General features: G+C 36.6%; 1 pseudogene across 1 annotated transcript; it reads right to left on the bottom strand.

Moving 5' to 3' along the window:
- Positions 1 to 747: 747 nt before the first annotated feature.
- LOC309660586 (endothelial differentiation-related factor 1 pseudogene) lies at positions 748 to 150,747 on the bottom strand (annotated as a pseudogene). Its single transcript, XR_014268360.1, has 3 exons — positions 145,392 to 150,747; positions 75,612 to 76,097; positions 748 to 13,418 (listed from the first exon to the last, which is right to left on the bottom strand). The product of XR_014268360.1 is annotated as an endothelial differentiation-related factor 1 pseudogene (transcript).
- Positions 150,748 to 272,587: the final 121,840 nt, after the last annotated feature.

A 272,587-nucleotide genomic window follows, 5' to 3' on the forward strand; every position in this document is an offset into this window, starting at 1 on the left:
TTTCTTTCTAGTTGTCAGACTTTGGGCAAGTAATATCTTATGAGAATTAAATGAGATAAATGTATGTAAAGTGCTTTACACACAGCAAGAGATATAAAGATACCGCTCAAGAAATAGTGGTATGACATTGATCTTTTTTTTTTTTTTAAGTTTAATAAAGCCAAAATCATGGTAGGGATCCAGTCATGGAGACTGGTGTTGGAGTTCAGAATCCATGCCCTGGAAGGCTTGAGGGAAGTCCTGGCCTGTACTATTCCCGTTGTTTCACGCTTGTTCCTTGATTCCTGCTTGGTCCCCTAGTTCCTCAAGGATTTAGAATCTGTACAGGTTCACCTGAGGATGAAACATTAAACTATTTGGCTATGCCTGTTTAAATTCCCCTAGTCTAATGGCAGGATTGGCTTCATATCTTACAGTGAGGATAAAGTGGACCCCTAGGGGATCTCCAGAGCGGGGGGACAGGGAGCCAGGCTGGAAAGTACTGACAAGAGATGGTCTGAGAGGCATTTAGAAGGAGGAAAAAAAAAAGCCTTACTAACAGCTCTGAGGTATCAGTGAAGGAGGGAAGAGAGTTGAAAATGTTCTGGCCTGAAAGAGATGGAGTACTAGAGACTAGGATTCTCACCATATGATTCTTCATACATTCTGTAGCTCATAGAATTGGAATGCAGTCAAAGCAAGTCTTCATCTAGTGCATCTAGTTTACCACACTATAATTCTTAATACTTCTGTTTTCTATTTGATCACTTCTATTTCTTTTTTTTGGAAAGACCTCTCTCTGTTCCTTCTCATCACTTTACTTATACTGCATTTGCATAAATGACATCCATAGCATCCAAGATTGCTATTAGCAGTAGCCAATGATTTTTACAAATTTTCTCTGACACAAACTGATTTCAGAAAGAGGTTGAATTTCTTTTTTTTTTTTTTTTTTACCACAAACTGATTTTGCAGAAAGGTTCCCTGGAAATAACTTTTTGATTGTACAAGATATCTCCAAATGATTTGAATTTATGATACAGATGACTAATAAGGGGTTAATATCCAAAATATATAAACAGCTCATACAACTCAATATCAAAAAAAACAAACCAGCCAATTAAAAAATGGGCAGAAGACCTAAACAGACACTTTTCCAAAGAAGACATACAGATGGCCAACAGGCAAATGAAAAGATTCTCAACATTGTTAATCATCAGAGAAATGCAATTCAAAACCACAATGAGATATCATCTTACACCTGTCAGAATGGCTATCATCAAAAAGATCACAAATAACAAACGGCGAGAACATGGAGAAAAGGGAACCCTCGTACACTGTTGGTGGGAATGTAAATCGGTGCAGCCACCATGGAAAACAGTACAGAAGTTTCTCAAAAAACTAAAAATAGAACTGCCATATGATCCAGGAATTCCACTTCTGGGTATATTTCTGAAGAAAACAAAAACACTAATTCGAAAAGATACATACACCCCAATGTTCATAACAGCATTATTTATAATAGTCAAGATATGGAAGCAACCTAAGTGCCCATAAACAGATGAATGGATAAAAAAGATTATATATATATGCACATACATACAATGGAATACTACTTAGCCATAAAAAGGAATGAAATTTTGCCATTTGCAAAACCTTGGATGGACCTGGAAGGTATTATGCTAAGTGAAATAAGTCAGACAGAGAAAGACAAATACTGTATGCTTTCACTTATATGTGGAATCTAAAAACTACAACAAACTAGTCAATATAACAAAATGGAAAAGACTCACAGATGTAGAGAGCAAACCAGTGGTTATCAGTAGGGAAAGGGAAGGGGGAGGGGCAAGATAGGGGTAGGGGATTAAGAGGAAAGTAGAGTGACAGTGGTTCCTTGAAGTATCTTCCTGGAATGTCAATTTTACTATACTCTTTAGATGAAGACATTTTACACTAAATAAGCATTTATGCAGAAATGTCTAGATGCATCACCGTGGAATAGAAACAATGTCATCCTATACCAGAACTCCAGAGTATGACAACTCTGAGATCACCACCTGCCAACTCTATCAGGATGTCCAGGCTTTTCTAGTGGCTCCTGATATGTTCAAGGGTCCCAAGGGGGCTCACTCAAGTTCAGAGGGTGAGTCCCGTCTGCTCTAATCTTTCACTAGCTGATGTGGACCTCAGATGTTCTTTCTTGAGGATGGAGATCAACACAAACATGGCTCTGGAAGCTGAATATGTAAGAACCTGGTCACCTCTGTGTGACTGCTGCTGCCCAGCCTTAGCATGGATGCTTAGTTCAGCTGCTTTCTGTCTGTCTGCGCCAACTTCTTCTGCAGCCCAGCACTCTATGGATGTCCTGTCTGCTGGATGCCCTCCCTTGCTCTGGATGCAGGAGAGGGGTGCTACTCTCTTCTTCTCTACTGATTCTTCCAAGCATCCCCAGGTTCTTCTCAGAGTCTAGGGCCTTTCACCTTGTGTAAAAGGAATCCTGGATCTCTCCCCAGGCATGTCCCATATCACTTCCAGACTGGCATATGGCCATGGGCAGCTTACGTCCCATGACTGGAGTTTATTCAGGTCCTCTACAAGTAAGTGGCATGATCTCCTTTACCAACTTACAGTACAAATACAGATACGCTTTACAAATAGGTACACTTTTTGTTTTTCAAATCAATTGTTCATGTTCTGCAGCCCTCCTCTAAGTCATTCAACCACTCTAGGGCCTACTCTGTCCATAGGGATTAGTCCCTTCTCCAAATGCCAAGCAAAGAAATGTAAAAACCCAATTAACCTATTAGCACCATTGGTTGGATGGCCACATGTTGCTGTGGGATCCTAATCTCAAAGGTACTTGTCCAGGCACAGTGACACCCTTGCTGGCACAGGGTGCAATCGTGTCTCATGCTTGCCTCCAAGGTTATTGCTGTCTTAGTTTGTGCTTCTAAGATCAGCCACTGCTCCCCTAGATATGACTGCATGCCTGGTAGATGAATCTGGACAAGCTTTCAAGTTTCAGCCCAATGTAGTGCTGAAGCCACAAATGTCTGGGCCCAATCCACCTTCCTTTTTCCTCATGGTAAGTTACTTTTGGATAACAGGGCAATTGGTAGGTTTCCCAACCAGCAGACCTTTGTTGGGGCTATGCTAACCCAACAAAAAAAATTTTTTTTATTTTTAAAAATAATTTTGAATGTCAAAACCAGAAAGGGCTCATTAGTTTTTCAGGAAATCTTTTAACTCCTTATTCACTTTGGCTCCCCTCAAAAAGTTTTGCATATTGAAGGATATTATAATGACAAGGAAACTATATTGAGCATCTGTCATCTCTGACTCTCGGGAGAAATGTGCTAAGTCACATTAGGTGTCCCAGTCTCCCAATCTAAGGATAGCTTTAAGTTCTGAGTACAGCTGATCCCTGCCTCAGAAAGGGAACAAAGTTTCACTTTATTTAATATCTGGCTCCCCACTTCATACTCTAGTAAATTTTCAGTATGACAGATAGTGAGAACATAGCTTTTTTTTTTTTTTTTCAGAAAAAACAGCCCACACCTAAACACTGTTATTCCTAAATTCTGAGTTAATCTATTTTATCCATGGTTACCTGATTATACATAGGCGTCTTATGGATTGTAAAGCAAAACCCATATTATTTTTTATAGATAAAACATGAAATGGCAATGGTATTTTAAGCTTAAGGTGAGTAGTTATGGGCCGAACCCCCAGATTCATGGCATTTAGGGGTACTTTGGAGGGAAAATTGAGAACTACCCTAGGGCTCCAAGTGTAAAGACATTGTTAAACTACAGGTCTTCTAATAGACCTTAAGAAACACTATTAGGTCCAAAGTTTTGAATTTCCATGTTACGTAATATGCATTAATAAAACTATACATTATTACTTCTCTGCAAGAGTGGTTAGTGTAACCTGTACTCTTATAAATGTACAAGACTATCAGACTTTGCAGAGAAGTAGAAACAAATTCAGCCAGTCAGAATTCAGTGATGGTCCTGCTACATACAATACACCCATATATGATGAGTTTTTGTCAAAGTACGGTAGCTAACCTATAGTGATGGTTGATAAGATACTGCCTAAACTGCTAATAGAGCAATTTTAAAAGGTTAAAATATTGAATAATTAAAAACTAAGAAGATTTTACTCTGAAAAAAATGTCAATGACTATGAGAATGCAATAAGATAGAAAAATCTTAGGTGAGAATATCAGACAATATTAGAATATGTTTCCAATTTTTCAACATGACAAAGGGGACAGTTTGAAGAACACAACTTGCCTCCCCTCCCACAGTCTTCAGCTTTAGAGACCATTCAGTGTCTGACTCATACTGGTGGCCTATGGGCCAAATCCTGCTGACTGACATATTTACTTTAGCCAGCATTGTAAACATTTTGAATAAATTGCCAACATTAAAAAAAAATTGTACAATTAAAAAAAGGAATTCCTAAGTTTCTTTAAAAAGAAAAAAGAATTGGTAACAGCTGTGTGTGGCATATGACCCCATCAGGACCACCCCTCTGCATGATTCAAAGAGATGCCATCCACATGGATTCCAAGTTAATGATGGTCCCTAGAACTGCACAGTATTTTGATCCTCAACTCCTTATCTAGATTGAATCATTTATTTATGTTACTTAGGCAACCCATGTTTAGGGATTCTATGCACCATAAACCGTATACAAATATTTAGTATTACTCTTCTTTTCCCTATGGAAATCATCAGTGTCTAAATGGAGCTCATGCAAGAGAACAAAAAAGGGGTCAAAACCAGGGACTCACTATAGAGATTCTTCAGAGTTAGTCAAAATAACAAGCATGGAGGAATAGGAAGGTGAGGAATGATCACAGTTGTCTAGCAGCTGACATTGTTCCAAATCTAGGAATAATAGTTGAATTCTAGGAAGTCTGTCTGTACAGAAAATGAACTAGCAACAAGACTGGGTGCGGGAGAAATCTCTAGTTCTAAGAAACAAGGCAGGATTCTCTCATCCTTATTGAAGCTGGGAATTGAGCAGGCAATCAAAGTTGAGGTTTAGTTGCTGGTATTGCTTTGTATGCTGGAAATCATATCATGCATCAATGTAAAACCAACATCAAGGCAAATCTGGTAATGAGCTCTCCAACTGGAAATCTTGGATTTGCTGAATTATATGCCTGATTAGGAATGGGGCTGGTCAAATTCAGGAGAGAAGGTTATACACACAAATACATTGAGCCCTACGTGGTGATTAAGTTTACTCAGCTATGGGGGTTGGACTGATAAGAGACAAAGGGTCTAAAAATCTATTAGAGTCAGACTAAAAGAAAGTGCTGATGACTTTAATGCCCTGAAATAAATTGTTAGAGAAGAATGGCCAACATTCTGTAATTCAGTGCAGAGAGTTGAGTGGTTTCTTACCATTTAATACATTTCTTCATGTCCACATTGAGCCAGTCCTCCTGAATTAAATATAGAACCATGGGTCAAGAATTTTCAAACTTTTTTTTAATCTTTCCAATCCAGGGTTAATCATCCTTCCTTATTAGGCAAACAAGAATGTGTTCCAGATGCTATCCTGTCTGTATCCGCTCTTTGCTAGAAATTATGGAACTAGATTCAGTGCCACACAAAAGTGGTGAGAAGCTGGAGCAGCATGGCGGCACCTTGCTGGCCAATTGAGAAGGCAACTGTCTCTGGGCAAATGCACAGTACAATCTTAGCCATAGCTCTACCATCTGGTACTGATTTTACAGTTGCATTTCCTAAAGACTCAGCAAAATGACAAATGAATGAGAAAGTGATTCTTTCCTTGTCAATCTAATTACTTATGAAAAGTCACCAGTTACTTCTGTACTCATCCATGTGATGTTCCAGGACATCGCATAACTAATTAGAATGAACTTGACAGGGTAAGAGGAACCAGGTCCTAAAACTGGGGCAGAGATGAAAGAAATACCTCTAAATTATATCTATTTAATTGATTATTCATGCATAATTTCAAAAAATAGTGGCAACTATTATTACTCTCACCTATTATTGACCACATACTAAATATGCACTAACATTCCACATAGCATTTAAACAGCAATGGAGCCAGACTACCTATTTGAAGAAGTTCCTGGGTTTAACAATCTGTTTATAGATGGATTGGTGATGGGGGTGGAATGTATCCTTTTCTCACTTGCAAAAGCTTTATCCAAAAATTAGAAATGAAGCAAAAAATCGGGCAGCGTATATTTTTTCCACTATCTTATGAGGACAGTGTTTAACAGATTCACCTTAGGATATTTAGGAGAATGTCCTTTGTCCAGACTTAGTGAAGATACATGTTACATGCTAATTTATAGATGTGTGTCTGGTAGGAATGCAAATAATTTCTGTTCAGTTGCAAAGATAACACTAAGGGTTATAGTTTATTGCCTTGTAGGTGTTTTGTATCTATTAGCAAATTCATTTTAATCATTCTTTTGTGTGATTGACTGTATAACTCTCCATTTTCAAATTATCTTCTTTGCACCAGCCTTTCCATCTCGCTGGTTTGCTTATTAGTTACTAAATTAAATAAAATATTAGACAATGTTCAGTCTATATGTGCATCAAAGTCATGGTCTTAACTTTTGGTAAATGAAAACAGATATTCTGGAGGCATGGCCATTGCTGCTGATTGTTGGACCAAGCAACATCTGCAGTCCTGCTGAATATTACTAAAACTGCCATAGATTCTCCTGCATCCCAGAGTTGACAGCTACTGCAGCTGGATGTACCACCAGAAGCAGAAAAACAACAGCTTCTCTCTTCCTTCCAACTTCCCAGCCATTTGCAGAGCCAGCAGAGCCTCCTTTTGCACAAGGTAACCAAAAGAAGGTTGGCAAGAGTCCAGAAAGTTTGTAGACTTCTTGCTAACTATGATATTTGGAAGAATACAAAAAGGAAGAGATGGAACTTAAAAGAGAGCTAAAAAGCAAATAACTGACACAAGGAACAAATAAATGTAGATGGAAGGGGGCACTAAAAATACCCCCTATATTATCTATAAGGTACATAGAAGGTACAATAATTATAAATCCCATTTTACAAGATATGTGGGTTCAGAGAAGTTAAGTAACTCACCCAAGATCACACAGCCATTATGTGGCAGAACTGGGATTGGATGTAGGCTTAATTCTAACATTGACTGTTTACCCATTATGCTATATTGCATCCCTTACAAGGTGGGAGACAAACAAGAATAGTTGGTAGTGCAGTCGGGCAAAGTATTGAGAAGATTAAACAAAAACTGATGAAGCCAGGGTGATGGGAATCCAGGAACCAGCAATATTAGGAGATCGGAGCAAGCAGATAAAAATCTATGGCCCCTAAAACATACCCATCCATCATTCTGAAACTTAGATTCCAGTTCTAAACCTTAGAGGACTTAAGAGAGAATGAAGGGGAAAAAATGAGGTATAAATTACTGGATAGAGATGCAATCACAGAACAAGCCAAGAGTTCTTTATTAGCTAGGGCAGAGGATCAAGGTTAGAAAGCCACAGGGTCCAGGCTAAAAGATCTAGTTAACTAACTGAAGTCTATATTGGGAATTCCAGGAGATAATCATAATTGCATCTTAGTTGGTTATTTTGTTCCTCCCCGTCATCATTCTATAGTGATTAAGGACAGGATGAACTTCAGATGAGTGTCTGCTCTCCTCAAAGAATTGGAACTAAAGGCTTGCTAATCAATTGTCTGGTCTCTGCTAATACACGTGGAACTCAGAGAGAATGAGCTTAAATTAAAATACAGGAGAATGTCTGCATAGCCATTTTTAACTTTAGAGAATACTTATCAATGAGATCTCTTATCACTTATCATTCACACACTCATTAATTCACTTAAAAATATAAATTAAGCACTGAACTAAATCTGGGAATACAAAGATGAATCAAACTCATTCCTTGCCTTCAAAGTTATTGTCATCTGGAGAGGAGTCAAATATGTGTTGCTAGCTATCTGTAATGTAAAGCAGAATTTAATAAAGAAGTAAAGAATTGCAGGAGAAGAGAAAATAATGGCTCAAATTCTCACTGAGGGGTGAGATGGGTTTATAGAAGAGGCTGCATTGTGGTGATTCTTAATTAAAGCAGGATCATACTATTTATATGAAACATGCGTATGTTTAAAATTTTATATTTTGAGGACACTAGTAAATGTGGATGTATCTCCTCTTTTAATAGCCGTTTATGTGCTTTTAAATTTATATCCCTTGCCCAACACCACACACACACGTTTGTATTTGAACTTAAAACGTCTGGATGTACTCACAGGGTAAGTTTTGAAGTGACGTGAGGTGGGGAGGGAGATGAACAGATGTCTTGTACTTTTTGGTTCATACACTACTATTTTGATTGATGTTTTTAGGATAAGCATGAAATACCTTTATAATAAATTATCTTCCATAAATAATACCTCTTCCTTTCCAGATCAATATGATTCTGACAGGGAGAGCATGGTAGGACTGGGGGCAGAGGAAAGGAAATGGAAGATAGTATACAGTTTTGGAGTAAAGAGTTATGGAACTTGAGGCTAATTGTGTTGGGTCCTAAGTGCTTGAGTACTCAGAAATCTTTTAACTGAAAGTGATAGAAAACCAGACTTAATTTGGCTTATGAATAAAGGGAAATAATTATCCAAAGTAACTGAAAAGTCCAGAGGAGATGTCTTTTTCAGGCATAGCTGAATCCAGGTGCTTAAACACTAACTTCAGAAATATTTAACTCTTCATTTCTTGCCTCTACTTTTCTATAGCTGGGCTTATTTTCAGGCATGAAAATGGCACTGGCAGCCCCAAGCTAATATCCTGTTGGGTTAGGAACCTGAATAGAAAGAAAGCTTTATATTTCCCCAAGTTCTAACAGAAGTCTCAGAGCCAGCACTCTTTGGCCTGACTTCAGCCATGTCCCCCTGTGAAGACTCACTGGTTCCAGTGGATCTGAGGGCTGAATTCAGTAGCATTTGCCTAATTTTCCCACCTCAAAAGTGTCTTCCCCCGAAAATGAGCAAAAAGTTTAAGAGATGTGCTTAAGGCAGTTATCAGAAGGGGCAATGGATTATGGACAGAAAAACACAACAGAAAAGTCGTGCTAAGGGATTTTCAGATTTGAGGACAGGGGGCATGAAATCTTTCTTAAAGCCTTTAGCATGAGTAAGAAATGAGAGCATCCAGCTAATGAGACACAGCTACAGTCTGGGGAATGACAGGCTCCCGGCATGCACGACAAAAATGACCTCGGACACCACAGTAGATGGTGAGTTATCCATAAGAAAACACCGCTCTGGTTGTTTTCAGGAGAATGAAAAAAATCCATACTGCAAGATATGGATGCATAGTCCCAAAGTAGCTAATTTGCTCATAAGGCAATCTTTTAGTATTGGGAGAATAAGAAGAAATGTCCCCACTTGTGCATGCAGGTGACCCAAAGACTCACTGTCATTGAAACATGTAACTCTCTTTTTTTAAATTAATCAGAATGTGCCCTGTTTGCCTATGAGCAGCAGCTTATCTTCCCAGAATTTTCTTTCTAGTTCCTTCTCCTGCATATTCATTCTCCTCCCTCAGCCCTCTTATTGACAAACTAAAATGACATTATTTCTGCTATATAATGCAGAGGCTTGTAAAGTGAGTAGTATATGCTTCCATTTGTCATCTGCCTTATTTGGCTGATTTTGAGCCCATGTCTCTATCACCTTGGTTTCAGTCCTGAATGCTTTCTTCTCTGTTTCTTAATGGTGGTTTCAGCACTGGAAGCAGCTTTGTCACAGGGGGCTAAGAACTGTGTGTCTGCTCAAGCGTTCCTCATAAGTGAGTGTGTCAGAAACAAGTCTGAAAGACTGAAAATGCACACACGTACACACACACAACTGTGGAATATAATCTGGGCTCATCCACTGTCTCATCATCTCCCCACCCCCTGCCAGCACTATGACCTCATCAGATATGATGATGGTTCATTAAGCGCTGACATACTTTTGTTACTCATTAAAGTTTAGAAGATACAAAATATCATCCATTACTTAGATTAACTATAGGGGAATAACTACACCATGCTCATGTTTGTTCATTCTTCATTGCCATAATTTTCTTTTTAGATACCGGTTGTGGAGGGGATGTGGGATTGAATGACGTGAGCTTTAAGATTCCTTTCAACATATTAACACTGAAATTCTGATATAACTATGATTCTATGAATTCACATCAAAATCTAGCTTCGCTTTATTCCTCAGTGAAAACCTACGACAGCCTCTTACCACACCTAATGTGTTACACTGTTTTTTAGAAATTATATCTCAGAATGTTTGCTGTAGTATCATGCATAATTAGAAATAAAATAAATTTGCCAAAATAAACAAATTTTGCTTTATGAGCTAGTGTTCTTTACTTTTTAATCATATTTCTATATGATGAATTGTAAAACACCCTAATATGCAGTAATGCTCCTTGTTATTAATTATTAATGGCAGGTGGATGTAATCCACCATTTTATATGCTGCTGTGTTTTTACCTCAGTTCTGGTTCCAACTCTGGTTGCTTTTACCAGATAGGCAGCTTTGAACAAGTACTAACCTCTCTAGGCCTCAGTTTCCCCATGACAAAAAAAAAAAAGTAGCTACTAACTTAGCATATATGGCAGGATATTATGAAGACTGATCACATAAATGCAGATTAAAAGATTTTGCTAAATTATAAACTACATATAATTTTAAAATATAAAGTATATACAGCTATAGGATTTGGTTTGAATGCAGACCATAAGCTCTTTAAGTGTAAGGATGTGGTCTATTTTGTTCATAACAGTGCCTGACGTAATAGACACTCAATGAATACAAATAAACATTTGTAAATGAATAAGTGAATGACTATTTCTGGACTACTTAACACTAGGCCAGTGTTATAGGTTGCATTGCGTTGCCCAAAAGGATAACACTGGGACCTCAAAATGTGACCTTATTTGGAAATAAGATCTTTATAGATATAATCAAGTTAAGATAAGGTTATACCAAATTAAGTTGGGCCCTAATCTAATGACTGATGCCCTCATAAGAAGAGGGAAATTTGGATTCAGAAACAGAGTGGAGAAGACCATGTGAAGACAGATGGAGAGATTGGAGTGATGCATTAATAAGCCAGTGAATGTCAGCAACCACAAGAAACTAGAAGAGTCGAACAAGGATCCTCCCCTAGAGCCTTCAGAGAGATCATGGCCCTGCTGACACCTTGATTTCAGACTTCTAGCCTGTGAGAGAATGCACTTCTGCTGTTTTAAGCCACCTACTTTAGCATTTTGCTATGTCAGCCCTAGGAAACGGATACAGCCAGGATCCTGAACATGTGGCACATGTTTGTGATGATGAAGGGGATCACTGTTTGATCTCAGTCTTCATACTTAGAAATTTTTTTAGAAGGGAATTTGATTTACCTTGACTTATATGAATGCCTGGAACAATTAATTGTCACAACAGAGGTTTCTTTATTATCGTAAAGGATAATCAGCAATATCTATTAAGTATTATTAGCAATTATTCTGTCTTAGATAATACAATCTTAAGCTCACCCAACTGTCTAAATCTTCTGTTTTCTGAAAAACAATTACTTCCATCTAAACTATTTTTCAACATATACTACTTAGATGTTAATAGTTCAATAATATGATTCCCAAAAGATATATGGTTGATCATTACACAAGTCATATTTCCAGAAAGAAATATTCTATTTGCCATATGCAACTTTCTTGCTACAGCCTAGTCATTGCATGACTTGCATAGTTAACTACTGCTTGCCTGTAGAGTTTAAAATTAATGTACCAATGGGCTATGGGGCAACTCCATCTCAAAACATTTAGTGAGCACATAGAGATTTGAAGACTGGAATAGCCTTCTAAGAGAGATTACTTTTGGTCCATGGATTTTGTGTGGCAATATGACTGGTGCATCTATGTTGTGGATATCATTAAACGATAAATGATGACATTTGTTGTTAAGGCAATTTTAAGCCTCATACCAACAGTTTGTAATCATCATTAACATACAACCCTTCCCACTTTTCCAAAATCTAAAAAATGTACTTATGATTCAAAAATCATTCTTATGAGGTACTCCCAACTTTTCAATTCAGTTTTTTTCAGCACTTCTGAATTATTATATAAATATACAAAGTTCTCCATAGGTTCATCATAGGACAGAATTTATAGAAACTTCTTCTATGTGGGTACCCAATTAATATTCAAAGGCATTTCAAATATGCCAAGATTTGTCATGAATTATGCATTGTTTTAGATTTTTGTAATCTCCTTACTTTGAAATATGTGCTATAGATCTTGCTCTTATTCCTCTAGTTTCTGATATAACATTTTTATTTGAATCATTTTTCTGTTCTAGCTTTTTTCTAAGGAGTAAACAAAGTATGATGATTTGCTAAAGTGAGAATGAAGCTAGCTATTTATTTATTTGTAAGGGCAACAAGTGTTTATTAGCTTCTCTACGAGCCGGGCTGAAGACGCAGCTCCTCTCCCAGACCGTGGCTGCCCACCCTGTGCGAGGTGGTCCCCCTCCGAGCTCCCTGGAGCCACACCCATGGCGGGGCAGACCCCGGGGGAGCGGAAGGCAGCGTTCTGCACCCCACGTGAGGGACGGGGACAGGGAGGAAAATAATCAGGAGAAGCAAACACTTTGCAAGGTTTTGTTTGTTAGTTTGACAGCAGGTACTGGTAGAGGGGGTTCCCGGGCAGGGCTACCGCCCTGTGTTCCGCGTGGTCGCATGAAGAGACCCACGCTGGCGCTGGTGGTCAAGGGGAACCAGGCAGACAAGATCAGCCGGAACGCACTGATTTCGAGGCTTTGTGTTCATTTCGCCCTCGGCCCCTTCACGATTGGCTTCCCAATGGCTTTCCCCCAGAGCTTGAGGCCGATGGCTCTCTCCATCTTGCCCAGAACCTGGTTGTGAGGAATGGCCCGGCCACTCTCATAGTCCGCGATGACCTGTGGCTTTTCGTTGGTTTTCGTCGCCTGGTCCTTCTGTGTCAGCCCTTTGCTCTTCCGGCCCTGCTGGATCACCTTGCCCACCTCCAGGGTCACCCGGTCGTGGTGCAGCTCCTCAGTCTCCCGGTCCAGCTTGGCTGTGTTCTTGGGGATCGAATGCTGTTTGTTCTGGCCGGCGGCCCATTTCTTGGAAGTCTCCACATCCTCTCCTCACCTCGTCTCTGAGCTGCTAAGATGGCCTGCTTGGACTTGGCCTGGGCGGGCGGCCGTGGGGCCCTTTTTGTGCAGCACTGTCGCGTGTCCCAGTCACTCTCAGCCATGGCGGGGCAGGCGGGGCAGACTGGGCAGGTGGTCCGTCCGGCAGCTCCTGGGCAGCTGCTGGAGACCCGGCGACGCTACGTCCCCTCGTCGCTCGGCCGCTTCCTAGAATGAAGCTTTTTAAAAATCTCAGAATGCCTTAGGTTGCACAAAGTTGTTTTTGTCGTTTTTCTTTATGTGCATAGGTGCCAGTATTGTGTAATGGCATTTTATTTTAAATTTTTGTGCACAGGATTGTCAAGGGTTTGCTCAAATATATTAGGTTTCACATTATTGGACTCCTTTGGTCAGAAAAACAATAGTCTCCATGCCAATATCCAAGCTGACCCAAGCTGATCCATTAAAAATATAGCATATTATTGCATTTTTGTCCCAACAGCCATCAAATAATGGTAAGGCTTTCTTTTTTTTTTTTCATGTTATTTTAGAGACATCTGTTTACCTGCACCTGGAACTCTAGGTAATGTATTTGTGCAAGATATCCCAATAAAAAAGGGGGCAAGGACAATGTCAGATAGAGTGGGAAGAGTATTTTCCAATTCATTATTAATATGATTATTAGCTTCTCATTTAAAAAACACTGCCTTAATAATATTTGCTGCCATGCTACCATTCAAAGAAACACTTGCAGCATCCATATTTTGGCAAGAGAATACGAAAAAATCATCTGTCTGGGAAACTATTTGAACAGTATCTCCAATAACATAATTTTTAATTTTTTGTTCTATTTAATCAATGCTGAAATAGATGAACCTCTATTTCATTTTCTCATTTTTGGACTCATTAATAGATCAAAGAAATTAGAGATGTTTTGATTAAACCATTATTCTGCCTGAAAAAGATAATATCCCTGGTGAATTTTTAAAAATCATTAGAATTTAGCAAACTGGATTTTAAAAAATTATAGGCTTTTGTATATAGAAAAAATCCGATTAATTTGATCACAGAGTAATTGTGAGAGATACATTATGCAGATATATTTTTGTAAGACAATTTTTTGTTTTGCTTATATGAATGTTTCGCTTAAATTGATTGTCTATCCTTAAGTCACCTCTGTTTCACCCTTTCTGTTGCTTTCTGATAGTATATGACCATTTATCCAAAACTTAAACTGCTTAAAGGCAAAAAGGCATAGTAAAACCACAGTCAAAATTTATCTCTTCTAGTTCCTAAATGTCATCCAAATCGTACAGGTATACATTTCCAGTTAACAGGTGAAGGAGTATTCTTCAGATTCTGCTCTCCACCTCTCCATTCTAGTAGATCCTTTGTCAAAATCCATTTCCCCTGTCACGTTTTGCCTTGTGTTACTCTTGGCTTCCTCTCTGTCCCATTTTGATCTTTTCTCATCTTTACAGATAAAGACTCCCAGACTTAAAGAGGTTTAAATAACTTGCCCAAAGTCACAAAACTAGTTAATATTGACACCAATCTGTCTGACACCTAAACTCTTATTCTTTCTACTATTTCAAAAACTACTCCAGAAAGAGGGATTCCACATACATTTGCGTGTTGACTATGAAAAGTAAATATGTTAGAACAATGCTTCTCAAACTTTAATGTACATACAAATAAACTAGAGATCTTTTTAAAATGCATATTCTGATTCAGGAGGTCTGGGGTAGGGCCTGACCTTCTGTATGTCTCACTAGCTCCCAGGGGATGCTGAGACTGCCACATTTTCAGTAGGAAGACCTTGTAAGACCTAGCAGAAGTTGGATGTTGTTAATAGAGATACTATTGGATTTTGCTCACTACTTTTCTTACAAACACTCCACAGTTTTTAGTGTATATTATATTACTCATTCTTAAATATTTTTAAGTGATGATCACGAGTCAAATATTTTGAATTTATTGTTATAATAAAATAAATTCAAATAAATTAATAATCAGGATTATTAGCTAATCCATCAGTTCCTCATGTCCTTTCTCTTTTGCAGTGGAACTGGTGAAGCCATCATGAATAAAATAAATGAATTGAATATGATCTACTACATTCTCTTGAGGCCATTTTCTCAAGAGAGACAATGGGGATTACGTGGACAATTTTGAAAATATGCTGTCTCCTGCCCCTTCCAACATTTTTATCAAGGTGAAAACAGGTACAAGAAATGTGACAAACAGCCTTGAAGGGATGCAAATCACCACGGGGTGGACAGAAGAACAGGTATGACAATAGGGAAAGGGGTGTTCTCAAAGAAGCACAGGGATTGGGGCAGAGCTTCAAGAACCAGACAAACCTAAGTAGGAATCATGGCTTGCCTCCTACTGAGCATATGACTTTGGGCAAGTCATTTATCCTTGCTAAGCTTAGTTTTCTAATTGGCAAACATCTACCTTGCAATGTTATTGTTATAACAGAATGATGGATGTAAAAGAACCTGACACATAGTAGGCAAGACACAAATTGATATCCTTTTCATATTTCTGCATGAAGGTGAGCTGCTAAGTGCAGATTTTAGGCATACAGGCTTGAGGGGGTCTTCCCAGCTTTTTCTTTCTTGTCCCTTCTCTGGAGTTTCTGTTCAGTTGTCCTCAGCACCAAACAGTATCAGAGAATGAGGTCTAGCGGAATTAATCCAATCCCAGACAAGGCACTCTCGGTGATATCTGGGTCACTCAACATCTCACTTATGTTTGCACATACATTATAATACTATGGGTCATAAATATTTTACCAATTAATGCAGTTGGGACTAGGCCCATCCCTACAGTCATTAAATGAAGCCTGCTTGGTTTGGTCAGAAAGCATTACTTGACATACTTGTGCAGAATAAATCTTGCATGTGTTTTTGATGCAGAGAGAAACCAGAAAGTTTAAATAATGAGTAATTAAGATTCTGAAAATAATGAATTCCACCATTTTTAAAGCAGATCCTTCGGTGAATTTCTGTTAGCATTTGACATTTAGATCTTTAGTCCTACTTAGCACAAACCAGGTTTCTCAGCACCAACCTCCTCTCCCAAATCTATGATAACTAAAGGTAGTCCTTTAGAGCTATTTTGGACACCATTTTAACTGATTAGTAATGAGGCGTGAAGAGCAGGGTGGAAGTAGGAAGTTAGGTCTAGGACTCATCAGTATGCTCACCAAAACAGCAAAGTGATTTGAATTTTCCTATCTAGGTGCTATTTCAGGAGACAATGGAAATGCTTTTTAGCCTCTGGATTAATGGGTTTGGGGTGGAATAACCTTTCTGGGAAGATATATTCATCTCTATAGTTAAGATGGCACTAAGGTCCGTTTTAGAGCTTACTGTCTGTGGATAAAGCAGATGCTTCTGGGTGTCCAATAGCCGAGAAAATACAATATCACTAAACAGATTTCCTACTACTAATTCACTGATTTCTCCACTTCTTTTATAGCCATTATTCTCTACCTTCTTTCACTTCCATGGTTATCTAGCTTGGATTCTGCAGTCAAATATCACAATTAGTCCCTGACCCTATCCTCTGCAACACATCTCCCTGAAAAAAACCCATCCTGAATGAACCCATCACTCATCTTTGCTGAGCCTTCACCAGAGCAACTAAGTAGATGGCAGAGAAAAACTACACTGCCAAGCAGACTTATATTGTTCATTTGCCTCACCTGAGTCCTTGACACTGCCCAGAAATCTCTTCTTCCAATAAACTTGATCTTCCATCCATAGTAACTACCAGTTCATACCTTCTCTATTCTTCTCTGACCTCCCATCCCCTCCCCTCATCATTGCCAGTTTTTGCTAATGACATAGCATAAGACATGCTAGAGAAAATAGAAGTTATTGGTTATTCTGGATGTGTCTGTGAGGCTGTTCCTGAATGAAACTGACATTTGAATGGGTAGACAGAGTAAAGCAGATTGCCTTCTGCAATGTGGGTTGGCATCATTCAATCCATTGAGGCCCTGAATAGAGAACAAAAGGTGAAGTAATAGTATTTGCTCTCTGACTGATAGAGTTGGGACATTATTCTTCTCCTGCTTTCAGACTTGGACATGGGCTGGAACTTATACCATTATCTCCACTTGGTCTCCAGCCAATTCCTTACAATAAATATCTATCTATCTATCTATCTATCTTATTATTATTATATATTATGTAAATATTTTACAAATAAAATATTGGTTCTGTTTTTCTGGAGAACCCAGAATAATACAAGCACCTAGCAGATATTCATGGACTCAGAGATAAAAGGGAACTTAGAAACTATTTTACCTCTCAAACCAGTTCTTGCAATATGATAGCCATCTGAGTGAGTTCTTATAATTTGAGACAGATTGTGTAAAGTCAGTGTTTGACACTGCAACAAAGGTTCTTGGGAATTTTATGTGTAATGTTCCATATATGCATTTACATATATGTATCTGTACATTTCTCCATAGAGAAGCTGCTAGGCTTTCATCAGTTTCTTTTAAAAAATTTTTTATTATGAAAAATTTTAAACATATACAAATGTGGAGAGAATAGTATTATAAACCTTCATGTACTCATCACCCAGATTCAACAATATTAACTGATGACCGATATTACTTCATCCTCACCCCCTCCCACTATTTTGAAACAAATCCCAGACATCATATGATTTTATGATTAAATGCCAAACAGTTAATTTACAAATACATTTTTAGGACATAATCCTCTACTGATTTGAAGATTGCCTGTATTTACACCTTGAGTTGAATAATGTATTTATTAATTTCCTATTCTCTTTTCCTTATGGACATTCTTCCATGTATGGGAAAGAAAAAAATCTCTCTGCCAACTACGTAACCATATTTTTCTATTTATGTAGACTATTTTGAGTAGAGAGTCAAATTTTGGTTCTGTTACTAAGTATGTGACTTTGGGCAAGATTTTAGCTGTCTCTTTTGCATCTGTAAAATGCAAAAATGCTTGAGGATTGTGCCTGTGACATGGCACTCATAATGTTGGCTATTATTATTTACGATGACAACTAGAGCTAGAATATGCAGGTGAAAGTGATGGCATCTGTAGAGCTAGAATATGCAGGTGAAAGTGATGGCATCTGTAATTCTTGTAGTAACTCTAAGAGTCAAGTATATAGCAGATGCTCAGAAAATGCCACCAAGAAGCAAATAATTCACCTTTTCCTCTTTTCATCTTAGAGAATGCCAAGTGCCCTTGTGTGCCCTTATAATAGCTGTCTCCCATGCTGAGGGGATAACACGGCAGATTGATCCCCTCTAATGGCACACAGAGTCTCAGCTTACGTCTAGTGATAAATAATGAAGCAAGATAACGGATCCTGCCTGTAGTCAATTATCTCAGGTCCCTGTTTCTTAGTCTTCCAATGGGCCCTCAATAGGGACTTACGTAGCCACAGAAACAAGAGAAAAATTGAGAAATAAAGAAAAAACAATTCCATCTGTGAAACTGATGATGGATGCTATCCAAACCTGTGAACAAAACCTGAAGTGCTAACTCTATGCACTGCTGATGCCTTTAATTATGTGACTTTGACAGATGGAAAGATCATTATGCAGTTTTTATTTAAGAAGCTTTGCAACTGTAGTTTTTGTGCCAAGGGTAATCAGTCACATTAAAGAATTTGCCAGAAAGTAAACTCTACCTTATTTATAGCTTACTAGGTCCTAATTATGCTTCATAAATGGACAGTCATATAATAAGGCAAACACAAAATATACAGGACTGCAAATTACTACACAGCAGTTACATGTCAGAACAGGCAGCTATTTCAAACCATATAATACTTTCCTGGCAATATGCAGCAAACACACTCCAGATAATACCTTGTTGAGGCAGAATTCCGAAGATCTGAAATGATGTTTTTCCTCAGTCTTGGTTTCAGCAAGACCTTCAGAAAGTTACTGAATAATCATTGTTTGCCATATATATATATATATATATATATATATATATATATATATATATATATATACATATATATATACACACACATATATATTATATATATACTCATATATACATATATGCATATTCATTCCTCTTTGTGTAGTCCATGCCTATATGGCTTTATCTGACTGCAAGGATTTTCCATTCCCGCCTGCTAGTTCTCTAAAGTACTGCCTTTAGGGTCACCTGCATTGGTGTCTTACTTATCCTTGAGTTACATCATCTTATGATATTTTATTTTCCTTCCTCTTGTATTCTTAACTTGGTGGGAATTTTACTCACCTCCTCCCTAATCTCCTTATCATGATCTCCTTGTAAAGAGGAGATCTAGAAATCCAGAACCTGGAGGGGACCCTGGATGTATAATCTGTGGGTGACTACTGAATGGTTAGAGGTGTCCTATCTTTTTTGGTTCCATGGCTACCTCTCAATCCAAACTTTTATCATCAAGCTATTGCAGTTCCAAGGCTGTGGTCTCCTCACTCCTCTCCCCTCCTGGCTTAACCTGCATGCTCCTGAAAGATGGATCTTCTTAAAGCATGATCCTCATACATTCCCCCTGTTCAAGAACCTTCAGTGGATCTCTTACCTCTAGAACAAAATCCAAAGCCTGGCATTCTAACTCTTCATGACCTAGCCCCAGTCAACCTTTCTATTCTTGTCCCTCTGCTTATTAATGTATACCTTCTGCTCTAACTATAGTGGACTGTTTAACATTCCCTGGCTTCTCTTTTCTAATCTTTTACTCCTTAACACATTCCCATTGTTCTGCTTTAAACACCTTTTCAAATAATCTTTGCTTCTTTGAACCCTAGACTTCCTTTCTGGTTGAGGCAGGAGAACTCTTCCAATGTGTTCACCCTCAATGCAGTTTCAAACACTGGCCATGCATATGGATATTATATTCATTTGGCATTTGGAATATTCCAAATTATTATTCTTCCTTTTTTATATTTCAGGTTTTCCCATTTGCAAACAGCCTGTTCGTTTTTTGAGGGCAGAAACTACATATACATCTTGTTAAATTATAAGCTACCACAGCTTGGGACTCAGACAGGTAAAACATGAATGTAAAGAACATGAGGATTAGCCTCAAACAGATTAAAACTCTGACCCTGGCACTTGCTAGCTGTGTGCCACTGGATGAGTCATCTAAACTCTGTGAACCCCAGTTCCTTCACCTATAAAATAGGGATAACAGTATTCTATCTTAGAGGGTTGCTGTAAGAGGCAAATGGCATAATAAATTAAACATGACCAGTAAATTATAGCTATGCGGATATTAAATTTGTCTTGTATCTTCAATGCTGAGCACAGTGACTGGCAAATAGTTGGTATTTAATAAACATTAATTGAATTAAACTGCATTTATGTTCATAGCATCTATCTCAGGCTACTACCACTCCTGATGTAAATAATGCTTCCAACTTAGTTGAGTTCCTTAAAATCAAGCATAACTACTGTTTTGAACTTGTCAATACAAAAAATAGTATTATAAACTTTTATGTCAATAAAATAAAAATATCTTCAGTTATAAACATCTGGATTTCAGTTGAATGCAAACCTTTCTGTGGTTTAAATGATGGGGAAGCTTCTTGACAATCAAGTTAACATGTACCTGCCAACACTGTGAATCGGATACAATAGATACAAGTAAATCACCTAAATTTCAGTAAAAGAAATAGCTGGTCAGTATAAAAGAAAGTATTAGAGAGAAAAGAATGGAAAAGGAGGTAAATATCTTCAGAACTTGGGGAGGGAGGTTGGTGTGATGGAGACAACAAAGACAGAGGATACCACTGCTAGTTCTATTTTTTGCCTCAAACTAACCCTTCACTTCAGACTTGTATTTGTAAATTAGTGCAGTTGGAATAAACTATAATTTCATACACTTTGTCATTTGTAAACCATCTTGACGATTTTTTGCCATAACTAGGTACTATGTGAGCTATTATTTACTTAATATTTCTTTAAATCGACTGACCTTTATTTTACTAAAATAAATTTATTATAAAATTAAATGACATATTACAACCTAGAAAACCAGAATCGGTTGCCATAAATAAAAGATAACGATGAAAATAAACAAAAACAGAGCTATCTTACAAAAAGAATTCATGAAATAAAGCTTCCTACTGAAAGATTTGAGCCTGAATTTGACCTTTCTTTCATAAAAAGGGGGACTATCAAGTATTAAGATGTTAAGAAAAAATAGCACAAACATCAGATCCCCTTTTTCATGTAATCCAAATATATTGAAAGAAAATTGAAAAGAAAATGACTTCCTTACTTGACGACTCATTGTTGTTAGTTGCCATGCCCCAACACTATCAGACTGTGGACTCTCAGCAACAGTATGAACCCTCACTAGGTATTCTAGCTATATAGATTGAATCTAAACATTCAGTCATAATTAACATGTGGCAAACAAAGCAGAAGTGAAAAGTTTATACCAAAGGTTATAGCCCAGGGTATACTATGACAAAATACTTATGGCTACACTGTAGTTTTGTATTCTACTGATAATTTCATCTGACAATTTTAAACTCTCGATGTGTTTGCAGAATCTCAGAACAGTCTCAGTAATCAATCAGGCAACAATCACAATATTTACCTTTGAAGGCTGTTGAACCTCACACAAAACAACGATATACTTTATCTCATTTGATAATTTGGGGGTAAGAAGGAATGGGTATCAACTTTTGCATGAATCAGAGTAAGATCAGTCCAAAATCGTTACCCTCTAAATCTATGGTTTTGAGAAAAATTATTTATTCTCAATTATTTCTGAAGGTGGTCTTTATTTTATTTTTTTAACATCTTTATTGGAGTATAATTGCTTTACAATGGTGTGTTACTTTCTGCTTTAAAACAAGGTGAATCAACTATACGTATACATATATCCCCATATCCCCTCCCTCTTGTGTCTCCCTCCCACCCTCCCTATCCCACCCCTCAATGTGGTCACAAAACACCAAGCTGATCTCCCTGTGCTATGCAGCTGCTGCCCACTAGCTATCTATTTCACATTTGGTAGTGTATATATGTCCATGCCACTCTCTCACTTCATCCCAGCTAACCCTTCCCCCTCCCCATGTCCTCAAGTCCATTCTCTATGTCTGTGTCTTTATTCCTGTCCTGCCCCTAGGTTCTTCATAACCATTTTTTTTTTTTTAGATTCCATATATATGTGTTAGCATACAGTACTTGCTTTTCTCTTTCTAACTTACTTCACTCTGTATGACAGACTCTAAGTCCATCCACCTCACTACAAATAACTCAATTTCGTTTCTTTTTATGGCTCAGCAATATTCCATTATATATATGTGCCACATCTTCTTTATCCATTCATCTGTCGATGGACCTGTAGGTTGCTTCCATGTCCTGGCTATTGTAAATAGAGCTGCAATGAAAATTGTGGTACATGACTCTTTTTGAATTATGGCTTTCTCAGGGTATATGCCAGGTAGTGGGATGGCTGGGTCGTATGGTAGTTCTATTTTTAGTTTTTTAAGGAACCTCCATACTGTTTTCCATAGTGGCTGTATCAATTTACATTCCCACCAAGAGTGCGAGAGGGTTACCTTTTCTCCACACCCTCTCCAGCATTTATTGTTTGTAGATTTTTTGATGATGGTCATTCTGACTGGTGTGAGGTGATACCTCATTGTACTTTTGATTTGCATTTCTCTAATGATTAGTAACGTTGAGCATTCTTTCATCTGTTTGTTGGCTATCTCTACGTCTTCTTTGGAGAAATGTCTATTTAGGTCTTCTGCCCATTTTTGGATGGCGTTGTTTGTTTTTTTGATATTGAGCTGCATGAGCTGCTTGTATATTTTGGAGATTAATCCTTTGTCAGTTGCTTCATTTGCAAGTATTTTCTCCCATTCTGAGGGGTGTTTTTTCGTCTTGTTTATGGTTTCCTTTGCTGTGCAAAAGCTTTTCAGTTTCATTAGGTCCCATTTGCTTATTTTTGTTTTTATTTCCATTTCTCTAGGAGATGGGTCACAAAGGATCTTGCTGTGATTTATGTCATAGAGCGTTCTGCCTATGTTTTCCTCTAAGAGTTTTATAGTGTCTGGCCTTACACTTAGGTCTTTAATCCATTTTGAGTTTATTTTTGTGTATGGTGTTAGGGAGTGTTCTAATTTCATTCTTTTACATGTAGCTGTCCAGTTTTCCCAGCACCATTTATTGAAGAGGCTGCCTTTTTTCCATTATATATTCTTGCGTCCTTTATCAAAAATAAGGTGAACATATGTGCGTGGGTTTATCTCTGGGCTTTCTATACTGTTCCATTGATCTATGTTTCTGTTTTTGTGCCAGTACCATACTGTCTTGATTACTGTAGCTTTGTAGTACAGTCTGAAGTCTGGGAGCCTGATTCCTCTGGATTCATTTTACTTTCTCAACATTGTCTGGGCTATTCGAGGTCTTTTGTGTTTCCATACAAACTGAAATTTTTTGCTCTAGTTCTGTGAAAAATGCCATTGGTAGTTTGATAGGGACTGCATTGAATCTGTAGATTGCTTTGGGTAGTATAGTCATTTTCACAATGTTGATTCTTCCAATCCAAGAACACGGTACATCTCTCCATCTGTTTGATCATCTCTAATTTCTTTCATCAGTGTCTTACAGTTTTCTGCATACAGGTCTTTTGTGTCCTTAGGTAGATTTATTCCTAGGTATTTTATTCTTTTTGTTGCAGTGGTAAATGGGAGTGTTTCCTTCATTTCTCTCTCAGATTTTTCATCATTAGTGTATAGGAATGCAAGAGATTTCTGTGCATTAATTTTCTATCCTGCTACTTTACCAAATTCATTGATTACCTCTAGTAGTTTTCTGGTAGTGTCTTTAGGATTCTCTAAGTATAGTATCATGTCATCTGCAAACAGTGACAGCTTTACTTCTTCTTTTCCAATTTGGATTCCTTTTACTTCTTTTTCTTCTACAACTGCTGTGGCTAACACTTCCAAAACTATGTTGAATAATAGTGGTGACAGTGGGCAACCTTGTCTTCTTCCTGATCTTAGAGGAAATGGCTTCAGTTTTTCACCATTGAGAATGATGTTGGCTGTGGGTGTGTAATATATGGCCTTTATTATATTGAGGTAAGTTCCCTCCATGCCTACTTTCTGGAGGGTTTTTATCATCAATGGGTGTTGAATTTTGTTGAAAGCTTTTTCTGCATCTATTGAGATGATCATATGGTTTTTCTCCTTCAATTTATTAATATCGTTTATCACATTGATTGATTTGCGTATATTTCAGAATCCTTGCATTCCTGGGATAAACCCCACTTGAGCATGGTTTATGATCCTTTTAATGTGATGATGGATTCTGTTCGCTAGTATTTTGTTGAGGATTTTTGCATCTATGTTCATCAGTGATATTGGCCTGTAGTTTTCTTTCTTTGTGACATCTTTGTCTGGTTTTGTTATCAGGGTGATGGTGGCTGCGTAGAATGAGTTTTGGAGTGTTCCACCCTCTGCTATATTTTGGAAGGCTTTGAGAAGGATAGGTGTTAGCTCTTCTCTAAGTGTTTGATAGAATTCGCCTATGAAGCCATCTAGTCCTGGACTTTTGTTTGCTGGAAGATTTTTTTTTTTTTCACACACACACACTGTATTTTATTTTTACAAGAGATAAATAAACTGACACCAAGCATTGTAAATGGATGACCACAACATAAGCAACAATGATTGCAATTACCAAAAACGAAACACACTCATACTATGTCATAGTATTGACATTCAGTCCAGTTGTTGGAAGATTTTTAATCACAGTCCCAATTTCAGTCCTTGTGATTGGTTTGTTTATATTTTCTATTTCTTCCTGGTTCAGTCTTGGAAGGTTGTACTTTTCTAAGATTTGTCCATTTTTTCCAGGTTGTCCATTTTATTGGCATATAGTTGCTTGTAGTAATCTCTCATGATCCTTTGTATTTCTGCAGTGTCAGTTCTCCTTTTTCATTTCTAAATCTATTGATTTGAGTCTTCTCCGTTTTTTTCTTGATGAGTCAGCTAATGGTTTATCAATTTTGTTTATCTTCTCAAAGAACCAGCTTTTAGTTTTACTGATCTTTGTTATTGTTTCCTTCATTTCTTTTTCATTTATTTCTGATCTGATCCTTATTTTTTCTTTCCTTCTGCTAACTTTGGGGCTATTTTGTTCCTATTTCCCTAATTGCTTTAGGTGTAAGTTTAGGTTGTTTATTTGAGATGTTTTTTCTTTCTGGAGGTAGGATTGTATTGCTATAAACTTCCCTCTTAGAACTGCTGTTGCTTTTGCTGTATCCCATAGGTTTTGGGTGGTCATGTTTTCAATGTCATTTGTTTGTAGGTATTTTTTATTTCCTCTTTGATTTCTTTAGTGATCACTTGGCTATTAAGTAGTGTATTGTTTAGCCTCCATGTGTTTGTATTTTTTACAGATTTTTTTCCTATAATTGATATCTAGTCTCATAGTGTTGTGGTCAGAAAAGATACTTGATATGATTTCAGTTTTCTTAAATTTACCGTGGCTAGATTTGTGACCCAAGATATGTTCTATCCTGGAGAATGTGCCATGAGCACTTGAGAAGAAAGTGTATTGTGTTGTTTTTGGATGGAATGTCCTATATATATCAATTAAGTCCATCTTGTTTAATGTATCATTTAAAGCTTGTGTTTCCTTATTTATTTTCATTTTGGATGATCTGTCCATTGGTGAAAGTGGGGTGTTAAAGTCCCCTACTATTATTGTCTTACTGTTGATTTCCCCTTTTATAGCTGTTAGCATTTGACTTATCTATGGAGGTGCTCCTATGTTGGGTGCATAATATTTTCAATTGATATATCTTCTTCTTGGATTGATCCCTTGATCATTATGTAGTATCTTTCTTTGTCTCTTGTAATATTCTTTATTTTAAAGTCTATTTTGTCTGATATGAGAATTTCCACTCCAGCTTTGATTTCCATTTGCATGGAATATTTTTTTCCATCACCTCACTTTCAGTCTGTATGTGTCCCTAGGTATGAAGTGGGTCTCTTGTGGACAGCATATGTACAGGTCTTGTTTTTGTATCCATTCAGGCAGTCTATGTCTTTTGGTTGGAGCATTTAATCCATTTACATTTAAGGTAATTATCGATATGTATGTTCCTATTACCATTTTCTTAATTGTTTTGGGTTTGTTATTGTAGCTCTTTTCCTTCTCTTGTGTTTCCTGCCTAGAGAAATTCCTTTAGCATTTGTTGTAAAGCTGGTTTGGTGGTGCTGAATTCTCTTAGCTTTTGCTTGTCTGTAAAGGTTTTAACTTCTCCGTCAAATCTGAATGAGATCCTTGCTGAGTAGAGTAATCTTGGTTGTAGGTTTTACCCTTTTATCACTTTAAATATGTCCTTCCACTCCCTTCTCGCTTGCAGGGTTTCTGCTGAAAGATCAGCTGTTAAGCTTATGGGGATTCCTTTGTATGTTATTTGTTGTTTTTCCCTTGGTGCTTTTAATATTTTTTCTTTGTATTTAATTTTTGATAGTTTGATTAGTATGTGTCTTGGCGTGTTTCTCCTTGGATTTATCCTGTATGGGACTCTCTGTGCTTCCTGGACTTGATTGACTATTTCTTTTCCCATATTAGGGAAGTTTTCAACTATAATCTCTTCAAATATTTTCTCAGGCCTTTTCTTTTTCTCTTCTTCTTCTGGCACCCATATAATTCAAATGTTGGTGCATTTAATGTTGTCCCAGATGTCTCTGAGACTGTCCCCAATTCTTTTCATTCTTTTTTCTTTATTTGGCTCTGCAGTAGTTATTTCCACTATTTTATCTTCATGGTTACTTACCCGTTCTTACGCCTTAGTTATTCTGCTATTGATTACTTCTAGAGAATTTTAAATTTCATTTATTGTGGTGTTCATCATTGTTTGTGCTGTTTAGTTCTTCTAGGTTCTTGTTAAACGTTTCTTGTATTTTCTCCATTCTGTTTCCAAGGTTTTGGATCATCTTTACTATCATTACTCTGAATTCTTTTTCAGGTAGACTGCCTATTTCCTCTTCATTTGTTTGGTCTGATGAGTTTTTACCTTGCTCCTTCATCTGCTGTGTGTTTCTCTGTCTTCTCGTTTTGCTTAACTTACTGTGTTTGCGGTCTCCTTTTCACAGGCTGCAGGTTCGCAGTTCCCGTTGTTTTTTCATGTCTGCCCCCATTGACTAAGGTTGGTTCAGCGGGTTGTGCAGGCTTCCTGGTGGAGGGGACTGGTGTCTGTGTTCTGGAGGATGAGGTTGGATCCTGTCTTTCTGGTGGGCAGGACCACATCCAGTGGTGTGTTTTGGGGTTCCCGTGACCTTATTATGATTTTAGGCAGCCCCTCTGCTGATGGGTGGGGTTTTGTTCTTGTCTTGCTAGTTGTTTGGCATAGGATGTCCAGCACTGTAGCTTGCTGGTCTTTGAGTGGTGTTGGGTCTTAGCATTGAGATGGAGATCTCTGGGAGTGCTTTCGCCATTTGACATTACATGGAGCCGGGAGGTTTCTGGTGGTCCAGTGTCCTAAACTCGGCTCTCCCACCTCAGAGGCACAGGCCCAACACATGCCTGGAGCACCAAGACCCTGTCAGCCACATGGATCAGAAGAAAAGGGAGACATAACAAAAGAAAGAAAGAAAAAAATGAAATGAAATAAAGTTATTAAAATAAAAATTAAAAAATAATTATGAAAGATTTTAAAAAATTAAAAAGAAAAGAAGAAAAAAAAAGGAAGGAAAGAAGAGAGTGACCAAACCAAAAAACAAATCCACCAATGATAAGAAGTGCTAAAAACTATACCAAAAAAAAAACCAAAAAAAAAAAACGGACAGACAGAACCCTCGGACAAATGGTAAGAGCAAAGCTATACAGACAAAATCTCACAAAGAAGCATACATATACACACTCATAAAAAGAGAAAAAGGAAAAAAATATATATATCATTGCTCCCAAAGTCCACCATCTCAATTTTGGGATGATTCGTTGTCTATTCAGGTATTCCACAGATGAAGGGTACATCAAGTTGATAGTGGAGATTTAATCTGCTGCTTCTGAGGCTGCTGGGAGAGATTTCCCTTTCTCTTCTTTGTTCGCACAGCTCCTGGGGTTCAGCTTTGGATTTGGCCTCACCTCTGCGTGTAGGTCGCCTGAGGGCATCTGTTCCCGCTCAGACAGGACGGGGTTAAAGTAGCAGCTGATTAGGGGGCTCTGGCTCACTCAGGACAGGGTGGAGGGAGGGGTACGGAATGCGGGGCGAGCCTGCGGCGGCAGAGGCTGGCATGACCTTGCACCAGCCTGAGGCACGCCCTGTGTTCTCCCGGGGAAGTTATCCCTGGATCACGGGACCCTGGCAGTGGCGGGCTGCACAGTCTCCCAGGAGGGGAGGTGTGGAGAGTGACCTGTGCTTGCACACAGGCTTCTTGGTGGCGGCAGCAGCAGCCTTAGCGTCTCATGCCCATCTCTGGGGTCCATGCTGAGAGCCGCGGCTCGTGCCCATCTCTGGAGCTTGTTTAAGCGGTGCTCTGAATCCCCTCTCCTCGCACATCCCGAAACAATGGTCTTTTGCCTCTTAGGCAGTTCCAGACTTTTTCCCGGACTCCCTCCCAGCTAGCTGTGACACACTAGCCCCCTTCAGGCTGTGTTCACGCAGCCAACCCCAGTCCTCTCCCTGGGATCTGTACTCTGAAGCCCGAGCCTCAGCTCCCAGCCCCGCCTGCCCCGGCGGGTGAGCAGACAAGCCTCTCGGGCTGGTGAGTGCTGGTCGGCAGCGATCCTGTATGAGGGAATCTCTCCACTTTGCCCTCCGCACCCCTGTTGCTGCTCTCTCCTCTGTGGCTCCGAAGCTTTCCCACCACCCAACCTCCGTGTCCACCAGTGAATGGGCTTCCTAGTGTGTGGAAACTTTTCCTCCTTCACAGCTCCTTCTCAGTGGTGCAGGTCCCTTCCCTATTCTTTTGTCTCTGTTTTTTCTTTTTTCTTTTGCCCTACCCAGGTACGTGGAGAGTTTCTTGCCTTTTTGGGAAGTCTGAGGTGTCCTGCCAGCGTTCAGTAGGTGTTCTGTAGGAGTTGTTCCACATATAGATGTACTTCTGATGTATTTACGGGGAGGAAGGCGATCTCCAGGTCTCACTCCTCTGCTATCTTGAAGGTCTCCTGAAGGTGGTCTTTAAAGATAGCAATATGGGAGGCTCCAGAACTCCTCCTCCCAAATACACACCAAATGTGAGGCAATTCCCTCGGAAAGAAATCCAGAAACTAACAGAGTGACTCTCACACATTGGTCAAACAAGAAAATATGCATATCAAAATGGGCCACTTTGAGTCACCAGTATCTCCTTGGAAGAATCTTGTACACACATCTGTACCCTAGCTTTTGTGGCTGTCATCCAAAGGACAGGTCCCCAGACAGCCTGTTCTGATAGTCAATGTGGCTTCCATTTAGGAGTTCCACATGACTGCAGGAAACAAAGAAGCATTTAATAACTGGCTATCCCTCCAGAGCTCAGCACAGAGGGAGCAGGCAAAAATGCCCAACTCCCAATTTTTACCTGAAAGAGGCCTAACTACACACTTTCCCAGCTACTGCCTGAGAGTCTGGTTTCCAACCAACTTGCATCTAGGTGCTAAGTGCAATCCTCCTCTATGGGACACTGATGGGTCTAGGCACACCATCAGCTACTGACAGCCACTAAGAAGAAAGCAGGTTGGACAATCACAAAGACATTTACTGAACATTCCATCCAACACCAGCAGAATACACGTTCTTCTCAAGTGCCCATGGAACATTCTCCAGGATAGAGCATATGTTGGGTCACAAAATAAGTCTTAATAAATTGAAGAAGATTAAAATCATATCAAGTGTCTTTTTCTGACCACAATGATATGAAAGTAGAAATCAATTACAAGAAGAAAACTAGAAAATTCACACATGTGTGAAGATTAAACAACATGTTTCTGAACCAATGGGTCATGAAAAAGTCAAAACAGAAATAAAAATAAGTCTTCCAACAAATTAAAATGAAAGCACAACATACCAAAACTTATGGAACGTAGCAAAAGCAGTGCTAAGAGGGAAGTTATAGAGATAAATGCTGATATTATCAAATAAGAAAGATCTCAAGTAAACAACCTAACTTTACACCTCAAGATACTAGAAAAAGAACAAAAAGCCCAAAGTAAGTAGAAGGAAGGAAATAACAAAGGTCAGAGAGGAAATAAATGGAAAAAAAGACCTTAAAAAATAGAAAAGACCAATGAAACTAGGAGCTAGCTTTTTGAAAAGATAAACCAAATAGCCAAACCATTAGCTAGACTCATGAAGAAAAAAAACAGAGGGGGTACTAAAGTAGATAAAATTATAAATGAAAGAGGAGACATTCCAACTGATACTCCATAAATATAAAGGATCGTAAGAGACTACTATGAACAATTATACCACCTATACATTGGACAACCTAGAAGAAATAGATAAATTCCTAGTAACATACACCCTACCACAACTGAAACATGAAAAATAAAAAAATATGAATGAACCAATTATTAGGAGGAAGATTGAATCATTAATCAAAACTCCAGGACCAGACAGCTTCACTGGTCAATTCTACCAAACATTTAAAGAAAATTAATACAAATCCTTCTCACATTCTTCCAAAAAAGAGAAGAGAACATTTTTCAAACTCATTTTACAAGGCCGCATTAACCTGATACCAAAATCAGACAAAGATACTAAAGAAAAGAAAATTACAGGCCAATATCCCAGATGAATATAGATGCAAAAATCCTCAACAAAATATTAGCTAACTGAATTCCACAGTACATTAAAAGGACCATACCCCATAATCAAGTGGGATCTATTCCAGGGATGGTTCAACAACCACAAATCAATCAATGTGATACACCATATTAACAAAATGAAGGATAAAAATCATATGATCATCTACATAGATTCAGGAAAAGCATTTGAAAGACATCAACATCCTTTCATGATAAAATCGCTCAACTAACTGGACATAAAGGGAACATACCTGAGCATAATAAAGGTCACATAGACAAACCTACAACTAACATCATACTTAATGGTGAAAAGCTGAAGTTTTCTTCTAAGATCAGGAACAAACAATGGTGGCCATTCTCATCACTCCCACTCAACATAGTACTGGAAGTCCTAGTCAGACCAATTAAGCAATAAAAAGAAATAGAAGACATCCAAGTTGGAAAGGAAAAGGTAAAAAATGTCCCTATTTGCAGATGACATGGTATTATGTATAAAAAACACTAAACACTCCTCCAAATACTGTTAGAACTAATAAAGAAATTCAGTAAAGTTGCAGGATACAAAATGAATGTACAAAAACCAGTTACATTTCTATACAGTAACAACAAACTATCAGAAAGAGAAATTGAAAAAAATCCCATTTACAATAACATCAAAAAGAATAAAATACTTAGGAATAAATTTAATTAAGGAGATGAAAGATCTCTGCAGGGAAAACTATAAGACATTGATGAAAGAAATTAAAGAAGACACAAATAATTGAAAAGATTCTGTTTTCATGGATTGGATGAATTAATTTGTTAAAATGTCTACACTACTTAAAGCAATTGGCAGATTCAATGTAATCCCTATCAAAATTCAAATAGTTTTTTTTCACAGAAATTGAAAAAATTCCTAAAAGTTGTATGGAACCACAAAAGACCTTGAATAGCCAAAGTAGTCTTGAGAAAGAACAAAGCTGGATAATACATTAAGTTCAATTTTTAATTTTTTGAGAAATCTCCATATTATTTTCCACAATGGCTGTACCAATTTACATTCCCACCTACAGTATATAATTGTTCCCTTTTTTCCACATCCTTACCAACATTTGTTAATTCTTTTCTTTTTGATAATAGCCATCCAAGAGATGTGAGGTGATATCTCATTGTGGTTTTGATTTGCATTCCCCTGATGATCAGTGACACTGAGCACCTTTTCATATACTTATTGGCCATCTTTATGTGTTTTTTTTTTTTTTTGAAAAAATGTCTGTTTGGGTCCTTTGCTCATTTTAAAATTGGATTATTTATTTATTTTTGCTATTGAGTTGTATGAATTCTTTATATATTTTGGATAGTAACCCCTTATCAGACATATGGCTTGCAAGTACATTTTCCCATTCCGTAGGTTCCCTTTTCAAATTATTGATTGTTTCCTTTGCTGTGCAGAAGCTCTTTAGTTTGATGTAGTCCCACTTGTTTATTTTTGCTTTTGTTGACTGTACTTTTGGTGTCTTATCTAAGAAATCATTGCCTAGATCAATGCCAGAGCTTTTTCCATATGTTTTCTTCTAGAAGTATCAGTTTCAGGTCTTACATTTAAGTCTTTGATTCATTTTGAGTTAATTTTTCAAACGGTGTAAGATAGGGGTCCAGTTTCTTTCTTTTGCATTTGGATATCCAGTTTTCCCAACACCATTTATTGAAGAGACAATCCTTTTCCCATTGTGTACTCTTGGCACCCTTGTCAAAAATTAGTTTATCATACATATGGGTTTATGTCTGGGCTCTCTATTCTGTTCCACTGGTCTATGTATCTGTTTTTAATTCTAATACCACACTGTTTTGATTGCTATTGCTCTGTAATATAACCTGAAATCAGGAAGTGTGATGTCTCCAGTTTTACTCTTCTTTCTCAGGACTGCTTTGGCTAGTCAGGGTTTTTTGTAGTTCCATATGAATTTTATGACAGTTTTTTCTATGTCTGTGAAAAATGGCACCAAAATTTTGATAAGAGATATGTTGAATCTTTTTTGAAGAAGCCACTTTCATAGAAACAGAGAATAGAATGTTGGTTTTCAGGGGCTGGGCGTAGGAGAAAATGAGATGATATAGGTCAAAGGGTATACATTTTCAGTTATAAGAAGAATAAGTTCTGAGGTTCTAACGTACAGCATGATGACTATAGTTACTAATACAGTGCTGTACACTTAAAAATTGCTGAGAGTAGATCTTAAGCATTCTTACCACAAAAAAAGAGTTAACTATGTGAGGTGATGAATGCATTAATTATCTTGATCTTGGTAATCATTCTACCATGTATATGTATATCAAATCATGTTGTACACTTTAAATACATACAATTATATTTTTCAATTATTCCTCAATAAAGTTAAAAAAGAAATAAGGACAAAGCTGGAAGCAAATTGTATATCTGATAAGCAGTTATTGTTCAAAGTACTTAAAGAACTATATAACTCAGGAGAAGAAGAACAGTCAATTAAAAAATGGGCAGAGGAACTGAATAGACATCTTTTCAAAAAAGACATAAACATGGTCAACAGGTACATGAAAAGATGCTCAACTAGTCATTAGGGAAATACATATCGAAACCATGATAAGCTATCACCTCACACTTGTTAGAATGGCTATTATCAAAAGACGAGTGATAACTAGCATTGGCAAAGATATGAAAAAAAGGTAACCCTTGTGCATTATTGGTGGGAAAGTAAATTGGTGCAGCCACTATGGAAAACACTGTGAATATTCCTCAAAAAATTAAAAATAGAACTACTGTGTGATCCAGCAATACCACTTCTGGGGATATATCCAAAGGAAATGAAAACAGGATACTGAGGCAATAATTGCACTCCCATGTTCATTGCAGCATTATTCACAATAGCCAAGATATGGAACACACACACACACACACACACACACATACACACACACACACACATACATATATATATATAGAATGGAATGTTTTTCAGTCATGAGAAAGAAGGAAATTCTGCCATTCACGATAACATGGATGAAACTTAAGGGCATTATGGTAAGTGAAATAAGTCAGACAGAGAAGGACAAATACTGCATGTATCACTTATATGTGCAATCTAAAAAAGCTCAGTTCATAGATATGGAAATAGAATTGTGGTTATCAGGGGGTGGGAGAAATGGGGAGATACTGGTGAAAGAGTACAAACTTTCAGTGATAAGATAAATAAGTTTTGGAAATCTAATGTACAACATGGTCATATAGTTAACAATACTATATTATGTTCTTACAAGTTGCTAAGAGAGTAGATCTTAAATGTTCTCACCACACACATACAAACAATGTAATTATGTGAGGTGTTAGCTAACACTATGGTGGTAATCATTTTGCAGTATATAAGTGTATCTAATCAAAACACTGTATTTCTTAAACTTATACAATATTATATGTCAATTATATCTCAATACAACTAGAAAAAAAACCTCATTTATTTCTCTTTAATCATTTGAAAAATGAGATTAATAAGTCTCACTTCACAGGATTGTTATAAGAATTAGAGGTAATGCATGTAAAAAAACTAATACTTAATGGGATTTCAGAATTGACAGCTCATTCTTACGACTGACATGTACAATCGCCTGATAAAGTAGGCAGGGCAGTTATCCTCATTTCCATTTCCATTCTTCAGTAGCAACTGAAGCTCAGGAAAGATCAAAATGGAAAATCCAATCACTACTAGGTAGTGATTAGGCTTGAATTTAAGCCTTTTGATTGCCAGCCCAACTTTTTTTCTTCTCTCTGTTCTGTCTCCTTTCTTCCTCCCTGCACACGGAAGCAGGGAACTGGCCTGAAGATGAATGTGTTGGAAGATGAAGAGTCTAATGTTTCTGCCTGTGTGCTCCTGTATATCTATACACTTGAACCAAGGAAGTGGGTAAATATGGTCTAAAAGACCCCTCACACTCTTTGCCTAGCTTACCTTTGGCACTTATTTCTGAAGGGCTTAAAGTGTAGGCAAAATCTATATTCTTATTGATGCACATGTTTTCCCTCAAATACACCAGGCATTTGCATTGTCTATTGCCTCTATTCCCTTTGTTAGCTTCTTCTGAAATATACTTCCCTATTGCATTCCTGGCCTTGTAAACAAAACAAAAACCTGGCCCCAAAACCAAAACCAAACAAAACAAAACATCCTACAAAGCAAAAGCCATGAGCCCAAACCAAAGATCACTTCTTCGCTGTAGCTTCTCCTTACCCTTCCCAAAGAGAAAAGATTACCTCCTCATCTGTGTCTTTTTTGCATCTGTACTTATATTATCCTCACATTTTGGAATGGGTTTCTTTTGCATGTTTGTATCACATTTTTGCCTGAAAGCTCTTTAAGAAGGGGAGCATATGCATGCCACTTTTGTAGTCAGTGTCTAGCATGTTGTCCCGTAGTACACTGTACTTGCTCCACAAATGCAGGCTGATGTAAATTCAATTGAATTTGTTCTTCTGAGAGAAGGTAAATAGTGAAAGAAATGTAACTTGCCTATATATAGAATAATTAGAGATGCCAGTAAAAGTGTTTAGCGTAAGACTGGCTACTGTGGAGTTGTGATGTTGCTGCTGTATATTTGTTTGCAAATGGTATAATAATATGTATATAAATTCATACATCTATTAAAACACAAATAATATAGCAAGGCAGAGAACATAGATGTTGCTGCTTGGAATTTTCTTAGCATTCTGGGCTTTGCTAAAAAAATAAGAGCTATATTAAGAGTGCTAAATTGAAATTGCCAGACTATCCAGTTATTGGGGGAACATGGTAAGATGTAAAGTTATGCAAATGAACACAGGAAATTGATCAAACTTAAAGAGTGAACAAAATAGAATAAAACCAAACTTGCTGCCCCAAAATGCCATCAAGGTCCTTGCTTTTCTCCCCTGGGGATTTTTTTTATCCCTGCAAGATACCCTGGGACTAAGTAAGAGATAATTCACTTCAAAATGAGATGGCCTATTTTTGGAGTACTGCCCTGAATTTTCCCTTTTGCCTATAATAATCTATTGTCCTGGATACCAAAAATAGTGTGTGGCAGGGATTATTTAAAGCTCTTCAGTAGAAGGCAGTTATGCAGCCTGCTGAACTTAGAACAAAGGCAGTAAGTTTCAGTTAAAGGGAACTTTGAAATGGTCTGTGGAGCCATGGAGCCATGTATGCTGGTACCATCAGTACTTTTGTTTTCCTTTATTTTCTCAGAGTTGGAGAAAGCCCCAAAGACCAGATAGGGTAGAAATTTGACATGATAAAGATTAATTGGTAGGCTTTAGTTGGGAAAATCCACCTCAAAAACAAATAAATAAAATGTAAGGAAACATTTTAGAACTGTGATGTTTATTTAAGTTGGATGATGCTGGGGCACCAGGAGGGACCACTGCTTTTTTTTTTTTTTTTTAATTAATTTATTTACTTTTGGCTGTGTTGGGTCTTTGTTTCTGTGCGAGGGCTTTCTCTAGTTGCGGCAAGTGGGGGCCACTCTTCATCGCGGTGCGCGGGCCTCTCACTATCGCGGCCTCTCTTGTTGCGGAGCACAGACTCCAGACGCGCAGGCTCAGTAGTTGTGGCTCACGGACCTAGTTGCTCCGCGGCATGTGGGATCTTCCCAGACCAGGGCTCGAACCGTGTCCCCTGCATTGGCAGGCAGATTCTCAACCACTGCACAACCAGGGAAGACCCGGGCCACTGCTTTTTGCATAAATATCTTTAAACAAGAGTCCCAATCCTTCTGGGCCACATGACTTCTTCACCAAGGGGCTCAAGAAGCTATAATGCTCTTCAACTATTTGAAGGATGTTTTTGTTTCCTAACACTGCTATAAAAGAATACCAAAACCTTAGCTATAGTAAACGTTTAAAACCTTAACCCTTTAAAACAGCACAAATTTATACTATTAGAATTCTGGATTTCTTAAGTCTGAGATATGATTCCCTTGGATGGTGGTCCCTTCCCTCATCTTCAAAGCACATCACTCCAGTCTCATGTTCATCATCAGTTTGCCTTCTCCACTGTAGGCAAATATCCCTCTATCTCTCCCTTATAAGAACATTTGTGATTACATTCAGGTCCACTTAAAGAATCCAGGATAGTCTACGCATCTCAATATTCTTAATCAGATCTGCAAAGTCACTTTTGCCATATAAGGTAACATTCACAACTTCTGAGGATTAGGATGTGGATACCTTTTGGCAGGGGGTGGGGAGCATTATTCAGTCTAGCACAAAGGGCTATCAAGTAGAAGAGGAATTAACCTCATTTTGTGTGACACTGAACATAACCAGCCATGGCAAGACACATTTTTGAAATTTGAAAGGAAGTATTTTGGATTTATTAGAACTTTCCAAAAGTGGAGAGAACTCCCTTGGGTGTATGACAAGATGTTAAACTGGAATTACAACTATGGCACCACAGTATAACACTTAGGACATTCCAAAGAGAAGTGCTGGACAGAAACACAGATTTCCAAAGAAGATGACTCCACAAGAAGACTATTGGGGTCAAGAGATTGGAGATGGGGAAGGATTTTCAAAGAGATTTCTTTAGAGGGAGCTTGTCTCTTCTCTCTTCCTCACAGGGAATGTGGCAAGGGTGTTCTCTCCTTTATGTCCAGCCTAGAGGGAGTGGGCTTCAAAGAGACCACTCTAAAAGAAAGGAGCCTTGGACTAGTGTGTGACCAGCAAGAGACACTGGCCATCAGTCTCAGTGGGTAGTGCAAAAAGAAACAGACGCTCTGTAATGGAAGAAATTGCCCTTTCTCCAATGGTGAGTTGAAGGTGCACGAGGCCCAGAAAACATATGTGGAAACTTTAGTAAAGTCCTGCTTAATACGATTTCTACTGAAAAATGAAGGGAGTCCAGTGGAGGATCTGGATAGGGAGGACCACAGGAAAATCAGAAGCTGAGGAGGGAGGCAGAGCAACAAGCCAAAGGGTGGGGCTTCTGGTATCCTGGGAGTCACCTCACAGGGGCTCAGCAGGAGAGCCTCTGAAGAATCTGTCAACTCCATATACTCAGGAACTATTGGTTTTTTTGTTTTTAATTTATTTTTGGCTGTATTGAGGCTTTCGTTTCTGTGCGAGGGCTTTCTCTAGTTGCGGCAAGTGGGGGCCACTCTTCATCGCGTTGCGCGGGCCTCTCACTATCGCGGCCTCTCTTGTTGCGGAGCACAGGCTCCAGATGCGCAGGCTCAGTAGTTGTGCCTCACGGGCCTAGTTGCTCCGAGGCATGTGGGATCTTCCCAGACCTGGGCTCGAACCCGTGTCCCCTGCATTGGCAGACAGATTCTCAGCCACTGCACCACCAGGGAAGCCCAGGAACTATTGGTTTTAATCATCAGCCAGAATCATGGACTGTGGAGCCCACTTAAGGCTGCACTTATGACTCCAACTTTTGTGAGGTCTTAAACTTACAGATATTGAGAGGCTCTCTTTAAGAAAAAGATAAAGCATCACAAGTACAAAATTAGCTAAAAGGCCATGGAAGAGGCCTTTGCAAATGAAGAGCTCTAAAGTTTGATTTCAGTAGCTTTATGGTAAGTTCATGAAGTAAGAATTTTCTGCTGCCTTTCCCCCTTCTCCCTTCTTATACTCCAATGCCAGAAGGGTCTGAGAACAAGATTAGCTAGGCAAGCCAAGAAGAAAGGGGCAGATCACCCACTAAGGGTTGGAAGAGATTTGTGTCTTTGTATGAATACTGAAGTGTTGAAAAGCATATTGAATTGAATATTTAATTACAGAATTGAGAATATACATTTGTGATTTAAAAAGACTGCAGCACTGTGCATTAGCCATGAGTGACCAGAAACCATGAGTTCTACCTATTTCTATTTAGAGGCTGGAATAAACTTCTCCCACCAAGTATATATTAAAGTGACAATGGAAAGTAAAAATTTGTGTTTTGATTACATTCCATGAGCTGTGCTTATTCGATATACAGGTTACAGGCATTGGTGAGTTCAACATCACTAGTATGCACAAACAGTGATAACTTGTCAGGAACGTTGTAGAAGAGCTTGAGGCATCTCAAGTGAGTTAAACTAAGTGGTCTTTAAGGTCACTCTAGTTCTGATGATTTCTGGTTCTTCTATGCTTCTCAACCACTGATAACAGAGCCCTTCCTAAGAAAAGTTTTGACAGGGAAGATGAGAAGCCAGAGAAAAGGCAGAAGATGGTGTTAGGTTGATTATGTATGTTTATGTATGTATATATGATTATACATAAGTGAAATGAATGACTGTGGTGACAAGGGACAGGAAGGAGGAATTAGGATTTAATTGTTATTATAAGGTAGTGAAGTATCATAGTGTTATTTGAAAGTGAACTTGACTGGGCATATACCCTGAGAAAACCATAATTCAAAAAGAGTCATGTACCAGAATGTTCATTGCAGCTCTATTTACAATAGCCAGGACATGGAAGCAACCTAAGTGTCCATCATTGGATGAATGGATAAAGAAGATGTGGCACATATATACAATGGAATATTACTCAGCCATAAAAGGAAATGAAACTGAGTTATTTGTAGTGAGGTGGATGGAGTTAGAGTCTGTCATACAGAGTGAAGTAAGTCAGAAAGAGAAAAACAAATGCAGTATGCTAACACATATATATGGAATCTAAGGGGGAAAAAAAAAAGGGCATGGAGTACCTAGTGGCAGGATGGGTATAAAGACACAGACCTACTAGAGAATGGACTTGAGGATATGGGGAGGGGGAAGGGTAAGCTGTGACAAAGTGAGAGAGTGGCATGGACATATATACACTACCAAACGTAAAATAGATAGCTAGTGGGAAGCAACCACATAGCACAGGGAGATCAGCTCCGTGCTCTGTGACCACCTAGAGGGGTGGGATAGGGAGGGTGGGAGGGAGGGAGATGCAAGAGGGAAGAGATACGGGAACATATGTATATGTATAACTGATTCACTTTGTTATAAAGCAGAAACTAACACACCATTGTAAAGCAATTATACTCCAATAAAGATGTTAAAAAAAAAAAAAAAGAAAGTGAACTTGGATTAGTTGTATATTACAAACTCCAGGGCAACTACTAAAAGGAAAAAAAGAAGTATAACTGATATATTAAGAAAGCAGAGAAAATGAAATAACAAAATTCCCAATTAAAACCACAAATGGCAGAAAAAGAGAGGAAGATAAAAACAGGAATAAAGAGTAAGGGCAAAAAATAGAAAGTTGTAACAAATATAGTAGATATCAATCTATATCAATAGTGACTTTGAACATCAATGGTCTAAGTACACCAAGTAAAAGACAGAGATTGCCAAAGTGGATGCAACACTCAAGTATATATTGTTTACAAGAAACTTGCTTTAAATATAAAGACACATGTAAATTAAAAGTAAATGAATGGAGAAAGATATACCATGCTAACACTAATCAGAAGAAAGCAGGAATAGCTATATTAATTTCAGACAGAGCAGACTTCAGACCAAGAAGAGTTATCAGTAATAAAGAGGGGCATTACATAATGATAAAGGGGTGAATTCTTCAAGAAGACATAACAATCCTGAAAGTGTATATGCCTAACAAAGGAGCATCAAAATATGTGAGGCAAAAACTAATAAAACTGCAAAAATAAATAGATGAACCACCATCATGGTTGGAGACTCTTAACACCCCTCTATCAGAAGTGGACAGATCTGGCAGGCAGAAAATCAATAAGAACATAGTTTAACTCAACAACATTGTCAATGACCTAGATATCATTGACATTTATGGATTATTTTATTCAACAACTGCAGAATACACATTCTTCTCAAGCTCACATGGAACATTCATCAAGATAGACCGCATTCTGAAACACACTGTAACAAATTTAAAAGACTAGGAATCACATAATACCTATTCTCAGACCTTGATGGAATTATACTAAAAATCGATATCAGAAAGATAGCTGGAAACCCCCAAAATAATTGAAGGCTAGACAACATACTTCTAAGTAAAACATGGGCAAAGAAGAAATCTCAAGAGGGATTTTTAAATATTTTGAACTAAATGAAAATAAAAATACAACTTAACAAAATTTGTGGGATGCAGTGAAAGCAGTGCTTAGAGGAAAATAATAAAATAGCATTAAATGCATATACTAGAAAAGAGGAAAGATCTAAAATTAATAATTTAAGTGTCTACATTAGGAAACTAGAAAAAGAAGAACAAATTAAATCCAAAATGATCAGAAGAAAAAAATACTAAAAATTAGAGCAGAAATCAATGAAAATTGAAAATAGAAAGTCTGTAGAGAAAATCAATGAAGCCAAAAGCTGGTTCTTTGAAAAGATCAATAAAATCAATAAGCTTCTAGTCAGGTTGACCAAGAAGAAATGCGCAAGGATACAAATTACTAATATCAGAAATGAAAGAGAAAACATCACTACAGATCCCATGGACATTAAAAGAATAATCAGAGAATTCTATGAACAACTCTATGCTCACAAATTTGATAGCCTAGATGAAAGGGAGCAATTCCTTGAAAGACACAATCTACCAAAAGTCACACAAAAAGAAATAGATGATATAAATAGGCCAATATCTATAAAAGAAATTGAATTGAAGAACTGAAGAAATTAATAACCTTCCAAAACAGAAAGCACCAGATTGTTCACTGGTGAATCCTACCAAATATTTAAGGAGGAAAACATGCCAATTCTCTACAGTCTCTTTCAGAAGACAGAAACAGAGGTAATACTTCCTAATTCATTCTGTGAAGCCAGCATTATCCTAATACCAAAACTAGACAAAGATATTAGAAGAAAAGAAAACTACAAGCCAATGTCTCTCATGAATATAGACAAAAATTCTCAACAAAATATTAGCAAATCAAATCCAACAATGCATAAAAAGAATTATATACCACCAGCAAGTGGAATTTATTTGAGGTATGCAACCCTGGTTCAATATTCTAAAATCAATTTATGTAACATATCACACCAACAGCCTAAAAATAAAAATCATATGATCATATCAATAGATGCAGAAAAAGCATCTGACAAAATCCACCAGCCATTCATGATAAATGCTCTCAGTAAAGTAGGAATACAGGAGAACTTCCTCAACTTGGTAAAGAATATCTACAAAAAACCGACAGCTAACATCAGATTCAATGATGAGAAACTTGAAGCTTTTCCACTAGGATCAAGAACTAAGCAATGATATCCTGTCTCACCACTTCTTTTTAACATTGTACTGGATGTCCTAGTTAATGCAATAGAAAAGGAATATAAATAAGAAAAGGAAATAAAAGGTAACCAGATAGGGAAGGAAGAAATAAAACTGTCTTTGTTCACAGGTGACACGATTGTTTATATAGAGAATCTGAAAGAATTGACAAAAAACAAAAACAAAAACTCCTGGAAGTAATAAGTGATTATAGCAAGGTTGCAAGACACAAGATTAATATACAAAAGTCAATAACTCTCCTATATGCCTGCAATAAATAAGTGGAATTTTAAATTAAAAACAAATATCATTTACATTAGCACCCCCCAAAAATAAATACTTGGGTATAAATCTAACACACTCTTTCTCTCTCTCTCTCTATATATAAATGATCTATATGAAGAAAACTACAAAACTCTGATGAAAGAAATCAAAGAAGAACTAAATAAATTGAGAGATATTTTGTTTATGTACAGGAAGACTCAATATTGTCAGCATATCAGTTCTTCCCAACTTGGTCTATAGATTCCACACAATCCCAATCAAAATTTCAGCAAGTTATTCTATGTATATTGACAAACTGATTCTAAAGTTTATATAGGAAGGCAAAAGACCCAGAATGGTCAACACAATATTGAAGGAGAAGAACAAAGTACCAGAGTACTGACACTACCTGACTTTAAGACTTACTATAAAGCTACAGTAATCAAGACAGTGTGGTATTGATGAAATAATAGACAAATAGATCAATGGAACAGACTAGTGAACTTAGAAATAGACCACATAGATACAGCCAACTGATCTTTGACAAAGGAGCAAAGGCAATTCATGGAGCAAAGATACTCTTTTCAATAAATGGTGCTGGATCCATGGCCATCCACATGCAAAAAATTAAATCTAGACACAAACCTTACACCCCTCAAAATTAACTCAAAATGGATCATAGAAATAAACTTAAAACCCAAAACTACAAAACTCTTAGAAGATAACATATGAGAAAATCAAGATGACCTGGGGTTTGGTGATGACTTTTTTAGATACAACACCAAAGGCATAATTCACGAAAGAAAGAATTGATAAGCTGGACTTCATTAAAATTAAAAAAGTTCTGCTCTGCAAAAGACATTGTCAAGAGAATAAAAAGACAAGCCACAGACTGAGAGAAAATACTTGCAAAAGACACATCTGATAAAGGACTATTATCTAAAATATATAAAGAATCCTTAAGACTTGATAAACAATAAGAAAACAAACAACCTGATAAAAAAATGAGACAAAGACCTTAACAGACACCTTACCAAGGAAGATAAACAGATGGCAAATAAGAATATGAAAAGATGCTCCACATGATATGTCATCAGGGAAATGTAAATTAAAATAATAATGAGATACCACTACACACCTATTAAGTGATCAAAATCCAGAACACTGATAAATATCAAATGCTGGCAGGGAGGTGAAGCAACGGGAACTCTCATTCATTGCTAGTGAGAATGCAAAATGGTTCAGTCACTTGGGAAGACAGTTTGGCAGCTTTTTACAAAACTAAATATACTCTTACCATATGATTCATCAATTGTGTTCCTCGGTATTCACCCAAAGGAAGTGAAAACATGTCCACACAAAAACCTGTACATGGATATTTATAGCAGCTTTCTTCATGATTGCCAAAACTTGGAAGCAACCAAGAAGTCCTTCAGGTGGTGAATGGATAAATAAACTGTGGTATAGAAGACAATGAAATATTATTCAGTCCAAAAAGAAATAAGCTATCAAGCCATGAAAAGACATGGATGAACCTGAAATGCATATTATTAAGTGAAAGAAGCCAGTCTGAAAAGACTGCATATTGTATGATTCCAATATGACATCTAGACAAGGCGAAAGTATGGGGATGGTAAAAAGATCAGTGGTTACCAGAGGTTGGGCCAGGAGGAGGGATGAATAGGCACAGCACAGAATAGGTTTACAGCAGTGAAATACTCTGTATGGTACTATAATGGTAGATATGTGTCATTATACATTTGTCCCATTCCAAGGAATATACAACACCAAAGTGAACTCTGATGCAAACTATGGACTGTGGTGACCATGATGTGTCAATCAATGTAGGTTCATCAATTGTAATAAATGTACCACTCTGTGGGATATATTAATAATAGGGAGGCTATGCATGTGTGGAAATCTCTGTATCTATCGTCTACTTAATTTTGCTGTGAAACTAGAACTGCTTCAAAAAATAAAGTCTACTAAGAAAATAATTTTAAAAATACTACTGTCCACACCCAAACATTTGCATGCCTTTGTGGGGGCCCCTGTTCAAAATGTATGTGGAAGAATAAGTTTATAGCCGAAACTCATTTTTAAAGTTGGTTTATCTCCAAATGTATGAGTGTTTTATTACTGTTATTATAAATGCCCTTTAATGCAGGGCTTCTCATTCATTAGCTTAGAGAGTTCCAAAGTTAAATGAAAAACAACAGTTTCTTAACAAGCTTACAGACTTTAAAGCCCTTAGAGTGGATGGAAGAAATGAGTGTTGCAAAGCTTTATAGATATTGATAGGATTGCTTTATTCTGAAATGATGATACATAAATAAGCCTCTTCAAAGGCTTCACTGAGTCTATCATGGAAATTGCCATGTAAATTTTGGGAACTTGATAGGCTTTGGAACTTGGGCATAAATAATACATTCCCCAGCAAAACTTGAGCCACTACTTTTATTGGCATGTTCACAAATTTCTAAAGCTTCACAATGGCAATTTCCAAAAATGCAACCTTTTAGCTAACATTTTTTGTGTGTGTATATTATTGTCTGTTTTGAATTGAGGAAATAAATTTTCTCTTAAGAAAGTAGGAAAGTTGATGTTCAGTGTTTACCGTATGCCCAGTACTTTAACTCATTTTATCCTGACAACAAATCGGTAAGGTCAGTATTGTTATCTCTTTTAGATATAAGGAAACTAAGAGGCACTGAGAATAACAGTAGCTAAGGCTTATATAACAATATGTATCAGGCAATGTTTCAAATACTTTTTGCATATATGGGTGGATTTAGTTCCTCAAAACAACTTTAAAAAGGTAGGAACCATTATTATGTCTTTTTTGCAGATGAGAAAACTGAAGCACAGAGAGATCAGTGACTTGTTCAAGGTAAGTGACAGAAGCCAGGATGGAGACGCAGGTAGACTGGCTCAAGTCTAACCCTTTAACCACTAAGCTATAGCCTTAAAAATAGCAAAAGGCCTTACAGCAAGGCAATGGTAGAGTTATTTTTTCTTGTCTCTCTAATCCTTTAAGTCTTTCTCTTTCTTCAGGATTCAAGTTTCCACTAAAATGAGAGTCATTATTATACCCTGACTCTCAGGGTGCTGTTGGGATACATTGTTTCCCTGAGCTGCCATGGCCATATTATTTGTAGTTCTACTTAGCAAGCATTTAACTCTGATTTAGCTGTTTACATGTAAGCTCTTTGAAGACAGAGACTAATGTCTTATTATCTCTAAGCAACTAACATTTGTACAGTAGTGGCTGCTCTGGAAATTTTGAAATGAAAAAGTGGACTATCTATTTCCATTTTTAAGCAACGGTGTTTTCTTTTTTTGTTCTATGCTAAAGGGGCAAATATAACATGAATGAAAAGGTCTGTAGCTGATGATATTATATAGAAGACTGAGTAGTTTAAGCCTGAATTGATAACACTCAGAAGGAAAGAATGTCAACTAAATGCCAAACTTAAGCTAACAAAAATAATGCAATGTAAACTGAAAAAAATTTTAGAATACAATAAACACAATAAAATTACTATCTTCTCTACACAAATGTAACTTCTCTTAAACTCCATTGGCCAATAGGTAATGGAGACATGAGTTTGAAACATGAGCCCCCCATGTGGAGCCCTGAGCCACTACTCACTGGTCACTGGGAGTACATGGCCTATATCACTCAGAAGATGCCACTTCAGATTCTTCAAAGCTGAGATGCAAAGCCCAGTTCCCAGAGACAGAGACATCTACCTTCTGCTCCTAGTGCTGGGGCTCAGGTGAGTTGGCCCAGGCATGTGTGTTGCAGTGAAAGCAGCACTGAACATGGAGTCATATGATCTGGGCTTAAAGCCCAGTCCTGACACTCCCTAGTTGTGTGCTGGGGCGAGTTCCTGATCTGCAGCTTCTTCATTTGCATAATGGGTGTAAAAATACTGCCACGTTGTGTTGATTAAAGGGTTGACTGAGATTCTGTTTGTGACAGTCTCTGGCCCATTAATCCTCTCAGTATTTGGGCAATGTGAGTTCCATCCATTCCTGTCTTGGCCACCTCCAACGTGCCCTGCTGCTCTGGCTGCTGGTTCCTACGCTCTCACTACTCTGGCTCCCTGAGGTCTTCAGTCCACTTAGTGCTGACTTCACCCAGAAGCCACTACAGGGGGCTTGAACTTTCCTGCACTCTGTCCAGAGCTCTCCTCAGCTTTGCTGCTGCCATTGGTTCCCTCCCAGCCCCCAACATGCACCTCACTGCAGATTTCAGTTTTTCTAGGGGCTTTCTTGAGGCCCCCTCCAGCTGTCATCACCACCTCTACAGAGACATTCCAACCTTGTCTGCCTTTGGCTAGCTAATACCTTACTTCCCAGACTCCGTATTCAGCATCCATGCAGTCCATAAACATTAACTGAAGGCCTACTAAGTACCAGGTCAGACACTGGAGTTACTGGGTTGTTGTCTTCAAGGAGCTCAGAATTTAGAAGGAAAATAGACAAACCAACCATAACAGTACAGCGTGAGATGTGTTAAGAAAGAGAGAAGCAGAGAGCAGAGATCAGGGCTCATCTGTAGATCTGTCCCTCTAGTATTCTAGCTTTGCCACCCAGACAGAGTCCTGTGTCTAAGGCTTTGGGTACAGGAGAAAGTGACCACAGATCCCAAAGACTGACAATGAAAAGGCCTTGCAGGGCTGTCATTATAACTTTCTGTGCTGTGTCCTGGGGGTGGGAGTGCATAGGGCGTCTCATGTTCCCTCATGCTAGCAACCCACTTTCTTCCTAAGTCCCACACTGGAAGTAATCACTTGTGTGATTTCTACCCCTGGTGGCCTCTGTCCTTCTAATATGAACAGGTCTCCCATGTCCCTTAGGCTCTACCATGCACAGGCTCATTTATTCATCCATAAACATTGATCCTATGGCATAAAAGCTGTGCAGAGTGTCTCATGGTTAAATAATGATTCTTCTGACTATAAGACCTGAGCTTTGGTTTGTTTTTCCACCAGAAGTTAGATTTAGGCTAATACTCAACTCTTTGACTTGCTTCCTGTGCAACCAATGGAAGACATTCACAACATCATTCACAAAAGATCAGGGTGTGAGCTCTTCATAAGTCACGTGAAGATAACTGGCCTGCAAGCGGATTGAGCTCAGAACCTTAACTTCATTAGAGAGAAGAGAGGTCCAATATACGGACTCAGGGCCACAGCTGCTTTCATGATATGGAGTTGGTGAGCCTATTCTAAGAAGTACACTATAAAGATGCGTCTGTGCACATTCTTATAGTTTCCATCAACTAACAGATTAACAGAATGGAATAATTGCCGAAATAGGTGAAACAAAGTACATGAGCAAAAGAAGCCATGATTAAAAGAAAGAAATTCTTGTATAAAAATATTTGAAAATTTGGCCCTCAAATCATGGGTTCTTGAGGGAGGGACCGTCCATTCACCTCTGTATTCTCAGCACCTAGGAGATAGTTTTTTGAACATTGCTTAATAAATATTATATAAAAGAATTCACAATCACTTGCCAAAAATCTGGTATAATGAATCTATGAGAAAGTAGTCATTTGGAATAAAATATATTTAATATGGTAAGTCAAATTCAGAATAAAATATAAATCCATGTCATAAAATATATTATAAATGCATCAGACCAGATATTAATATAAGTACAAGTTAAGAACATAAAGGATGTGAACCAAGAGTTGGCAAGGAAGAAAGATCTACAAATGCTTTCAAAGTTGTTGAAAATGTTTACTAGCTGAATTCTTGTATAGTCTGTGACTAAAATGGCAACACAAAAATTTACAATAAAGGGTAGGGAAGGAGAGCTTAAAACTTGGCGAAAATATTTTTCCCTCTGTCTGTTGTGAATTTCTCAATTACAAAGAGATTTTCATATTTTTACTTTTCCCATGTAATCTGTAGAAAATAATGTAAGCTGGAGTTTCAGAATACCAACATCTTTAAGAATTATTTTCATTGTTGTTCTCTAAACCATCCATTTCTGGATTCTTAAAATACCTCTGGCTACTGAACAGGACTATTCACAAATATTTCATTTTGGTTCGTTGAACTGAATTCCTTTCTTGCCCAAGAATAAAATAGTCATTTAAAAACAATACATTGTTTTCTTACAAAATTAAGTACTAAGAAAAGTTAAAAAAAAAAAAAAAAAAAAAAAGAGCCAAATAAGAAAGTCCTTTGTAAGAGGCTACCTGCTGCTGCAATAGGACACTTGCCCCTCCTCTCTACATTCTGCAGTGACTCTGGGGCCCTCAGAGCCTGGGCATAAATAACCCCAAGTAGCCCCTGATGCAGCGTTCCTGTCTCCAGCCAGCCATCCCTCTGCTTGGCACTGCAGCAGCTGGAAGGTGACTGACATGCCCTCTGGCTGCCTTCTAACCCTTCCAACCACAGCCTACACGTGCATTAAGTTTAATGCCTCCACCCCAATTGCTCTCTAGAACTAGCTGGATGGAAGCTGCTACCAATCAATGAGTAGATCCATTACCTCCTTGAGCACTTAGGCCCAGGGAGAGAAAGCCTGAATTTAGAAATGATAGGGTAGACTTTGAGCAACACCGTGGGAAGGAAGTGCCTTCCTAGGCTGACATACTCCCCAGAGAGCTACTGAGGATGAAGGGAGAAAGAAGAGAAGAATCTCTGAAATGCTTATTTCAGAGCTCAAAATTAAACTTATTACTTGGTCACTTTGCTGTTGTTATTTTCTTTGATCTAGAATATTATCCCAATGAGGGTTAAAACCAAACACAATTTGTCACAGGAATGGAGTTGAAATAATATAATACCTAACCTGATTTCATATCAATCTTAATAGTTATTTTAAAAATATAGGTACTGGTTTTCTCAAAAAAGAAACATTTTGAAAAATTTGAAAATAATCTCTGTACACATATACCTTGAGTTGTTTGTTTTCATTCATCCAATGCCATGTATTGAATACTTATGGTGGCCCCATAGCACTATACCAAGGAAAGTAGTGTGATGTAGAGACCCTTGCTATTCAAAGTGTGGCCCAGACCAAAATATGAACATTATCAGGGAGTTTGTTAGAAACGCAGAGTCTTAGCCACATCAGACACACTGAACCTGAATTTGTATTTAACAAATTTCTCAGGTGATTTATGTGCACATCAACATTAGTGAAGTGCCAGTGTAGAGCACTCTCCAAAACTTTTTTTTAAAATCATGCATCCCCTACATTTTTAAGTATTACTTAAAAAAAATAATACTCTCCAATATGTGTGTATATATTTACAAATTATGTGTGTATTACTGTAACATGTTGCATTATACATTTTGTAAAGAATGCATAAAATAAAAATTAAAATTACAAGTTAAAATATGGACATTCTAGTAATTTCTTGCTGTTGCCTCAATGGATCATTTTGAGCACACACCCATTTTGCAGATCCATGGCCATGAGGACAGTGTACTGGCCTTAAGATATGAAAACCTGGGTTTGATTTCTAGTTTTACCAATTCTTAGCTTTAGTTCTCAGGAGGGTTTGGGATAATGTAGCACAACTCCAGTTGTACGGCATTCTGGGTTGCAGAAAGTAGAGATTATAGAGAAGGTGAGCTAGCAGGAAGAGGAGTCATGTCTAGGGAGAGGCTGATAATCATAAGTCAAGTCCCAATAAGAGAAAGGCAGCCCAGTTCAGTTATAGGTAGGTTCACAATCTAAAGGGAGTCTACTTCTTCAGAAGGTGTGAATAGTAGTGGGCAGTGCTTGAAGGCAGGTGTTAACCGAGTGATTAAACAGGAAATAGAAACTTGTGAGAAGTGGAAGCAGGTGCCTCATGGGAAGAATGGAAAAAGTGACATCTGGAATTGGGCAGAACTTGTTTCAGGTGCTGGCTCTACTCTTTATAATCTTGGCAGGTTATTTAAACTCTCAGAGTCTCCATTTCCTGTCAAAGCTATAAAGAAGCTACCTTGGTCTGTAGAGAAGTTTTAACATTCTGTTACCCTAAAGGAACCGACCTTGACTTGAGGTCATTCTTGAGAAAGAAACAGAAGAGGCAAACAATTCCAAATGAGACCAAACTGTTTTTTCCCAAATGTGATGGTTAATTTTATGTGTTAACCTGACTGGGCCATGAGGTGACCAGATATTTGGTCAAACATTATTCTGGGTATTTCTGTGAGGGTGTTTTTGGATGAAATTAACATTTAAATAGATAGAGTAAAACAGCTGGCCCTACCCAGTGTGGGTGGGTTTCATCCAATCAGCTGAAGGCCTGAATGGAATAAAAAGGCTGACACTCACTAAAATAAGAGACAATTCTTTCTGCCTGATTGCCTTTGAACTGGGACATTCACTTTTTTATTACTTTGAACTCACACTAAAGCACTGGCTCTTCCTGGGTCTCAAGACTGGGGCCTTCAGACTGGAACTACACCACTGGCTCTCCTGGCTCCCCAGCTCCTGACTCATGTGTAGATCTCGGAACTTAGCCTCCATAATCACATGAGCAATTCCTTATAATAAATGCATCTATCTATCTATCTATCTACCTAAAAATTAATTATATATAATATTTATAATTAAATAAGGAGTTTTTCAACTCAGCACACAGGACCAATTCCCAGAAAAGCAGAATATAAAGGCAGCTCCTCTGTAGCTGGGATTGAGCTTCTGAGTTACAAGGTGCTGGAAACCCATTCTCATGACGTATTGGATCCCCAGTCTTCAGGTAGTGACCATGAATCCAACTGCTGTGTGGCTGCTTCACGATCAAGAGCCTGCTTTATGCTCCTGTCCCTACATCCTCTTAGAAACAGTATTAGCGGAGTAGATAAGAGTGCCCACTTTGGAACCATGCAGATGTGAGCTTGAGTGCCTATAAACGTTTAGCACACGGCAAGCAAGAATGAGTTGCACTTTTTTCAGGGTCATAAATGATTCTGGCATGTCCCAGTTGGATGACTGATCAGAGGGCTGGTTCTTCCTGGTACCACACTCCTGAGGAGGCAGAGCTGGTCCAGGTTGCCAAGACACTGGGACAGGAGAAAGCCAGAGGGAGAACACTTGGTGGGACAGAGGAGGTATATGATTGAGCATTGATTTAAGAAATTGCACACCCATTAGGCCATCAAAATGCTTGAGGCATCAAGCTCCCCATGTTCCTTAGTCCCCTACACAGAATATCAGAAGACTATTTCCACAATCCCTCAGTTAACAGAGAAAAAGTGAATGCCTTCCTGTTCTGTGGTTTTCCATGACCTTGGACAGAAGATTGGGTGGCCTTTAGTCTACTGGGTGCTCATTACATTCACCTGGGCAGAGGCTGACAATGAGGGCTTGTCACTTTAATTCTCAGAGAAATAATATAGCACTAGTGGATTTCACCAGATTCTGGTTTCAATCAGATACACATTTGAGTTGTGACCCTACCACTTACTGGCTGTATAATCTTGAACAAAGTAATTAACCTATCTGAACCTCAGTTTTTATCCTGCACAGTGGAGATCATTATAATAACAGTTAACCTTCATGGATGGTTTCCTATGTGCCAGACACAGTGTCATTTGCTTTATGTTGATTATCTACTTTTATTCTTCTGTCAAGCCTGAGTTCCATACTATTACCACCCTCCCATTTTTATAGATTTGGAAACTGAAGCTTAGAGAACTTTAAATAGTTACTCAAGGTTACATCTACAAGGTGATGGAGTTGCGATTCTGCCTCAGTAAGAGAGTTAGTGCTGCCATGATGGAAACCTCAATTTCCTCTTGAGTAGTTTTGAGGAGGAGAATGGGGTATGGAAGAGTACTCTGTAAACAATAAAGTGCTAAGAACATGTGAATAATTCTTTAATGCAGGCTGAGACCACATGTTGCATTCTGCATCTGTCCCCTGATCCTGAGTGCCAAGGGGACAGTTGGGGAGAGGTCAGTGTCGGGGAGCCAGCCAGCAAAAACATGAATGCTGACATAGACCTTGAAGGAGAGGTAGGCTTGGTCTCGTCAGCACCACCTTTATGTAATTTACCTGTGCATAAGCTTCAAGGTGTTACGCAAATTCATTAGCAGAGAAACTCTATGTTTCTTTACAACACAAAAGACAAATTGCCAATGAGGTTCTATTAGCACAAAGAGAATCTTTTTCTATTGATGACTGGGTTGAGCAATTCTCAGAATTGGAATTGTTGATGTTCCTTAATATGACAAAAAGTCTCCATGTGGAAAAAGCAAATGTCAATGTGTTGATCTACATCTTGTGAAGAATGCATGATCATTCAGTTTTAGAATAATTCAATTTCCATTTCAAAACAAGAGAAAGGAAGAAAACATGTCTTTATTCTACAGAACTGAAAAAAATACTTTAAAGAAACTAGTTTGCTTCATTAATTAATCATTCATTCATTCAAAAAGCATTTACTAAGTGCCTTAAATGCACTAAGCCCTGTGGTAGCCTAGGGCTGAGTTTCTATTATTCTGGAATTCCCCAGAAGTTCCAATGAGAAGCATTGTGGGAAACAAAAATATCAGGAGAGTTAGCTTTAATTTGTCACAAGACAGGCTTCATTACCTCTTTCCAAGTGATGATCTGAAAATTACATATCAAATTAAATGCTTTAGTTTGTTGGGAGAAATGCTTCCACTGTAATAACTCTAGGACACGCCACCACTCAGTGCTCACAAGAAGCACTGTGTGTAGTCTGTGTGTAGGTCACAGCAGACTTGCTGCTATAGTGTCCTATGAATCACCATACTGACACAGGATTCTGAAATTTAAATAGCTGCTTTGAAGTAGCAAAGTTCTCTGACTTGAACTTCTAGAATAGAAGACCCATCTCTATCGGAGACTTTATTTCCAAATTGATTTCCATTTATATGGGGGCAATTCAGACTTTCTTCCTTAAGCTAGAATCTTAAGTAACGTTTAGTAAATCTAGGGTAAAGTAATAACAGTGCCACTTTTCTAAAGTCACTTTACCAGTGGAAGCCACTTCATGTTCTCCAGATATTTATTGGTAAGGCTGTTATTATTTTTATTATTTTAGCAGTCATATGCCTTATGTAGTATATGAAGGCAGTCATCCCTGAAGGAACATTCTGAGCTGAATTCAGGCTGCGTGTCATGTTTTTACAGCTGAAAACATATGCTTCAGAATATACTAAACCTAAGAAATTGTGAGCAGCAGAACAACATGTACATCATATAAACTGTGATGACATTTTCGTAAGAAAAGAAAACTAAATTGTAAAATCCCCAAAAGGAATACTATATATTTTCTGTGGGTACACATCAATTCATAGGACAAGTATGGAAAGTTATACACTGAACTGATGATAGTATTACTTTGAGATAAGAGTGGGAAAAGTCAAAGAGGGGATCTAAATAGTGATGAGAAGATAAGGAGATAGGTTCCTTCCAGCGTTCTTCTCTGTCATCCTTAGGGTGCAGCCTTCATTCTCACAGCCCAATATGACTGCTAGAGGGCCAGCCATCACTTCTGAGTTCGAGGGATGGGAAAAAAAAAAGGCAACACAACATGTTTGCCAACTATCCTTTAAGGCAGTTTCCCAGATTGTCATATAACATTTTCATGTACATCTTATTAACCTGAATTTAGTCAGGTGATGGATTCTACTTGCAAGGGAGGCTGAAAAATGTCATCGCTATTTCACCTGGCCATGTCCCCAGCTCAAGTGAGGGATTTACTGCTAAGTCAAAAAGGGAGAATGGATGCTGGGGTAGGCACTTCAGGTCTTTTGCCTCAGTCACCAAATGTCTTTGACTTAACCTGTAATGTTTTATAAAGGGGTGAATTTATATATTATTTGTATAACTAAAAATCATTTTTGAAATAAAAGGGGGAGGTATTTTATTTTTTGAGACACTACTCACCTGAAAATGTTTATGACACTTTCAAATTGTATATAATTGACTCTTAGACTATAAATTTTGCACAGGAGGAAAATCCAGTTTCCCCTCCAAGCCCGCTGTGATTAGATGGGGTGAGAGGAGCCTCAGAGACTTAAATGAGATTAGCTTTGGGACTCAGGGTTATAAATTCTTGACCTGCACCCCACTCTGATAACCTGACTAAGTAAGTTCTATTCTTCCCTGCCTTGGTTTTTTAAGTTTTAGTCAAATACACATAACACAAAATTTACCATCTTAACTGTTCATAAACTACACAGTTCAGCAGTATTAAGTACATTCACACTGTAGTACAGCCCCAATTTCCAGAACTCTTTTTATCTTGCTAAACTAAAACTCTATACCTATTAAACATTTCCCCAATATCCCCTCCCTCTAGCCCTTGGCAACCATCATTATACTCTGTCTCTATGATTTTGAGAGCTCTAGGGACCTCACAGTAAGTAGAATCACACAGTGTCTTTTTGTGATTGGTTTATTTCATTTAGCTTATTATCTTCAAAGTTCACCCATGTTGTAGCATGTGTCAGAATTTCCTTCCTTTTTAAGGCTAATATTTCACTTTATGTGTATACCACTTTTTGCTTATCCATTCATCCATGAATAGACACTTGAGTTGCTTCCACTTTTTGGATAATGTTAATAATGCTGCTATGAACATGGATATACAAATATATCGTTGAGACCCTGCTTCCATTTCTTTTGGGTATATACCAAGAAGTGGAACTAGTGAATCATACGGTAATCCTATTTTTAATTTTTTGAGGAACCGCCATACTGTTTCCCAAAAGGAATGCATCATTTTATATTCTCACCAACAGTGCACAAGGGCTCAAATTTCTCCACATCTTTGTCAACTTGTTACTTTTTTTTTTAATAGTAGCTATTTTAATGGGTGTGAGGTGATATCTCTTCATAGTTTTGATTTGTATATCCCTAATGATCAGTGAAGTTGGGCACCTTTTCATGTGCTTGTTGGTCATTTGTATATCTTCTTTAGAGAAATGCTTATTCAAGTCCTTTGTCCATTTTTTAAAATTATGTACGTTTCAGGTGTGCAGCATTATTATTTGACATCTGTACACACTACAAAGTGATCACCACAAGTCAGTTATCATCCACTGCCATATGGTTGACCCCTTTCACCCATTTCACCCACCCTTCAACCTCCTTCCCTTCTGATAACCACTAATAAGATTTATGTATCCATGAGTTTGCTTTTATCTTGTTTCTTCTGGTGTTTTTTTTTTTGTCTTCAAATGAAAATATTTAATTGATATTTGTACCTCAAGATGAAATTACATTTTTTTTTTTTTACAATAAATGGTGGGTATTACTCTATCATGAGAACATGCAGAAGAATTAGGCTAGGTCATGGCATATTACTCTAGGAAAAAATCAAAGAAACTATCTAATTAGGTTAATCTCTGTCAATTTTATAATTTCTGTAATTAATCTCAAATGGAATTTCTTAATCAGTTTTTCTCCTTTGATTCTCCAGGTATCTCCATGGTAGCAAATTATTTCAGCACTGATTCATGGAGATTGGATTCTTGAATTCCTGGCAGAGGCAGATGTCTCATTAATGCTGATCTGAGAGACATCTGTGATGAGCCTGTATATCAGGTTTATCTGCAGAGCTGATCTGAAACTGATGAGAAGTTCTTTTTTTTGTTTTGTTTTAACATCTTTATTGGAGTATAACTGCTTTACAATGGTGTGTTAGTTTCTGCTTTATAACAAAGTGAATCAGCTATACATATACATATATCCCCATATCTCCTCCCTCTTGCGTCTCCCTCCCTCCCACCCTCCCTATCCCACCCCTCTAGGTGATCACAAAGCACAGAGCTGATCTCCCTGTGCTATGCGGTTGTTTCCCACTAGCTATCTATTTTACGTTTGGTAGTGTATATATGTCCATGCCACTCTCTCATTTTTGTTTCTTCTGTTTTTTTTTAAGATTACCATCCACTTTATCACAATTGGCAGAACTACATTCTTTTTATGGCTGAGTAGTACTCCACTGTGTATATATACTACAGCTTCTTTATCCATTTATCCACTGATGGACACTTAGGTTGTTTCCATATCTCGGATATTGTAAATAATGCTGCAGTGAACATAGGAGTGCACATATCTTTTTGAATTAATGTTTTTGTGCTCCTCAGATAAATGCCAAGAAGTGGAATGGCTTATCATATGGGAGTTCTATTCTTAATTTTTTGAGGAATCTCCACACTGTTGTTTTTTTTTTTTTAACATCTTTATTGGAGTATAATTGTTTTACAATGGTGTGTTAGTTTCTGCTTTATAACAAAGTGAATCAGCTATATATATACATATATCCCCATATCTCCTCCCTCTTGCATGTCCCTCCCACCCTCCCTATCCCACCCCTCTAGGTGGACACAAAGCACCGAGCTCATCTCCCTGTGCTATATGCAGCTGCTTCCCACTAGCTATCTATTTTACATTTGGTAGTATTTATGTCCATGCCACTCTCTCACTTCATCCCAGCTTACCCTTCCCCCTCCCTGTGTCCTCAAGTCCATTCTCTATGTCTGCATCTTTGTTCCTGTCCTGTCCCTAGGTTCTTCATAACCTTTTTTTTTTTAAATTTAGATTCCATATATATGTGTTAGCATACAGTATTTCTTTTTCTCTTTCTGACTTACTTCACTCCGTATGACAGACTCTAGGTCCATCCACCTCACTACAAATAACTCAATTTCGTTTCTTTTATGGCTCAGTAATATTCCACTGTATATATGTGCCAGATCTTCTTTATCCATTCATCTGACAATGGACACTTAGGTTGCTTCCATGTCCTGTCTATTGTAAATAGAGCTGCAATGAAAATTGTGGTACATGACTCTTTTTGAATTAAGGTTTTCTCAGGGTACATGCCCAGTAGTGGGATTGCTGGGTCGTATGGTAGCGCTATTTTTATTTTTTAAGGACCCTCCATACTGTTCTCCATAGTGGCTGTATCAATTTACATTCCCACCAACAGTGCAAGAGGGTTCCCTTTTCTCCACACCCTCTCCAGCATTTATTGTTTCTAGATTTTTTGATGATGGCCATTCTGACTAGTGTGAGGTAATACCTGATTGTAGTTTTGATTTGCATTTCTCTAATGATTAGTGATGTTGAGCATCCTTTCATGTGTTTGTTGGCAATCTGTATATCTTCTTTGGAGAAATGTCTATTTAGGTCTTCTGCCCATTGTTGGATTGGGTTGTTTGTTTTTTTGGTATTGAGTTGCATGAGCTGCTTGGATATTTTGGAGATTAATCCTTTGTCAGTTGCTTCATTTGCAACTATTTTCTCCCATTCTGAGGGGTGTCTTTTCGTCTTGTTTATGGTTTCCTTTGCTGTGCAAGAGCTTTTAAGTTTCATTAGGTCCCATTTGTTTATTTTTGTTTTTATTTCCATTTCTCCAGGAGGTGGGTCACAAAGGATCTTACTGTGATTTATGTCATAGAGTGTTCTACCTATGTTTTCCTCTAAGAGTTTTATAGTGTCTGGCCTTATATTTAGGTCTTTAATCCATCTTGAGTTTATTTTTGTGTATGGTGTTAGGGAGTGTTCTAATTTCATTCTTTTACATGTAGCTGTCCAGTTTTCCCAGCACCACTTATTGAAGAGGCTGTCTTTTCTGCATTGTATACTCTTGCCTTCTTTATCAAAGATAAGGTGACCATATGTGCGTGGGTTTATCTATGGGCTTTCTATCCTGTTCCATTAATCTATATTTATGTTTTTGTGCCAATACCATACTGTCTTGATTACTGTAGCTTTGTAGTGTGATGTGAAGACCAGGAGCCTGATTCCTCCAGCTCCATTTTTCTTTCTCAAGATTGCTTTGGCTATTTGGGGTCTTTTGTGTTTCCATACAAATTGTGAGATTTTTTTTGTTCTAGTTCTGTGAAAAATGCCATTGGTAGTTTGATAGGGATTTCATTGAATCTGTAGATTGCTTTGGATAGTATAGTCATTTTCACTATGTTGATTCTTCCAATCCAAGAACATGGTATATCTCTCCATCTGTTTGTATCATCTTTAATTTCTTTCATCAGTGTCTTATAGTGTTCTGCATACAGGTCTTCTGTCTCCTTAGGTAGGTTTATTCCTAGGTATTTTATTCTTTTTGTTGCAATGGTATATGGGAGTGTTTCCTTAATTTCTCTTTCAGATTTTTCATCCTTAATGTATAGGAATGTAAGAGATTTCTGTGCATTAATTTTCTATCCTGCTACCTTACCAAATTCATTGATTAGCTCTAGTAGTTTTCTGGTAGCATCTTTAGGATTCTATATGTATAGTATTGTGTCATCTGCAAACAGTGACAGCTTTACTTCTTCTTTTCTGATTTGGATTCCTTTTATTTCTTTGTCTTCTCTGATTGCTGTTGCTAAAACTTCCAAAACTATGTTGAATAATAGTGGTGAGAGTGGGCAACCTTGTCTTGTTCCTGATCTTAGTGGAAATGGTATCAGTTTTTCACCATTGAGAACGATGTTGGCTATGGGTGTGTCATATATGGCCTTTATTATGTTGAGGTAATTTCCCTCTGTGCCTACTTTCTGGAGGGTTGTTATCATCAGTGGGTGTTAAATTTTGTCAAAAGTTCTTCTGCATCTATTGAGATGATTATATGGTTTTTCTCCTTCAGTTTGTTAATACGGTTTATCACATTCATTGATTTGCATATATTGAAGAATCCTTGCATTCCTGGGATAAACCCCACTTGATCATGGTGTATGATCCTTTTAATGTGCTGTTGGATTCTGTCTGCTAGTATTTTGTTGAGGATTTTTGCATCTGTGTTCATCAGTGATACTGGCCTGTAGTTTTCTTTCTTTGTGACATCTTTGTCTGGTTTTGGTATCAGGGTGATGGTGGCCTCATAGAATGAGTTTGGGAGTGTTCCTCCGTCTGCTATATTTTGGAAGGGTTTGAGCAGGATAGGTGTTAGCTCTTCTCTAAATGTTTGATAGAATTCACCTGTGAAGCCATCTGGTCCTGGACTTTTGTTTGTTGGAAGAGTTTTAATCACAGCTTCAGTTTCAGTGCTTGTGATTGGTCTGTTTATATTTTCTATTTCTTTCTGGTTCAGTCTTGGAAGGTTGTGCTTTTCTAAGAATTTGTCCATTTTACTGGCGTATAGTTGCTTGTAGTAATCTATCATGATCCTTTGTATTTCTGCAGTGTCAGTTGTTATTTCTCCTTTTACATTTCTAATTCGAGTGATTTGAGTCCTCTCTCTTTTTTTCTTGATGAGTCTGGGTAATGGTTTATCAATTTTGTTTATCTTCTCAAAGAACCAGCTTTTAGTTTTATTGATCTTTGCTATTGTTTCCTTCATTTCTCTTTCATTTATTTCTGATCTGATCTTTATGATTTCTTTCCTTCTGCTAATTTTGGAGATTTTTTTGTTCTTCTTTCTGTAATTGCTTTAGGTGTAAGGTTAGGTTGTTTATTTGAGACGTTTCTTGTTTCTGGAGGTAGGATTGTATTGCTATAAACTTCCCTCTTAGAACTGCTTTTGCTGCATCCCATAGGTTTTGGGTGGTCATGTTTTCATTGTCATTTGTTTCTAGGTATTTTTTGATTTCCTCTTTCATTACTTCAGTGATCTCACAGTTATTTAGTAGTGTATTGTTTAGCCTCCATGTGTTTGTGTTTTTTACATATTTTTTCCTGTTATTTATATCTAATCTCATACGTTGTGGTTGGAAAAGATACTTGATACGATTTCAATTTTCTTAAATTTACCAAGGCTTGATTTATGATCCAAGATATGATCTATCCTGGAGAATGTTCCACGAGCACTTGAGAAGAAAGTGTATTCTGTTGTTTTTGGATGTAATGTCCTATAAATATCAATTAAGTCCATCTTGTTTAATGTGTCATTTAAAGCTTTTGTTTCCTTATTTATTTTCATTTTGGATGATCTGTCCATTGGTGAAAGTGGGGTGTTAAAGTCCCCTACTATGATTGTGTTAGTGTCGATTTCCCCTTTTTTGGCTGTTAGCATTTGCCTTATGTATGGAGGTGCTCCTATGTTGGGCGTATAACATTTACAGTTGATGTATCTTCTTCGTGGATTGATCCCTTGATCATTATGTAGTATCCTTCTTTGTCTCTTGTAATAGTCTTTATTTTAAAGTCTATTTTGTCTGATATGAGAATTGCTACTCCAGCTTTCTTTTGATTTCCATTTGCATGGAATGTTTTTTCCATCCCCTCACTTTCAGTCTGTATGTGTCCCTAGGTATGAAGTGGGTCTCTCGTGGATAGCATATATATGGGTCTTGTTTTTGTATCCATTCAGCCAGTCTATGTCTTTTGGTTGGTGCATTTAATCTATTTATATTTAAGGTAGTTATCGATATATATGTTCCTATTACCATTTTCTTAATTGTTTTGGGTTAGTTATTGTAGGTCTTTTCCTTCTCTTGTGTTTCCTACCTAGAGAACTTCCTTTAGCATCTGTCGTAAAGGTGGTTTGGTGGTGCTGAATTCTCTTAGCTTTTGCTTGTCTGTTAAGGTTTTGATTTCTCCTTCAAATCTGAATGAGATCCTTGCTGAGTAGAGTAATCTTGGTTGTAGGTTTTTCCCTTTTATCACTTTAAATATGTCCTGCCACTCCCTTCTGACTTGCAGAGTTTCTGCTGAATGATCAGCTGTTAACCTCATGGGGATTCCCTTGTATGTTATTTGTTGTTTTCACCTTGCTGCTTTTAATATTTTTTCTTTGTATTTAATTTTTGACAGTTTGATTAATATGTGTCTTGGAGTGTTTTTCCTTGGATTTATCCTGTATGGGACTCTCTGTGCTTCCTGGATTTGACTGACTATTTCCTTTCCCATATTAGGGAAGTTTTCACCTATAATCTCTTCAAGTATTTTCTCAATCCCTTTCTTTTTCTCTTCGTCTTCTGGGACCCGTATAATTCGAATGTTGGTGCATTTAATGTTGTCCCAGAGGTCTCTAAGACTGTCCTCCTTTCTTTTCATTCTTTTTTCTTTATTCTGCTCCGTGGCAGTTATTTCCTCTATTTTATCTTCCAGGTCACTTATCCATTCTTCTGCCTCAGTTATTCTGCTATTGATTCCTTCTAGAGAATTTTTAATTTCATTTATTGTGTTGTTCATCATTGTTTGTTTGCTCTTTAGTTCTTCTAGGTCCATGTTAAATGTTTCTTTTATTTTCTCCATTCTATTTCCAAGATTTTGGATCATCTTTACTATCATTATTCTGAATTCTTTTACAGGTAGACTGCCTATTTCCTCTTCATTTGTTTGGTGTGGTGGGTTTTTACCTTGCTCCTTCATCTGCTGTGCGTTTCTCTGTCTTCTCATTTTGCTCAGCTTACTGTGTTTGGGGTCTCCTTTTTGCAGGCTGCAGGTTCGTAGTTCCCGTTGTTTTTGGTGTCTGCCCCCAGTGGGTAAGGTTGGTTTAGTGAGTTGTGTAGGCTTCCTGGTGGAAGGGACTGGTGCCTGTGTTCTGGTGGATGAGGTTGGATCTTGTCTTTCTGGTGGGTCAGACTGCGTCCAGTGGTGTGTTTTGGGGTGTCTGAGAACTTATGATTTTAGGCAGCCTCTCTGCTAATGGGTGGGTTTGTGTTCCTGTCTTGGTAGTTGTTTGGCATGGGGTGTCCAGCACTGGAGCTTGCTGGTCATTGAGTGGAGCTGGGTCTTGGCATTTCGATGGAGATCTTTGGGAGCGCTTTCGCCATTTGATATTACTTGGGGCTGGGAGGTCTCTTGTGGACCAGTGTCCTGAACTCGGCTCTCCCTCCTGACAGTCTCTGGCCTGACAGCCAGCCGAAGCACCAAGACCCTGTCAGCCACACGGCATGCATGTAAGTAAATGGCAGCTCTCCCTATCTGGTTATGCAAGCTGGAGAGAAAGGTATCATCCTTGTCACTTATATAATGGGCATAAAAAGATATCAAAGGCAGCAGCTGTGCCCAGTCAGAGTGGTGCAGTGGGCATCGTGCGAGCGGGCGCCTGGCTCATATAGCCATTTCTTATACAGGTGTGAAAAAAAATCAAGAAAAAATAAATCATATCTTTGTGAAGATATTTTTATGAAGACATTCTGTGTATTTTAACAGTAGTAAAGTTTTAAATGTCTAATTTTCAACATGGTAATATTTACAGGGTATATACCTACAGCCAAAGTTTAGTCTAATGCAAGTGATGGACAACAGAACCCAGTCAATTGTTTGTTTTATATGTTTTATAATTTTAGAATTCAGATGCCTCGATATAGCTCCCATTTTGATAAATAAAAGCACCTTTTTAAGCATATTGGTTTGGCCAAAAAGCTCATTCAGGTTTTTCCATAACATTTTACAGAAAAACCCAAATGAACTTTTTGGCCAACCCAATATTAAAAAACGAACACTGACCACCTATTTCTTTCCAGGCACTGTGCTATCTACTGCATATACAGAGATAAATAGTATTATCTCCACCTTCAAGAAACATCCTAAACATCCCAAATAGCTTGTGTGTCTTCTACCCATTTTCCCTGTCATCAATCCTGGCAGATGGCTTAATTCTATAGAAGGGAAGAGAAGCTTAGCTTGTTCATATGCAAGCAGTTGGTAAGCAAATGAAGGCTATTTTACTTGGATCACATTTCATCACTATCATTTCATGAGCTTCTTCAGAGCTGCCCAATATCGTAGTGAATAGACAAATCTGGCTATTTAATTAAAATAAAAGAAAATAAATTAAATCAGTTATTCAGTCACACTAACCACATTTCAAATGATCAGTAGCCACATGAGGCTAGAGGCTAGTGGCTATAGTGTGTTGGACAGTGCAGGTATAGAACATTTCCATCATTGCAGAATGTTCTGTTAAAACAGAACTGTTTTAGAGTATGGCTTTTGCTTTTTAAACGTATTGTCTTTGGTTACAGAGTTAGTAATCCTAATTTTTCATAGCAGCAAATTACTCAATATGTCAGACTGAAGCCCAAATTAGATATACAGATATGCAAATATAGAGATGCATATGCAGATATAGATATAGAAGTAGATATGAATATTTATTGTATATAGGTACCCAACTCTGACATTCATTCTTAAGGAGGAAAAGGATAAGTCAGTCAGTAATTAGCAGAATCAACCCTCTGAACTTTAAATCTGAGTGGGTGATAGTTTCAGCAATTCTTTGTGGCTTTTACACTATGATTGAAATTTTCCTGGCTGCTGTATTCTCTACAGTGATCTTGTTGGAAAGTATAAAATCTGTAATTACAGAATTAGCTCACAGAAGAATTAGACAGGGTATGTGCTTTGTAAATGTCATTTGATATTTGCATGTGGCATTTAAATTCCTCCTAGTGGTAATGAACCACAGAGTTCTTTGTATTGTTTCTGAGTTGTTTTCTTTCGTTAATTTTGATTCTCCTTGCAGCCGGCATTTTAAAAGTTACTGGAAAAGTTAGACTTTTGTGTTTAATAATGCCACTGACATTCAGTAAGCTTGATAAAGAAATGAGAACCCAAGAACTATGTGAGGAGATTTTAATCTCTGATCTACTGTTTCCTTGAATTAATTACTGGAGAAAGTAGAATGGGCTCCCAAAATCTTATCCTCAGAATTCAAGGAGGGGGAAGAAATAAAACAAGTACAGATGGACATGGTGAACTGCATTACAAGTGGATTAAATGTCATAATGAAGACATGTTCTCATGCAATTTTTTTGTTTTACTATTTGTTTTTATGGTTTCTATTAGTGTGTGACTAGGATTTTAAGTTTTACTTTACATAAGCAATTTTCCTCACATTTGTAAGTCATTCATTTTGGCTCTTGGCACTATTTCTTAATAGTATCTTCAATGGTCAAGTGTTCTTGAATTTTCATTGTCATTAACACAGGTGTTTATTTTCATGAATGAAACTCTTCATCTTGCAAAATCTTATTTGGCTTTAAATAGTTTTTAATTATGTGGATGCTCTGGGTTTGTTTGTTTGTTTCTGTCATGTAAGCAGGATCTTGCATATAGTGATCCTCTGGCCAACTTTGGCAGTGCTCTGCTTTACAGAATCCTCAATGGGGCCCTCAGTCATGTACTCATATGCACATGTTCACCCCCATATTCCCTTATAATTAATAATCCAGTGTGATCTGACAAAACACATTTGAATTTTATAACTTCTACTGGACTTCCTTTAAAAAGTTTATTATACTTTTAAAATTGCAGTTCAAAACAAAATTAAAGAACATAGATAAGCAAATTTTTCTTATTTTCTTAAAAGGAATATTCATAGTCTCCTCCTACCCTGCAAAGATAGGCACTGTGAACATCAGGGTTAGGTCCTTTTCTCTATGTATACATGTGTATGCACATATATTCTTCACAAATACAGGATCATATATATTATTTTATAACATGGACTTTTTATTTCACTATTTATCCTGAATATCTTTCTTATCCTATAACCTCTTAAGAAATGATAAACTGTTCTAGAACATCATTTGTAATGCAAGTACATAATTTATTGAACTGTCCGTATCACTGGATATTTTGCTTGTTTCTGACACTGTGGCTTTATTATCAATAACCTTTTGATTTCTTCACTCTAGTACACATTTACTTTTTATATTAATACAGAAATATCTGAAAATTATTAGAAATAGCTAAATTTTAGTATTCTTCTATTTTTATATAACAATCTACCTTAATTTTGCTCATCCAAAACAATAATTCATAAGTTATTTGACTCAGCCCTGTGGAATTGCACATTTTCTCAGCATTCAGTTCCTCAGCTTTTTACCCACCTGCCAATGCCTTTTTCCTACACTCCCTCTTGCTCTCATCCTCTGTCTTCCTAAAAACCTACTCCTATGTATTTTATTAACAGGGATACATAATTAATTAAAAACAACTTAATGTTTTCCTTCCTGAAGTTATTTGCATTTTAACAGGGGTCAAACCCTTATATTAACAAGATGAGTCTCTAATGGAGGAATTGTAGGCATCCACCAGAAGGTTGGAGAAGACCCCTATAAACAAATCACATAATGTATTGCTTATTCTTCTTATTTTAAGGTTTTGGGCGGTAAATGTTACCTGCTCTGTCTACTCATCAGTTAAGCTGCAAATATGCTTGATATACCTCAAGTCCTTCATATAAGTCAAGAGGACAAAATAGAGAGTTAGCAACTTCAGGCACAGATTACCTGCTGTTGCAATACTAGGATGCCTAGCATAGTGCCAAGCATACAATGGATGCACAAATCTATCTGTTATTTAATTAGTCAACCAACAGTGATTTAGGCTGTGGTCATTGATCTCTAGATTGCTGACTTTATTTGCTTTTGCTGCCAATCGCTGCAATTCTGTTACAGATGATATGCAGGAGATGCTCGTGACCTATGTTCATGGTTCCTTTATATATAAGAGAAAGAATGGTCCTACAAAATCAGGAACATTTGTCCTGAGTCAAAGGCCGGGGGATGAGAAACTGTGGCATAGACAAACTCCAGCCCCATTATGCAAAAAATATGAATAAGACATGGCTCTGCCAACATTCCAAAAGGGAAACAGTTGTTTAAATAAGTCACTATTATAAATACAATAATAGAATAATATGCATGGTAAAATGGTACCAAAAGAATGAACCATGAACTTTGCCTGGAGAGGTCAGGGAAATCTTCACCCAAGAGACACTGCTTGAGCAGGGTCATAAAGGATGAAAAAAAGTTTGTTAGGTATATGGAAAGAGAGGAAGGAACATTGTACAGAAGGGTGAAAGAATGTATCAAGTTCAGTAAATGGTAGATATTATGATCCTGGACCACAAAGTATCAGGCTCCTAGTAGTGGAGGATCAGATTGGATTTATCACACTGGAATTATTATAGAGGCTTTGTGTGCTGTGCTAAGGGGCTGGGGTTCTATTCTCTAGGCCAGTGGTTCACCATCCCAGCTGCCCATTAGTACTGCCTGGGGAGATTTTTAAAAGTACAGATGTCCAGGACCCATCTACATGTGTTTGAGGGGTAGCAGATATGTTAGTTCCACTTTGGATGTGACAAGTTGGGGATACCTGTGGGGCACTGAAGATGAAGATGGAAATAACTCAGTGGTGGGATATATGAGCCTGGAGCTTTGCAGAAGGCTGTGAGCCCTAAATTTCTGTGGGTACAGAGCACATGGTACACTAACCTAAGTATAGGTAAAGTTGTGCTTGCGTCTCAACCTAACAACATAGCAGCTCTCTAACTTTGGGCAAATTACTTCTCTTTGAGCCTCAGTTTCTTAATTTGTAAATGAAGGTGCTATGGGAGCCAAATGAGATATAAATGAGAGAGTGCTTTGTGAAGTATTATGTGGCTATGCAGTTTTATTATTATCATTAATGACTCATGTACATATAATCAAAATATTTTCTTTGTGTGCACATGGTGCAGAAGAAAATATCAGACCAGGAACAAGTGATTTGTCTTCAAGTCTCAATTTTGTTATTCTCTACCTGGTGATCTTAGGTACTTTGTATCACTCCTTATACTTCAACATCCATAAAGTGAAAGTTGGATGAGATCAGTGGTTTTGAAACTTCGCTCAGCGGAGCCTTAGCATTTTTCATTGAGATACCTCAAGGGCTCCAAAGGGATGGGGCATGGGGAGACTACAACAGTCCTACTTTCAGCTGGCTTATGTAGTGAACTTTTCTATGGAGTTCTTTAAAAGAACATGTTTTAAAGCTAGGAACAGAAAAGTCTGAAATTTTCTGAGTTAGATGATCTCAAACGAACTTTCCTTCTGGAACATCCTATGGTCCTACAGTATTATAAATCATTCAGCCTCTCCAAATCCCTGCCTTCTCCACAAGACTGTATGGAGGAATAGTTATGAAAAGGCTCCCAAAGCTGTAAGATAATTCTCTAAAGTTGCTTACTGACAATATCCAGATACCAAGTGATATTATATCCACATCCACACTATGTCACTTAATTGGATTTTTTATTCTTTATGTTTTATGTATAAATATTGCAGGATAGGGATGAAAATACTCATCATACATTCCAACTCTAGTAGCTACCCAGACCCTATGATAACCTGGTTTCTGTGTTTGCATTTGGGTTCCCCAGTAACGAATGCTGTGATCAACTATTAAGTTCCAACATAAGCATAGAAAGAACACAGGCACACATATTAGTATTTTTCATTCCTCTTAGAGGCAAAAATGTGCTTCCTGTGTGGTCAGTACAGCTTGATTCCAAAACATGCCTCTGACTTTCACTTTTGCATATAGGGGTTTTAGTCCTGTGGGGAATTATGCCTAAATTTCACAGCTGAGCTCTCTCCTGTGGTACCAAGGGAATTCTGTCCTATTAAAAAAAAAAAAAAAAGTCTTATTCAGTAAGTGTAAGGGAACTTCCTCAACCTGATAAAGGGCATTTTAGTGGTGAAAGACTTACCCCTAAGGTCAAGAACAAGGTAAGGATGTCTTATCTCACTACTTCTTTTTAACAGTGTACTGGATGTTCTCACCAGTGGGATAAAGCAATAAAAAGTTCCTGGAAAAGGCCTTTTATCCAGAATATATAAAGAATTCTTACAATCCAGTAAAAAGAAGATAAAACAACCCAATTTAAAAATGGGCAAAAAGATTTTAATAGACATTTCATCAAAGACAATATATAGATGTCAAATAAGCACACAGAAATATGCTCAGTATCATGAGCCATTGGTGAAATGGAAATAAAAACTGCAATGATATACCCCTACACATTTGCTAGAATGGTAAAATAAAAAAAGATTGTCTATGCAAAATGTTGGTGAAGACATGGAGCAACTGGAACTCTCACACACTGCTGGTGGAAATGTAAAATGATAAAACTACTTTGGAAAATAGTTTGGTAGTATCTTAAAAAGTTAAATACGTTGGGACTTCCCTGGTGGCGCAGTGGTTAAGAATCTTCCTGCCAATGCAGGGGACACCAGTTTGAGCCCTGGTCCAGGAAGATTCCACATGCCGTGGAGCAACAAAGCCCGTGTGCCACAACTGCTGAGCCTGCGCTCTAGAGCCCGTGAGCCACAACAACTGAGCCCGCGTTCCACAACTACTGAAACCCGCACGCCTAGAGATCTGCAACAAGAGACGCCACCACAATGAGAAGCCCGCGCACCGAAACGAAGAGTAGCCCCCGCTCACCGCAACCAGAGAAAGCCCGTGTGCAGCAACAAAGACCTGACGCAGCCAAAAATAAATAAGTAAATAAATAAATTTTTAAAAAAAGTTAAATACATACCTACCATACTACTCAAACATTTCACTCACTCCTAGGTATTTACCCAAGAAAAACAAAAGCAAATGTTGACTCAAAGACTTACACACTATACTCATAGCCACTTTATTTTTAGTAGCCCCAAATTGGAAATAACCCATATGTTCACATTACCACCTGTCTACTAGGTGAATGAATAAACGAATTGTGGTATAGCCATAGAATGGAATACTTCTCAGCAACAAGAGGGTACAACCACTGATATATGCAAAAACAGGGATATACCTCAAAATAATTTTTTGAAGTGAAAAACGCCAGACAAAATATAGATACTATGTAATTTTATTCATACAAACTCTAGAAAATGCAAATTACACTATAATAATAGAAAGCAGATCAGTGGTTGCTTTGGGACAACAGGGGTGGGATGGCAGGGACCAAGGAGGAGCAGGAGGAAAAGATTACAAAGAGACTTTTTGGGGTGATGGATATGTTCATTATTTTGACTGTGGTGATGCTTTCATGAGTCTACACATATGTAAAAACTCATCAAACTATAATTTTTAAACATATGGGGTTTACTGTATGTCAATTACATCTCAATAAAGTTTTAACAAAAATTAATTACCTGTCATTTTTGGTGAGTATTAGTCTTCTATTTTTACTTCATTAGAAAGAAACCCATGACTTGCTGTGGAACTTGAGCAAGTTACTAACATCACTGGGATTCAATTTCCTCAATTTTAAGAAAGAGTTGACTTCTACAATGATAAAAGATCCCTTCCATCATCTCTAATTTATGATATACAAGCCACATTCAAGAAGATGGAGAAGTCCTAAACTCCGATGCTTAAATTTTAATGACAAAGAAATTTTCTTCTGGAATAAGGAAGGGTGGAAGCATTATAATTTGACATATAGACTCTGACTGTGGCTCTTGTACCAACAGCTGCTATGGCTCCTTTTATTGAATTTTCAGTTTCTGAGGCACTTGTGGAAGATTACACCTGAGCCCAGGCTGAGTCGGTCCCAGGATGATAATCAACCAACAGGAGGATCTGAGGCATCTGAGTGCCCTTGGGTCACTTGAGATTCTTTTTAGATCTTATACAGTTAATATAAATTTGTAGTGTCCATGAGATTGAAATTGATGTAGGCTGAAAAGCCAGAATGCTTTAAAATTCTGTTCCAAAAATCCTTAAATGTTTATAAACAATGCTTTCTGGAATGATAGGAATTGAAAGGAGTGTGAATAATTTTATTAATATTAATCTTTATTTTCCAAACAATAATTGAAAGAACAAACTAATAAATAATGTTAGCATTGATTGAATGCTTATTTGGTTGTAGGCACTGTGCTTTGCATATGTTATGTCATTTAATCCTCAAAACTATTCAATATTATATTTACTTTTTTACAAAAAAAATGAAGGATGCCACTCCTGAGATAAATGCCCAGTATCACATAGCTAGTAAAGTGCCAAGTATTAACTATTTTCACCACAGTATTTACAGATCATGAATTTAACCTGAGCCATGTGGGTTTTTGATTCTGTTTCATTCCACTTCTAACTTACAGACTGGCCTTCAAAGTCACTTAACGCTCTTCATGTTCTGAGGTCTGCACTTTGAAAATGAAGATAATGATTTTCTTACAATCCACACATGGAGGACATAAGAAATAAGACATAATCAGATGGCAAAAAAAACTTATTTGCATTGATAGCAACATCTTCTATAAAAATTAGAAAAATAATTTTCATAGGTTTGGTATTTATCATTTATAGGTGTATCCCAAATGTTAACACAATTAATCTTGCTTTTTTTTTTTTTTTTTTAAAATGGAAGTGCCATTTTTTTTTTTTTTTTTTAGAGATTGGAGTTTATTTATTTATTTTTGGCTGTGTTGGGTCTTCGTTTCTGTGCGAGGGCTTTCCCTAGTTGTGGCAAGCGGGGGCCACTCCTCATCGCGGTGCGCGGGCTTCTCACTATCGCGGCCTCTCTTGTTGCGGAGCACAGGCTCCAGACGCGCGGGCTCAGTAATTGTGGCTCACGGGCCTAGTTGCTCCGCGGCATGTGGGATCCTCCCAGACCAGGGCTCGAACCCGTGTCCCCTGCATTAGCAGGCAGACTCTCAACCACTGCGCCACCAGGGAAGCCCTTGCTTTTTTTTTAAGATTAAAATAAAATTGACTGAACACTTCTATCCTTTTAGGAAGTAGAAAACTCACCACCTTTCCCCACCACCCCACCTTCAGAGAGTTATCTATTAACTGGTGTTTTCCTGGACACTCGTAGTTCTCATTTTCTATTCTAGCTGAACTCTGGGTCTCACTGTTATTTCATCCCCAATGATTATTCTTTTTGCTCTGTCTTACACAAAAATAGGGAGGGGCAAAGATTTTCTTTGATTCCAGAATAATGTCAATTTGTACAGATAACTCCTCTGAAGTTTTAAGGCAATGGAAGAGGGGAGTTACAGCACAAAACTACATAGAAAACAGTTTAAAACAGAGCATTAGACAATTCTTTTCTTAAAACTCTTTCCGTAGCCCTGTTAGCAGAAATTATTCACCAACTTGCTCTCTTTAGGCTCCAGTCTTCTGCCATATAATCTGAGCACTTTTTCTGTCTAATACCTCTGTCATTTTTCTCTTCCTCACTGAAACCCCCATATTTGTGATAACTTTCCATGATGAACAGTTCAGCTAATACTTTAATACATTTCCTTCCAAACTATAATCCTCCATCCTCATCTTCCACACTAACAGGCAGTTTCCTTTTCAAAAACATTTGTCTCCCTAAGAGAAATTCAGATGCCATCCACTGACATACACTTTTAAAAAACCTCATTTCATATTTAATGTACTAATACCTTGCTAATTTGCAGTTACTTGTCTGGTAACCTTAATACAAACCAGAAAGTAAGCATAAATGGTTCACAGGAAGCCAAAGTCACCATCTCAGGCAACTTATTTATAAAAATAAAATTGTATAAGAAGTAATAGTAATGACCAAAATGATAAGAAAAACATTAAAAGAGTTTGTCTTACAGATACATGTAAATCAATGAAAGTAGAACACTCCTTCACACCATATACAAAAATAAACTCAAAATGGTTTAAAGACCTAAATATAAGACATGACACCATAAAACTCCTAGAAGAGAACACAGGCAAAACATTCTAGGACATAAATCATAGCAATATTTTCTTAGATCAGTCTCCCAAGGAGAAAGAAATAAAAGTAAAAATAAATAATAAAAGCTTTTGCACAGCAAAAGAAACCATCAACAAAATGAAAAGACAGCCTACAGAATGGGAGAAAATATTTGCAAATGATGTGACCAACAAGGGGTTACAAACAGCTCATACAACTCAATAACAAAAAGCAAACAGCCCAATCAAAAAATGGGCAAAAGACCTAAATAGACATCTCTCCAAAGAAGACATACAGATGGCCAAGAGGCACATGAAAAGATGCTCAGCATTGCTAATTATTAGAAAAATGCAAATCAAAACCACAGTGAGGTATTGCCTCACATCTGTCAGAATGGCCATCATCAAAAAGTCTTCAAATAATAAATGCTACAGAGGGTGTGGAGAAAAGGGAACCTTCCTACACTGTTGGTGGGAATTAAAATTGGTGCAGCCACCATGGAGAACAGTATGGAGGTTCCTTAAAAACTTAAAATACAGTTACCATATGATCCAGCAATCCCACTCCTGGGCATTATCCAGAGAAAACCATAATTTGAAAAGATACATGCCCCCCAATGTTCATAGCAGCACTATTCCTAATAGCCAATACATGGAAACAACCGAAGTGCCCATCAACAGACAGTGGGTTTAAGATGTGGTAAATATATACAATGGAATACTACTCAGCCATAAACAAGATGAAATATTGCCATTTGTAGCAATATGGCTAGACCTAGAAAATATCATACCAAGTGAAGTAAGTCAGATAGAGAAAGACAAATATTATATGATATCACTTATATGTGGAATCTAAAAGATAATACAAATGAATCTATATACAAGACAGAAATAGACTCATAGACATAGAAAATGAACTTATGGTTACCAAAGGGGAAAGAGAAGGGGGAGAGGGATAAATTTGGAGTATGAGATTAACAAATGCAAAGTACTATACATAAAACAGATAAGCAACAGGATTTACTATATAGCACAGGGAACTATATTCAATACCTTATAATAACTTATAATGGAAAATAATCTAAAATAATTATATATATATAACTAAATCACTTTGCTATATACCTGAAACTAACACAGTATTGTATATCAATTATACTTCAATCAAAAGAAGAGTTTGTCTTAAATGTAAAACAAAACAAAAGAACCCTCAAAAGCCGAAGTTCTCTTAGTAAAAATGCTTACTTCCATTGTTTAAAAAATGAGCTGTAATTAAGGAGTATAAGAACAGTTCTTGGATATGACATGCTCTCAGATATGATTATAATACATTAATGAACTAATTTCTCATGAGATGGATGAATGATTAGAAAATAGCAATTATGATAAAATAAGGTACACATGAAGATAAGCCAACTCTGCTGCACAAAGTACTGGGAAAGAAAAGAAAGAAAACTGAGACAAAAAGCAAAAACAAAAAATAACCACCACTGGAATACAAAAGCCTAGAATTTTCTCTTTAACTGATAACTAGTAGAGGCAGTATGAAGCTTTAATTCAAATATTTGAAATTCCCTGCTAATTTAAAATCCAATACCACCAGCTAGAATATGAAATAAATTTTGTAAAGGAAAAAAAATGGTTGAAATATTTACATATTTGACCACATTTTAATAAATATAAATAAACAGATGAATTATTAACTTCCTACTTTGTACAGCAAAATCTTCAAGAAGGAGACACCACTGACCTAGGCTTTAAAGGAATAACATTTACTAAATTTAGAGCCATGACACTCCAGGTGGAGGAAGCACAAAGCCAAGGCACAAACGAGCCAATTACTTTTTATTCCATCAAGAGGACACTAATATCATCATGGATGAGTAGAATGTAGCTCCTGGAATGAAAAGCTGAGGGGTCACTACTCCAATGAAACGAGTGATAGAATGATTAAGTTAAAGTAAGTATTTCTTTGGAATACTGGTAGAGTGGATAAAAAGTCCTGAATTTTTTCTTTTCTCTTTTTCTTTTTTTTTTTGGAGGGGTGTTAGAGGAGGTTGGGGAAGAGAATTCAACACTGACGCAAGTTATTAACAAAAATATGTACATTTAACTTAAATTTACACGTTAGCCTTATGATGTGACTAATGCCATTGTCTAATACAAATGTCTGGAACACATTTTTCTCTATGTATTTATATTAGTATTTATTATTTCTTTATTATATGCATGTTATGTAACTTATCAAGTAAACCCAAATACATGGAACATCTAAACTTTGTATGCAAGGAAGTAAATAATATACTCAAGCAATCTAGTGCACATTCCAAGAAAAAATGCATTCACCATGTCCCCCAAATCTCAGGCTATTTTTCCATTCTCCTTCAATTCAAAGATCTTGTCTAACCACAGACTGAGAACCACTCAAAGAAGCTAGAATCACTCCAGGGAATTTTATATTTAGCAACTCACCTGGGTCACTGGTCTCTGTCCATGCCCCATATTTAATATAATATGCTAATCTTTGAATATTGAAGTTTTCCAAATAATAAAGTTTTCTATGAATGACCTAGCCACACGTACACACATTAGCAATTCATTATGTTTAACTTAGACCTCATCAGTGCATTACATCAAGTCCTAAAAAGACACAAAACAATATATTCTGAAAAGTATTGGGTTCTACCTTTTGATATTTTTAAGAGTGCATTCCTTTCTTTCATGAATTCAAATGCTATACTTTCTGGGCTTAACCTCTGTGTCAAGCTGTCAAGATGATAACCATCTGTTTGATTGGTAATTTTTTTTTTTTTTACTATGTTTGACATACTTTTAATGGTTTCTATTGATTTTTTCTTCCTAGCAATTGTATATGGTGATCAAAATATTTAATATGAGACTTTCCTGTTCTTTCTTCAAGTAGACAGTATAAGCTGTGTTCAAAAATATATTTTTAAAAATCCATATAAGACAGTGTTATGAACATTGTACATGAAAAAGGTACAAAGAATTTAGCAAATTGGCTCTTGTTCCCATAATGAAACTTAAAAATAAGATTTAAAGTAGATTATAAAACAATCTTTAAAAACACACACAAACAAAAACAACTGAGCAAAGAATAGGAAAAAACAGAAATTTGACGACCAGCAAAGTTTTCCATAGTGAGCTCAGAAAAATCAAAGACCAGTTTGCTGAAAGAAATAAAACCTGTAAGGCAACTAAATGTTTTCCAGGGCAATTAAATGATTGCCCCAACCATCACTCTCCTCTTACCTCCTTCTTTCTTAGTCTGGAAAGGAACAGTAGTGGAAATTCTGCAGAGATTCTTATATATTGTGAAAATTACCTAATCAGCTTTGTAAAAGCTATAGAATCTCAATTACCATCATATCTTAATAGGATTTGAAATCCACTTGATCCAAATTTTGTCTAGATGCCATTTGTGTGTGGCAAAATGAACCAGACAATTTTGTTTCTTTCTGAACTATACATTTAAGTTTTTGTACCAGAAAGATGTATCCTAACATCCCACCCCTGTGCTACACTTTCTTTTAAACCCCCAGCACAGCAGCACCAACAGGATTTTTCATGGAGGAAGTACACAGGCTACTCCTGAACAACCAACTATTTTGCAGACTGGCTTTCTCCTCAAATCTGGCTCCTAGATGCCCAGAGCACCCACCTGTGCAGACATATCCTACATCTTCAGATGAGAGAGATAAATGAACTCCATAGAGGGCAATATGAATTCTAAGATAGAAGTTGAGAAGAAAAATCAACCCCCTTACTCTTTTTTACAGGACTAGAAAAAGTTGTGTGTGTGCTTACCTGATGGCAGTGAGCTTGCTCTCTGTGCCAATGAAATTAATCCTGAAGCTAATGTGAACTGCGCCTGACTTCAGAATAGCAGCTCCTTCTGCTATTATCTGACAGCACTACCCTTTCAGAGAGTCTTCTGGCCTTGTGCTGTGGACATTTGCTTCCTGAAAAGATAGTTGATTGGACAGTTTAACTTTGTGAAGTTTGGGCGAATCTAATGATATTTTCCCCCATATAAGTTGCATGCATGTGAAACTGAACTTATACATGATTAAGAGGAGTCTTTTCTGCCCATTTAGCCTTTGCATCATTTACCAGATGCAGATATCTTAGGAAGATAGAATCTAAAGTTTTAAGTTATTTTGGATGCTTAAGTAAGTCCTGGGTGAACATGAAGGTTGGATGAGTCAACTAGAATTTTAGACTTGGCTAGACTTACTTTGGAACTAGGACTTGCAGCTGGCAACTGGGTAGTGATTCAGGAGGTAGCTGATGCTAAAAGAAAAAAAAAAGAATGTATTAGACTTATATGGTTATAATCAGCTCCTAACCTCTTTAAAAACACCCCTAATTTCCCTTGTGGTGGTTTCTTTTTCCATCCAAATAGTTTCTGGATGTTAATTTTAATCTGATTTCATCGGGACACCAATGTGGGGAGAATAAAGGGCAAGGCAGGTGAGTAGCAGAGGGATTTTTATCTGAGCTCCAATCATTCACTGGTGCCTCTGGTTGAAAACACCAGAAAAATGAAAGCGACAGAAACAGCTAAAAGCAAATTTAAGAAGAGAAGCTGGAATGCTCAAGTCTAAAGGTAGTTACTAGAGGAAGGAGAAGCTCAGAAATTAATGTGTAATTAATGTCTCATGAGAAGAAGTTGGTAGAAGAAGAGGCGGAGGAGACAGGAGGGAACGCGGAGGAGACAGGAGGGAACATGGAGGAGACAGGAAGGAACATGGAGGAAGAAAGGGAGAGAAGGGGAAAAGGTATGAACTTCATTACTTGATTAGAGCTAGGTCCTCAGCTTAAGCTCAGTTTTGCTGTCATAAGATGACCCCACCATCTCAATAACTCACAACATTTCTTTCTCTCTTATACTACATGTCTCTCATAGGTCAACTGCCGTAACCACAGAACCAGCCCCAAACTGGCCCTATCTTGTTTCTAACAAGATACTGAGTTGTTTTTCAGAGACAACAGAACAAAACCCAAAGCATGTGCAGAGGAGAAGATCTTGACCTCAAAAAACACCCAGAACCAAAGTTTCTCCCCCCATGGAACCAAAGGCCTGGACGTGACCGGAACCTGAACGCTGGAACCCTTTCAGAAGCGGAGGGTCCAGACTGAAGCCCCTTTACCGTACCTTACTGCAAATGGCCAAGTTCCAAAGTCCCTCCAGGGCTTCTGCATACCGACCCTCCTCCCCTAACTCATAAAAGTTTGACTGAACCCCAGTTTGACAAAACTGAACTGTACCTCCTGTCTCCTTGCTGGTTGTCCTCACAATAAAGTTTTTTCTTTTCTCAAAAGCCGGTGTCATAGTATTTGCTTGTACGTGTGTCAGGCAACAAGCCCTTTGCTTGGTAATGAGACAGGAGAGGAAGGGGCAGGACCCAACCACCAGATAAATGAAGAAGGGTCACAGCTGTTAGGATGCGATAAAAACTGGCCGGAACCAGCTGAAACCAAGATGGCTTCGAGAACAGTCAGGTCATTGATCTTTAGCTCATTATACCTTTGCTGTAATACTAAAAATCACTCCCCCTTACCCCCGGACAGTTCCGAGATGGACCATAAAAGGCCAAAAAGTGGGTGGTGGCCCAATTCCTGGAAAATCCCCACCTTTCCCCAAAATAACAAGAATATTCCTCCCACTTGTTAGCATGTGAAATCACTCAGCCCATAAAAACTGACAATCCCCTGCCCTGAGGCCACTTTCACTTTCTGAGACAGTCTGCATTCTGCCTATGGAGTGCGTCTCTCTCTAAATAAACTTACTTTTGCTTTTCTTTGGCTCACTCTTGAATTCTTTTCTGCACAAAGCCAAGAAGCTTCACTTGGCGGTCTGTCCTAAGGGTTCCTGCGGGTCCCAGGACATGACATTTCCCTCTCCTGCCACAGTAATACTGCTGCTGGGCAGCTCATTGTCTTCACTTAGGCTGTGGGCTGGCAGACTGGGAGGCCTTAATGGAGGTTTCAGAGGGAAAACGGCATACCAAAATCACAAGACAGAAGCTCAGAGGGACACACTTCATCTCTGCTCACATTTCATTTGTCAAAGCAAGTCAAATGGCCAAGCCTGAAGTCAGTAGGGTGGGAATGTATAGTTTGAAAATACATAATCATCAAGTAATATGTAATAACTAAAAATATTCATGAGAAAAGATGCCATTTCTACCTTCTTGGGAGTAGTGGTCAGGGCATTTCGTAGAATGCCCTTCAGTTTAGGTTTTTCTGATGATTTTCCTCATAATTAGAGGGGTTATGGGTTTTGGGGGAGGAAGACCACAGAGGAGAAGTGCCATGCTCAGCACAGGATATCAAGGGTAGGTACTATCAATATGACTCATCACTGTTGATATCAACCTTGAGGGAAAGCTTGTCAGATTGCTCCACTGTAAAGTTATTTTTCTTCTTTTCCGTACTTTACTCTTTAGATGGAAGTCATTATGCACAGCCCACACTTAAGGAGTGGGGAGTTTTGTTCTACCTTTTGAGAGCATTTCACTCTTTTTACGGGTGAGGGATCTGAGGTTTTCAGAGTTTAAGCCCAAGTTAACATAGTTAATTAAGTGGCATCAAGGTTGAAACATCTGTCTGACTTATGAAACTATTCTTTTTTCAGTGCTACACATAAAGAAGCATAAAAATAGGGAAATGATTAGAAAAATAGAAGGATATGTTTATGAGTTTGTTTTACTGAAGCATGTTGAGAGCCATGGCCCCTTGATAACAGAGACATTTAGATAATGATGCCTTAACTTGCTACTCGCTAGCATTGGGACAGGAGAGTTATGCTCCCTGACGTTTATAACGCTATCCAACTATTGTTGTAATGTGACCTATGAATCTGTCTTTCTGCAAATACAACCTGACTCCATTCTAATCACTAAGCCACTTTTCAAAAGGGAAACCAAGTTCTCACAGTGCTGTGAGGAGAGTAGAGGATGAAAATGATTTTATCTGTCCGTCTTATGGCTTCTAAGCAGTGTGGGTTTTTTTGTTTTGTTTTGTTTTTGTTTTTTTCTTGATGAGAGTTATAACTCCAGATCTGGCTAATAAAGAGAAGGCATGTTTCTGTCACAGAAATAGCTTTTGTACAAATGGGAAACTCACTAAGGCTGAGAAGCAGAGCAACAGGATGGTCTACGTCTGCTGGGTGAAAATTGTGTGAGGTTTTTCCTTCTTACTATGGTGATATAATTCAATGTTGACATTTTAAAGTATGCGTCAGGTCTCATTTCTTTTAAAGTGTCATTGACAATGCAATTCAAAGACAGAAATGACCATGTAAAAGTATTTTGTGTTTTCTTAACGAGGATCAAATCTCTCTTCTGACAAAAAATTAAGTTACAGAGAATGTATAAAGATAAAACAGAGTTTGTGGACATTCTATATATTTCACATGAAGATGGATTTCTCTATCCAGTTTTATAAACTGAATAGAGACCACTTGACGTCTGAGTCACATGTGCATACCATACATTTAATTGTAATCATATGCTACTCCTGAACGTGATTTGTTTAAATATTCTCATGTGCAGTGATTTCTAAGTTGACTGAACTCTTGGCTGGCAATCAGGAAGTCAAGTTATTCACCTCTATTTCTCATACTATAGAAACATTTATATTTTCAGAAATAATTTTCTCCCTCAATTGCTGAGATTACCTTGACTTTCTGAGCCTGTTATGTAAATCCTACACAAGGATTGAGCTTTTAGGCTAAAAACTGTTCTGTTTACCATTGTGTCCCAGGACTTAGTACATTCTAGAACACTGTATACACTTAATCAATGTTTGTTAAGTGAATATTGAATAAATATTTTCAAGAGAGAAGCATTGCATAAATTTAAGATAGTCAAAAAATACTCAACTACTTCTAAAATGAAAGGCCATGTTTAAAGTCTAAGATCATTAATTTCCTTCAGCTCAGAATAAAGCTTATTTTTATGACACCAAGTATAATAGAGTCTGTATCACATAACTTGTGTAATGGCACATTTTCTTCCAAATATCCTAATCAAAGACAAAAGCCCCAAAGATGGATATTAATGGCTAACTTCTATGCTATGCCTTCAGGAAGTCACTAAAATTTTTAACCATTAGGCAGCTATTCATATGAACAGAATCTAATTTTCCTTTTGATAAGCCAATTAAATTATATTTTCTTTTTACTAAATACAAAATTGATTGAAAATTAATACTTAATGCTGATGAGAGTATGTTGAGAGAGTTACTCTCCTCTACTGCTGCTGTGAGAGTATTTTGATACAATTTTTCTGGAATATAGTTTGGGAATATATACAAAGAGGCTTTAAAGAGTTCATAGACTTTTTTAAACAAAGGAATTCTACTTCTAGATGTTTATGTAAAATAAATCGTCAGAGATTAATATTTGAGGATATAAGGATGTTTGTTACATAATAATACTGATCATGAGCAAGTGTCATTTAATTTCATTGTGCTCTAATTTGGGGGGAAATGTTTATTTTTTAATTCAGTGCTAATTTTTTATCACAGTTACACATGATCATAATTTAGAGAGTCAAATTGTTGTATAAGCCTTATTACAGTAAAAAAGCAGAACTCTGACTACCTCTTTCCAATTTCTGTTTCCAATTTCTAGAGGTAGCCACTTTTAGCTCTTTTAACTGATTCTTAGCATATTTGCCTCCATACTTCCACCAATCTAAGAACAAACAAAGAAACAAGCAAACAAGCTTAATTTTTCAATTTTACGTATTACATACTAACTTCCAACTATGGAAAATTACAATTTAGCTTTCTTTCACTGCCTCTATCCCCAGCTTACACACACACCCTTACTCTTTCCCTTTTTTCTCAACAGAGTTTCATCATAATTTTGTATTATCACTACAGCGTGTATAGTATTATGACTATATAAACACGAGACCTTGCTCAGTCATACTGGGTACTGTTATTACTTTTCCTTAACAAGTTTGGGTTTCCTTGTTTCTTTTTTTAAATTTTTAGGTAATGCTATTGTTGTCCATTCTTAGCTTCCTATGTATTTGTAGTTCTTTTATTTACTTCCCCAGTTGTGCAAATCTTCTTTCAGTACATGCATGTACGTTAAGCATCAATGTCATCCTCCTAAAAAAAGTCTCTCATGAGCCTTTCACTTTCCACATCTGGATGTCTGAAGCTTAGCTCTTGTTTGGGGGTCTCCTTTCACCATCATCCTGGGGATTTTCTTTCCACTTCTCATATGGAATTTCCTTTATCCTGGATTCCATGTCTTTCTCTCTTAGTTTTCTTTGTTTTGGCAGAACACAGATTCCTGAGGAACTGCACATAAGAGGTAAATTTTTTTTTTTACCTTTTTGCACTGTGAAAATTTAAAAATTTTACTCTGATACTTAAGTAATAGTAGGCTGGGAATAGAATTCTAGACTAGAAAACATGTACCCTCAGAATTGTGAAGCCTTTGATCTATTGTCTTCTAGCTTCTAGAGTTGTTAATAAGAGGCTCAATAACAAAGGCTAACATTTTCTCAGCACTGACTATGCACCAGTCACACGTCTGTATGTATTTATGTTTATTATCTCATGTAATACAACAAACCTATAAGGTAGGTGCTACTTTAATTTCCTTTTTTACAGATATGGAAGCTGAGACACAGGGTTGCAATGACTTTCCCAGAGTTATAGGGCTAGTGACTATAGAGTCTGGGATTTGAATTCAGCTGAGCTGGATGGCAAGTTCATGCTCTTAACCTCCATGCCTTACTGACAAATTGATTAGTGATATTTTCAATGAATCGGGAACTTTCAATCTGAATACATTTCTTATTATTTTATATTTTGATTTCAGTATCCTGAAATTTCACAATGCTGTGTCTTGTGGTGGGCTTTTCTCATTCACAATCATGAAGGCACAGTGAGACATTTCAGTCTGGAAATGCTGTGCTTCAGTTCTGGAGAAGGTTCTTGAATTATTTCTGTGTTAGTTTCCTCCCTTCTATTTTCTCTGTTCTCTGCTTCTAAATTTGATGGACTGGCCCCACTAATTTTCCTATTCTCTGCCTGTCTTATCTTCCATAGCTTTACCTTTCTGTTTCACTTTCTATAAGCTTTCCTCAACTTTATCCTCAAGAATTTCTATTGAATTTTTAATTTCTGCTATTATATTTTAACATCCAAGAGCTCTTCTTTGTGTGCTCTGAATGTAGTTCTTTAAAACATTCTGAGTTTTTTTCCCATAGGTTTATTATCTCATGACTATCTCTCATATATTCATATTCACATCAGTCAGACTATTTTGCGTTTTTTAAAAAGTTCTATCCAAGTTGCCATTTTTATTTTTACTTGTAATCTCATTCAGATTCGATGGAGAAATCAAAAGTTTTACAGACAAGCAAAAGCTAAGAGAATTCAGCACCACCAAACCAGCTCTAAAACAAATGCTAAAGGAATTTCTCTAAGTGGGAAACACAAGAGAAGAAAAGGTCCTACAAAAACAAACCCAAAACAATTAAGAAAATGATAAAAGGAACATATATATCAATAATTACCTTAAATGTGAATGGATTAATTGCCCCAACCAAAACACACAGGCTTGCTGAATGTATACAAAAACAAGACCCATATATATGCTGTCTACAAGAGATCCACTTCAGACCTAGGGACACATACAGACTGAAAGTGAGAGGATGAAAAAAGATATTCCATGCAAATGGAAATCACAAGAAAGCTGGAATATCAATACTCATATCACATAAAATATACTTTAAAATAAAGAATGTTACAAGAGACAAGGAAGGACACTACATAATGATCAAGGGATCAATCCAAGAAGAAGATATACAGTTATAAATATATATGCACCCAACATAGGAGCACAACAATACATAAGGCAAATGCTAACAGCTATAAAAGAGGAAATCAGCAGTAACACAATAATAGTGGGGGACTTTAACACCTCACTTACACCAATGGGCAGATCATCCAGACAGAAGATTAATAAGGAAACACAAACTTTAAATGACACAATAGACCAGACAGATTTAACTGATATTTATAGGACATTCCATCCGAAAACAGCAGATTACACTTTCTTCACAAGTGCACACAGAACATTCTCCAGGATACATCATATCTTGGGTCACAAATCAAGCTTTGGTAAATTTAAGAAAATTGAAACCATATTAAGCATCTTTTCTGACCACAACGTTATGAGATTAGAAATCAATTACAGGGAAAAAAAATAAAAAACATAAACACATGGAGGCTAAACACTACATTACTAAATAGCCAATAGATCACAGAATAAATCAAAGAGGAAATCAAAAAAATACCTAGGGTCAAATGACAACAAAAACACGATGATCCAAAAATCTATGGGATGCAACAAAAGCAGTTCTGAGAGGGAAGTTTATAGCAATACAATCCTACCTCAAGAAACAAGAAAAATCTCAAATAAACAATCTAACCGTACACCTAAATGAACTAAAGAAAGAAGAACAAACAAAAGCCAAAGTTAGTAGAAGCAAAGAAATCATAAAGATCAGAGAAGAAATAAATGAAATAGAAACAATAGCAAAGATCAATAAAACTAATTTCTGGTTCTTTGAGAAGATAAACAAAATTGATAAACCTTTAGCCAGACTCATCAAGAAAAAGAGGGAGAAGACTCAAATCAATAAAATTAGAAATGAAAAAGGAGAAGTTACAACAGACACTGCAGAAATACAAAGCATCCTAAGAGACTACTACAAGCAACTCTATGTCAATAAAATGGACAACCTGGAAGAAATGGACAAATTCTTAGAAAGGTATAACCTTCCAAGACTGAACGAGGAAGAAATAGAAAATATGAACAGACCAATCATAGGTAATGAAATTGAAACTGTGATTAAAAATCTTACAACAAACAAAAGTCCAGGACCAGATGGCTTCACAGGTGAATTCTATCAAACATTTAGAGAAGAGCTAACACCTATCCTTCTCAAACTCTTCCAAGAAATTGCAGAGGAAGGAATAGTCTCAAACTCATTCTATGAGGCCACCATCACCCTGATACCAAACCCAGAGAGAGATACTACAAAAAAAGAAAATTACAGACCAATGTCACTGATGAATATAGATGCAAAAATCCTGAACAAAATACTAGCAAACAGAATCCAACCACACATTAAAAGGATCATAAACCATGAACAAGTGGGATTTATCCCAGGGATGCAAGGATTCTTCAATATACACAAATCAATATGATACACCATATTAACAAATAGAAGAATAAAAACCATATGATCATCTCAATAGATGCAGAAAAAGCTTTTGACAAAATTCAACATCCATTTATGATAAAAACTCTCCAGAAAGTGGGCATAGAGGGAACCTACCTTAACATTATAAAGGCCATATACAACAAACCCACAGCAAACATCATTCTCAATGGTGAAAAACAGAAAGCATTTCCTCTAAGATCAGGAACAAGACAAGGATGTCCACTCTCACCACTATTATTCAACATAGTTTTTGAAGTCCTAGCCATGGCAATCAGAGAAGAAAAAGAAATAAAAGGAATACAAATTGGAAAAGAAGAAGTAAAACTGTCACTGTTTGCAGATGACATGATACTATACACAGAGAATCCTGAAGATGCCACCAGAAAACTACTAGAGCTAATCAATGAATTTGGTAAAGTTGCAGGATACAAAATTAATGCACAGAAATGTCTTGCATTCCTATACACTAATGATGAAAAATCTGAAAGAGAAATTAAGGAAACACTCCCATTTACCATTGCAACAAAAAGAATAAAATACCTAGGAATAAACCTACCTAAGGAGGTAAAAGACCTGTACTCAGAAAACTATAAGCCACTGATGAAAGAAATCAAAGATGACACAAACAGATGGAGAGGTATACCATGTTCTTGGATTGGAAGAATTAATATTGTGAAAATGACTAAAATACCCAAAGCAATCTACAGATTCATTGCAATTCCTATCAAATTACCAATGGCATTTTTCACAGAATTAGAACAAAAAAGTTTACAATTTGTATGGAAATACAAAAGACCCTGAATAGCAAAAGCAATCTTGAGAAAGAAAAACGGAGCTAGAGGAATCAGGATCCCTGACTTCAGACTATACTACAAAGCTACAGTAATCAAGACAATATGGTACTGGCACAAAAACAGAAATAATAGATCAATGGAACAGGATAGAAAGCCCAGAGATAAACCCACACACCTATGGTCAACTAATCTATGACAAAGGAGACAAGGATACATAATGGAGAAAAGACAATCTCTTTAATAAGTGGTGCTGGGAAAACTGGACAGCTACATGTAAAAGAATGACATTAGAACACTCCCTAACACCATATACAAAAATAAACTCAAAATGGATTGAAGACCTAAATGTAAGATGGGACACTATAAAACTCTTAGAGGAAAACATAGGAAGAACAGTCTTTTGACATAAATCACAGCAAGATCTTTTCTGACCCACCTCCTAGAGTAATAGAAATAAAAACAAAAATAAACAAATGGGACCTAATGAAACTTAAATGCTTTTGCACAGCAAAGGAAACTATAAACAAGACGAAAAGACAGTCCTCAGAATGGGAGAACATATTTGGAAATGAATCAACAGACAAAGGATTAATCTCCAAAATATATAAACAGGTCATGGAGCTCAATATTAAAAAAACAAACAACCCAATCCAAAAATGGGCAGAAGACCTAAATAGACATTGCTCCAAAGAAGACATACAGATGGCCAAGAGGCACATGAAAAGCTGCTTGACATCACTAATTATTTGAGAAATGCAAATTAAAACTACAATGAGGTATCACCTCACATCAGTTAGAATGGGCATCATCAGAAAATCTATAAACAACAAATGCTGGAGAGGGTACGGAGAAAAGGGAACCCTCTTGCACTGTTGGTGGGAATGTAAACTGATAGAGCCACTATGGAGAACAGTATGGAGGTTCCTTAAAAAACTAAAAATAGAATAACCATGTGACCCAGCAATCCCACTACTGGGCATATACCCAGAGAAAACCATAATTCAAAAAGACACATGCACCCCAATGTTCACTGCAGCACTATTTACAATAGCTAGGTCATGGAAGCAACTTAAATGCCCATGAACAGATGAATGGATAAAGAAGAAGTGGTACATATATACAATGGAATATTACTCAGCCGTAAAAAGGAATGAAATTGGGTCATTTGTAGAGACGTGGATGAACCTAGAGAATGTCATACAGAGTGAAGTGAGTCAGGAAAATAAAACAAATATTGTATACTAATGCATATATGTGGAATCTAAAAAAATGGTACAGACGAACCAATTTGCAAGGCAGAAAGAGAAACACAGATGTAGAGAACAAACGTATGGACACCAAGGGGGGAAAGCGGAGCAGGGAGGAGTGGTAGTGGTGGGATGAATTGGGAGATTGGGATTGACATATATACACTAATATGTATAAAATGGATAACTAATAAGAACTTGGTGTATAAAATATAAATAAATAAAATTCAAAAAATAAAAAAATAAAAGTCAATACCAGCTTCTCCTCAGACCCCTACACAGCTTCTTATGACGCTGACCTCATCTTGTGCTATCCATGATTAATATTAAACATCAATAGCTGAAGGAATGGAGAGAGACTTTCATATCCATCCATTACTGCCAGTGTTCCCACACTGTATTTTCATTGGGAGAAGATCAGGCACCTTTTCAAACATTAAGGCCTGGGCTTTCTTGGAGTCTTGCTCTCTTGTATATTTAAACCTTGCATAGATACTTTCAGTTTGCACAGAGAGGAACTTTTCAGAAAATTCCCTTTATACATCAAAACATCATCTAATATAATATAGTTTTGTATATTAGTTCAAAGAACACAATTCTTTTAAAATAAGGTAGTTTTAAAGCTAAATAAAAATATGCAGTAAATACATGCAGAAAGAAAACACTACAATGTTTAATAGGTATTTTTCTCTGAATTAGAGCACTATATCTAAGATTTTTTTAAATGTCTTTTTTTATTCTTTTGAATTTTCCAAGTCCATCATCTCAAATTTACATCTAATCAGAACTGTTGAATTTCTTCCCTTCCTACCACACAAACCAGATATGTGCACCCTGCCTGGCTTCCACAAATTGTTAGTGATCTCTCCATCTTCCTTTTGCTCAGGCCCAAAACCTAGGAGTCATCCTTGCCTCCTTTCTTTAGAGCAAAGTACATCCTGAATTTGACCACTTCTGATAAGCTCTACTGCCATCTTCCAAAATCTTACCTAGATTTACTTCAATAGCCACTTAATTGCCTTCCCTGTTTCCATTCTTGCTCATTGCCTCCATCCCCAAGTCAGTTCTCCACACTGCAGCTAGAATAGTTCTATTAGTACACAATTCAGACCATGTTGTTCTGCATTTCTTCTCTGATGGCTTCCTCAAGTCTTTCCCTGGGCTGTATGAGATCTGGTTCTGACCTACCTCTCCAGCTTTTTACCATTCCCCTCTTACAACATTCCTCAGGCCACAGTGGCCCTCTTGTTCATCTTTGAAATAACCATGCTTGTTCCCACCTCAAGGCTTTTGCATTTGTTAGTCCCTCTGCCTGGCACACACTTGCCCAGGTCTCTGCAGAGTCTGCTTCCTCAATTTGTCCCTGTCTCTGCTCAATGTCGTATCCTTAGAGAGGTTCTCCTGACTCTAACCAAAGTATTGCTCCTTCACCTCTCTGTTCTTGTCTGTTTCCTCCCCCTGCTTTATTTTCCTTCATAGCACTATCACTACCTCACGTCTATTGAATGTACACTCGTTTATAACCTGCCTTCCCCTCTAAGACGTTAGCTGCACTGAGGACAGGGTCAACGTTGTTCAGTGCTCCATTACCAAGCTTACAGCAGTCCCTGCTCCATATATATTTTCTTTCAAGTTATAAAGTAGTACTTTATAATTAGAAATAAAATACATACTTTTGCCTAAGCATGAGCCCAAACCCCAATTATAGACTGAGAACATTCTGCAAGGTACAGCTTTGACAAAGGAAAAGCATGAGCTGTCAGGAGAATTGAGAGGTTAAATGAAGAAAGTGGAAGTTGAGCTGAGCCTGTCCTGAACTAAAGCATTACAGAGGCTAAGGAGAAGAAGAGAAATAATGGGAGAAGGAAAATAAGACTGCAGTTAAAAATAGAAAGGTCACTGAAGGCCAGCTTCCACTTCCAAGTGACTGAGTGCCAGAGAGCACCAAATTTTATAACAGGCTGTGGAGAGGGGTTTGGCACCTGGCACCGGGATGCCAAGGTTATTATTCTGTAACAGAGTTCTGTGGACCCTTTAATGATGACAGCAGGCACTCTGTTAAAAGGTTAGCTGTAGAAGGCACCTGAGATAGAAAGTGAACAGCAATGTGCATGACACGATATGGCTTAAATCTAGTAACTTGCACCTGCAAAAGACTGAAATGTTTGTTGTGTGGAGACTATAAACAGAATAGGCATCCGAGACAGTGCCCCAACTGTTTTCAATAATCAGGTTTACCAGAATCCAGAATGAAGCTAACTCTAAAATATCCACAAAAAGAAAATATTCCAAGAGAGATAGAACTGGTAAAGGGAGGAGAAGACAGGGGTTCCCATGCATATGCATAGTCATTTCACCACCTCTATGCAAATAATGTTGTGAGGGGAAAACAAGAAGAAATCTGAAATGGACTCAGACTCTTTCTTCCTTTCTTTCTCTCTTTCTCTCTCCCTTCCTTCCTTCCTTCCTTCCTATTGTATCTATATGTGGTGATGGACGTTAACTATACTTATTGTGGTAATAATTTCACAACATATGTAAGTCAAACCTTTATGGTATACACCTGAAACTCTACAATGATATGTCAATTATAAAAAGAGAAGAAATAGTGCATAGATTCTCTCTTTCTCTCCGATATGGCATTACATAGATGAACATATCTATGTGGAACCAATTTAAGATCTGTTGATAGCCATCTGGCAGCACTGTGAATTCAAAGGCAGAATACCTAGAACAGATGAGATCACAGATTGGATGAGTGATCTTATGTGAGTCATTTCACTCCTCTAAGCTTCATTTTTTTCATGAGTAAAATAAGAAAATTTAACTAGACCATTCCTAAAGTCCATTTCAATTCTTGCAATCCCTATCATTATAAACACTGGCATTGATTTGAGCTAAATGAAGTAAATCAAAAGCTCCTAAGGACTGACTCACTTTATTATTCTGCATGTACTTAATCAAATATTCATCCATCATCCATCTATCCTTCATTCAACGAACATTTATTGAGTAACTATGATATGCCAAACACCACTCTAGGAGTTTCAACAAGGTCTCAGCCCTTAAAGAACTCTACCAAAGGGTTTGACACTGTAGTTTTTTTAAGGTTACTTTGTTTCAGGACTTAGGTAAGACTCCTTTAGTCAACAGAGCGAGATTGGTTAATTTGCCAAGATGCGGATTTCTATGTATATGTATTTGTATCTGTGTTCTCTTGTGAACACAGATATTGGAATTTTATCTGCAAAGTTTGTATACATACCCACACAAAGTATGTATATACATGTATACATACCCATGTTTTTTCAAGCTACTGAAGTCTGCCAACTGTACTGACAGTGATAAACATAGTATTTATAGTTCAGTCCCACCAATTGCTTCAGAGTTCTAGCCCCTTTAGGTCCCACACTTGTGCAATACTACTGCTTATGTAAGCAACTGCAAGAATCACTGTGTCCACATTGAGGTAAGCCTGCTGGGTGGCTCCCACAGAGGAGAGCCTCCTCTCAGGGAGTTAGGCTGTGCATTAGCCCCTCTTAAGAGTCTGTTCATTTCGGACACTGATGCCCATTTATTAAAGAATGAATTCATTTTTCATTCCCTCCTCCTCTTGAGGATGGTCTCCACCACTTGAGGCTTTTTTAACAGTCATCTCTGGAAATTCATCTTCTCGTTCTTCTGGTTTACCACATATCCCAAGCATTCACTCAGTCAGTTTTACCAGGACTTGATGTTTCACTCTGAAGCTTTAGTTATCAGAAAAATAACAGACTCTTAAGCAACCAAACAAGACTATTTTGGAATTTATGTCTCCTTTTTTAAGGAATGAAGAAAGATACCCCAAAAGGCCTGTGTTCTTTAACACAACCACCACCTACTAAATCAAAAACTCACACTTATTAAAGAGCCAGATGGTTATTTCCTCCTGCTCTGTTCCACCTAGTAACCCAGAAATATGTGATTTTAAAGAGAAACCTAAACTTTTAAACAAAAAAAAATCATTATTTTTTTACTTAAAAAATAAAAATATACCGACCCGGAAAAAAAAAATATACAAACACTGAATAATAGATGAATTATTCTAGCATAAGTAATATTTTTCTTATTATTTTGTGACAGGTGCTTAAAATAACATTCACCAATGGCAGATGTAGAAATGCACGGCTCAGCTCTGCCTTCAAGGAAGGACTTGCTGTCAGATGCTGGGGATGTGATCAGCAGCCTGCCTCCATCCATTGGTCCTTTAGGATCTGTGTTGGCTGCAGAGAGTCAGGGTGGTACTCTTCTCAGGGCTGTCCCCATCCAATGACTCTACAAGGCAGGGGTGTAAGTGGAGGATCATTTTGGCCCAAGGTGGGACATTCTGATGGGCTTAGATCCCTCAGGAATAAGGGTTTGGGTAGTGCTATCAGGTGCACTGTAGACAAGACTAGATTTGGTACCAAAGTTGAGGAGACCCTGGATAGTTGAGTGGAGGAGGGAGAACATGAGTACCAGTTGTTGGAACCTACTTTAGCTATGGCAGCTACAGCTTGTCCTGCTAACGTCCCTTTTCTAAGTTTCTCTCAGGAAAGGAGGTCCATCAGAATCCCAGAGGATGTGCTGCCAAAACATGTGGAGAAGGAGATCCAGGAGGGACAAGGGATGGACTGTGGTAGACACAGAAATGAGCTGCCCAGTTCCTTCTTCCAGGAATGAATTTCTGCCCGGCTGCAGGAAGCAGCTAATAGCAGACAGCCTCAAATCACTGGCTTCTTCAGAGTTTGCCTCAACTGCAGACAGCCAGGGTCTCACTCTTCCTGGGGTAACTGGTAGCCAATGACTGAGCAAGATGGGGGAATATTTCAGCACAACCCAGAATTCCTCTGATGGTCAATATTTGCTCTGGAGCTCCACAGGGTTGGCAGAGACCTTGCCACACTTGCATCATGATCTGAAATCTCCCAATCTTGCCCAATCTTGCTTCCTCCCCCTTCCCCTTCTTTCAAAGACCTTTTGCTTGTCTAAGGACCTGCTTCCAGGGAACACAACCAGTGGCATTCACCCCTTCTCCCACTTACATGTAACAGGGCCTCTTACTTTGCCTCCTCACCTCTTATGTTAGTGGGACAAGGAATGGGAGTGGTGGCCAGCAGCACAGAGATCTGACGATCAGAGTCTGGGGTAGTGGGAAAGGGCAGGAATAAAATTATTTCAGTGCTTTTTCACTTTTCTTCTCAGTCCTGAGATACAGGTGACATCATTAATGGCATGGGAAACATAGATGGTTTGATGTACAGTACACCTTGCTGCTTAGGGTAATAGACAAATCTTTAAGGAATGGATCTATTTTTAAATGTTCTGAGGGAGTTAGTTAAAGGTATTTTATAATAACTCCTTTAGTAAACAAAATAATGCCATTTTAATCTATTTTACAAACACAGATTTTCATATATTAGAATTATATAAATTATATTTTAAAAAACTAAAATAAAGCAGCTATTCTGATTGATACTACCTCAAGGTTTGGGATGGGGGAGGTTAGAAAACTGCTTCTACTGTTATCCAAAAATGTATTTTTAAAAAATATTTGGACTTCTGTTCAACATTCTCTTTATGTTGAAGACAGAATTCCTTCCTCTTCCCCAACCCCTTAACCTGCCCCCAACTCCCATCCTGTTTCTGGCATGTACTGTCTTTTGAAAAGAACTTAGCCCTGCCCCCTTGGCCTGACACACAGAATTCTGGAGAGTGGCTTAGAGTGCTGGCTTTGCCCCAGGATCAGGACAAGGAGGAGGAGGGCCAGGCCAGTTGGTTCAGGCCCTTCTGTGGTGTAGCTGAGAACCACAAAGATGGAGCACAGCTTCTTTCCCCCTGGGCTTTTCCACTTCTACACAAAACATTCCAAGGGAGGGCTGAAGAGGCTGATCTCCTCTCCTTGTTTGTTTCTTCATCTGTACATTGAGGACCCACACAGGCACAGGCTTGCTGTGAAGCTTAACTGAGATAGTGAATATGAGAGGGTCCAGCACAACGCCTGACACAGCACAGTGGCTCAAAAAGTGGGTGTTTGTTCATATATGTGTTCATTTATTCCTGGCCTTCTATCGGGAATGTCTGAATATATGACATATGCTCATATCTGAGCCCATGTACCTATGCAGCTGGCAGGGTAAAAAAAAGAGGGACTCCTTTAGGAGACAGGGTTTCCTTATGGACTTAAGCTGCTTTGCCTTTATTGCTCTGCTCTAAACTGCACCCCCCACCCCTGGTGATTCCAAGTTCTCCATTATAATAACTCCAAGGTGCTCCCAGTTCTAAGGGGATGTATCAAAAGTACTCAAGTAGTCCACCCTAAATGTCTTTAAATGAAAACAAACCATAAAAACAAAAAAACCTTCGTAGTCTTTGAGAGTTTGGCACCTACTACAATGAAATACATCAAAGATGTCACTGGTTTACAAAATCTACTAATTACTTATTATTTGCCATTTATTGATTATTTACTCTATGCTGGGCACTGGCACTTTATATACATTCTTTCAATTCATCTGCCTTATAACATGTGGGACAGAGAAATGGATACTAGAGAAGTTGTGTAGCTGCCATGAGGTCCCTAACTACCCAGCAGGCGATTTCCTATGAAGCTGATGCAGCTTAGGCTTTAGCTCCTTCACTTGCAGGGGTCCCTTCGAAGGCCCTGTAAGAAGTCCTAGCATGTGTTCACATGGTCATGTTTTTATTAAATTTTCAAAAGTAAGATATTTTAACAGAAATCAGTTAAGATTGTTTTCTCTTTCCATTACAATTTCCTCACCATCACACTCTCCTTTGTGGCACTGGAGTGGCCATAAACCTTTTTGGGAGATGGATAAGGGCGAGTTGAGGTAGGCTACATTTAACTTGGGTTTAGTAGCACCTCATGTTTGGTTAAGGTTTCACCAGCCACCCCAGTGTAGGAATTTGCTGTGTCAGCTTACCCAGCGTCATGTCACAGGATGTAGGGTCAAAAGTTGTAACATAATATGAATCTGCCCTGCAGCACCCAGCACTGGAAGTACACAGGTAACAGAGGAGAGACAAGGTTTAAAGTCTATAGACACAAAAGCTAGACTATGGAAATGCTTCCAAATCTTACATTCACATGTGGGAGGGGTTTAATACAGGTTTTCCCAAATTTGGCAACAACTCTACAAATCTAAATGACAATACCAATAATGACTTATGGAGGCAAAAGGCATTTTTCTGAGCAATTATTTAAGAAGATTATAGCAACCATGTTACAGGAAGGACTGAATTACCTTTCTATTCTTACGATAGAAAATGATATTGCGAAACCACTGTCATATGAAGAAGTGACTAAAGAATTTGAAGCCAAAAATGTAGGAAAGAAATCATGTTGTGTATATAACTGTCAGGTAGTTAGTAAAAAATATACATGGTTATCTTTCTGAATATTGGAATGTTTTTGGTATTTGTTAGCTTTAAATTTTTTTTAAATGTATTATTATTTCTCTTTCAAAATAAAAATCCACATTTGCTCTAATTTTAGTTTCATATTTTGTATTATTTTTCTTTTTTCCCCATCTTTATTGCTGTATAATTGACAAATAAAAATTGTATACAACTGATGTTTTTATATATGTACACATTGTGAAATAATTGCCACAACCAAGCTAATTAACATATCCATCACATGACCTAGTTACTACTTTCTTTGTGTGTGCATGGTAAGAACACTTAAGATCTACCCTCTTAGCAAATTTCAAGTATACTTTACAGTGTTGTTAACTGCATTCACATTGCTGTATAATTATCATATCTACCTGTTGAACTGACCCTTTTATCATTACATAATTACATTCTTTGTCTCTAGAGACAGTTTTTAACTTAATGTCTATTTTGTCTTATATAAATATAGCCTCCCTTGCTCTCTTTTTGGTTACCATTTGCATGGAATATCTTTTTTCCATCCTTTCACTTTCAGCCTGAGGGTCTTTAAAGTGAGTCTTGTAGACAGCATATCTCTGGTTCCTTTTTTTTTTTTTTAATCCATTCAGCCACTTTATACCTTTTGATTGAGAAGTATAATCCATTTACATATAAATTATTGGTAAGTGAGGACTTAATATTGCCATTTTGTTAATTGTTTTCTGTTTTGCAGCTGTTTTGTCCCTCTCTTCCTCTCTTGCCATCTTCCTTTTTTATTTGTTTTTTTTTTTTTGGTAGTGATTTGCTTTGATTCTTTTCTCTGTATCTTTTGTTGTACCTATTATAGGTTTTTATCTTTGTGGTTAGCTCCAGGCTTGCATAAAATATCTTGTAGTTATAACTTTCTATTTTAAGTTGATAACAACTTAAGTTCAATTGCACTGCAGATGTTCACAGTGGTGGTGAGGTCCTGGGGTCCTCCTACTCTCTTTTTCCCCCGTGTGGTAAGTCACAGCCAAGGGGATCCTTTTTGGTGCCAGGTCAGGGACAAAGGTATATGCACAGTCATGGCAGTGCCAGCATCTAGGACATGGGTGCCCATGCTGTGACATCAGGACTTGGGGGAATGTGGTGAGGGAGGGAAGGGTGTGGCACCTCTGGCCCTAGAGGGAGGCAGTGACAGATCTTGCTTAGGGGGCATACAGTGGCATGGAGTCCAAGCAGCTCTGTCAGCGGGGGTCAGCTGTAGTCCTTGGTGGTGAAGCCTGCTGGGGACCTTCTGGTTTCCTTTACCCCCTTGGGAGGAGTCTTTGGTCCAGGGGATCCCTCTTGGACCCAAGCTGTGCCAGGCTGGGGGATGGGATGATTCAGGTAAAATGCTTCCTGCACTTTTCAATTCCGGCATCTTCAGTTTTTGTGCTCCACTATTTTGCTACAGTTTCTTTATTGTAATCTAGAGCTCTCCAGAGCTATTTTCATCTGTGAGTAGTTATTAAATTACTGTTTTTGTGGGGGCATGAGACCTACTAGTTTGCCATCTTGCTAATGTCACTCTTTGTATTGTTTTTCTTAAAGTGGAATTCTTAAATTGGATCAACCCCTGCAGCTAGTAAGTGGCAGAGCCAGATTCAAAGCCAAGTCTGTCTGATTTCAAAGCTACTCCTTGCTATAGTTTTTTCCTTCTCATTCATTTATAGCTTAATTCTAATCCTCCCTGACCATCTCTTGCATGATCCTCTGCTCTCACCTTCCACTGAAACCCCTCCCGCATTGCCAGAGAACATTATTGGGTCACTCTTTCTACCTTCTCCCAAAAATGAGACAGTAATTTCTTGCTAACAATTCTATTTCCATGACAATTCTCTCCCCTGGAGGCAATCCCTTATGCCATTTATCAAAATTCTTAAAACAGGATAAGTTTTTTATTCCCTACTGCCATCCCCAGATATAGCTAACCTGCAAAACAACCTCCTACCTTGTCTCCCCGTGTCCTCTACAGCTACATTCCTTGGTAACTTTGGCATCTTCCCCTGCTGGCATCACAATTCCTTGACCGTCTCAACACATATGGCCTTCATCTCTACTCCATTTGAACCACTCACAGGCATGATGACATCCTGCAACTTGGCTTCCCTCAGAATAGCTCTGTATCCCAGATTTATGAAACTAAAATTTCCCTTCTCCCACTCCTAGGCTCTTTTCCTTCATTTATCCTAAAGCTACTAATCACTTTCCTAGAGAAAGGCAATAAGCTGGTTCATTTTGTTCCATAGTGGGTTCTTGCTGACTCAAATCTATTAACTCTTAAATCTACTTAGTATTTTTAAAAAATCATCTATATTTGTCTACCTACAAAATTTTCCAGAGAACCTTTTCTCAATCATTTTCTCCCTCATCAAATATTAGTCTATTGGTATTCACTTCCTGAACAAAACTTTATCACATACTTTACAGGAAAGATTGAGGGCACCTAGCCATATTATCTTCTCTCTCCTTCTCAATGGTTTGGCTTTATAAGCTCTTATTTGTCCCATGCATCTCAGAGTAAGAAATTCTTTTTCAAGGCAACCCTTCAAGGATGGCCCCCAACCTTTCTGTTGTCATCTCACTCTTTCTGACACTTTGCTCCATCTGTTTTTTTAATTTCCTATTGTTCCTTCTCTCTGGATTATTCCTCTATGTCTAGAATGTGCTTTCTATCACTCACTTGAAATAACTAACCAACTTTCAGAGGCATCTGCTAGGATTGAAGGTGCATCCTGGACCTTAAGGGTGTCAATATTTCCCATCCTAATTAAAGATCAAGGATGATACAAAGATGTTAGGGGAGACTTCAACAAGGTTCCAGAGTGCAGAGGAATACAGGGACTGACACAATCTTTAAGGTAAGCTACATAATGGTAAGTAATAGAAATTTACCCAAAGTTGGGATGATTATCTCTACCAATTTTTATGTTTCAGGACATAGATCTGGGTCATCAGGAAAGAGGGTGCTAAAGCTGCTGCAGAAATTCCTAGCTGAGGAAGATTCTTGGCGACTGTCCTGGACCTCAGCCAAGGTACACAAACCCCTTTGGGGAAGAAAGCAGCTGTAGGAATAGGAGCAGCACTATGCACAGGTGTCTCCGTTTTAGAAGAACACATTTATGCCTCCATATATCATTTTCAAAAGGTGAATAACTGGAAGAACATTTGAGATTCATCTAGTCCAGAGGTGAGTAATAACCTGTGAGTTCTATTCTGCTCATTGTTGATAAGCCTTCCTTGGCCCACACTCTGTTTTTTATAAAAATTGTACCAACACATTAAAATCTAAAGAAATAACTTAAATGTCATGTTTCAGTCCTTAGGAAATACTGGGAGATTTGTCAGCCCAAACTTGAAATTTCAGCATGGCAATCCTTGGTTGGATCTGAGTAATGGCCACCCCTTTAGATGGGGTATGTGCTCTTCAGTCTACCATCATTGCTCTCATTCATCCAGGAGGCGTTGGCATCTGAATTTCCAACTCACAGCTTAGTCCAATGTCCTAATATTACAAATGATGAAATTGGGACCCAAGGAGTTTTCACAGTGATTCCAAGGTCACATAAGCTAGTCAGAGATAGTGTTGCACTGATTCCAAGTGCTGTGGTCACATACAACATTGCTACACAAAGCTGCTTTAGCCTAACAGTCTTTTTAAATTGGGGTATAGTTGCTTTACAATGTTGTGTTAGTTTCTGCTGTACAACAAAGTGTATCAGCTATATGTATACATATATCCCCTCCCTCTTGGACCTCCCTCCCACCCCACCACCATCCCACCCATCTAGGTCACCACAGAGCACCGAGCTGAGCTCCCTGCGCTATACAGCAGGTTCCCACTAGCTATCTCTTTTACACATGGCAGTGCACATACATCAATCCCAATCTCCCAATTCATCTCCCCTCCCCCCACCATGTCCACACATCCGTTCTCTACATCTGCGTCTCTATTCCTGCCCTGCAAATAGGTTCATCTGTACCATTTTTCTAGATTCCACATATATGTATTAATATACAGTATCTGTTTTTCTCTCTTTTTTTTAAAATTAATTTTTATTGGAGTCTGGTTGCTTTACAATGTTGTGTTAGCCTCCACTGCACAACAAAATGAATCGGCCATACTCATACAGATATCCCCTCCCTTTTGGACTTCCCTCCCATTTAGGTTACCACAGTGTACTAGGTGAGTTCCCTGTGCTATACAGCATGTTCCCATCAGTTATCCATTTTATACATAGTATCAATAACGTATATGTGTCAATCCCAGTCTCCCAATTCCTCCCACCCCACCCCTTTCCCCCTTGGTATCCATACATTTGTTCTCTACTTGTTGTCTCTGTTTGTTCTCTATTTGTTGTCTGTGTCTCTATTTCTGCTTTCATACAAGATCATCTATATATACCATTTTTCTAGATTCCACATATATGTGTTATTATCCGATATTTGCTTATCACTTTCTGACTTACTTCACTCTGTATGACACTCTCTAGGTCCATCCACTTCTCTACAAATGACCCAATTTCATTCCTTTTTATGGATGAGTAATATTCCATTGTATATAAGTACCACATCTTCTTTATCCATTCCTCTGTCGATGGGCATTTAGGTTGTTTCCATGTCCTGGCTATTGTATATAGTGCTGCAGTGAACATTGGGGTACATGTGTCTTTTTAAATGAAGAGTTTTTTAAAAAATTAATTAATATATTTATTTTTGGCTGCATTGGGTCTTTGTTGCTGCATGTGGGCTTTCTCTAGCTGTGGAGAGTGGGGGCTACTCTTCGTTGTGGTGCACGGGCTTCTCATTGTGGTGGCTTCTCTTATTGCAGAGCACGGGTTTTAGGTGCATGGGCTTCAGTAGTTGTGGCACACAGACTCAGTAGTTGTGGCTTGCGGGCTCTAGAGTGCAGGCTCAGTAGTTGTGGAGCATGGCCTTAGTTGCTCCGCGGAATGTGGGATCTTCCCGGACCAGGGCTTGAACCCATGTCTCTTGCATTGGCAGGCAGATTCTTAACCACTGTGCCACCATGGAAGTCCCACATGTGTCTTTTTGAATTATGGTTTTCTCAGGGTATATGCAGAGTAGTGGGATTGCTGGGTCATATGGTAGTTCTATTTTTAGTTTTTTAAGGAACCTCCATACTGTTCTCCATAGTGGCTGTATCAATTTACTTTCCCACCAACAGTGCAAGAGGGTTCCCTTTTCTCCACACCCTCTCCAGCATTTACTGTTTGTAGGTTTTTTGATGATGGCCATTCTGACCAGTGTGAGGTGATACCTCATTGTATTATAGTTTTGATCTGCATTTCTCTAATAATTAGTGATGTTGAGCATCTTTTTCATGTGCCTCTTGGCTATCTGTATGTCTTCTTTGGAGAAATGTCTATTTAGGTCTTCTGCTCATTTTTTGATTGAGTTGTTTGTTTAGCAATCTACAGATTCAATGCAATCCTTATCAAATTACCAATGGCATTTTTCACAGAATTAGAACAAAATTTTTTCCAATTTGTATGGAAATACAAAAGACCCTGAATAGCAAAAGCAATCTTGAGAAAGAAAAATGGAGCTAGAGGAATCAGGATCCCTGACTTCAGACTATACTACAAAGCTACAGTAATCAAGACAGTATGGTACTGGCACAAAAACAGAAATAGAGATCAATGGAACAGGATAGAAAGCCCAGAGATAAACCCATGCACCTATGGTCACCTAATCTATGACAATGGAGGCAGGACTACACAATGGAGAAAAGACGACCTCTTCAATAAGTGGTGCTGGGAAAACTGGACAGCTACATGCAAAACTATGAAATTAGAATACTCCCTAACACCATACACAAAAATAAACTCAAAATGGATTAGAGACCTAAATTTAAGACCAGACACTATAAAACTCTTAGAGGAAAACATAGGCAGAACACTTTTTGACATAAATCACAGCAAGATCTTTTTGGACCCACCTCCTAGAGTAACGAAAATAAAAACAAAAATAAACAAATGGGACCTAATTAAACTTATAAGCTTTTGCACAACAAAGAAAACAATAAATGAGACGAAAAGACAGCCCTCAGAATGGGAGAACATATTTGCAAGTGAAGCAACTGACAAGGGATTAATCTCCAAAGTATACAAAGAGCTCATGCAGCTCAGTATCAAAAATTAGCCTAATATTTTTGAAGTTCAGAAGCAATAAGCCTTATCTTAACAGAGGTACAAAATTCAGGAAACATATTTTGCCATTATTAGCTTTCTACAACTTTTCGGAATAATGCAATTCATTTAGGAAGTCTTGTCACTGGGCAGATCAATAGCTCTGACCAACTTGATTATGTAATTTGCAATTGTGTTTTCATTATAAAACTCATTACCTAGTAAAGCAAGAAAAGAAGAATCCTCACTTATCCTTCTTAGAATCTTTTCTCAAACTACATATTCAGAAGGTCAGAGTTCCTTACCAGCTTTATAGCAACTTTTTGGCTTTTGTTCAGGCAAGGAAAATGTAAGAGACCATAACACTGATTCTATAATTTATTCTTATATTAAATACCTGAATTGACATTTAGACAGCATTATGTATGCCATCCTGGGAATTCTTTATTTCCTTAGCATCTATATACATTTTATCTGTTGCTGCCATAAGACGTAAAAAGAAGGGAGACTTCTCCATTCCAAATCATGGCATAGGATACATTCTTCCCTTCCCCTCCAGACCCTTCCCTTCCTTTCTCTTCCATGCATTTCTTGTCTTTTCCTTTCTCTTCCTTTCCCTCTTTTCCTTCCTTTTTCTTCTCTTCCCTCCCCTTCCCTCTTTAATCATTTATTGGTTGCTCACTGCATACTAGTCATTGTACAGGAAAATTCGAGGTGAAAGGAGATTGATAAAAAGAAAGGTCAGGTAAATGAATGCATAAATGATTATACAGGAGTATAAGATATGAAGAGCAAACACTCTCAGTGCTTCACCCTGTTCTCTTAGATCCCTTACCATACATCAGCTTAACTTTCAAAGGCAACACTGGCATCTTTATTGGTGTGCTGCTCTCAGGCTTCCAGAACACACTATGCTTATATGTACCACAAGACAGAAGTGCCTGTACTGGTACAAGGGTAACTTGTAACCAATGGCTAGTCAGTGTAGAAATAAAAATACCCATCCCAGATTCCACATTCTTGTATGGGATAATTCTGAGTACTAAATTTTGAACAGTTTTCCAGAGTTTCCCTATGGGATAGTAATTGTCAGTTACCCATGACAAGAGTTGACTTAATAACATATCTATTAAAGGCTGCCTTCCCTTCCCTGATTGCTTCCTTCCTTATCTATACATGTTCTTTGCACCTCTCCAGAAACTGCTTGACTCAAATCCTGTCTCTTTGAGTCTGCTTTGGGAGGAACCCAGACTAAGATAGAGTAACTCATGACTCTTGTCTAATGGGGAACAGATCATTACAAGACCAAAGTCATATGGGAACTAGGAGAAAACAATTCTGTCTGGCAGAGTTAGATAAGATATCAATTTGAGGTAACATCTAAATTAGGTCTTAAAAAATAAGTAAGAATTTGCCAAGTGGAGGTGATGAGATTCAATAATACTAACAGCTATACACTTTACATCTGTTTTCTCCATTGATTCTTAGAAAAGTTTTATGGGTTAGGTGCTTACTAATATCTTATTTCTTACAAATGGAGAAACTGGGACTTGGAGAGATTAACCAATTTACATAAGGCTAGTCTGCCTGTAAATGGCAGGGCTAAGATTTAAACCCAGTACCATATGGTTCCAGAGTCATAGTTCTTCACAATACTATACCACACAGGAGGAAGAAAACAGGCTTTCCAGGCAGATAGATCTGAGCTTGAATCCTCCTTCATATTAGCTGTGTGTCCTTGACTGAAAATTAACTTCTAAATCTGTTTTCTCCACTGAAGTTGGAGATAATTACTCTGAAGAAAGTTTTTATAAGGTCTAACTGAAATATAATATGTAAAGTATCCACTACAATGCTTGTCATAAGTAGACTCTCAGTAAATAGAGCAGTAGTTGTTGTCATATGTCATATAATATGATTATTGTGGGCAGGTGAAACTGTTAATGTGAAAATTTTATGTGTATCTCTGAACACCAGCCCCTCTTACTTCACGTTATAATACTCTACTGTGCCTAGAGTATAGTATTCATGGTGAAAAGTGGTAAGAAATGAGGTTACAATGGAACTTTAGGAGAGAGTGGCATGGACATATATACACTACCAAACATAAAATAGATAACTAGTGGGAAGCAACTGCATAGCACAGGGAGATCAGCTCAGTGCTTTGTGACCACCTAGAGGGGCGGGATAGGGAGGGTGGGAGTGAGGGAGATGCAAGAGGGAAGAGATATGGGAACATATGTATATGTATAACTGATTCACTTTGTTATAAAGCAGAAACTAACACACCATTGTAAAGCAATTATACTCCAATAAAGATGTTAAATAAATAAATAAATAAATAAATAAATAAATAAATAAATAAATAAAGATATGTATGTCAAGCTAAGGTTGACTATCCTAAAGGAAGTCATAAGTGGTTTTTATTCAGGGATGAAGATGACATGTTTACACCTGCATTATGGAGTTAAGTAGGAATGAGGTTGACTTGTTCAGATGTGTGGGGATTTTTTTTGGTGGGGTGGATAACCTGAAGTCACTAATAATGCTCGATTAGAGGATTGTGGGTCTGGGGGCAGAAAGAGCTTTCAGGAGACTTTTGGGATCTGCTGTAGGATTTTTCCCATTCTCATTGCTCTCCCTCATTTTCAAAGCACAATAAAATTATTAAGTGTGGGCTTCCCTGGTGGCGCAGTGGTTGAGAATCTGCCTGCCAACGCAGGGGACACGGGTTCGAGCCCTGGTCTGGGAAGATCCCACATGCCGCGGAGCAACTAGGCCCGTGAGCCACAATTACTGAGCCTGCGCGTCTGGAGCCTGTGCTCCACAACAAGAGAGGTCACGATAGTGAGAGGCCCGCGCACGGCGATGAAGAGTGGCCCCCACTTGCTGCAATTAGAGAAAGCCCTCGCACAGAAACGAAGACCCAACACAGCCATAAATAAATAAATAAAATAAAAAATTTAAAAAAAAAAAGAAAATATCTTTAAAAAACAAAAAATTATTAAGTGTGAGTGAATTCAAAGATTGTGTGTGTGTGTGTATGTGTGTGTGTGTGTGTGTGTGTGTGAGAGAGAGAGAGAGAGAGAGGACAAAGTAGGTAAAGGGAGGAGAGACAGAAAGTTACCTTGAAACAGCAGCCTCCCTTCCTCAGTCAGTGCCACTCAAGTTTAATGCCCTCAGACTTGCTCTGGACACTGAAGATCAACACACTTGGGTTCCACAGTAGGGAACAGACCTTCCAGGTAATACCTCTCATTTGGCCCTCAGACTTCTATCCTTGAATCTTTCTGCGGACTGTGAATCTTTGGTCTACTCCACTTGATTTCTAACATCGACTCAGTCTGTGGTCTTAGCTTGATCTGGAGAGTGTTCCCCTGAGTCTCAATTTGCTCAGCTGTAAATGGGCAATAACTTTCCTGCTCTCCCCATAGGATCAAATGCAACCTATCTGTATATATTGCAGATCACTATACAAACATCTTGCTTAGTGAGACAAAACTGCTTTTCCACTCCAATCAAGGGAGTCTCCTTCCATTTAATAATTATTTCTGTGAGATGAGATACTTGTTCACAAAAGCTAAATTACTATTCTGTCGAACCACTTCTTTACTTAAAAGTTGCAATATCTACCTTCCTATTTAATCTTGTGGCAGAAGCCGAAAAAGATCATAAAAATCATATAATTCAATTCCACCTTAATTTAACATTATTTTTTAACATGGGTTTTAGAAAACAAGTCATTCAATTTTGGCTCTTTTGGACCATGAATTTTCCAAATTGGTTACCTGTCCATATCCAGTTTTATTACTTTACTTTCTTAAAATGACTTTTTCCATAATAATTGCTTCTTTTCACAGCCATAAGAAGTAGAACAGCAACTTTATATGATTCATTTAGTTCTCCTTCAGTTTATATCATTCTGCATCTCTTTCAAATGCTGGATTCTGTCACCTCCAAAATGCTGAAGGAGATGAGTTCTTGGCCTTAGAGCTTTCGCTTGCACTGTTCCATCTGGACTTCTCAAACCCTTTCTTTCTTTCAAAGCTCTGCCGAAAATTTTAGGGGAGACTAGCTGGGGAAAATATGGGAATCTCTGTGCTATCTTCACAACTTTTCCGATCATATGAAACTACTCTAAAATTTAAATTTTTTTTCAAAAACGGGATCATTTCAATCTGAAAAATAATGTGTGCAGAATTTAGATGTGGATGCTAGTCCTTCGTGTGTGTGTGTTTATGTGCACTTGTGTGTTCGTGTGTGAGAGAGAACAAAGTAGGTAATAGGAGGCAGGAGGTTGGTCTTAGCTAGCCTAAAAAGAAATACTTTAAGGTAAAACTGGAAAGCACTCTAGTTAGTTTGACAGTAGTCCAAGTAGTCAGCATTTTCTCTAAGGAAATCGATATCTAACTATGGTAGCCAGCCTCCAAGATAGCCTTCAATGTTCCACATTTTCTGATATTCACCCTCTTATGTAAATTACTTCCCTATGAAATCAAGCCTGTCCCTATGTGACCAATAGAATATGGTGGAAATGGTGGTATGTGATTTCCCAGGCTAGCTCATAAACGCTGCCACATTCACCTTGGTTCCTTGGATCTCATGCACTCCAGAGGAACCTAGCCACCATACCATGTGGAAGAGTCTTCTCAGAGAGAAACTGAAGCCCCCAGCCAAAAACTAGGACTAAGCTGCTAGTTATGCAAGTGAGCCTCATAGGATCTTCCACTCCCTTCAGATAACTGCAGCCCAGTTTGATAGATGACTGAATTGCATGAGAGACTCTAAGCAAGGATGGCCTAGCTGAGCCCTCCTTAACTTCTTGATCCACAGAAACCAGAGAAATAATAAATCATCATTGTTGTTTTAAGGTATTGTTTTGGGTTGATTTATATGATGCAAAAACTAAAACACTAATATTTATTGAGTACCTAATATGTGCCAGGAATTCTACCAGGTGCTTTTACAAACATTATTTCTGTACCCAATTTTTGGCATGGATATAGTTATGTTCATTTTACAGATTTAAACAAATTCAAAGTCAAGATAACTTAGGGTGGGAGGAGGTAGGAGAGAAGGAAGGAAGTAGGATAAAGGAAGAAAAGCACAATTTGGATGAGAATTGGTAAAGAGCTTTGAAGCAAAAATGGAATTGTCATGAGAGGCAGTTGGGAACTCAGTGCCAAATAGTAATTTATTTAAGAGTCCAGCTCCATTTTGTGAACGTTAAAAACAATAAAAAATAATACAAATGAATCTATATACAAAACAAAAACAGACTCACAGACATAGAAAACAAACTTATAGTTACCAAAGAGGAAAGGGAGGGAGAGATAAATTAAGAATATGGGATTAACAGATAAAAACTACTATACATAAAATAGATAAAAAACAAGGTTTTACTGTATAGCACAGGGAACTATATTCAACATCTTATAATAACCTATAAGGGAAAATAACCTGAAAATATGTATATGTATATAGGCATTGTATACATGTAGCTGTATATATATATAGCTGAATCACTTTGCTGTACACCTGAAACTAACACAATATTGTAAATCAACTATAATTCAAATTTAAAAAGTAATAAAAAAAAAGAAGTGTTCTGTTGGCATATGTATAACTGGATTAAGCCAGAGAGAAAATATAGATAACGGTGAATCAGTCAGTGCCTAAACTAGGATGGTGGTTACAAAAATATTTTGAACTGATAATCTCTGTTCCTAAGAAAGTTATTTATCAAATTTAAGAGTTTGGTCCTTCTTCAAAATTTCATTAAGAAGATCTTTTCTGCCTTTCCTACTAAGGATTCTCATTAATGCTACTTGTAAACATCCAGGGGGTTCATAAATATTCACATATACAAATAGAGTACTGATAGAGTCATATAACTGCATGCATGAGTCAACACCTTGGACTCTATTTCAATAATCTGCAATTTGTAAGGCAGAGAACAGTTTGTTTTCTCATCTGCACAGTAAGGTTTTAGAAGTATGATGGATTAAGTCCTAAGAAGAGAATCTTGGTTTGGAACCAGTAACAAAAGTGTTTCCAGTTTAAAATAAGCAAAGCATAAGATTAAAGAATGAAAGTTTCTTATATTGAGAACTATACCATAACCTATAATTGTATCTCTGGATAGAACTTCTTTTTGACAGATTATCTTTCTTTAGTTACTGAGTATCTGAAGACATCAAATTCATGTGGTCATGAAAGGACACCAAAGCACATTTTCACCATTTGGAGAACTGGCCATGTGTCCCTTTTTTTTTTTTTTTTAACATCTTTATTGAGTATAATTGCTTTACAATGTTGTGTTAGTTGCTGCTGTATAACAAAGTGAATCAGCTATATGTATACATATATCCCCATATCTCCTTCCTCCTGCGACTCCCTCCCACCCTGCCTATCCCATCACTCTAGGTGGACACAAAGCACCGAGCTGACCTCCCTGGGCTATGGGGCTGCTTCCCATTAGCTATCTATTTTGCATTTGGTAGTGTATATATGTCCATGCCACACTCTCACTACATCCCAGCTTACCCTTCCCCCTCCCCGTGTCCTCAAGTCCATTCTCTACATCTGCGTCTTTATTCCTGTCCTGCCCCTAGGTTCTCCAGAACCATTTTTTTTTGATTCCATATATATGTGTTAAGATATGGTATTTGTTTTTCTCTTTCTGACTAACTTCAGTCTGTATGACATTCTCTAGGTCCATCCACCTCACTAGAAATAACTCAATTCCATTTCTGTCTATGGCTCAGTAATATTCCATTGTATATATGTGCCACATCTTCTTTATCCATTCATCTCTCATGGACACTTAGGTTGCTTCCATGTCCTGGATATTAGAAATAGTGCTGCAATGAACATTGTGGTACATGTCTCTTTCTGAATTATGGTTTTCTCAGGGTATATGCCCAGTAGTAGGATTGCTGGGTCATATGGTAGTTCTAGTTTTAGTTTTTTAAGGAACCATACTGTTCTCCATAGTGGCTGTATCAATTTACATTCCCACCAGCAGTGCAAGAGGGTTCCCTTTTCTCCACACCCTCTCTAGCACTTATGGTTTGTAGATTTTTTGATGATAGCCATTCTGACTGGTGTGAGGTGATACCTCATTGTAGTTTAGATTTGCATTTCTCTAAGGATTAGTGGTATTGAGCATTCTTTCATGTGTTTGTTGGCAATCTCTATATCCTCTTTGGAGAAATGTCTATTTAGGTCTTCTGCTCATTTTTGGATTGGGTTGTTTGTTTTTTTGATATTGAGCTGCTTGAGCTGCTTGTATATTTTGGAGATTAATACTTTGACAGTTGCTTCATTTGCAAATATTTTCTCCCATTCTGAGGGTTGTCTCTTCATCTTGTTTATGGTTTCCTTTAGTGTGCAAAAGCTTTTAAGTTTCATTAGGTTCCGTTTGTTTATTTTTGTTTTAATTTCTATTTCTCTAGAAGGTGGGTCAAAAAGGATCTTGCTGTGATTTTTGTCACAGAGTGTTCTGCCTATGTTTTCCTCTAAGAGTTTTATAGTGTCTGGCTTTACATTTAGGTCTTTAATCCATTTTGAGTTTATTTTTGTGTATGGTGTTAGGGAGTGTTCTAACTTCATTCTTTTACATGCAGCTGTCCAATTTTCCCAGCACCACTTATTGAAGAGGCTGTCTTTTCTCCATTTTATATTCTTGCCTCCTTTATCAAAGATAAGGTGACCATACGTGCGCGGGTTTATCTCTGGGCTTTCTATACTGTTCCATTGATCTCTATTTCTGTTTTTGTGCTAGTATCATACTGTCTTGATTACTGTAGCTTTGTAGTATAGTCTGAGGTCAGGGAGCCTGTCCTCCAGCGCCGTTTTTCTTTCTCAAGATTGCTTTGGCTATTCGGGGTCTTTTGTGTTTCCATACAAATTGTGAAATTTTTTGTTCTAGTTCTGTAAAAAATGCCATTGGTAGCTTGATAAGGATTGCATTGAATCTGTAGATTGCTTTGGGTAGTAGAGTCATTTTCACAATGTTGATTCTTCCAATCCAAGAACATGGTATATCTCTCCATCTATTGGTATCATCTTTAATTTCTTTTATCAGTGTCTTATAGTTTTCTGCATACAGGTCTTTTGTCTCCTTAGGTAGGTTTATTCTTAGGTATTTTATTCTTTTTGTTGCAATGGTAAATGGGAGTGTTTCCTTAATTTCTCTTTCAGATTTTTCATCATTAGTGTGTAGAAATGCAAGAGATTTTGGTGCATTCATTTTGTCTCTTGCAACTTTACCAAATTCATTGATTAGTGCTAGTAGTTTTCTGGTGGCATCGTTAGGATTCTCTATGTATAGTATCACGTCATCTGCAAACAGTGACAGTTTTACTTCTTCTTTTCCGATTTGGATTCCTTTTATTTCTTTTTCTTCTCTGATTTCTGTGGCTAAAACTTCCAATACTATGTTGAATAACAGTGGTGAGAGTGGGCAACCTTGTCTTGTTCCTGATCTTAGTGGAAATGGTTTCAGTTTTTCACCATGTTGGCTGTGGGTTTGTCATATATGGCCTTTATTATGTTGAGGTAAGTTCCCTCTATGCCTACTTTCTGGAGGGCTTTTATCATCAATGGGTGCTGGATTTTGTCGAAAGCTTTTTCTGCATGTATTCAGATGATCATACGGTTTTTTTCTTCAATTTGTTAAAATGGTGTATCACATTGATTGATTTGTGTATATTGAAGAATCCTTGCATTCCTGGGATAAACCCCACTTGATCATGGTGTATGATCCTTTTAATGTGCTGCTGGAGTCTGTTTGCTAGTATTTTGTTGAGGATTTTCGCATCTATGTTCATCAGTGATATTGGTCTGTAGTTTTCTTTTTTTGTGACATCTTTGTCTGGTTTTCGTATCAGGGTGATGGTGGTCTCGTAAAATGAGTTTGGGAGTGTTCCTCCCTCTGCTATATTTTGGAAGAGTTTGAGAAGGATAGGTGTTAGCTCTTCTCTAAGTGTTTGATAGAAGTCACCTGTGAAGCCATCTAGTCCTGGGTTTTTGTTTGTTGGAAGATTTTTAATCAGAGTCTCAATTTCAGTGCTTGTGATTGGTCTGTTTATATTTTCTATTTCTTCCTGGTTCAGTCTCGGAAGGTTGTGATTTTCTAAGGATTTGTCCATTTCTTCCAGGTTGTCCAATTTATTGGCATAGAGTTGCTTGTAGTCTCTTAGGATGCTTTGTATTTCTGTGGTGTCTGTTGTAACTTCTCCTTTTTCATTTCTAATTTTATTGATTTGAGTCCTCTCCTTCTTTTTCTTGATGAGTCTGGCTAATGGTTTATCAATTTTGTTTATCTTCTCAAAGAACCAGCTTTTAGTTTCATTGATCTTTGCTATCGTTTCCTTCATTTCTTTTTCATTTATTTCTGATCTGATCTTTATGATTTCTTTCCTTCTCCTAACGTTGGGGAATTTTTGCTCTTCTTTCTCTAATTGCTTTAGGTGTAAGGTTAGGTTGTTTATTTGAGATGTTTATTGTTTCTTGAGGTAGGATTGTATTGCTATATACTTCCCACTTAGAACTGATTTTGCTGCATTCCATAGGTTTTGGGTCATTGTGTTTTCATTGTCATTTGTTTCTAGGTAATTTTTGATTTCTTCAGTGATCTCTTGGTTATTTAGTAGTGTATTGTTTAGCTTCTATGTGTTTGTATTTTTTATAGATTATTTCCTGTAATTGATATCTGGTCTCATAGCGTTGTGGTTAGAAAAGATACTTGATACAATTTCAATTTTCTTAAATTTACCAAGGCTTGATTTGTGACCCAAGATATGATCTATCTTGGAGAATGTTCCATGAGCACTTGAGAAGAAAATGTATTCTGTTGTTTTTGGATGGAATGTCCCATAAATATCAATTAAGTCCATCTTCTTTAATGTATCATTTAAAGCTAGTGTTTCCTTATTTATTTTCATTTTGGATGATCTGTCCATTGGTGAAAGTGGGGTGTTAAAGTCCTTTCTATGATTGTGTTACTGCCGATTTCCCCTTTTATGGCTGTTAGCATTTGCCTTATATATTGAGGTGCTCCTATGTTGAGTTCATAAATATTTACAATTGTTATATCTTCTTCTTGGATTGATCCCTTGATCATTATGTGGTGGTCTTCTTTGTCTCTTGTAATAGTCTTTACTTTAAAATCTATTTTGTCTGCTATGAGAATTGCTACTCCAGCTTTCTTTTGATTTCCATTTGCATGGAATATATTTTTCCATCCCCTCACTTTTGATCTGTATGTGTCCCTATGTCTGAAGTGGGTCTCTTGTAGACAGCATGTAGACTGGTCTGGTTTTTCTATCCATTCAGCCACTCTATGTCTTTTGGTTGGAGAATTTAATCCATTTACATTTAAGGTAATTAATGATAAGTATGTTCCTATTACCATTTTCTTAATTGTTTTGGGCTTATTATTGTAGGTCTTTTCCTTCTCTTGTGTTTACTGCCTAGAGAAGTTCCTTTATCATTTGTTGTAAATCTGGTTTGGTGGTGCTGAATTCTCTTAGCTTTTGCTTGTCTGTAAAGGTTCTAATGTCTCTGTCAAATCTGAATGAGATCCTTGCTGGGTAGAGTAATCTTGGTTTTAGGTTTTTCCCTTTCATCACTTTAATTATGTCCTGCACTCCCTTCTGGCTTGCAGAGTTTGTGCTGAAAGATCAGCTGTTAACTTTATGGGGATTCCCTTGTATGTTATTTGTTGCTTTTCCTTTGCTGCTTTTAATATTTTTTCTTTGTATTTAATTTTTGATAGCTTGATTTATATGTTTCTTGGCATGTTTCTCCTTGGATTTATCCTGTATGGGACTCTCTGTGCTTTCTGGACTTGATTGACTATTTCCTTTCTCATATTAGGGAAGTTTTCAACTATAATCTCTTCAAATATTTTCTCAGCTCCTTTCTTTCTCTCTTCTTCTTCTGGGACCCCTATAATTTGAATGTTGTTGTGTTTAATGTTGTCCCAGCGGTCTCTGAGACTGCCCTCAATTCTTCTCATTCTTTTTTCTTTATTCTGCTCTGTGGTAGTTATTTCCACTATTTTATCTTTCCGGTCACTTATCCATTCTTATGCCTCAGTTATTCTGCTATTGATTCCTTCTAGAGAATTTTTAATTTCATTTAGTGTGTTGTTCATCACTGTTTGCTTTTTAGTTCTTCTAGGTCCGTGTTAAATGTTTCTTGTATTTTCTCCATTCTATTTCCAAGATTTTGGATCATCTTTACTATCATTACTCTGAATTCTTTTTCAGGTAGACTGCCTATTTCCTCTTCATTTGTTTGGTGTGGTGGATTTTTACCTTGCTCCTTCATCTGCTGTGTATTTCTCTGTCCTCTCATTTTGCTTAACTTACTGTGTTTGGGGTCTCCTTTTTGCAGGCTGCAGGTTCGTAGTTCCCGTTGTTTTTGGTGTCTGCCCCCAGTGGGTAAGGTTGGTTCTGTGGGTTGTGTAGCCTTCCTGGTGGAGGGGACTGGTGCCTGTGTTCTGGTGGATGAGGTTGGATCTTGTCTTTCAGGTGGGCAGGACCGTGTCTGGTGGTGTGTTTTGCGGTGTCTGTGACCTTTTTATGATTTTAGGCAGCTTCTCTGCTAATGGGTGGTGTTGTATTCCTGTCTTGCTAGTTGTTTGGCATGGGGTGTCCAGCACTGTAGCTTACTTTTCGTTGAGTGGAGCTAGGTCTTAGCATTCAGATGGAGATTTCTGGGAGAGCTTCTGCCGTTTGATATTATGTGCGGCTGGGAGTTCTCTGGTGGACCAATGTCCTGAGCTCAGCTCTTCCACCTCAGAGGCTCAGGCCTGACACCTGGCTGGAGCACCAAGACCCTGTCAGCCACACAGCAGCTGTGTGACTGCAGGTGAAGGATTCTACCTCTGTGCCTCTGTCTTCTCCTCTCAGCACTATTTACTGGCTTTTCCTGAAGTCCTTTTCTTCCTTTGATCTTCTTTTTTATCTTCGATTCCACCGTAGATGACAAAAATTTCTCTATCTTTGATGTTGATTGATAGATGTGGTGACGTCCAGCTCTCCGGGGCCGGGCCTAGGCTGCGCCAGATGACGGACGGACGTTCATGGCGAACTGGGCCCCCCCTCTTGTTCTGCCCGGTTCCCCTCGCCTCTCCTCCTCGCCTGTTGGTGGTGTTGGAAGGCAGGGGTGCAGCATCTGTCCAACCCCCAGTCTCCCGACCCCAGCCTCAGGACCTTGGCAGGCCGGGGTCCTCTAACACTCTTGCTTCTTCTCCTCAGCATGTCTCAGAACTTAATTTTAAAATGGCTGTCTTTGTTACAGCGTCTAGTAATTTCCAGTAAAATTACAACAAATGCTCTTGCTGTGTAGGAACTTAAACGTGGCTCACCAAGGTTGCAGATCCTGAATTGAAAGTCTCAGCTGATCCTGCATAAACACATCTTTGCTTGAGAAATATCTGGTAGTTTATGTCAGGTCAACACAAGATGGAGGCTGTAATCCAGGGAAGATGGAAAGGAATTGGTCTTTGATAAGAGGGACACTATTTTCTCACCTGTTCTGTGTGCCCAGCTGCAATCTGTGTGTCTTCTGTCTTTACCTGCAACTTTCTTACAGGACAGCCTTTGGTTACTGGAGCTGCTTTTGCCTCCAAACTCCAGAACTCCAGACTCCAGAGGCCCTCCTTTCAACGTGCTGCCTCTCCCCTTCTGCACAGGTCCTGATGTGTCCCTTTTTTTAAAAAGATATCTTTCTATCAACTGCTTGAAATTGATGATTCATGACCTGATCTCAGAAGCATTTCTTTGAGAGGTATTTATTTAGGTGTGCTATTTGGGGATAATGATTGTAAACCTTAGAATTACTTAACATAATGACTTGACATTATTTCCTTTATAATATATGCCACTGTTCTGAACTATGTAGCTATTTGACTTTCATTGTTATCTAACTGGCCTAAAAAGTCATCAATGCATAACTTTATGACTTAGAAAAATTTCAGTGGGGAAGCTCAGCCTTCTGGGCAGTTACATAATACATAATACCAGAGGACAGAATTTTCCCAATTGGGAATTGTTGTTGGAAGGTTACATATAGAATGAAAAAGTATAAGATTGTGAGATTGAAGATACTGTTTAAATTTTTCAGCACTTTTTGTGAAAAGCTTGTGACAGAACCAATAGGATCTTTAATTTATAAGCAACAAGTCTAACCAGCTGTATTTGTAAAGGTAACTCTAGCTAATATGAGAAAAATCCCCACATCTCAGAGGCTTAGCATGAGAGAAGTTTATTTCTCACTTAGGTAAATTCTGATTGACAAGTAGCTTTCTACCAAATGGTTCAAGAACCCAGATTCTTTCAACTTGTGGCTCTATAACTTCAACATGGGGCTTCCAAGGTCACTGTGTTCACCTGCATCAAGCCAGAAGGGAATGAAAATTATGCATGAGAGGCTTTATGGACCAGTCGTAAAAGAATATACAGCACCTTTGATCTTATTCAATTGGCCAAAGTTCACTCACATGGCCATATCTAACTGCAAAGGAGGCTGGGAAATAGAGTCTACCTGAGTTGTCCAGCAAGAAAAGGAAAGATTTAGCCACAGCAGCTAGCAATTTCTACCATAACAACCAACTGCTTTATCCTTTTTAATGTCAGTGCTGGAGTCTAAGTGAGTAGAAAATTTATATTTACCAGTATTTTGGGTAATACAAAACCACCAGCACTAATTTTTCTAAGTGCTCTGATTTGTCACTGTCTGGCTTTATTGAGTGAGAATAAGACTGTTTCTCTGATTTTGTGCTGGTATTGACATGATTATCCAGATTTATTCATTTATTTATTTTTGTTTGGCTAAGCCATATAATCATGAGCTCTTTATTTGTAAAGTGATTTTCATGTATCCGACTTTATCATTATTGACCTAAGTAGAACTCAAGAAGTCGTTTATGATACCAAATTATCTTACTATGTAAATCACTGAAACACTCTCCTCAATCACGATGGCATCAAAACATGATAAACTGATTCTTCTGCCCTTTCCTTTTTAAAAAATACCCTGATAGCTTTTTTTTCTTTTCTAGCTCTAAATAAAACTCTGGAAATCTGTGCTATAATGAAAAGAAACAGCATTCTGTGGTAATGAGAATCATGGGAATGTTCTCAGACCAATTTGTTTCTCAGCTCTAGTTTACCGTAAGAGCTGTTTTTGGTACAGGGACTCTCAAGGGAAATCAAGTGAACCTCAGAAACTTGTTCAGAATTTCCAGGTTAAGTGGAACGGGGAAGCCGTGACAAGTGGCTGTGCCACCTGCAATTTGATGAGCAGCCAGAGGCCCCCAAACCAGAAGCAATTTCCCTATGTATTTGCTAATTGCCCTTCCACAAACACACACAAATCATATTTCAACTCAGCCCATTAAAGAGTCAGAACTTTGAGTGTTCCATTTCATTAAGATGTTAGCATTGCCATTTAAGATTTCATAGACTATTACTGAGGAATAAATTAAAGAAGAAAAATGTTCATTATATACAATGTCAAATAGTCCTTGTTTACTAAATGACTTGAGTAACAGAAGTTAGTCCTCAGACCACCCTGACCATAAAATATTTCTTCCTTCTTAGAACTGCTACATGACATTTTGTCACAGCACTCAACTAGCAATTTTTCATTTGTTGCTCTACATTAATGATAATTAAGGAAGTTTTCAAAAGGAAAGTCACACAATCTTATCATCTTAACAAATTAGCTACTTCCAGTTTTTCTAATTTATTTCTCATCCTTATTTATGTGTATTTAGGGTCTTATTGTTATTGTTCTTGATAATGTTCTTGTTGATATCTTTTAACCTCTTTTTACTTATTTTAGTGTCTTACAGAGCCTGGTTTTGAACATAGTATGTATTAATAAACATTCATTAACAAATGTTTATTGATCTCCTACTACATGCTAGACACTGTTCTGGGTCCTGGGGGACAGTGATAAATAAGATAAAAATTCTGCCTCAAGTAGCTTATGTTCTAGGAGTAAGGTTAGAGAGATAGACAATAAGATGTAAAGATACAAGTTAAATAATAAGTATGGGGAGGTGAGACTTGAATGTTGAGAAGGATACAGCTGTGTGAAGACCCAGGGATGAGTGATTAGTCCAAGCAGAAAACACCAGTTGCAAAAGGTGCAGGTTTGGTGTGTTCCAGGTACAGCACAAAGGCCACTGTGGCCAAAATACAGTGAGTCAAGAGAGAAATGGAAAGAGATAAGGTAGGAGAAGTCAGTAGGGGACTTTGGAGTCCCTGTAGATATTTAAAAATTTATCGAGAAGCCATAGGAAGTTATTAAATGGCGTCGTGGTAAGATCTAATTTATGCTTTGATGACTCCAGTTTCCATGTGGCAGATATACAGAAAGGCAAGAGGAGGAAAGTCTGGGTGGACACATGAGTCTGGTCTTAAACTAGGACTGATTCAGGGGAGATATTGAGAAATGCTTGGACTCTGGGTATATTTTGGAAGTAGAGGCAACAGGGCTACCATGAATTAAATGTGTGCTATTAGGAATAAAGAGGAATCAGGGAAGACTCTTAGGCATCCAGGTATCATTCAGGAGTGTGGTACCATTTATTATGTTAGAGATAATTCGATGATATTCATTCAAACATTTATTAAATGATTACTTTGTGTCAGACACTATGTTAGGCATTGTCAACAGGAAGAATCCCCTAAGGAATTCTAATCTAAGCAAGAGTGCTGAGGGCTGGCATTAAGGCAGAGGAAGAAGGATGAAGAGGAAATGACAAATTTAAGAAATATGTGGGAGGTGGAATTGGCAGAATATGGTGCCTGATGTTGAGAGTGAGAAAAGATTCTGGGATGATTCGAAAATTTCTGATTTAAATGGGTAGTTGGCAATGCCATTAACATAGAGGGAATACATGATAAGAAATTAGTTTGTGGAGAAAGTCCTTATTACATTAATAAAGGAAGCTAATGATTACTGATCACTTCTTATGTACCCAGCACTGTGCTTAGTACTTAACACAAGCGACCTCATTTATTCTTCAAAACACTATTGATACACTATTATTTTACCTGTTTTTACAGAGGAGTAATCTGGGAATTATGCAGGGTAAATAACTTGCTCAGTGCTATATATGTATTAAGTAGGACAGCCAGGTCTTGAATACATTACACCAGTATTTGTTGATGTTGGATTTGAATTGCCATAGATATCCAGTTAGGGGCATTTAGTAGATTTATAAACATGGATCTAGAACTTGGGATGTGACTTTGGAGATACAGATTTGAGAATTATCAGCATAAAAGTGATTGTTTGACTCCATACCTTGTATTGGCTTCCTTCTCTTCCCTGTCTTGCTTTCCTTCACCCCTAATGTGTTTCCTGGGATCACCTTCCAAATAATCTACTTGCACTTGAACCCCTGAACCAGAGTCTGCTTCTGAGGGAATCCAAACCCAGAGAGCAACTGACTGAAAAGTAAATAGAAGGTGAAGAAATAGCAACAAGCCCTTTCTTAGGAGCTTGGCTATGAAAGGAGGGAAATCAATAGAGAAGTGACCACAAGAGAATGTAGGACTACTTTTTAAGAAAGGAAAACAACTAAGTTTATATGCTAGGAGGAAAGAGTTAATAGTAAGGGGAACATTGAAGAGGTCCCGGTAAAAATTCTACTATTTTCTGTGAGGTCGAGAAAAATTTTCGGCTCAGAGGGAGGGGTGACAGAGAGAAAGTGAAGTGGGGTTTTTAGTGGTTGACGAGGGGTTGAAACCACAGATTTTTGGTGATATCAGTCTGAGTGCTTACATGATTTTTGCCATCAGAGCTCAGCAATCAGAGAACAGAAGTGGAGAAGAAGATAACTGGAATAATATGAAACTGGATTAAAATTTCCAGAACTGACTTCTTTGAGTAGTCCAAGTGTCCAGGGTAGGAACAACAGTGTCCAGGTGAAAGGGCAATAGCCCAGACATTTCTGGCAACTCTAGTTCTTGCTGACCTGGGCAGGGACCACTTGACTGAGACTTCAAACCCCCAATCATCTCTGCTTTGTCTTCTTAAATCCTGTTTGCCTCACCAATTTCTGACCTACAACTTCTCTGACCTTCAGACTTCATAAATATTCTTGTCTTCTTTTTTTTAAAGTAAAATTAGAGTTATGAAGTCACTGAGTTAAGAGTTGTTGAAGCTAGAAACATTTTGAATACAAAGAAACAGTCCCAGAGAGGTACTCACTTGCCAAGATTATAAAACAAGTTAGTGGGGAAGCCAAGAGACTTTGCTTTTTCTAGTATTCTGAGATGTCTCTCGTAAAGGTAGGAACAAAGAGACAAGAGCAGAGAGGGGAATATGCTGAAAGGAAAGTGTTTGGGCTTTGTCCTTTTAAACAATTTTTAGAATTTGTATTATATTTTTCTTAATTCTTGCTAAGTAGTTTTATTTCCACAATTTATTAATTTGATTTCCATCAGAGACCAAATATAGTAATCTAATACCCTGCTTCTCTCACTGGGGCCATTATTACTTTGTCTTTCAAGGAATGACCTCCCTTCTGCTAAAAAGGATGGGGTGATGCCATGGATGAGATTGCAACAGTCAGCTTAGGTGTCCGAGACTGAGAGGCCCTCTTTCTCCCCCAAGGAAGCACCTCTGCACTCAGCTCTGTCCCAGAAGGCAAAGGGGGCAAGAGACCAGGAAGGTTAATTAACTCAGATCTCTCCCTTTGGCCGTGGAAATCATTAATCATAGAGGCCACCACATGGCTACTGATCTTTTAATGATGATTTTAATTTGTATGCTAAGCAAACAGTCTCAAGAATGTTGCTTTGGGTAGAATTTGTGAGCCATGCCTAGGCAGGTTATTTCAAAGTCAATTGCACTTTAATACTCTTCTGAAAAGTCGCTCTTTCATTTTGACAACTTCATTTTGTAAATACCGTCATTGGGCTGTCATTTGCTTGGTGCTGGGTAAATTAATCCCAACCAAGGATTTATTAGTTTTAATAAAAAGGAAAAATATTTACACTTAAAATTGCTTTTAAAATTGTAATGGTTGTGAAATAGCCTGGGTTTTAGAACTAGAAAGGACTTTAGATATTATCTACTCCAAGTGATTTGCAAATAAAATTAAGATCCAGAATTGTTAAGTGGCTCATCAGAGGTCACAGAGCAACTGACTGGCGGAGTTGAACTGGATCAAAAGTCTGGTATTTTTCCCCTCAAACTATTAATGAAATTTAGATACATTAAGATACCATAGTGCTTCAAAACAAGTACTGTTTTTTCAGAATCAATTAAATCCTACATAGTTGAGTGTTTCTGCATTCCAAATTAGACAGCTTGGCTTACAAGCATTATTGCTGTCAAAAGCCATATTATCTCAAGCTAATTTTCTTAATTTGAAAAGCAAAATCTACTTACTTGTTTTTCATTAAGTAATAATACTTGTCTTGCAGTAACGTGGCCCCAAAATTGCAATCATGAAACAGCTTAATTGCACTCAGAACAGTATTTAAAAGAAACAATTATATCTCAAAGACTTTGTAGTGTAATGTATAGGGAATAACGTGGCCTACCTTAATAATAAAAGACAAGACATTTGAAGTGATTTACAGTGTTACAGGTGATCTCACAGCTACCCACATTATTATAAATTATCCAATGATGTTACTATCTTTTTACAACTTAAGACACAGGGTTGTTATATGACTTGTTTCAAAGTCACACAGCTGGCTGGTGACCCTGCCTAGATTAGATCCTAGGCTCTAGATCTCCTGGTTCTCAGTTCAGAGTTTCCCCCACACTATAGTAACAGCCCTTCATTGAACCAAGTGTGATATTGTGGTCACTCTGTGTTCTGGACATTGGTCAATGGATCAGATGTTCACCCAGTGAGTGTAAAAGGCACTGCTAAATTCCTTGATTGAGGTCTAGTCTCTAGGAGAACTGGACAGAAAGCATTGCTTCCTATATCATCAGAGTCCTCCTAAGTCCACTGTGGACCCTGCCAATTCTCTGATTCACTGCAGGGCCACCTCCACCAGGGAGGACCACATCCCTCTTTGGAAAATGCCCATCCTTCATACTGTTAAAGAGAAAAAACACAGGCCCAAAATGGTGCCACTTGTGCTAAATAAAGCCCATGATACCAAACTTAGTTTTAACATCTAACCTAACTGTAGTTTCGACCTTCACCAGAAATGTAATCTTAATCAACCATTCTGGAATTTTCTGGTCAGCATCAGTAAGGTAATCTGTCACATGGACCCTCTCTATCCCACCCCTGGCCCACCAGGGGAAGAAGAGGCAATCTGCTTGATAAAACCCATTCAGTCCCTTCATCCCAAAAAGAAAATGTCCTGGCCCAAAAGAACTGTTTCTTATCTTTTGCTAATGACTTCCTTGCCCCACCCTTCTTCCTATAAAAACCTTCCATTTTATATAACTCCTTGGAGCACCCCTGTTGTTGCTAGATGGGATGCTGCCCAATTCATGAATCACTGAATAAAGCCAATTAAATCTTCAAATTTATTCAGTTGAAGTTTTTTAACAACATTCTGTGGGCAGCACCACTGATGGCCCAAGAACATGCTCACTAAGGATGGGTAGAGGGTAGAATGAAACGTTTTCAAAACAGTCACGCAGCATTAACAGATAAGGAGAGAGGAGTGTGGAAACAGAAAGATGCACAGAGCTGTGAAGGCTACAGCTTACATGGCGACAGCCTGAGAAGTTCTGGAATGAGAAAGGAAATTTCTCAGGCAGTGGTTTTATACTTAGAAGGCAGCACACTTCTCTGCCCAGGGACACTCCCCCATTATACTCCTGTTCAACATGGCAGGCAAATTTAAGACATTCTGCTCATACTCTTCATTCCAGGTGTGCGATGATAGAAGGCTGCTCATTTTAAGTCCTCTGTGGTCTTGTCAACTCAGGCTAATTCCAAGGACCTTCAAACTGTGGCACATACTTCAGTTGCTTCCATTAGTGCTCCTCCATATTTTAAAAACTCAATCATACCCAACCTTCTCTCTGTAACAGGGTTGGTTTCATGATGGAAAAGAAGGGGGGGGTAATACAATTAGGATAATCTTTGCAGCACTCACCTGTGTTTTCATGGAGTTTTCTCCTACTTGTGATGAACTTCCATTCTAGTGTGTGCCTACTCTCTCCACATAATGGTCAAGAATATCCTCTCTTACTCTCAAAGTGTCCCTCTTTGGAACAATATGTAATTTGGTCATCATAGTCATATTTTGTAAAATGAATTTGCAATTTATTTGAACATATTATATAACTTATACTGGTTTTCCTATGCCATACCTTCAATCCAAAAAAAACATATACTGAGTGTTTGCTGCATATATAATATTATTTTAGAAGTTGTAATCCTAAGGTGGAAATATGGTTCCTCTTGCCCAAAAGTTCATTATCATGATGAAAAGATAGACAATGAAAGAAAAAAAAATCAACACTGCTATAAAGTAGAATGATATGAGTTATAAGCAAGGAGGAAGAGAGGATCCTTAGAATTGGGAAGTTTTAAAGGATAAGACTTGAGCAGGCATCCCAGGCAGAGATAGTAAATGACAATAATAACACTAACAGCAAAAGCAACAATAGCAGTTATAATTTATAAATGCCTACTATTTTCCAGGAATAATGAAGATTGCTTTAGAGATATTATTTCTAATCATATCTAAGTTAATCAAATCTGATTAAGTCCTAATTTCTATTAAGTCTAATCTATATTATTGATGTTAGAATCCATGCAGAGCATATGGCTAGAAAGGTTGGGAGATGTCTTGCTATGGAGGACCTTGAACACCCAGTTGAACACACAGAGTAGTTGAGATTTCAACCTAAAGGCAGCAGAAGCCATCTCATATTTGGATTTGAAGTGGGAATATGATCAGACACTAGTGGTGGAAGGGTGGTGAGAGGGGAAGGAGATGGAGGACTCTCTAGGAGGCTATATTTATGTCACAGATATAATGATGGATTGAAGTAGGTGAGGGGTAATAAAAACTAGGAGACAAATTTGAGACCAATTGCAAAAATGATATTAAGGTGATTTTCAATTTAATAAGATATGAGATTTTCTTGTTTGTCTTAATGAACTCTAGTAAATTTCTAATTTAAGATAAACTGGTGGCGTGTGTGGAGGAATGGGTTGTTGTATTTGAAATTACTCTGCATCTTTCTCCCTTTACCCCCTTCATTCCTGTTTAGCGCATTATGTTTTAAATTATCTTTAACTCACTAGAAAAGTTTGGTAACTTTCAAGAAGAGTTAGTTGCTCTTTGTAAATTATTCATCTCTGGTGTGTGTGTGTTTAAATCACTTTAAACCTTGTGCAATATCATGTAAATGACAGTGCGGAACAAGCTGTCAAAAATGGATTTGATTACTGGGAAATTTAAAAAGTAAAATAATTGCAGAGAAAAGAGAATCTGGCTTAAGAGTGAATCTGTGCATGGCAAGGTGATATTAATGATCACCAACAGTAGGACATTTATTTTGAATTGTTTTTATGGCTTTGGTGTTGGCCAGTGTTCACCCATTCATATTCTCTCAACTGGTTGCTTGATTAGGATTGAACTGCATTAGGATCAAAACCCTCACTTTAATCTCTTTGGCAATATTTTCATATCGAAAGAAACAAGGGCTGAGCTGGAATAAGTTCAGGCTCAAGAATGACAAAAATGTGATCTATATTAACAACTTTGAATCATTAGGATGCCATTTACCCTATTAATGCTGAAATTTAAAAAATTTTATTCCAAGAGTTTGTCTTTAAGTTAAATATTAGACTTTTCAAAATGTATATTCTGTCTTAAAATTATCTATAAATTCAAAGGTGACATCCAAGTTCATGCCAGTAATGCAGCTATTCATATTCTATCATTCATAAAAGAAGTTATATCTTACTGTGAAGTGTTCATGAAGAATGTCTCCGATTTCCTATATTAGCTGCAAACAAGAGTCTAAGCTCTAATAATTTATGATGAGCCCCTTTGACTTAGGGGTTCACCTCAAATTGAAAATAGATTCCTAAATCATTTCATTTAAAAAGTGGCTATTTCCTACGACACTGTATCAAAATGTATTGTCTGTCAGCTCAAGGATCCTTTAACATTTTCTCAAAGTTCATATTAGTTGGACCATCTATATAATATAGTTCAATTATAAATACCCACACAAGGAACTTATCTAAGGTTTCTCTTTCAGTCGTGCTTTTCTCTTAATTCTACATTCTCTGTTCCTCACCAGAGGTATCAGAAATCTAAGCTTTTAGTGAAAAGAAAATGACTTTGCCATCTGGAATACATTTGACTAATATCTCTGGAGAATGGGAATTTCAGAAGGGCCTTTTCTTTCTTGTAAATAATTTTTCCTATTTTCCTTTACAAATTAATGACAATAGTTTAAAAAAAGAATTTATTCAAATTTGTATAATACTTTATGCTTCACAGTACCACTTTTACAAACATTATCTCACTTGATCCTTAAAAGAAACTCTAATGGAAGTAGGGTAGGTATTACTGTTTTGCCTATTTAAAGGTGAGAAAACCGAGGCTCAGAAAGATAAAGATCACTTAAGGAGCAGGTGGTGGAGCTGGGATTTGCACCTTGGTCTGAGTCCATATCTAGCGTGGATGACACTCTACCCCAAAGATAATGTTTCTGCCAATACCAAGGAATAACAGGAGACTGGTAAATAGGCTACAGGAGTTCTCTAGCAACTGAACATTGTACAAGAAAAGGAAGAACTTTCCTACCTTGCTAGTAACTGCTGACTTGTATACTGTAACATTGTCCAGGCAGCCCTGGTACTTGGCACAGATGGTGAGATCTGTACCTGGGCAGGGCAGAGCATTTATTCATCAGCAGAGAACAGTAGGAGCAGGGTAGTAAAACTTGGGGCCAGGTGAGGGAGGCTGATTTATAAGGGTTCCACAGCAGGGGAGCATGTTACCTTATTCAGTGAGATGATACATGCCGAGCCCATCTTCTCCCCAGGGTTCACATGCTGCCCAGGAATGTGAGTAATGTCATGTTCAAGTACTGACCATCACGCCTAGCTCAGAACCGCTACTCCTCTCCGGCCGCTAGGTCCTTCCTTTCTTTCCTGCCTCCCTTCCTGATTTTCTTCATTCATTTATTTATTGAGGTATAATTGACATCAAGACCCATTCCTGACTTGAGCAAACCACGCCCAAATCCTCTTTCCTTTTGATGGGGTGTCCACCCCTTCCTGGCAATTTGAATTCCATCTGGTCATCTCTTCTGGGAGACACTGTTTAGATGCTTTATTTTCCTATGTCAGTCATCAGCTGATGGAAATATAAAAATGAGAGTGCAGTTCAGCTAGCTCAACCCACCAACCACGTCTAATTTTTAGCTTTGGCTCAACCAGGACACCCTTGACATTTAGAAGTAGCATTATCAAATAATACTAAATTAAGGATCTGACACAGAGGACCATGTACACCATTTTTCAAATTTTTACAAGATTCATAGATTTGCTTTGGAACTTGTACCCAGATTTGAGGGAAGTTTATGTAGAGCTAGTAGGAGTTTGGAGCCAGTGAGAGTCAAATATTTCTCTTTCAGAAGTTTATAAGAATAAATATAGCAAAGAAATTCTCCCCTCTCCTCCCAAAACACTCTTCCCACTTTTCTAAGAGTAAGTCAAGAGCATGGATGGGGTTTTATATTTCTTATTATTTCTAGCTCTAGGTCACCTAATTCTCAATACATAATATATGTTCAGTACATATTTCTTAAATAAATTAACTTTTTCTTACTATAAATACCTTTTTTCCCCCTCCAAATTACTGGTTTGCTAAAGTAGGGGAAGCTGAAGTACTATAAAAAATTTCAATGTTATTTCCTCAACTGAAATTAATGCTGCATAACCTAGACTCTCAGATATAAACAACTTTGGAGGTTGGAGTCCATTATTAACAGTAATGCTACCTTCTATCAAAGTGTGTGGTTGCAGCCTAGTTCTATTGCAAATTGGTGGTAGAAACATCTAGCTATTTAATAAAAATTGGTGCTCCCTCTTTCTTAGTGGAGAGTCATAGTTGAGAAGCAGCTGCCCAGCTAGTGATTAATCTACTCATGCCTTGCATTTGGGTTGGGCTATAGAAAAAGTTTTTATCAAAGGAAAGAGAGCAGAAGTGCTGTGAGTCACTTCCAGGCAAGGCTGTTAAGAAGAAAACACCTGAGAGGACAGTGGACCTTCATAATGGAATAGCCTAAGTCCTTGAATCTCCTTGTAGAAGAAGACTGCCTTCCAAACAGGAACATAAACATTACACTATTAGATGAGCATAGAATAACCTTATAATGTGCTGAGCCGTTTAAATTTTGGTATTTGTTGAAGAGCTAGAGTTACATTGCTTCAATGTATCATTTGGAAGCAATGTGACTAAAAATTTAAAAATTAGCCATGCAACAATTTCAGGTATCCTGTTTTTAAATTATAAATTTATTTACTTATTTATTTATTTTTATTTTTGGCTACGTTGGGTCTTCGTTGCTGCACGTGGGCTTTCTCTAGTTGCGGCGAGCGTTGTGGTGCATGGGCTTTTCATTGCGGTGGTTTCTCTTGTTGCAGAGCATGGACTCCGGTCGCGCGGGCTTCACTAGTCGTGATACGTGGGCTCAGTAGTTGTGACACGTGGGCTCAGTTGCTGTGTGGCATGTGGGATCTTCGTGGACCAGGACTTGAACCCACATCCCTTGCATTGGCAGGCAGATTCTTAACCACTGCGCCACCAGGGAAGCCCAATTTTAGGTATCCTTGAATGCAGTGCTAAGGGAATCCCTGATACTGCAGGGAGAATATATGAACAGGCCAGGGCAACAGGAATAGAAGGTACCTAAAGGAATCTCTTAAAGTTGTGAAAGAACAGAAGGAAGAGAATTTGATTCAAAAAATATGAGTGAGTTGCTTAGTAAGAACTTTGTCTTTCCACAGATCTTTACTGTTTATGAAACATGATGGTGAGTATAGCATGGACTTGACCACTAGGTTTTGTTTTTTTATCAAAGATGTTTAAGTCTTTAGTGACACTTTTTTCCTCCAAATGGAAATATATTCTAATTTTAAAGAAACAGCTAAAATAAGATTCTCTGTACAAATTTTTAAATCTGACCTTATTTAAACTCAGCTATTGTATAAAGTGAAGATTATTTAATACTATATATTCACTGATAATTTGCATGTATGACTTAAGGTATTTAAATAGCTATATTAGTCATTTCTGTGTCCTGAATGTTCTGAAGAAATTCATTTCAAAGCTTCCTTTCAAAGAGTATTATTGCTATTAATGTTTTCTTGCTAGAAAAGCTTAAGGCCTCTCCTGTGAAGCTGTGATATATTACAAAAAGTCTTCCATAATGCAATTCAAAAGGCCCAGTTATTTCCATGGGACAGCAACCGTTGTTCACGGTCCTGAAGAAATTTTTCTTCCCAACAATTTTACTTATGATAGAACCATCATTTCTTTCGGAGTGACCCAATACAGTCAGAGCTAGTTTGGCGAAAGAACATTTTAAAAACTATGGCCCCAAATTTTAGTAAAAAAAATGACACTTCTCAGATTTTTGCTCAAGTTTAAAAAATGTGTATCTTTGATTTTGCTTTCCCTCCAGTTATAATAATTTCCTGAGGCCAAATAAATGTGGACTTGTGTGCTGAATGTCAGCTGAGTTGTAGAAAGTTGCTGGTAATTCACTTCTTAAACTATTATACATTATTTTTCACTTCTTCTAGAATACTGAGTGGGCCTAAATCCTCTTTATTCATCTTGCTATTAGCTGGAGGCTGATACAGGGTTATATTATGAAGTTTAAAATAACATAGCATACAGAGTGAAATCAGTGTTGTTGAAGACAACAAATAATGCACATATTAATTCGGTTATTATGATTTTCATTTTTATTTTGCCTATCATCCAATTATTGTCACATTTTGCTTCAATTTCAATCCCATTGTGATTTGTTCAGTAACTCTTTTGTTGATACTCTTATAATATCACCTACACTTTTTAGCACAGTGCTTAATATATAATAGATTCCCAATAAATGTTTAGCTTTCTGAATTTTTAAAATGAAGCAGATATACTATTTTGTTCTAGTTGATTTAGCTGAAGATTCTGCATTTTTGTAATAAACTCGAATCAGAATTCATCCTGTGGTGATATGATACATTCTGTCAGGAGCTGTGCTCTTTCCTTTCAGGCCTTCAGGCAGAAACACCCACACCAAAAGAGCTCAGCACCCAGCAGTTCAGAGGATTTCCCTCTGGACAGTGTAGATGCCCTTCTTTCTCCTCCCTCTGCATTTCTCCAATGACTTTGACTCATTTGAAACTAGATTTAGGGGCATGCCAGACAACTGCCTAGGATGTTAGTCTTTAAGGACTACTAAGGCATCGACAGGATAAATTAGAAACAGGTGCCAGTTACTCAGGTTTCCACCCGCAGTCGACTAGCAAAATGCAAACTGGTATTACTTCTGCCAAGAGGACATACAAACAATCCTGCTTAATGTGCCTATCTATTCTGTTGAATATTCTGAGGAACCTGAAATCAGCAATCATAGCTGACATATCTTAAATAAAGGAATGGCACAAGGTTATTTAGAGTGAACACATGACATATTTTATTATCCAAATGTTAAATGCTTTAATATAGTTCACAGAAAGTTTTCCGGTTAAGAAAATTGACAAAGAAAACAGAAGAGAGAACCAGGATGACAGAAAAGAAGGAAATGCTTTTCTTGTTTTTCCTCTTTAGAAGACTGAATCTGCTTCAATCAGTAGAAGTGAGTTTAGTATGTTACCTTTTTTGGTGTGTAATTTTTGTTAATAGAAAATCAGTTTCTCCTCATCTCTACTAAATAAATGTTGAATAAGTAGTTGAATCTTGTTGGTTTGAGGGAAACAACATATTAATATGTCTCAGTCCAGTCCTGAAGCATTTCTGGCAATGGGTTCTCCATTTTTATGGGGGTTGCTGTTGTGTAGACCTGACTCACTTTTGCTCCCTGATTTCAAACCATATTCATCCTGAAGCTTGAGAATATACACTTTGGTGCTTGGTCTTTACTACTGTATGTGCTCTCTGTTTGAATGACATGAGCAATAGGAACATCAGCAGGATTGTTACAGTAAAGAAATGATGCCCAGTGGGGGTAACAGGTAGACTCAAAAGAGACAATGGTACCCAGTGGACACAGAGGACAGGATATGCCCACCCAGTATCAGCAACCTGCAGAGATTCTGATGTTCAACAGGAGGTGAAGAGACATCTTCCCTCAGTTTTCCAGGCAAAGGAGACCAAAACAGAATATGTGAAAATTATTATTGGGTTTGGTTGCAAATTAGAAAAAAACTCAACTAACAGTAGTTTCAAGAAATAGTAGTGTATTTCTTACATGCCAAGAAATATGGCATGAAAGCTAGCTGCTGCACTGGTTTAGCCACTCAACAATGACATCGAGGACTCAGGCTTTTCCAGCTTCATGTTCTGCCATTCTTAGCAATTTAGCTTTCATCCTCATGTCCATAGCTCATGATTGCTATATGGCTGCTGCTGTTTAGACATCTAATTTACCTCCAAGCCAGGAAGAGTGAAAAAGTGAAAGTGACCATGACAGAGTGTGCCTCTTTTTATTGAGAAAGAAAAAGCTTTCCTAGAACCACCCCAAAACAAATTTATTCTTGGGTCTCATGGACCACAGCAGAGTCAGAAGACCACCTCTGGCAAAGCTGGAACCAGGCCAGTCATAATTGGCTTAGACTAATCAACTATCCATCCCCAAGACTGAGTACGCAGCCATCCCGCACAAAGTCAGGATTCTTTTAGCAAGGTAGAAGGTGAAAATTGGAGTAAGTAATTAAAAGAGTCTGCCACTGCCAGGTGTCATGGGATGAGAGGTAAGTGGGAAGCAAAAGAGGAAATAAGCAGTGGCTATCATCTCATAGCTCAAGACCTATTTCTGAGCACACACAGAAGTTATCCACTGGAAGTATCCTAGGGAAAATATGTGGACAAGTTGGAAAACTTCTAGACCACGAGTAATCCTATAATATAGGTTGGGCAAGACTCCTGAATAGTTCTTACAAGTAGTGGATCGTATATTAAACTCAGGCTGTAGTAGAGAAGATACAAACAAAAACCATTTTACAAGACTTTAAGAGAAGAGGCTTTAATTGTATCCATGGCAGGGGTGGTAGTCACATTTCCTCCTTCCCACCACACCACTGTCCCCTCCTGAGAATTTTCAGTTTCACTTTGGTTTGAACTTCAGATCCAAAGACTGCTGATAATTTTAGGATATTCAGTAGAGTATTCATTCTTTTGAGGGTTTGGGCTATTTGGGGATCAACAAAAAGAGGAAAGATCTATTCATTCCATTTGTAAATTTGTGATAGGAAATACCAAATTAAGAGGATAAAGAGCCAGCCTGGGTTTTTTTATCTCCTAATATCAGAGTCACTATCTATAAATACATTTTTCATAGCTTGCAATCAGTAACAAAAAGAATGGATACTGTGAGTTTCTAATTTTCTAGGATAGGTACATTCTTTCATTGTTATTTGAGGATGCATATTAGTAAAACTGAAATTTTTTCTGGAATATGATCGTTTTGATCATGAATAGTTGTACTAATCAGCAAGATTTTAGTTTTACTTTTATCTTCTACTGTCTCAGTTTCCTGCTGTTTTGTGGTATATTAGCAGGGACCCCTTCTATTGCAAATTATATTAGTACTATTTATAGTTCAAGTGCAAGGAAAAAAATAATTTATTGCTTCACATAAATGAAAGGTCCATGGCTTGATCCAGGGTTTATCTCTATTCATCTCTGTTTTATATTACGTTTTGACTTCATTTTCTCCTCCTTCAGATGGCCCCTTCCATGTAGCTAAAGAAGATGGGGAGAAAGCAGCTCTAGTTTATGGTATTCTCATAGCTCTTGATCTGAAAGGAAGAAAGTCCTACTTTCTCCCAATGTTCTTGTATCACATAACAGGAAAGGCGCTGATTGGCCCTGTTTGCACTATGAATCCACCACTGAAGGAGGGAGATAGATACGCTATTTTTATTGAATGAATCTGGATATTGAGCTCAGACCTGTGGGTAAGGGCAGGTGGTTGCGTTCATCCACCTAAGCCATATAAAAAGGATGAGTCTCCCAAAGCGAAGGGGATTGGGTTCAATCTACCCAACCCATATAAAAGGTAGGAGTTTCTCAAAGGAAAGGGTTAGGATTAAGGTTAGGGATAGGGTTAGATTAAAAACAAAGCAAAACAGTAACAGCAACAGATGACTGCTCATGGAGCAAATCAATATTTCATGGAATCTAATGCCTAAAAATAAAAAGGTATTGTTTATCTTTTGCCTACCTTGAAGAAAATATAATAGCAATCATTATCAGGAAGTACTAGAAAAACTTTGAAGACAAAAAAGACTCTCATTAATTTAGATCAGTTTAGTATAATAATAAGATCTACTAGCCCTGAATGTCATGCTGGGCCAAGCATTCTATTAGTCATACTTTTTATTTCTGTAATCCTTAGGGCAGTTATATTTTTCTAATGAGGAAATTGAGTCTTATAGAGGTTGAATAAGTTGCCTAAAGTCATGCAGGTACCTAGTGGCAGAGAGATCTTCTGGCTTTAAACATACTCTTTACAATAAGTTTCATTATCATGAACTGGTCGAAATCTGTTCATGTTGTCTGAGATGTTCTCAAACATCCTGAAATTGTTCTGTTGCTTTCAAGGGTATCAGCTAACAGCTAAAAAAATGTTACTTAGCAGAAGTCTTTGGTCTCCCTCTTTATTTTATAAATTTTATTTTATAGTTATAATTTATAAATTTAATAAATATATGAGAATGAGTGGTAACCACCATATGAATTGCTTTTCTCTAAATTAATACCTAACTATTTGTTTCCTTGAATAATTTAAACATTCTTGCCTACAAGATTAAATTGTACCATCTTTGACACATATTTGTTAAGCTTGAGCTCAGTCCTTGTTTATATTTTCACAAATTTGAAATTAGTGGAAAGCAAATTAATGTTTTTTTCTCTATTAATAAGGTCAAAAATAAGCCAATTTCTTTCTATTAGGATGTGTACAGTGAAGCATTAGTAGAGTCTTGAGGGGAAATATTTGAAAAGATCCAAAATGAAATAACAAATTAATTAAAAAGAGTTCAGTATTAATCTGTAAGACATTCTGCTGTTTTTCAGAGCTTCTTCTTTCAGTTCATCATTCAACAATCAACAAACATATTTTGCTAGTTGTGTGTCAGGCATTGGCACAAGAGTTGGAAAATCAACAAGGAAAAATACGGGATCCCTGACTTCAAGAAACTTAGAGTCTAGTCTGAGAGACAGATGAGTAGACACATAACTAAACAGAGGCTGAGGTACACACAATAAGCTATGGGGATCCACAGAAAAGGCTCCTAAGACAACTTAGGCGATCAGGATTGGGTTGGAAAAGCAATTACAAAGCTTCCTGGGAAGTTTGGTTCCTGAAGTGAGTTGTGAAGGATAAATATAAGCAGCATATGATAAGAGGGGATGGAGACAGAAAGGGTTCCAAGCAGAATAGGCAGTGTGTACTAGGTCCACATCACCAAGAGGAGAGGCAGATGGAGGAAGGGGTGGGGGGGGATATATTTAGAAATCTAAAAATAGTTCAGTATAATTTGGGGTGTAATGTGGTAGGGAGACAAGTGGGGATTGATAGGAAAGAAGTATTTGAGTTCCATCCCACCAATATGAGTAGATATTTTTGAACCTCATTTGCCTATAAGTAGAGAGATTCTACCATCTAAAGAAACAGGAGGCAGCACAACATGCAATCCAAGAGGCAAGGTTCCAAGAGCAGCCAAAGTCAATAACAAAAGGACACTAGCCAATGTCAGGAGATGCCCAAAGCTGTAACTGGGGAAAGGAAATGAATGAAAACTGGGGGAAGAAAGTTATGGGAATAAGAAAGGCATAAAAGGAACAGCTGGTGGAGCATTCTAACCAAGAGTACCAAATAGCTCCTTGATTTATTTTTCCTTTGGAGGCCCACAGACTCTTAAAGTTCTGTCTTTCACCTGATAAAATACACAGAAGATACACATACTTGGCTACCAATATGGAGAATGGCTGCCAACTACAACCAGGAAGGATTATAGGATCTCACTCCTCCAAAGGTGAACAATGTTCTAAACAAGGCTGAGGGCAGGGAAAGGCAGAGCTATTTTAGACTCCTTAGCCTTCTCCTCTCTGACAAGAAATTGTGTTAGTACCCTTGGAAGGCTATAAATAGTATTCTCTAATGAAGAAGGAAAAAAGACAGAATCACACATTTCCCTGCTGTACTTAGGGAAACACAATGTTAATGCCCCTGGATATAAACAGAACTCTCAGAAATAAAAAGTACTTCCTTGTTTATGGGAGATCGTGAAAGAGAATCATACACTGTTAAGATTATGGTCATGTTTACAACTAGTAGATTAAATCTTAAGAGGATTTTATTGATATAGGAATAGCCTAACACATAAAGAAAATATGTGGGAAATATGTCTGAAAATGAGCACTTCCAGATATGTTCCATGCCATTGTTCTACTCATGTGACTTGTTCCAGAAACATATTTAAGCCAGTCATAGGAAATTACAGCCACTCCCTCTTGGATTGGCCCAAACCACCTTCTAGTTCTTTAGCAAGGTTACTGATGAACTGGTACTCAACCCAGGCCCATCTTTCTCTGAAAACACAAATGGATATGGTCCCCTGGGTTGATATCCTTGATGCTCTTTCTTGGATGTGATTTTGGTACTTGCTGCCAGTCTTGCATACCCCACTCCTGATGAGGGGGTAAATGATGACCTCGATACAAATTTATTCTGGATAAGCAAACCCTTTCCTCCTCTCCTCCTTCCTCAAGAGGAAGATTAGACAATCCGATATGACTAAAGGTGTCTGGTTTGACTGTGAGGCAGGTTAAAAAGGTGGTATTAATAGACAAAATGACTACAGAGAGTCCCTGGTTCTCAAAAAAAAGTCCCTGGTCCTGTACCTTCAAAAGTGCATTGTCCATGTTAGTCTCTCATTGGTTACAAACAACAAAGAAAGTGAGTAAACTTTCTGGGCGGGCGGGAAAAGCATTCTGTATTCTCTTTCAAGGCACGTAGATAAGGTGTGAAAAGAGTTCTTGCACAGTACAAAATACATTAACCATAAAAGGAAAAAATCTATGAATTGAACTACATTAAAATTAAGAATTTCTGTTCATCAGATGACACCATGAAGAGAGAGAAAAAGACAAGTCATACACAGGGAGACGATACAACTGTAACTGGCAAAGAGCTAGTATCCAGAATGTATAAAATACTCTCACAATTCAATAAGTAAAAGCATAAATGATGAAATAAAAAATGGACAAGACACTTGAACAAACATTTCACTAAAAAAGATATACAAGATGTTCAACTTAATTAGGCATCAGAGAAATGTAAACTAAAACCAAATGAGACACCATCACACACCTTCCCGAAGGGCTCAAATTAAAAGGACCGATAATAACATGTGTTGGTGAGGATGAAGTGCAGATACGTACATTGCTGATAAGAACAAAAATCGTACAACCACTTTAGAATGCTATTTGGCAGTCTCTGTTAGTATATTATGAATATAAGCACACTGTATGGTCTAGCAATTTCACTCCTAGACATACATCCAACAGAAATGCACACATATGCACACCAAAAACCATATATAAGTATGTCTATAGCAGTATTATTTGTAATAGCCCTAAACTGAAAACATGCCCAGAGTTTATAGAAAATAATGTGAATTTAGAAATTGTGGTATATTTATAACATGGTTAATTGGACAAATATTATGTTGAGAAGAAAAAAAGCCAGATACAAAACAATAATAAAAAAAATAAGGAGGAAAAGTTATCTATGGTGTTAGAAATTAGGATAATGAGGGACTTCCCTGGTGGTTCAGTGATTAGGAATCGGTGCTCTCACTGCCAGGGCCCTGGGTTCGATACCTGGTTGGGGAAGTAAATTCCCTCAAGCTGCGTGGCACAGTCAAATAAAATAAAAAAAAAAAAAAGAAAGAAATTAGGATAATGATTGCTATGTTATGAGTGAATATGAGAAGATATGAGTGAGGCTTCTGGGGTGCTGGTAATATTTTATTTTGTGACTAGGTGGTGCTTACATGTGGTGCTTATTTTGTGATAACTCATCTAGCTATGTACTTATTTGTATTTTTTTCTGTATATATATATAGTACTTCACTTTAAAAAAAAGAGTTTATTTTTAAGAAGTGCGTGAAAGTAGCTTGACCCTCAGTTGTTATTTAAATAATTCCTTGGACTTCTGCCATCCAATGCTCACTTGCCAAATATGGTTGTGTCGGCAGTGCTGACAGAACTAGAGCAGGAGAGAGGATCCCTACATAGTTTGGCCTGAGGCTAGTTGGGACTCCTTGACCTTCAGGGGGAAGGTGATGGTTAACTGTCAAATTAACATCTATATTTTTAAACTTTAATATATAAAAAGGGAAATATGGCTTAATTATATCCCTAATGAAATGTCATGCAATGTCTTGGTAAAGACATGGATATTGAATCTATGTAAAATGAAAATTGCTTGACACTGTTAAAATACATATAATTTTGCTGTGGCATAGAAAGTGCCACAGTTTCCCAGAACTAAGTAGATAAAGAATGTGTGTGATAACAGGGAAATAACTGGGCCCTGGTGGGATTGATCTATGGACAAGGCAATCAGTCTGTTTCCTAAAATAATTTTCATGTCTCCAAGGTAACATCACATAATCAGTGTTGGTTTTTTCATAGCATGTTTAGCATAGCAAAAATATAAACAGATTGTTCTAGCTTACAGATGAGACATTTAAAAAGCTTAAATTGCCATCTACTTATTTAGTTATGAAATCATAAATTATTAGATAAAAAGGCTGAATTCAGAAGCTATGTATCACCTTCAGGGTCAAGTCATACTGCTCAGCATGGAATATAAGTTTCATCATGATTTGTTTCTTGCAAACTTCCCCATCTTCCCACCTTCATCTCTGCCCACTCCATCGTCTCTTGACCCACTGTATACTCCAGTAGTTGCTAACTACTTCTAATTACTGAATATTTGCTCTTCCAAACTTCCAGACTTTGTGCATGCTCTTAACTCTGTACTGAAAAGCCCTTCCCTTAATTATCTGCCTGGAAAATTTGTATTCATCCTTTAAAAACTTCCTCAGTCTCAAAGATTAAACACTCCTTCCTCTATTCTAACTGCAAACCATTTCTGTTTCCATTACTGATCTTATGATACTATTTTTTTTCCTTCTCTCCTTTGATATTTAGAATTCCTTGAAGATATGGGTTACATTTTGTGCATCTCTATACACCAACTCCTGTTGTTCCAACATCTGGAGCATGGATAATGCTAAAGGAATATTTACCAAATGGAATTGAAAACAATTTGCTCTTTCACAAGCAATTTGCCAAAGAAGAAATTCAAATGGAGATTAGAAAATCTCCAATCTCATTATTATTTAAACAACTGAAAGTTGAAATAATATACATTATTTTCTTCCTTACAGTTAAACACCTAAAAATATTATAATACCTGGGCTATTGCTGATGCACTCAGTTTGTTACCTCTTATCAAATGCTTTTAAAAAGTTTATAAAATTTTACCTGTACCAAAAAAAAAAATGGGGGACTTCCCTGGTGGTCCAGTGGTTAAGACTCCACACTTCCAGTGCAGGGGGCATGGGTTCAATCCCTGGTCGGGGAACTAAGATCCTACATGCCGTGCAGCGTGGTCAAAAAAAAAAAAAAAACAACTTTGACCTGTAAATATATTACTAGATGTACATTCTCATGAAACAATCCAACAATGTGTATATATTTATGCACTAATACATATTTACAGTGTTATTTATAATAAAGAAAATGGAATATAAGCAAAGGGCCCAAAATTAAGGGAATAATTTAATCCCCTTAAATAATTGTGATACATCTCTACTGCTGAAAAGAAACACTTGTGCTAAGCTCCATGACAGCAAACCAAGGCTTAACTGCAGTTTCAGCCACTCCCAGGAACATGACCTTTACCAGTCAATCTGGAATTATCTGATCAGCACTATTGAGGTAATCTGCCTGAGAGACCCCTGCCCTTCCCCTAAAGGAAGGTCACTTTGCCTGAAATAATCCTTTCTTTTGTTTATGACTTCCTTGTCTCACCCTCTTTGTGCCCTTAAAAACCTTCCAGTTTGTACAGTTCCTCAGAGCTCCTTTCTACTTTCTAGATGGGATGCTGCTCAATTCATTGAATAAAGTCAATTAGATCTTGAAATTTACTTGGTTGGATTTTGTTTTTTAACAGTGGAACATGGTGCTTTACAGTGTGTTTAATGACATGGAAAATGTGTATAATATAAAGTTACCCCCCAAAACGAGATACCAAAATGCATATGTATATACAGTATCATTTCAATCGCATAAAGAAAACTTTTGATTAAAAGATTAAAGGAAAAATACACCAAAAAGATAGCAGTGGTGCCTCTAAGAAATGAAGTTAAGAAAAATATTTTTGCTTTCATAAACTTTCCTCTAGTTCCTAAATTCCTGTAACAGTCTAGTTATCAGGAGAAAAAAGAATTCCCCTCAATTATGCTTCTTATATATAAATTAAAAACAAAACAAAACCATTTTTAATTTGAATAAACTCTAGATAGGGCATGCCTGATTATTAAAAATTCTAAAACACAGAAAATATTTTAAAATCATTTTTTATTACTGTCCAATGATCAGATAACTTGAATTGATCGCTAAGAGGTGGAGCATTTCCCAGAGAAGGGAAGAATGTGAATCATCAAATATTTCTGAATCTGGAACCAGGTGGTGGGACAAACTCTCTCACATATTTCCTTAGTTATCTGCCATGGAAATACTACAGAGCAGATATCATTATTCACAGAATCACTCTAGTATATGACAAAGTCAGATTTTGATTCCAGGACTATCTGCTAAAAAAGTGTCATTCATTCTATTGCAATTAACACTCTAAGCAAAATAAGAGTTCACAGCCTGCTTTAATGAAGAGATAAAAATTATTTATAGTGAGTCATACAATTTGTTTACTTAAAGCTTTTTATTAAATAGATTGAATTTGCTTCCTGACTCATAATTTACGCAAACCTTTTCATCAAGGGAAACCCTACTAGACGATGAATGCCTTGAAAGTAGGGACCATCTTACGAGCATTGTGAGTATGTTTTCCTTAGCCCAGCCTGGGGTCAGAAGCACCTTTAGGGATTCAGTAAGTATCTGATGAATTAAATTAATCAGATCCTTCAGCAGGAACTTAAATCTTTCCAAGACAAAGTTACCCCAAATTTCAAATTAGGTCAAATTATAAAAATGAGGTTTTATTGTGTTTCATGCACACTTTCGTGAGCACCATTCTTAACCCTGACAGCAAGTTTTACTGTCAAGAGATAGGTCTCCCTTAAGATTTTAGTGCAGTGATTAAAACCCTCTCTTTCAAGATCTATGAAAAATTACAACATCCTATTTTAGGAGCAAGGATTAAGGGCTATTGACTTTAGTCTCTTCTAGAAACACTTGTTCACTGATTTTTGTGGTCATTACTACAAACTCTATCTTGTCAGGGGACCTCAAAGTGACTGAGATTTCAGAGAAACAATTCTTGGCAAATGTGAGCTTTGAGAACTGCCCCCTTTTGGTCAGCTTTGGGTTCTGTGCTGCTTTTGATGAAGGTTACCGAAATTAAAGAAGCACCAAAGATAAGATTTGGTAGCCAAACTCTCTTCAGACTCATTAGTTTCTTTATCTTTCTAGGAAAGCAATGCTTTGAGGAGTATTTGTAAATGGGGAAGGGGGAAAAAGATGTCCTGAGCTCCTACTATGAATCAGGCATTGTATATACATTATTGCATTTGGAATCACAAAATTCCTATGAAGTAGGTATCCTTCATATTGCAGATGAAGAAACCAAAAGTTAAAATAATCACTCAAGGACTCACAGCTAATAAAAGATTGAACAGAATTTCTGAATTGTTTCTTTGCTCTCATATATACTCTCTGCCCTCTCTCTGGCTCGCTGTCTATTAGCAGAAACTATATTTCCCAGGTTCCTTTGTTGTGCCTTTTGGATGTATTCAGCCAAGGGGTAGGAGGGTTGGGACCTGGTGGAGAGGAAACTAAGTCCCCCGAGTTTATGATTAACTCTCTATCCAAAACTATATTCCCTTTCTTGTCCCGCCTCTGTTCCCCTCAGGATTGAGAAGTATTGAAGAAAAGGGGGGACTGAAACGAAGCAGGAACCTGTGAGGCCTTCCCAGGTACAAACACCCCTGTGCCTCCCTCCTCCCCCACTTCTTGTTTGACCTTTCCTGAGATCCAAAGAGCAGACTCAAGCAGTTAATGATTAGGACAATAGAGCCACAGGACTCCTAGTTCCACCTGAAGAGATACAGATAACAATCTGATGCATATCTTTGAGTTGTTCTGCAGAAACTAAGACCCCCACCCAGTGGAGGATGGTGCCTACATGTAGCCCGCAAACACACAGACCCCAGACTGGGTGGAACCAGAAGAATGATGATTAAGATTCCCCAAACATCACTCTTACCTCACCACCAACCAATCAGAAGAATGTCCATGAACTGATTACACACCCTGCAACTCTCACCCCTAAATTGTCTTTAAAAACCCTTCCCTAAGAGCCATCAGCGTCTTCTGAGCATTAGCTGCCTATTCTCCTTGCTTGGTGCCCTGCAAATAAACGCCATAGTTTCCTTCACCACAGCCTGGTGTCAGTAGATTGGCTTTGCTGCATGTTGGGTGAGTGAACCCAAGTTCGGTTCAGTAACAGAGACTAGGAGGCCACAGAAAAGTAGACAGGATAGTCCTACTCCTTGCTTTGCCTAGGCTAACCTTTCCAGAAGCAGCTCCAGCTCCTTGGTGGCTCCAGGTCTAATGGGTCTAGCTATAGTTCTAGCTCCCATTAGATGGTCTCAGTTTGGGGCTCTGATAATCCACCTCCTCCCTGCCGCTTTAGTCTTAGGGGTTGCTGCTTCTTGTTCTTGCAAATCTCTGACTTGCCTGCCCTGCCCCCTTTCCCATCAGCTTCTCAGCCCTTTCATCAACTGTATGAACAATATTCTGCATGAAAACTCTAGCATTAAAAAAAAAAAAAGGAAAGAAGGAAGGAAGGGAAGGAGGGAGGGAGGGAGGAAGGAAAGAAGGGAGGGAGGGAGAGAGGAAGGGAGGAAGGGAGGAAGGGAGGAAGGGAGGAAGGGAGGAAAGAGCTGGATTGGTTTCTCTGTTCTTAATTCATCCTTGGCTGATAAAGATTGAATCTGAATCTGTTTGATCCCCTTGCATGGCCAACAGAAAGGTGATTTTTTAAAAAATAATGAGTGGTCCCACATTAACATGTAACAAGAATTTCTGTCTCTGACTCCATTTCATATATCCCAAGACTAACCAATGTCTTGTCACTATTTAAAACTATTTTAAAATAGTTTTTTTTTTAACATCTTTATTGGGGTATAATTGCTTTACAATGGTGTGATAATTTCTGCTTTTTATGTAACTGGAAACTATTACTGATGCAGCTATGTTCAAGATGTTTGTACATAAGTTAGTTACTGAAGTGTGGGCTGGATTTTGGCAGAGAAACATATGGAGCCCAAAAAGTATACCACGTAACCATGGATTTTAATGTTTTATTAAGACTCATTTCCCTTTGGCCACCAGTCCTGCAATTTGTCATACTGTCAGATGCTGAACTTAAAGCTTTTGCTACATGTTTTGAAAAAGGAGACTGAACATTCGCAATTGTCTAACCCACAAGCAATCTAAACTATGTTCTCCAGGCTTTAGAATGCTTTCAGGCAAGTGAAGATGCTCCTTTTCCTGAACTGTATATTATAACCAATTTGTTGAATGAGCCAAACTCAGGAGTGTGCCAGTAGAAACCAACCTATTTTTCTTCCCTTTTTCTTCAAGTCATTCAGCAACCTGGTTTCCCCTCACGATTAGGATAATATGTCCCCCAAGTCCCATAGCTTCTTTAATCACTCTTATATGATACACAGATACTTCCTTTGTTTTCATATTAAAAAGCCCACTCAATGCACCCCAAGCCTAATTAATCACAAAATCCTTCCATTAATTAATTTAACAACTATTTACCAAACACCTATTTACCTGGTAGTATTCTAGGTTCTGTAGTTATAGCAGTAAATAAATCAGACAGAAAACCTTCCTCTTATGCAGTTCATGTTCTGGTGGGGAGATAGACAATACACATGAAAAGTAAGCAAAATATAGAGCATGCTAATGATAAGTGCTAAGACGGCTGAATTTTATTGATAGATAGGTTGGTGATGATAAGGGGGCTTTTCAAAGTTTTCAATACCTCACCCCCAGCTGATGACCTTGCTTTCTATTTGCCTGAGAAAATTGAAGGAATCAGACGAGAACTTTTACAAACTCCCATCACTGCATCAACCCACCTATCAACATCTATGCCCATATACTCTGCCTTCTCGCCTGTTAATTTGGAAGAACTATCGACACTCCTAGATAAATCCAACCCCTCCACTTGTGCACCAGATCCAATCCCCTCTGCTGACTCGAGAACACTGCTTAGTCACTCTCCTCTCTCTTTCCTGTGTCATCAATTTTCTCTTGCTCAGTGGCATGCAAACATCTCTCATCTTAAAAATCCTCTTAGAGTCCAGTACTGCCTCCAGCAACCACCCCACTTTCTTTTAGAGCAAAACTCTTCCTTTCCTTGTCTATACTCTCTACCCTCAATGACTCTTCCCCTGTTCTCTTTAGTGTCTGTTCAAATTAGGCTTTTCTTCCCATCCCTTCACTGATATTGAAAGGTCAACAACAATCTCCATGTTGCTAAATACAGTGGTTATTCGTCCATCCTCATCTTGCTTCTTCTTCACCACCATTTTACAAAGGCCATCAGTCCACCTCACTGAAACACATTCTTCACTTGACTTCCAGGACACACTAGCCTGGTTTTCCTTCCCTATTTCTGGAAGCACCTTCTTAATCTCCTTTATGTTTTCTCCTCATCAACCCATCTAAACACTGGAAGGCCCCATGTCTCTGTCTTTGAACCTCCCTTTTTTTCTATCTAGCCTAGGCTAGGTCTCATCTAGCCTCCCACTAATATCCAGAAGACACCCAAATCCATATCTCCAGCCTTAAATTTTATTTTATTTTATTTATTTTGGGGGAAGTAAATTTTTCTCTTTTTTACTTATATTTTCCCCAGATTTATTGAAATATAATTGACAAATAAAATTACATAAATTTAAGGTATACAACATAATAATTTGATATATGCATATTGTGAAATGACCACCAGAATAAAATTAGTTAACACATTCATCACCTTACATAGGTACCTTTTTCTGTGTGTATGGTGAGATCATCTTAAGATTTACTCTCTTATTAGATTTCAAGTATACAATATAGTATTATTAACTATAGTCACCATGCTGTACATTAGATCCCCAGAACTTACTCATCTTATAACTGAATGCTTATACCCTTTGACCAACATCTTCCCATTTCCCTCAGCCCCCAGACCCTGTCAATAACCATTCTATACTGTTTCTATAAGTTTGATTTTTTTTTAGATTCCACATATAAATGAGCATACAGAATTTGTCCTTCTCTGTCTCTTAATTCACTTAGCATAATGCCTTCAAGTTTCATCCATACTGTTGCTAGTAGCTGGATTTCCTTCCTTTTTATGGCCTTTTAGTTTGATGGAGTCCCACTTATTTATTTTTGCTATTGTTGCATTTGCCAAGACCCACGTCAAGGAGATTTTTCCCTAAGTTTTCTTCCACTTTTATGGTTTCAGTCCTTAATGCATTTTGAGTTAATTTATGTGCATGGTGTAAGATAATGGTTCAGTTTCATTCTTTTGCATGTGGATATTCAGTTTTCCCAACACCATTTATTATTTATTTTTTCTGAAGATTTATTATTTATTTATTTATTTATAATTTTTTTTAATTTATTTTTTTGCCATTGAAATTAACATACCTTTTGATCCCTTAATTCCATTTGTGGCATTAAAATAATAATGTAAATTTTATTTTATCTATTTATTTTATTTTTTTAAACATCTTTATTGGAGTATAATTGCTTTACAATGGTGTGTTAGTTTCTGCTTTATAACAAAGTGAATCAGCTATATGTATACATATATCCCTATATCCCCTCCCTCTTGCATCTCCCTCCCACCCTCCCTTTCCCACCCCTCTAGGTGGTCACAAAGCACCGAGCTGATCTCCCTGTGCTATGCAGCTGCTTCCCACTAGCTATTTTACATTTGGTAGTGTATATGTGTCAATGCCACTCTCTCACTTCGTCCCAGCTTACCCTTCCCCCTCCCTGTGTCCTCAAGTCCATTCTCTATGTCTGCATCTTTATTCCTGTCTTGTCCCTAGGTTCTTCAAAACCACTTTTTTTTTTTTTTAGATTCCATATATATGTGTTAGCATATGGTATTTGTCGTTCTCTTTCTGACTTACTTCACTCTGTATGACAGTCTCTAGGTCCATCCACCTCACTACAAATAACTCAATTTCATTTCTTTTTATGGCTCAGTAATATTCCATTGTATATATGTGCCACATCTTCTTTATCCATTCATCTGTCGATGGACACTTAGGTTGCTTCCATGTCCTGGCTATTATAAATAGAGCTGCAATGAACATTGTGGTACATGACTCTTTTTGAATTATGGTTTTCTCAGGGTATATGCCCAGTAGTGGGAATGCTGGGTCATATGGTAGTTCTATTTTTAGTGTTTTAAGGAAACTCCATACTGTTCTCCATAGTGGCTGTATCAATTTACATTCCCACCAACAGTGCAAGAGGGTTCCATTTTCTCCACAACCTCTCTAGCATCTATGGTTTGTAGATTTTTTGATGATGGCCATTCTGACTGGTGTGAGGTGATATCTCATTGTAGTTTTGATTTGCATTTCTCTAATGATTAGTAATGTTGAGCATCCTTTCATGTGTTTGTTGGCAATCTGTATATCTTCTTTGGAGAAATGTCTATTTAGGTCTTCTGCCCATTTTGGATTGGGTTTTTTGTTTTTTTGATTTTGAGCTGCATGAGCTGCTTGTAAATTTTGGAGATTAATACTTTGTCAGTTGCTTCATTTGCAAATATTTTCTCCCATTCTGAGTGTTGTCTTTTTGTCCTGTTTATGTTTTCCTTTGCTGTGCAAAAGTTTTAAAGTTTCATTAGGTCCCATTTGCTTATTTTTGTTTTTATTTCTCTTTCTCTAGCAGGTGGGTCAAAAAGGATCTTGCTGTGATTTATGTCAAAGAGTGTTCTGCCTATGTTTTCCTCTAAGAGTTTTATAGTGTCTAGCCTTACATTTAGGTCTTTAATCCATTTTGAGTTTATTTTTGTGTATGGCCAACACCATTATTGAAGATAAACTCCTTTCTCCATTGTGATTTCCTGACACACTTTCAAAGATGCTGACCATACATGCATGGGTTTATTTCTGGGCTCTCTATTCTGTTCCATTGGTCTATGTTTCTGTTTTTAGGCCAATCCAATATTGTTTTGACACAGATTTTCCTTGATTCATGATGGGGTTACTTCCTAAATAACTTTTCCCAATAATATTTTCGTTGTAAGTTGAAAATATTGTTAATTGAAAATGATTTAACACACCTAACCTACCAAACATCATAACTTAACCTAACCTATCTTAAATGTGCTCAGAACACTTACATTAGCCTACAGGGGAAAAATCATCTAACACAAAACCTATTTTATAATAAGGTGTTCAATATCTCATGCAATTTAGTGAATACTATACTGAAAGTGAGAAACAGAATGGTTGTATGGGTACAGAATGGCTGTAACTGTATTGGTTGTTTACCCTGATGATCAAGTGGCTGACTGGGAGCTGCCCAGCATCACGAGAGAGTATGCTACTACATTTTACTAGCCTGGGAAAAGATCAAAATTCAAAGTTCAAAGTATGGTTTCTACTGAATGCATATTGCTTTCATGCCACTGTAAAGTTGAAAAATCCTAAGTCAGACCATGGTAAGTCAGAGACCACTTGTTCTATGGCTTTGTAATATAGTTTGAAATTAGGAAGTGAGATACCACCAAGCTCTGTTTTTCTTTCTCAAGATTGTTTTGGTTATTCAGGATCTGTTTTGGTTCCATGCAAATTTAGGGTTGTTTTTTCTATTTCTGTGAAAAATTCCATTGAAATTTTTATTACGCAGTGCATTGAATCTGTAGATGGCTTTGGGCAGTGTGGACATTTTAATAATATTAATTCTTCTAATCCATGAACATGGGATATCTTTCCATTTTTGTTTCTTCTTCCATTTCTTTCATCAATGTCTTACAGATTTCAATGTAGAGATTTTTCACCTCCTTGGTTAAATTTATTCCTAAGTATTTTATTGTTTTTGATTCTATTGTAAACAGGATTTTTAAAAACTTCTTTTTCAGATAGTTTGTTGTTAGTATATAGAAACACAACTGACTTTTGCATGTTGATTTTGTATCCTGTAGCTTTACTGAATTTGTTTATTATTTCTAGCAGTTTTCTGGGTAGTCTTTAGGACTTCCTATATATAAGATCATGTTATCTGCAAAGAGAGACAATTTAACCTCTTTGTTTCCAATTTGTATGCCTTTTATTTCTCTTGCTTAAATGCTCTGACTAGGACTTCCAGTACTCTGCTGAATAGAAGTGGTGAGGGTGGGCACCCTTCAGCCTTAAACTTTAGATTCATAAATCCAACTCCTTATTCAACATCTCCACCTGAATTCCCAATTGACATCTCAAAATTAACATGTCTACCTCAGAGTTCCTTTTTCCATCCCAAAATGTTCCAATTAAAGTTTTCCTCTCACCTTAATGTAGGCCTCTTTGTGAGGAGGAAATGATATAGTTGGCATATTTTCTTTCCTCATTCTACTTCCTCCCCACTCTCCAGTTCCACTCCAGGATTGAACAAGGGAAGGAGGAGAGGAAAAGTGGCGGGAAAGACCCTCCCTGACCATCATGTATCTCTTGCTCTGTAATCTGAAAATTTAGTACAGTATTTTATAATACATTTTCAAAAAGAAAATGAATTAAGGGATAGAAGATGAGAAATAGAGGAACCAGCCAATAAGTTATTGCCACAATTCATGTGAGAAATAATGGTAGCCCAAACTAAGGAACAGTCATAGGAAGGGAAAAAAGTGGACAGGAGAGTGAAGTTTTCAGGCAGTAAATTAGCCAGAAGTTGATGGTTGATTGGAAGTAACGAGTGGAGTGGGAAAAGTCAGAATGATTTTTAGGTTCTAACTTTGGAGTCTGGGTGGATACTAGTGGCACTGAGATACAGAATACATGGAAAGCACACAATTTTGGAGAAAGAGGAATAAATGGTTCAATTTCAGTCGTATTGCAAGCTCATGTCTAACTGATACAAGAAGAAACTGGAGAAAGTGTTCATGTAATTTAAATACAGACGATAATTTTTAAAAATATGAAAGAGAGTATGTCTGCACAATAACATGGTTGGAGGGCCGGAACTTTGCATTGAACCAAACTAAGGACCATCAAATATAGAGTACCTCTGTTTCCTACTCCTGATGGAAGAAACACACTTGAAACAAAAATACACACCATTATAATCATTATATAGCTGGGGGGAGAAGGAAATGGGCTGGTTGGCATAATATTTTGCTGTAGAAATAAAGATATGGGTGGTCTGCCCACGATCACAACCTTTTAAGACCTACATTGGGTTTAATGCCTTTCTGTAATCCAAACCCTTGCATAAACCTGCCATCTTTTCCTTATAAATCCTACCCACTCCAATCCCAACCCCCACAACTTACTTCCAAAGAAAATGGTATGTATTTAGGGCAGTCAGTGAATAACAGCAAAAGTAATACCAGTGAGTCTTCCTGACAACAGCAGTTTTGGAGGCTTTAGGGCCAGTGAAGCCACAGGGAAGCTGAGTTGGAGACAGCTTTGGATAATGAATCATTATCAAAAGTGTGAGCTAAATTCTAATTGCAGAATCCTTATTACTGTGATGTTACAACAATCCAAAAAGAACACAGCTGGATTCTCAGATGACAGGTGGAGCTTACAATTTCTGGCTGAAGACAGTTCAATTTTTCAGTTATAAATTGTGCAAATTTGATGTGGACATCACTGTAAGAGGATACATGTGGAACCCCACTAGGTTATTATTACAGTGACTTTTTTCTGGCAGTAAGATTCACTTTATCATCAGAATTTTACAGCATATGGAGACCCTCTATAGGGAACCCTCTCCACACACAGAAACTTTCTGGAATTTGATTAGTTTAATTTACTAAAAGTTCAGCTTTTAGATTTATGGTAAACAATACCAGCATTAAAACCCTACAATTTGACCGCAGCCTACATTTACAGTCTTAACTCTTTACTTACCTTCCTCAAACTCACACTTCAGGTGAAATGTTCTGCTTACTGCCCTCTGACCCTGGATTGCATTTTCCTTACCCCATTCTGGTCTTCTTTGCTGAGCTCTTTGAAATCCAGCTCAACGTCCTGACTCTTCTTCCATAAAACCTTGCTTGACTCTATAGTTTGAAATGATTCTCACTCCTTCTGAATTCCTATAACAAATAGAGTAATTTATGGGAAATTTTTGTAAATAGTAACACACTTAAAAAATGTTTTATATATTGTTATGACCCTTAGTGTCTCACAATTCTATTGGGAATTATTTTTCTGTTTATGAACTTTTATTCACCTGTGTTTCAGGGGAGCCCAAGACTACCGTCAGGTTTAATGACTTACCAGAAGAACTCAGAACTCAGTAAAGCTGTTATATTCATGGATAAAATTTACTACAGTGAAAGGATACAGATGAAAATCAGCAAAAGATGCATAGAACAGAGTCCTGGAGAAACCAGGTGCAAGTTAGCCTCTCCCATTAAAGTTGTACAGACAGCACTTAATTCTCCCAGTAACAACGTGTATGATGTATATTGTCAACCAGAGAAGCTCACTAGAACCTTGCTGTCCTAGGTTTTTATAGGGGGTTAGTACATAGGCACTCCATGCTTACATGACTATAAGTCTCCAACCTCTCCCCCACCCCCCAGAGGTCAAATTGACACAGCATGGCCCAGCGTCGCAGGAGAACAAAAACGGGTATTCGCTGTAAATTTCATTGTTAGCATGAACTATCTTGTATAGCCCAAGGTCTCAGGTATACAAAGATACTCTTTTCAGGCAAAACATTCCAAGGGCTCAGAGACTGTCTCCCATGAGCTAGTCAAGGGCCAGTGCTTTCTCTGGAATGTGCAGGATTTGAACATGCCAAGCCCACTGGCTATATACCTTGTTTGGTAATATTCAGCTGTCCAACCATATTTTATGATTCTTGGGTGTCAGTGTAGAACAGGATCCATATGGTCTCCTTTATATTTAGTAATTACTCAAATATTTCCATCTTTTGCATCATTATGCAACTTATATTCATTATACTTCATATACCAAATACATCATTCAGCTTTTGTTACAGCTTTTCTCTGCAGAGTAACATAAAGAATGTTGATTCTTGGCCAAATTCTCCTCTTTATCACAATGACATATTTCTATAGATATTTCATCTAAAAATCATGCAGCTAGAACTACCAAGCGACATTTTTCAATAGAAAGTGGGGATATGAAATGTGTACAGTGCCTGTTTGCATTGTAAAACTAGAAGAAATAAATTTGAAACCTGAACTCTTTCTATGAGGCCTGATGAGTCCCCCATCTACTTAGAATAAGGGGCTTATGTTGAAGTTGCATATATGTTTTGATATTTATATCAAGTGGGAATTTGTAAAAAAAATCACACCCATTATAAGCAACCACAGTTAATATTTTTAAAGTAAGAAAGAAAAAAAAAAGACCAGAATGACTAGCTTTATGGGAACAAATATGTTTTAGCTAAAAATACTATTACTGAAGAATATCAAACCAGCTTCAGAGCTGGAGAGTGTGTGGGGTGAGAGGCAGACTAATAAATGTCATGATAAGAGTATGTGACTGGGTATCAGGACTCCTGTTATGACAGGGACACTATTGTGTGTTCACCACACCTGTAGGAAGACCATATTTCCTAGCTGTCATGATATTTAGGTTGAGGTCATTTGATTAATTCTCTGATGTGGAATCTAGCAAGTCACTTTCAATCCCAGGCAGTTACAAACAAGTGGAGGCTACGTGTTCCATAGTGTGGGACTGCTTGACCTCTACTAGACTTTATAAAAGAAGAAACAAATATATGTTGTATAAAGTCACTGCAGTTTCAGGCCTTTGTTACTGCAGCCAAGCTTAGCCTGGCCTGGCTATTGTACCCAGGTCAGAGTAACAACTCTGCAATTAGCAGTATAACCAAAGGCAATATGCTTCAGCTCTTCAGCTTTTAGTTTACTGAAGTATAAAATGCATGGTTTAGACTAGCTCTCTCTAAGGTTCCTCCTAACTATAAATGCTCATGCAATTGGTTAAGAGCAGAAGTTCTGTAGGTTCAATTCCTGGTTGTGTCACTTACTGTCTGTGATGTTAATCTCTGTTGTCCTCATCCATAAAATGAGGATATTAATGCTTGATGCAGATCATTGCTTTTTAAATTGCATAGATCTCTAAAAGTCAACAATTAATAATTATATCCATAACAATAATAAGCACATTGTTAAAAGAAGTTTTCAGATCAACAATGAGTTTTGTTTTCTAAACATCCTTGACTCAACAATGACATTGTTAATTGTATTAAATGCCTTTTATATCCATCATTCTTTTTATATCTATCATCAAGATAACAAGGTTGGCCCCTTCATTATTGCCCTGCCGTCATGTTTGTGATATCAAAAAATGAGAAAACTTAGTTCACCATGGTTCATGGAACTCTTTCAGCATGAAACAAAAGCAAAAAATGTTCTGCTGGAGTGTTCCATAGTGCCAGCACTGCTTTTGATGGTAAATAGAAATAACAAAAGTTTCTCCCCAGAGTGCTACTCCCTACTATGACACTTAGAGTCATTTTGAATTTCTTCAAACGTATATATATCTAAAAATGCCTGGTTTCTATATGAAGAGGAAGTTCATTGTATCTTTGAAGCAAATATGTAAATATTAATAAACCAATTGTGTTTACAACTGCTTTTTAAAAATTTAAATGCTGAACAGATAGTGTGCAAGATGATCTGTGGTTTCCCGGACATCATTGCCCACCTATTTCTATATCTCCTCAGCATAACACGTAACACTCAAAACTACATTTCACAGAATCCCTAACAATCTAACTATCCCTAACTAACTAAGTCAGATTCTGATGATGAGATGCACTTAGACTAGATTTAGTAGGTGGAATAGAAGAAGCCAGTAGCCACTGCTGGCAGTGTGAGCAGATGCAGGAGGCCTCTGGACAAACTCCAGAGAATTATCCACTTCGAGACCCCTGTTGGAATACTTAAAGTAACATCTGTTTTTCTGATTGAAACCTGACCAATACAGATAGGATTTGTAACATTGGTGAAGAACCTAAGATTTTCTTGGAACTATTTACAACAATAGATTAGGAATAAAAAAATTAAAGCCTTAAAAGATTAGAAATTTTCAACCCTTTCCCTTAAAATCCATTTCAAACTGTACTCAAGAATTTTTATTTGATTGCAGTTTAATTCCCTTTTGATGGTATTTAATGTTCTTTCTTTATCTTTCTTTCTCTTTAAGCCTAGTGTTATTTTTTAACTATTGTATAGGAGCTTAAAATGAAGCTGGAAATAATGAATACCCACCAATAGAAAATTTAAATTATCTGTTATAAATTGTATTTGGCCTGTCATTATAGATTCTTAAATGTGCCTTAGAAGAGATAGGATACCAAAGAGATTGATTTTTAAAATATTTTTCCAAGGTTCCATAGATCTGCAAATTAAGTCAAGAAACATGTATTGAGCAACTATACTGGTTGTGTTCTCTAGAAATTTAAATTCAGTCGGCAAGAAAAATACAAGTATGGAAATGTAGAAAACAATAAAACATTTAAATAATGCTTCAAGATAACAGTAGATGAAATGTTTCAAAGTAATGGATGAGTTATTGCTCACATTATTAACCAGAAGACTCAGAGAAGCTGTAGGGTTCTTCCATGCACACTTCCTCTGCCTTGATACAAGGAAATTAATCTGTTCACATTAGTTTGGGTGTTAAATATTGGACAAGAAACCACAATTAAGGAACGATGATCATCTACAAAATATTTCCAACTGGTGTGAGATGTTACTAGGAGAGGCCTTCAGGGTTGACAATGGACCATATGTCAAGGATAAATTAAGTCTGTTCAAGACACAGACCTTACACACCTACCTTTTAATATCCTCTCTCATATTCAATTCCTCTTTTACATTTAATATTTCTATTGATATTTTAGATTTTGCATTGAGTGAACCTTGACTTTATGGACAGAACTTCACCCATTAGTGGAAGTGCAGAAATCTCCCTCACTACACCACAGGCTGAGAGAAAGGGTTAAATTAAAAGAGAAGGAAAACAAAGAAGTTCACAAAGCCTGCCCTGGTTATTCCAACTCACTTACTCTCCCTTTATCCATATACTCAAGGCCCTTTTTATATATTATATGTCCATTTATCCTTTTAAATCCTTAATGATATGGAGTACATTTATCCACTGAGTATGGAGACAAGCTCAAAAGTTCCTTAAGTTTTTTCCCCAGTTCCATATTCCTCCCACCTGCCAGTTCTATCCTGAAGTCAAACTCCAAACGTAATCCAGATTTCAGGAAGGAGGAAATTTGGCTTGATTCCAATTTTCTGGGTCTTATCATCTGAGAAGTAAATAGTTAAATAGAAGATTTGCAATTCCTCTCTCCCATTCCTGTCCCATTGGCAGGGGACACCTCCAAGAAAGAAAAAAGATGACCTGGTCAAATATCCTTGTAAGCATACTAAGGTTAATGACCTCTAGCAAACAAAGTAATGCCATTTTCTAACAAGACAGTCCTCATCTGTAGCAGGATATACCTGTTAAAAGATGATAACATACCTAGGATCTATGGATTTATATACATGGCTTCCTGGAAAATGTGATATAAACTATGTAACTATCTGAGCATAAAATGGAAATGTTTCATGGCCCAAACAGTTCTTTCTCAATAAGTGACTTAACTGCACACCTCATTGGAGACCTCATAGATTAATCTGGGACTAGGAAACATCCTGATGCAGCCCCCAAAAAAGGACCTGGTAAGATGTACTGACTATTGCAGATGTCTCCCTGCTTCACCTATGTCTCATGATTACTTGTGTACATGAAATCATTAGTTAAACTTGTTCCTGGCAAAAATCTGATTTGATAATCCAATTCTTTGTATTATCTCACTATCCAATCAAACTTATGCTTCTCTGGCTTTAGCCTTGAGTCCAGCCTTGAAAAAACTACTCTACTTAATTCTTGGGATCCAGTCCCTTCTCTATAGCCCAGCTCTGCTAACTAGCTCTTCCCTGGTTTGTCTCCTGAAACCCTCTCTTGTTAAACTTGTTGAGGACCTCAAACTTTGCAGGACCAAGGTCCTACATTTTTCATGCCAGTCTCTACCAGAGATTTAAATTTTTTTAAAGAGCCTAGCACAATGACTATCAACTTTGTATCTGTGGAAAGATATGACTGGTTTGACTTACATGCCTGGATATAAGAATAGCACCCATTCCTGGGCATTGTGTCCCATGTTGTACACACACTGGATCCCTTATATGCTGACACTTCCAGAGGACTCTGCCAAACTTTAGATACTATGTTCTGCTGTTTCTACAACAGCCATTGCTGGCCTTCTTCCCACCTAGATGGAAGAGTAATTCCAGGTTCAGCCCTCCTTAATCTGCCCCTGTCATGCCCTATATGTGATAGGGACTGTATCTTACAATTTAACTTATATCTTATCTAGTCCACAGAATACATAATAGATATATAATAATTGCCTGTGGAGAGGGCAGACAGCAGAAGCAAGAAGAACCACAATCCTGCAGACTGTGGAACAAAAACCACATTCACAGAAACATAGACAAGATGAAAAGGCAGAGGGCTATGTACCAGATGAAGGAACAAGAAAAAAACCTAGAAAAACAACTAAATGAAGTGGAGATAGGCAACCTTCCAGAAAAAGAATTCAGAATAATGATAGTGAAGATGATCCAGGACCTTGGAAAAAGAATGGAGGCAAAGATCGAGAAGATGCAAGAAACGTTTAACAAAGACCTAGAAGAATTAAAGAACAAACGCCTAGAAGAATTAAAGAACAAACAAACAGAGATGAACAATACAATAACTGAAATGAAAAATACACTAGAAGGAATCAATAGCAGAATAACTGAGGCAGAAGAACAGATAAGTGAGCTGGAAGACAGAATGGTGGAATTCACTGCTATGGAACAGAATAAAGAAAAAAGAATGAAAAGAAATGAAGACAGCCTAAGAGACCTCTGGGACAACATTAAACGCAACAACATTCACATTATAGGGGTCCCAGAAGGAGAAGAGAGAGAGAAAGAACCTGAGAAAATATTTGAAGAGATTATAGTAGAAAACTTCCCTAACATGGGAAAGGAAATAGTCACCCAAATCCAGGAAGTGCAGCAAGTCCCATACAGGATAAACCCAAGGAGAAACACGCTGAGACACACAGTAATCAAACTGACAAAAATTAAAGACAAAGAAAAATTACTGAGAGCAACAAGGGAAAAACAACAAATAACATACAAGGGAACTCCCATAAGGTTAACAGCTGATTTCTCAGCAGAAACTCTACAAGCCAGAAAGCAGTGGCATGATATATTTAAAGTGGTGAAAGGGAAGAACCTACAACCAAGATTATTCTACCCAGCAAGGATCCCATTCAGATTGATGGAGAAATCAAAAGCTTTACAGAGAAGCAAAAGCTAAGAGAATTCAGCATCACCAAACCAGCTCTACAAGAAATGCTAAAGTAACTTCTCTAAGTGGGAAACACAAGAGAAGAAAAGGACCTACAAAAACAAACCCAAAACAATTACGAAAATGGATTAAATGCTCCAACCATAAGACACAGGCTTGCAGAATGGATACAAAAACAAGACCCATATATATGCTGTCTACAAGAGACCCACTTCAGACCTAGGGACACATACAGCCTGAAAGTGAGGGGATGGAAAACGATATTCCATGCAAATGGAAATCAAAAGAAAGCTGGAGTAGCAATACTCATAGCAGACAAAATAGACTTTAAAATAAAGAATGTTACAAGAGACAAGGAAGGACACTACATAAGGATCAAGGGATCAAACCAAGAAGAAGATATAACAATTATAAATATATATGCACCCAACATGGGAACACCTCAATACATAAGGCAACTGCTAACAGCTATAAAAGAGGAAATCAACAGTAACACAGTAATAGTGGGGGACTTTAACACCTCACTTACACCAATGGACAGATCATCCAAAATGAAAATAAATAAGGAAACAGAAGCTTTAAATGACACAATAGACCAGATAGATTTAATCGATATTTATAGGACATTCCATCCAAAAACAGCAGATTACACTTTCTTCTCAAGTGTGCACAGAACATTCTCTAGGATAGATCACATCTTGGGTCACAAATCAAGCCTCAGTAAATTTAAGAGAATTGAAATCATATCAAGCATCTTTTCTGACTACAACGCAATGAGATTAGAAATGAATTAGAGGGAAAAAACGTAAAACACACAAACACAGGAAGGCTAAACACTACATTACTAAATAACCAAGAGATCACTGAAGAAATCAAAGAGGAAATCAAAAAGTACCTAGAGACAAATGACAATGAAGACACAACAACCCAAAACCTATGGGATACAGCAAAAACAGTTCTAAGAGGGAAGTTTATAGCTATACAAGCCTACATCAAGAAACAAAAATCTCACATAAATAATCTAACCTTACACATAAAGGAACTAGAGAAAGAAGAACAAAGGAAACCAAAAGTTAGCAGAAGGAAAGAAATAATAAAGAACAGAGCAGAAATAACTGAAATAGAGATAAAGAAAACAATAGCAAAGATCAATAAAACTAAAAGCTGGTTCTTTGAGAAAATAAACAAAATTGATAAACCATTAGCCAGATTCATCAAGAAAAAGAGGGAGAGGACTCAAATCAATAAAATTAGAAATGAAAAAGGAGAAGTTACAACAGACACTGCAGAAATACAAAGCATCTTAAGAGACTACTACAAGCAACTCTATGCCAATAAAAAGGACAACCTGGAAGAAATGGACACATTCTTAGAAAGGTATAACCTTCCAAGACTAAACCAGGAAGAAATAGAAAATATGAACAGACCAATCACAAGTAATGAAATTGAAACTGTGATTAAAAATCTTCCAACAAACAAAATTCCAGGATTAGATGGCTTCACAGGTGATTTCTATCAAACATTTAGGGAAGAGCTAACACCCATCCTTCTCAAACTCTTCCAAAATATTGTGGAGGAAGGAACACTCCCAAACTCATTCTATGAGGCCACCATCACCCCGATACCAAAACCAGACAAAGATACTACAAAAAAAGAAAATTACAGACCAATATCACTGATGAACATAGATGCAAAAATCCTCAATAAAATACTAGCAAACCAAATCGAACAACACATTAAAAGGATCATACACCATGATCAAGTGGGATTTTTCCCAGGGATGCAGGAATTCTTCAGTATACGCAAATCAATCAATGTGATACACCATATTAACAAATTGAAGAAGAAAAACCATATGACCATCTCAATAGATGCAGAAAAAGCTTTTGACAAAATTCAACACCCATTTATGATAAAAACTCTCCAGAAAGTGGGCATAGAGGGAACCTACCTCAACATAATAAAGGCCATATACGACCACCCCACAGCAAACATCATTCTTAATGGTGAAAAACTGAAAGCATTTCCTCTAAGATCAGGAACAAGACAAGGATGTCCACTCTCACCACTATTATTCAACATAGTTTTCGAAGTCCTAGCCACGGCAATCAGAGAAGAAAAATAAATAAAAGGAATACAAATTGGAAAAGAAGAAGTAAAACTGTCACTGTTTGCAGATGACATGATACTATACATAGAGAATCCTGAAGATGCCACCAGAAAACTACTAGAGCTAATCAATGAATTTGGTAAAGTTGCAGGATACAAAATTAATGCACAGAAATGTCTTGCATTCCTATACACTAATGATGAAAAATCTGAAAGAGAAATTAAGGAAACACTCCCATTTACCATTGCAACAAAAAGAATAAAATACCTAGGAATAAACCTACCTAGGGAGACAAAAGCCATGTATGCAGAAAACTATAAGACACTGATGAAAGAAATTAAAGATGATACCAACAGATGGAGAGATATACCATGTTCTTAGATTGGAAGAATCAATATTGTGAAAATGACTGTACTACCCAAAGCAATCTACAGATTTAATTTAATCCCTATCAAATTACCAATGGCATTTTTTATGGAACAAGAACAAAAAAATCTTAAAATTTGTATGGAGAAACAAAAGACCACAAATAGCCAAAGCAGTCTTGAGGGAAAAAAACGGAGCTGGAGTAATCAGACTCCCTGACTTCAGACTATACTACAAAGCTACAGTAATCAAGACAATATGGTACTGGCACAAAAACAGAAACACAGATCAATGGAACAAGATAGAAAGCCCCGAGGTAAACCCACGCACGTATGGTCAACTAATCTATGACAAAGGAGGCAAAGATATACAATGGAGAAAAGACAGTCTCTTCAATAAGTGGTGCTGGGAAAACTGGGCAGCTACATGTAAAAGAATGAAATTAGAACACTCCCTAACGCCATGCACAAAAATAAACTCAAAATGGATTAGAGACCTAAATGTAAGACTGGACACTATAAAACTCTTAGAGGAAAACATAGGAAGAACACTCTTTGACATAAATCACAGCAAGATCTTTTTTGATCCACCTCCTAGAGTAATGGAAATAAAAACAAAAATAAACAAATGGGACCTAATGAAACTTCAAAGCTTTTGCACAGCAAAGGAAACCATAAACAAGACGAAAAGACAACACTCAGAATGGGAGAGAATATTTGCAAACCAGTCAACGGACAAAGGATTAATCTCCAAAATATATAAACACCTCATGCAGCTCAGTATTAAAAAAATAAACAACCCAATCCAAAAATGGGCAGAAGACCTAAAGAGACATTGCTCCAAAGAAAACATACAGATGGCCAAGAAGCACATGAAAAGCTGCTCAACATCACTAGTTATTAGAGAAGTGCAAATCAAAACTACAATGAGGTGTCCCCTCACATCAGCTAGAATGAGCATCATCAGAAAATCTACAAACAACAAATGCTGGAGAGGGTGTGGAGAAAAGGGAACCCTCTTTCACTGATGATGGGAATGTAAACTGATACAGCCACTATGGAGAACAGTATGAAGCTTCCTTAAAAAACTAAAAATAGAATTACCATATGATACAGTAATCCCACTACAGGGCATATACCCAGAGAAAACCATAATTCAAAAAGACACATGAACCCCAATGTTCATTGCAGCACGATTTACAATAGCCAGGTCATGGAAGCAACCTAAATGCCCAATGATGGATGAATGGATAAAGAAGATGTGGTACATATATAATGGAATATTACTCAGCCAGAAAAAGGAACGAAATTGGGTCATTTGTTGAGACGTGGATGGACCTAGAGACTGTCATACAGAGTGAAGTAAGTCAGAAAGAGAAAAACAAATATCGTATATTAACATATATATGTGGAACCTAGAAAAATGGTACAGATGAACCGGTGTGCAGGGCAGAAATTGAGACACAGATGTAGAGAACAAACATATGGACACCAAGGGGGGAAAGCCATGGTGGTGTGGGGGTGGTGGTGTGCTGAATTGGGCGATTGGGATTGACATGTATACACTGATGTGTATAAAATTGATGACTAATAAGAACATGCTGTATAAAAAAAAAGTGATCAAATGTATTCTATTGGAAAGAAGCAAAAATAGACCATATTTACTGTCTAAATTATATAATAATTTAATGATATTTAGCAACTATTGCAGATGTATTTATTATTGCAGCTTGTATTTGCTTTATCAATGTCTTTGCTTTGGGAACCAAAACAATAAAATAAAATAAAATAAAATCTGAAAAAATAAAATAAAATAAAAAATAAAAAATAAATAAAATAAGTGGGCCTAGGGCCTTTGAAGGTCTTTAAATGGCCCTAAAGCTAAGAAGTGAGCTAGAGAGTTATTCAACAATTAGTTGAGAGTCTATTGTATTCTAGAAAGTCTATAAGGGGTTATGGGGCATACAAATAACCAAAAATTACTACTTATGTCTCTTAGGAGTTAACAATATATTTGGGGAGTAAGAAAGTGACTAACTGAGCGTTGATATTTGTTCTCATTCTTTAGCACATCATTAAGCTACTATCAAGCTCTGCTACTGTTAGATGTACCATGGACTGAGTTTGTCTAGTGGAATGTGGGAAGAAGTGATGCATACCACTTCCATATTTGGCCACTAAAACCTCATATAAATATCCTCACTCTCTTTTTTTCTTTAACTGTTGACTGCATGTGGAGGATCCAGTGGAGGCTGCTGAAGCCCTGGGGGATAGTGGTTACACTAAATGGAATAAGCCTAGGTCCCAGAATGACTGCATGTATCAGAGTCCCTCTCCCCCATGCCTATATACTGTAAGATGAGCAAGAATTAACTTTGGCTGTTTATACCACTGAAATTAGAGGTATTTTGTTAGAGCAGTTAGCGTATCTTGAATAATATAGGGAAATTAAACTTAATCTCACATAACTTCAGTTTAAAAAAAAAAAAACTGTTGCTTAAACCATATAGAAGTTCAAAGTGCTAGAAATAACCTCAGTTTGGAAGGGTCAAATTAGGGATAATCATTCTACCAATGGGTAATGGTACCTGAGGCAATTGCTGATGGATTGCCACAGTCCCCACCACATAAAAATCTTCCTCTACTTATTTCTCCTCTCTTATTTACTTGAATATATACCTCCACATTTCATTTTTCTTTCTTCTTAGCCTTAGTTTTTCAAGTGTATGAAAATCAGCCCCTTATACTACACATTTAATCTACCTTTTTAGGTTTACATTTTTAAATTTACAATTATCTTTTAATGCATATATATTATTCTGTTAATTATATATGATTTCCATTTATTCTCAACCGTTGAAGTAAGTCCTCTAGGGCATACAAAGCTTTGTTCACATGTATTGTTTGAGTTATTTTATGCATTTAAAAGACAGACATTTACTGAACATTAACTCTCTACCATGTACTAATCTAAGCGAGATAGATTGTAGGAATTAGTTCAATGGTTAAAGACATGAGCTTCTAGGTCACATTAATTTTGAGTTTAAATCTTTGCTCTACCACTTACTATGTGACCTTGGTTAAATTATTTAAACCTTAAGGTTCTTATCTCTAAAGCAGCAATAATATATCTGACTGCTTCATGGAATTGGTATATGGCTTAACTGAAATAATACACATGAAACACCAAGTTTATAGTGGGGACTTAATGAGCAATAGATAACAATATCATTATTATTACCATGGTTACAACTAATACTAATATATCTGAATTTTTAAAAACCCTGCCCAAGGAGTTCAGTAGCTAGTAATGACCCTATAATTGGTCATAATCGATAAAACAAGGGAAGAGACACAATCATGGGCTGCATCTGAGCAGAGTCATAGTCATCTACACAGGCAGTGTGCTGAACCTCTGTAAGTGCACAAGCTCCACTTGCTTCAGGACTCCCCTCCTTTGGGGCAAAGGCCCCAGTGTGGCGAGAAGGAAAAACACACACTTAAAGGGAATAAGCCAGCTCAAGCCCAACTCTCAGGGTTTCTGCTCCAGCAACTTGGGAGCAGACCCTGCCCTTGACAAGGTGGTGAGGACCACTGAACAGAGAGGAAGTTCTGCCTCAAACCCTGAGCAGACTCTAGTTCCTCCATCACAAGCCACACCACCAACGCAAGTGATAGTGTTCAGCACTCCCTGAGGAAGGACATGACTAGTGTCCATATCAAATCCAGTCCTTCCGTCAAAGGCACTGGGCAAATGCAATCTACATAGGGATACTCCCACATAAGAACACCCCTTCAAGACCACAATAGGTAACTGTTTCACCTAAATTTGTAGAGATGGAGAAAGTTAAGTAAAATGAAGAGGCAGAGGAACAATTCTCAATTGAAAAAACAAGAGAAACCCCTGAAAAAATAAATAATAAAAGAGAGATAAACAGTTTACCAAACAAAGAATTCAAAACGTTGCTAATAAAAATGTTAACTGAATTAGGAAAGAGTTGATCTAAACACAGATCACATTTTAACAAGGAACTAGAAAATACAAAGAAGATCAATCAAAAATAGATAATTCAATATCTGAGATAAAAAGCACTCTAAAAGCAATGAGTAGCAGATGAATGGCACAGAAGAAGGCATAAGTGATCTGGAAGATAGAATAACAGAAATCACCCATTCAGAACAGTAGACAGAAAGACAAATTAAAAAAATGAAAGCAACATACACTATCCATGGTATAACATTAAACGTGCCAAAATTCACATTATAGGGGCTCCAGAAGGAGAAGAGAAAGAGAAGGGTATTAAAAATGTATTTGATGGATTAGAGACCTAAATGTAAGGCCAGACACTATAAAACTCTTAGAGGAAAACACAGGCAGAACACTCTATGACATAAATCACAGCAAGATCCTTTTTGACCCACCTCCTAGAGAAATGGAAATAAAAACAAAAATAAACAAATGGGACCTACTGAAACTTCAAAGCTTTTGCACAGCAAAGGAAACGATAAACAACACAAAAAGACAACCCTCAGAATGGGAGAAAATATTTGCAAACAAAGCAACTGACAAAGGATTAATCTCCAAAATACACAAGTAGCTCATGCAGCTCAAAATCAAAAAAACAAACAACCCAATCCAAAAATGGGCAGAAGACCTAAATAGACATTTCTCCAAAGAAGGTATACAGATTGCCAACAAACACATGAAAGCATGCTCAACATCACTAATCATTAGAGAAATGCAGATCAAAATTACAATGAGGTATTACTTCACACTGGTCAGAAGGGCCATCATCAAAAAATCTACAAACAATAAATGCTGGAGAGGGTGTGGAAAAAAGGGAACCCTCTTACACTGTTGGTGGGAATATAAATTGATACAGCCACTATGGAGAACAGTATGGAGGTTCCTTAAAAAACTAAAAATAGAACTACCATATGACCCAGCAATCCCACTACTGGGCATATACCCTGAGAAAACCATAATTCAAAAAGAGTCATGTACCACAATGTTCATTGCAGCTCTATTTATAAAAGCCAGGATATGGAAGCAACCTAAGTGTGTATCCACAAATGAATGGGTAAAGAAGATGTGGCACATATATACAGTGGAATATTACTCAGCCATAAAAGGAAACAAAATTGAGTTATTTATAGTTATTTATAGGATGGACCTAGAGTCTGTCATACAAAGTGAAGTAAGTCAGAAAGAGAAAAATAAATACCATATGCTAACACATATATATGGAATCTAAAAAAAAAAAAAAGGTTCTGAAGAACTAGGGGCAGGACAGGAATAAAGACGCAGATGTAGAGAATGGACTTGAGGGTGCAGGTAGGGGGAAGGGTAAGCTGGGATGAAGTGAGAGAGTGGCATGGGCATATATACACTACCAAATGTAAAATAGATAGCTAGCGGAAAGCAGCTGCATAGCACAGGGAGATCAGCTCGGTACTTTGTGTCCACCTAGAGGGTTGGGATAGGGAGGGTGGGAGGGAGACGCAAGAGAGAGGGGATATGGGGATATATGTATATGTATAGCTGATTCACTTTGTTATACAGCAGAAACTAACACAACTTTGTAAAGCAATTATACTCCAATAAAGGTGTTAAAAAATAATTTAAAAAAAAAGGAAAACGTATTGGAAGAAATTATGGCTGAAAACTTCCCAAACCTAAAGAAGGAAACAGATATCCAGGTAAAGGAAGCACAGAGGGCCCCAAACAAGATGAACCCAAACATATCCACACCAAGAGATGTCATAATTAAAATGGCAAAAGTTAAAGATGAAGAGAGAAATCTAAAGGCAACAACAGAAAAACAAAGAGTCATATACAGAAATCCCCATAAGGCTATCAGCTGACTTCTCAGCACAAACTTTGCAGGCCAGAAGGGAGAGTCATAATATATTCAAGGTGATGAAAGGAAAAACCTGCAACCTAGATATCATGTAGAATAGGAGGAAAGATTGAAAAACTTCTCAGAGAAGCAAAACTAAAAGAATTCAGCAGTACTAAACCTACCCTAAAAGAAATGTTGAAGGGTCTTCTCTAAATGGAAAAGAAGTAAGAATCTACAGGAAAGGGAAAATCATAATAGGAAAGGCAAATATATAATAAGGATTGAAGATCACTTAAATAAGCCAATAAATAAATTAAAAGACAAAAAATGTAAAACAACTATAACTACAATAAACAGTAAATGGTTAAGCATGAAGATGCAAAATATGACATCAAAAACACAAATAGTGGGGGAAAGGAGTAAAAATACAGATCTTTTAGAATGTGTTTGAAATAAAATGACTCAGTTTAAATCAAGTAAATACAATTATGGGTCAACATAAATGAACCCCATGGTAACCACAAATCAAAAACCTGCAATAGATACACAAAAAACAAAAAAGAAAAAAATCCAAGTATACTACAAAAGAAAATCATCAAACCACAGCAGGAGAAAAAAATAGAACAAGAAATGAACAGAGAAGAACTACAAAAACAACTGGAAATCAAGGAATAAAATGACAATAAGTACATATCTATCAATAATTACTTTAAATGTCAATGTGCTAAATGCTCCAATCAAAAGTCATAGGGTGGCTGATTGGGAAAAAAAAAAACCTTCAATATACTGCCTACAAGAGACTCACTTCAGGGAAAAAGAAACCCACAGACTGAAAGTGAGGGGATGGAAAAAGGTATTTTATGCAAAAGGAAAGTACAAGAAAGTGGCAGCAGCAATACTCATATCAGATAAAACAGACCTTAAAACAAAGGCTATAACAAAAGACAAAGAATGGCATTATATAATGATAAAGGGATTATAAAATGATAAAGGGATCAATACAAGATTGTATTGTATTGATAAATGCAATCAATATATATATCGAGCAAACAGACATAAAGGGAGAAATTGACGATAATACAATAATAGTAGGAGACTTTAACACTCCATTGACATCACCGAACAGATCATCCAGAGAGAAAATCAGTAAGGTAACAGTAATCTTAAATGCTACAATAGACCAGCTGGACGTAATTGATACCTAGAGGACATTGGATCCAAAACAGCAGAATACACATTTTTTTCAAGTTCACATTGAACATTCTCCAGGAGAGATCACATCCTCAATAAATTTAAGAGGATAGAAATTACATCAAGCATTTTTCCATCCACAATGGTATGAAACTAGAAATCAACTACAGAAAGAAAAACTGGAAAAGAACAAACATGTGGAGACTAAACAACATGCTACATGGATCAATGATGAAATCGATGAGTAAATCAGAAAATACCTCTAGACAAAGGAAAATGGAAACACAACTTTGAAAGTCTATGGGATACAACAAAAGCAGCTGTAATAGGGAAGTTTATAGCAATACAGGCCTTCCTCAAGAAACAAGAAAAACGTCAAATAAACAACCTAATTTACCACCAAAAAGAATAAGAAAAAGAAAAAAACAGCAAAGCCCAAAGTCAGCAGAAGGAAGGAAATAATGAAGATCAGGGAAGAAATAAATAAAACAGAGATCAAAAAACAATAGAAAAGATCAATGAAACCAAGAACTGGTTTTCTGAAAAGATAAACAAAATTAATAAACCTTTAGACAGGCTCACTGAGAAGAAAAGAGAGAGGACCCAAATAAACAAAATAAGAAATGAAAGAGGAGAAGTAACAACTTATACCACAGAGATATAAAAAATCATAAGAGAATACTATGAATAGTTATATGCCAACAAATTGGACATCCTAGAAGAAATGGACAAATTTCTAGAAACATACAGTCTGTCAAGACTGATTCAAGAAGAAATAGACAATTTGAACAGACTGATCACTAGAAGTGAAATTAAATTTGTAATTAAAAGAACTCCAGGAAACAAAAGTCCAGGACTGGACAGCTTCACAGGGGAATTCTAACAAACATATAAGGAAAAACTAATTGCTATCATTCTCAAACTATTTCAAAATATACTAACATTTTTATGGAACCACAAAGATCCATAATTTCCAAAGCAATCCTGAGAAAAAGAACAAAACTCCCAGACTTCAGACTATACTATAAAGCTAAGGTAATCAAACGTATGTTATTAGCACAAAAACAGACACATAGATCAATGGAACAGAACAGAGAGCCCAGAAATATACCCATGCTCCTATAGTCAATTAATCTATGACAAAGGAGGCAGGAATATACACTGGTGAAAAGACAGTCTCTTCAACAAGTGGTACTGGGAAAACTGGGCAGCCACATGAAAAACAATGAGATTAGACCATTTCCTCACACCATATACAAAAATAAACTCAAAATGGTTTCAGGTTTAAAACCTAAAATCACAAAACTCATAGAAGAGAACAGAGGCAGAACACTATCTGACATAAATAACGGCAATATTTTTTTGGATGTTTCCTAAGGCAAAAGAAATAAAAGCAAAAATAAACAAATGAGACCTAATTACACTTAAAAACTTTTTCACAGCAAAGGAAACCTTGGACAAAACAAAAAGACAATTTACAGAATGGGAGAAAATATTTGCAAATAATGTGATCAACAGGGGTTAATATCCAAAATATACAAACAGCTCATACAACTAAATATTAAAAAAAAAATTAAACAACCCAATCAAAAAAATGGGCAGACCTGAATAGACATTTCTCCAAAGAAGACATACAGATGACTAATAGGAACATGAAAAGATGCTCAACATTGCTAATTATTAGAGAAATGCAAATCAAAACCACATTGAGGTATCACCTGTCAGAATGGCTATCATGAAAAAGCCTACAAACAAAAAATTTTGGAGAGGATGTGGAGAAAAGAGAACCCTCCTACACTGTTGGTGGGAATATAAATTGGTGCAGCCACTATGGAAAACAATACGGACGTTCCTCAAAAAACTGAAAATAGAACTACCATAAGATCCAGCAGTTTCACTCCTGGGTATATATTCAGAAAAAATGAAAGCTCTAATTTGAAAAGATACATGCACCCCAATGTTCATAGCAGCACTGTTTACAATAGTCAAGACTTGGAAGCAATGCAAGTGCACATCAACAGATGACTGGCTTAAGAAGATGTGTTATAAAAAAAGAATGAAACACTGCCATTTGCAGCAACATGGATGGACCTAGAGAATATTATGCTTAGTGAAATGTCATACAGAGAAAGGAAAATACTGTATGATATCATTTATATGTGGAATCTAAGAAAAAAAACGAATGTATATGCAAAACAGAAACCGACTCACAGATGCGAGAAAACTAACTTGTGGTTACCAAAAGGTAGAGAGACAAATTAAGGTATGGGATTAATGGAAACAAACTAATATTTATATAAAATAGATAAGCAACAAGGATATACTGTATAGCACAGGGAATTATACCCACTATCTTATAATAACCTATAACAGAGTATAATCTGCAAAAATACTTGATAACTATGCTGTACACCTGAAACTAACAAAATATTGTAAATCAACTATACTTCAAATTTTTTTAAAAAGGTAAATAGGATCATGTGACTCCTCTGGTTAATCTTTCCCTTGTCAGTCATAAAGTCCCTATAACTTTGCATGGATATAAGACCTTCCATTAGGTAATCTACTCACCTGTTCATTTTCATTTTCCTCCCTATTCACCTCACACCTCAATGAGATGGAACTATTTTCAGTTCCTAGAACATACAATGCTTTTGTTCAAAATATCTCCCCTGCCTAGGCCTTTTCTCCTTGCTTGCCAAACACCTACATGGATTGCAGGATTCTACTTGTACCTCATCTTCTTTCTGAATTCTCTCTGTATACCTCTACTCCTTTCATCAAGTAGAATTGTGCTCTGACTTATTTGTGCCCAACTGTTCACTGTAATAATTTATTACACCCATTTGTGTTCATATCTCTCTTGCCTACCAGACTGTTAGCTCTATGAAGATAAGGTAGAGATTCTTGCAAAGAATGAGTCCTGGTAGATCTTGCCTCAATGACCATTTCATGGCTCCAGACCACACCTCTATCTTGTCATGCTCAATATGAAATAGCAAAGGAAAGAGACTTGTTGCTTAAGAGCATGGCCTTGGAATTAGACCTGGGTTCCAGATTTGCCATTTATTACCTGAGTGACCTTTATCAAATTACTTAAGATTCCATATTTCATTTTATCATCCATAAAAGGGAGATAATACATACTTCATAGGATTTTAGGTAGGATTAAATGAGGCAATGCCTAGCACTCAAAAATATTATGATTACATTATTATTATTATTATCCTTTATGTGGCTATATAGTTTGTTTTAGAAAGGTAAGAAAATGCATATCTTGTTTAAAGAGTGAGGTATAAATCCATCTGGAAGAGTAATTCTTTTTTCCTGTTTTATATGTTACAGAGGAAAACAGGAATTTTATGACAATCTTTTCTAATGTAAATGATTTTATTTTTCTAAATGGGCTTAAAGCAAGACAAATACCCTCCATTAGTTGGATGTAAATTTAGATTATGAAATACATTCATTCATCTGATGCTGGATTTCCAGTCCACTAAATTGGTCACTTCAAGACGTATTCCTTTTCTTTTTTTCTTCTGGCTGTCTCTGCAACTTCATCCAATATTCCTGCCAAGTGGAAATGCTGCAATACCCTAAATGTGGTCTGCTAATCACCCACCAAAGCTTCCAAGAAGTTTTTTCTCTGCCTAGAATCACCTTCTCCCCTATAGCTAACACTCCATCTCCAAATTCAGCTCAGTGGTTATTTCAGGATGTTTTACCACCATCGCTATCATTCTGGGGTTTTTTTCTCCCTTATCTGTGTCCCCAAAGCACTGTGGCATTTATCATTACATTGGAATTGTCTATTTACTTTTCTATCTCCTTAACTAGACCACCTATTCTTTGGGGTAGGTGCCATAAACTTCATATTCCCAGACCAGCAGCATCAACATGACTCTCTTAGACTTGTTAGAAAGACAAATTCTTGGACCCCACCCCAGACCTACTGCAACAGAAACTCTGGGGGTGGAACCCAGGAATCTCTTGCTCTATAATAATGAGAGTGAAGATGGCAGAGTAGGAGGATGTGGAGTTCACATCTCCTCACAACTAGGACACCTAGCAGGCACTGGTGGGGGACCATGGACATTTAAGGGGACAGGAGGAACTCCCGAGCAACCGGATAGGATGTTGAGGGGAGGGAGGGGGGAGGAGAAGTGGAGGTGGGTGGAACTGGCACCCCTGAAGAGCGGCTAGGGGAGGGGAGGGGTTCCCACAACTGGAATGGCCCACCTAGGAGCAACAGGGATGGGGGGAGACGCCCAGGAGAGTGGAGGATGGGAAGGGAATGGCCAGCATTTCCCCTGCCCACTTGGGGCCTGGGGAGCCTACTGTGGTCCCTGGCTTGATCCTCTGCCCACCGAGACCCCATCTGGCCACGTGGGTCCTGAGGGTGTGGGAGGGAGGGGGGAGGGGGAGAGGAAAGGTAGAGGCCAGACTGGACCAGTGCCCCTGGGGGGTGTCTGGGGGAAGGGAGGGGTTCTCACGCTTGGAGGGGGTCCACCCCAAGTGAGGGAATCAATGGGGAGCCTGTTGAGGTCCCAGGCCTGATCCTCTGCAGTACAAGGTCCCCTCCTGGTGAGCGGAGCCTAAGCCCCACCCCCCCACGCACACCCCGGGCCTTACCTCTGCACTCCACACTTGGAGGCCCCCTCCGGCCAAGCTGTCTTTTGCAGCCTAGCGGATCCTAAGCCTAGGCCCCTGTCCCCACCTAAACCCCAAACCTGCCTAAGCCCTGCCCCTGCCTAAGCTCCACCCCCACAGCCAAACCCTTTTCTGGCCCTTTTTCTTTTTTTTTTTTTCTTTTAGGTTGTGGTTGTTGTTTCATTTATATTTTTATTTTTTCTAATGAATTTTTTATTTTTCTAATTTTATTTTATTTTTCACTTTTTATAATTGTTCTGCTCCTTTTGGTTTGTTCTCCCCCCTTTTATTTATTTTTTGCTATTGTAGTTCTGTTTTACTTTGTTGTTGTTGTTTCACTTATATTTATATTTTTTCTATTATATATGTTTATTTTTCTAATTTTACTTTATTTTTTATTCTTTGTTATTGTACTGCTCGTTTTCTTTTTCTCTTTTTTTGCCACACCATGTGGCTTGCAGGATCTTGGTTTTCAGGCTGGGGGTCAGGCCTGAGCTCCTGTGGTGGGAGCACTGAATCCAAACCTCTAGACAAACAGAGAACTTCAAACCCCAGGAAATATTAATTGGAGTGAGGTCTCCTGGAGGTCCTCATCTCAGCACCGAGACCTGGCTCTACCCAACTGCTTGCAAACTCCAGTGCTGGACACCTCAGGCCAAACAACCAGTAAGATAGGAACACAGCCTCACCCATCAAAAAAAAAATGAGATGACAAAATACAGATGAAAGAGCAAGGTAAAAACCTACAAGACCAAATAAAGGAAGAGGAAATAGGCAACCTACCTGAAAAAGAATTCAGAGTAATGATAGTAAAGATGATCCAAAATCTCAGAAATAGAATGGAGGCATGGGTCAAGAAAATACAAGAAATGTTTAACAAAGACCTAGAAGAACTAAAGAATAATCAAACAGTAATGAACAACACAATAACTGAAATGAAAAATACAATAAAAGGAATCAATAGCAGAATTACTGAGGCAGAAGAATGAATAGTGAGCTGGAAGGTAGGATGGTGGAAATAACTGCTGAGGAAAGAAAAAAGAATGAAAAGAATTGAGGACAGTCTCAGAGACCTCTGGGAAAAAATTAAAAGCACCAACATTCATATTATAGGGGTCCCAGAAAAAGAAGAGAACGAGAAAGGGTCTGAGAAAATATTTGAAGATATAATAATCTAAAACTTCCATAACATGGGAAAGGAAATAGCCCCCCAAGTCCAGGAAGCACATGGAGTCCCATACAGGATAAACCCTAGGAGAAACACACCATGACACATATTAATCAGACTAACAAAAATTAAATTCAAAGAAAAAATATTAAAAGCAGCAAGGGAAAAACAAAAAATAACGTACAAGGGAATCCCCACAAGGTTATCAGCTGATTTTTCAGCAGAAACTCTGCAGGCCAGAAGGGAGTGGCAGGATATATTTAAAGTGATGAAAGGGAAAAACCTACAAGCAAGATTACTCTACCCACCAAGGATCTCATTTAGATTTGATGGAGAAATCAAAAGCTTTACAGACAAGCAAAAGCTAACAGAATCCAGCATCACCAAACCAGCTTTACAACAAATGCTAAAGGAACTTCTCTAAGTGGGAAACACAAGAGAAGAAAAAGACTCACAAAAACAAACCCAAAACAATTAAGAAAGTGGTAATAGGAACATACATATCGATAATTACCTTGAATGTAAATGGATTAAATGCTCCAACCAAAAGAGACAGACTGGCTGAATGGATACAAAAACAAGACCAGTATACATGCTGTCTATAAGAGAACCTCTTCAGACCTAGGGACACATACAGACTGAAAGTTAGGGGATGAAAAAAGATATTCCATGCAAAAGGAAAACACAAGAAATCTGGAGTAGTAATACTCATATTCGATAAAATAGACTTTAAAGAACGTTACAAGAGATAAGGAAGGACATTATATAATGATCAAGGGATCAATCCAAGAAGAAAATATAACAATTATAAATATTTATGCACCCAACATAGGAGCACCTCAATCCATAAGACAAATGTTAACAGCCATAAAAGGGGAAATCGACAGTAACACAATAATAGTGGGGGACTTTTTACACCCCACTTACACCAAAGGACAGATCATCCAGACAGAAAATAAATAAGGAAACACAAGCTTTAAATGACACAATAGACCAGATAGATTTAATTGATATGTATAAGACATTCCACCCAAAAGTGACAGAATACACTTTCTTCTCAAGTGCACACGGAACATTCTCCAGGATAGATCACATCTTGGGTGACAAATCCAGCCTCAGAAAATTTAAGGAAATTGAAATCATACCAAGCATCTTTTCCGACCACAATACTATGAAATTAGAAATCAATTACCGGAAAAAAACTGTAAAAAAACACAAACACATGGAGGCTAAACAGTACACTGCTAAATAAGCAAGAGATCACTGAAGAAATCAAACAGGAAATTTAAAAATACCTAGAAACAAATGACAACAAAAACACGACGACCCAAAACCTATGGGATGCAGCAAAAGAAGTTCTAAGAGGAAGTTTATAGCAATTCTAAGAGGAAGTTTATAGCAATTCAATCTCACCTCAAGAAACAAGAAAAATCTCAAATAACAATCTAAAGTTACATCTAAGGCAACTAGAGATAGAAGAACAAAGAAAACCCAAAGTTAGTGAAAGCAAAGAAATCATAAAGATCAGAGCAGAGATAAATGAAATAGAAAAGAAAGAAAACAATAGCAAAGATCAATAAAACTAAAAGCTGATTCTTTGAGAAAATAAACAAAATTGATAAACCTTTAGCCAGACTCATCAAGAAAAAAAGGGAGAGGACTCAAATCAATAAAATTAGAAATGAAAAAGGAGAAATTACAACTAACACAGCAGAAATTCAAAGGATAATAAGAGACTACTACAAGCAACTATATGCCAATAAAATGGGCAACCTGGAAGAAATGGAAAAATTCTTGGAAAGATGCAACTTTCTAAGACTGAACCAGGAAGAATTAGAAAATATAAGCAGACCAATCACAGGTAATGACATTGAAAGTGCAATTAAAAATCTTCCAACAAACAAAAGTCCAGGACCAGACGGCTTCACAGGTGAATTCTATCAAGCATTAAGAGAAGCACTAACACCTATCCTTCTCAAACTCTTCCAAAAAATTGCAGAGGAAGGAACACTCTCAAACTAGTTCTACGAGGCCACCATCAAATCACTCTAATACCAAAACCAGACAAAGATATCACAAAAAAAGAAAATTACAGATCAATATCACTGATGAACATAGATTCAAAAATCCTCAACAAAATACTAGCAAACAGAATCCAACAACACATTTAAAAGATCATACACCATGATCAAGTGGGATTTATCCAAAGATGCAAGGATTCTTCCATATATGCAAATCAATCAATGTGATACACCATATTAATAAACTGAAGAATAAAAACCATATGATCATCTCAATAGATGCAGAAAAAGCTTTTGACAAAATTCAACACCCATTTATGTCCAGTGGACACAGAGGGAACCTATCGCTACATAATAAAGGCCATATATGACAAACCCACAGCAAACATCATCCTCAATGGTGAAAAACTGAAAGCATGTCCTCTAAGATCAGGAACAAGACAAGGATGTTCACTCTTGCCAGTATTATTAAACATAGTCTTGGAAGTCCTAGCCATGGCAATCAGAGAAGGAAAAGAAATAAAAGGAATACAAATTGGAAAAGAAGAAGTAAAGCTGTCACTGTTTGCAGATGACATGATACTATACACAGAAAATCCTAAAGATGCCACCAGAAAATTACTAGAACTAATCAATGAATTTGGTAATGTTGCTGGATACAAAATTAATGCACAGAAATCTGTTGCATTCCTCTGCACTAACAATGAAATATCAGAAAGAGAAATTAAGGAAACAATCCCATTTACCATTGCAACAAAAAGAATAAAATACCTGGGAATAAACCTACCTAAGGAGGCAAAAGACCTGTACTCAGAGAACTATAAAACACTGATGAAAGAAATCAAAGATGACACAAACAGATGGAGAGGTCTACCATGTTCTTGGATTGGAAGACTCAATACTGTGAAAATGACTATAATACCCAAAGCAATCTACAGATACGTTGCAATCCCTATCAAACTACCAATGGCATTTTTACAGAATTAGAACAAAAAAGTTTACAATTTGTATGGAAACACAAAAGACCCCAAATAACCAAAGCAATCCTGAGAAAGAAAAACGGAGCTAGAGGAATCAGGATCCCTGACATCAGACTATACCACAAAGCTACAGTAATCAACACAGTATGGTATTGTAACAAAAACAGAAACATAGATCAATGGAACAGTATAGAAAGCCCAGAGATAAACCCATGCACCTATGGTCACCTAAAATATGACAAAGGAGGCAGAAATATATAATGGAGAAAAGACAGCCTCTTCAATAGGTGGTGCTGGGAAAACTGCACAGCTGCATGTAAAATAATGAAATTACAACACTCCCTAACACCGTACACAAAAATAAACTCAAAATGGAATAAAGACCTAAATGTAAGAACGGATACTATAAAACTCTCAGAGGAAAACATAGGAAAAACACTCTTTGACATAAATCACAGAAAGATCTTTTTGACCCACCTCCTAGAGCAATGAAAATAAAAACAAACAAAAAAAATGGGACCTAATTAAACAGAAAAGATTTTGCACAGCAAAGGAAACCATAAACAAGACAAAAAGACAACCCTTAGAATGGGAGAAAATATTTACAAATGAAGCAACTGACAAAGGATTAATCCCCAAAATATAGAAACAGTGCATGCAGCTCAAAATCAAAAAAACAAACAATCCAATCCAAAAATGGGCAGAAGACCTAAACTGGCATTTCTCCAAAGAAGACATACAGATGGCCTACAAACACATGAAAAGCTGCTCAGCATCACTAATTATTAGAGAAATGCAAATCAAAACTACAGTGAGGTATCACTTCACACTGGTCAGAATGGCCATCATCAAAAAATCTACAAACAATAAATGCTAGAGAGGGTGTGGAGAAAAGGGAACCCTCTTGCACTGTTGGTGGGAATGTAAATTGATACAGCCACTGTGGAGAACAGTATGGACGTTCATTAAAAAACTAAAAATAGAACTACCATATGACCCAGCAATTCCACTACTGGGCATATACACTGAGAAAACCATAGTTCAAAAAGTCACATGTACCCCAATGTTCATTGCAGCACTATTTACAATAGCCAGGACATGGAAACAACCTAAATGTCCATCGACAGATGAATGGATAAAGAAGATGTGGTGTATATATATATATATATATATAATGGAATATTACTCAGACATAAAAAGGAATGAAATTGGGTCATTTGTAGAGATGTTGGTGGACCTACAGTCTGTCATACAGAGTAAAGTAAGTCAGAAAGAGAAAAACAAATATCATATATTAATGCATATATGTGGAATCTAGAAAAAATGGTACAGATGAACCTCTTTGCAGGGCAGGAATAGAGAAGCAGATGCAGAGAACAGACGTGTGGATGCAGCAGGGGAAAGGGAGGGTGGGATGAACTGGGAGATTAGGTTTGACATAAATACACTACAATGTTTAAAACAGATAGTTAGTGGGAACCTGCTGTATAGCACAGGGAGCTCAGCTCGGTGCTCTCTGATGACCTAGATGGGTGGGATGGGGGGAGGAGGTCCAAGAAGGAGGTGTTATATGTATCATTTAGCTGATTCACTTTATTGTACAGCAGAAACTAACACAACATTGTAAAGCGATTATACTCCAATTGAAAAAAATTTAAAAATTAACAAAAGAGAGTAAATAATCTACAACTACACACAATCATATGGAAAAATTCACAATTATTGAATTAAAGAAGCCAGGTATAAGAAAAGTAAGTACTCTCTCTCTGTGTATCCATTATATAGTCATGAACAGGCAAAATTAATCACTGTTGTTAGAGTGTAGTATAAGTGGTTACCCTTACTCAGTATGGCTATGTAATTGACAGGGCCCATTATAATATAAATATGCTGGGACACTGGTTTAAAATGTAGTCCTTTAAATACTTTCCACACATCTTGAGCACTAGAACTTTTACTCTTCCAATTGTCTACTTTGAGATGTATTAACTCTATCTTTAGCATCAGAAACTGTTTGAAGTGCATTGATAGCAACATGAAAGGAAACTGGAATCATGGAAGGAAACTGATCTTAGAACAAGAAAGAATTTGGTAGAAACTAGTAAGTGCTCAATAAATGATAAATCTTGTCTTATTAGAAACAGCACAGTATAAAGCAATTTATCCAGAAATATATGAAGGACATTAGCCACCTTGATTTTCTGCTATTATACAGCATGGTACATTATCAGGGTTTAATAGACACAGTCTTGTCATTCTGATGCCAGACATCTAGGACAAACAGAAACTTCAGGAACTGGCATCTTGTGTGTGAAAGCAAGAAATACAGCCATGTCTCTAGTAGAAAATGTGTCAGTAATCAGTAAGTTCCAGGGAACAGGTTTTGTGAGAGAGAAGATGGGAGACCACATGAGCACGGGCATCATTTGAGGGTAAAAGATGCCAAAAGGAAAAAGAAGAACGTGGATTATTTTCCTTTTTTTGCGAAAGGCCTTTCTGGATTTAAGCATACTAATATGCCCCAGACTCAAATGGTAACTTACTTTTGAAATCATAAACATAGATAGCTGTTTGCATCTGAGAGAAGCCTGTCACGGCAATCTGAGGTGTGACATATTTGCCTGAGACTGGTGTTCCCTCAGGGGAATAAAAATATGTTATAATTGTGACATCAGTCTCTTCTTGAACAGGCAGCTCTAGGTTGGTATCTTTTGGGGCAACGTAGTGGGAACCTTTATATGCAATCTTCAGAATTCCTGAAATGTAAAGTGCATTAATGATAGGAAGTATATATTTTTTTGACTTGTCCTTAAGATTCTTAATTATGAAACACAGCTCTTTCAGAAAAGACGTGACTGGACAAGTAATATCTGTATTTTTCGTCTTAATATAATAAAAATATATCCATTAAATCCTGCAGTTTAGAAACATTGCTTATATTATCCCATGAGATACACTGCCCATCAACATAACTCAGTGACATCTTTCTTCATCATTGTCATCATACTTATCAACCCAGTGGTGCATATTGCAAACACAGCTGTTCCCCAAAGAAGATGCCAGTCAACATGAACAAGATACAGACACACACAATCTCATGTATTCTAAACAAACATTGAACAACCAAATCAATTTATGTTGAGTTGCAAAAATGCAATGTCGTGATTCTTGGCCTTCTCAATCTGTGGAGGTAAGACACTAAAATTCTAACAAATGAATGTAAAACTGTGAAAAAGAACTCATCAGTAAAATAAAATGCATCATGTCTCAATTTTCATGGTAGAGAATATTTTTCTCCTTTAGTAAAAAACTAAAACTCTTACAATGCTAATTCTCTCAGTGTTTTTGCAGTACCAGGTATATACTGATTAATTCAATAAATCTCCAAGGTCATCTGTGCATCTAGTGAAAAACTTATCACTATTTGTACTTCAGTTAATGTTCAATTTATTAAATCATGTATCTGATAAACAAAAAACTATGGAAACCAATTTTTCTTGAGCATTTAAACAATGACTGCAGTTTGATTGTTTCCTTACAAGATTGCAGTTACAATTTAGCATAACTGATTCTTTTGAGTACATCAGATCCCTGCACATCAGACAAAATGCACACAGATGCAATAATTACAAAATGTGTTGCCAAGTATACGGTTAAAGTTATCCTAAAATATCAACACCATGAGTTTAATTCATTTCTTCACTTTATGTGTTTTTATGCCTTCCTGCTGTACTTACTCTAATAACTTCCCAGAATTTTTGCCTAAATTTGACATCTTCCCAGGTTTTCTATGTTCACAAGAACAGTAAAGTGCACAGGTTTTTTATGGAATTTTTATTAAGTTAAGGGACTTGATTTCTTCTCTTAAAATGTTTCAACTCTAAACTTTTAAAATCCATACCTTTCACACAGGTATCACTTTTGTACACCTTTCCTAAAAGGTGTTTAAAATATTTTTTATTGTTAAAATTTCAAACAGACAAAAATGCAGCAAGTACAGTAACCACTCATATACACATCCCCTACCTTCAACACCCATCAATATTTTGTCATATTTATTTCATCGGTTCCCTCCCTTTTTTCTTGAATATTTTAAAGCAAATTCAAGATGTCATGTAATTTTACCCTTAACTACTTCAGTATGCATCTAAAAAGGGAAGGGTATTTAACCTCAATGCTATTATCAAAGCTAACAAAATTAATAATTCTTTGCTATGATCAATTCTCAGTCCATATTCAAATTATCCATTATTTTATTTTATTTAGTTGGTTCAAATAAATATCAAAACAAATGTATTCACTGTCTTTTTTAGGTCTGTTAAGTTATTTTTAAGTCTTTGAATCTAGAATAGTATCTTTTTACTTTGCATTCCTCTGACTTGAAGAAACCAGTGAGCTCTCCTGCAGAATATCTGCAACATGTATATATATGATTGACTGCTTCCTCGTGGTGTCATAAAACTGATTTCTTCTCTTCAGGCATTTCCTATTTATTAGAAATTGGTGCTAAAGGCTTGATTTGATTCAGATTCAATATCTGGGGGAGGAGGCTTAAGATTACCACAAAGGAGGTGCTGTCTCCTTAACACTGTATTACATCAGAAGGTACATTGGTTACCTCACTTTTAAAGGTGCCAAGATTAATCAGTGTTAAAGGATTGGCCAGCTTGATCCCCTTCATTGTAAAGTTCTCCATAAACATTTCACCAAATAGTTTTAGGATCCATTAATGAGCATTAGCTAAATACAGTCATTCCCTCAGGATCCATGGGGGATTGATTCCAGGACTCCCTGCAGATACCAACATCCTCAGATGCTCAAGTCCTGAGCGCTCAGTATCCAAGGACGCAGAACCTGCAGATATGAAGGGCCAACTGTAATTTATTTTATTAGTGTTTGCAAATGGTGATTCTATAATTCTCTTACCCTTCCATATTAATTAAGTATAATCTTCTGCATTCCTTTATTCACAGGCCAATGTAGTTAAGCTGAAATAAAATTTATAAAGGCAGAATAAATGCTTAACTCTTTCTTTTTAATTACCAACATTTAAAGTAATGAGTTGATGTCCAAGCAATAACCAATTGTTTCCAATGAGTTTGGTATCTTTCTCTTCTCCATTCCCTTTCCTCCTCTTCCTACCATTAGAAATCCAGCTTTAAAACAAACTTTTTTTAAATCGTAGTTGCTGGTGTACAACATAGTGATTCTCAGTTTTTAAAGGTTATATGCCATTTATAGTTATTGTAAAACACTGGGTATATTCCCCATATTATACAATATATTCTTGTAGCTTATTTTGTACCTAATAGTTTGTGCCTCTTAATCCCCTACCCCTAATATTGCCCCTCCCCCTTTCTCTCTCCCCATTGGTAACCACTAGTTTGTTCTCTATATCTGTGAGTCTGCTTCCTTTTTGTTACATTCACTAGTTTGTTGTATTCTTTTAGATTCCATACATAAGTGAAAGCATACAGTAGGCATTTGTCTTTCTCTGACTTATTTCACTTAGCATAATGCCCTCCAAGTCCATCCACATTGCTGCAAATGACAAAATTTCATTCTTTTTTATGGCTGAGGAGTCTGGTATTCCATTGTGTGTGTGTGTGTATCCATTCATCTGTTGATGGACACTTAGACTTCCATATCTTGGCTACAAATATTGCTGCTATGAACATTGAGGTGAATGTATCTTTTTGAATTAGTGTTTTTGTCTTTCAGATATATACCCAGGAGTGGAATTGTTGAGTCATATGGTAGTTCTATTTTCAGTTTTTTGAGCAACCTCCATACTGTTTTCCACAGTGGCTGCACCAATCTACATTCCCACCAACAATGCAGGATGGTTCCCTTTTTCCACATCCTTGCCAACATTTGTTATTTGTGTTCTTTTTTGATGATAGCCATTCTGTCAGGTGTGAGGTGATATCTCACTGTGGTTTTGATTTGCATTTCCTGATGATTAGTGATGTTGAGCATCTTTTCATGTGCCTACTGGCCATCTGCATTTCCTCTTTGGAAAAATGTCTATTCAGGTCTTCTGCCCATTTCTTAAATTGGGTTGTTTGTTTTTGAGATGTTGAGTAGTATGAGCTGTTTATATATGTTGGATATTAATCCCTTATCAGTCATATCATTTGCAAATTTTTTTCCCATTCAGTAGGTTGTCTTTTAATTTTGTCAATGGTTTCCTTTGCTGTGCAAAAACTTTTAAGTTTAATTAGGTCCAATTTGTTTATTTTTGCTTTTGTTTCCTTTGCTTTAGGAGACAAATCCAAAAAAAAATTGCTGTAATTTATGTCAGATTGTTCTGCCTATGTTTTCCTCTAGGAATTTTATGGTTTCCAGTCTTACATTTAGTTCTTAATCCATTTTGAGCTTATTTTTATATATGGTATTAGTGTTCTAATTTCATTTTCTTACATGTAGCTGTCCAGTTTTCCCAGTATGACTCATCGAAAAGACTGTCTTTTCTCCATTGTATATTCTTCCCTCGTCATAGATTAATTGACCATAAGTGTGTGGGTTTATTTCTGGGCTCTCTATCCTGTTCCATTGATCTATGTGTCTGTTTTTGTGCCATTACCATACTGTTTTGATTATAGTAGCTTTGTAATATAGTCTGAAGTCAGAGAGTGTGATTCCTCCAGCTCTGTTCTTCTTTCTCAAGATTCTTTTGGCTACTCAGGGTCTTTTGTGTTTCCATACAAACTTTAAAATTATTTGTTCTAAATGTGTGAAAATGCCATTGGTATTTCGATAGGGACTGCATTGAATTTGTAGATTGCCTTGTCTACTCTCACCACTTTTATTCAACATAGTTTTGGAAGTACAAGCCACAGCAATCAGGGAAGAAAGAGAATTAAAAGGAATCCAAATTGTAAAGGAAGAAGTAAAGCTGTCACTGTTTGCAGATGACATGGTTCTATACATAGAAAATCCTAAAGATGCCACCAGAAAACTACTCATCAATGAGTTAAGTAAAGTTGCAGGATACAAAATTAATATACAGAGATCTGTTGCATTTCTATACACTAACAACAAACTGTCAGAAAGAGAAATTAAAGAAACAATCCCACTTACTACTGTATCAAAAAGAATAAAATACCTAGGAATAAACCTACCTAAGGAGGTACAAGACCTGTACTCAGAAAACTATAAGATACTGATGAAAGATGATAGAAACAGATGGAAAGATATATTGTGTTCTTGGATTGGAAGGATTAATATTGTTAGAAACACAGCTTTTTTTACATTCAATATGATATAATCAATTGCAGCCTTAACATTGGACAAAAGGAGTCTGTTCATGTTGGCACCTGTTTTCTTTTGTCATAATCCCATTAGTCTTTGATAGCTTCTTTGCATTCTGGCATAAAGACATATCACAGGTTCATCTTGAACATTTCCTGCCCCACATATGGAATCAGCCATTTACCACAAGGAGCTCTGATTCCTATTAGTAGAGGAATCTCAACACTACAGTTTAGGCATTCTGCATGCTCATTGCTCTTGGGTTGTCATACTTCCATGACTTTTCAGTGGACACAGCTGGGAAATATTTACTTATTTTATAAGAGAGGGAAAAAAGTCATGAGTTCTGCCTAATATTTCCAATTGAAATTTAGTCACAGGATTTTTACTTAACATCATTGATTCTCTCTCAGTCTCTCTCTCTGAATAGCTTGATTCCTAACAACATTAACATAATTACTTATTTGCTTTTTCATATTGTACACACATATATGTATATGCATAATATTCAAAATAACATCATTGATATTATCACTAACAATAAAAAATTTTACTGTAGGTTAAGATTTCTTTGTATTTCAGAATCTGTAGTCAAAACACTGCTTTAAGGTCAGTGCAGTAATTATTTTCTCTGGATGGTTATGTTACAAGATGTACTTTTAAATTCTCACTTGGCAAGATTTAGTATAATCCATTGTTGTGCCCTAAGATATTGACTTGTGTTGTTAATATTATTAAACTTTTATGTATTTATCATTATTTTATTGGTAGGGCCATTTAGAAGTTGTGTCTCCCAGGAGATGGAGATTGTGTCAGCCTTAGCCATTAGTTCTCTTCTTTATCTCATGGGGCTAATTTATCATCTTGAGCACACTGTTAAGCCCTGTTCCTCCTTGGCTATTGTGTGTGATCACTGATGCTGATTCACAGCTCAATTCTCTTCCTGCTGGTTATAATGTGTGACCACCAGTACCAACCAGTCCTTGGTGTAATTGCTACTTTTACCAGAATTGTACTCCTGATTCCCTGTGTTTGGATGGAAATAAGTACCTATCTATGCTTCATAGACAGAGGCACACTCAAATATATTAGCATTCCCCTGTTTTTCTGCAATAAATTTTAAAAATTAGATATGTCTCATTCCATTCACTCTTCTTTTACTTGTTACAACTATGATTTGTATACTTTATATTATTATGAACTCATATTTGATATAAGCATGAAAACAATAATGATGATTATTGTGGCTTATACAGACTGAACTTATTCCAATCGGCCACAATAATCATCACTATTATTTTGATGCTTATATTATTACAATTTTGTCCTTTTAGCACTTCCACAATAACCTTTAAAATGTCTTTGTTTTCTGGCAACAATTTTTCCAGAACTATCTAAATTGTCCTTGCCTGAAGACCTGTAATAAGTTATCCCATAGAGTCTTGGTTCCTTTCAGAGGAGAATAATATTTGTATCAGATACAATCTCTGCCCCACCCTTTCCTCTTTGCTTTACCATTTTAGTTATCACTGGCACCTTTCCAAAATGCTAGCATTCTGCTTCTCTGTGCCTGAGGGCTTTTTCTGGTGGCTGGGTTCTACTTCCTGACTGGTAGGCTGGAACTGCCAGGGAATTAACACCACCTGGGAGCAGCGCTCAACCAATGACTCAGGAAGGCTGAATATAAATACTCCAACCCCCTCATCCATAGGCGGGATAATTGTGTGACTTAAATTTCACACTTACTCCCAGAGTTCCAGGCTAACCAGCAGTAATAGCTTGCAAGATATGTATCCTCTATCAGCCTCCTTCAATCCCTGTCTCATTTTGTGATTCCTCTCTTCGCACTGGAATCTTTGCCTCAGTGTCTGCTTCTAGAACAACCTAGATCACACAATACTAATGTAATGTAATATAGTATAATGCTGTAGTGACAGAGCTGGAAAATATATGTCCTTTTTCACTGATTAACCCTAATTTTATTTTCCAGTTTAAACTTTTATGTTGCAAGACTCTACCATGCTCACAGTATGTGGTTTCACTGACTTATAAACCTTTCTTCTACTCTAACAAAGGGTTATTAAATGTCTGATGATGGCAATGTGATAATGATAGGGATAATATCTATGATCTGAAAAGCTGAACGTTTTCAAAGAATTCATTTAAATTCAATCAGCATTTATGAGGGTCTTATGTGTCAAGCACTGGGCTAGGAGCTAGGAACACATAAGTAAAAAAACTGACATTAATAAATAAATTAGATATTTTCCTGTCAGAAAGTTGGAGAATTAAAAAGGCCATGTTTTGACATTTCTAATCCTATAAAGGTTACATTTTCACACAAGAATGGTTCTTTTGTATCAAAAAAAAAAAAAAGACTATTTGGCAGAAAGACAATGGTGTTATTTTTTTCCATACTTATGGATACTTGTGGTAAGGAGCTTTCTTACCCTTAAGTCTTTTAAAAATCCTTATTAACCTCAGAAAAAGTATTTTTTTACACAAGATGCTAAACTGAATTCATAAACAATAGCAATACAAGATTCCCATTAGCATTTCAAAAAAATTAAATCCTATCAAAAATTTCTTCTCTACTTGAGGGTTGTGTATTTTAAAGACTGCTGAGAAGCAAGCTTTAGGTGTATGTAGACTGAACTGCAGGGTACGCAGGGCAAATGTATATTCAACACTGGGGTATTTTAAAAATATATTTATACTGATTATTTAATTACACGGAGGAAAGCACACATTTCTTCTACTTACTTCCATTCAATATAGAAATACATAACCATACATAATTCACTAAGGAACATATTCAGAATGAAATGTCTGTATAGGAGAAGGCCTTGGTTTCCCAATCCTAGTCTTAAACTTCTTTGCAAATTTACAATTAATTCTCTAATTATTGGAATTTTCTGTGGTATTTATTTTCCAGAGAAACATCACTTATTACTGAAAAACTTTGATTCCTGTCTATTTTCTGTTCCCAAGACATACTCCTCTTATCTGATTCCCTTTATCATTTCAGTACTTTGAGAAATATGTGCTACTAACAATGTAGTAACATCTTTTATTCCCTCCCCCCAAATGATGCTTAAATACATCGGCTTAAATAAATTAACGTTTGACTGATACATTTAGCATTAGCAACAAATTTACATGCCAATGCATGGGCTGATTCTACCTGAAAATATGGTGTATCCTTGTGTTTTCATGCTGCTAGTCAGCGTAAAAAAGTGGTAGGATCTTGTTTTCTCTTGTTCTCATTTTTCAAAGTGCCATTCATGGACCTATCCCTAGTGTCCTAGTAAATACATATAAGTTTGATGTTATACATTCATTACAGAAATGCAGAAATAAGGGAAGAGTAGGAGAGACATTATACTGTTTATCAAGATATGAAATCCATGCTTCATTTTTTATACTTACTTCTTTTCTCCTTGCATTACTTATTTTTTTCTTAAATACAATTTATTTTTTAGAACAGTTTTAGGTTCACAGAAAAATTGAGTGGAAGGTACAGACATTGCCCATATACTCCCTGTGCCTACATATGCATAACTTCCCCCATTATCAACATCCCTCACCAGCACGGTGCATTTGTTGCAGTTGATGAACCTACACTGACACATCATAATCAAAGTCTGTAGTTTACATAATCAAAGTCCGTAGTTTACATTATGGTTCACTCTTAGTGTTGTACATTCTATGGGTTTGGACAAATTTATAATGTCTTTTCCAGAATGTATATAGTTAGAATCATACAGTATGTAGCCTTTTCAGACTGGCTTCTTCCATATAGTAATATGCATTTAAAGTTTCTTCATGTCTTTTTATTGCTTGATGGTTCATTTCTTTATAGTGGTATATAATATTCTGTTCTCTTGATGTACCACAGTTTATCCATTTACCTACTGAAGGACCTCTTGGTTGATTCCAAGTTTTGGCAATTATGAAGAAAGTGCTATAAACATCTGAGTTCAGGTTTTTGTGTGGATGTAAATTTTCAACTCTGGGTAAAAACCAAGGAGTATGATTGCTAAATCATATGGTAAGAACATTTTAGTTTTATAAGAAACTGCCAAACTGTCTTCCAAAGTGGCTGTACCACCAGCAATGAATGAGAGCTCTTGTTGCTCCATATCCTGTCAGCATTTGGTGTCATCAGTGTTTCAGATTTGGGTCATATTCTAATAGGTATGTAGTGGTATCTCATTGTTGTTTTAATTTACATTTCCCTGATGACATACGATGTGGAGCATATTTTCATATTCTTATTTGCCACCTGTATATCTTCTTTGGTTAGGTTTCTGTTAAACTTAACAGACCTAACAGACCTCAACCTAACAGACCTAACAGACCTAAACCTAACAGGTTAGGTGTCTCTAACACCAACACAAGGTCATCTAGATTTTCTCTCATGTTATCTTCTAGGAGTTTTACAGTTTTGTGTTTTACATTTAGGTCTGTGATCCATTTTGAATTAACTCCGTGAAGAGTGTAGGGTCAGTGCCTAGATTCATTTTTTTGCACGTGAATGTCCAGTTGTCCCCACACCATTTGTGGAGAAGACTATCTCTGCTCCATTTTATTGCCTTTGCTCCTTTGTCAAAGATCAGTTAACTATGTTTATGTGGTCTATTTATGAGCTCTTTAGTCTGTTCAAATGATCTATTTGTCTGGTTTTTTTTTTCACCAACACCATGCTGTCTTGATTATAGCAATCTTATAGTAAGCTTGAAGTCAGGTAGTATCAGTCCTTCAACTTTGTTCTTCACTTTGAATACTGCATTAGCTACACTCCATGTAGATTTTGCCTCTCCGTGTAAACTTCAGAGTCAGTTTGTCGATATCCAGAAAATAACTTGCTGGGATTTTGACTGAGATTGTGTTAAGTCTATGGATCAACTTGCAAAGAACTGACAACTTGACAATATTGAGTCTTCCTGTCCATGAACATGAAATATCTCCATTTATTTAGTTCTTTGATTTCTTTCATCAGTTTGTAGTTTTCCTCATAGTGATCTTGTACCTATTTTGTTAGACTTACACCTAAGTATTTCACTTCTGAGGGTGCTAATGTAAATGGTATCGTGTTATTAATTTCAAATTCTACTTGGTCATTTCTGGTATATAGAAAAGCAATTGACTTTTGTATATTAACCTTGTATCCCACAACCTTGCTATAATTGCTTATTAGTTCCAATTTTTTAGCAAGTCTTTCAGATGTTCTACATAGATGAAGATGTTATCTATGAACAAAGGCAGTTTTATTTCTTCCTTCCCAAACTGTATACCTTTTATTTCTTTTCCTTGTCTTATTGCATTAGCTAAGAATCCCTCATTACTTCCTCTATTCCTTTTCCTTTCTAAAGATCAACATAGTGAGGAAACAATTGGAATTATTCAGGTTCTTGATATACAAGATAAGCAAAATCTAAAATTTCATTTCAGATCTGAAAAGTTTTTTGAAGTTCTTATTTAAGTCCAAAATTATTTCTAATATCATATTAAATAGAATCTTAGACTGAGACACAATTATAGTACTGAGTAAATAGATGAATGCCAGACATTAAGTCTGTTGAATATAACCATGAATCTAGAGCTTTAGGGACAGTAAATATATAGCATGCAGGCTGTCACTTCTCTATCCTGAACACCTGGGAGATGTTGCTAATCAAACTCACTATTCTTACCTGCTGAGTTTAGACAAGGCTTCTGCACAATGTTTCCAGCAGCACCATTCCTAGGTCAATGTTGGCTTGTGGAATTTACCATCCTTGAAGTACAGTATAAACAGTTTACAGAATAAATTGCTTCTTGTTAATTCTCAGGATATACCTCAACCAGAGTAAGGAGAAATATCAAAGCATTATAAAAGCAGTGCATCTTTTTTTCCTGGGTTTTAAAATTGTTGAGATTGCTGCAGCTGTTGCATAAAAATTTTCTGAGTTTCTTCCCTGTCCTAATGATAAGTGAAAATAACCCCAACCTTAAATTGGTAAGAGCAATAAATCAACTATTTAGGAAGTGTACATACAACGGATAAATTGCTTTTCCTAACAAACTCATGTAATGACCATAGATAATGTTATCTCAAGCCAAGTTTAAGTCTCTAGGCACTGTAGATCAGTCTGAGAAGAGCTAAAGCGATGTTTCTATTTATTTTTCTTCCCAGGTTTCTATGGAAACACCTTTTCAGGTGGCCTTTGCATGAAAAGAATATTTTATTTTTAAATAGTATGATAACAAATGCTATTTATCTATGCAAAGCTAAAATTTGTTATAGATTTATGAACCCAGGCTAAAATGTGACTTCCTCATTTGTTTGTCTCCCAAGAAAGCCAGTCATAGAGCTAACACATGTGCATTTGAGAAGAAAATTATTCCTCATTCTTCAGTTCAGAAAATATATTATTTATTTTGTTTCACTTATGAAGTTATTCTACATTTTCATGCAAAATTCCAGACAATACACATTTTAAGGAATGACAAATTTCACAAACCCTGATTAAATTTTCAATTCAATTAAGTTTTACTTTTAATGGTTCCTATTTACTGTCAACATGGAATCTGTTAACAAAAACAAAGCAAAAGACAAAACACATACAAATACACATGTGGACACAGCTGTCTATCCCAGCTATAAAAATAAGATCCTCTTCTAGAGGTATAAACTGAGCACCTATGTAAAGTAGGCTAATTTTCAAAAAAAAAAAAAACCCAAAAAATTTTTGGAATAAAGTGTTTATGTTCCTTCAAAATTTTACTTCCTGTAATTTCCATATTGAATGGAGAATGAGGTGTCTACTCATCCATAGCATATATATATATTTTTTATTTTACTTAAAATTTTTTAAATTTTATATTGGAGTATACTGATTAACAATGTCGTGCTAGTTTCAGGTGGACAGCAAAATGATTCAGTTATACATACACATATATCTATTCCTTTTAAATTCTTTTCCCATTTAGGTTATTACAGAGTTTTGAGCAGAGTTCCCTGTGCTATACAGTAGGTCCTTGTTGGTTATCTATTTCAAATACAGCAGTGTGTACATATCAAACCCAAATTCCTGATCTATCCCTCTCCCCACCCTTCCTCCCGGTAACCATAAGTTCATTCTCTAAGTCTGTGAGTCTGTTTTGTAAATAAATTAATTTGCATCATTTTTTTAGGTTCCTCATATAAGCAATATCATATGATATTATATTTGTCTTTCACTGTCTGACTTACTTCACTTAGTATGATAATCTCCAGGTCCATCCATGTTGCTTCAAATGGCATTATTTCATTCTTTTTAATGGCTGAGTAATATTTCATTGTATATGTACCACATCTTTATCCATTCATCTGTCAATGGACATTTAGGTTGCTTCCATGTCTTGGGTACTGTAAACAGCACTGCAATGAACTTTGGGGTGCATGTATCCTTTCAAACCATATTTTTCTCCAGATATACACTCAGGAGTGGGATTGCTGGATCATATGGTAGCTCTATTTTTAGTTTCTCAAGGAACCTCCATACCATTCTCCATAGTGGCTGTACCAATTTACATTCCCACCAACAGAATAGGAGGGTCCCCTTTCTCCACACCCTCTCCAGAATTTATTGTTTGTAGACTTTTTAATGATGGCCATTCTGACTGGTGTGAGGTAGTACCTCATTTTAGTTTTGATTTTCATTTCTCTAATAATTAGCAATGTTGAGCATCTTTTCATGTGCCTGTTGGCCATCTGTATGTCTTCTTTGGAGAAATGTCTATTTAGGTCTTCTCCCTGTTTTTTGATTGGGTTGTTTGTTTTTTTAAATATTGAGCCACATGAGCTGTTTGTAAATTTTGGAGATTAATCCCTTGTCAGTCACATTGTTGGCAAATATTTTCTCCCATTCTGTGGGTTGTCTTTTTATTTTGTTTATGGTTTCCTTTGCTGTGCAAAAGCTTTTGAGTTTAATTAGGTCGCATTTGTTTATTTTTGTTTTTATTTTCATTACTTTAGGAGACAGATCAAAAAAGATATTGCTGTGATTTATGTCAAAGATGTTCTGCCTATATTTTCCTCTAAGAGTTTTATATTATCCGGTCTTATATTTAGTTCTTTAATCCATTTTGAGTTTATTTTGTGTATGGTGTTAAAGAATATTCTAATTTAAGTTTTTTACATGTAGCTGTCCAGCTTTTCCAGCACTATTTATTAAGAGACTATCTTTTCTCCATTGTATAGTCTCGCCTCCTTTGTCATAGATTAATTGACCATAGGTGCGTGGGTTTATTTCTGGGCTTTCTATCTTGTTCCACTGATCTGTATTTTTGTTTTTGTGCTAGCACCATACTGTTTTGATGACTGTAACTTTGTAGTAGAGTCCGAAGTCAGGGAGCCTGATTCCTCCAACTCCATTTTTCTTTCTCAAGATTGCTTTTGCTTTTTGGGTCTTTTGTGTCTCCATATAAGTTTTAAGATTTTTTGTTCTAGTTCTGTGAAAAATGCCATCTGTAATTTGATAGGGATTGCATTAAATTTGTAGATTGCCTTGGGTAGTATAGTCACCTTGACAATACTGATTCTTCCAATCAAAGAACATGGTATATCTTTCCATCTTTTTGTGTCATCTTTGATTTCTTTCATCAGAGTTTCATAGCTTTCAGAGTACAGGTCTTTTGCCTCCTTAGGTAGTTTTATTCCTAGGTATTTTATTCTTTTTGATGTGATGGTAAAAGGGATTGTTTCTTTAGCTTCTCTTTCTGATCTTTCATTGTTAGTGTATAGAAATGCAACAGATTTCTGTGTATTAATTTTGTACCCTGGAACTTTACTGAATTCATTGATGAGCTCTAGTAGTATTCTGGTAGTGTATTTAGGATTTTCTATGTATAGTATCATGTCATCTGCAAACAGTGACAGTTTTATTTCTTCTTTTCCAATTTGGATTCCCTTTATTTCCTTTTTTTCTCTGACTGCTGTGGTTAGGACTTCAAAACTATGTTGAATAAAAGTGGCAAGAGTGGACATCCTTGTTTTGTTCCTCATCTTAGAGGAAATGCTTTCAGCTTTTCACCATTGAATATGATGTTACTTGTATGTTTGTCATATATGGCCTTTATTATGTTGAGGAATGTTCCCTCCATGCCCACTTTCTGGAGAGTTTTTGTCATAAATGAGTGTTTGATTTTGTAAAAAGCTTTTTCTGCAACTATTGAGATGATCATATGGTTTTTATTCTTCAATTTGTTAATGTAGTATATCACGCTGATTGCTTTGCAGATATTGAAAAATCCTTGCATCCCTGGGATAAATCCCACTTAGTCATGGTGTACAATTCTTTTAATGTGTTGTTGGATTCGGATTGCTACTATGTTGTTGAGGATTGTTGTGTCTATGGTCATCAGTGATATTGGCCTCTAATTTTCTTTTTTTGTAGTATCTTTGTCTCGTTTTGGTATCAGGGTGATGGTGGCCTTGCAGAATGAGTTTGGGAGTGTTCCTTCCTCTGCAATTTTTGGAAGAGTTTGAGGAGAATGGGTGTTAGCTCTTCTCTAAATGTTTGATAGAATTCACCTATGAAGCTATCTGGTCCTGGACTTTTGTTTGTTGGAACATTTTTAATGACAGTTTCAATTTCATTACTTGTAATTGGTCTGTTCATATTTTCTATTTCTTCCTGGTTCAGTCTTGGGAGGTTATACCTTTCTAAGAATGTGTCCATTTCTTCCAGGTTGTCCATTTTACTGGCATATAGTTGCTTGTAGTAGTTTCTTTTGATCTTTGGATTTCTGTGGTGTCTGTTGTAACTTCTTTTTCACTTCTAATTTTATTGATTTGAGCCCTCTCCTTCTTTTTCTTGATGAGTCTGGATAAAGGTTTATCAATTTTGTTTATCTTTGCGAAGAACCAGCTTTCAGTTTCATTGATATTTTCTACTGGTTTCTTCATCTCTATTTCATTTAGTACTGCTCTGATCTTTATGATTTCTTTTCTTCTGCTAAATTTGGGTTTTATTTGTTCTTCTTTCTCTAGTTGCTTTAGGTGTAAGGTTGTTTTTTTGAGATTTTCCTTGTTTCCCATGGTAAGCATGTATTGCTATAAACTTTCCTCTTAGAACTGCTTTTGCTGTATCCTGTAGGTTTTGGATCATCGTGCTTTCATTTTCATTTGTCTCTAGGTATTTTTTGATTTCCTTTTTGATTTCTTCATTTATCTATTGGTTGTTTAGTAGCATATTGTTTAGCCTCCAGATGTTCATGTTTTTTACAGTTTTTACAGTAAAGATACTTGACATGATTTCAATTTTTGTAAGTTTACCAAGGTTCACCTTGTGTCCCAGCATGTAATCAATCCTGGAGAATGTTCCATGTGCACTTGAGAAGAAAGTGTATTCTGTCGCTTTTGGGTGGAATATCCTATACATATCAATTAAATCTATCTGGTCTATTGTGTCATTTAAAGCTTGTGTTTCCTTATTTATTTTGTGTCTGGATGACCTGTCCATTGGTGAAAGTGGGGTGTTATAGTCCCCTACTATTATTGTGTTACTGTCAATTTCTCCTTTTATGGCTGTTAGTATTGCCTTATAGATTGAGGTGATCCTATGTTGGTTGCATATATATTACAATTGTTATATCTTCTTCTTGGATTGATCCCTTAATCATTATGAAGTGTCCTTCTTTGTCTCTCATAACAGTCTTTATTTTAAGGTCTATTTTGTCTTATATGAGTATTGTTACTCCAGCTTTCTTTTGATTTCCATTTGCATGGAATACCTTTTTTCTTCCCCTCATTTTCAGTCTGTATGTGTCCCTAGATCTGAAGTAGGTCTCCTGTAGACAGCATATATATGGGCCTTGTTTTTGTATCCATTCAGTCAGTGTATATCTTTTAGTCGGAACATTTAATCTGTTCACATTTAAGATAATTTTCGATATGTATGTTCTTCTTGCCATTTTGTTAATTGTTTTGGATTTGTTTTTGTTGGTCTTTTTTTTCTTCCCTTCCTCTTTTGTTCTCTTCTCTTGTGAGTTGATGACTAACTTTAGTGTTGTGTTTGTATTCCTTTTCCTTTTTTGTGTGTGTATCTATTGCAGATTTTTAGTTTGTATTTACCATGAGGTTTTGATATAGCCATCTATATATAAACAAGATTGTTTTAAGTTGCTGGTCTTTTAGTTTCAAATGCATTTCCAATATCCTGCATTTGTGCTTTCCTCTTCTTACAATTGCTAGTTTTGATATCATATTTGTGTACAGATGATTTCCTACCTTTACTGTATGTTTGCCTTTACTGATGAGCTTTTCCATTTGTAATTTTCTTATTTCTAGTTGTGGCCTTTTCTTTTCTGCCTAGAGAAGTTCCTTCAGCATTTGTTTCAAAGCTGGTCTGGTGGTGCTGAATTCTCTTAGCTTTCACTTGCCTGTAAAGCTTTTGATTTTTCCATCAAATTTGAATGAGAGACTTGTTGGGTAGAGTATTGTTGGTTGTAGGTTTTTTCCTTTCATCACTTTATATATACCATGCCACTCCCTTCTGGCCTGCAGAGTTTCTGCTGAAAAATCAGCTGATAACCTTATGGGGCTTCCCTTGTACATTATTTGTTGCTTTTCCCTTGTTGCTTTTAATATGTTTGTCTTTAATTTTTGTCAGTTTGACTACTATGTGTCTCAGTGTGTTCCTCCTTGGGTTTATCCTGCTTGGGACTCTCTACACTTCCTGGACTTGGGTGACTGTTTTCTTTCCCATGTTAGGGAAGTTTTCAGCTATTATCTCTTTAAATATTTTCTCAGGTCTTTTCTCTCTCTCACCTCCTTCTGGGACCATTATAATGCAAATATCGGTGCATTTAATATTTTCTCAGAGGTCTCTTATACTGTCCTCATTTCTTTTTATTCTTTTTTCTTTATTCTGTTCTGCAGCAGTGATTTCCACCATTCTGTCTTCCAGGTCACTTGTTCATTCCTCTGTCTCAGTTATTCTGCTATTGATTCCTTCTAGTGTATTTTTCATTTCAGTTATTGTATTATTCATCTCTGTTTGTTCTTTAGTTCTTCTTGGTCTTTGTTAAAAATTTCTTGTATCTTCTCGATCTCTGCCTCTGTTCTTTTTCCGAGATCTTGGATCATCCTTACTATTATTACTCTGAATTCTTTTTCAGGTAGATTGCCTATCTCCACTTCACTTAGTTATTCTTCTGGGGTTTTATCTTGTTCCTTCATATTGGACATATTCCTCTGCCATCTCATTTTATCTAACTTTCTGTGATTGTGGTTTCTGGTCCACAAGCTGCAGGGTTGTAGTTCTTTCTTCTGCTGTCTGCCCTCTGGTGGATGCGGCTGTCTCAGAAGCTTGTGCAGGCTTCCTCATGGGAGGGACTGGTATCTGCCCACTGGGGGGTGGAGCTGGGTCTTGTCCCTCTGGTGGGCAGGGCTGTGTCAGGAGGTTGTTTACCTGGTAGGTTTTTTACTCAGGAAGACTTTAAGCAGCCTGTCTGTTGATGGGTGGGGGTGTGTTCCTGCCCTGTTGGTTGTTTGGTGTGAGGCATCCCAGAACTGGGGCCTACAGGCTACTGGGTGGGGACAGGTATTAGTGGGAAAATGGCAGCCTTCAAGAGGGCTCATGCCACTGAGTACTTCTCAGTGTCTTTGTCCCTGCAGTCAGCCACAGCCACCGCCACCTCCACAGGAGACCCTCCAATACCAGCAGTAAGTCTGGTCCCGTCTCTTATGAGGTCACTGCTTTTTTCCTGGGTCCTGGTGCACACGAGACCCGATATGCACCCTCCAACGGTGGAGTTCCTGTTTCCCTCAGTCCTGTGGAATTCTTGTAATCAAACCCCACTTGCTTTCAAAGCCAGATTCTCTGGAGGCTCCTCCTCCCATTGCCAGACCCCTAGTCTGGGAAGCCTGACATGGGGTTCAGAACTTTCACTCCTATGGGAGAACTTCTGTGGTATAATTATTTTCCAGTTTGTGGGCCACCCACCCAGTGTTATGGGATTTGATTATATTGTGACTGTGCCCTTCCTACCATCTCATTGTGGCTTCTTCTTTGTCTTTGGATGTAGTGTATCTTTTTTGGTAGGTTCCAGCGTTTTTTTGTCGGTGGTTGTTCAGCAGTTAGTTGTGATTTTGGTGTTTCCATAAGAAGGAATGAGCTCACGTCTTTCTACTCTGCCATCTTTTCTCCTCTCTGCAACATGTTTTATCACTAATAATCATGGGAATGCAAATCAAAACCACAATGATATCACCTCACAGCTGTCAGGATGGTTGCAGATGACATCATCATCTAAAGAGAAAATCCCAGAGTCAGCTGCACCATCCAGAGCCGCCATGGATGTACTGGCACCAGGAAACTGCACCTGCAGCCATCTGCCTCTTCAGGAGGCAGCTTAGGCTCAGACCACTGCTCAGGTGCCCAGATCTGGTGGGATTCCCCTTGTATATATTTTAGATATTAATCATGTCCAGTATTAGCTGTGATCTGTCCTCTCTTTTTGGTCATCCTACACAGCAGCATACCTCTACCCTTCTAATCATTTTAGTTCTTTTCTTGAGGTCCATTTACTAGACTTGTATATAATATCCCAGATGCAAATAGATAATTGCTTTATTCAAGAGTTAGGACAACTTCTATAAGAGAAACAAAAGAACAGTGGAGTGTGTGGTAAGCGACACAGAAGCCTGCATCTGCATTATTATGTATAACATTGATAATGTCTAAAACTGATCAATCAAGAATCCCAGAGTAATTACATTATTTAAATGTATTAAAGTAAAACTAGAGGAACACAGATATATGCATAGAAGATGGCTGCCTCTTAAGCAGGATCAGAAAGAAAGGAAAGGTTGAATCAAGAACTGCTATTGTTGTAAGTTTCTTAGTACTATTGTATTTTCATACTATGCACACATATATTTTGCTAACAATTAAAAAATAAACTGGCATAGTAAAAGTAGGAGAAGAAATTAATCTGCTTTTTTTTGCCCACACAAATATGTTAGGATATGTATCAACTGACAAGGCTATTCAAGTCATAAATAATACACAGTCAAATGCAAAATGGATATTTACATAGTCCTCCTCCTTTAGGTTGTTTTTTATCTCCTAATTTGAAAATGTTAAATAATATGAGTTTTCTCAAGAAGAAACCTTACTATATCTTTTTCTACGCAGAAAAATATTCACTAATCCTTCCTTTGGATTTTTGTCTTAAGCCATCTCTCTATAGCAAATATTTGTCACTCACCTCTCAATCCTATAATTCATTTTCCTTAAATCCATTTCCCTCCTCAGAGAACTCCAAATAATTAGGCATAATTTCTCCTTATAGTTATATTTATTTAAATTTATTAAATATATATTTAATATTTCTCCCAATTGGCTATGTTTATTTAAATACTTTTAAACTAAACCTCACTGTAAACCCTACTCTCTTGCTCCATGAGGCACAGCTGTCTTGCCTTCATCATTTTTGATCAGTAATGGTGCTTTGTAGAAATGGCCAAACTTTCTCTCATTTACCTATATGATGTCATGCCTCATTGGTTTGCTCCCTTTGCAGCCAGGCCTTTTCTGGCCCACTTCTATGCACTGTCTCAAAGCCTCTGCACCCAGAGCACTGACCTACAGCTCCTGTGACAGTGTCTTCAGTCCTCTGCTGAGGGTTATGCCTCTAGATAATGTAAATTGTCACCCATCCATTGTAACCTCACAGTAGGTAGCAATAAAGAATCAAAATCAATTAGCCTCTGTTGCTATGTGCTGCAGTACATTGTCCAGAAGTTCTCCTAATTCCTTCTTTTCATAAAATTTAAAGACAGCATGACACCAGCAGAGCAAACCATTCATCTTTATCCTCACTGCTAAAAATACGTCCCAAATGTAGATTTAAAATTGAGAAAATGAACTTTCTTTCAACAGAGATGGTTAGAGTTTTTAAGACACAAAAACTAGTTCTGAAATTTATAGGCTTCAAACAGGAGATAAGAGGACACAATCATTCAAAAATTAACAATTTTTATTACTGAAACATCAGTCTGGTCTCTTAAAATGCTATATATGAAAAGCCAAATTTATAAAATAAATTAGATATTGTTTTGCAGTACAAAAGATTTTCAAAATTGTTTTAGAAAATGAGTTTCCCAGACAGTTAAGATTTTCCTCTCTTCACAGATCATTGACCATTCTAGCTACTTTAATAAGAAGGTAAAGGACAGAGAATTTGTTCTAGTTCTGTGAAAAATGCCATTGGTAATTTGAAAGGGATTGCACTGAATCTGTAGATTGCCTTGGGTAGTGTAGTCATTTTGCCAGTATTGATTCTTCCAATCCAAGAACACGGTATATCTTTCCATGTTTGTGTCATCCTCGATTTCTTTTTTTGGCATATTATAGTTTTTGGAAACAGGTCTTTTGCCTCCTTAGGTAGGTTTATTCCTAGGTATTTGAAGTGATGGTAAATGGGATTGTTTGCTTAATTTCTCTTTCTAATCTTTCACTGTTAGTGTATAGAAATGCAACAGACTTTTGTGTAATAATTTTGTATCCTGTGACTTTACCAAATTCACTGATGAGCTCTAGTAGTTAAGGTGTGGTGTATACACACACACACACAGACACACACACACAGACACACACACACACACACACACACACATATATATATATAAAACAATGGAATATTAGCCATAAAAAAAAAGAATGAAATAATGTCATTTGCAGCAACATGGATGGACCTAGAGATTATCATACTAAGTGAAGCAAGCCAGACAGAGAAAGATAAATACCATATGATATTGCTGATATGTAGAATCTAAAAAAATGATATAAAAGAATTTATATACAAAACAGAAATAGACCCACAGGTATAAAAAACAAACTTATGATTACCAAAGGGGAAAGGTGCGGGAGGGATAAATTAGGAGTTTGGGATTAACATATACACACTACTATATGTAAAATAGATAACCAACAAGGACCCACTGTATAGAACATGGAACTGTACTCAATATTTTGTAATAACCTATAAGGGAAAAGAATCTGAAAAAGAATATATATATATATATATATATATATATATATATTTATGTAACTGAATCACTTTGCTGTACACCTGAAGCTAACACAACATTGTAAATCAACTATACTTCAATTTAAAAAAAAAAAGGACAGAGAATTTTCAATCTGTTCTATTGTGAGGCATTGCTAATTGATGACATTCAAAAAACTTCAGTTGCCAAAATTAAATTTACTGAAATTTTTAAACACACATGTTATTGTATAAAGAAGAGGTCACAGATTTGTTCCAAAGCAGATAACTAATCTCTAGTCTTTTTCTCTTCTTTCCATCTCTTTTCCTTTCCTTTTTTAAGAACTTTTTGAGACAAAATTTAAATTTTCAGGAATATCACATAAAAATCTGGACTCCTGGCTTCTTCTCAGAAAAATCTGGGGACCTGGCAACTCACATTTCCACTGGCAACAAGAAGCTAGAATTAAATAGCTGAGTACTCTTTCATGTGCAGCATGAATACACCAGTTCCCAGAGGCCCCTTCATACACTATTGCACACCAGATTCATCCAAATTCACTCATTTACATTACCTGCTTAATGTCTTTAGGCATTTATTTGATACTGTGAATGTCAGTTTCCTAAATAAACTAGTTATGATACTCATTAGTTAGAGTTAGTTATGGTACTTACAGCAATGATCTTAATAGTAACAGGAAGTCTAAAGGGTTACAAGAAATTCTATTTAATGCTTAATTACTTTTCATCAATAAATAGTAATTTTACATTTAAATTAATAGTGGTAGAAATAGAGCTCTTATGTAGAGTAAAAATAAAAAAATAAACTGAACTTTTTTGTAACTCAGTTACAAACGAACTAGCCAAACAGTATTTTTCCTTTTTTTTTTTTTACTACTAATTTGATATGCTGTGCACCAGTCTCCTTGGGCTGCTGTAAAAAATTACTTGGTGTCTTAAAAAAACAAAAATTTATTTTCTCACAGTTCTGGAGACTAGAAGTCTGAAATCAAGGATCCGGCATGGCCATGTTCCCTGGAGAGGCCTTCCTTGCCACTTCCAGCTTTTGGTGGTTCCTGGTGTTCTTTGGTTTCTGGCAGCAAAACTCCAATCTCTGCCTTTGTCTTCATATGCTCTGCCCCTCACAGTGTCTGTGTTTCTGTGTCCTTTCTCTTATAAGGACACCACTCATTGGATTTAGGACCAATTCTAAATCCATATCATGTCATCTTGAGATTTTTTTATTACCTCTGCAAAACCCTATTTCTAAATACAGTCACATTTATAGGTATGGGGGAGAGAGGTCAGGAGTTGAACATATATTTTTTGAGGGGTACAATTCAACTCACTACATACTGATTTTTCACAGATTTAAATAAATTTGTGGCTCATTTTGGTTTAAGTATTCAAGCTCTATTCATTTTCCAATTTAAATTCACAAATTTAATAAAATCAAGCTAAAAATATAAAGTTTTCCTTTGGTTTCAAAACCAGGATCTCTGCAGAATTATAATTAGCTGCATCTAATAAGCCAGTTCTAAGCCACAAGAAAAAAACTGAAGTAAAGGAAGTCTTACAATTTAAGCCTTAGTTTTTAATTCAGAGTGGTTACCACTTTTCTCTCTTTGACCAGGGTTTTTCAAGATGGGTGCATGACCCCTGCAATGGATGCTAGAACAGGCTAATGCAACTCTGACTTTGTGAGAACCAACTGTTAAGTATTCAGGAATTTTGAAAGCTAATAGTAGCTTGAAATTGGTCATAGTTGGAAGTATTTATACAACAAAATTTGGCAAATGCTACAAATCAGGGGCCCTCCTCCCCACAGAGCCTGCTGTTAAACAATTACCAGCACACCACTACCTGCATATTATCAAGTAGTCCACTGGTGGTCTGGCAGTTTCAGAAGAAAAAGTAATTAGTTAGTTTTGTTCACCTCCATTTCATAAATGTCAAATGCAAGATTAATTATTACCATCTCCCAAATATTGTTGCTTCTTAATCATCATTATTTCCTTAAGTGATGTTCAAGAGAAGCAAGGATAGCTACAAGTTAACAAGGTGAATTAGTCTCAGCTAATGAACGTTCACATCTTTTGCATAAAGCTGGCATTTTAAATTGTTATCATAGTGTTGTATTGTATCTACAAAAATAGATCAGTGACTTAAAGTAATTCAGAAAAGCATAAAAGTAATGACAAAAAGGGTAACAGAAAGGTTTCAGTTCAAACTATCATCATATATGAACAGTATTCCAGTGCAAATATGGAAATTAAATGTGTATGTGTTCTGACAAAGATTCTATGGATATAATGATTTCTTGCAAATGAAAACACAACTACAAACATCTGAAAAGTAGACTTTGTTGATCAAGAGATCTAGTCACCTCTTTCCCTCCATGTATTGTATGCTGCAAGATTATGTGAAATAATAATGAGGTAAAGAAGCACTCTCACTTTCAAACACAGCACAGTGACCTTTCTAGTAAACCAATTACATTTTACCAGAATGAATGCATAATAATATTTCCAGCATGAAATTGATTAACTTTGTTATCAACTTTTGTTAACTCTGTTAATTAACTTTGTTCATCAATTTAGAGAGATGTGACCAAAACCATAGGCATCATTCACAGTTGTACTCCTCATAGGAAAAAGGGGTTAATGTTCTGTTATTAGTGAGATGCTTGTTAAATTAGCTACAAAGTTAACAAGTATCACATTCAACGGAAAGTGGAATGACCTCTAGGTAAAATTCCTTTATAAAATAATAATATTGGATGCCATTTAATATCAATTACATACAATGTAGAGGAGCAAGTGCTGAGACATGCTCATTGTAAGAAGATGTACACTTGAATCAGGACAGATAGGGCAAGCTGTGTGTGTGTGTGTATGTACAGGATCGAGGAGTATTGCTGGACAAATAAAAGAAATTGCACCCAAATGCCAGGCCACATACTGCCTTATTCATAGAGAACTGTTGGCAGTCAACAACCTGTCTTCTCATCCTGACTCAGTATTGAAGGAAATGATTCAAATTTCAAATATGGTCTAATTAACTCATATTTTTATTTTATCTGAAAGGCAATGATTTGGGGGACTGGGAATACATCAGTGATGAAAGCAGACAAAATATCCTATCTCATTTTGGTGTGGGTATGGGTGGGTGAAGGGAAGCAGACAATAAACCAATAAATAAGTGAATTAGATAGTTGATATTTGACAGTTTTTGCCCTACAGAAATGACAATTTCATACAGTTCAACTTAATATTTTAGAAGATGATAAATACCATGGATATGAATTAAGCAAGGCAGAGGGAGAGGGAGTTTTGGGGTGAGGTGGGGTGAAGAAAAGGGCAGTGGGAGGTGAAGAAGGACTTCACTGGTACAAACTTCTCAGTGAACTGTACAGAGAAACTGGCAGAGAGAACAGGGTTACTTTCCCCACTAAAGAATAGCTTTTGAGAACTAGGTCAAATAATTTAAAATTTTGAATGGAAACACAAAAGACCTTGAATAGCCAAAACAATCTTGAGAAAGAAGACTGGGAGGAATCATGCTCCCTGACTTAAGACTATACCACAAAGCTACAGTAATCAAAACAGTATGGTACTGGCACAAAAGCAGACACATAGATCAATGAAGCAGAATAGGGAGGCCAGAAATAAACCCACACATTTATGGTCAATTAGTCTACGACAAAGGAGGCAAGAATATACAATGAAGAAAAGGAAGTTTCTTCAATAAGTGTTGCTGGGAAAACTAGACAGCTACATGTGAAATAGTAAAATTAGAACATTTTCTCACACCATATACAACAATAAACTCAAAATGGATTAGAGACTTAAATGTAAGACTGGAAATCATAAAACTCCTAGAGGAAAACATAGGCAGAACACTCTGACATAAATGGCAGCACTGTTTTTTTAGATCTGTCTCCTAAAGCGAAGGAAATAGGAGCAAAAATAAACAAATGGGACCTAATTAGATTTCAAAGCTTTTGCACAGCAAAGGAAACCATCAACAAAATGAAAATACAACCTACTGAATAGGAGAAAATACTTGCTAATGATATGACTGATAATGAGTTAGTACCCAAAATATACAAATAGCTCATACCACTCAACAGTAAAAAAAAAAAAAAAAAAAGAAAACACCTTTATTAAGAATTGAGCAAGAGACCTGAATAGACATTTTTCCAAAGAAGACATACAGATGACCAACAGGCACATGAAAAAATGCTCAACATTGTTAATCATCAGAGAAATGCAAATTAAAACCAAATGAGATATCACCTCACACCTGTCACAATGCCTATCATTAAAAAAACCAGAATTGGGGTTTCCTGGTGGCACAGTGGTTAAGAATCCACATGCCAATGCAGGGGACACGGGTTTGAGCCCTGGTCCGGGAAGATCCCACATGCCGCGGAGCAACTAAGCCTGTGAGCCACAACTACTGAGCCTGTGCTCTAGAACCTGTGAGCCACAACTGCTGAAGCCTGCACACCTAGAGCCCGTGCTCCACAACAAGAGAAGCCACCGCAATGAGAAGCTCGCACACTGCACCAAAAAGTTGCCCCCACTCGCCACAACTAGAGAAAGCCCATGCACAGCAACGAAGACCCACCACAGCCAAAAATAAATGAATAAAAATAAATAAATTTATAAAAAAATAAAAAGACCAGAATGGCTACCATCAAATAAATGTTGGTGAGAATGTGGAAAAAAAGGGAACCTTCCTGCGCTGTCGGTAGGAAAGTAAACTGGTGCAGCCACTGTGGAAAACAGTATGGAGTTTTCTCATACAAAACTAAAAACAGAACTACCATATGACCCAGTAATTCTACTCCTGGGTATATATCCAAAAAAACCAAAAACATTAATTAAAAATGATACATGCACCCCAATGTTCATAGCAGCATTATTTACAATTGCCAAGCTATGGAGGCAACCTAAGTGTGCATCAACAGATGAATGGATAAAGAAGATGTGGTATATATATGCAATAGAATATTACTCAGCCATAAAAAAAGAATGAAATTTTGCCATTCCCAACAACATGGATGGACTTGGAGGGTATTATATTGAGTGAAATAAATCATACAGAGAAAGACAAATACTGTATGATATTACTTATATGTGGAATCTAAAAATAAAACAACCTAGTGACTATAACAAAAATGAAGCAGACTCACAGATATAGAAAACAAACTAGTGGTTAACAGTGGGGAAAGGAATGGAAGGAGGGGCAATATAGGGGTAGGGGATTAAGAGGTACAAACTGTGATGTATAAAATAAATAAGCTACAAGGATATATTATACAACACAGGGAAATAGCCAATATTTTATAATAACTATAAATGGAACATAACCTTTAAAAATTGTGAATCACTATGTTGTATGCCTATAACTTATATAATATTGTACATCAACTATATCTCAATAAAAAATACATATTTACTTATAAAAATTAAAATAAAATGAATTGGATAAAAAGAATGCAAGCTGTTGAAAGAACAGGTGCTCACATGAGGTTTTGAAAAGATGGACAAAAGCATTTCTTCATAATTTCATAATACCAGAAAAGATGGTTTCTGTTATTCCCAGTGGCTTGCTCAAGCAATATCTGTCTCAATAGTATATCCTGTATCTTGAACAGCCTAATTTATCACCTTGCGGACAAAATGGCACAATTTTGATATTGAGATTGGGGATATCAGAATTTCTTAAGAAGACTAAGTGGTGGGACAAACAACTTGATTGCCAAGAGTCCAATGTTTGCCAGAGAAAGAAATTTGACTTTTTAAAAACCAAATCCAAATCCTGCAATAGAAATTGGGTTATACTTTCAAAGCTGAATACTACCTAAAGAGTAAATTGGAAAACCATTGGCTATATCTCCCAAGTTGAAGCTTTTAGGGTTGGTGTGTATTAACCTTGCCTATGCAGCATCTTTCAGAAATCTCAAAATAAGTTTCAGTGGAAAATTTCTTCATATTTCTGGATCAACACACAGTCTGAAAATCTGGAACAGTGTGACAGTGCCAACAAACAGTTGCTGCCATTTCCAAGAACTTATAATTATGATGAAAGAATTTCTAATTTTAGCAGAAATAAAGATAAAGAAAAGGAACCAACTGCGTATAGAACATACCTATGGCTGCAGCCTTCATGCTGAATAAATACATCCAAGTAAAATGTTGCAAACAGCATTATACCTCTCACAGATATGATAAAGGGAGTAGTATAGTGCCTGGTTAAGGGCTCAGGCACCAAAGTCTTGGTTTGAGTCCATTTAATCAGCTGCATAGCCTTGAACAAGTTACTTAACCTTTCTATGCCTCAATTTGCATCTGGGAATGATCATAATAATGCCAGTCTCATAAGGTTAATGTGACTATAACTTGGGTTAACATATGAAAAAAACTTAGTGTCTGGTAGTCAATAAAGTGTCTTAGTGCCTAGTATACAATAAGGACTATGTGAGTAATAAGACCTCCCAGGTTATTGTGATGACCTGATGGATTTGGAGACACAACAACCAGTGAGAAGCACTATGTATATTCAAAATCTTTTATAGCTTGAAGACTATACACATCATTCAGTCTGGTATGTCATCATCTCTCTAAAACCTAATGCATTCAGTTAAGCCTACTGAAAATAAAGGGTCAAAGGAAACTCTGTCATATAAAAATAAAACAAAGTGCTTGAAAACAGCTTGTTCTGTTCCTTACACATTCCCTTTTACCTTTTTGGACACTTATTTGCTTAACAAGAAAGCCCCTTTGTCACATGCCTGAATGTTCACAAACCCCAAACTTGTGAACTCTAAGTTTAGACTGCTTTATTAAGTGCTCATTGAGATGATCTTTACAGCTTTACGGGAGTTCAAATAAGATTTCCTTACAAGATCATGCCAATCCATTAAAATCTAGTGTTGCTTTCATTTAGTCATATATTTCCAGGAGATTTTGCTTTAATAACAAATCTTAGGTATGGAATGCAATGAGGTATAGGGGAGAGAACAGTAGAATCCAGCAAACTAGGTCTGAAATCTGGATATTGAGCTTTAGACCTCAGTGAATATGAGCAAGTCACTGAAGCCGTTGAAGCTTCTTTTCCACATCCAGAAAAATAGGTATAATAATTATGAAAATCAAATGTGAAAATACTTTGTAAATTGAAAATACTATGCAGATATTCAAGAATACATCCAAGTTTTGTGAGGTTCATATATATTGAGGGCCCTCTGTAAGAAAAAAATACAGTATTATGAATACAAAGTTAGATACAGAAGTAAATATTTAGAATGAGAAAAGTCACAACAAATTTTAAATATTAAGATAGTTACAAATACCACAAACATGATGAAATCAAGCAATATAGCATAATATTTTTATTCACTAACTGCCTGACATGTTGTTAAAATAGACGTTTCCTACATTTTTGGCTGCACACTCTTTAAACACCTCTTGAGATGATAATGGTTTTATAATTTTTCTATGGTAAGTAAAAAAAATAATTCAGACCTTCCTCTAACATGATCGATTAGGATTCTTTTTTAAAGCAACTTAAAATAGTTTCTTTTAGCTTCACAATTTGATTTTGGCAGTGTCATCTATATTTTTAAAGTTGTCATATGTGGAAAACCTTTATTAGTGTCTTTGTTGTGTGTGCTCTATGATCTCAGAGCATTTCTTGTGTTCCTGTCTAGAGTCTAACTTAACATATTCATTGACTTAGTGATACCCATTAATCAATTTATCCTAGAATTATGTTATCTTCACCAGTTTCAGTACTCATATCAAATTAAAATATTAAAATATTTTCCCAATGTTTTCAAACAATGTATTCCTCTTCATTAATTGGGTTATTAAGCAATCCAAAAGCCTATAATTCATTGCTTCTACTCAAAATTTATCCTGGAAATTATACCTACAGTGGGATAATAACTTAATCATGTAAGAAAGTGACTGCAAGCTTCATAAATATATTACATAAAACTCAAACTAAATGTGTTCTCAACTCAACTTCCCTTTAGTTAGATCCCCAAAATAACTCTCGCCATTCCAATGCTACCTGATGCTAGAAGTGTGCAGAGAGTAAGTAGGTTTGGTAAGAGATAGCAATCTTGACTGATTGTTGTTACAATATGTAATTTTTTAAAAATTTATGAAAACTTTTGAAAATGTGAACTTGGGCTTGGGCCCACTCCCAGGATTTTGGAAAGCTCCCATGCAGATGAACCTTAAGTTTCATTAGCTTCATAGCAAATCTTCCTCTGAAGATTTAATTCATTTACCCACTAGAAAAATCTCTCTCACACCTCACTTCTTCCAACAACTTTGGAAGCAACTGATACAAATAGGCTCTGGACAAATATTTGGTGAATAAATAAAAGAGGGTGCACTACAATTAATACAATTAATGAGAATTCAATTAGCCATGTGGTGATAATGATATAGGAAGAGATTTCCAATATACTAGACAAAGCAATATGACATAATGGTAGAGCATGAGCTGTGGAGCCAGGATTCCTAACTCCATCATATAAAGGCTATGTATCTCACCCTTTTCTGTGCCTCAGTTTCCTCTTCTGAAAAGTGGAGATAATACTAGTAACCTGTCATGTAGTGTTGAAAGGATTCAATGTATTGATGCATGTAAAATGCTTAATGAATTTTAACACACAGTAAGTATTCGACAAGTGTAGCTATTTTTGTTTCATAAACAAAAACCTTCCTTCCCTGTTTCCAAAAATGGTTTAAGGTAGCATAAACAAAACACTTGAAAAGGCTAAAATACAATTAATACCTGGGATAATCAAAATGATGTGTAAACTAAAGATATGAAAAATAATAAAACTCAGGGATGAAATGAGAAATGTCATATGAAAAAAGGTTCCTTATGGTTGATAGAAGCAGGGAGCAAATTTGGCTCTATGAACCCTGTAAAGCAGCCTACTCTGCTGAAGAACACCTTCAGGATATTGCAGCAGCAGACTTTCCACAATCTGTCCTGTGGCAAAACATGGTGGCAAAAATTATTAGTACTTAAGTTAAACATTTCTCCATCTTTTTCATCCTCTTCAGATTATACATTATGGAGAAGCATCTGAATTAGTCGAGTGTTCCTAAGGGAACTCTGCTCCTCAGTGATTGGCTAAAATTTATCAAGCAGGTGCTAACAGTGATTAGGCAGGTTGGATTGGAATGAAAGGAATAACCCATTTCTAAGGCTTGTCGTGATCCTGTAGGACCAAGTGAATAAAAGGTCACAGGACCAGAAGAAATGCAGAAAAATGGGCATCCAAACCTAACATTTCTCAACATTTTCCTTTGCAAAATAAGGATGAGAAACCTTTAAAGGTATTGTGTCTGATCAACTAGCAAGGATAAAGAGTTTTAAAATCTCATAAAGCCCTGCAGATTTTCATTGTGCTAACCCAAAGAATCTTCAAAAGCTATAACATATTTGCTTTCCAGAATTATAGTTCTCTGATCTGAAAAAGAAATTGAGGCAATTCCTAAGTTGTGTTTCTATTATTGTTGCTGTTTCAAATTCTCTTAAAAACAAGCCTCTAAATGTTTGTGCCTCCTCTAAGATAAAAATCCCCAAGTACCACTTCAAACTTGATGTTTTCTATTAGAACTTAAAAAGAACATCTAACTTCTACTTGAATTACTATTTCAGTTAAGCCTGTTAATGTAAATTATGATATTCTCTGGAGCCATATAGTTTTGCTAAGTACTATTTAGCGGCAGAAGAATATGAGTCATTCTTATAGAAACTGATCAGTTAAAACAATTTCATCATGTATGGTTTTAAATTTGCCTATAATGGAAATCAGAGTGCCAATTCTGGATTTTTTGGTTGTATTCATGGGTGTACTATGAAAATAATTTTTAAAAAATTCTCAGAGGTAGTTTTCATATCCTAACACTAAGGAAAAGTTGGTTATAGGAACCAAACTTTTAGGAGATTTCTTTGGAATTAATAACAACTGCAACCACTGACTTTTACAAGCACACCATAAGTGAAACACATCCTTAAATTAAACTTGCCTTTTTGGGATTTTTTTTTGAATTTTTAAATTGTGGTAAAATATATATAACACAAAATTAGGCATTTTAACCATTTTTAAGTGTACAATTCAGTGGCATTAATTACACTCACAATGTTGGAAAACCATCACCACTATTTCCAAAACTTTCTCATGGCCCAAAATAGAAACTCTGTAGCCATTAAGTAATAATTCTCCATTCTTCCTCTCTTCCCCAAACCCTGTTAACTTCTCATCTACTTTCTGTCTCTATGAATTTGCCTATTCTAGAAAATTTCATATAAGTGCAATCATACTATATATATATTTATCACATTTTGGTTATCCATTCATCTGCTGATGGACATCTGGGGCGTTTTTACCCTTTGGCTTTTGTTAATGTCTGCAATGAACACTGGCATACAAGTATCTGTTTTAGTTCCGTCTGTCAATTTTTTGGAGTATATACCTCAAGGTAGAATTGCTGGATCATATGGTAATTCTATGTTCAACTTTTTGAAAAACACCAAACCATTTTCCACAGTAGTTGTAACATTTTATATTTCCATCAGCATTGTACAAGGTTTTTTAATTTCTCTACATCCTTGCCAATACTTGTTATTTTCTGTATTTTCAAAATTATTTTAATAGCCATTCTAGTGAGTATGAAGTGGTATCACAGTGTGGCTTTGATTTGCATTTCCCTAATGACTAAGATGATGTTGAGCATCTTTTTCTATGTTTATTAGCCATCTATATGTCTTCTTTGGAGAAATGTCTGTTCAAGTCTTTTGTCCATTTTTTAAATTGAGTTCTCTTTTTGTTGCTTAGTTTCAGGAGATCTTTATATATTTGGGGATCTATAACCCTTATCATACATGTGATTTGTACGTATTTTCTCCCATCCTGTAGGCTGTCTTTTAACTTTATTGATAATGTAACCCTTGCCTTTTTAAAAATGTTATTTACATTTTTCTCTTTGATATAAAAGAGAATATGAAAGTATTTAAAATACTAATCATAGCAGTTACTGAGAGTGCTATAAAGAAAATGGGGCTTCCCTGGTGGCGCAGTGGTTAAGAATCTGCCTGCCAATGCAGGGGACACGGGTTCGAGCCCTGGTCTGGGAAGATCCCACATGCCGCGGAGCAGCTGGGCCCGTGAGCCACAATTACTGAGCCTGCGCGTCTGGAGCCTGTGCTCCGCAACAAGAGAGGCCGCGATAGTGAGAGGCCCGCACACCGTGACGAAGAGTGGCCCCCACTTGCCACAACTAGAGAAAGCCCTTGCACAGAAATGAAGACCCAACACAGCCATAAATAAATAAATAAATAAAATTAAAAAAAAAAAGAAAATGGATTTTCCTCTCAACTGATTCATTATTCTTAATGTGGAATACATTTAATTAACCTTGTTTCTTATATGTATAAATGAAAGCTGATTTTAATTACAGCTATTTTTACAATAAAGAGGTTTTCAGAGTAAAAATGACATCAGAGGAAAAACTGAAACTTTGTTTCATTTATAGAACACAGTTCTCACCTATGCCTGAGGAATCATTTACTTTACTGGAGTTAGTATTGATTACAAGAGGATCTATTATATTAGAGGAGGGAATTGTATAAGGTTAGAGGAAAGAGAATACATTAAATCAGGGAATTCAAGGGAATATGCATAGGCACATAATGTATTGTGGAAAAAGAGAAAAGATAAAGAAATTGAGGATTATTCTCCTTCTTGTAACCATAAAAGTTAGATAAGCCAAGAACACAGTTGGAATTTACCCAAATGACAGAACATATAACTAACACCAAAACGTGCAAGCTCTACTCCTGGATTTTTGCCATGACAATTCCTTCTCATATTATAGATATTATAAGTGAGAAAAGCCACAAGCACTTGCATTTTATAGTAATCAGGGGTGGCGCTAGCTCCATTCAGGAGAAGGAATGGGGAAAAGTTTTAAGAGAGACAAAGTATAGGACCAAAGAAGAGGCTCTTGATTATAGATAAAAGGGATTATGAGCCTGTGTGCTAAAGACCTTCATCTTTATTAGAAAACCTTTAATAAAATCTTTTTGTAAGCATGGAGAAAAGAATTAACCATGAAGTACTGTAAATTACATTAAGAAGACAAGTCCATAAAACAGAGAGCTGGTGAAGAGTTATGAAAGTCTTCATAATATTATTCCAGAATCAAAGTCTCTTCTCAGTGAATTCTGAGAAGGTAGAAGGGCAACCAGACTTGATAGAATCACCCAGAGCTTTCAATCATCCCCCAATGCAATATACCCCCCAAAAGTGCACAGAGTGATAGTATCCTAATAGCATTGTCACTTGAAAAATAAATATAGCAGAACGTGACAATTTGCCATGGCACTTAAAATTGGAGAAGTGTTTTCTAGGGAATGAACCTTTAAAATATTCTTTTCTATATCAAATAAAGGAACAATCCCTTTAAAAACTAAAAATAGAATTACCATATGACCCAGCAATCCCACTACTGGGCATATACCCAGAGAAACCATAATTCAAAAAGACACATGCACCCCAATGTTCATTGCAGCTCTATTTACAATAGCCAGGTCATGGAAGCAACCTAAATGCCCATCGACAGATGAATGGATAAAGAAGATGTGGTACATATATACAATGGAATATCACTCAGCCATAAAAAGGAACGAAATTAGGTCATTTGTAGAGACGTGGATGCATCTAGAGACTGTCACACAGAGTGAAGTAAGTCAGAAAGAGAAAAATATCATATATTAACGCATATATGTGGAACCTAGAAAATGGTACAGATGAACCGGTTTGCAGAGCAGAAATTGAGACACAGATGTAGAGAGCAAACGTATGGACACCAAGGGGGGAAAGCAGTGGGGGAGGGTGTGTGTGTGCTGAATTGGGCGATTGGGATTGACATGTATACACTGATGTGTATAAAATGGATGACTAATAAGAACCTGCTGTATAAAAAAATAAATTAAATTAAATTTAAAAAAACAAACAATATTCAATGGGGAATTCCCTGGCAGTCCAGTGGTTAGGACTCCATGCTTTTGCTGCTGAGGGCCTGGGGCTCAATCCCTTGTCGGGGAACTAATATCCCGCAAGCCTTGTGGCTTGGCAAAAAAAAAATTTTTTTTTAATTTAAAAAAATTTAAAAAATAAAGGAACAATCCCTCTTAAATAATTCTCTAAAAAAGATATAAGACATCTGTCAAATTATGTTCCAGCTAAAGGTAGGATCAGAAATCATAAATATCTAACATTTTATTTTTCGGGGGTCCTGAGAGCAAAAGCGCATGCACACAAATGGCAAATATACTCATGATAAAAACTTTGCATGGTTAAAAAAATATAGCTAACTCAAAGAAAGTGGAAGGAGATGTTATGGATACTAGCAGGGTCTAAACCCAGCTAATCCAGTCAAAATGTCTTGTTACAAGTATATGTGGCAAGTATGCATGTCATCTTAAATAACATATATCCTAATATCTTCCAGAATACATGAATTTTCTTTTTTTTTACTGAAGTATAGCTGATTTACAATGTTGTGTTAGTTTCAGGTATACAGCAAAGTGATTCAGTTTTATATATATATATATACACATATAGGTATATATATATTTATATATGTATTACACATATAGGTATATATAGGTATATATACATATATATACACATATAGGTATATATACCTATACACATATAGGTATATATATTTATATATATATACACTTATATATAATAAGTGTGTATATATATATATATAAGATAGGTATATATAAATATATACTTATTTTTTTCAGATTCTTTTCCCTTATAGGTTATTACAAAATACTGAATATTGTTCCCTGTGCTACAGAGTAGGTCCTTGTTGGTTATCGATTTCATATATAGTAGTGTGTATATGTTAATCCCAAACTCCTAATTTTTCCCTCCCCTCTCTTTCCCCTTTGGTAACTATAAGTTTGTTTTCTATGTCTGTGGGTCTATTTTTGTTTTGTATATAGGTTCATTTGTATCATTTTTTTAAGATTCCACATATAAGCGATATCATATGACATTTGTCTTTTTCTGTCTGGCTTACTTCACTTAGTATGATAATCTCTAGGTCCATCCATGTTGCTGTTCAAGTATGTGTGTATGTGGCAATTACGCATGTCATCTTAAATAACAAATCCCCCAATATATCCCAGAATACATGAATTTTCAAGTCTTGATCTATGAGAAGAATTGTGTGCCTTTTCACACAATTGTGTAGTCACCAATAAAATATAGGATAAACACAGCAACTCAATTAAAATGTCACGCTTTACTGGCACAAAAACAGAAACATAGGTCAATGGAACAAGATAGAAAGCCCAGAGATAAACCCACGCACCTATGGTCAACTAATCTATGACAAAGGAGGCAACGATATACAATGGAGAAAAGACAGTCTCTTCAATAAGCGGTGCTGGGAAAACTGGACAGCTACGTGTAAAAGAATGAAATTAGAATACTCCCTAAAACCATACACAAAAATAAACTCAAAATGGATTCAAGACCTAAATGTAAGACTGGACACTATAACACTCTTAGAGGAAAACATAGGAAGAACACTCTTTGACATATATCACAGCAAGATCTTTTTTGATCCACCTCCTAGAGTAATGGAAATAAAAACAAAAATAAACAAATGGGACCTAATGAAACTTCAAAGCTTTTGCATAGCAAAGGAAACCATAAACAAGACGAAAAGACAACCCTCAGAATGGGAGAAAATATTTGCAAACGAATCAACAGACAAAGGATTAATCTCCAAAATATATAAACAGCTCATTCAGCTCAATATTAAAGAAACAAACAACCCAATCCAAAAATGGGCAGAAGACCTAAATAGACATTTCTCCAAAGAAGACATACAGATGGCCAAGAAGCACATAAAGAGATGCTCAACATCACTAATTATTAGAGAAATGCAAATCAAAACTGCAATGAGGTATCACCTCACACCAGTTAGAATGGGCATCATCAGAAAATCTACAAACAACAAATGCTGGAGACAGTGTGGAGAAAAGGGAACCCCCTTGCACTGTTGGTGGGAATGTAAACTGATAACAGCCACTATGGAGAACAATATGGAGGTTCCTTAAAAAACTAAAAATAGAATTACCATATGATCCAGCAATCCCAGTACTGGGCATATACCCAGAGAAAACTGTAATTCAAAAAGACACATGCACCCCAATGTTCATTGCAGCACTATTTACAATAGCCAGGTCATGGAAGCAATCTAAATGCCCATCAACAGACGACTGGATAAAGAAGATGTAGTACATATATACAATGGAATATTACTCAGCCATAAAAAGGAACGAAATTGAGTCATTTGTTGAGACGTGGATGGATCTAGAGACTGTCATACAGAGTGAAGTAAGTCAGAAAGAGAAAAACAAATATCATATATTAACGTATGTATGTGGAACCTAGAAAAATGGTACACATGAACCGGTTTGCAGGGCAGAAGTTGAGGCACAGATGTAGAGAACAAACGTATGGACACCAAGGGGGGAAAACCGTGGTGGGGTGGGGATGGTGGTGTGCTGAATTGGGCGATTGGGATTGACATGTATACACTGATGTGTATAAAATTGATGACTGATAAAAAAAAATGTCATGCTTGAGTGTATATGTATGAGCATGTGTGTATGTGATTAAATATGGCCATTCTCTCCGGCACCCCAACACTGCAGTATGTATACAGCCCCAGGGCTCATTTTGTGTTTACTGGATATTGTTGCTTACTTAATGTTGTTGCTCTGAGATGATGGGGAAAGACTACATCCTTGTGAGCAACTGGTGAGTCTCTCTCCCCCCTGAAAAGCAGTGAAACTAGTTCTGAGACAAGCTGATTTTTGGAAGACATTATCTCTAGGTCCCACATTTCTCATTTCAACTTGAAGGAGTTAAATCAAGATTAAGGACAGTCCTAGATGTTGGAGAAGAAATTTCTAATGACACTATGAGACAAAGACTAGTCAAAAACACTATGGAGAAGGTCACAGGCTGAAGGGAGATAAGAAGCCAGATTTATGAGCCAGGTTATCGAATCACACATTACCAGTTCTATCTCTTTCCCTTGTGTTTTCCCATGTGTTTGGTAAACCTATTTTCAAATGTTACTTTCTGGTCTACACAAAAATTCAAGCTCCATGTAGGTAGGGGTGTTTGTCTGCTTTATTGATTGCCTCATTCCCCTATGCTTAGAACAGTGCCAGGAGTACACTGGGCAATTGACAAATATTTAATGAAGAATGACTGTGTTCATCATGTTACTGGGAAATTAGGGACTGTTTCTATAGTCATACTTTGATCCATATTTTAGGGAAATAACATTCCTGAAACCAGAGAGTGGGGGCAGCACTACTGGTGAGAAAACTTTAAGGGGAAATGCAATCTGGGGGGTAGGAATGGCTGTAAAATAACTCCATTCCTCCTTCTGTGGGGGTTGTTCTTCAATTGCCAGCCTAGAAGTAGGTGGTTTTGATTTAAGGCAGCTTTGTGTTTGGAGGCAAGGTGAGAGCAGCAAGTGAGTGAGCCCTTAGAGCTGCCTTATATAGTGTAATCAGTAATACAGGTCGGGAAAAAACTGGGTAGGAGAGCAGGGAAGCAGTTTAACTACAGTCTGTGTGGGACTCAGGAGGCCTTAGATCTGTTTCCAGTCCTAATCTAGCTTCTAGTGGGAAGTAAAGAGGCACGATGTTAGGCCCTTCACATATGCCTTCTCATTTAATCCCACAGTAACTCTTTAAAGATAAATGACATAGCACTTCACTAAAAGGAACACTGATGCTGAGAGAGATTAAATAGCTTCTTTAGGTGGGAGAGCTAGAGAATAATTAAGCCTGGATTCAAACTTGGATCTGTTCAATTTCAGGGTCTACTTTTGTTACTCCAGGACTCAATATCTTCAGTCTGCCTAACTCCCAAATCTTACACTCTGAACATTTTTGCCCTTTATTGCACTGATATAATAGCAAAATAATTGCTTCAACATAGGAATGCGCTGTCTCTAAATTATTATTTTGTGTTTGTGTAAGGGATATGGGTATGAACCTCTGCACCAAGGAAAAGTACTGCTTGTGATAAAAGATTAGAAAACAAAACCAAAAATAGACTGTCCAGAGAAGTAAAGAGGTTGCTTTCAATGTCAAGTTTAATTCGGAGTGATAACTTCATTAACAAACTGTTTCTTTGTTATGTGGTTTCTAAAATGTTTTCGCATAAATTTGGCCTTAGGGGAAAAAAAACCAGAGAGATTCTCCACGTATCTTTAAATGCCTTTGCTAGCCTGTGGAAGATATTTCCTGTGTTGATCAAAGATTCCTTCTAGGTAGAGCAGTATGTCGTGGGGCTAAGTGCTTCTTCCTATGACTGTATTCTTGGGATGCTGCTGATTAATATAAGAAAATTCTACCATGTGAATCATTAAAACAGGGAGGACTTTGTATAATCTTCCTGTGGGTCCTCTTTTCATAGTTCATTTGTTTTCACCCAATCTGTTTCTTCTCTATGCATGGCTCCTATGCCCTATTTTCCTTCTTTTTCTTTTTCCCCTATCCTCTATTTTCACGTACTTTAATAACAGAGGAAGTATTTGGGGCACTTATATTTTAAGGATTTTGAAAGATAAAGCAATTGGGTATGTAATAACAGTGGAATATCATGAGTAATTGTTGGCTCTAGGATAAAAATGAAGTTCTAAAAAAGCTGAGTTGAAAAAGCCTCTCATAATTAATATGAAGAATTTAATTTGGCTCTGGATTTGACTCTGTCTCTAGTTGTCCAGTACTCATGAAAATAAATTTGAGGGTGGATGGTTGGTTGACACATTTATTGAGGACCTACTATGTACAAGACGCTGTGCTAGGAAGTACTTTACACATGCTAACTAGTCATTTCTTACAACAGCTCTGTGAAGTAGTTACTTTTATACTCATTTTATACCTGAGGAAACTGAGCCTTGGAGAGATTAAATAATCTGCCTCAAATTACACTACTAGAATTTGTTGGAGGTAAGATATGAACCTTGGTGAATCAGGCTCTAAACTTTTGCTTTTTATTTCCATAGGGAAAGACATGATTTTAATTAAATGCATCTTTGAATGTTGTCATCAATAATTATATGTTGAGCAAGGTGTCTTCTGAAAATAGCATACTAGTCTTCCTATGTACAACAGAAAAATATAACTAGAAGTCATTTTCTAGTAGCTCATTCTCTCTCTGCTTTTGTTCTTTTTTTCAATTGTACTAAGTTGTATTTCCTTTTAAAAATTGTGAAATGTATACAGAAGTGTGTATAAAATGAATATGTATAGTTTAAAGGATCATAACACAATGTATAATCATATATCCAGATTAAGAAAAAGAACTTTACCAGCACATCAGGAGTCCTTTGTAAGCCCCTCCTTAATCATAATCTTCTCTTTCCCCTATAAATGTTACCATTCTCTTCTATGTTATCATTCCTTTGTGTTTATCATTTTGGCACCCATGTATATATCCTTGAACATATTTTATTGTACTTTGAACATTAATCACAAGAATAAATCCAGCTCATAGGAAAAGTCAGTATTGCCACAATTAAAACAAGGTTCCCAGGGAAAGATAAACCGAACAGTTTCTGGGGCATAATCTGACTTCAGCTTCCCCAAAAGTTTACAGGGACCTCTAGGGAAATCAGTAGATAAGGTGATAGATGAATGTGGAAAATATAGAGTTCATCACAGTTGGTTATCTGGCAGACTTGAAGTATATCCAGGGACAGGACAAATGGGAAAAGTTAGCTCTGTATTTTCTACTTCAAGATCACCACTGTCTACCTTCAGTTCTCAGGAGCATATCTAAGAAAAACATTTCTGTGGAGCAACTCAGGTGATCATACCTGACCCAGGCAGCAGTTTGGAAGCGAAAGTAGAAATTTCCCCAGCACAAGGTCTGGACAAGATAAGCACAGAATGCTCACTTGGACATTCTGTCCTAGGTTTAAAAGAAGGTATAGTGGTATTAGAGCAGACATTTCAGTTTCTGCCCACCACAGGGGAGACAGAGTTTGGAATTTGAGTCCTGCCAAGTTATAAAGGCTTGGAAGCTCCTTGGGTTTTCTACTAATACCCCAGAATGGCCATCTCTTAGGAATACAAATTAAGCTCCAAAACTAAAATATTTTCCCTAAAATTAAGGGCAAAATCTAAATATATTTTTATGAAGAAAGCATAAAGCCAAATCTCTATTAATTCAAGTTAGCTGTTACTGGAACAACAATCTGGGAAGATATCAAAATTCATTGTCTTTTATAACATATCATCTATAAAATACAGTATACAATCAAAAATATCTAGACATGTGAATAAACAGAAAAATGTGACACATAGACCAAAGAAAAATCAGTCAATAAAAAGAGACCCACAGAAAACCCAGAAGTTGTAATTAGCAGATAAGGGCTTTAAAATAACTATGATTATTATGTTAATACATATAAATGAAAAAATTACTATAGTGGGAAAAGAACTGGGGAATTTCAGGACAGATTGGGGAAAATTCTAGAACTGAAAAATACAATATATAAAATAAAAAAAGGAAAGATTAATGGTAAATTGCACACAACAGAAGAAAAGATCAGTGAACTTGAGCATGGGCCAGTAGAAGTCATCCAAAGAGAAGCACAAAGAGCAGGAGAAACAACAACAAGCCTCAGTGACATGTGAGGCATATCAAGCCATCTAAAATATATGAAACTAGACTCTCAGAAAGCAAGGAGAGTGAAAAGAGGGCAGAAAAATATTTGAAGAAATACTGACTAAAAATAATCAAATATTTGATCAAAGACAGCAAACCACCAACCCAACAAGTTTGGCAAATCTCAAGCAAGATACCGCATCCATTTGAAGTAGATGTCTGTCTTTTGCAAAATTTTTTATAAAAGATGTGAACAACTGTCTTATTCAATATCTTTATCATACAGATGTATAAGAAAAATAGTTCTAAAAATTTACTGTCAAGAAAAAAATGAATATATATTTCCATTGTCAGATTGATTACTTCCAACCCAAACACTTTCACGTTTTTTGTTTTGTCAGGAAACTTGAAGGCGGATATAATGGATACTTGTAGCAAGTAAGTTATTGTTATCCATATCCTCCTTCTAAAAGCTCTTCTTGTTTTTAGTTCCCCCCCTCCCATATTTCATGTGTGTTTTATGTCAGAGAGACTTCATAGCAGGTGGATTTTGGAGTTGACTAGACTTAGATAGGAATGAAATCCTTAGCCTTCTTCACTCTGACTTGATTCCACTGTGCCTAAATTTCCTAATCTGTAACATGAAGGTAATAAGAATACTCCTATTACCTACCTTACCGCATAGTTGGAGCATTAAATTATAAAATGGATGTAGAGCCCACACATCCTGGTACAGAGTGGGATCTCAGTTAATACTGGCTATGGTTATTTAGTCAGTTCAAATAATGTTTGGGAGTAGCTGTCACATAAAATATAAATTAACAACAATAATGTTCATTCTAGTACAAAGCAAACACTTATCTAAAGACAAAGTAATATGGGGAATTATGAAATTAATGAGAGATTCTTGATCCTTGTCTCTGGAATCAATACTGGACCAACATATGTGATGGCCTGAAATGATCTACTAAATTTCTGGGCGATGGGAACCATGCATACAGTGAACAAAGCATTTGTTCATGGAACAATGCATAGACATTAACATAAACAGACTTCAGACATCTTTGGTTAAACCCCTTCATTTTACCTCTAAAGAAATATATAATTTTGTGTATTTTTGAGGCACTGAATCTTTAAACTTCATAATTTTTGTTATTTCCTAGAGTTCCACAGTACTTCTTGTGGACCCTTAGTCCCCAGCGCCCAACTCACTGGTTTTGAAAAATCACTAAAGCTGAAGGAAGTATCTGTAAAATAGGAATAATAGCATCTTCCCTGCCTACCTCACAAGTTATGAGAATTAAACTGTGAAATATTTTAGGAAAAATATATATACAAATGGGAAACTGTTACTTTCATTATTTTTCTCTGTAGCATTTCTTTTTATCAAACAAAATCTTGGTATTGATCTTCTTAGATAATAAGAGAATTCCCATTATACAAAATATAAACTATTTACTTGGTTTCATTTTTAAAGGAAGAAAAATAATAAGAACCTGCTGTATAAAAAAATAAATTAAATAAAATTCAAAAAAAAAGAGTATATACCAAAATTTTAAAAATAAATTAATTAATTAAATAAAGGAAGAAAAGCAGGGAAAAAAAGACTATCATAGAATATATTTTACCTATTTTTTTAATATAGTAATATAATATAAATTTGAAACAACTACTATTTAAAGTCTGGGTGTGAGGAAAAGTGCAAATAATAGATACAACATTTGACCTTTCACTAGAATAAAGATATGTTTTCTGGTGCCCAGAAAAACTAGTAAATGATAATAGCTCTGTTATGATCAAAAGAAACCAAGCAGATAACAATGATTCCATTGTGATGAGAGCTTTTAGTTCTCTTTCCACATATAAATGGATTGATTCGTGGTCCATACTCTTTATTTCTACCATTTCAATAGCCTCTTATACCCTCAATGAACAAACACTGTGATATTAGAAGAGAAGAGACGGATTAGCTTAGTTTCAGACATAAGCATTTTCTGGGCAAGTGTTTGCCAAAACAAATATAAACCATCTTTTTTTAAGTGTCAATTGCTATAAGTTATTTGTTATATTTTAGAGATGCCCTTTATAATTCACATCACTGTTTTGAAGCCCCCAGTGATTCCACAATGCCTATAACAAGAAATCTAGTCTCCTTAGTATGATATGTGAAACCCAATGTCTGGCCTTCTTCTTCTCAACTTTCCCAGCTTCAACATCCTGTATGTATTTTGTGTTTCAGCCAGAGTTAACTGTTAAAGTTCCTCAAACAGCATACTATTCCATGCTTTCCTGTCTTTGAACATAGTTTTCCCATTGCCCAGAATGCCTTTCCCATCTCCCACACCCACCCACGCTAACATCCACTTACCAAACTTTTACTCATTCTTCCAGACCCAACCCACACTTTTATCCATTGTGAAGCCTTCCCTGATGTGTCAGAAAAGACAACTTCCTCCTCTGAGCCACCTTGATACCTTGGACAGAACATCCTTGTGTTATTGCTCTCAACACATTATATTGTAATAACTTTTCACATGACTGTTTCCTTTTTCTAGACCTGAAACTCCTTAGGACAAGAAAAATGTATTATTTGCATTGGTTTCTCAGTGCTTAGCCAGTGCATTGCATAGAGTAAGTCCACAGTAAGTATTTGTTGAATACATAGTAAATGAAATTTTTTAAATATCACTTATCCTCACCAGAGCCCTGGGATGTCAGTAACTCATGGTCACTGCTGTGGAACAGGTAGAGAGAGCAGTGGCCCTACTAACACACCAACATAAAAAAAGTCCTCTTATACAAGGCCTAAAGGTCTAGTGGATGGGTACTATGATCATGGCTGGCATGACTCATTGAGTAATTTAATATGTTAAAGTAACTGCTGTTTACTCCCCTTCAAGTTTGATTATTTGTTAAGAAGTCTGTGCATATGCTGCAGACATATTTTTCTTTTCTCCACTATTAAGAGGCTACCAGCAGCCTGAGGTAAAGTTCCCTCTTCCTCCCGGAACATAGATCACACTATACGGGCATTGCTTCTTCACTATTCCATTTCCCTGCTGCCTGTGATCTCTTGAGGAAAAGAACTATGCCATTTTCATCTTTGTATCCCCAGCACTAACCACAGTGCCATATTCAGTGGACTCTAATGAAAAAAAAAGAAAAAAAAAAGGTAGTAGAAGGAAGAAGTAGCAGGAAGGAGGAAGAAGGGAAAGGGAAGAGAAAGCAGTCATTCCTACTTGTTAAAGTAAGAAATATAAACATTTTTCCAATTTTTCAGATAAGGAAGCAAAAGAAAAAAGAAGTGTCCAAGACTACCCATGGACTGATTTACTGGTCAGGGTGAGACAAGAACTCTATTATCCTGTCTTAGAGTCCAGGGGGCATATAATCTGGCATCTGGAAAGGAGCAGGCACCCACAAGTTGATATTTCCCTCTCCCTTTCCATTGAGACTCTCTGCCCTTTGATAAAAACAGCTGTGTGCAGCAATTTTTTCTAATTACTCATGAATAAAACCAGCGTTTTGCTGAGTATACTCAGAGGACTTCAAAAGAAATACCTTATTCACAGTATCCTTTTAAATTATTTACCGGTTTTCTTGTTCTTCCTCCATTTCCAAATTCTATCCTTGACTGCTAATGTAGAGGACAGGAGTGTTATAAAATTAATAAGCTAAAAATCATGAGAGGTCAGTGGAATATATTTCCACTAAAGCAATTTATAGGAAATTTAACATAGGTTACCTTCTTTCTTTGCCTATTACTCTTTTTAAGAGTTATGAAATTTCATTTTTAAGTTATTGAAGAACATTGAAATTATGTTTCAACAATACCCAGAGACCACATTTTCTTCCCAGAACATTTGCCCACAACGTCCACATCCCATTTTACACCCTAGAAAAATATCCCTTCTCTGGGTTCCCATAGCCTCCTCCAACAAACACATTTACTACATTGTAAATCATCTTTTAACTCATTGATTTTTTTTCCCACTGGTTTTTGAGCCCCTTGAGAACAGGGAAATATAGGCACTATAAAATATTTGTTTGAATCAATGTGGGTTGTATGTAAATATTTAATTTTTTGAATTTTGTGATAAAAGTACATTCTCATTGTACCATGTCTTCTCTCTGACCCTAATTTCCTCCTGAACTGTAGCTCTCTTACATTACAGGCTATGAATGCATTAGGAATATGAATTCAAGAGTGAGTTGGCAGTAACTTGTATTAGAGTTGGATGATTCCAATCATTTAAGTCTACTTTGAAACATACAACACCTAGTATGTAAGGTTTCGTCAAGTAAGAACATATCTTAGTGCTCCCTGTTCTAGTGAATTTTGATAAAATAAAAAATCGGCAGTAGCCCAGTTTATACCAAGTTCAAAATTAAGAAAGTAAAATGTAAGATGATGACAATAGATAACTATTATATTTACCAGCCCAGGACCTACTTGATTTCCATTTGGAGAACTGCTTCCCAACTCTAGGATCATATGATTTTTCTCAGGTTGGCCCTATCTCTGTGCTTCAAGGGGTTTTATGGGACTATATGAACCAGGCCCAGGAATCAACAAATAGCCATGGTGGTTAGTTCAGTGAGGAGCTTGGAACCTTAGTTAATGCAAACACAGCCAATTGTGGGAAGTGTATTAGAATAATTGTGAAAGAAAAGCTCTCTTCTTGCAGAGGTTGCTAAGAGGATGGCATATGCATCTGAAAATGCTGGCCATTACTGAAAGAAGGAAGGGCTTGCCTAAAATGGAGACAACAGTGAGTAAGACTGAGAGTAGTAATGACATTGCTTGAACCCTTGGATATAGACTTACATGACTTTTCAGTAATGGAAGCCAACAAACTTCCCTTTTTGCTTGAGCTATTTATGATTCTACAACGGCAATCTGAAGAGTAATAGCTAACAAAGTTATAGCTTTGTCATAATTTATGAAATAAATTGAATAGTATTAAATCCCATCAGCCCAAATTTCTGGTCAGCTGCTAAATATTACTTCACTCTATTTTTCCTGAATATATTTCATTCATTGTAAGTCTGAAAACTCACTAATACATGTCCACTATTCATAACCCCAACTCTAAAATACTGCCCTGTCCAACTAGAAATAATCCTTCATTTACCTTAACCCTTAAAGAACCTTACCTCTAGGAAAAGAAAAAATACTTTCAATTTTCCAAGTATTTATATCGTTGTCTTATTTGGACGAAATCAGTGTGACTCAGCCAAGTTTTAATTATCCACTTGAATCATTTCTTGAATGATAAAAAATGGAACATTAGACTGCTTATTTCAATTAGCTTGTACTGGAATTACCAAATCAAAACTTTTAAATCAAAATTTATTTCAATCTCATCATTGTATTAGCATTGTAATTACTCATTCTCATACTTAATAATTTTAGTTTTACTTGTAACTCAAATGTACTTTCATTGTCTGTATATGAGTTGCTTTGAACTTATTTATGTGTCCATGAATAGTTTGTGATTTCCCAAAATACCCATGGGAAGCAACTAACAAACAATTGCATCTGCATTGTTTTATCTAGCTTTTATACATTTCCTATCTTGGTGAACAAAGGTGGATTATTTTAGTATTTGGGTTTATGTATACTACAGCTAGATTACATGAAAGGTAAATCTTAGAATGAAAATCCCTTAAAATGTGTTTCATCTACATACATAATTAGCTTCACTATATAAATCCAGGGTCATTTCCAGCAACTCCCTTCCTCAAATCTTATACTCTAAAAACACTAAAACACTTGCATTCCCTAAAACATACCATGTATTTTTATGTCTTCTTGCCTTTGGACATGTTTTTTCCTTCTATTTGGAATAACTTTCTATCTTTTGCTGATCTATCTTTCAAGCCTTAATTTAACTATTATCTTCTCAATGAAACCTCCCAGACACACCTGTACTGTCCAAGGCAAAACTGATCATTCCTTCCTCTCTGCTAGCACTGCACCTATCCATGGCTCTATTATTATACTCATCACTATTGAATTATCTGTTTGTCTCCTCAAACAAAATATGAACTCTCTGAAGGAAGTGGACCAGATCCAATAGATCACTGTATACCCAGAGGCTAGAATGTACCTGGAAATATAGTAAATACTTTATGTTTGACAAATGAAAAAAATACATTAATTCATGTAGATAGCAAAATTGATTTATGTTTGATTCATTCAACAATCATCTAATTTTAGTAAAATGTCTTTTATATTAATCAATGTCCTAATTTTATCAATATTTTATAGAAAATTTTAAATACAAAAATGAGATCCCTGAGCAACTTTTTAAAGTAAAGTTTTGGATTTCAATGGCAGAGTTTTAACTAAAATCCATTAGTTAAGGTTCTAATTGAGAATGGTTTTGTTTTGTTTTTTTTTTGCTGGAAAATTTAAATGGTATTAAGAAGTAATATGCAGAGGGAAATAAGTCAGAAAGAGAAAAACAAATACCATATGCTAACACATATATATGGAATCTAAAAAAAAAAAAAAGAAGTAGTACGGGTGGTATTCAGATAATATAAAAAGATCAAGCATAGTTTCCAAAAACAATGAACATATAAGACATACTAATGGCATAAGAAATTCTTTCAGCTTGTAGAAAGATACAAATAACATCTCACACTGAAAAGATAAAATAATAAACAATACATATGTTGAGACACTGCTGCTAGAAAAATGGCATACTTGCAGTTCTCATTTTAAAGGCCACAAAAATAGAAGATTCTCAGAGTCAAAAGACATTGAAATAGAAAATGTAAAAATTTCATCAATTACATAGATGACTGAATCAAGAGATAAATGTTCTGACCTGTCCACAATCCACGATCCATAAGGCAGCCCCCATAGAAACATAGAAGCAATGTTTCCAGCTTCCTATTCCATGGAAAGAATTGAAGTGTTAGATTTACCATGTTTTCCTTCTGATTCTATATGATTCAGAAACATTTATGATGCCCTTGTCATTGCGTAAATGCTTACAACTAGGAAGAATGGACCATTCTGTTATTTTAAAATAGTTTTTTCCATATATTTTGTAAAGAAACAAATTTCTTGGAGTTAAGGCAATGTTTACACTTGACAACAATAGTAAACTATGCCAATAACATGTGGCTGACTTAGTATAGGATGAAATAAAGGAGCAGGGTACCATTGTCCAATGCCATAGTTTTCTGATTATTAGGATCATCTATGGCACATTTTTCTGTCTTGTATCTAGTTGGCCATGGCATGTCTCTAGAATTCAGCCTTTTTCTAATTAGTCATTCATGTTGTTCAGCTGTGTTTAAAATAGAAACAATTACAGATTCGAGAGAAAGAGAAAATAGAATAGGAAGAAAGTTTATTTCAGTTTAAAACTTTTCCAAGTGTGCATATAGATTTGTCTAATGGCAGAAGCAATCTCAATCAGAAACATTATTTCTTTCTTTGTTCATTAATTTAGGCGATATTCATTTAGCATAGCCATGAGGTGGACATTGTCCTGTGTTTGTAAGGGAAAAGGAAATGATAAAGAACATGGCTTCACACACAAAGAGGACTTGCTCTATGCAAACATTAATACTAAAAACTACCACATATCACCAATAGATACTATAGGCTAAATTTTTTTGTACATTATATTTAATTTTAATTACAATCCTATAATTTATTAATTGTTGTGCCCTCATCAACTTGATTTTTTAATTTAAAATGTCAATAGAAAGTTTTTTGTTTTGTTTTTTTAACATCTTTATTGGAGTATAATTGCTTTACGATGGTGTGCTAGTTTCTGCTTTATAACAAAGTGAATCAGCTATATATATACATATATCCCCATATCTCCTCCCTCTTGCATCTCCCTCCCACCTCCCTATTCCACCCTTCTAGGTGGTCACAAAGTACTGAGCTGATCTCCCTGTGCTATGTGGCTGCTTCCCACTAGCTATCTATTTTACATTTGGTAGTATATATATGTCCATGCCACTCTCTCACTTTGTCCAGGCTTACCCTTCCCCCTCCCCCTGTCCTCAAGTCCATTCTCTATGTCTGCATCTTTATTCCTGTCCTGCCCCTAGGTTCTTCAGCACCTTTTTTTTTTTTTTTTAGATTCCATATATATGTGTTAACATATGGTATTTGTTTTCCTCTTTCTGACTTACTTCACTCTGTGTGACAGACTCTAGGTCCATCCACCTCACTACAAATAACTCAATTTCATTTCTTTTTATGGCTGAGTAATAATTCTATTGTATATATGTGCCACATCTTCTTTATCCATTCATCTGTCGATGGACACGTAGGTTGCTTCCATGTCCTGGCTATTGTAAATAGAGCTGCAATGAACATTGTGGTACATGACTCTTTTTGGATTATGGTTTTCTCAGGGTATACGCCCAGTAGTGGGATTGCTGGGTCGTATGGTAGTTCTTAAAATGTCAATAGAAAGTTTTTAAAAGGATGGTAATTGATTCGGTAGAACACATGTCTAACAAACAGAGAAAAACACAAAGAGATGAAATCCATGAAGGAAAAGTAAAAGACTTGGAGGACAGACCTAAGAGTATGAAAAATCAGAGTTCCACCAGAGGAAAAGGAGGCAGTTAATTCTACCCTTTACAATTACAAAGTACACAAAAAGGCATAGAAACCTCTATGAGGTTAAAATTAATTATCTTGGGAAAAAGTTGGCCTCCAAGTGAAACCATGCAACTCAGATGGGACGTGAACCCACGCCTTTTAATTGAGATCACACACCTGCTCTCAGGACTTAATGAAGCTCAGGTTCTTGATGTGTCGTCACAGAGAGAATTCAGTGAGAGACAAAATAATAGGTAAGAATTGGATGTATTTAGAGAGAAACACACTCTACAGACAGAGTGTGGGCCATCTCAGAAGGTGAGAGGCCCTGAAATAGAGTGTGGTTAGTTTTTATGGGCTGGGTAATTTCATAGGCTAATGAGTGGGAGGATTGTTCCAATTATTTCAGGAAAGGGGTGGGGATTTCCAGGAATTGGGCCACTGCCCACTTTCTGACCTTTTATGGTTGGCTTCAGAACTGTAATGGTGCTGGTGGGTGTGTCATTTAGCTAACGTATTACAATGAGCATATGAGGCTCAAGGTCTGCTGGAAATCGAATCTTCCACCATCTTGGACCCAGTTGGTTCTAACCAGTTTTTGTCATGTCCTATGGCTATGTCATTCTTTTAAAGGTTGCACTCTGCCCACTTCCCTCCTGTTTCACAAGGATTAACAGGAGTTTATAAGCTGAACCAATATTTCAAGCTGAAAGACCAGAATGTACAGAGAAAACAGAAGAGGATTTTCTGTTTATGTTTGAGGAGTGGTGAGCAGCCCAGTGTGACTACAACACAGGGTGCATGGGGAGTGACAAAATATGAAGTTGCCAAGTCAGTTCATTAGGGTTTCTTGTGCTAAGGAATATGAATTGTAGCCTACAGGCAAGTAGTTCTCAAACTTCAGTATAACATTCTAGGAGTGCTTATTACAACTCAGATTTTTAGAATCTAGCCCCATGTGACCCAGGAATTTGCATTTTAATACTCAGGTGATACTGATATTTAGAAACAATGCAGTAAACTCAGTGAAATCATCAAAGATTTGTAATTAGTATGATGATATTATCACACTTGTGTTTTAGGTGACTATCTCTGGCATCACTGTAGAGGCTGGATTCGAATTGTAGACTGGGAGTGAGAGATTGGGTTAGGATATTCTGAAGCCATTACCAAAGTGTAGTTGAAAGGTAATGAAAGGCCGAGTTAGGGAACCAGCAGCGGAGAGAGACAATGAGAGAAGTTTAAAACATATAGGAAGTTGAATGAGCAAGATGGTTGATCAATTGAAAGTTGGTAAAAGGCAGGAAGGAAAGAAAAAAAAATGAGAAAAACAAAAACAAAGATCCCATTCTCATAGGACAAGATTGGGTATTCTGAGGCCATTGTAATGAGTAACCACCCAAACAGGAATTAAAACCATTAATCAGAAGATAACAACTTCCCTTGTGAAAAAATTTCTGAGAGTCAGCCAATCAATCTGAACCAAGAAACCATGATTCTACAGCTGACTTCAATCCACTCCTACTCCTGAAATTCTTCCAAAACCTGAAATCCATGCCTCCCCAAAGTCTGTCAATTTATCCCCATGGGAATCATCTCCTACTTCAATCTGCTGCTGGATTTGAACTAATCAGAGAGAGAGAAGCGGAAGACAGAGAAGGAGGGCATCCAAGGTTTTCCTGATCACAAATCTCACCTCCACTCCAATTCTCTTTTTACTTGTCTTGCAAAAATAATAATAAAAATAAGGAGGTGGTGGGATTTCCAAAAACAAAAATTGTAACCTTCAACAATCGGGGGAAGGCAAAAATCCCATCCACTGCAACTCTCAGTTCAAAAGTAAAGTTGTACCAACACAATCAGGATGTTACTTAAGAGTGTTCTTAAAATAACACATGGTATGTGGCTGACAGGGTCTTGGTGCTCCGGCCGGATGTCAGGCCTGTGCCTCTGAGGTGGGACAGCCAAGTTAAGACATCTCCCACCTCCAAGTAATATCAAACAGTGAAAGCTCTCCCAGAGATCTCCATCTCAACGCTAAGACCCAGCTAGACTCAATGACCAGCAAGCTACACTGCTGGACACCCTATGCCAAACAACTAGCAAAACAGTAACACAACCCCACCCATTAGCAGAGAGGGTGCCTAAAATAATAATAAGGTCACAGACACCAAAAATCAGATGTGGTCCTGCCCACCAGAAAGACAAGATCCAGCCTCATGCACCAGAACACAGGCACCAGTCCCCTCTACCAGGAAGCCTACACACCCACTGAACCAACCTTACCCACTGGGGGCAGACACCAAAAAAAAACCGGGAACGAAGAACCTGCAGCCTGTGAAAAGGAGACCCCAAACACAGTAAGTTAAGCAAAATGAGAAGACACAGAAACACACAGCAGATGAAGGAGCGAGGTAAAAACCCACCTGACCAAACAAATGAAGAGGATATAGGCAGTCTACCTGAAAAACAATTCACAGTAATGAAAGTAAAGATGATCCAAAATCTTGGAAACAAAACGGGGAAAATACAAGAAACTTTTAACAAGGACCTAGAAGAACTAAAGAGCAAACAAACAATGATGAACAACACAACAAATGAAACTAAAAATTCTCTAGAGGGAATCAATAGCAGAATAACTGAGGCAGAAGAACTGATAAGTGACCTGGAAGATAAAATAGTGGAAATAACTACTGCAGGGCAGAATTAAGAGAAAAGAATGAAAAGAATTGAGGACAGTCTCAGAAACTTCTGGGACAACATTAAATGCTCCAACATTTGAATTATAGGGGTCCCAGAAGAAAAAAAGAAAAAGAAAGGGACTGAGAAAATATTTGAAGAGATTATAGTTGAAAACTTCCCTAATGTGGGAAAGGAAATAGTCAAAAGCCCAGGAAGCACAGAGAGTCCCATACAGGATAAATCCAAGGAAAAACATGCCAAGACACATATTAATCAAACTATGAAAAATTAAATACAATGAAAAAATATTAAAAGCAGCAAGGGAAAGCAGCAAACAACATACAAGGGAATCCTCATAAGGTTAACAGCTGACCTTTCAGCAGAAACTCCGCAAGCCAGAAGGGAGTGGGAGGACATATTTAAAGTGATGAAAGGGAAAAACCTACAACCAAGATTACTCTACCCAGCAAGGATCTCATTCAGATTGGATGGAGAAATTAAAACCTTTACAGACAAGCAAAAGCTAAGAGAATTCAGCACCACCAAACCAGCTTTACAACAAATGCTAAAGGAACTTCTCTGGGCAGGAAACACAAGAGAAGGAAAAGACCAACAATAACAAACCTAAAACAATTAAGAAAATGGTAATAGGAACATATATATTGATAATTACCTTAAATGTAAATGGATTAAATGCTCCAACCAAAAGATATAGACTGGCTGAATGGTACCAAAATGAGACTCATATATATGCTGTCTACAAGAGATGCACTTCAGACCTAGGGACACATACAGACTGAAAGTGAGGGGATAGAAAAAGACATTCCATGCAAATGGAAATAAAAAGAAACCTGGAGTAGCAATTCTCATATCAGACAAAATAGACTTTAAAATAAAGACTATTACAAGAGAAAAACAAGGACACTACATAATGATCAAGGGTTCAATCCAAGAAGAAGATATAATAATTGTAAATATTTATGCACCCAACATAGGAACACCTCAATATATAAGGCAAATGCTAACAGCCATTAAAGGGGAAATTGACAGTAACACAATCATAGTAGGGGACTTTAACACCCCACTTTCACCAATGGACAGATCATCCAAAATGAAAAGAAATAAGGAAACACAAACTTTAAATGATACATTAAACAAGATGGACTTAATTGATATTTATAGGACATTCCATCCAAAAACAACAGAATATACTTTCTTCTCAAGTGCTCATGGAACATTCTCCAGGATAGTTCATATCTTGGGTCACAAATCAAGCCTTGGTAAATTTAAGAAAATTGAGATCATATCAAGTATCTTTTCTGACCACAACATATGAGATTAGATGTCAATAACAGGAAAAAATATGTAAAAAATACAAACACACGGAGGCTAAACAATACACTACAAAATAACCAAGAGATCACTGAAGAAATCAAACAGGTAATCAAAAAATACCTAGAAACAAATGACAATGAAAACATGACCACCCAAAACCTATGGGATGCAACAAAAGCAGTTCTAAGAGGGAAGTTTATAGCAATATAATCCTACCTCAAGAAACAAGAAACATCTCAAATAAACAACCTAACCTTACACCTAAAGCAATTAGAGAAAGAAGAACAAAAATACCTCAATGTTAGCAGAAGGAAAGAAATCATAAAGATCAGATCAGGAATAAATGAAAAAGAAATGAAGGAAACATTGTCAAAGATCAATAAAACTAAAAGCTGGTTCTTTGAGAAGATAAACAAAATTGATAAACCATTAGGCAGACTCATCAACGAAAAAAGGAAGAAGACTCAAATCAATAGAATTAGACATGAAACAGGGGAAGTAACAACTGACACTGCAGAAATACAAAGGATCATGAGAGATTACTACAAGCAACTATATGCCAATAAAGTGGACAACCTGGAAGAAATGGACAAATTCTTAGAAAAGCACAACCTACCGAGACTGAACCAGGAAGAAATAGAAAATATGAACAGACCAATCACAAGCACTGAAATTGAAACTGTGATTAAAAATCTTCCAACAAACAAAAGTCCAGGACCAGATGGCTTTACAGGCGAATTTTATTAAACATTTAGAGAAGAGCTAACACCTATCCTTCTCAAACTCTTCCAAAATATAGCAGAGGGAGGAACACTCCCAAACTCATTCTACGAGGCCACAATCACCCTGATACCAAAACCAAAGATGTCACAAAGAAAGAAAACTACAGGCCAATATCATTGATGAACATACATGCAAAAATCCTCAACAAAATACTAGCAAACAGAATCCAACAGCATATTAAAAAAATCATACACCATGATCAAGTGGGGTTTATCACAGGAATGCAAGGATTCTTCAATATACGCAAATCAATCAATGTGATACACCACATTAACAAACTGAAGGAGAAAAACCATATGATCATCTCAATAGATGCAGAAAAAGCTTTTGACAAAATTCAACATCCACTGATGATAAAAACATAATAAAGGCCATATATGACAAACCCACAGCCAACATCGTCCTCAATGGTGAAAAACTGAAACAATTTCCACTAAGATCAGGAACAAGACAAGGTTGCCCAATCTCACCACTATTATTCAACATAGTTTTGGAAGTTTTAGCCACAGCAATCAGAGAAGAAAAAGAAATAAAAGGAATACAAACTGGAAAAGAAGGAGTAAAGCTGTCACTGTTTGCAGATGACGTGATACTATAAATAGAGAATTCTAAAGATGCCACTAGAAAACTACTAGAGCTAATCAATGAATTTGGTAAAGTAGCAGGATACAAAATTAATGCACAGAAATCTCTTGCATTCCTATACACTAATGATGAAAAATCTGAAAGAAAAATTAAGGAAACACTCCCATTTACCATTGCAACAAAAAGAATGAAATACCTAAGAATAAACCTACCTAAGGAGACAAAAGACCTGTATGCAGAAAACGATAAGACACTGAGGAAAGAAATTAAAGATGATACAAACAGATGGAGAGATATACCATGTTCTTGGATTGGAAGAATCAACATTGCGAAAATGACTATAGTACCCAAAGCAATCTACAGATTCAATGCAATCCTTATCAAGCTACCAATGGCATTTTTCACAGAACTAGAACAAAAATTGCACAATTTGTGTGGAAACACGAAAGAACCCGAAGAGCCAAAGCAATCTTGAGAAAGAAAAATGCAGCTGGAGGATTCAGGCTCCTGGATTTCAGAGTATACTACAAAGCTACAGTAATCAAGACAGTATGGTACTGGCACAAAAACAGAAATACACATCAATGGAACAGGATAGAAAGCCCAGAGATAAACCCACACACATATGGTCACCTTATCTTTGATAAAAGAGGCAAGAATATACAGTGGAAAAAAGACAGCCTCTTCAAAAAGTGGTACTGGGAAAATTGGACAGCTACATGTAAAAGAATGAAATTAGAACACTCCCTAACACCATACATAAAAATAAACTCAAAATGGATTAAAGACCTAAATGTAAGGTAAGACAGTATAAAACTCTTAGAGAAAAACATAGGCAGAACACTCTATGACATAAATCACGGCAAGATCCTTTCTGACCCACCTCCTAGAGAAATGGAAATAAAAACAAAAATAAATAAATGGGACCTAATGAAACTTAAAAGCTTTTGCACAGCAAAGGAAACCATAAACAAGATGAAAAGACAACCCTCAGAATGGGAAAAAATATTTGCAAATGAAGCAACTGACAAAGGATTAATCTCTAAAATTTACAAGCAGTTCATGCAGCTCAATATGAAAAAAAAAACAATCCAATTCAAAAATGGGCAGAAGACCTAAATAGCCATTTCTCCAAAGAAGATATACAGATTGCCCACATACACATGAAAGAATGCTCAACATCACTAATCATCAGAGAAATGCAAATCAAAACTACAATATGGTATCACCTCACAACGGTTAGAATGGCCATCATCAAAAAATCTACAAACAATAAATGCTGGACAGGGTGTGGAGAAAAGGTAACCCTGGTGCACTGTTGGTGGGAATGTAAATTGATACAGCCACTATGGAGAACAATATGGAGTTTCCTTAAAACACTAAAAATAGAACTACCATGTGACCCAGCAATCCCACTACTGGGCATATACCCTGAGAAAACCATAATTCAAAAAGAGTCATGTACCACAATGTTCATTGCAGCTCTATTTATAATAGCCAGGACATGGAAGCGACCTATGTGCCCATTGACAGATGAATGGATAAAGAAGATGTGACACATATATATAATGGAATATTACTCAGCCAAAAAAGAAACGAAATTGAGTTATTTGTAGTGAGGTGGATGGACCTAGAGTCTGTTATACAGAGTGAAGTAAGTCAGAAAGAGAAAAACAAACACTATATGCTAACCCATATATATGGAATCTAAAAAAAAAAAAAAAAAGTTTCTGAAGAACCTAGGGGCAGGACAGGAATAAAGATGCAGACGTAGAGAATGGACTTAAGGACACGGGGAGCGGGAAGGGTAAGCTGAGATGAAGTGAGAGAGTGGCATGGACATATGTACACTACCAAATGTAAAATAAGTAGCTTGTGGGAAGCAGCTGCATAGAACAGGGAGATTAGCTTGGTGCTCTGTGACCACCTAGAGGGGTGGGATAGGGAGGGTGGGAGAGAGACACAAGAGAGAGGGGATATGGGGATATATGTATACATATAGCTGATTTACTTTGTTATACAGCAGAAACTAACACACCATTATAAAGCAATTATACTCCAATAAGGATGTTAAAAAAAATTTTATCCCCATGCCTTGTCCAAATGTTTGCTTTGCTTAAGGAGACTGCCTTGATAGCATCACTCTTTCCTACTCAGAGACAGCATGACTGTCTAACAGAGGAATGGTTGAATAAATGGTATTATAATCCATACCATGACATTTTACCTAGTTCTTAAAAAGAACAAGTTAGATCTCTATCTAATAAATCTCTATCTCATAAATTTACCTGCTTGTTTTAGTTATTGTTTGTTAGTCTCTTCCTTCTACAGGAAGTAGGCAATGTATACAAAGAAAAGGAAACTGATGTTTACCGAGTGACAGTTATATGTTAGGATTTTGCAAGATGCTTTCACTTTTAACCTTCATTTATTTGTTTTTAAACTCTGTGAAGTACTTTCATTACTATTTTGCATGTGAGGAAATGAAGGCTCTAGCGAAGAAACACAAAATCATAAAATTAATCTGGATCCTGATCCAGGATTTGACCTCAGGACTTTTGACTCTAAGTCTAGTGATTCTCCTGGGTTTGAGCTTGATAAAAACAGCTGAGATAGTAATCTAGGAAGAAAAGCAGATTTCAGGAGATAGATGCTCTGTCTTGTACATGTTAAAGATGGAGATTGCTAAAGGATACTGAAGAAGAAATGAGTAATAAACAGTTGGAAATACAGATGAAACTCAGGAGAGAAGTTGGGTCAGGAATGATATATTTGGGAGAAACTTTTATGCTGATGCAACGTTAAATGCTAGTCACTTAAAGTGATAGTAGAGGAGAAATAAACAACAAAAGGGGGGGGAACTCATTCTTTAAGGAAAGAATGAAAGAAAATACTGTCACATATGAAGTCAGAGGAGGAAAGCTGTAATAAAGAAGGATGTGGTCGACAGTGCTATATGTTGCAGAGAAGTAAAAGAGGATGAGAAATTTAATGACGCTACTGGATTAAACAACTACTACATCTTTGATGATTTCTATGACAGTAATTTCAATCAAATGACAGGAATACAGACCAGATTTCAATGAGTTAAAGAGCAAATGATGGGGAAGAAGGAGAGACAAAAAGTGGCTTAAGGGGAAAATACGACAGAGTGAGTTTTTTGTTGCTGTATTCAGAATGGTACAAACTTGAGCATATTTGTAAGCAAGAGTGAGGAAACCAGTGAAGAAGATGCTTATGAGGTGGAGGGATTTAGCCTTTGTGTGTGAACAGCTCTCATGAAGGAAATATGCAATGGTGGCTGAAGTGATGGATAGGTGTGCCAGTGAAGGGGAAGATAATTAAGGGACCATCTTCCTATTAATAAAGACAATCTACACCTCAAGTTTCTTTAATGTTATTTAATCAGAACAGTTTTTCTCAAGGGGATATATATTGAATTTTAAAATAAGAGGTATTCATGTCAACAAATTAGTATGGGAAATTGTTTGAGGAAAATTAGCATGGAGAATGGCAGGAAATGGGATTAGGGAAGGGGGATTGGAGACCAAGGGAAAAAAATGGCGAGATAAGCTTTGTGTATAGAAGCCAAAAACTTGTGAATATAAAGATAACAATTACTGTGACATTCATTATGATTTTGGACCAATTCCTTAATTTCTCTACCCCTGAGAGTTTACAGCCTAATCATTAGCTTTCCCAACTATGTAACTATGGAGCATGTCAAGCATCGTACAGCTAATAGTAGAACAGTAATATTTGCCTATCTGCCTCAAGAGTAAGGCACACAAATTAATTGTTCAGAGTTTGTTGATGCACACAGTGATGAATCTGAAAGGAGCAAGGAGGTAGAAATTTATAGAGAAACACTTTTTTTTTTAAAAACATCTTTATTGGAGTATAATTGCTTTAAAATGGTGTGTTAGTTTCTGCTTTATAACAAAGTGAATTAGTTATATATATATATATATGTCCCCATATCTCTTCCCTCTTGCGTCTCCCTCCCTCCCACCCTCCCTATCCCACCCCTCTAGGTGGTCACAAAGAACCCAGCTGATCTCCCTGTGCTATGCGGCTGCTTCCCACTAGGGTAAGCTGGGACAAAGTGAGAGAGTGGCATGGACAAATATACACTACCAAACATAAAATAGATAGCTAGTAGGAAGCAGAGAAACACTCTTTATCTGAATATATTAATGGTTTTTAAAATATATATTGTTTTCACTAAACCCATTTGGTCTTATTCACGTCTCCACTTCATTTCAGGTACTTTTATTCAATTGTCTCTATGCTTTACAATAAAAAGATCCTGTCAAAATTTTCTTGCAATTTACTTTTTCCAACTTCATTGCAGTTCATTAGAAAAAAGTCTACTGACAAAAGAGGTTCAGTGTTAGAGATTCATCAATTCAAGCTTTCAGACAAAAGCAAAATTTTTCACAAATGGCCTAGGGCCATTAATAAGTAGTAATCCATTAATTGTTAGAAGGAACCAGAAATGGAAAAGTGATTTGCAGATAAACTAATTTAAAGCTAATTAGATTTCCTGAATAAGCCCACAAACTGTCAGTGAGTGCAAAGGATTTCTTTTTGTTTTTTTTGGCCATGCTGCAAAGCATATGGGATCTTAGTTCCCTGACCAGGGATCGAACCTGAGCCCTTTGCAGTGGAAACTTGGAGTCTTAACCACTGGACCACCAGGGAAGTCCCAAGAATTTTGCTTAAACTAGAATTCTTTGTGGAATTCAGTTTAAGAGAAAAACTAGGAGTGGAACCATCAGAGAAGAACAAGTGAACAAGTCATTTGATTTATGTACAGTTTACTAAAGTTGTGAATGTGGTCACTTGTTCTATGATTTGCCTTGGTTTTATAATATTTTGTATGTTACTTGTAATATACATTTAAACAATATAGAGAGGCAAATCCCAAGAGGTTACATATTAGAAAAAACACTGATTCAGAAATGTCAGAGAGAAATAATTTTTTGGTGCGATGCTACTGAATTGGCAGTGGTTGTGTTTGTATGATTTCTTTTAGTTTAAAATACTGCATGACAACTGGGCAAGTGTTAAAAAGATTAAATCCTTATGACAGAGGAAATAATTGACTTATCTGTGCCTCTACTGTTACAGCTATAAAAGAGTCATAGCTCTTTTAGCTATAAAAACAAAGCCAATAATTAAGATGTAGCTTATAACATTGCATTTTGTAGAAAAAATATTTTCTCTTGTAAAGCAGGAAGGTTCAATACAGAACCATTAAGGAAGCACATACAATTCCATCATCAGTGGGTATATGTGTATAAGTGATGCTCATGTAAGAGATAACTTACTTGGCTACCAAACAGTTCAGTCACTAAATATTTACTGATTGCTCAAAATATGACAAGCATTGTTAGAAAATAGAGTCTCAGATCTGTTTACCAGACAGGGCCATTCCCAGAGGAAGCACCAAGAGATCATTAATATCGTGTGTTCACTCCAGTGAATATCGTCTCTTCTTAATAAGTGAAGAAGTTGTTTAATAGGGACTTTATAAGAATATCAAAAGGAATTGAGAAAAAATAAAATATAACAGTCTAAACATAATTACAAATCAAATTTAAAATATTGGTTAGTAATTAATTAAATAATATTGAATTTGATTCTTAACTCACTTATCCTTCATTCATTCCTAGGGTATTGATATAGCCCCAAATAACAGGCAATTACAGTCATTTCTTTTTTCAGGTTCTGGTCCTGATCCTGCAACTAGTTCTTCTCCTCTTAGTCTTAACTTTAAGTGAGTCTTATTCAAAATTCAAGAACAATCAACCAATACTTTCTGAACAGCTGACACATGTTAGGCACTGTGCTGTCCCCCACGAAATCAAATTACATTGTGATTTCCTGAGTTTCTTGATCTATCATACTGTTCATGCCAGATTCATTGATTCTTCCTGGGTCATTATTGAAATAACAGTTATATACAACTTTCTGTCTCTCTGAAAAAACTCTAGGTTTAGGTGATAGATATAAATATTTGTTCATTTCTTTGTATGTCTGTCTTACCTGTAAGAGCACAGTAGCAACTGTTAATTTTTTTGTCATTCCTATTATTAATATTTCCTTCTCCTTACTCCACCTGGTCCTAGTACCCATTATTTTAGTCTCACCTCTTTTTCCCTTTCCCCTTCACCCTTCAATTCATCTCTCCAAATTCACTGCCACAGACAGATTTCTGCCAATGGGTCCAATGGCTCTAGGCAGGACCCTGTCACCCTGCCTCTCACAACATTCTAACAGGGAAAATCAACGAGCCTTAAGGCTGCGGCTTAACTAAGCTCTTATTTAAGGATGAGTGTAATTCTCTCATGACTACTATATATGGGTTACACTTAACAGCTTTAAAATACCAAATCAATTCAGCTTTATCTTAGGATGGCAATCAACTCAAACTTCCACCCTAAAACTTAAACTTTTATAATGGCCTAAAGCCCACGGCACTAAATTGAAATCTAAGAAGAGCCAAGGAAGATAAAATCTGCAAATTTAGAAGATAAAATGGATTACTATGAAGCTGTGCCAAATGTCTATTCAATGTGTGTTACAAATTAGAAGGAAGCCTATTCCAATAAACTCATATTGAGTAGTCTGAGAATAATGAAGAAAAATAAGGAAAAAAAACCACATTTGACTTGAAATTAGTGTTCAACCAAGAGGAGTCTGGGTTTTTTTTTCCCCTTCTTTTCCTTTTTAAAATGTGTTTAAACCTAGATCAGCGGACCTTGAAATAACCTTGGGGACATGAAATAATCACTGCCTCTAGTGATTCTGTCGTCCAAAATGAGAACCTCATTTACTATTTTGTTAAAAGATATTTATTGAATATTTTATGAATTCCTGGGTTGTGCTGTAGAGATCCAATGATGAAGCAGACACAGGCTCTGCCTCTGGAATGAGCTTACCCTTTGGGACAGTATGTGAAGAAGGAAGCCCAGAATGCTGGAAGCATCCCTGGAGATGGCACTCCACCCAGCCTTGGGAATTTACCTACTGTTTCCCAGAGGAGATAACATCTAAGCTAAACCCTGAAAGATGAGAAGGAGATAAATTAATCCTATTTTTAGATCTTTGAGATTCCACAACCTTGATACCATTTCCCAGACATTTTAATATGGAGATGAGAGATAAACAAAATTGTTCTTCTCTGTCCAACATCATCACCCTGATCAGCACTAACACTTTCTTTTCCTTCTTTCAACAGTGGGAACAAGAGAGAAGCAATGACAAACTGAGGGAGAAAGTTGAAAGTTTCTGGAGCAGATTATACCTAATTATAGAGGAGTTCTGTATTCTGAGAACACACACACACACACACACACACACACACACACACAAACACACGTACCTTATTAACAGTCAAATACCCAGAAACTTCCAAAACCAATCTAAAGAGGAAGAATTGAAAATTCAAATTGGATACTGGGCTCTGTAGAGAATTATGTGAATGAATGTTTGATCTCACAACTACACACCTTATAAAAAGGAAAGGTTTTGTGATTCAGAATTAGTCTGAGCCTCTTTCTCTAAAGTTCCTCAATTTTTGATGTGTTCCTTCGGCTTCACTGTAATTTCCTGAGTTACGTAAACTCATATTCAGGAAAACCATAGCCATATATACTGATAATTGTAGCTAGCCATAGGACTGTTAGTAATAATGCATGTTTTATGAGAAGTTCAGATCTTTAAATACAGGGAAAAATTTTGCAGATATCACTTACATCAACACCCCCATGAAATATCTCTTTGAACTTACCTAAAGAAGGAAGCTCTACTAATAGAGCTCTACTGATAGATCAGTGACAAAGTAAAAGTACAAATAAAGGTGACACCTTTAATTTCTTTCATCAGTGTCCTATAATTTTCTGCATACAGGTCTTTTGTCTCCTTAGGTAGGTTTATTCCTAGATATTTTATTCTTTTTGTTGCAATGGTAAACGGGAGTGTTTTCTTAATTTCACTTTCAGATTTTTCATCATTAGTATATAGGAATGCAAGAGATTTCTGTGCATTAATTTTGTATCCTGCTACTTTACCAAATTCATTGATTAGCTCTAGTAGTTTTCTGGTAGCATCTTTAGGATTCTCTATGTATAGTATCATGTCATCTGCAAACAGTGACGGATGAATGGATAAAGAAGATGTGGCACATATATACAATGGAATATTACTCAGCCATAAAAAGAAATGAAATGGAGGTATTTGTAGTGAGGTGGATGGAGTTAGAGTCTGTCATATAGAGTGAAGTAAGTCAGAAAGAGAAAAACAAATACTATGCTAACACATATATATGGAATCTACGGGAAAAAAAAAAAGGTCATGAAGAACCTAGTGGCAAGACGGGAATAAAGACACAGACCTACTAGAGAATGGACTTGAGGATATGGGGAGAGGGAGGGGTGAGATGTGACGGGGTGAGAGAGTGGCATGGACATATATACACTACCAAATGTAAAATAGATAGCTAGTGGGAAGCAGCTGCATAGCACAGGGAGATCAGCTGGGTGCTTTGTGACCACCTAGAGGGGTGGGATAGGGAGGGTGGGAGGGAGGGAGATGCAAGAGGGAAGAGATATGGGAACATATGTATATGTATAACTGATTCACTTTGTTATAAAGCAGAAACTAACACACCATTGTAAAGCAATTATACTCCAATAAAGATGTTTAAAAAATTTTTTAAGAAAGGTGACACCTGAAGAAGATGGTGTTTAAAGGACTATATCATTCTCTTAACTATGTAAATATCTGTTATCATTCTGGATTATTTCAACAAATAGTACATCATCTTACTCTTTGTCCCATAATAAATTCATTTTGCTGACTTTAAAACTCAATGGTCCTTTAAGCACCTCAGCCTTCTCAATTCCAACTACCCTACTTACTACCTTGAATCCATTATCACTCAGAGTTTTTGCAAAATAATGATTAATGTAGGGATCCCTACATCAAAATTTCTCTGACCACCTCTCTTTCCACAAATCCCCACTGACTCATGCTACTGAACCCATTTTTCACACAAATTGAACACTGAAACCTCTATATCCTTAGTTCCTCCAAATTCTTCTACCTGAAGTGAAGAGGAGGTATAAGATGTGGCTACCACCCTCCCATACAGATGTTTTATGTACAAACCAAAACGAATCATCTTTTAACACAAACCTGCTATTCTTTTCATTTCCCCTATTGTTACAAATTATTAGAAGCTTGCTATGTGCTTCAGAGTAGTGACAATAATACATTTTAGTTTCTCTAATATAATTTTAGGCTTCAAATTTTAAGCTTTTAACATAAATCCTCATCTATTCAAACACGTTGCTTCCTATTAACTAACAAAAGCAATGTATCAGTCAGGGTAAGCTATCTGATATAATAAAACAGCCCAAATTTCAGTAGCTTTAATCAATTAAGATTTATTTCTCCTTCACAGCACAATCCAATGAAGGTCAATGTGGTGGGATGGGGGTGGGCTTTACACTACACCATGACATGGCCTTCTTCCCTCTAGTGACTCTGATCACTAGGAGAATTACAAGGATGGTTTTATAGGAGAGGCCTGGGGATGGAAGGCCTCACTTCTACCTATATCACATTGTCCAGAAGTCTGTCACATGGCTTCACCTAACTGAAGGAGGCTAGGAAATGTAGTCCAGAGTGCCCAGGAAGAAGAGATACGTGTGGTGCACATTTAGCCAGTCTCTGCAACCAGTAATGAACAAATCCAAGCTCTGATAGTAGCTTAAACACTACTGTGGAGAGAGAAGATAATAAAGAAAATGTACAACATCGTGTCATGAGTGCTACAAAGAGAAATAATGCAGGGTAAGGGAACACTGGAGAAAGCCCAGAAATACTACTGTGTTTCATTAATCCTAAGAATATTTTTTTCTTCATGTTCTAACATCTCTGAAATCAGGATGCATCTTACAAAATTGTCACATTATTGATAATTGGAAGCATTTTTCTTTCTCAGTGGTACCCAAAGTAATGATGCCTCTTACTAAAAATGGCATACAAAATAAGATTTTTTAATATAGAGTCATCAGGAAAGACCTTTCTACATTGACATGTCACCAGAGACTGAATGGAGAGATCTAACCATATTAATAACTAGGGGCAGAGAGCCCTGAACAGAGGAAATAGCATGGATGTTCAAGGAAGAGCAAAAATAGCACCGTGGCTGAGTGGAGTAGAAGAGGGAGACAACGGTAGAAGGGGAGGCTGGAGAAGTAGCTAAGCGACTTGGGACCTTCAACAAATTATTTCATTTTACTGAGCCTCAGTTTTTGAACTGTGAAATAAAGACAATAACATCTACTTGATAGGAATGTGTGAAGATTAAATAACTTAATGTAGTGAAGGAAACAGAGGAGCTGACATGGCACAGACATCCCCCTCTTCCCTTCCTCACCCCCAGAAGATGAGGACCAATCCAACAATCTTTTGATCCTCTCATACTACCTCTAGCAGAGTAGTGACAACAATACATTTTAATTTTCTCAAATATAATTTTAGGCTTCAAATTTTAAGCTTATGTTAACATAAGTCCTCATCTATTCAAACACGTTGCTTCCTATTAACTAACAAAAGCTGTACTTACAATCTTTTGGGTCTTTTTCTCACAATAAATTCTCAAAGGGGGGATCTCTAAGTGCCAAACTAGATAAAGCTCAATTTTTTTTTTCAAAGATGAAGCATTCGCTTTTTTTGTGCTTTTTTGCTTTTCTCTCTATATGTGTAAACTTGACAAGAGGAGAACAAGATGTGTGAGGAATGGGAGTACTAAATCTTGAAAAGGCTTTCCTATTTCTGTATAAAATTGTATTCCTATATCTCGCAACTTCATTGTGGCACCCCAATTTAGTCTTCTCTCTTAGTTGTTGATTTTAATTCACTAGGAAAAAAGTTTTGGTGCTAAAATCAAACATTCTAACCAACTACACTATTGACCGAATGAAATAAAAACTTGAGCCAGTGACCTGTGTAGTGAAATTTATTTGTTACATTTTTCTCTGAGATATTCAGGCCTGATTCCAAACACTAGATCACACTTCAGTCTTACCTTGGATATATCATTTCCAGGGCCACAACTATTTTACACATTCATAAGATATACCATGAGTACTAAGAAATGCACAACTTACTACTTTAAAAAATCACCACTGTTTCTAGTTAAGAAATCTACAAAAGTCCCCTCTATGAACATTTGTTCATTCATTCATCCATTATGTACTAAAAACATATTCTGAGAGCCTAATGTATACAAGAGGTACAAATATAGAACAAGGCTACTACCTCCAAGAAATTGATACTCTAGCATTTGTTCACCAAAAATGTATTGTGCCATGAACTGTGCTAAGGATTTAGGAATAAAATAGCTGAATAAAACATGATAGCTCATCCCATGAGAGCTGACCTCATGAAATACTTCATTGCTAATGGGAAAAATATTTAACTGAATGGTTAGAATGCAATTTTATTAATACGGAATGAATGTACAAATGAAATATGGAGAAAGTGGGTAATGCATGGTGAGCTGGACTTTTGCTCTATAATTAGAAGTGTTTGGAATGTTAGAGGAAATTTTTTTTGTAATCCTAACCATAAAGAAAACCTTAACTAAAGTAAAATTAAAAGGTGAAACTATTTAATAGTCCTCCATTCTGGAAAAGGGAAACCTCCTACACTGTTGATGGGAATGTAAATTGATACCGCCACTATGGAGAACACTATGGAGGTTCCTTAAAAAACTAAAAATAGAACTATCATATGACCCAGCAATCCCACTACTGGGCATATACCCTGAGAAAACCATAACTCAAAAAGAGTCATGTACCACAATGTTCATTGCAGCACTATTTACAATAGCCAGGACATGGAAGCAACCTAAGTGTCCATCGACAGATGAATGGATAAAGAAGATGTGGTACATATATACAATGCAATATTACTCAGCCATAAAAAGAAACGAAATTGAGTTATTTGTAGTGAGGTGGATGGACATAGAGTCTGTCATACAGAGTGAAGTAAGTCAGAAAGAGAAAAACAAATACCATGTGCTAACACATATATATGGAATCTAAAAAGAAAAAAGGTTCTGAAGAACCTAGGGGCAGGACAGGAATAAAGATGCAGATGTAAAGAATGGACTTAAGGACACGGGGAGGGGGAAGGGTAAACTGGGATGAAGTGAGAGAGTGGCATGGACATATACACACTACCAAATGTAAAATAGATAGCTAGTGGGAAGCAGGAGCATAGCACAGGGAGATCAGCTCGGTGCTTTGTGACCACCGAGAGGGGTGGGATGGGGACGGTGGGAGGGAGACGCAAGAGGGAGGGGATGTGGGGATATATGTATATGTATAGCTGATTCACTTTGTTATACAGGAGAAGCTAACACAACAATGTAAAGCAATTATACTCCAATAAAGATGTTAAAAAAAAAAATAGTCCTCCATTCTGTATTTTTCGTGAATGAGATGGTTAAGCTATAGAGCTGTCCCAATCTCTCAAAAAGCAGGAAATGAGAATTCTGCAATAACTGGACAATAAAAGTCAGGAAGCCCAGGACCCCAGACTGGCTCGGCTGGGTTTAATCATGGAGTCTCCTGGGGCAAAGATGTTTAAAACCTTAATTTCTGTGCTAGTAAAACAAGCGAGTTAGTTAGACTAAGTGATGTCTAAGGTGTTTTCCATTTCCAATATTTTCTGATTCTCAGCTCCTAATAGGCTATTTTAGTGCTGAGGGTTAGCTACAGGAAGGTTTATATGTCCTATTACATCAGCCATTACATCAACATAATAGTTTTTTTAAGTTGTACGTAAGAGATGAAGTTATGTACATCTCTATGAACAAATGTTCTATTTCATAAGCTTATTCATCTGATAAAAGAGTTCTATAATCTGCCTTGCTAAGCTTCTTTTTGAAGATTAGAGCTGCAGGCTATTGTAGGAATTCCTGTGTGCAGTAAATCTTTAATATAAATTATATATTAGAAAAACATTTTAATTTACTCTATGATCAGTGGCCAAAATATCAAATTCAAGTTCAACAACATTACTGCTTTCTGGCATGACTGATCACAAATCATCAGTAATTTTATGAATCAATTTGGACACCAAATAAAAAGAATTTTTGACTGACTATCTCCACAAATCAGTGTTTAAGATTTACATTCTGAGTGATTATATATTTCATTTATATTCTGATGGAGGCTCAGATTTATTTCAGACATAGACATTCTACTCTGATAAAGGAACCATCTGATCATAATGGTAGTAAAAAGACCAAAAGCCTTACTTGGTTCCTTTCCCAAACTCTTTTCTTATTTCGCATTTTACTTAAATTATTCCTTTGGGAAACCAGATTTTAAAATACATTATACTCTCTGACCTTTTCCCAGCAAACTAAATTGTCAAATATTTCTGTGAGATATATTTATAGAAATGTTTATAAGCAAAACTAATGGACCAGAAAAAAACAAGTTGCTAATAAATTCTATGTTTAATGATGAGATACAAAAATGTGAAACTTTCAGGAAAAGGAAGAAAAGTAGCGGAATTTATCTAGTTTTCCTAATTTGGCTTAGATTTTAAATAAAGAAATATGATATTATAATTTAGCAACTGGACTAAAACAAGACACCTAAGATCTTGTCCTAATAATGCCTCAAATCTAAGGATTACAGAGTGAGTTTCATTATGCCTTTTTACAGCTTTTCAAAACACTTTCCATAGAGGTGTATATATGTACATTAGTTTTAAATGACTGATCAATTTAATCTCAAACTATTTTCATAATAGGCTGAATAGCCCGGTAGATGAGATTCCTATTTCTTACTTTAACATGGACAACTTCAGAAGGATGCCCTTGGTAATGACGAGAAAATTGCTTTAGACAATGTATAATATCAAGAGTAAAAGAAGGTGAAATATGGAAAAAATAAAGGGGGATTTTTAACCAGAGAAAATGTAAAAACTGAAGTGGCTAAGACTTTAAATTAAGAAACATTTCCCCACTGTATTACTCATACCCCTTGACTCCCCACCCCCATCCCCAATTCAGCAGCAACAGCAGTCGTTGCCTCAAGAAGAAGAAAAAGATTTATTTCTGGTTTTTGAATTTCAAAAACTTGGAATCAGAGGACAGAAGGAAAGGATTATTATGAGGAAACAATCCACAAGAATCCTAGTAAAGCTAAAAGATTTAAAAATTAGCTAGAGAATAATAAGGGTTCCTAGGACTGAAAAGATCAGGGGTGACAGAGAGTGCCTAAACACCTAGGTCCACGTACATTTGGGTGAGTCTGTGCTCCAATTACTGGGCAAGGCCCGAGGAAGCAGCAAAAATCCAGGGTTTCCCACATCTCCTGTGCTGCACATGAGATGGCTCTATGAGGTAGGTAGGCAGTCTTCAGATGGTGTCCTAGAGATCCCTGAGTTCCAAGTGTAGAAATGACCCAGAGAACCAGCTGCTTGGTAAAGGATAAGGAAGGATCCAGAAGTAACCAGCAGGACCAAAGAGGAATGAGGTCATTCCATCTAATGTTGATGTGGGCACCTGATATTATAAAGGGCCACATGTGGTCTCCCAATGATTTGCCTTATGAAAGTCTGCTGGAACTTATATTCAGTCCCAGATAAAGGCAGTTCCTGAGAAGGAATGCCACAGTGACTGAAATTATGGTTCTACCTTTCCATTAAATTGAGTCTCAAATTAGAAATGTTAAATTTTATAGAAAAATAAAGTTAATATTTTGTACAACTCTGTTTTTTTGGACTGAGATCTATACCTGCTAAATGGGATGAACCCTCTCTGATTCTAACTTAGGTCATGCATTGGCCTCAGACAAGAGCCTAGGTGGGGGTGGTACAAGACTGGAGCAGGGGAGTGGAGGAGAGGAGCAACAGCAACCCTGCTGTAATTCTGCAGCCCTCCCTCTGCCTCAACCTCAGAGCTCCGACACATGTACTTCTGTGTGCCTGTGGCTGGGCTGTGGCCAAATTTTGGCTTAAGCATTTTACAGACATTATGTCTTTCCTCACTGCAACCTTTTTCTCATTGATAGGGTAGAGGTGAGGAAATGGAAGTTTAGAAAGTTACACAGTCATTCAAGTTCACACACTTACTAAGTGAAGATCTGAACCTGAGTCTCCCCAGCTCTGACACTATTTCTAACCCCCAGGCTGCCTGCAATAACAGGGTGCAGATTCAATTTTCAAGGAAATGTAACTGAGGGGAAATAGTACTAGAACTAGATTTGAGAAGAATCGGATTTTTCCACAGCAGTGTGTAAAAGGGGACTTCTGACTTTGTGGATAGGATAATGCCAGGGAAGGGTTTTTTTTCCATTTACCCATTCAGTCAACAAATATTTTTGAGCACCTGTGATATGCAAGATACTGTACTCCAGCTATAAATCCCCACTATGGAAGGCACTCTAGTGTCAGACCCTTACTCAGGGTACACACTGAAAACAAAGCTCATCCCTTCTCTCATTGTTCTGCTCTGGAAACCAGAACTGCTTTACAACACCTGCAGTGAGAAGGCAGGGGGAACAGGGAGTATACTCACTGCTCTGAGGAAGGAGGAGAACTGATGACTTGTCTCCTAACTAGTCTCCCTGCCTCTAGTCTCTCCCCTCCTTCCACCCATTCTTCCCTCTTTCTGCCAGGAAATATTGTTTCTAATACATATATTTTACCAGTTAAATTACACCCCTTAAATATACCACTTGCTTGCCAGATCCCATACAATGAAGTTCACAGTCTAGCATGAGTTCAAGGCCCTTCTCTACCTTTCCTGACCTCCCTCCTCCAACCTGTCCTGTTTTTCAACTACACTACACTACACTACTCTAACTCTTTGTGCAAGCTATATCCCATTGCCTAAATCTCTTCCCAACCTTCTATTTTGTGCATTCTTCAAATGTCCCCAAATTCTAACTCCTCTAGGAAATATTTCAGGAGCCCTCTCTGCTTGTGAAATTAATAATTCCTTCCTCTGATTCCACATAGCAATTTCTTCACATTTCTACAAAAACACTTAACTCATCGGTTATGTCAAATGGGCAATACTGATCAGAGGGAGGATTCAGAGGGAAAAAATCCATGGGATTGGAGGAGGTGAAAGTATCAGAGTTAGTCAGAAGAAATGGAATGTGTGAAGTCAGTGAATTCAGAGGAACACATACAGGTCAGAAAGACCCTGTAGAAGAATAGATTAAAAATAAAAAATAAAAAAGAGGGAGAAGCTGAAGAATATTTACAAACATATGACCAGAAAATTAAGGTGCCCCAAGAATACTATTATACCCCATGGAGAGCTGGGGTTGAAATTCTCAAAGTCCACATTCAGTTTTCTTAGTAACAGACATCTGTGCCATGCCACAAGCATTAGGATGGGGAAAACCACACACAGGCAAATAAATTAATAATGAGAGGTGGAGCTATATAGAGTCTAGTTATCCTCACCTTTTGGTGAAGATCTGGAGAGAGGTTTGGAAGGGTTTGTGCAAAAAAAACCAATTAGATCCTGAAGGATGAATTTTGGATCATATATTATAATATAGCTCATTTCAGTCTGCAAGCTCAAGATATTTTCTGGGAACAGTGCATACCTATTGTTTCTCCATGTGCTTTGTTGATGTGGATAATAAGTCAAGTATTTCTTCCAACCCATGATGTCTCATCTATTCTACTCATCAACCTCACTGCCTGGAAAAAAAACTTTTAAAGTAAATTTTGACTTTAACATTGTACACACATTATTTCTCCTCACTGCAACTGGGAAATTGCAGAAGTCCATTTCCCAGTGACCTAAGTTAGGTTGGGGAATGGAAAGGTTATGTCAACTCACTAAGATTTCTCAAGGAATCAAACTGGCACTTGGGCAGGGTGTGTGCTGGTCTCTGCAGAGATACTGGTAAGACAACTTGACCCACACTGAGGGAATTGCAGGGAGACTAGAATAGTGCTTAGCATGAAAAATGAAGGAATAGACTAATCCAATCTCCATAATGGGGTGTCAGAAAAGAATGCAACATTTAAACCAGCAAAAGTTTGACTTATTACAGCAACAGAGTCAGAAATGGACAGAAACTTTCATGGCCCTGAAAAAATCTGGGGATAGATGCATGAATGAATAGAAGTGGAGTCATCTCTGAAAATGGAAGAAAGGGGGAAGTTGCCCAAGCGCTACAACCAGAAGGTGCTGAGTGAAGCAAAAAGGACCAGGGAGAGAAGAAAGCTTGCAGAAATCTAGTAGATCATTATGGTAAACTCTGTCTGGGCCATCTGAGTACTGGAAGTGCAGAGTAGCAGTTAACCCAGGGCAAGTAGTAGTCATGCCATGTCACAGGGAGACTTTCAAGGATAAAATAAGGAAAGGTCTTTGCTGCTCCCTTCCTAGTACCCAAGAAAGAAAGTGGCTGTAAACAGTATTGGTTGGCCAAAAAGTTTGTTCGGATCTTTCCATAAGAGCTTACAGAAAAACCAAACGAACTTTTTGGCCAACCCAACAGTATGCCAACTATGACCACTGGAACCCCTGTCTCTGCGTCAAGGCTGTCTCCCTGGGTATTGTTGTGACCCCAGGATGATGAGTCAAAGATGATGATCAGAATCTCTAGCAGCTGATCTAGGCCTTGCATCTGGATCATTGGATTGCCCTAATCAAGAACATTAAAGATGAGAGGGTGGCTAAAGAAGGTGACACACCTCGTAAGATAGCCTGCCTCTTTGACAAGGGACCTGCCTACACAAGAATACAGAAGAAATCTCTGAGAATTGTAGCAATAAAAGGCTAAAAAACAAGGGAAACTGGATGAATGCCAAAGGTTTTAAGAGGTGAGAGTGGGGCAATGCTGTGCTTTTATTGATTCTCTCAGAAGGAACAACCTAAAAAAAGGTTGGTTTCAGTAAAGTGTTTTAAAGTAAAAAGTTTTGAAACTCAAAGTGTAATGTTAGTTACAAGACAAAACCTTATGCTCTAAGAAACTTTTTTTTTTAATGTGTGTAGCTTAAATCTCTCTCCTTGCAGATGACAAACTCCAGCCTTTGAGACGGCGTGAATGTACAAAAAGGAGCCAAATGGGTTCAAATTAATCTTCAGGGTTTCATTGCTTTGAAATGGAAACATTTCCATTAGTAAAAATACAGTGAATTATTTCTGAAACTTCTTTGTAAAACAAACCAGGTAGAAAGATTAGAATTTGGGCTATGCTTATAAGAATTTTTAAAGCTATGTATTTTTTTTTTTTACTTCCAGGATGGACCTTTGTTCCCAAGTATATTGAAATGAAATGATCTTGAAACAACTGATCTGTTGATCTCTTGTTATAAATCGACCTGTGTTTTAAAATTACTATTTTTTGTGTGTTTGGCTTAAGTTTTTTTTTAGAAAAGTGACTCATTAAATAGCACTACAAAAATGGGTAAAGGTAGAAAACCTTCCTATAGCACAGGAATGCAATGGCATTATATGTCTAATGATGGTTATCCAAGAATTATTCTTCAAGGCTGAAGTTTTGGGAGAAAATTCTTTGAAGATTATTTTGCAATCTTGTTTCAAGCTAGGGAATCTGTGACTTCTAAGTTAAAAGGAGTCCTGGCCAGCCTTCCCACCATCTGTAATAAAATATGATGTTTAAGAGATTTACAACTACAAATTGGAAAGGCCCTCTATTTGGGAAATTGAAACTATTAAAAAATTAAAATCTTTAATTTACTTTAAAGCTAAAGAATGTAAAGATGGTAGAAATGTATATTACAATAAAATAGGTAAGTTAGATTTTATTTTAATTTGAGGATTTCTTTAGCTGATTTTCCAATTGAATAGATAAGTGTCTTTTTTTGAAAAGAGGGAAATAGATTAATTTGTATGGGATTTAATTTTTTTTTGATTTTTAAATAATTTTATTCTAGTGGCTTATATTTGTTTGTTTACACTGAAAAATAATTTTAACCTATAAATTGAAAATGATAACCCTCATCACCCAAAAGAATTTAGAAAAATCTACTGACAGAACAGGTCACTGACATTGTTAGTAAACATAATAATATGAGTAACCGAAAAGTACTATATTTTGAAAGATGAAATTCTAATATTAGAATACATAGCATGATTGGAAGTTATGATACGTTTTAGTTAGAATACAAATGTGTTTTGTAAAAAATTAATATAGGATACAGCTTTACTGTAACCTTTATTCATTAATTAAAGCTTGCTTTATGCTAGGTCCTATCACCTCATTTGCATTCAAATGCATTATATCTATAACTATATCTATATCTATATCTATCTATATATATATCTAGGAGAACAAGATAAGCTTAATTTTACTAGTTAATATGGTCTTAATACAACTACATTACACTAATATTTTTATCAAAATTTTTTGTCTCCAAAGAGATTTTTTTATAGAATGTCTCCATTTATATATATTATTTTCTTATGTATGTTGAGAAAATAACACTGATCCTTTCTGCTAACTTTATGATTAAAATATAACTGCCAAAATTAAAATGTAGTCATAATTTAAATAGGAAAAGTAGCATGGTGCTGTGGTTAAAAAAAACAGGTTTTGAGGTCAATTTGTCTAGATTTAAATTCTGTCTCCTGTAGTTACTACTGACCTGATATGAAGCAATCTTTATAAGCATCACTTTCTTTTTTTTTTTTTTTTTTTAACGTTTTTATTGGAGTATAATGGCTTTACAATGGTGTGTTAGTTTCTGCTTTATAACAAAGTGAATCAGTTATACATATACATATATCCCCATATCTCTTCCCTCTTGCGTCTCCCTCCCTCTCACCTTCCCTATCCCACCCTTCTAGCTGTTCACAAAGCACTGAGCTGATCTCCCTGTGCTATGCAAATGCTTCCCACTAGCTATCTATTTTACATTTGGTAGTGTATGTATGTCCATATATACACTACCACTCTCTCACTTTTTCCCAGCTTACCCTTCCCCCTCCCCGTGTCCTCAAGTCCATTCTCTAGTAGGTCTGCGTCTTTATTCCCGTCTTGCCCCTAGGGTCTTCATGACCTTTTTTTTTTTTAGATTCCATATATATGTGTTAGCATATGATATTTGTTTTTCTCTTTCTGACTTACTTCACTCTGTATGACAGACTCTAGGTCCATCCACCTCACTACAAATAACTCAGTTTCATTCCTTTTTATGGCTGAGTAATATTCCATTGTATATATGTGCCACATCTTCTTTATCCATTCATCTGTCGATGGACACTTAGGTTGCTTCCATGTCCTGGCTATTGTAAATAGAGCTGCAATGAACATTTTGGTACATAGCTCTTTTTGAATTATGGTTTTCTCAGGGTATATGCCCAGTAGTGGGATTGCTGGGTGGTATGGTAGTTCTATTTTTAGTTTTTTAAGGAACCTCCATAGTGTTCTCCATAGTGGCTGTATCAATTTACATTCCCACCAGCAGTGTATGAGGGTTTGTATGGGATTTAATTTTTTTTTTTTTTTTAAAGACTATCTGGTATTTCCGGCAGCCAGGCACTTGCCCTTGTTCTGGCCTTGGGTCTTTAACTTTCATGAATTTTTTTTTTCTTGCTTCTCTTTTTTTTAAATTTATTTATTATTTATTTATTATTTATTTTTGGCTGTGTTGGGTCTTCGTTTCTGTGCAAGGGCTTTCTCTAGTTGCGGCAAGTGGGGGCCACTCTTCATCGCGATGCGTGGGCCTCTCACTATCGCGGCCTCTCTTGCTGCGGAGCACAGGCTCCAGACGCGCAGGCTCAGTAGTTGTGTCTCACGGGCCTAGTTGCTCCGCGGCATGTGGGATCTTCCCAGACCAGGGCTTGAACCCGTGTCCCCTGCATTGGCAGGCAGATTCTCAACCACTGCGCCACTAGGGAAGCCCGGGATTTAATTTTTAAAAGAAGTTATATAATGAAAAAAGGGAAAAGTATTAGAAAATTACATTCAAGCATAATGACTAGACACTTTCCAATCTGGAAATCAGACTAACACAGACAATAATTTAACTACCTTCATGGTGCTACGAGATTTGACTTAGAGTGACGTGGAAGCTCACTCTGCGTTGTTCAGACCCCTTAGTTAAGACCTCAGATTCCTGCATTCTCCCAGTGGGAAGGGTTGCACCTGAACTCAGCTCCCCAAACTTCTGACTCCCTTCCCCCAAGCAGAAGGGTCTGAAACTTCCCACATGCTCAAAGCTCTCCAGGTCTACGGCAGTTAGATTTCACAGAAATCTCCTGAAAATAACTGACATCTAAATTCAGACTATCTGGCACCCAAATAATCTGTACCTCCCCCAACCCCACTCCCAACTGACAAGATTGCTTTCATGCCTTTCCTATAAGGAGGAAGGGTTCCTAGCCTGGAATGTTACCTTCCTACACCTTGCCCCTGCCCAGCTTGCTTCTCTGGATGGGGGTCTGTGTGCCCCTTCATACTGGCTCATGGGTTCTAAATTTCCCAGTAAATTTTTTCCTTAACCTATACCAAGTGATGTTGAAAATTTGACCTTAACTACCTGCTTTTGTACACAAAGGACAATGGCAGTCTTTGGTGAAGGGTCTATACAATAATCACACTGGCATGGAAAGAATATAGATTATTTCCTTGCCATCACCTGCACAACTACAGTGGATCCTCATCATTCAGATTCTATATTCACAAATTCCCCTACTCACTAAAGTTTATTTGTAACCTCCAAATCAATGCTCATGACTGTCTCATGGTCATTCATGAACATACACAGAATAGAGAATAATTTGAACTGACTGACATGTTCCCAGATGAGGTCATACAAGGAAACCTTTGCCCTTCTGTTTCCTTGTTTCTTCTCATACTGTAAACAACTGCCCTTTTTGTGGTCTATTCAGAGTCATGTTTTTTTTCATTTTTGTGCTTTTTCATGGTGATTTTGCTGTTTAAAATGGCCCTCAAGCATAGTGCTGAAGAGCTACCTAGTGTTCTTAAGTGCAGAAAGGCTGTGATGTGCCTTATGAAGAAAATACAAGTGCTAGATAAGCTTCCTTCAGCTGCGAGTTACAGTGCTGTTGACCAAGAGTTCAATGCTAATGAATCAACAATATGGCACATCTAGAAAAAAAATAGGCAATTTGCTGATCTGTACATGAGGTCACCCTGGAACTGCTAAACTAACGTCTATAGTATGTGATGAAGTTATGGAAAAGATGGAAAAGCAGCTAAGTTTGTGGATTTATCAGATGAAAACTGATTTTAAAAGCATAGCAGACAGCAGTGTTGTGAGGCTGAAAGTCAAAGAAATACATGGTCATGATACCTAGGGTCAGGAAAATGTTAAACCCTCCTTAGCTAGTGCTGGCTGCTTGCATGTTTCAAAAGGCAATAAAGAGTGAAAAATGTTAAATTTGCAGGTAAGGCAGGTTCTGCAGATCAGGAAGCTGTGGAAAAATTTTTTAAATAACTGCTAAGTGTCATACAGGAAAGGGTTATATGGAAAAGCAGGTTTTCAATGCCAGTGGGACTGACTTGTTTTACAAGGACATTGGCAAAAGAACCTATATAATGCAAATAGCATTTCGGTTGATGAAACTGCTGTGACCAAAGGCTCACTGAAATCTAACTCTGTATTTCCCATAGGAGCAATAGTTCAGTATTTGATAATTCAGTGTTTGTGGCAACTTTATAGAAGATTACTACTACAAATAAGGAGATTAGACTGCATTAGGGTCGACGCAGTAAGGAAATGTTTTTCATTTAAATGGAGAGTTCTGAAATGGTCAATGTTTGAGGATCAACAGAAACAGGAGAGCTGCTAAGTACAGTCTGTCTTTATGGAACAAGAGCATTCCATCAATTCTGACCTCTTTCCCTCTCTCTTGTCTAATGGGTGTTTCTCAACCCTTTGATACTCAGAGGGAGCTGGGCCTATTCCTGCAATACAGGCAATCACTAACAGTATGTAATTTTCTGAGGATGTACAGATGCTCCTGCACTACTGAAAGGCTAATCTCAATGGAGGTGTCTTGTGTGGGAAAGTCCAATCACTGATTCTGGAATCCCTGGTGTCCTTCAGATCTGGAATTCTCTGTGTGGGAGAGGAAAAAAATACAAATGCAAAACAGAAGAAATTAAATAAAAACTCTGTAGTCTTGAATTTGAATTCAAAGAATTAGTATGAACTGATAATTGTTTTAATTGAAGTATAGTTGATTTACAGTGTTGTGTTAGTTTCAGGTGTACAGCAAAGTGATTCAGTTATACATATTCTTTTTCAGATTCTCTTCCATTATTGTTTATCATAAGATATTGAATATAGTTCCATGTGCTATATAATAGGTGCTTGTTGTTTATCTATTTTATATGTAGTAGCATGCATCTGGTAATCCCAAACTCCTAATTTAACCCTCTCCCGCCCTTTCCACTTTGGTAACCATAAATTTGTTTTCTATGTCTGTGGGTCTATTTCTGTTTTGTAAATAAGTTCATTTGTAACATTTTTTAAGATTCCACATATAAGTTATATCATATGGTATTTATTTTTCTCTGACTTACTTCACTTAGTATGATAATCTCTAGGTCCATTCATGTAGCCTTATTTCATTTTTTATGGTTGAGTAATGTTTCATTGTATATATATATGACATAATTATTTTATTTTTAGGAGGAGAACAGGAGGTTGAGGAACAGGCAGTGGAGAATGAGGAGGACAAATAGGAGAAATATAAAATAACACATACACACACATTTGTATATATATACAAGTAACTATATGCATGTATGTATGTATATGTGTGTATACACATACACACACACACACACACACACACACATATATATGCTCTCTCCACAGAAAAGCTCTATTAACAACGGCAAACCCGGAAGCAATATGCATCCATTAGTGCCCAGGTTACATTACAAACTTCTACTGCATAAACAGACCAAAATCTGAAACTTTCTACAATCATGAATTCTTATAGCTATAATTTAGAAATTTAAAACATAATACTAGGGCTTCCCAGGTGGTGCAGTGGTTGAGAATCCGCCTGCCAATGCGGGGGACACAGGTTCGATTCCTGGTCCGGGAAGATCCCACATGCTGCGGAGCAGCTAAGCCCGTGAGCCACAACTACTGAGCCTGCGTGCCACAACTACTGAAGCCCGTGCTCCACAATGAGAGAAGCCACCGCAACGAGAAGCCCACGCACTGCAACGAAGAGTAGCCCCCACTCGCGGCAACTAGAGAAAGCCCGCATGCAGCAACGAAGACACAACACAGCCAAAAATAAATAAATAAAATAAATTTAAAAAAAACCAAACATAATACTAAGTACTTTTTTAATTCAAGAGGAAATATAAATGAAAATTATGAAGATGTACAACAAACAATTCTATCATCACATACTGAAATCTGTGGAATGCAGCCAAAGTAACATTCAGAGGGACATTTACAACCCAAATGCATTTATTATTAGTCAAGAAGAACTGAAAGTAAATGACATAAGCTTTTGATTTAATAAACATGAAAGAAAGGACAAAAGAAATATTAGACACAGAGATTCACCATCAGATCCCCCTTCAAGGAAAGACTTTCTGCTCAGGAACAGAAAGGAAGTGTGGTCAGCAGGCAGCCTCTAGCTGCCAGCTTCTTCAGGGTCTCCCTCAGCTACAAAGAGCCCCCTTGTCTGAGGCCACATTTTCCCACAGTAGCCTTCACCTGATGACTGAGGGAGGTGGGGTATAAAGACGCATTTGATCCAGTGAGGACCAACTCTGATGGGCAATTCCTGTGCTGCTCCAAGGACAATGGTGCTTCAAGGACAAAGACAACCCTGCCTGAAAAAGTGTCAGCGTTATACCCCCTACCAGACTCTTAATCACCCTCCCCACCATGTTGCGATGGTTATGAAATTCCTGAGCCCACCTGGGCGATGCCCACCTGGGCAACGGGACATGTCCCAAATAAGGAAAGGCATCTGCCCTGTCCCATTCCCACCCTATAGAAGGAAGGTATATGTGCCTCGACCAATCAGTAAATTAAATTTTCACCTCAGACCATTCCTTTGTTTTCTGGCTATAAAAGCTGATCAATAGCACATGTTCTGCTCTACTCTCCCAGACTACTAGGAAGTCTGCCTGCTGTTCTGGCCGTGACCCTTCCCTCTAATAAATTCTATCTTCTTTACATTCTGTCTTATGTCTGGAAATTCTTTTCCAACCTGCGTTCAGACCACGACAGTTCCCACATGTGAGCTCCTGACAGTTTGGCCAAGCCTTTGTTAGTAGAATTATGCTTGTCTCAGAAATGAATTGGGAGCATCTCATCTTTTTCTATGCTTCAAAACAGCTTGTCTTTTTTTTAAGGTTTGGTAGAATTCACTCCATCTAGGCCTGATACTTTGTTTTGGGAGTAGATCGGCTAGTTTTATGTTTATTAGTCCATTTTTTCTTCCTAAACTAACTCCTTCTTGTCCTGCCAGTTTTAGTCTCTTTGTTTGTTTGTTTTGCAAGGGAGGGGAGCACATAGAGAAAACACTGAATTTCACCTAGTTTGTAAAATGCATTAGCATGAAGTTGACTATATCTGCCTCTGTAGTTTTGTCCCCTTTTTAATTCTTTATGTTGTTTACTTGTGCCCTTTATAAATTTTTGCGGTCAGGTTTACCTAAATTTTATCTATTTTATTTTTTATTTTCATTTTGTAAAGACTCAACTTTCTGTTCTGTTATTTGTATCTACTGTGAACTGAAGGGAGACAAAGTAGTATTGGGCAGAAGGAGAAATAGTGAAATTTTAAAGGCATCCCATTAAAGCTGGGAATAAGACCAGGATGACACAGCCATTCTACTGTTCAACATTGTAATATTAGCTCCAGCTAATGCAATAAGATCTGGAGCAGGAATGAATGAATAATAAATGAAGAAGTATAAGGGATATAAAGATTGGAAAGTAAAGACAAAACTGTCAATTTTTGCAGACAATGTAACAGTCAATCTAGGAAATACAAGAGAATCAAAGGACAAACTTACTCACAATAGAAACAGAAACAACAAAGTAATTAGGAAGAAATCTAACAGGAAATGCAAGACATTTATGGAAAAAGCTAAAAAACTCTTCTGAAATATATAAAAGAGTTTACTAAGTGGAAATATAACATATTTATAGGCAGGAAGGTTGCTTATTGGAAGGATATTAATACTCCCAGGATTAATTTATCAATTCAATGCAATCCAATCAAAATACCGTAAGAGTTTTCATCAAGTTTTTGACAAACTTTTCTTAAATGCACAATGAACAAGAAAAGCCATAATCATTTTTAATACAAATAAGAGATATCTATCTACACCAGCTAGAAATCAAGGCAAATTCTAAAATTAAAGTAATTAATATAATATGGTCTTGGTGCAGGAACAAATAGATCAGTGGAACACAACAGAGCATCCTAAAACTGAATCATGTATGTAAATAAGGGAATATAAAATATGATAAATGTGGTAACTCAAATCATGTTAATTCCCAAACTCAGAATATTCCCCTAAGTATAAAAATATGAGAGAAAAATATGATTTTGAGATAGGGATGATCTTCTTCAGCATAACACAAGAAAATAAGTCCTAAAGTTAAAAAAAAAAATTCTGTATTTTTAAGGATAGTTTAAACAAAGTAACAAAACAAGAAGCAAATATTTACAATACATATAATAACCTAAGGATTAGCAACTTGAGTATATAAAGAACTTTAAATCAATCAGAAAAATACAAAGAAATCTGCTCCCCCCACAGCAAAATGAGCAGTTCACAGAATAGGAAACATAAATGGCAATGCACATGAAAGAGAGAATTCCAAACCCAATGGTAATCATAGAAATGCATATTAAAACAAATCTCCAAAATGACAAAAATTTAAATTTTGCTATTAAGTATTGGTGAGGATGCATAAAATGCATCATACACTGCTGACTGAGAGCATAAACTGGTAGAGCCCCTAAAGAGGACAATTTTCAGTGTCTGTTCAAATATAAAATGGCACACACCTTACATCCAAACAGTGCCATTATCTCATCTAGAGACTTACACACATGCTCTAGAAGATGTGCTCAAGGCTGCTCGTAACAGACTGTGATAAAGAAAAATTGGAAACTACTTAAAGGTCTATCAATAGGGAAACAGGGACCATAACCACACTATGTAATATGTAGCAGTTAAAATAAAAAATATATTAATAGTATGAATTCAAATATATCTTTTCTAAGGCATATTGTGAAATCAAAGCAAGTTGTAGATAAACACCAAAAACCAAAACTATATGTCTGTATGCATGCATATATATTTTGGTAAATTCAAAGAAAAAAATCTGGAAGGAATACACCAAAGGGATAACAGTTTATTTCTGGGAAGAGGGTAATGAATAATAATTTAGGGGTAGTGGTGAGGTAGGCAAAATAATGGGCCCCCAAAATGTCCGTGTCCTAATTCCTGGAACCTGTGAATAAATTAGGTTACATAACAAAGGGGGATTAAGATGCTAATCAACTAACCTTAAAATAGAGATAGTATTATTCTGGATTATCCAGTGGGCCCAATGTAATTACAAAGGTGGAAGAGGCAGAAGAGAGAGAACCAAAGAGATAGAAGCATGAGAAGGATTTGGCTTGATGTTGTTGGTTTTGGAGATGGAGGAAGGGGCCACAGGTCAAGGAATGTGGGTGCCCCTAAAAGCTGGAAAAGGCAAGGAAATGAATTCTCCCCTACAGAGAGATTGTTTTCCTCCAAAAGGACCACGGCCCTGCCGACACCTTGGTTTTACCCTGATGAGACCCATTTCAGACTTCTGACCTCCAGAACTGTAAGATACATTTGTAATGTTAAAGCCACTAAATTTGCGGTAATTTGTTATAAAAGAGAGGAAACTAATAAAAGTGGTAAAAAAAAACACTTTTGCCTTGCCTGTAATATGTCAGTTTTTAAATACAGAAAACCAATTTATGTGTCATTTCAAATTATGTGTAAATTTATTTATGTGTAATTTCTTTTTGTTAGATAAAAGAAAAGAAAAGGTAGTAGCTAGATGTCACTGGGTGGTACTCATTATGCAGTTATTATTATTATTTTTTTTTTATGCTTATTTGTTTTGTTTGTTCATTTAATGCTAATGCAACATGATACAAATCGGCACTGATTATCATAAAAGAGGAATGTCAGCCTAAGCAGTGAAGGAGTTTTGAGGTTCATTCTGAAGACTTGTGCACTCTGCAGCTGGTCTCCAGACACTACAGTTCACTGTTTTTAAGCTTCACATCTCAATATCTATTAAACTAAACCATGTGAAACATTAAGTAGTGTTGTATCATTTAGTTTCTTTGCCAGCAAAAAACAAGTTACTAGGAAAAAAATTTTTAAAGATCACATGCAGTTTAAGAACATGGAAACATTTTGGCTCATTCACCTTTTCTCAACACTTGGATGTTAAGCAAGGAACAAAGACAAATCCAGATCCAAATGCTTTAGTGAACAAGTGGTGTTGGTTTTTAGCATCATCACGATCTATCCCCACTCTGAAGTTATAACTTGAGTAGCTGCTGCGTTTTGTGAGGCTTCAACCTAATTCACTTCATAACTACAATTACCAAATCTAGGCTTTGTTGACTACAGGGTTCAAAAGAACAGCATGGAAGGAAGACCTACTGAGAACTTCAGAATCTGTCAATAAGCTCTTGAAGTAGTTTAAAGTACTAAACAACTTCAACTGAAAAAGGAATACAGTGTTTGTCATTTATACATGTATGCAAGACTTCTATTCTCCTTATTTTCAAAAACTACTTGAGAAAAGTCACAAATATGCAAGTAGAAACCAAACAATTTGCTAAAAGAAGAGTAATAGATGTTACTATACCAATTTGAGAGGAGTTAGTGAACTTGGGAGCACTGTATATACTCTGGATTTCCTGGCAGCTAAAACAAAAAGGAAAAAGCTCTGAAATGCATAACGGCAGTATTAGAAATGTTAATTTCTTTCCAATTTTCTTATTGTATTATAGAGGAAATCATGCCAGTCATTTTTTCAGAAATAAAATTTCACTTGGCACTAATGTTAAGGAAGAATTTATGGCATATAACTATAAATGAGAAACACTGGGTAAATCAATGTATATTTTGTCAACCAAGTAGCCATCTATAAAACTGACAGCATACATGATACTAAATCTTCACTCTATGAAATTATTTCTCCAGGGTGTTGGGATAATACCATTCAGCTATATCGTCTTCTGATGATCTAACTTTAATATGATGGAGAAGGTAGACAAATTAGAGAAAAAGATAATTTGTTCACTAAACAGTTTTTCAAATATAAGATTCATAAATTAGTTTCAGGAATTCATGGCTGAATTCCCTTATTAGTGCTTTAAGTGCCAATATTCTGTCTTGTGAACTAAATAGGGCTTCGTATATTTTAGAGAATAAGTATGAGGGACAGAGTTCTTGCTCAGCTATGGAAATGCATGGGCAAAACTGATAGTAGGCAAACTTCATGCATATACACTAACTTCAGAAGTAATTATAGTAAGTGTTAACAATTTTCTTTAGAAAAAATTTTTGGAACTTCCTAGGCAGTTATCTTAAGTATGTGATTAAAACCTTCAAGTTTTGTGTTATATATTTGGAAGAAACGATTTTGGAATGGGTAGTGTACATCCAATATTCCTTTCCCAACAGCCCTGGATATCCAATTTAGTGATCCATGTAGTTCTAAGAATGGTTATTTTACAACTTTCAACTCATATAACTCAGGCTGGCCAATTAGCACTGTCCATTTCCCTGGCCATAGTAATTGTTCAGGAGTGGGCATGTGACCCAATCCAGATCAATTAGAGTGAACCTCAGGGCTGTGCTTGCATTATTGGAACTAATGTGCTCTTTTCAAATCCTTTTCAAAGCTGTGGTATGTGATTGCGAGACTGCAAACCATGAGGTCCATTTTTACTATTATAAAGAAACCTAGCCTGAAGGTGAAACAGACACAAGCAGGAGGACAGAGTCAAAAGAATCACAGAGAAATGGATCTGGGCATCTGATGACATCATGGGCCTCTGGATCAAACCATTCCATCCAATCAAACAACTAGATTTTTCAGTTTCATGAACCAGTAAATTTCCTTATTTAATAAGCTACATTAAATTATATTTTCCATTATTTGTGAACAGAAGCATTTGCTAATTTTTTATTTCAGTTGTTATCAAAGAACCTATACTCCCCATTAAAAGAAAATTAAAAACTTTTATGGCCTACTTTTAAATTGGACTAAGTCTGATGGGCCTACAAAGATAAGTTAGGAAGAAAAGTATTCTCAAGTAGCTCAGTGAAAGACCTTCTGGTTGGGGTTCTTTTGGATTGTCCATTTACATATGAGAAAATGTGTGACAAAATCAACGATTTTAGTTTTAATATAGTTAAAGCTTTTCTGCTCTCTTCTGACAATAATTAGTAAACAGATTCAGCTCCTTCTTAAGAGGTTAGAATAACAAATCCATATTATTAATCAAGAAAATGTTGTTTACCTTTACTTTGCCATAACTGGTGACATGGATACTTTGTACTTCATAAATGAGTCAAAAATTTTCAATATTCAAGGATTAAAAGCAGTGTTATTAAAGAATAGCCTTTTCTTATGCCAAATTCCCACTGAAATGAATAACAGAATATACAAATTGTGCATCCACTTTGCAAAACAAAGGTGAAAGCTATCCATGTGCCTGAAAGTTGGAAGAATTTCTACTAGATATATACCAGTAGTCTGTGGAAGGCACTGAGGGATGACACACAAAACTCTCTATTTAGAGGATGCGGCATGTTCACAATAAAAACCAAGAGAATTCTGAAGACATCCCCCTGCCTCAGACATCCCACAACTCAAGGCTTTGGTCCAAGAGTCCTTGATTAACAACACTGAGACAACGGAATGATACTAGGAAGCCCTGAAATTTCCTGTGCATATTGATGACCAGCCCAAGTACAGTAGAGACACTCAATGAATAAATTAATGATATGAGCAAAGGTCATGAATAACACTTTGGACACTACAAAATTCCAAATGAAATTTAAGATTAAATTCAAGTTTTTCCATCTCAGGGAAAAGGAAATAAAGATAAAAAAAGAAAAGACAAATGACAAAACTAGGGAATCAATTTATAAATATCAACAATTATTTAAAAAGAAAATAGTAGAAAGAGCAGAAACGAGATTCAAATAATAGTGAAAATCCTTCAAGTAATTGAAAAAAATTATGTTTCAGAAAAAACTGTTATTTACAATCCCCTGAGGACTTTTAAGAAGGGTTCTATTGGATAATGAATAATCCCATAGAAAGTGAAAGTCTTCTGTTCACGGAAAGGGATAATAAAAAGACATAGGGATGAGAAAACATGTTGGATGAAGCAAAGGCTGGAGTCAGTGAAACAGGGAAACCAAAGTAGCTGAGAATTGAGAGAAGGAAAAAGATCTCAAATGAGTATTTGGGAGTAAAATAATGTACCTTCCATAATACAACCATTTTCCTCCATTTCCCCACTAAAAAATTGATAAAATGTATATTGTTCACTAGTGCTTTGGGTGTATTAGGAGACAATGCATTGTGCTCGCATCCTGCTTCAAGGTTAGTGTGAGGCAAGAATGGAGTCACATCTAGACTGCACACAAGGAACTTTCTTGCTCTAAAGAAAAACTTTGGTCTAAAAATTCAAAAGCTACATCATATTTGTGATAAACTAACTGAAAAGAATAACGTATGTCGGGGCTTCCCTGGTGGCGCAGTGGTTGAGAATCTGCCTGCCAATGCAGGGGACACGGGTTCGAGCCCTGGTCTGGGAAGATCCCACATGCCGCGGAGCAACTGGGCCCGTGAGCCACAACTGCTGAGCCTGCGCGTCTGGAGCCTGTGCTCCACAACAAGAGAGGCCGCGATAGTGAGAGGCCCGCGCACCACAATGAAGAGTGGCCCCCGCTCGCCACAACTAGAGAAAGCCCTCGCACAGAAACGAAGACCCAACACAGCCAAAAAATAATAATAAATAAATAAATTAAAAAAAAAAAAAGAATAACATATGTAGGCCAATTCTTTTGGAATTTACAAAAATTCAGTAAGCTTTGAAGAAAAAATTATCAGATTATACTCAAGGAACAAAAGTTAGCCTGATCCAAACTACTCTGCAACACTAAACAGTAGAGTAACAATGGAGTAACATCTATAGGTTTCTGAAGGGGGAAAAAGAATGTGCCTTAAGAATAAAAGAGCTAACCAAGATTTTCCTGGCTAGAGAGGAACTTAAATAACTATAAAATCTCACTCACGGGGGTAATCACTATGAGTCATGATGGCATGAAAAAGCATCATGGAAGTGTTAGGACTCAAAAACAGGCTTTGACTGGAAGAAAAAAAACATAGGGTACAGTATAAACTAACATAATATTGTAAAGAAACTATACTCCAATAAAAAAAATCATGTATGAGATTAGGCTGGGATGAATAAAATAAAGGAAGAGTTAAGGATAAGTGGGAAAGGGATCAAACCGGACTCTAGATTTTTAATGCTTTATAAGATACTCTTACTGCTTATCTTAAAATATACTATTTGCTTAATGTGCAAAGAAAAAAAAAAAGCTTAAAAGTTTTTGTTTTCTGTGCTTCTGAACAGCAACAAAAAAAAATAGGCATTTCTAGGAATTGTCAATTGAAGAAAAATGCACAACCTAAAAGTTGTAAGTTTTATTTGGGGACTTTACCGAGGACTATAGCCCAGGAGACAGTCTCTCAGATAGCTCTGAGGATCTGCTCTGTAGAGATAAGGGAGGAGTCAACATATATAGGAGTGTTTGCTGGAGAATAAAAAAGGGCACACCATCAAGGGTGGCTGCAATGGATGATGGTTTAATGGCAGGCAACATTCCCTTTCCACAGTACTTTAGAGAAGAAGCGATCTTAGAGATGATGATTTGTTATGTAAAAGGGTATGGTCAAAAAGCTAAAAAATAATAATAAGCCTTGGTTATACATTAACATTAAAAAAAATGGGAACCATTTGAGGTTTATGAAAAGGAAGTGACATAAAGGCAGTGGTTTTGCAACATTAAACTGCAGAGGATGGACAGATGTAGGGGGAAGCATGAGGCCAAAGGACAATGCAAAGAGTTAAGGCATGAGGTAATGAGAGCCTAAACCAAGATGATAACAAAAGAGCTATAGGTGGGGATCATTTTGACATAAGATTTACTGGGGCTTAGTGTTAGTATATAGAATGAAATATTGGAGTAGAGAGGAGACACCAATGTTAGGATACAAGGAAGGGGGTAGGAAAGCTAATATGCGGTTGGACTACAACCTCTGACTCAAAAGTTGAACTCAAATTTATGCACTTGAGATAAAATGCTTCAAAAACTACAAGCTCAGTGAACTAACAACAAAATACCCAATATCAAGCCCTTGAATTGTTCAGAGTAGTGATAACCAAACATTTTGTTATAATTATATTTGAGAAAGACAGTAACTGGGAGGAAAAGTGACAGTATGTTTACAGACAAATAAAAGGGGGTAAATAATAATCCCTAAATGAAGAATGGGCAAATACTTAAGAGAGTATGTGCAGATGAGAGTTTTATAGCCAGGAATTATGTGAAAGAAGATGCAAGAACGAGGAATTAGTAGTAATATGGGAAAAGAAGAGTCAGAGTTACGGGTTCATAATTTGTGCAAAGGAATCTAACTGAGTTGCCAGCATAATTCTGAGTTACCTAGACTGGGGTTTCCCACAAAGATGACCTAAAACCAGCTACTCAGATGAGGCTTTGGCAAGTGGATATTAAAGTGTTCCAGATACTGAAATTATCATCTCCACCTCTATGAAGAGGACTGTGGGAGGCCAGGACTATAAAAGGAAGCGATTCAGGCAGTCTACCATTTTAAATTTAAGTTGACAGGTAAGAGAGGAGAAACTAAAGACAATGCTAAAGTTTAAACATAAATGGGAGAATAATGATGTCATTAGCATAAATAGCAAACTCCAAAAATAAGTTTGCAGAGGAACATGAGTTTAAATTTAAACCAGCTGAATGTGAAAAGGCAGCAGGACACCAAAGTGAAAATTTATTGAAGTCTATTGAAAACCTGGACCTGAAGCCCACAGGACAGGACAGGACTTTAGGAGAGCAACAGAGCTTTGGAAATCAGTTTCAAAGGAAGGATATTAAAGCCGTGGAATTCTAAGGGAAAAAAAGAGTAAAGATAGAAGAGGGTCAAGGAAAAAGCCTTGAGGAAGTTCCACATTAGCAGCAGAAATAGGAAGAAGAGTCTTATAGGAGGCTGATGAAACATTTGAGAGGCATTAAGAGAACCAAAACAAAAACATGAATAAAGAAGCTTGTAAAGATGAGAATTGGTGAATATGGTCAAATATACTGTAAGGTCCAATAGGGTGAAGACTGGGGAAAGCTCACTATATTAGCTTGGATCTAGATACAGCTATGTGGTTTATACAAAGTAGATGTTTATTTCTCTTGTATTAGTAGTCTGGAGGAGGGTGATCCTGCTTTATAGGGTTGTTAGGAACCCAATCTTTTTATTGCTCCTAGGATGTTGCTCCCTTCTATATGGTTCCTGATGGCTTCTCACATTATTCACATTCTAGGAAACTATATGGAGAAAGGGAAGGAAGGAGGTGTGACCCAGAAGTGGCACACATCACTTCCCTTCACATTCTTTCCGCTAGAAGTTACTCACATGGCTACGACTGGCTGAAATGTAGGCTACGGCTGAATATTCATGTATACAACTAGAAATTCCATTATAATGCAAGAAGAGGAGGACAAATATTCACTGCCACTGTCAGTGAGTTTCCTTGAACTTCAGTCTGATTTAGATGACCATTCTCTATATTCTCAAAGTAAATGGTCCTAGTATTTACCACACTGATCTGAATTATTTTGTTTAAACATTTCCCTTTTCAGACTATCAGCACCTTGAGGGCATGGAATATGACTTATTCATCTTTATATTCCTTCTCCCAAAGATAGTACCTGGTACTAATACATGCTAAATAAATCAATAATATTTGATGAATGAATGAAAGAGACAACATTAAAATTAGATATAGTATTGGTACAACTTTTATAATTTAAATGATAAAGAATGAAAAAATATTTCCTCTAGTGAATGTAGAAATGTTCTGGCATTTTTTTGTGGATACCACAAAAAGTCTCTGTTTTGAAATTTCCTTGAAATAATTAACATAATAAGCACTGTGACTTAGACAAGGAAGAAACAGTTTCACAGGAGAAAACATCTAAATGAATTGATCAAAAAAGTAAGTAAGGAAAGTACAGGTTGTTCAATACCCATTATGTGGATACACACAGTAAAAACCTATGTCTGTGACTTGCACTTTTACTTATCCTTTACTGAAACCTACCCTATCTCTGGATATTCTGATCTAGGAAATCCTGAACTTCTCATGGGTAAACATAGTTTAAGTGTGTTTATTTATTCAGATGTAATAGCATTTAGCATCTGTCACTAAGTGAGATTTTATTTTTAGTGAATGAAACACCATAAAATATATATTTCTGACTATATTAACATACAGGTTTCAACTGTAAGGACCTCAGTTTGTGGTAAAAGCAGCTTTCTTTCACCTATGATCCTAAGTTGCCTTGAAATCAGGAGGTGCTTCAAGGTGAACAGCTAGCCAACACTCGGCTTTCAGTTATTTCTCTGCCCATTTGGAAATATATACCCTGAGCTCAAAAACTTTAAAACCAACTTGAAGCCCCAGGAACGACTCAGCAGCAAAACTGAATTAAAGCCTGAGCCCTATAAGAAAAAAAATTCTTCTGCAGTCAGTTGACAGCATGCTGTAGAATGAATAAAAACAAAATCTATATGCGAAAATTATCACTAGAGGTATCCTTTCCTAATAGTGAAAAGATATCTTCACCCAGCAGCCAAAATCACACTTAATGTTGAAACATTAAAGTCTGCCTCATTAAAGTCCAGAAAAAATAAAGATGTTCTGGAAGTTCTGAAAAGCACATTAAGAAATTGGAAGAAAAATATACAAACAGCTCATAAAACTCAATAACAAAAAAACAAACAACCCAATCAAAAAATGGGCAGAAGACCTAAACAGACATTTCTCCAAAAAAAAAAAGACATACAGATGGTCTTAGGCACTTGAGAAGATGCTCAACATTGCTAATTATTAGAGAAATGCAAATCAAAACCACAGTGAGGTAACACCTCACACAGGTCAAAATGGCCATCATCAAAAAGTCTACAAATAATAAATTCTGGAGAGGGTGTGGAGAAAAGGGGACGCTTCTACACTATAGGTGGGAATGTAAATTGGTGCAGCCCCTATGGAAAACAGCACGGAGGTTCCTTAAAAAAGTAAAAATAGAGCTATCATATGATCCAGCAATCCCACTCCTGGGTATATATCTGGAGAAAACTCTAATTCTAAAATTTACATGTTCCCCAATGTTCATAGCAGCTGTATTTACAATAGCCAAAACATGGAAGCATACTAAGTGTCCATCAACAGATGAATGGATAAAGAAGATGTGATACATATATACAATGGAATATTACTCAGCCATATAAAAGAACAAAATGCCATTTGCAGCAACATGGATGGACCTAGAGATTGTCATACTGAGTGAAGTAAGTTAGACCGAGAAAGACAAATACCATATGATATCGGTTATAGGTGGAATCTAAAAAGTGGTACAAATGAACTTATTTACAAAACAGAAATAAGACTCACAGACATAGAAACAAATTTATGATTACCAAAGGGGAAGGAGGGGGAGATAAATTAGAGTTTGGGATTAGCAGATACACACTACCATATATAAAATAGATAAAAAAACAAGGTCATACTGTATAGCACAGGGAACTATATTTGATATCTTGTAATAAACTATAATGGAAAAGAATCTGAAAAAAATTATATATATATAAATGAATCACTTTGCTGTATACCTAAAACTAATGCAACATTGTAAATAAACTATACTTCAATAAAAAAAAGAAATTGGAAGGAAAAAATAAGAGTATAATTCATTGTAGAAAATATGATTATATTTTCTGCATGAAATCATCAAAAAAACTTAGAACTAATCAGAGATCTATGAAAAGTAGCTGTGAATAAGTATATATAAACAAATATGTATTTGTATGTATATATATATATATATACATACATATACATATATTATATACAGTTTTAAAACAAATCAGCAATAATCAGTTAGAAAATATAATAAAAGCAAGATTCTTCACATAATAGTAAACAAAACAAAAACAAAACCATATAATAGACAATATCTAGGAGCAACCTCCATGTGATATATAAGATCTATATGAAGAAAATGGCAAAACATACTTGGGCAAGAGGGCTAAATATATCTTGTTTCTATATTATAAATTTAGACATTGTCTATTATAGATATTACATAGAGATATCAATTCTTCAGGTTTAGTATAGCTCAATATAATTTGGTTTAATATAATTCTGTCAAACTCAATATTGAAGATAAAACTCTAATAAATAAGTCGATAAGAATATGAGATTAAAATTAGGCAAATTTTGGCTTACAGATGACCCTCTGAACACAATTATCAAAAACAAAAGCCACAAAAGATAAAAATATAAATCTTCTATATCAAAAATACACACACACACACACACAAAGTAAATTGAAAAATCTTCAACACTTATGACTGACAAAGAGCAACGTATTCCTATGGAAGACTTTGCTAATGCCTAGCCTGTATCTATTTTATGCTGTTTCTTTGCTTCAGGAACCCATATTGTGTTTGGGGCAACAATGTGCCCAACTATTTTCTTTACTCTGATAGTTAGAGGTAGCCACGTAACCAAGTCTGGCCAGTGAGATATAAGCAAAATTTCCTGTATGGGGTTTCTAGGAAAGCTATTTTTTTGTTATCATAAAGAAGAGTCTAAGTCTAAGAATGGATACCTTTTGCTATCCATTCTTCCCTTACCCCTTCCTGAATATGAATCTGAGGCCTAGAGGTAGAACAACTATGTTTTGACCATGAGAAAATAAAAGTCACAGGCTAGTAAGAGTGAAGCGTCAAGAGAGAAGTCTAGATCCATGAGTGCCTGCATCAGCCCTGGAATACTATTTCTGAACTTGTTATGTGGGAAAAAATACTCTTATTTGATTAATATACACTATTTGGTTTTTGTTATGTGTACTTAAATGAAAAGAAAAAAAATTTTTTTAACTTTTTTTAAAGAAAAAGATAAATACTCTGTTAGGGAAAAAATGAACTAAACACACAAAATATCATTTTAAAACTACAGAAGTCAAAAATGAAAAAGTATTGAAAATCACTAATAACAACAAAAAATTTTAAACAAGCTGCCATTATTAAAAGATCAAGATGCAAAATTTTAAAGACAAAGGGTAATATTCAGTGTGGTGGTAGATGTGGAAACTGTCGTGCATGGCTAGTGGTAGTGTAAATTAGTAAAACCATTCATAAAGCAATTTTTTAGTACGTCTCATTACACGTTAAAATATGCACGTTCTTTGACTCATAGTTCTAAACGTAAAAATAAAGCTATAAAACTTGCAAAAGAAAACATAAGAGAAAACTGTGTGACCTTGTGTTAGGTGATAAGTTTCTAGATATAACACTAAAAGCATACTCCATAAAGAAAAAAATTGATAAGTTGTACTTTATCCAAATTAAAAACTTTTTCTCTGTGAAAGACACCATTAAGAGAATGGAAAGTCAAGCCACAGGCCAGGAGAAAATATCTACAGATCATATGTCTGATAAAGATGTTTCCGAGTCAGATAAAGAACTCGACTAAACAGTAAGAAAACAAACAACACAAGAAAAAATAATGGGCAAAAGAGCTGCACAGTCACTTCATCAAAGAAGAAATATGGATGGCAAATGAACATATGAAAGGATGCTCAAATATCATTATTAATTAGGGAAATGCAAATTAAAATCACAATGAAATACCAACATGCACTTATAGGTATGGCTTCAATTACAAAACAAAACCAAAGAGAGCAAAAATAACAACTGCTGATAAGGATGCAGATCAGTAGGAATCTCTCATTCACTGAAGGTAGGAATGCAAAATATTATAGTCATTTTGGAAAACAGTTTCTTATACAGTTAAACATACACTTACCATGACCATAAAATCTTGAGCACACTGAGAATGAATGAACTAGAACTGAATGCAACAAAATGGATAAATCTCACTAACATAATGTTAAGGGAGAGAAGCCAGATACAAAAAAATACATATTGTATGATTCTATTTATGTAAATTTCTAAAATAGGCAAAACTAGCCTATGGTGTTAGAACAGTTATTGCCCTGGGTTGTAGGGTAGTTATTTGTGCATGGGGTGGACTTATAAGAAGACTCTGGAGTGCTGATAACATTTTGCCTCTTGATCTGGGAACTAGTTTCATGAGTATGATCATTTTGTGAAAACATAAGCTGTACATATATGATTTATATACTTTTTTGTATGTATGTCCTTCTTCAATAAAAAGTTTACCAAGAGGGGAGAGGAGGTTGGTTAAATCATCATATATCCATGCAATGAAATATTCTTCAACAATTAAAAATACTACAGTATGTTATTGGTATGAAAATACAAGTACATTATAAAATAATGTAGTATGACCCTATTTTATAAAAATTTTAAAAGTATATAAATAAAAAAAGATCTGGAAGACCATAAACTGAGATGTTAATTTTGGTTGGGTCATGGATGCTTCGTGTTCTTTGCACTAGCATTCATTATTTAATTCTTGTGTGATGAGCATATATTAATTTTGTATAATAAAATTTTTAAAATTCATATAAAAAAGTTTAAAAGGGGTTCTTACACTACAAGATATTAAATATTATATAATAAATAGCCTAGGAGTAGATATATGAATAAGTGGAAAAGAACAGATAACCCAACAACAGACAGAATTTTTACTATGGTAAAAATAGTGCTACAAATATGCATAAGAGAAGGGATACTTTATAAATAGTACCTTGAGAACACTTTGGAAGAAAATAAATTTATATCTACACTCCATGTAAAGGAATAAATTCCTCAAAAATCTAGAAGTAAGTGTTAAAAACAACCAAGCAACAAAAAACATAGATCAATACAGGTAAACATTCTTCTTTGATTGTGAAGGGACTTTATAAAAAAGACTATATAGGTTTGACTACGTTAAATAAAAGGCTCTTGTACTTCAAAAGAAAAAATCACCAAGATTAAATACAAACAATAAACTGAAGACAATATTTAACATAAGTATGGCATATAAAGGGCATGTATAGTAGATATTAAATACCTCAGAGAAACTTGTAAGAAATTCATTTAGATGTCAATTGAAAAGTAGGAAAAGAGAATGAAAATCATGAATCACAGAAAGGAAAATGTAAATGTCTAATAAGCACATGAAGATGGCTACATGAATCACAAAATATCTCTCCCCAAAACTAATGCAATGAACAAAACTAAACAGAAGAAAAATGGCATGGAAGAAATCTGTTTTTCAGTAGCAGCAACCAAACAAGAAAAAATCGTAACCTAATGTCAGACAAGCACTTCTACTTCCAGTCAACAAGTAAAAGAAATCACATTTGGCCTCCCACTAGAAACAAAACAGGACAAAATATATGAAACCATAGTTTTCAAGACATCAGTCATCAGACAATAAGAGACAGTGATCTCTGAGAAATGGAAAATAAATGAGATGAACCCTAAAACTGCTTTAGTTTACTGCTTTGAGAGTGTTCTCAGGCTACTATTCAGCAAGGAAGAACCAAGGCAGAGTCCATAGGTCTCCACAATTGAGGAAACGCAGCTGATACTCTGGAGAGACCAGAGCAGCTAGAGTTCTCAAGACAGAGTACCATTAAGGAGACAGCTGCACAGAGATTTCCAGAGATCTTTAGAGGATCCACTTTGAGTTTTCAGCTATGTACTGATCAGTGTATGCTTAGGAGGAAACTACTTGAGGCCAGGAAACGAGCCTCACAAAAATATTAGAAGGAATAATCCTAGGAGCTCATAGGGTCAGGTGTAGTTCCTGTTCCCAACAGAGAAAGTAAAAGACCTTATAGTTCATGGAGCATCCAGCAGGGTACTCAAAAGGGTTTTGCCTCAGAAATGGGGAAAATTAGCCTTAGACTAAATGCTACTCTGGCATGCAAACAAGTAGAAAAAAACCCCCCATATAATCAAAACCTGCCCAGAAATAATGACACACAAGATAGAATGAGCAGACAAAATCATCAAAATGGTTATGAAAATATTTCATATGTTCAAGAATCAAGAGAAAAAATGAATACATTAATACACTAATCAATTACATACTATATATATGTATGTATGTGTGTGTGTGTGTGTATGTATATATATATATATATATATATATATATATATATATATATATATATATATATATATATATATATAATTTCTCTTCATTAACATATAAGCCAGAAGAGAGTGGAGCAATACCTTTAATGTAATGAAAGAAAAGAAAAAAAAAAAAAAAACCTGTCATACAAAACTGCTAGTCCTAGGGAGTGGAGGGGGGAACTTTTGAAAATGAATACAAAATAAAGGCTTTTTCAGACATACCAAAAGCTGAAAGACTTTATCAATAATAAACCAGTAATATAAGAAATATGAAAGGAAGTTCTCTAGACAGAAGAAAAATAATGCCAAATGGAAATATGGCACAAAAGATCTGCACAAAAGTATGAAGATCATTGGAAATGATAATTATGAGGCTAAATATACAAGTAAGTTTCCTCATTATTTAAATCTCTTTAAAAGTTAACCAATTGTTTAAAGCAAAAGTAATAAAAATGCATTTCAGGATTCGTAAGATGTGTACAAGTAAAATGTAAACAATAGCACAAAAGTATGGAGGAGAGAGATAAATGTTTACTGTTGTAAAGTTCTTATATTGAATACTATACATGAAGTTATGTAATATTATCTTAAGGTATATAATATATAATAAAATTATATGTTATAAATAACATATAATAACACTAAAATAAAACAGCAAAGTGTTATAGAAATACATCAATAAAGGAGATAAAATGGAATCATAAAAGTACTCCATCCAAAAGAGAAGGAAAAAGAGGAAAGGAAGAAGAGCAGATAAATAAATAAAAACAAATAGTAAAGACAGTAGATTTAAAACCAAACCATATCAACAATCACATTAAATGTAAATGGTCTAAATAGCTCAAATGTAAAAATCAGTCATTGTCAGACTAGATGAAAAAGCAAGATCTGACTGTATAATGCCTACAAGAAACACACTTTAAAAATAAAGACATAAATAGGTAACAGTAAAAGAATGGAGAAATACATATCAAAAGAAAACTGGAGTGGCTATATTCATATCAGATAAAGTAGATTTCAGGAAAACAATTAAATGTTATTGTCAAATTCCCTAACATTTAGAAACAAAATACCACATTTCTAAATCACCCAAGGATCAAAGAAATAAGCAAAAAAGAAATTAGAAAATATTTCACCCTGAATGAAAATGAAAATACACCAAAATTGTAGAATGCAGCTAAAGGAGTTGTTAAAGGAAAATTTATAGCCCTAAATACTTTTATGGGGAAAGAAGAAAAGTCTCAAATTAATGATCTCATCTTTCACATTAAGAACCTCATAAAAAAGAGAAAACTAAATGCAAAGGAAGCAGAAAAAAAGGATATACTAAAGATCAGAGGAGAAATCAATGAAATAGAAAATCAAAAAAAAAATACAAAAATCAATGAAAGCAAAAGCTGATTCTTTGAGAAGATCAATAAAATTGATAAACCTCTAGTCAGATTGATCCAGAAAGAAAGTAAGGAGACACAAATTATCAAAACCAGGAATGAGAAAGGTGACATTTGAAATAGATTCTACAGATATTAAAAAGGGAAATAGGGCAATATTTTGAACAACTTCATTCCAATAAATTTGACAATTTAGATGAAATGGACAAATTCCTTGAAAGACACAAATTATCAAAGCTTACTTAACAAGAAACAGATAATCTGAATAGCCCAATATCTCTTAAAGAAATTGGATTTGTAGTTAAAATTTTCTTAAAAAACAAAAACAAAAGCAAAACCTCTCTATGTCTAAATGACTTCATAAATTCAACCAAACATTTAAAGAAGAAATAGTACCAATGCTACATAAAATCTTCCAGAATTTGAAGAGTAGATAATACTTCCCCACTCATTTTATAGGGCCAATATTATTCTGATACCACAACCAAAGAACATTGCAAGAAAAGAAAATTATAGATCAATAGCCCCACCAAAAAACTTAGATGCAAACATTCTTAACAAAACTTTATCAAATCCAAAACATATAAAATGCAAAAAAGGACAAAGATATCATTTGACAATCTGTGTTTGACTCACTAATACAAGGTTGGTTTAACATTCAAAAATCAATGTAATTCATCAAATTAATGGACTGAAAAAGATAAAAACAACATATATGATAATATCAATAGATGCAGACAAAATGCAGAAAATGCTCAGTAAAGTAGAAATAGAAAGGAACTTCCTCAATCTGATAAAGGACATCCACTTAAAACTACAGAGAACATCATTTTTAATGATGAAAAACTGAAAGCATTCTGCTTAAGAACAAGAGCAAGGCAAAATGTTTACTCTTGCCACTTCCATTGAACATTTTACTGAAGGTTCTAAGCAGTGCAATAAGACATAAAAAAATGAATAAAAGACATCTGATTGGAAATAAAGAAAATAAACTGATTGTCTATGTAGAAAATTGTATGCAAACTACCAGAACACATACTATAATTAACTAGTGAGTTTAGCAAAGTTCCAGAAGACATGCTCAATATACAATAGTCAATTGTATTTCTATGTACTAGAAGTGAAATTAAAAGTCAATACCATTCACAACAGTATAAAATATACTTAAGGATGAAGCTAGCAGAATATATGCAAGATGTTTACGCTGAAAACCACAAATATTTCTGAGAGAAATTAAAGAAAACCTAAATAAAAGGAGAGATACGCTATGTTTATGATTTAGAAGACTCCATCAAAAGTGTCTAATCACTATTTCTAATTCCCCACTTCCCATTCTCCCTATACATCTCTTTTTTACATTATAAAAAATGCCAAACAAAATCAAAAGAGAGAAGAATAGCACAATGAATACCCATAGATTCATTACTCAATTTCAATAATTATAAACTTCATAGTTTATAATTCTAGTTTCATCTGTGCTGTTAACCACTCCCCAACCACACCAAAGTTGGATTATTTTGAAGTCAGTCCTTGGTGTCATATCATTTCATCTGTAAATATCTAAAAATCTGGCCTCTTTTAAAAAACATAATCACAACATAATTTCACCTCAAAATATAAACCACAATACCCTAATATTATCAAATAAATCATCAGTGTTCCAATTTTCCAAATTATCTCATAAATATTTCTTTTACAGTCTGTTGTTTGATTAAAATGAAGTCTATATTTGCATTTGCTTATTATGTATCCTGAATAGGGTGATTTTATAATTTATTTTCTAAACTGGGACATATCTGTGAGTGAAAAGGAGCACTAATAATAATTATGCCAGAAAATAAGCATAAATCAGGATAATCACAGGCAAACAGAAATATGTGATCACCATATTCTCAAATCTGTTTTAATCTATGTGATTCCACTTCCTCTTCTTCCCCTCATCTTCCCTCCCATCCCAATGGCAATGTGTTTATTGAAGAAACCAGTCTCTTTGTTCTTTCTAATTTCCCACAGTCTGGATTTTGCCCATGCTGTTCCTCTCTTGCATGCATTTTCTAAAATATAGTAGGTCCAGAAATTAGATCTCATTGTTTCTTTTTTTTTTTTTTTACAAGAACACCTCTTAAGAGATGTTCTTTTCTCTCTTAAATGCACACCAGTCTTTTCTCTCAGCCCTCAAAGAAAACTGCTCTTGTCAAGGTTCCTTTAACGCCTTAATTCTATTGCTAAACCCAGTTCTCATCTTACTCAACCTATTAGTGGATGTCTTGTTCATGGCTGATTGCCCTTTTTTCACCTGGTTTTTAAAACTCCACATGTTTCGCTTGTCCTCCAGCTTCACTGATCGTTCCTTCTTAGTCTCTTTTTCAGGGTTTGCCTCTTTTCTCTGGTCTCTTAATGTTGGCATACCCCCAGGGTTCAATCATTGATCCTTCCCTTTTTTTACATTCACTGCCTTGATGATCTCATCCAGAAACCTGGTTTTAAATGCTAT

Source organism: Balaenoptera physalus (assembly GCF_965194825.1).
Source record: "Balaenoptera physalus genome assembly, chromosome: 4".
Classification (NCBI taxonomy): domain Eukaryota; kingdom Metazoa; phylum Chordata; class Mammalia; order Artiodactyla; family Balaenopteridae; genus Balaenoptera; species Balaenoptera physalus.